The following is a 288,358-nucleotide window of genomic DNA, read 5'->3' on the forward strand; positions in this document are numbered from 1 at the left end:
AATGAGTGCTTTGCTGTAAAAGGATGACGGGGCCTTGTGAGAGCCATGGGGAGAGGGGAGAGGAAAAGCTGCTAGGACAGTGATGCTCCGAGATGGAGGGGGCAGATAGGCACACGGCAATGTGGCACGGGCGCCACAGGTGTGAGCTTGGGAGTGGGACACGCCTGGATCCACACTGGCTCTACGTGTACCAGCTGTGTGACCTCAGGTGAGTAACCACTTCTCTGTGTCTCAGTTTCCTTCCATAAAATGGAGATGGGAAAGATCAAAGTTCCTGTCTCACAGGGCTGTTGTGAGAATCAAATGAGAAAATGAATACAGGGAAGCCCTTGGCAGAGTCAGCTGTCGATGATGTCAGCATTCACCTTTGCTCTTATTGATATACAGTTGCTATTACTGTTGGTAATAATAATATCGACAGCAACGGCGGCTATTGCTGTTGTTGCTGTTACTGTTGGCATCTGCAAAGTCTCCCAGCAGCTACCTGGTTGCTGCCAGGCAGAACAGCCTGGGCAGAGTAGGAGGAGGTAGGTGAGAGCTTAAGTAAGTGACCCCACTGCAGAGCTCTTGGAGCACCTGAGAAGTTACCTGGACGGGACACTGTGAAGTCAGACACAGTGGTTGATCAGCATCATCTTGATTAAGTAGAGTTAATCTCCAGTTCCAGGGTGGCCTCATTCCCTTGGGGCCAGTTCTCAGAACTGTGTCAGATGGAGCAGCTTGTGCCGTGGTTATAGCATGGTCAACATGTAGTTAACTTTTTTTACCTGGTGGGGGTTTCATTATCTACAAAACACCTCCAAGGATATGGCTCAGATGGAAGGATATAGAAGGATATCTATAGCCTATGAGGAGGAATTAAAAGTCCTTGATTTTTTTAGTGGCGGAACTATTATTATTTTGTCTTCTTTGACTGCATTCCTTTGCTTCTACATTTTCTCCAGATCAGAATCCCATCAGCCCCAGGGTGGTGGTCCAGAATGAATTAAATCACACCCACCCCCTGATCAGGATCAGTGTAGGAGACGCCACCCTACAAGGGGTCCAGAGACCTAACTGTGGGAGAAGGAAGGGCATAGAGACAGGGCCCGTGAGGAACAGGAGTCCAGCAGGACTGACCTGGACAGTGAGGAACAGGAGCCCAGCAGGACTGACCTGGACAGTGAGGAACAGGAGCCCAGCAGGACTGACCTGGACAGTGAGGAACAGGAGCCCAGCAGGACTGACCTGGACAGTGAGGAACAGGAGCCCAGCAGGACTGACCTGGACAGTGAGGAACAGGAGTCCAGCAGGACTGACCTGGACAGTGAGGAACAGGAGCCCAGCAGGACTGACCTGGACAGTGAGGAACAGGAGCCCAGCAGGACTGACCTGGACAGAGGCAGTGGGAGCTTCTACACACTAGCCCTGGACCATTGTATTGGCAGGGGCCATCCATTGTAAGGCTCTTAATCTGGTCCCTGTTTGGAGCAATTCCAAAATCTGATGAATGCCCTGGATCTCCTCTCCTAGGAGAATGCACATGTGCTTCTATAGGAAAGTTCAGGGATCGAAGGACTCCCATGAGGTCATGAACACTAGAATAAGAATTGCTCCAGGTATAGTCCAGAGGCGGCCAGGGGATACCCAGAAAAATGCCCACCCGTGTTGTCAGTAATGAGAATGTAAGTGCCTCGCTAGGTCCCCACCTTACCATATCCCCTGCTTTTTTTTCAAGAGGGACACCTAGACAGCAGACATTGTCCGGAGTTCCCTGAGATATAGATGGCTCCCTGGAGTTTGATGGAAGTTCATTCGGTGTTCCACTGCCATTTCCTGTGGGTCAGGCCAGGGAAAGGCACTGCAGGGGATACAGGATCAGACTAATCCTCAGACATGACCTCAGGGAGCTCATGACCCTGGGGAGGAGGTCAGATGAACACAGCTAACCCCAAGTCTAGGCACGGAATAGCGGGGACTGTAGAGGGACAGGCAGAGTCCCTGGGAGAAGGGAATCATTGCCTCTGAGGCCCCCAGGGGTGGGGTGAGAGAAGACTTCACGGAAGAGGCAGAGAAAAGGTATTGTTGAAGATACAGCAGAATGGCTAGAATTCCAATAGCATTTTGCAAAGAGATGGGGGATAATAACCACATTTTATAATTTCTCAATTGAATGTTTTTGACATCATATAATCTTGCTGACACCGGAGGGACTGTCTCTCCATTCTAGCCAATTCCCGAGGATAGGAAACCACCCAGTCCAGGGCTCACACCCCCACACTCCTCCTTATATTAAGTTCTTACACTGCTAGGATCGCAATCCCCCTGCCCTAATCACCCCAGAGCCAGGTAGGTACCAGATTACCAGATAACATGGGAGAGTCCCTATGCTCCAGAGCCTGCAGACATTATTCAATTATCCAGTCTTAAACCTGATTACCCTGCTTTGCCTATTACTTCCTGCAAGTGCGCATGCTAAGTCGCTTCAGTCATGCCTGACTCTTTGCAATTCCATGGACTATCACTCACCAGGCTCCTCTGTCTAAGGGATTCTCCAGGCAAGAATACGGAGTGGATTGCCATGCCCTCCTCCAGGGGATCTTCCCAACCCATGGTTGGACCCATGTCTTTTACGTCTCCTGCATTGGCGGGCGGGTTCCTTACCACTAGCACCACCTGGGAAGCCTTAATGCAGAAAGCACTAGAAGACTCTTGCCCTGGTATTCCACCCTCCCCCGCCTCCCTCTGCCTCCTGATCAACCCTGGTGCTTCCCCATGTTCTCCTGGCATGGCCTGTCTCCTGTTTCTAGCAATCTGTGAGTATGAAAACATATTTCCTCACTACAGCCCTTTCTATGTCTGTGTGTCTTACCTCACCTGCTCCAAACAAACCCTGGGCATCCTTAACACACAAGGTTGCTTCCCCTAGGGGGAGGGCAGGCTGGCTGAGCTTGACCCCCAGGAATCAGTAAACAATGGAGTGATGCAGAGATTTTTCTCATGGGACCATCTAAGTAAAGGAAGAGGACACTGTAAGAAAAATAAGCCTGGACCTGCCTACCTTTCATGTCAGAGCAGACCAGTGCCCCGAAGATCTACCAAAAGCCTCTGGAAGCTGTGTGACTTCACTGAGTTTATGATCCTTCATCTCAGAAAAAGCTCTAAACAACAAGCCCTCTGGGTGTATTTAAAGACAGCCGAGAAGGACTAAAAGATTCTACTTGGGAATCTTCCTAGGAGGACACCCATCGCTCCCTCCACGCGTAAACGGGTCCCTCGATGCCTGTGATGGCATCTGTTGCTAATGGAGCATGTGAGGGTGAATCCCACAGAACCGAGTTGGGGAGCTGGGGGGGCAGTTGGCCACCAAAGAATAGAAGAGCACACCAACCCAGTCCCCAGGGCCTGGGAAGAAGAGAGGCTTTTACCACGCTCCCTGGCAGGAGGCTGGGGGGTGTTTTTCCTGAAATCTCTGCAGGGCCCTATAAGAGGCTGTGGGGATGATGAGCAGAAGAAGAGGGTGCTGGGTACATGCAGGAAGGCAGCCAGGGTGAGGTGGAGGGTGGGCGGCAGGATTCAGCACCTACCAGAGCCAGATTCCACCAGCCAGGGCTGCAGGGAGGGAAGAAAGGCCCCGTCTCTCTGGCCACGCACTGCAGCCAAGACAGACTCAAAGGCCAATCCCATGAGGTCAGTAGATAGAACCAAGAGAGCTGCAGGGCAAAAGGGGAACACTGGGCCAGTCATGTCTCTCTGGGGTCAAAGCCACAGTGCCGTTCCCTCCCACCCAAGCCCCACAGCCAGGAAGAATGGGCCCCTTTGAGCACCCCACTGAAGGTCACGGGGGCACCTCTTCCAAGGCGCTCTTCATATGTGGGGCTTGGACCAAAGACTTCCTGCTGCCCAGAACCCCACTGGCTCAACAGGGCCCATTGTTGGAGTCGGGGGGGTGGGCAGGGCTGGAGGCCTGGGGGATGGAGGGTGGCTCTCAAGAGCCCGGCAGTTTGATGGCGTGCACCCTGCATCCAGCGACCACAGCCTAACTCAGGCAATATTCTCAGACTCCCTCGTGGGGTTCCAAGGAGCAGGTTTTCCTCTATCATCAGGCGGAGGACACCCACAAAAATGCTCACCTGTGGTCAGCAATAAGACCAGCCCGGCCTTGCTGGGTCCCTGACTTCATGTCTCCTGCCACATCCTCACTTCAGGTCCTCTATAACCCCAGGAGGTACGTGTGCAGAGCTGCAGGGTTATCCCACACCACGCTCCCACTTTTTGCATCTTGCGTGTGTCTGACTGAGGACACCCAGGTGGAGCAGTTGGTAAAGAACTCGCCTGCCAGCGCCCCAGTCGCAAGAGATACAGTTTTCATCCCTGGGCTGGGAAGATCCCCTGGAAGAAGAAATGGCAACCCACTCCAATATTCTTGCCTGAGAATCCCATGGACAGAGGAGCTGGGAGGGCTACAGACCACAGGGTCGCAAAGAGTCAGACACAACTGAGCACACATTTACACATTTCTGTCTGAGTCACTGCTGTCCCAAAATTCCTTCCTGCCTTGACCCCTAACTCACCCTGACCTTCTGCCCTCAGCCGTCCATCTGCCAGTTCAAAGCTGATCCCCAGCTGCTGGCCTCCTAAGCCAGACTGGACTTTGTCTCACCTGTGCCTTTTGGCCTCTTCCCAGTAGAGTGCCATCCATCGTATTTATATAGAGTAACCTTTCTCTCCATCTCTTGTCCTAATTTTAATATTAATAGCATCCCCTTTCACCCCTAGAAGTGCTCCATTTTAGAAGATAAATGATACAGCCAGCCTCCCTCTCAGGCATCCTTTAGCTGCTCCCACTATCCCCCCCACCCCCCCCAGAGCAAGCCTGAAACCTCAGGCCTAAGTGACACCCCTTCCTGGTCACATGTGTGGCACTCCTGTCCCACCTGCCACGTCAGCAGGATGGGAACCACCTGGCCGGTGTTATCCCATTGTGCAAATGAGGACAATGAGATGGGAGAGAGACAGTGATCTACCCAAATCACTGGATGGTTAGCAGCAGATCTCAGGCTACACGAGGGCTTCAGGCCAGGTTTCCCGCTATATAGCAAGCCATCTTTGTGACCACAGCCTCTGCTGCTGGTAAGTTGCTTCAGTGGTGTCCGACTCTGTGCAACCCCATAAACGGCAGCCTACCAAGCTCCCCGGTCCCTGGGATTCTCCAGGCAAGAATACTGGAATGGGTTGCCATTTCCTTTTCCAACGTATGTATGCATGCATGCATGCCAAGTCGCTTCAGTCGTGTCCAACTCTGTGTGACCCCATGAACAGCAACCCACCAGGCTCCCTGGTCCACGGGATTCTCCAGGCAAGAATACTGGTGCCATTTCCTTCTCCACAGCCCCTGCCACATCTCAGTTGCTGTCTGGGCTACCCACTCGGGATTTCGCCTTTGCTGTCTGGCGTTGTTCTGGAGTTGCTTCATGGATAATGGGCTGTCTTGTGCCAGACTGTAAGTCACAGAGCCCAGGAACTGTGTCTTTTCCTTTTCTTGGTCTGGGTACAGAGGACACACTCAAGAATCAGCTCGAATGTTGCTGAGTCCTGTAGCTTTCAGGCGTCCCCCTGATGATTGGGCAGCCTTGTTCAACACAGGTGACTCAGTGGTGACTACTTGTGGGAACACTCTCTCTCAACTGCCTTGAAGTTCTTTTGTCAAATCCTGTCTAGACTGCCCAGGGCCAAGGCCATGGGTAGAGAAGACCCCTCACTGCTCTACAAAACTGACAGCCCACCACAGAGACACTCCTCCAGGGAGATGGACTTCCCTGGCCAGAGCGTGCAGCTGCCTCAGCAAAATGTGCTAGGCCTCCATTCTGTGTATGTGTGTGCACGCGAAAGCACTCAGTCACGTCCAAGTCTTTGTGATGCTATAGAACTGTAGCCCACCAGGCGTCTCTGTCCATGGGATTCACCAGGCAAAACTATTGGAGTGGGTTGCCATTTTCTCCTCCAGGGTATCTTCCCGACCCAGGGAACAAATCTACGTCTCCTGAACTGACAGGTGGATTCTTTACCACTAGCACCACTAGGGAAGCCCCCATTCCATGGTCCCAGACCCAGGCCACAACTGGACCACTGCTTTCAACTTTCAAAGTCAGGTCACTCTCCATCCCGTAACCCTCCCAGCTCTCCCTGTTTGATCCCCATTGGGTACGTGGCCTCGGAAACTCTGTTCCCTTCTCTGAGCCTCTGTCTCCTCATCTATAAAATAAGAGGTGTGGACCAAGCTCGTGCTGCCCAATAGAAATATAATGTGAGATGCATATATAATTTTAAAATTTCTAGTAGCTACATTGAAATATTAAAAAGAAATGTATGAAATTAATTCTAAGAAGGTATATCATTGAGTCCAACTTAGATGTGTAGTAAATATAAAAATTTTTAATGAGAACATTTTACATTTTTTTTTACAAAGTTTAAAACCCAGAATGTATTTTATACCCACAGCACATGTCAGCCACATTCACGTACTCAGAGTACGTGGAATGTGGAATGGGACGGGGACCCAACCTCTGATTCCATATCTTTGTGTACATATGTGTCAAGTGGCCACCATATTGGACAACACAGGACAAGAAGATCCTAACATCCCTTATCATTCAGGTGATTTCTAACCTCATGATAACTCCTCTGTGTGTACCTGCCACCAGACCCTCCATCACCAGCTCTTTCTACCTGTTCACCAGGAGATGCAATGGCATTTCCTGCCCTGCCAAGCTCCCCAGACAGTGCTTCATCACCCAGGGCTGACCCTGGTGCTCCCTGGATATGACATTTGGCCTGCCTGCACTTCCAAACCACAGAGGATCTTGGTCCAGTGCCTACTTCTGTCCAATGTGTGAGTTTTGATTTCCAAATCCAGGAAATTTTGAGGCAGCCACTAGGCTCACAAACCTAGGGAAAAGACTGAAGAGAATTGGAAGCCCCCATACACGGCAGTCTTTCTCTCAAGCATCTGTGAGCATTTGCATCATGCCCAGCATGAGGCCAGCACTATGCCAAGTCTGGGGACACCTAAAAAGCTAGGTGATAGTCAACTCTTCCCTTTAGACCCTGACCCTGATGTGCATGCGATAAACAGCTGAAGGATGACATAAAACGATATATACTAAAGTGTTAAATTAGATCTGTACCATCAGAAGCCATATTAGTTGGGGGTCTCAGCAGGAAACAGATGGCACACTCAAGCTGGATAATTGAGGAGAGTTTAATGAGAGTACTGTTTTAAAATATGTGGGAAGGGATTAGGAAAAACCACAAGGGATAACATGTATCACTTCCCTAGACCTGAAGAGGTTGGGGAAGGAGACACTGAGAAAGCAGAAAGGACCACTGTGTGAGAAGGTCCTCTTAACAAAATCTGCAACAACTGGAGGCAACCCCACAGGGAACACATACTCCTAGCTCACTCTCCTCCCACTCTTACATCTTCTGTTGGTTCATCCCATTGGCTAAACCCAACCTGAAGCCAAAGGGAAGGGGATCAGGTAGGTCACCCTCCCAGCACAGAGCAGGGTAGGGTAGAGATGGAAAGACCAGTAAAGGATTTCCAGCCAGGGGACCAGGATGCAAGCATCACAGATGGTAAGTGCAAGGGACATCAGGGAAGTTGCAGGGTTAGGGGCCAGTTCCGAGGAGACAGGGATAGGCGTGGTTCCTAGCAGAAGAGTGGGTTCTAAGGGAGGAGAACCCTTTGGCTTAGACAGCAGAGTCAAGGGCAGATGCCCTGAGCAAACTCAGACAGCTGGAAGTGAGTTGTCCCCCAGGGTCAGGATAGACTTCCATAGGGAATCTAAAAGTACTCCTTTCCTCCCCAGCTCCAAGATCACAAAATCCCAGGCTTCCTTCCTGGAAGGGCAAACTTGAACAAGGCCCCACGAGGCCTTAGTAGGGTGGAGAAAATGGATAACAGTTGATATCTGATACTCCCATGGTGAGGTCTGAGGCAAAGCAGGAGATGTGCTTCATGGTCTAACACAGAAGGGTACATGGTTCTAGTCTCTAGATGAAACCTGAGAGAGTAAAGGTCTAATAGAAATCAGAGTAACAACTAGAATAGTCCTGAGTATGAGTATGGTACCTTGCATGAGGTCTTCACGTAGATTGTCTTAACAATGATAAGAGGGAACAGAAGGAAGTTGGAGAGACAAGTAACAAGCACAATGAATATCAAATATGTGCTGGACATTGTATACATGGCATCACACACTATATGTGTTCACAGTTCCATTCTTCCCATTATACAGAGAAGGATACTAAGGATCAAAGGGGTTAAGCAATTTGTCCAAGCTGGAAAGTCATGAAGTGGAATGGGACCAAGACCCAAACTCTGATTCTACATCTCTGTGTACTTACCACACTCATAGAGAGAGGGCCATGCAAGTCAGCATCAGATAGGCTCTGGACACTAATTGCTTTATAAGAGGTCAGAGCACTGAGTGATTAAGACACCATTGTTACAAAGGTCAGGACAGAATTTGGGCCACAGACAGTAAGTGCTGGAGCTCAGAGAATGGTAGCCTGAAAGAGCAGATGAGAGGATATTTCAGGGTGGATGCAGGACATGAGCTGAGATCTTTGTGCACCCAAGTCCGGTTTCCATGGGGACCAAACTCCCTCCTCTGGGAGCTGTGACCCACCCTCTTACTAGCACTCACAATCCAAATTTCCATACCATGCAATCAGACTGCCCAAAAGCAAAATTGCAAGGGTACAGGAAGACATATTGGGTTTAAATTTAAAGCCTGTGTGCCCTGCCGGTCAACCGAGTGAAACGACGAGTAAGCTCCAAGTTTACTACCCCAGTCACCGGGTGTGGAGCGAGGCCGGGACATACATGTTCTACCAAAGTTCATGACAACATTTTTACCTTAGTTATAAAAGAGAATGCTTTTTTAGGTTGAACTTTCCTATTTGTAACCTCTTTGGTTTGAAAATGCAGGTCATCATTTCCTATCTGGGCTGCATTGACAAGAGAAAAGAATCAGATGGGAAAGTGTGAGTTGGTGTTCCTGGTGGATTCATGACTGAGTTAACAATATGGTTGGTCTGAGCCCATCTGATTTGGTATTTAAGTGGATTTGGGGATTGGTGATGGCAGCAAGGGAAAAGAGAATAAATGGATCAAAGGACAGCTCCCATAAGGCACTGAGAAGGTGCAGTCAACTCGTGGCTTTGGATGGGCTGGAAAAGACATCTTCCTTGCCTCTGAATCTCCTGGAGAGCCCTGAAATAGTGCCAGTGCCAGGACCCTATCCACAGAGATTCCAGTTTTGTGATCTGAGATGGGGCTAGAAATTAATAGGGTTTTTTTCTCCTTTTTTTAAAAAATCAAAGTATAGTTGGTGCACAATATTATATAAGTTATGGTTGTACAATATAATGATTCACAATTTTTAAAGTTATACTCCATTCACAGTTATTATAAAATATTGGCTATATTCCCTGTACTATATAATATATTCTTGTAGCTTATTTTATACCTAATAGTCTGTATCTCTTAATCCTTTAACCTTATACTGCCCCTCCCTACTTCCCTCTCCCCATAGGTAACTGCTAACTTGTTCTCTATATCTGTGAGTCTGTTTCTTTTTTGTTATATTCACTAGCTTATTGTATGTTTTAGATTTTTAGATTCCACATATAAGTGATATCATACAATATTTGCCTTCCTCTGACTTATTTCACTTTAGCATAATATCCTCCAAATCCATCCATGTTGTTGCAAATAGCACAATATTTCATTTTTATAGTGAGTGGCATCCTATTGTGTGTGTGTGTGTGTATATGTATATATATCAGTTTCTTATACATATATATATATATATATATATACCGAAGAAATATATATATATATATATATATATATGTATACCGAAGTTGCTTTATCCATTTATCTGTTGATGGACACTTAGGTTGCTTCCACATCTTGGCAATTGTAAACAATGCTTCCATGAACATTGGAATGCATGTATCTTTTTGAATTAGTGTTTTGGGGTTTTCCAGTATATTCCCAGCAGAGAAACTGCTGTGTCATAAAGTAGTTCTATTTTTAATTTTTTGAGAAACCTCCATACTGTTTTCCACAGTGGCTGCACCAATTTACATTCCTACCGACAGCATATGTGCTCAGTCACTCAGCCGTATCTGACTCTGTGTTACCCCGTGGACTGTAGCCTGCCAGGATCCTCTGTCCATGGGATTCTCCAGGTAAGAATACTGGAGTGGGTTACCATTTCATTCTCCAGGGAACAGTGTATGAGGGTTCCCTTTTCTCCACATCCTCACCAACTTTTGTTATTTGTGTTCTTTTTAACAATAACCATTTTGACAGGTGGGAGATGATATCTCACATGGTTTTGATTTGCATTTCCTGATGGTTAGTGATGTTGAACATCTTTTTCTGTGCCTGGAAATTAATGCTTCTTAAAGTCACTTCAAGTGCAGCCAGAGTTGAAAAACACTGATATAAATCTAACTCCATCCTCTCTGAAGCCCTGCCTCCTCTTTCCTTACTCTCCAGTTTCTTGGGCATCAGCAGGAGGCAGTATGTGATAAAGCAGCCCTCAGGATCGCTGGGTGACCAACTGTCCCAGTTTTAAAACTGAAAGTCCAGCATCCTGGGAAACCCCTCAGTGCCAGCAAACTTGGAGGCTGGTCACCCTGCTTCCAGGGTTGCTAGTCTCCCTGACCCTAACATCTCCCAACTCACCTACCCAGAGTAGTAACTGCCTTCCTCCTTGATCTTCCTGCTCATCCAAGGCCTCACAGACCATCTTGAGGATCCTCGGGCCCACCAGGCCCCAGTTGGCCTCCACGTCTAGTCCTGGATCCCTGGAGCTGCCCAGTTCTCCTGCTACCCCAGCCTCAGATGTCCCACACATTTGAGCAGGGACCGGGGTACACTGAGGCCATCTGCTTGGCAGTCCCTGGGTTGATTTGCCCCATATCTGAAACTGCACCACTGGCGCTAATGTGTTCCAGCCTGCAGTCCTGGGGCTCTAAATCCAGGAGCCATTTACTAAGCAATGTTCATATTTATTTGTGAAATTATATGGACTTTTATAGCACACTTACAAAGATGAATAAATCCCTGCTCGTGTAGCCCAATTTGTTGTTCTAACCTGACACTTTCGTGTCATAATCACCTTTCTTTCAGCTGGTTATGGCCAAGGCTGTTAGGGATTTATTAGAAGCATTTTATAATGTGCTTTACAAGATGTTGTTGGAGGCTGTGACTTTGTTTATGGAAGAGAGAGGGAGGTGTGGAGAAAAGGGGGGATGGAGAGAGGAGCCCGGGTAACTTGGTGCCTCTGGAAGCATCATCCAGGGGTGAATTTAATGGGAACTTTCCTTCCACCTCCATTCCCAGTCCCAGACACTTCTCGCCCACCATTTGAAAAACTTTGATCTCTCACTTCTTCGATATTATTGATTTTCAGAGATGGAAAAAAAAAGAAGACACAGACATCAAGGAGATTTTAATATAAGACTGGGGATGACGGGACCCTCCTTTATAGCCTCTGAAATATCTGAAAGCTTTACTAGAAGTGACCTTTCCACCTTCCAGCTTTCTCTACCAAAGAAGGGAAAGGAGAAAGCAGGTGGGAAATCACCTTTGCCATAGCTTTCCAAGCCCTATCTGAGGACTGCAAATGGCTCTCCTGGTGACCTGCTCATCCTTTTCTAGGGAGGCTTATGCTGAAGATGGTGGGGGAAGCTCAAATGGCCATCCCAGATCCACTTGATAAATTACCTACTGAGAGCCTTTAACTGAAGAGCTGAGATGCACAAGTCATGGTAGGCAGCTTCCAGGAGCTCACCTGGGAGCAAGAAAGGAGTGTTTGCCAGCTATATACAGCTCCACATGTCTGTGCTTTCATGCAGACATTTGAAAAAATCTCCAGGAGTGGGCCTTCCCTGGTGGTCCAGTGGTTAAGGCTCAGTGCTTCCACTGCAGGGGGCGTGGGTTCAATCCCTGGTTGGGGAAATAAGATCCCCTACTTTGGCCCATGGTAGGGCTAAAGTAAATAAATAAAAACTAGGACCTAACACAAAAGACATAAAAGCTAGGACCTATCACAGAGTAAATAAAAACTAGGACCAAACTCTGCTCTATGCTCTATAATGATCTATATGGGAAAAGAATTTAAAAAAAAAAAGACTAGATATGTGTGTGACTGATTCACCTAGCTGTACAGCAGAAAGTAACACAACATTGTAAATCAAGTATACTCCAATAGAATTAAAAAAAGAAGAAGAAGCTCCAAGCAGCTAAAGTGGGAATGACAGTTTCGTGGGTCATAAGAAATCAGAAGGGTTTCATACACCTTTGAGCTAGAAAAATAAAGCTTTCTATGGATGGACAGGCTTTCCATCAAAGACTGCCTCATGCAGATGACTGTACAAAGGCTTGGAGGTCATCACTCTCTCCCCACCTCACTGTTCAGTTCTGCCAGGTACCAGAGGCTTTACTAAGGCTGGAAGACCATGGCGAGCAAGGCAGGTAAGGGCGAGAATCCAGGGGCATTTCTCTGGGACCTGGAGTCAACCAGGCAAAGACCAGAGAAGATTACAGTGAGTCTAAAAGTCCATCTGATGAGCAGAAATGGGCTCATCATAGCAGCACAGTGGCTCAAAACAAGACTGAAGAGGTGACCAAGACCCAGGTAACTTTGGTAAAGTGTGCATACTTTATTCCAAGTAAAAAGGCAGGTGTCTCATTTTGCATTTTTCAAAGATCCTTGACCCAGTGTCAGTGAGCACCCAGAGCACCCAGACCTTTCTTTCTGATAACAATTCTCCAATCAAAGCACTCCAGGACTCCTGGAGAAATTGCTGATTCTTGGGCAGGGTCAGGGAGCATACAGAGGAGCCGATAGCATCTTGTAGATACAGGAAGTAAAAACTGCTCAAAAAACAAAGAGATGAGAACCTGTTAAACGGGCAAAGGAGTCGACCTGAAGGAGCTCCCAAAGTCCAAAGCTAGAACAACATGAGACCCAAATGAACAACATCGTGTTGGATTATAATGCAAAGTATGAAATAAACTCCCATGACTCCATACTGACATATATAAATGATGAATTAATAAGGGAATGAATGAATTAATGAGAAAAGACAAGTCTCCCATACAAAACCCCACATAATTGTGTAGATTATCTCACCCCCAAGAGATGCAATTCAATTCCCTCCTGCCCTGCCCCTTGAATGTGAGCTGTTCTTAGTGACCCCCTTCCAAAAAGTAGAATTCAGATAGTGAGGAGAAAAAAGCAAGAGTCCAGTGAACAAACCTGGCAAACACTGCTGCCTCAGGTGACCAGGGTCAGCATCAATAGTGACACATTGCATTGCTAACATGTACCTTTGATGTGAGGTGATGGGAAGGGCACCTCACCCCTGCGGTCTTCCTCCCTAAAACTATGACCCCAGCCTATATTGTTGTTATTTAGTAGCTCAGTCATGCCCGACTCTTTGCAACCCCATGGACTGTAGCCTGCCAGGCTCCTCTGTCCATGGGATTTCCCAGGCAAAGCGTAAGTGGAATTTCCCACCAGTTGGGTCTGGGTTATCTGGGGCTATTGGGCAGCCAGAGCTGTGGGGTCATTTTGGGTGGGTTGCTCCAAGCTGTGCTCCCTCACTGTTGGAGAGATCGCCTTATAGGATGATGAAGATTAAATGCAATGACCCTGGTCATCAGAGCACAGTGCCTGGTATACTGATAAGCATCCATCATGTGCAGTGTTATCCAGGAGGCTGTTAGATAGCCACTCATTGCAGAGCACAGGAAAGGGGCGCAGCTAGAGACAGGGGACTTGGGGAAGCACGAGGTGCTCTCCATGGGGACCAGGAGGGTCATCAGAGGGGCAGAGCCAGGGCCATCAGGAACCTTCCAGAGGACTCAGCTCAGGGGCTGCCACTTCCAGGAAGCCAGGTACATAAATGCCCCTTCTTGGTGTCTGCACTGCCAGGAGACATGAGCTTTCAGGACAATTCCAAAGCACTGACCTGTCCACTGATCTGATTTCCCCAGAACCTGTAAGAGGGACAGGAATTTGCAGCAGCCGTGGGATTTCATAAGATAGTGAGATCCTTCCAATCAGATAGAAGAAGCTTCGTGTTTTTTCTGCAGGACAGTGTTTTTTTAATAATTCTCTGCAGACCTAAGACACCCAAGAAAACTCTTCAAGGGCAAACTCGGGGCCTCATTCATTTCTGTGTACCAAAAACCTGAGGCTGGGTTGTGTTATTAGTTCAAAGGAAGATGGAGAGAAGGGGAGAGGCAGGGAGAGAAGGGAAGAGGCAGGGAAGACGGAAGTGGGGAGGGAGAGGGAGAAAGGAAGAAAGGAAGGGAGAGAGGGAAGGAGATGGGAAGGGAATGAATGAATGAGGGGAAAGAGTGTCTGGGTTTTTCAATCCTGAAGGAAGTATTTCATGTCCCCCCAACTGTTAAGAATAAACTGCTGAGTGCCTGGTCCCTCCAGTTATTTTCATCAGAGGGGGAACCAAGATTTAAGTCCCCCGCCAGGCTACCAGGCCAGCCTTGTACCTATTCCAACCTCCAGACTCTCAGAGACCAGGACCCCCACAGAAGCCACAGGAAATTCCTCTCCGCTTCCGCACCTACATCAGCACCATCCCCCAAGGTCAGCCAGCAGCCATGGCCCTTCCCTCTGGGCCCTGGAAGGAGCCTGGAGCTTCCACGATTCACCACGGTTTATGCTTTTTGTGTATTTATATTGGGCTTATCGTTATTATCATTATGGCAATTTTTAATTTCCTCATCCTCTCTTTGGAAATGATGCCATGGGAAAATAGTTTGACTTTAATCAAATGGCTAGGTCTGTGGAGAACCAGAACAAGTCACTGAACCCTGCAAAGACAGATCATCCCTCAGCCTGACTGAAGATTCCACCTCCTCCCATATCCCTGAGGCTGTCCCTGTGTGTGCTCAGTCGTGTCCAACTCTCTGCGACCCCATAGACTGTAGCCCGCTAGGCTCCACTGCCCATGGGATTTCCCATGGCGACCCAGGAGTGGGTCGCCATGCCCTCCTCCAGGGGATCTTCCCTACCCAGGGGATCGAACCTACGTCTCTTGCACAGCAGGCAGACTTTTTACCACTGAGCCATGGGGGAGGCTGTCCCTGGCTTTCCCCAGGCATCCTATCACAAGATATCTGGTCATGAGCAGGACTACATTTCAGGCTTTTCTAAAGAGCCCCCACATCCATGTTCAGAGCCCTCCTTGCTCAAATCTCATGATAGAAAGGAAGCCAATGCTCTGAGCCCCATTTAACAGATGAGCAAACTGAGGCATCAGAGAGGGCTCTGCTTCCCAGGTTCATGCTTGAGAAACACTCTGTCCTCCTGCACTTTCACTCACTCTGGCTTCTCCTCCTTTCTTGTCTCCCCACCCAAAGCAGCTCCCAGGAACCTCCATTCCAACCCTGGGAGGTCCTAATCTGGTGACCCCAAACCTCTTGAAAAATATACACAGAACCGGGTGTGTAAATAGGACTCTTCAAAGAGACTCGAAAGGGCTAAGAACTGTCATCCCATTCCCTACTTAGAAGTTGTGACATCAGCCCAAAGGGACAATCCCCATCAGTCATCCCCAAAGTGTGACCAGCACCACTAAGACTCCAGGCAGGGCTCCTTTGGGGCTCACAAAGCAGGACCTGCCCCGGGGGTAGCTGTATTAAAGTGTACCTGTAGGATTTTTAATTTTTTTTTTTTTGTTTTTATTTTTATTTTTGGCTGAGCTGGGTCTTCATTGCTGCAAGCAGGCTTTCTCGAGTTGCAGCAAGCAGGTGCTGCTCTTTACTTGCGGTACACAGGCTACTCACTGCGGTGCCTCTTGTTGCAGAGCACAGGCTTTAGGTGCTGGGGCTAAGTAGTTGTGGTGCACGGGCTTAGTTGCTCCGAGGCATATGAAATTTTCCCGGACCAGGTATGGACCCATGTCCTCTGCATTGATAGGCAGATTCTTAACCACTGGACCACCAGGGAAGTCTACCTGTGGGATTTTAACTTCTTGAGAAGACTGAGTGATGATGCAGAGAGCCTAATACCGTGGAAAGATTTCACTGTTACTCACAGTTTCCCCAGAAATGAGAGGCATGGCAAGCATGCAGGACCACTCAGGGAAGCACCAGGGTTGTTCAGGAGGGGAAAGCCCAGGACACAGTCCCAACTGTGTATTTCATGGAGGAGGCCAGGAGTGACTGCTGACGACTGGCTAGCTTGTATAATGTCAGCATGTGCTGAGCTATAGTGTGGTCTCTTGTTGTCTGGTACCTGGCCCTGGGCTGAGGACAGGGGAATATTGGCTCAGTGGGTGAAAGCTAGATAAAAGAGGTGTTTGTGGTATGAACTTGGGCTTGGTTGGTTTGTACATGAAAGGTGCATTCAGAGGCACGTTGTTCTATTATCTGTAGGAATCAGCCAGCCCTGGGAGGGGCGGTCTCTCCGCAGCCAGGGGGCGCCCAAGATGTCAAAGCATCAAGCTGCTGCTGCTGCTAAGTCACTTCAGTCGTGTCCAACTCTGTGCAACCCCATGGACTATCGAAGGCCAAGCTGCTCTGTCCATGGAATTTTCCAGGCAAGAATGCCATTTCTTCCTCCAGGGAATCTTCCCCACCCAGGAATCAAACCCAGGTCTCCTGCATTGCAAGCAGATTCTTTATTGTCTGAGTCACCAGGGAAGATGTTATTACCATTTTACCTTGATTTCACCCAGATTTGTGTGGAAGAGGCAAAGGGGACACGCAGAGCAAGATATGGGGAGATGTATGCAATGGGTTCTGCCTTCCCCGTGGACCTTTCAAAAGCCAGAAGTCCCCAGTAACAGGTCACCCCCACCCCATCCACTCCGAGACACCATGTGTATTGGAGGACACACACAGTCTGAGTGGTGGGGCCAGAGCCTATCACCATCTCCCCTACAGAAGCCCCATGACGTCTAGGAGACACAGTGGTGAGCCAGCTCCTGGGTCTACCTCACTCCATCTGGCGCCACCAGCTCAGCCACCTGGCTGGGCAGGGTGGGAACAGCCACACACATGCCAGGAGATAGCCAACCCACCTTCCCTAAGAGCTGCAGCCACTCACACACTCTCTGTGGCTCCAGGGGTCCCAGAGGCCCTGCTGCCTGTGTGCCTTCGTCTCCCCACTCCCAGGCACCTAATGCACACAATCCTCCCTTAACTCTTTCCTTCAGCCTCTGGTTTTGTTCAAACGCCCACTTCACTGTATTACTGATAAAACGAGGCTCCTTTCTTTATGCTGAGAAGGTGTAATGTGTGTGTGCATACTAAGTTGCTCAGTCGTGTTTGATTCTTTGTGACTCCATGGACTGTAGCCCGCCAGGCTCCTCTGTCCATGGGATTTTTCAGGCAAGAATACTGGAGTGGGTTGCCATTTTCTCCTCCAGGAGATCTTCCCAATCCAGGGGTAGAACCTGCATCTCTTACATCTCCTGCATTGGCGGACGAGTCCTTTACCACTAATGCCACCTTAGAAGCCCATGAGAAGGTGTAAACTTCAAAGTAAAGCAAACTAGGGTGCAAATCTCATCTCTACAGTACCTTAGCAGGTTAGTACATGTCTCTGAGCCTCAGCTTCCTCATCTATAAAATGGGAATCATAAGATCTTCCTTGTAGGATTTTTGGCAATCAAATGAGACAGCATGCAACAGCTGACCACAGAGCAGATACCTCAAAAGAAGGTGACGGCATCCTTTATGTTCCTAAGCCAGTTGAAGCACAGGTGCTGAGGGCCTTCAGAGTTGGGGGAGAATGTGGCCAGATTTCTGAGGGAAGCAGGAGCAAAAGGTGGGGATGGGAAGGCTGGGGGCCATATTCCCCTTCCCCGTTTGGCTGAAGATGTTCCCACTTCTGATCTCATCCAAGGAGACCTGCCCCCAGCAGGCTGGCCCACTCACATGCACAGGTTGGCCCTCCAACAATGCAGCTGGCCCAGACCCCAGAGGGAGCCCGAGACATTAGCTAGCCACACTGGCATCCAGACCATAAGTGCAACGTGTGTGTGTGCATCACAATCCAATGGGGTAATAATTAATCATCATCTTTGGCTGGCAGGTCGTACATCAGTAATGCAGAATGGATGACATAATTGCACGGTGTGCCTAATTATAGACTACAGTGAGGATAATAATAGGAGTAATTAACCTGGAAAACACTGAACACAAAGGGGATGTGTGGAGAGTCTGAAGGAGAGGGGCACTGCTGGCCTGTCACCAACAAGGAGCCTCTTGGCAGAGGATTGCAGTGGCTCTCATACAGGGATAACACTCTGCTCACAGTAGGTCCACGGAGAAGCTGTTCTGGCCTCCTGGCTGAAAATGCCAGCTGCTTGGATGTCCCTGAGGTGGAGGCTGTCTCGTAAAGGATTCCGTTGGAAGTGGCAGCCGAACTGGAGACCTGCTGATACATGAGCGTCCCTTTGTGTCACCAGCATCTTTCTTAATGCCTCCACCAAGGCCAGGGCTTCCCAGGTGGCTCTAGTGGTAAGGAACCCGCCTGCCAATGCAGAAGATGTAAGAGACACAAGTTCAATCCCTGGGTTCAGAAGATCCTCTGGAGGAGGGCATGACAACCCACTCCAGTATTCTCACCTGGAGAATCCCATGGATAGCAGAGCCTGGCAGGCTACAGTCCACAGGGTCGTGAAGAGTCAGACATGACTGAAATGACTTAGCACACACGTACCACCAAGGCCAGAGACCTGGGGCCGTGCTCCATATCTTGGCGATGAAAGAGCCGGCTGCCTGGTGAATACAGTTAAATCCCTGTGCAGGCTCCAGAATGAAGCTCTCCCCCATCCCCTCATGGCAAGCGCTCTCCCTGGCCCCAGCTAGGTGGCGGATACTGTCATGATACCTGCTGCCATGACCTGCTCCTGGCTGGTCATATGGGACCCTTTCAAGTGCACAGCTTTCAGTGTGGCCATCCGGTACCCGCACTCTCTTCCAGTGTCTTCATCACTCTAGTGTCCCCAGCAACAGGCAGCAAAAGGAACCAGAAGTCCAGAGGGGCCCCATGCTGAATCATCACCTGGCTTCCTCTCCTTTGGGGGCCCTCCCGCTAGTCCTCCTTAGCACCCTCCACAGGAAGCCTCCCTCTGGCCACAGGGCAGATTTCTCACAGCTGCTCTGAGTACAGCCCGCTGCCCCAGCACACGTCCCAGGCCACTTCCGGTTTGTCAGCCACATTTCCTTGTTAGAGGCCATGCCCTAAGTGTAGAGACATCTCCTGCATCTTCTGTTTCTCAAAGAGTTTGGGGCACAGCATAGGTTTTCATTAAAACTTTATCAAATGAGTGGATGATTTACAAAATGCCCTTCCTGGATCCCCCACTACATACCAAACTTGGTCACTTTCATTTAATCCTCGCAACAACTCTCCAAGGTATGTATTATTATGCCCCTTCAGGAATTTATTATTAGGCCTTATCTAAGGAACCACAAAGCAGAGAAATTAATTTGTAGGAAACCTGGGTTCGATCCCTGGGTCAGGAAGATCCCTGGAGAAAGAACTGGCAACCCACTCCGGTATCCTTCCCTGGGAAGTCCCATGGACAGAGGATCCTGGCAGGCTACAGTCCATGGGTTCACAAAGAGTCGGACACAACTGAGTGACTAACACACACACACAAGGAACCATGAAGCAGAGGAATTAATTTGTTTAAGGTAATATAGCTGGAAAATAGCAAGGCTGGAATTTGAGCTGGGCTCAGACACGACTGAAGCGACTTCGCAGCAGCAGCAGCAGCCCATTCCCTCAGCATCATTTTTCACTGTGCCCTGTTGTGGCAAAGATAGTTGAACTGGCCATTTGAGCTTCCATAGACTAGGGATATGGTGTCTGATACTACACCCAAAACATTCGAGCCCTGGAGAACATTTAAAAAGTGTTTGCAGGTGGCCTCTTTTCAACAAGTTCAAACAGCACCCCAGGGTTTGAGTTGAGACAGTGCTAGCTGCTATAACAGACAGACCCAAGCATCTTAGGGCCTTCACTCTTTTTCTCTTAAAGTCCAGTTGGCAGGTTGGATGGGAACTCTGCACTGCCCAGTCATTTAGGGACTCAGGCTGACACAGGGCCTCCATCTTCAATGTGGGATCCTGATTGTTCAGGTAGCCAAAGAAAGAAAGGGAGAGATGGAAGGGGAGTGCCACATGGGAGGGCTTGGGGATCTGGGAGTGGAAAGACTTTGCCACAGGGCCCCTCTGCCAATGGGGACCCACAGCCTACTGAGCACCAGTGAATGAACACTGGGCTGCTCCTGGGGATACTTGGGCCCCCTCTCCCAGCATCTCTTGATTTCGAACCTACTGCCAATTGTACTTTCTACTATTGACAATGCAACTAAATTAAAGATTATGCCAAGTAATAAACCGTAAGTATAAAAAGGATATTGGTGATTCTAAGTAGAACATTGAACACTTTTAGGGGGACTTGATGAGACATAGCATTGCAAGTATTATTAAATAAGATACAGTGAAACCCCTAACAGGGACTGGGGTTGGGGAACAGACTGGGAAGTGGTAGGAAGAATAACCACAAAAATCTAAAATTCTGCACTCATGTTGTTTTGCATGGGGCTTGGAGTTTTTGTTCCATTTTTTAAAAAAAAAAACCCAAATTAGACTTCTTAGGTGATGTATCATAGATGTGGTTAATGCAAGAAAGATGAAGGGGAACTCCAGTTAGCAGACCCATATTCAAAGACTGGCCTTTGACCCTTCATCGAAGGACTGGCAAATAAGTGCACACTTATATACTTCAAATTAAAATGCCTAAGATGCATACATATCATTTTATTTTCCTTTATTTTTTTCTTTCTTTCTTTTCTACACTGTTTCAGCAATCTTTTGGGGGTTTTTTTAGGGTACTTTTTTAAAAAACTTTTTATTTTGTATTGAAGTACTCTTGCCTGGAAAATCCCACGAATGGAGGAGCCTGGTGGGCTACAGTCCATGGGGTCGCTAAGAGTCAGACACGACTGAGCGACTTCACTTTCACTTTTTACTTTCATGCATTGGAGAAGGAAATGGCAACCCACTCCAGTGTTCTTGCCTGGAGAATCCCAGGGACAGGGGAACCTCGTGGGCTGCCGTCTATGGGGTCGCACAGAGTGGGACACGACTGAAGCGACTTAGCCGCAGCAGCAGCAACATAACTGATTAACAATGTTGTGATGGTTTCAGGTGGACTGAAAAGGGACTCAGCCATACATATACATGTAACCATTCTTCCCCAAACTCCTCTCCCACCCAGACTGCCACGTGACATTGAGCAGAGTTATCTATGCTACGCAGTAGGTCCTTGTTGGTTACCCATTTTAAAAATAGCAGTGTGTACATGTCCATCCCAAACTTCCCAACTATCCCTTCCTCCTATCCTTCCCCCCAACAATCATAAGCTTGCTCTCTAAGTCCCTGAAGCTGTTTCTGCTTCAGCAGTCTTTCTGGATTGACCTGCCAGTGCCTGTCACATGAGCACATGCTCTGTCCTTGAAAGGACAGGCTCCCATGGGAAAACATGGACCAGAGAAGCCCATCCTACCATCCTATCTCCAACATCTGTAATGTCCAGCAGTCAGGGAGCCCAGTAACCACGCTCCGAGGCTCAGCCAATGGTGACAACTAAGGGTCCACCTTGGGGCCCTCTTGACACATCACTTTCCTGTAGAAGCCACAAGTTTTCAAAGCACAGCATCCTTCTCAAACAGTTAATACACTAGTCCAAGGCCTTACCCCCCACTTAAGATCAGTGAATGCGCTTGGCATCCTGCCTGGTGTAGCCTCGGGGGCACACTCTGCTGCCTTCACTCTGCCTGCCGGCTCCAGGCCAGGCCCAGGCACGGAAGCACACACACCTGCTCTTCCATTTACTCAGTTGTTCCACAAGCTACTAGAATCAGGACTTACCTGTGAAATGATGAAGACAGTCTCTGCCCACTGTCAAGTAGAGGAGACAGAAGAAGGCTATGAATACAATGTCCTCAGGGCTGGAATAGATGATAAGGGAACAGAGAGGAGAGAATAACTCAGGTATTGATTGGTTAATGCTAAGCTCATAGTTGTGATCGGTCACGTGTGTGCACTCAGGAACACAAACACACACATTGTTTATCTGACCTGTAGCAGCTGTCAACAGCCTACAGTGTGCTCAAGAGCAGAGAACTCTAATACTCCAAAAGAAAGTGAATTTGAGAGAATTACCTGGTGGTCCAGCAGTTAGGATACTGCACTTTCACTGGTGAGGGCCTGGGTTCAATCCCTGGTGAGGGAACTAAGATCCCATAAACCACAGAACATGGCCAAAGAAAATTTTTTAGGTGAACATGAAAACTCCACGGCTGGGTTTGCAAATGCCTCCCTCTGGTACTGCCTGCAGTTACTGGGAGGCAGGCAGAGCTGTGTCCTCAAGGCCAAGAAGCAGTCCCTTCTCCCCTCTGGAGTGACTCCTCTGGAACATGTGCAGAGGAGAGCAGGGAAACTCCAGGAGTTCCAGCCAACACCTCCACACAGCCAGCTCCCCAAAGAACCCCACTCTGACCAGGGCCCTCCTCTGCGAGATACATGGCAGTGATTCTGTCATCTGCAGGGCTGATGAAGTCTTCACCCCTTAGTTAGTGCAAACAGGGCTTCACGATTTGTCAGCTACTTCATCTCATCTCCCAGCATTTTGAACTCTAATTCCAATCCACTTTTACACACACATATGCTTCCCTGGGGGCTCAGACTTAGAATCTGCCTGCAATGCAGAAGACCTGGGTTTGATCCCTGGTTGGGACGATCCCCTGGAAAAGGGAATGGCACCCACTCCAGTATTCTTGCCTGGAGAATCCCATAGACAGAGGAGCCTGGTGGGCTACAGTCCACAGGATCACAAAGAGTCAGACAGGACTGAACAACTTTCACTCTCACTTTTCACACATACCTTGACCTGACCCATGATTCTGTTATACAACTCCCCATGCCAGGTAGTTTTTCATTCCTTTGTTTTGTATCTTTGATTTGGTCCTGGCTAACTCTTACTCACTCTTGGAGATCCAACTCCAACACCACATCTTTTGGGGGGGCATGCATTACTGTATTTTTTTTTAATTTTCATTTTATACTGGGGCTGAGCACCGAATAATTGATGCTTTTGAACTGTGATGTTGGAGAAGACTCTTGATAGTCCCTTGGACTGCAAGGAGATCCAACCAGTCCATTCTGAAGGAGATCAGCCCTGGGATTTCTTTGGAAGGAATGATGCTAAAGCTGAAACTCCAGTACTTTGGCCACCTCATGCGAAGAGTTGACTCATTGGAAAAGACTCTGATGCTGGGAGGGATTGGGGGCAGGAGGAGAAGGGGACGACAGAGGATGAGATGGCTGGATGGCATCACTGACTCGATGGACGTGAGTCTGAGTGAACTCTGGGAGTTGGTGATGGACAGGGAGGCCTGGAGTGCTGCGATTCATGGGGTCGCAAAGAGTAGGACATGACTGAGCAATTGAACTGAACTGAACTGAGGGTGGCCTCGTGGCAAAGAATCAGCCTGCCAATGCAGGAGACACGAGAGACGTGGGTTCAATCCCTGGGTAAGGAAGATCCCCTGGAGGAGGAAATGGCAACCCACTCCAGTATTCTTGCCTTCAGAATCCCATGGACAGAGGAGCCAGGCAGGCTACAGTCCACGGGGTCACAAAGGGGTCAGACACGACTGAGTACTGAGCACATGCACGCACAGTTTATGAACAATGTTGCTTCATTTCAGGTGTACAGCCAAGTGAATATTTTATATATATATATAATATTTATTATATGTATTATATATATATTCTTTTTCAGATTCTTTTCCCATTTAAGTTGTTACAGAGTATTGAACAGAGTTCCCTGTGCTATACAGTAGGTCCTTGTTGGTTATCTATTTTAAATACAGCAGTGAGTACATGTCAATCCCAAACTCCCAGTCTATTCCTCCACCTCTTCTGGCAGGGCTTCCTGAAGACCCAGCCCCTCCATGTGGTCCAATCAAATCCAGTACCTATGCTCCCTTGTCACTCACCATATTGTATGAGCCTCTATTTATATACTGCTAGAGGACTCAGTCCCTCTGGCCCCCCAGCAACACATAGCCCACCCCCAGCTCATGATCAGGGCTTAATAAATATCTGTCATCTGAGGCAGACAGCCTAAGGTGACCTCCACGCCATGTTCTCCACGGCATGAAATCTGCTACATGGAAAGCCAGATTGTAATGAATACCACTGGGGAGCATCCCCTCTGGGTCGAGAGTGAAAGCAAGAGTTTGAGCACCCTCAACAAATGCATCCTGACCCACTGACCTGAATACACGGGTTGCTTGGTAGGCAGAGCTTAGAGAAAAGGATGGGGTCAGGTTACCACAGCCTGATGGTAAACTCTCACCAGGGCCTCTATCGTGTTGGTCTCTTCCCTTGCTTACTCACTTTCAGGCTTGAATTGCTTCCCAAGGAGCGAGAAGCACATGTGCTGTCCAGCTGCCACAACCATTCAGTCCTCTATGCAAGTCTCACTGTATATTAATAAATCAGCACTCTGGCTTATCAGTATGAGTTCTGTGAGTTGAGTGGATGGAAATCAATTTGCCCGGACCTGATGCCCCCTGGAGAAAGGAAGACACAGAGCTTCCAATCTCAGAACAGAGGACCAGGGCTGCCCACAGTTACCCACAAGGCAGGCTGCCCAGCACTGACCAATTCCCACTTCTGTACTATTCCCATATCACATACCAACTCTGTGAATAATCTCAGAAGTCCTGACTCAAAGTCAGCCAATGCATCAGTCAAAAAGAGGATCATTCATCATGACCTGTTAAAAATAAAAGAGGGCCTAGGGATCATCTAGCAAAACCTTGGCATTTCACCACAAAGAACTGTAAGGGGATGTCTGCAATGAATCCCAATCCATCTGGGGAGTGAAAAGAACATAAGAGAAGTCTGCTTGCCGTCTATGGGGTTGCAGAGTCAGACACGACTGAAGCGACTTAGCAGCAGCAGCAGCAGCCTACGGCCAACTCATACGGACATATGGCAAAAACCATTGCAATGTGGTAAAGTAATTATCATGCAACTAAAATAAATAAATAGATTTTAAAAAGAAACTGAAAACAAAGATAGAAGTCTATTCATCTGAGGAGCTTACAGAGGAATGTGAAAGTTCTGTGTTATCACAGAGCCAAATAAGCAGGGGTTCAAATTCCAGTTTTGTCGCCCACTAGTTAGTTGTATGGCCTTGAGTAAGTTAAGGAACATCCTCCAAGCATCTATGTCTTTTTTGGTGGGGTGGGGGGAGGGTGTTTCTTGCCTTTAGGAATTTTAACTTGGTATTGTGATAAAATACACAACAGAAAAATGCACGTCATGAGAGCGCAGTTCACTGAATTTGGAGCATCTGTTTCTTTACCCGTAAAATGAAATGAATGGCTCTATGGCTCTATTTCCCAGAGCCATAGATAATTGAGATATTGTATGTTAATTGAGATATCAATTAATAGTTAATTGAGGTATCACACGCCTCATATACATATAAGGTGCTCAATAACAGTTTCTTTACATGAACCAAAGAATACAATGAGGACATAATTAAGGGCTAAACTGTGGTGTGCCCTCTAAGTACTGTTAAAAGTTCAAAAAAGAGGAAACAGCCATTTGCGGCTTTATCTAGAGCAAATAATGGATTTACAGAGTAGTTCTTACTGGTCCCCTCTGGAGTTATTTCACACCCATTAAAAAACACCCAAAGCTCCCCTGGGTCCTACAATCAAACTGTTCCATAGTTCACCCCCTCTCACCCTGTTAAAAGTTGAATAGTATCCCCTCAAAATCCACATGCTCAAGTTCTAAACTCCCAGTATCTCAGAATGTGATCTTATTGTGGAATAAAGTCTTTCCATATAGAATTAAGATGAAGTCATACTGGAGTAATCCAATATTACCGGTGTCCTTTAAAAAGGCAAAAAATTGGACAAAGCCACTCACACAGGGAAAATTCCCTGGAAGGTCAGAGTTATACTGCCACAGGCTGAGAAATGACCTGCAGCTGGGAGAGAATGGAAGCTTGGAAGGGGTCCCTCCTCAGGGCCTTTAGAGGGAGCATAGCCCTACCAAAACCTCGTTCTCAGACCCCCAGCCTCCAAAACTGTGAGGCTAATTTCTGTTGAGTTAAGCCAATCAGGTTTTAGTACTTGGCTATGACAGCACTAAGAAATCGATGCCCAGGTCATGCGTACCATCACCATTGCCATCCGGCCATGAGGGGCCAATGGGGAACCTGAGGGGACTTACACTTACTCTCTCAGCTCAGGACTACAAACTAAGAAAGCTCCCAGCCCTCCAAGAGCTCTGGTCTTCTCTTCCCATCTGCCAGGAGGAGGGTAGGAAATAGCCTGCATTTCAGGTCCATGATTCCTGAAGAAAGATGCAAAGGTAGCCATGGCAACAGGTAGACAGAATGGCTCAGGTAGCAGAATGGCTCAAGTAGACAGCATCCAGGTCTCTAGTCCTGACCGGTTCTAAAACCCACTACAACCTCCCTTCCCATGGCTCTCCAGCCTCTGCTTAAGAACAAAGAAGTGTGGGAAGTGTATTAAGTTCAGGATTCCTTAAAAAAGAAAAAAAAAGCTTTGATCAATGCAGTTATTCCTATAAGTAAACTAAATCCAACTCTTTATTCCTATAACTTCCATCCTTTAGCCTAATATCTCTTCCCTCTGGGGTCATATGGAAAAGAAAAGGAAAAATCCAACCCCACATTGTCTTGGCAATTCTTTCGGCACTTGAAGACTTTGACCACGTGCCTCCCCATCCTCTCTTTTCCTCGAAAAACATCTCTGTCTGCTCACCATCTCCTCCCTGTAAGACAGGTGCTGTGTGTTCACACATCCATGTGTCCGTGGAGTCCATGTGGGACTCCATATGTTCTGATCACTGTTTCTTTCAGTTTGGGGCTTTACAGTTGGGTTTGTCAGGTCATATGACCCTCCCCATCTCTTTTTCCATCCAAGATGCTCCTCTGATGAAAGGCTACTACAAGCTGGGCCGGGGGATGGGTGTATCATGAGGATTAAGACATGGTGTCAACCAGACCGCAAGCTCTTAGCAAGCAGGGTGACCCCGACTATCCACACAAAAAGAACACTTAACTCAAACCGGCAATAAGTGCAAGTTAAAGAGAGAAGAAAATAAAGTACCTTCCAATATTGATGTCAGACTCCCAGAAAGCTCAGTTAAGCATAAGATGATTGTCCCCAAAAGAGGAAGAAAGAGAAATCCGAACTGACCTGAAAACAACCCCTGACCTCATTTGAAGGCTCCTTTATTTTTAATCCAATACCCAGGAACCCTTCTCAGGGTGTAAATTCCCTGAAAAGCCAAATCTTTCCAGGACATGAAACTGTTGGCTGCCCTTTTGAGGGCTGAGAGCAAAGAGCTCCAAAATTTATGCACTACATTAAGCGAGATGCCTGGTATCCAACTAGGTTAAATTGCTTTCTATATTTAAATTGCCTGCTAGCTGGTTAGATGTGGGAGCCACAGCTGTGAAATGGATAGTTCCAGCCAGTAAATAGAAAGGAATAAATCCTAATGGATTAATCTGTTATAATTAGACAATTCTGTATGACTTTGACATGGAGCCCAACTCTTCCAAGAAAGAGGAGAGGGGGAGGGGTGAACTTCAGGTGTGGGGACAGGAGGCAAGAGAAGAGCAAGAGGAAAGGGGGTGTCTGAGGAGCAGAGGAAGGTTGTCAACCATAAGCCAGGAACCCCTAAGAGTTGAGATGGGTGGACAGAAGGTATGAATAAAGTCTCTCTCTCCACAAAAGAAATTCACACCAAAACCAGAGGGTTAAATTATAAGAAAGGAAATAAAATTTATTCTTGCACAACACAGGTTTGAACTTCACAGGTCCACTTACACGCCAATTTTTTTTTTTCAATAAATATATTGTCCATCCTAGATTCCACAGCCGCTAGCGCTTCCCTGTCCAAGGGTGCTTCCGCATCCGCGGGTTCAACCAGCAGCAGATCACGTATCACTGTTTACACTCCAAGGTTGGTTGAATCTGCAGATACTGGAGGACTGACTTTGGGACTTGAGTATCCATGGATTTTGGTATCCATGGAGCACCTCCCGCCCCAGCCAATTCCTCCGGGGACACTGAGGGGCCATTGTACACAGTAGTGAACTCCTTCCTCTCTTCTCCCTATCCCTCCCTTTACCTATAAAAGTTCTTTCCTTCTGCTTCTCAAAGGGACAAAGCCTTTGGGGAAGCTTCCTTTGGTATCAGAAGAGTGATGAGATCTCTCGGGCGGTTGAGTTGGAGTACTTCTTTCGGTTCTTTTCCTCCTCCTCCAACTCTGCCTTCTTACCAAGACCAGGAACCCATGAAGAGAGTAAAGGCCCAGCACCGTCTCCAGGTGACCTAGGGTGAGGGTGAGGAGCAGAGGTCCAGGGTGAGGCAGACTGGAGGATGGAGCTGGTAGTGGGACAAGGTTGCAGCTTTCAAGTCCTGGAAATCGCTCTGAGCCCTAGAGCAGGATGGTGAGGCTGTCCAGAGCATAGTGTTAGTCACTCAGTCATGTCCAACTCTTTGCGGCCCTATAGACTGTAGCCCACCAGGCTCCTCTGTCCGTGGGATTCTCCAGGCAAGAATACTGGAATGGGTTGCCATTCCCTTCTCCAGGGGATCTTCCTGACCTGGGGATCAAACCCACCTCTCCTGCGTTGCAGGCAGATTCTTTACCATCCGAGCTACAGGAAGGCCCTGTCCATAGCATAACAATTTGTTTATTCAAGTCTAATCTAAGTTCAAGTCTTATCAAGCTGGAGTTCCAGGACAGTTTTGAACACCTAGAGGCTCCCTGGACCATCTCCAGTATCAGAACGGCTCTCTCATCCAACTCATTGTGCCTCCATTCCAATACAAGCCCTGGGCTCCAGCAAAACTGACCTTTTTATTTAAAGAGAGAGAGAGTAGTCAGGGAGCTAAAGGTGTGGCTGATGGAAAATGGGGGCCAAAGATAACATAGGCTCAGAGCTTCTGGCTCACTGGACAGCTTTTCTTAGCAACATACAGTAATACACACAACGTGCTTAGAGGACAACTCTGGGTCTGTCTGGAGGTTGAAAGGCAGAGAAACGAAGAAGACAGTCCAAAAGTTTAGATGATGAGCAGTGGGCTGGGTATAAGCTGAACTCTTGGTTGAGTGACTTATTAGGGGTACCAAGAGCCAGGAAATCGTACTTGGGCACCGTATTTGGCAATTGGATGCTGCATTTTGCCAGCTTCAAGGTGTGTAGCCTTAAATGTACAATACTGTCCTCCTGCATCAAAACAAATCAAGTATCTTCTCATCACCCATCTGCCCAGAGCTATGCAAAACTGTAAATCCAATGTCAAATAAATAATCAGAAATTAAGACAGTGGGAGTAAGACCTGAACAGCATGAAAAGATCTAGAAATGGAGGTGACCTGCTTCAGGTATCCTGTGTGAGCAACCCTGGGCCTCTGGGCAGTGTGCCTCAATAAAGGGGCCCCATGTGGGACCCCCAGTGGAGGGAATGGGGTCAAAGGTGAGGGTGGATGGTGACAAGCTGCATCCAGCGTCTCTCTCCTCTCTTTCACCTCTGTGCATTGCTTCCATGTTCCCTTGGTGCCAGGAAGGCCACCTTAATCCCATATAATCAAAGCAATACTCTATTGGAATAAAACTTGAATAGGGACAGAAGATCAATGAATGGGAAAACTGAATATTGTAAAAGATATTCCGTTCTTCACGTGTTAATTTATAAACTTAGCATGACTATAATTAAAATTGCAAGAGGATTTATTCTTTTAAGCTTAACTAAGTGATTCCAGTGGTCATCTGGAAAAATAAACATGCAATAATTTCCCAAGAACATCAGAAAAAGAGGAACTCCCAGTGGCAAGTATTAAAAGAGGGATCAAATGGCATGGAACTGATATAAGGATCAACACATTGTTTACAGAAAGTTCAAGAGTAAGTAAATATACACACATATATGAATTATTTTAAATATTAGATGACATCACTAATCTGTCAGCAAAGGTTAGCATTAGCATTTGGTTAATTATTTATTTTTTTAATTTATCATCGAAATTAATTCCAGACGGATGGATTGTGTAACTCATAAATCATAGTGAAAATAAGTAAATAGAAAATGGAAGTAAAAATTTAATTTATCTTTGGGTAGAAAAGACTGTTTAAGCATAAATAGGATTGAGAAAACATTCTATGCACAAAACTAAAGCTTGTGCATGTCAAAATCCCTGTTATAAACAAACAGGTAAATGACACATTGAAATAAAATAAGGATATATTAATAATTAAGCAATCCTTTCTATATTATATAGAGCATTCATATTTAAAAATAAAAACACATCAGTTAAAACTAGGCAAAGGATTTAGATTTCTCCATAAAAATACAAATGGCCATGAAATGTTTTTAATAGTAATATCTAGTGCCATAAATTGATCATGCTCAACTAGTGCTGATAGGGAGTATAAATTGATTAAAACACAAAATAAAACAAAACACACACACAAATGTTCTGGAAAGAACTTGACAGTATGCATTAATAGCAGGAATCTTACTTCTAGGAATGTGTCCTAAATAATCAGAGATATAGGCAAAGACTTACAAACAGTGTTTTTTTATGGCAGTATTATAAGAACCAAAAATTGAAAATAATCCTCAAGACCACTAGACACTGGTTTTTAAAAAAGCTATAGTGTGTATAGTGTGTGCACAAAGTAGATGATTACAACCATTCAAGATCAATGGCATTGGAGAAGTCTCAAAATATAATCTTAAAATTTAAATATCAGAACACAGACTGGAAATGTAATAAGTATGGAGTTCTGTTTTTTAAAAATGTATTTTTGCATAGAAAAAAAAAAAAGACCGAAAGGAATTCTTTTTTTTTTTTTGGTTTTAATTTTATTTTATTTTTAAACTTTACATAATTGTATTAGTTTTGCCAAACATCAAAATGAATCCACCACAGGTATACATGTGTTCCCCATCCTGAACCCTCCTCCCTCCTCCCTCCCCATACCATCCCTCTGGGTCGTCCCAGTGCACCAGCCCCAAGCATCCAGTATCGTGCATCGAACCTGGACTGGCAACTCGTTTCTTACATGATATTTTACATGTTACAATGTCATTCTCCCAAATCTTCCCACCCTCTCCCTCTCCCACAGAGTCCATAAGACTGTTCTATACATCAGTGTCTCTTTTGCTGTCTCATACACAGGGTTATTGTTACCATCTTTCTAAATTCCATATATATGCGTTAGAATACTGTATTTATGTTTTTCCTTCTGGCTTACTTCACTTTTAACATGTTCTTTATGGTCATCTGAATGGTAGAATTGGGGTTATTTAATTTTTATCTTTATATCATTCTGTATTTTTCAAATGTTCTATACTGAATGTATTTCCTCTTGATAATTAGAAATTTAAAGCAATCAAGCTTATTTAGAAAAGATTAGTTCTCCAGTGTTCCAGAAAGAGAAAAAGGCAAGAGGTCAGAAAATGCTTCTGAAATCACTCTGAAGCTTCCTCCTGCGGCACTAAATGGAATACCCAGGCTTTAACTGGGACTGACAGCAGGATTATTTATAAGAATGGCCAGCCTGCCACTCACTCACCTGAGAGGAGCCCCTGCTGATTCCCTCCTGCCCTAAATAAATCAGACCTGCGAGCCAAGCCTCACTGCCTGCGCTTATCCATGTAAATTAGCTTGATTTGATGTTCATAATTGCTCTCCTCTACTGCCACATGCATGTGTGCATGCACACACAGAGAGACCCATGCACACACCTGCTGCCTCCTCTCAAGTGGCCGGCACCCACCGAGCTGTCATCATGCCCAGCTTTTCCAGTTCAAGCCCTCAGCCAGGCCCCCGCTCAGGCTATCCCACACATTCCATCATGGCATTACCGAGTTACTGCCCACTCCATGCCCACCTGCCAATTCACATCCTACCTTGAATGCAAGTGCCTCTACAATTCCCAGCCAAAACCACGTGAGGACCTGCTCTGTGTCACCATTGTGCACCAGGGACAGAAACAGAGAGAGCAGGAGTCATTGCCCATGAAGAGGTAGATATCCAGTGTAGCAGACACACAGAGAACGAGATCATTTGAAGCTAATGAGCAGAGTGCTATAAAGCAGAGAGATGCTGGATGTTAAGTGATCATGGAGGACTTCCTGGAAGCGGTGGCACCTGAGCTGAGTCTAAAGTGTTAGTCGCTCAGTCACCCTTTGTGACCCCATGGACTGTAGCCCACCAGACTCCTCTGTCCATGGGATTCTCTAGGCAAGAATACTGGAGTGGGTTGCCATTTCCTTCTACAGGGGATCTTCCCAACCTATGGATCAAACCCAGGTCTCCTGCATTACAAGCAGATTCTTTACCATCCAAGCCACCAGGGAAGCCCAGGCTGTGTAAAAATCAAGCAGAGATAGTGGGAGAGAGTGGAGGAGAGTAAATGAAAGCCCAGAAGTGCAAAGCCATTAAAGCAATAGGAAACCCCAAGCTGGAAGTTCAGCATTCAAGGAACTGAAAGAGGGAGGAAATGAAGGAAGAAGAAAAATGAGATGGGAACATCAAACAAAGACCAAGTCATAAAAAGCATCATGTTCCTTGCCAAGAGCTGAGTATGGTCTAGGACCTCCACACAGCTGTCTCCCTTTTGCCTGCCCCCACTAGTCTGCCCAAGAGCAGTTCTTGGACTTTAAGCAGCTAAGCATCAGGCATGCACCTCACCCAGCTGGCTCAAGAAAACAACTCTGGGGTCTGGCAGGATTCCCTGGTTCCCCGCTCTGTCTGCAGTCCTGACTTGTGACTCCCAGGGACCTCACTTGCTTCTGGATTACTGAAACCTGGCCTGGGTTCCCCAGCAGCCTCTAGGGGCTGCCAGTGGTGGCCCTTTGCTTGATCCAGGCCATTCCTCTTACGAACCCTCGCCAAACACACTTTCATCCCCACCCTCTTCCAAAACTGTTCTCGTCAGTGTCACCAATGAGCTCCATGTTGCTAAACCCAAGGCTCACTCTTCACCCTCATAAGCGAAACTCAGCCGGCCATGCCCTTCTCCCCCGCCCACTTCTTCATTAGCCCTCCAGGACACCACCCTCCTAGCTTCCCTTCCACCATTGCTGGATTCTCTCACCTTATCTGTTTTTCTGGCTCTTCCTCATCCAGAACTCAATACAGCTGTTTCACTTGGATGAATAATACTCATCTCAAACTTAATACATCCAAAGGTGCTCACATCTCTCCCCCATCCACCCTCAGAAACCCATTACCCCAACTTTCCACAACTCAACTGCTAGCAAATCCATTTTTCCCATCGGAGTGGAGTGTCAGTCGCTCAGTCGTGTATGACCCTTTGCAACCCCATGGACTGTAGCCTGCCAGGCTCCTCTGTCCATGGGATTTCCCGGGAAAGAATACTGGAGTGGGTTGCCATTTCATTCTCCAAGGGATCTTCCCTACCCAGGGATCAAACCTGGGTCTCCTGCATTGCAGGCAGATACTCTACCGTCTGAGCCACCAGGGAAGTAGCTGGATCAAAAACACTCTAGCAGAAATTATAGTAGAAGAGTTTCAAGTGTGAATTAGGCAAAGATTTCCTAAATGGTTTACAAAATGTACAAATCATAAAGGAAATACTGATTACATTACAAATAAGGACTTCTCAAAGAAAAAATTATTAAGAAAGTGAAAGGCAGTCAAGAGTGGAAAACAATATTTGCATTTTATATAATCAACGAAGGAATTGTGCCAGGAATACATAAAGAATTCCCAAAGCCAAGAAGAGAAAAAAAGACAGGCCACCCATTTTATTTAATGGGCAAAAGACTTGAACAGGCATTTTACAAAAAATAAACACATCCAAATGGTGAATAAACACATAAAACCCTGCTCAATCTTATTAGTCATCAGGGAAACGCAGATTAAAACCACAATGAGACATTACTGTACCCCAGGCAGAATGGCTAAAATGAAAAAAACAGACAATTTCAAATGTAAATAATGATGTGGAACTGGAGGAAATTGGTATGAACACTGTGTAAAACTGTTTGGCAGTATCTATTAAAACGAAGTGTATTTGCGTATCCTATGACCTAGAAATTTCACACTTTACATCCATCGAGGGAGAGTAAATTGTCACAATGTGCAGCATCATGAATTTATGTCATCATTTCAAGAGAGGACATCAGGCAAAAAGACCACAACCCTTATGATTGCGCTACAGAGTTTTAAAGCAGACAAAGACTAATCCTTGGTGTTCTAATGCAACTTCATGGTGACTTTTGGGAAGACCCACGAGGTGACTTCTGGGTACCTGCTCACAGTGGTCAATTTCTGGATCTGGATGGTGGTTAATCGAAAGTATTCACTGTGTCAGACTTTGTTGTTGTTGCTGTTCAGTCTCTGAGTCATGTCCGACTCTTTGCAAGTGAACTGTAGCACACCAGGCTTCCCTGTCCTTCACTGTCTCCTGGAGTTTGTTCACTCTTGTCCACTGAGTCAGTGATGCCATCCAACCACCTCATCTTCTGTTGTCCCCTTCTCCTCATGCCCTCAATCTTTCCCAGCATCAGGGCCTTTTCCAATAAGTTAGCTCTTCACATCAGGTAGCCACAGGATTGGAGCTTCAGCTTCAGCATCAGTCCTTGCAATAAATATTCAGGATTGATTTCCTTTAGGATTGACTGGTTTGATCTCCTTGCTTTCCAAGGGACTCTGATGAGTCTTCTGCAGCACCTCAACTCAAAACCATCAATTCTTTGGCACTCAACCATCTTCATGGTCCAGCTCTCACATTCATACATGACTACTGGAAAACCCATAGCTTTGACTAGATGGACCTTTGTCAGCAAAGTGATGTCTCTGCTTTTCAACACGCTGTCTAGGTTTGTCAGACTTTACTGTTCTCATTCTCCTTGGAAGTAAAGTCCGAGATGGGCTTTCTATGGGGCTCCGGGCATCACCAAGAGCATCCACCACATCCATCTACCTTTGCACTCATGGTCTGTGCACCTGCCATAGGGTATCTTTGGGTATCTTTCAGGGTAGGGTATCTTTCAGCCCCATGGTTTATAGCAGTGGGTGGGGACAGCTTGGGAACCAACCCGAAATTCTCATTTGATCACATCATGCATCCAATCCACACTTTTGTGATTCAAGACAGATCAGGAATCTGACCACTTCTCACCACCTAAATGGCTACAGGAAGGGCCTCCCCACCCGAATTACTGCCTTTGCCTCATTACAGAGCTCCTGGCTTCCATTCTTGCCATCTACAGTAGGTCACAACATACCGGGTAGAAGGATGCCTTTAAAACATAGCTCAGATCACATCCCTCCTCTGCTCAAAGCTGTTCAATAGCTCTGCATTTTACTCAGGGAAATAGGCAAGTCCCTACAAGGCCCACAAGACCCTACAACGTGATCCAGCCCCGTTATGTCTCCACCATCCTCTCCTTCTTCCCCTCACCCACCCTGTTCCTCTGCTCCAGCCACAGGGCCTCTCTGATACTCCTGGAACCAAGCCCATGCCTGCCTCAGGGCCTGGGGCCTGGCTGTTCCTTGGCTTGCAAAGGCTTCTCCTCAGAGATTTGCAGAATGGAATCTCCCACTTCCTGCCTGAAATCTTGACTCAGCTATCACATCTCAGGGAGCCCCAACCTGGCTACCCACTCCTGTTTGCACCTCCAGTCCCTCTCGCCTCACTGTATTTCTTTTTTCTATAGCACTTCTCTTTTAATATACTACATAATTTACTTATTACATAGTTATTAATTAGGAGATCGGGATTAATATAACGCAGTACTATAAATAATTTACAAGGGCCTACTATATAGCTCAGGAAACTCTACTCTTATTCTTAATAACCTATATGGGAAAAGAGTCTGAAAAAGAATGGATACATATATGTGTATATTGTTGTTGTTTAGTTGCTAAATCGTGACCAACTCTTTGATCCTACAGACTGTAGCCTGCCAAATTCCTCTGCCCATGGGATTTTTCAAGCAAGAATATTGGAGTGGGTTGCCATCTTCTTCTCCAGAGAATCTTCCTGACCCAGGGATTGAACCTGTGCCACATCTCCTGAATTGGCAGGTGGATCCTGGTGGCTCAGATGATAAAGAATCTGCCTGCAACGTGGGAGACCTGGGTTCAATCCCTGGGTTGGGAAGATCCCCTGAAGAGGGGAATGGCTACCCACTCCAGTATTCTTGCCTGAAAAATCCCATGTATCACAAACCTGCTGCTGCTGCTGCTAAGTCGCTTCAGTCGTGTCCGACTCTGTGCGACCCCTCAAACACAACTGAATCCCCGCACACACACATAACTGGTTCACTTTGCTGTACACCTGAAACCTATACAACATTGTAAATCAACTACACTCCCATCAACTTTTTTAAAAACATTTATTGATTATTGACATCTCCTCTCACCCCAACACACACACATGAACTGCATAAGGTGTTGGTCTACATCGTGCCCCTAGCACCTGGATCCACATGGAATTCCCCTGGCACATGGTGGACCTGATGCAGTATTTGTGGAATGAGTGAGCCTACCCTGTACCCTGCTCTTGGGATGATGTGCAGAGTCTGGCCCTCCCACACTGCTGCTCTGTTGGGGACCCTCTCTGTCCTCACATCCCACCCTATGGGCCACATGCCCCATCAGATGTTCTGTATATCAGCCATTCAGTCTGACTTCTTCCTTGGTTCTGGAAAGTGCTTTCTCCACATTACTTTATAGACCATCCCTACATTCAAGAATGGGCTTCCCTGTTGGTACAGATGGTAAAGAATATGCCCTTGCAATGCGGGAAACCCGGGTTTGATCCCCAGGTTTGGAATATCCCCTGGAAGAGGAAATGGCAACCCACTTCAGTGTTCTTTACTGGGAAATCTCATGTACAGAGGAGCCTGGCGGGCTACAATCCATGGGGTTGCAAAGAGACATGGCTGAGCAACTAACACTTTACATTCAAGGCTCTAGTTAAGCGTTGAGCATGTTTTAGGCAGCTTTCATACTCCCCAAAGGCCCAAACAGTGCCAGCCATGGAGTAGGTGCCCAATAAGTATTTCAAGAAGAAAGAACAAATGTCATTTAAAGCGAATTTAGAAGGCAGCTCAGGCAATAACTTTAACAGGGCTAATGAAAGTATATTGTGTTCACCCCCAAAGAGAACCCAGGGGACTTCAACAAAAATTTCCCCTTCAACTAGCAAGCAGGTGATAGGTGGAAAGTAATGGTAATAAACTGCTGAAGTTCATCCTGGTTTTAAAAGTCCATCTAGTACTCACACCATGCTAGCCTGAGATAATCAATGGCTTGGAGCAGGGTTGAGAGGTCAACCCTGGCTCTCAGGGCAGATGGAGACAGCATCCCCCTTTGCCATGATGGATGGCAGCAACCTTCAGCTCCTAATTGTTCCCAAAGAATTCAGGTATGAGTCAAGCCCCAAATCACACACATGGGGGAGAGGAAGGACAGAAGCCAAGGCGAGAGGTTCAGTCAGCAAAATTGGAATCACTTGAGAAATGGAGGCGATAGAAGCCCCCATCTGAGCCTGCCCTATAAAAGCCCAAGTGATGTATTTTCTTCCGCCAGTTGACTTTTTTTAAGTGTCTCTCTCATAAGTCATTAATAACTAATTTCACAATCGCTGCATCATGTGACAGTCATAAAATATTGCCTGCACTTTTCCCAGCAAATTTTAGTATTGAGCCAATAATTGAATCCAAATTATCTATTAAGTTAATTCTTTAGTAGACAATATTTTACACTTGAAGTCATTTTTCACAAGTACTCCGGAATGAAGTAATTGTGAAATTAGCAATGACTTTCCCCCCCTCCTGAACAAGTAAAAATAAAATCGCTGGGTTCAGCCCGGAGGGTGTCAAGCTGTTATGAATTCTTTCCTTTCATGTGTTGCCTCTTCCTAGTTAGAACTAGCTCTGAGTCCTCAACACTCAGCAGGAAGACAACAGGACACGGCTTCTAGACCGTGAGCTTCTTAGACGCGGCTATCCTGAGACCACCTCAGGTGCGTCACCACATGACACCCTCTCCAGCCAGACTCTGGCTTTTAAGAAAATTCTGTTCTTTCTGTCTTTTAAGACTGGTACAGAGTGAACCTGGGGAATCCGGCCAACTGACTCCTCCCCCTTCTGAGGTCCAAGTTTCCACCCACAGGGATGGACACCCAGAGCCAAGTTTGTGCCAGTGACCCCGCCCTGAGCCTTCTCGATGTCTCATTGCTGACCACACAGATTATAGCAGAGTGGACACCTGACCCTGGCTGAGGCCAGCAGAGTCCTTCTTACAGGAGTTTGAACTTGAGTGAAAGAGGCACCAGTTAGTCTCTGTTGGCCCTTTAAATTAAGGATATGAATTTTTAATGGACTTTTCACTGGATTGCTATTTCACAGCTCCCAGATGGTCATGGATCTGGTGGGGTTGGAGGAAAAAATTGCAAGAGGGAGAAAGGGAGTGAAGAGAACACTCAGCATGAGGCCTGGAAGGGAAGGGGGACAGGAAGTGGAGCAGGACACCCCCACCACTCACCAGGGTACCCCACCCCCACCACCATGCCCTTCCCACCCCCATCCTCCCACACACACAGCCCCACCTCACCCCAAACCTGATTCAAGTTCTGGGCCCTCTGAGAACCAAGCCATACATTCTGCCCCTGGGTTTCACGAAAATACCCAAAGACCCAAAGGTTAAAAATAGCTCTTGATCAGAACACTTCCTGAGGATTTAAGTGAAAGGGGGTGCTACACCCAAGAGAACCAGTAAAAATTTCTACAAAGTCCCATCAAGACTCCTGCTCAGACATCTCCACACCTTTCTCTTCTGCCGTCCACCAAATGCTTCCAGATTTGTGGCACCTATGGATGCCACACCACTTCTCCCCTCACCACCAAACACTCATGTTCAAATACAGTGACTCTTTCGTTAATCCCTCACACAGAGTGCCACTTGGAGCCATTGGCAGGACATCAGAGTCCTGCTAATAGACAAGACATGTTATGAACTAAAAAGATTTGCTACTTAATGCTTTTGTTCCTGGCAAATCTATCATCAAGTCCCCACTTCTTGCAGTTTTTGTTATAATCAACCAAAAGGACTTTGGTCCAGAGAAAATTCCTAAAGCCTGCCCATGCCTCTGCCTTTGTTAGACATGCAGGAACAGCGTGAGATTTGAGGCCAGACAGACCTGGGTGCACACATCAGCTTCTTTAAAAATAAAACAATGAATATCAGGTTTCTCCATTCAGTTGCTGTAGGTGTTGCTGTAAGTTTAGGGTAAGCAGTCTGACAACCCCAGAGTCAGAGTTGTTGTTCAGTCGTTCAGTGATGTCCAACTCTTTGCAACCCCATGAACTGTAGCCCACCAGGCTTCCCTGTCTTTCAGTATCTCCCAGAGTTTGCTCAAATTCATGTCCATTGAGTCGGTGATGCCATCCAACCATCTCATCCTCTGTTGTTCCCTTCTTCTCCTGCCCTCAGTCTTTCCCAGCATCAGGGTCTTTTCCAATGAGATGGCTCTTCGGATCAGGTGGCCAAGTGTTGGAGCTTCAGCTTCAGCATCAGTCCTTGAAATGAATATTCAGGATTGATTACCTTTAGGATTGACTGGTTTGATCTCTTGCTGTCCAAGGGACTTTCAGGAGTCAGAGAAGTCCCTTTGATTCCCAGTTTTTCGTGAAATTTATTATACTGATGATTTGTTATAAATATGTGCTGAACTTTATCTTTTTATTGGCATTATCCTTACAAAAAAAGGTATTAAACTTATCAAAGGATTCTTGTGTCTCTTGAGTTAATGATATGATTTTTTTTTCCTCCTTTGGTCCATTAAGGCAGTGAATTGCTAGACCTTCTGCTGTTAAAACACCCCTGCATTTTTCACATAAACCCGACATGACTGCGGTGATTGTTTTTAATATACTACTGGATTCTGTTAGCTAATGTTTTATTTAATATTGTTTTCATCTATTTTTACAAGTGATAGATATCTATATTTTTTTCTCTTGCCCTTCCTTAGTTTAAGAGTAACAGTTAAACTACTTTCATTAAATAAATCAGATAGCTTTTTTTTTTTTTTTCCTTTTTCTACTTTCTGGAACAGCTTCTGCAAAAGGGGGTTCTTACCTCTGTAAATACTTTGTGGTGCTCAACTGTAGAGCAATATGGGCCCATAGCTTTGGAGGGAGAGGGGAGAAGTTAGCTGTAATTTTAATTTCTTTACTCATGACTGGTCTGTTCGACTTTTCTTTTTATTCTTTGTCAATTTTGGTATTTCTCATTTTCCCAGAAAGCTATCCAATTCATCCAATTGTTCAAATTTGTGAGTGTTTTATAATACTTGTTCATAATACTATTTTATTATTTTTTAAGTCTGTTGTGTCTGTCACTTTATTCTCGCTTCCAGTTTTATTACATCTCTTTTTTTTCTTCTCAGTCTTGTCAGAGGTTTGCCTATTTTATTAATCTATTCAAAAGACCTACAATCAGGGGACTTCATGGCAGTCCAGTGATTAAGACTCCACACTTCCACTGCAAGGGGTGCAAGTTCAACTCCTGGTAGGGGAAATAAGATCCCACATGCCTCGTGGTGCTGCCAAAAAAAAAAAAATGACCTACAATCAACTTTCCTAAGCTTCTGTGATTTTTAATTGTAATTTGCTATTTATTTATTTCTGCCTCTCAATCTATTATTTCCTTTTTTCTTAAGGTTTACTCTGTCATTACTTTTTCAGACTCTTGAGATAAGAACTTAGCACATTTGTTTCCCGCCTTCTCTGTCTTCTAACAAATAGATTTAAACTCTGTGTTTTGACCTAAGTGCTGCTTTATCTGCATCCTACAAATTTTGCCATGTGGTTTCTTAATTCATTTAGTTCTAAAAATTTGGCATTGCCTGTATTATTCCCTTCCATAATCTGAAGACTTTTTACTACTGCTGTTTTTTCAGTTTCCAGGCATACATGTGTTTGATTTTTTGTTGTTGTTTTTTACTGATTTCAAGTTCCACTATATTACAGTCAGAGAACATTATCTGAGTGATGTCAGTCCTTTGGAATTTATTGAGGCTGCCTTTGTTCACTGATTTAGGGTCCTTTTTATGAATGCTCTACACATAATCAAAAGAGTATACATTTTCTGTTAGGTTTTAAGTTATATGTGTGTATAACTATACACAGAAATTTAAGCATGTTAAACAAGTCATTCAAATCTTCTCTATACTTCATAAATCTTGTCTGTTTGTTCTATCAAGTTATAAAAGAAGTACGTTTAAAATATTCAGGTGAAATGGTTGAGATATCTATTTCTCCCTATGTAGCTATCCCTATTTGTCATATGTGTGCTTATGTATAAGTACACATGTATATATTTGATGGTATATTGTTAGATGTGTGCATATTTTTCATGATTACAGTTTTATGATCTTTTATTCCTCTTACTGGAATGTTCCTCTTCTTTTGTTCCTTGTAAATTTTCTTTTGTTCCTATTTGCTTGTTCTATCTTCTTATACTGCTTTATTTCCATTCTCTTGTGTCTCTTGTAAAAAGCATATTCCTAAATCTTGTGTTTTTAATCTACTTCAAGAGTCTCTATATTTTGAATTATGAGTTTAATCCACTTATATCATTGTAAGTTGATGTTATATTAAAAATTATGTTTGCTATTTTATTTCACATTTTCTGTACTCTTTCTTCCTTCTTTCCTTCTTCCCACTGGATAGATAAAATTTCCGCTCCTGGTTTGAAAGCTCCACCCTCTATTTTAATGGTTCTGATGCTAATTTTCTCTAGTTATTCAGGCCAAAAATATTGATGTCATCCTTGAGGCCCCTCTTTCCTTCACCAACCCATCAGAATATCTTTTTAGTCCTACCTTCAAAATGCATTCAGAATCCAAACGCTTCTTTCTCACCACCTCCACCCTGACATCACCCTGCTCCACCAGCATCTCTCATCTGAACCCAAGCCATCTCTCCCAACGGTTCTGCAGTTTTCTACCTTAGCTTCTAAACTCTATTCTCAACACAGAGCCAAACTGATCATTTTCAAATTTAAGAGAACTGGGACTTCCCAAATGGTCCAGTTGATAAGACTCCACATTTTCACTGAAAGAAGTGCAGGTTCGATCCCTGGTCAGGGAACTAAGATCCCACAGGCCATATGTCACGACCAAAATAAAATAAAATAGGCTAAGGGGAAAAAAATAAGACAATGTTGGAGCTTTTAAAAAATAAAATAAAATGTAACACATGTAGCTTCTCTCCTCAAACCCTCCATAGTCTTCTCTGTCACTCAAAGTAAAAGCTACGGGCCCACCCCTCTCAGGCACTCTCTGCTACCAATCTTTCTTTGGCTCTCTTCTGTCCAGATACACCAGTTATCTTGCTGTTCTTCATATACTCCAGGAATGCTCCTACCCCAGGGCCTTGGCACTGGCTGTTCCCTGCTTATAAAATACCCTTCTCCACCTATCCACATGGCTAACTCCCTCACCTCCTTCAGGATTTGGCCTGAGTACCTTCTTCTCAAGGAGACCTGCTCTGCCCATCTTATTTATTTATTTTTTTTTTCTTTTTTGTGCTTATTTTTTATTGAAGTATAGTCTATATACAATATTATATAAGTTACAAGTGTACAGTATAATGATTCACAATGTTTAAATATTATATTCCATTATACTTATTATAAAATATTGGCCATATTCCCTGTGTTGTACTGTATAACTTTGTAGCTTATTTCACACATAATAGTTTGTACCTCTTTTTTTTTTTTTCTTCATATATATATTTTATTGAAGTATAGTTGACTTACAGTGTTTCAGGTGCACAGCAAGGTAATTCAGTTATACATATACATTGTTTATATTATTTTTCAGATTATTTTCCATTATAGGTTATTACAAAATATTGACTATAGTTTCCCGTGCTATACAGTTAACCTTTGTTGCTTGTGTTGCATATATATTTTTTTCTGAATTTTAGATATAAGAAAGAGGAGGATTATACCTCAACACTTTATTTTTTTTTTTATTTGATAAATTTAACGCCTTTTATTGCCATAGCTCATTTTACTGTGCTTTGCTTTAGTGAGCTTTATAGATACATGTTTTTGTTTTTTTTTTTTCCTTGTTAATTTTCTGTTTAGTTGATCTATCCATAAGTGTGAGTGGGGTATTAAAGTCTCCCACTATTATTGTGTTATTGTTAATTTCTCATTAATTGCCCATCTTATTTAAATTGTAACCCTCCCCACCCTGGTACTTCCAATCTCCTTTGTGCACGCATGCTAAGTCACTTTAGTTGTGTCCCACACTGTTGGACCCTATGGACTGCAGCCTGCCAGGCTCCTCTGTCCGTGGGATTCTCCAGGCAAGAATACTAGAGTGGATTGCCATGCCCTCCTCCAAGGGCTCTTCCTGACCCAGGGATCAAACCCGTGTCTCTTATGTCTACCTACATTGGCAAGTGGGTTCTTTACCACTAACACCATCTAGGAAGTCCCCAATCTCCTTTACACCAACCCATTTTTTGCATAGTACTTCAGTTGAGTTCAGTTCAGTCGCTCAGTCGTGTCCACCTCTTTGCGACCCCATGAACCACAGCACGCCAGGCCTCCCTGTCCATCACCAACTTACAAGCTTCTAACAGACCATTTTATTTGTTTGTTTACCACATGTATTGAATATTGTCTGTTTTCCCTTGCTCCATGAGAATAAGAATGCTGTGGCCACAAATCTGCTGTTCAGAGCTCTGCTGCCAGAAGTGCAACTGACTCACAGTCTCATCTCCACCCCATGGAATCCACCACCACATCAGTATTGAGGCCACATTTCCCAGAGCTGCTCCCAGCTAGCGGCCAAACACAGCAGGTACTAAGGCAACCCTAACCCACCAAAAGGCAGGACTCCTCTGAAGCCGAACTGGGTTCAAGGACTCCCCACTAGCCAGGCCAAACCACCCCTGAAACTGTGCTTCAGTCCTCAGCTCTTCCTCCCCCAAGCCTCCTTCATTCCTCATCTCCCTCTGCAGGGGTCAGTTCTGCATCCCAGTATGAAGGTACCCCTTACCCTTCCTTGCGGCTTCCCCAGTAGACCTAACCCCACTGTGGCATCTTCTTAGTGGACCCAGACTCACGTGTCTGTTTGTCTCCTGATGGGTCCCAATGCAGGAGACACGAGTTCAATCCCTGGTGAGGAAACTAAGATTCCACGTGCAGCCAGGGCAACTAAGCCCAGGAGCCACAGCTGCTGAGCCTGGTCACCTCAACAAGAGAGAGATGGAGTTTTACACTACAACTAAGACCCAATGCAGCCAAAAATAAATAAATAAAAATTTTTAAGAAATTAATTTTAAAAAGAAAAAAGAATTTTTTCAAACAGCAGACAAAGAAGGAATGCAGGCTTTCAATCAAGCATGGGAATATAAGACTGGACACTGGAAAGAGACTTCTGGAATCAAAATTTTTCCACAAACCCTCCTCCCCTCACCCTCAAGTGAATGGAAATGAGCTCTCTTCCAATCCCATAAACCCAAGAGTGCCTTTCACGCCTACTATTGTTGCTGTTGTTCATTCACTCAGTCATGTCCAAGTCTTTGCGATTCCAAGGACTGCAGCAGGCTTCCCTGCTCTTCACCATCTCCCAGAGCTTGCTCAAACTCATGTCCATTGAGTCAATGACGCCACCCAACCATCTCATCCTCCGTTGTCCCCTTCTCCTGCCCCCTATCTTTCCCAGCATCAGGGTCTTTTCCAATGAATTGGCTCTTTGCATTCCATACCAAGGGCTTTTTTATACTCAGAGTAATGGAGCAACAAATGCTTAGCCAATTATGTGTGCTTTACAGCTGGGGAGGGGGCAGGGTAGGAAGGAGAGAAGGGAAGCATGATGAGGTCCCCCTGAAGCTTCAATGCCCCAAAAATTGACCCTCCAGGCATTTAATCACTGAACTGCTCCAGGAAGGAGCTGTGATCATGATCAGAAGTGGAACAAATGTCTGTGTCACTAACTGACCAAGGCACTACTCTCCTTGGAGGGCTGGAGTAGAACCTAAAAGCCCCTCCTCTTGTTCCTCCAGGCCAAGACCCCCGACCCCTCAGCTGGCATGTGTTTACAGCCAGCTCCACGGTCCCAGGGTGCATGGTGGCCTCCAGCACTTGCCAACCAGCCAGCTGCAGCGTGGTAAGCAGGTTACAGTGGAGGGTGGAGATTGGCCTCTGGCTGCCAGTAGCCTCCCTCATTTACTCTAGTGTGTTCTCACTTCCAGAAAAGAGTTGTGGAGGGGAACATGCCAGAGAATGCTTCCTAGGGTGAGGCTTACCAGCCAACCAGCTCCCTTCCAGGCAAGCACAGCCTGGCTGGATTTTCACTGGGGTTCTAGACACAAATTTCCCCCACCCCTACAGCATTCCTCACCTTAGACCCCTTCCCACTCCCACCAAGCCTCATTCATCCTAGCTGGGCCCTGTGTCTTGGCAGCCCCACTGCCAACCTGCTTTGTCTACCAGCAACAGCCACACCTTACCAACCTGCCACCAGCCTGCCACTTAGCTGGTGCAGGGTTCCCACGGGTGCCATGAACTCACCATCCACCTCTTCCTGTGATGAGGGTCAGAGCCTTGTTTTCTAGATCTGCCCTCTGCCATGCCCAGGCTGCTCCTCCCGTCACCCTGAGATTATCAGGCAACTGTGATCTTATCTGATCCTGTTGGGGAGCCCAGCCAACCCCTTGCCCCCGCCCCAGGGCTGTCCCTGCCTCTCTCTATGGACCTTATTGTGTAGCTCTAACTACCTAACAACTGCAGTGTAATTACATCCCCCCTTCCAAGCTGCCAGCCCAGCAGCTACCGGGAATTATGTGCTACTTAAGGGGAAAGCGTCGCTAATAGAAACAGTAGATGAACAAGGGCTGTTGCAGGCACCTCGCTTCCTTTTCTTAATTTACAACAAACCTCTGTTTATTGAGCTGGTAACATATTTGAACACTGACTCATAAGAGGCCCTTCTCGCAGACACCGTATATCTGGCAAATAATTCCCCTTCCACTGAGGTGTGTGCAGAATTCAGCGCAGGCAATTTACAAGGCTAGGCAGAGAGGGGCGTGCAGGGGCCACTTAAGCTGTGGGCCAGATAGCACAGCAGTTGGGGTGCCCTGCAGGGTGGAGGATCCACCCAGGAGCAGGGACTCCACTCCTCAGGCCCCCACCACTCCCCGGTGGCAAAGGGAAATGGGAGAAGAGGGCATATCTGCCGTGCCTATGGGGCTGTCTCCCAGCTCATGTTTCTGGGCCTGTTCTCTCCTTCTTTCCTCTACCAACTCCATGAAGAAGGCCAGGCAGGTGTGATCATGCCCATTTTACAGACAGAAAAACAGAAGGCCAGAAAGCAAAAAGCGATAGTGGCTCAAGGTCTATAGCTTTCCGCTTATCATCTGTCCCATGCCCCCAGGAGAACAGTCATACCTCCTTTCTCCTGATCAGGGAGGGAGAAAAGAAGGGGCTAGTGGGCCCCCTCCAGTCCCTCCAGCTGGCAGGAGATGCAGCAGAGAGTCTGTGGCCGAGAGAGAGAGAAAGACGTGGCCATTAACAGTGAAGACGGGAAGACGAAAGGCATGTGATTGGTGTTTTGAGTGCGTTATGACAGATAAGATTAGAAATCAGCTTCTTTCCACAGCTTTTGGCCTTCAAAGCCCTTGAAAAACAGCTGCTAACTAAACCTCTATGAGGGTAAAAGGACACCTTCTTCCCCAGCCCCAACCCCACTACACACACACACACAAACACACACACACACCTCTTCAGAGGAGAAACTAAAGGCTCCCAAGGCTGTGCCATATTCAGGGGTGTGACTATAGGGCCTGGGTTATCCCAAGGAGATGCTTTATTCATGGGTACCCTCCAAAGCCAACCCCAGGCATCTCAAACCACAGCATACCAGGGAGGTAATAGAAAGAAGCAGAGAGAGTGTGGGGCCAGAGTTCAAAGTCTCTGAATACTGGGGGTCATGCTTGGACAGCCTGATATGCTAACACCCACCTCCAGCCATCCAGCAGGTTGGAACCAAGAAGGGGCTGGGCCTCTCTCTGCCCACATCCTCTCAGATCTCCCTCTGTGAGTCTGTTCCTGGCTCAAACTATCTCCAGCTAACTTCATTAGCTGGATTGGCTAAACCCTCTGAGCTTCAGTTTCCTCAATGATAGAATGAAATGTCTAACAATCACATGGACTTTTTTGAGGATTAGGTGAAAAATATGAGCCATTTGGCCCAGTGCCTGGCATACAGTAGGTGCTTAATAACCGTTCAACTACTTCTCCTGCCTCTTCACTCTTCCTTTCTTTGCTAAACGTGTGTGTGTGCTCAGTTGCTCAGTCGTGTCCAACTCTTCAACCCCATGGGCTGTAGCCTGCCAGTCTCCTCTGTCCATGGGATTCTCCAGGCAAGAGTACTGGAGTGGGTAGCCATTTCCTTCTCCAGGGGATCTTCCCGACCCAGGATTGAACCTGTGTCTCCTGCATCTCCTGCATTTGCAGGCGGGTTGTTTATCCCTGAGCCACCTGAGAAGCCATTGCTAAAACGTAGTAGCTCATTATCTCCAAAAGGTTTCCCCACCCCACCTTGAGTTCCAGCTCTCCAGAAACAGATCCTAATGTTCAGAGGCAAGATTCACATGGGTAACTTCCTGAGAAGAAGGAACAAGTACCAGTGGGGCTTCACACCAAATCCCAGGAAGGTAACCTCAGCAGATACTTCCAGGTTCAGTGGCACACCTAAATTGTCTTGATGGGGAGACCGGACCTGAAACTTACACTCCTGTATCCCTGGTTACAGACAGAAACAGGGGGTGGTGGCAGTGCTTGGGCAGCTTCCGGACCCTAGGGTATCCTCCTCAGGGACCAGTGTAAATGGTCCAGTTGGACCCTTTACTTCCAGTTGGAAGTAAATCTCCCTGGAGCCAGGAACAGACTCACAGAGGGAGATGTGAGAGGATGTGGGCAGAAATAGCCCCAGCCCATTCTTGGTTCCAACCTGCCAGATGGCTGGAGACGTGTGTTACAGAGCATATCAGGATGTCCAAGCATGACCTCCACTATTCAGAGAATGCCTTGTCAAACGTCAGTACAACACCCACACAGACACTCTCTAATCCTTTCCCAGCAGCGTTTCCGAGAAGTAGACAGGGCACATAGTACCATCTTCTCTTACAAAGAAAGCGAGGTCCAGAGATGCGTGATGAATCAGCCCAGGTCACAAAGCTAATTAATAGCAATCTAAATCCAGGCTTCTGCACTCCCAGGGACGGCCTCCTTCCAAAAATAGTATTCAAGAGCATGCACGCACACACACCATATGTTGATCGTCTGTGTGAGATTTTTGTCTGTTTTGCAGAAGTAAGGTGCAGATTGATGATTTGGAGAAGAAAAAGAAACTGGAGCAGTTAGGGGCCACAAGAAAGGGTCCTTCCCTCCAGGACACACAATTCTCTGGTTAGGTTCACAAGTTTGTTCATGTAGAGTGGAAGTAATCCTGGAGAGAACGAATCCATTGGGTTGTTCTCTTCTCAACATCAGGACACCATGGGAAAATGAGCTTGGTAGTAAAGGAGAGAATATATAACCTTTGCTGTAGGCCACTGGGCTGCCCTGGTGGCTCAGATGGTAAAGAATTTGCCTGCAATGCGGGAGACCTGGGATCGATTCCTGAGTCGGCAAGATTTCCTAGAGAAGAGAATGGTTACCCACTCCAGTATTCTTGCCTGGATAATTCCATGGACAGAGGAGCCTGATGAACTGCAGTCCATGGGGTCTCAAAGAGTTGGATGTGGCTGAGTGACTAACACACACATACACACACACAAACACACACACACACGTAGACTGTATACAGAGCCTGTGGCATTCATCACTTTATTAATGATCTTTCTATCGAAGTATAGTTTGTTTACAATGTTGTGTTAGTTTCTGGTGTACAGCAAAGTGATTCATATAAATAGATGATAGAGAGAATATATGTATGCTTTTTCAGATTTTTTCCACTGTAAGTTGTAATAGGAGATTGACTATAGTTCCTGTGCTACACAGTAGGTCCTTGTGTGTGTCTGTTAATCCCAAACTCCTAATTTATCCCTTCCCCACTTTCCCCTTTGGTAACCATAAGTTTGCTTTCTATGTCTGTGGTTCTATTTCTGTTTTGTACATAAGTTCATTTGTATCATTCTTTTAGATCCCGCATGTAAGTGATATGATACGATATTTGTCTTTCTCTGTCTGACTTCGTTCACTTAGGATATTCTCCAGGTTCACCCATGTTGCTGTGAATGGCATTATTTTATTCTTTTTTTATGGTAATAATCTTTTTCTCCACTTGACCATCAGCTCCTCAAAAGTAAGGCCACCTGCACTTTCCCACTCATGTCCCCCTGGCACACAGAGGCACTCAGTCAACATACTTGGAGAGAATAAATGAGCCCATGACATTTGAGAGGAAGGCTTCGGGGGTGGGGGTGGGGCAATACTCAGGAAATCGGAGCTTGTGTTAACAGGTATGAGAGGTCAAGAGAGGGTCAAAGAGAGAAAGGAGACCCTAAGAGCTTGGGAGAGGGAATCCAAGGAAAGCAGGAACGGTCCAAAAGCATCCTTCTTTGACTGCCACGAGATCCTCCCTGTGAGCCATTCCCTCCAAACAGCTCTCATACGTGCCAGTCCATTTGTGTTCTCAGAACCCTGAAAGCCCCAGAAAATAGAACTTTCCAAACAGCTCCCCTCTCTGTGGAGGCTCTCCAGACCTCCCTCCCCGCTCCCCAGGAGTTGGGGAAGCTGAAGGGAGGGAAAGGAAAAGATATGGACATGGTGAACCCTCTCCACTGTGGGGCCCCTGGAGAGCCACTGCTGGGCTCATCAGCCTGGATCCCTCTTCTAGTGCTTTGGCTCCAGGTGTGGGAAAACAGGCCAAGAGAGAGTGAGGGGATGTCAGAAAATGGGGCCTGAACTCCTGCCCTAATTTAAAGAAAAACAGGGGAGGAGAGAAGTCTGTTTCCAGATGTGATTGTTTATTCTCCATCTGACCTGAGGGTACACAGTCTCAGTGAGAAGGGACCCACGGCTGTGATGGGGGCAGGTCTCCCCGCACATGTTCCTCTGTCCACCTGGGGACAACGGAGCGTTCTCTTAGCCTGCCTGGTGCCCATCTTTGCACTGGGGGTGTGAACTAAACCTCCTGGCACCACCAAGTCCTGCAAAGGCTACTCTTTCCTCCAGGGCAAGGGGCCAAGAAATGCTGCCTCTCAAAAGGGGCTTCCCTTCACCCCAAATTCCCTGCAAAGAGGTGCCAGCACAGGACAGGTGCCAGGTAGGAATTTGAGTCCCAGCTGGGAAGTGCTGTGGGGATGACCTGGGGCAGCCCCCCTCACCCCACCTCATTTCACTGGGGTGGAAACTGAGGCTCACAGAGAAGGTCCCCCATCTCACAGTCATTTCCCTCCTACACAGAAAAGATGTGCAGACAAGCGGGTGTAAGAGGCACAGGCAGATCCAGGGGTGCTGGGGAGACGGGTGGGGGGACTGCTGCTCCTGCCAGCACCTCCCACCTGGTACCCACCACGAACCCAGTCTAATCTCTGGCGCACAATTCCTTGCTGTCAGCAGCGTATCAAAAACCTCACATTTTTCCAAGACACACTTTCATTAGTCTTTGGGGACTCCAGGGAGGAAACAGATTTTTTCCGTCTGATGCCAAAAATCCAAGCTGGAAAACAGTGGCCAGAAGAGGGTGGGATAAAGGGCCAGGCTTCAGAGGACCATGACTATCCCTGTGGACAACTGGCCAGCGTGGATCAGAGTCCGGCTCTCAACATCTTGCCCTTTTGGCTGTGGGACCTTAGAGAGCTGAGCAGAAAGGCTACTCAGCCAGAGCCCTCCTGGGGCCTCCCGGCAGCATCGTCAGTGGGCTGGGGGACTTAAGGGGCCCACACTGGGCACAGGTTCTCCACACACACCTCTCCAACTTCCAGAGAGCATCTCAGAGCCTCAAAACTGTCACCTGAGGACGAAGACCATGTTCCCATTTCCCCAAACTTTCTAGCTCCTGCATGGTCATTATTGAGGCCCCTCCTTTCTGCTCCCCCATGAAGATTAGCAATCAGCCTCCATAAAGAAAAGGGCTTGTGTGCTTAGATCCAGAGTCAGCAAGGAGGTGAGGCAGCCAAGATGACCCACATATGCGACACACAGCCCATGGGGCGGGGAGAAGAGCCCAGAAGGAGAGAGGAAGTGAAGTCAGCCTGGAGCTGAGAAATCTCCCCAGGGTCACTCACAGAACGAGGGTCCCCCCGCATTGTCTCCTCTGCAAAAGTGGAGGGAGAGAAAAGACCAGAGGGATTTTTTTTAAAGCATTTCTATCAATTTATCTTGAATAAGGTTTAGTGGGTACAGAAGGGACCTCTCTGGATGAGTGGATCAGAGAATCCACTGGAGCTCCAAGAATTCCATGGAGCACTGGGCAGAGTGGGGTGTATTTTGAAAATGTATATCCCGGGTATACATAATTGTGCATGAGCGTGTGTCTGTACTCAGTTGCTAATTCGTGTCTGACTGTTTGCAACCCCATGCACTGTAGCCCGCCAGGCTCCTCTGTCCATGGGATTTCCCAGGCAAGAATACTGGAGTGAGTTGCCATTTCCTCTTCCAGGGGATCTTTCTGATCCAGGGATCAAACCCATGTCTCCTGCTTTGGCAGGAGGATTCTTTACCACTGCACCACCTTGGAAGCCTAGAGCATAATAATTTCATACTTTAAATTCTTTTTTTAATTTTTATTTTTTTACTCACACTCCTGTGCAGCACATGGCATCTTAGTTCCCCAACCAGGGATCAAACCCGCCGCCCTGCATTGGAAGCATGGAGTCTTAACCATTGGACGGTCAAGGAAGTCCCCAATTTTCCTATTTTAAAAACAATAAGAAATGTCTGTCATTTTCATAATGTAAACTGTGGAAGAGAAAATACAACAACATGCTTTTGATTGCTGGACCTGGGCATCCAAGTGTCCCATGATCCTCTGCAGCATGCAAGGACCAGCCTTGGGGGGAACAGGGCAGGATCCCCAGGGGAAGGAGGGAGATGTTCCCACTCATCAGATTTGGACTTCGGTTTTCAAGTTTGAGAACGATGGCACCACAGTCAGGACCTTCATGGGGACAGTTTCATCTGATTGGCTCCCTGTGGCCAAGGATGAGACTCAGCACTTTCCCAAATCTCCCCTCAAAGGATAACGCAAGATTGGTGGGGAACCACATGTTCCCAGGGCCCACCATAGACAGGGACCTAGGATCTGGATTAATTTTAACAAATAATCCATATGGTTCTTACGATCATGCAGGATCAGGACACTCAGGCTTCCAGGACAAGTCAGGTAAATATATTTGTATTTATCAAAGTGAAAGTGAAATTCACTCAGTCGTGCTTGAATCTTTGCAACCCCATGGACTATACAGTCCCTGAAATTTCCCAGGCCAGAATACTGGAGTGGGTAGCCGTTCCCTTCTTCAGGGGATCTTCTCAATCCAGGGATCAAACCCAGGTCTCCCACATTGCAGGCAGACTCGTTACCATCTGAGCCACCAGGGAAGCCTATATTCATCAAAAACCCAAGCTAAATAAAGAAAAGCCTGGCTCCATATCGCCCCTATTTTCCACCACAGAGAACCATTTGATTCCTTTCTTGTTTATCTTTCCAATGTTTTTTATGCAAAGAAAAAGTACAAATGAATATATATTTTTCTTCTTTCCTCCCATTCTTTCACACAGACATAATACTATTTTCATGGTCAGTACCTAGTTTTGGTCACAGAACATATCCTGGAGATCTCTACATGTCCATACATGGAGATTGTCCTCTTTCTTTTTAACCACCGCACAGCTTTCCACTAGGTGGATGTACCATATTGAATTCATCCAGTCCCTTGTGGAAAAGACCGCTCTCATAGACAAATGCTGTAGTGAGTGATTTTGTACATAGGTGATTCCATACTTGCGCAGGTATATCTGTAGGAGAGATTTCCAGGAGTGGGATCGCTGTGATGTTGGTAGACATTCCCAGTGTTCCTTGCACAGAAATATTTCAGGTTATACTCTGCTGGCAATGGCAGTGATCAAGTACTTCCCCCACAACTTTGCCAACACTGTGTTTTGTCAAGATCTCTAATTTTTTGGTATTGATGACCTATTTGCAGGGCAGAAATAGAGATGCAGACGTAGAGCACAGTCCTGTGGACACAGCAGGGGAAGATGAGGATAGATGAATAGGGAGAGTAGCATTAACATATATATACCCCCATGTATAAAATAAACAGCTAGTGGGGAGCTGCTGTACAGAGCGGGGAGCTCAGCTTGGTGCTCTGTGATGACCTAGATGGGCGGCATGGGGGCAGGGAGGGAGGGCCAAGAGGGAGGGGATATATGTATACATATAGCTGATTTATTTCATCGAACAGCAGAAACTGACACATTTTAAAGCAATAATCATCCAATTAAAAGGAATAAATAAAGATCTTGGATTTTTGCCAAATCTGAGAGATGAGAAGTGGTATCTCTCAGTGTAGTTTTAATTTTCACCTCTCTCCCTATGAACAGGTTGTCCATCAATTCAAAGATTAAGGGACCATTTGCATTTCTTTTTTGTGAACTCAATGTGCGAGCCTCTATTGGCTTGTGGATCTTCCTGATTTCTCATTGTATTTATCTTGGAGGGGTGAGCTCTTTGTGATATGTGTTGCAAACACTTTTCTCTCAGTTTGTCTTTTGCCTTTTGACTCTGCTTCTGGTGTTTGGGGCATGCATACATTTTTTATTTTTATATAGTCAAATATAGCCATTTTTTCTTTGGCTTTGAGACTTTGAATCATAGTTAGAAAAAGCCATCCTCTCCAAGGTGATCCCATGTTCCCTGAAAGCATTTTTATGTCTGCGTTTAACATTTAAATCTGCTCCACTTGGAGATTTTCCCAATGCATGGTGTGAAGTACAGAGCCAAATCTGTTTTTTCCCAAAAATGGCTAGTCTGTTGTCCCAGTATCCTTTATTTAAAATTCATCTCTATCATCTTGACTTGAGATGCCACCTGTATCATTTACTAATGTCTTATGTGCAGCCTGGGCTATCTCAGGACTGTTCTGTTCATTGGTCCACTTACCCCTTCCGATGCTACACAGATTTAATTACTGAAGCTGAAAGTAGTTTCAGATTGTCTGATAGGACTGGTCTCCTCTTAATGCTCTTTTTTTTTTTTAAGTTACTTCTTGAGTGTTTTACTTATTTATTTTTCTATATAAACGTAATACCGTGTTTAGTTCCAGGGGAAACAAAATTTGTTGGCGTAGTATTGGGATTGTATTAAGTGTATAAATGAATCTAGAAACTATTGATCTTTTCATATCAAATCTCCCCATTCAAGAACATGGAGGGGATCTGGGATGGGGAGAGAGAATGAGTTCTAACTGTGGGTTGTGTGGTGGGCAATAAGTGTGGTGAGGGTTAAGTCTGATTTTATCACGTTCCCCCAGGCATTCCTGGGGTGATAGTGTTTGGAGCCAGAGTTCACCCCCATTGCTCCTGCGTGCTTCATAGCTTCAGTGATGTCTGACTTTTTGCAACCCTCTGGACTCTAGCCCACCAGGCTCCTTTGTCCATGGGATTCTCTAGGCAGGAATACTGGAGTGGGTTGCCATGCCCTTCTCCTGGGGAACTTCCCGAACCACAGATCGAACTGGCGTCTCATGTCTCCTGCATTGGCAGCAAGTTCTTTACCACTAGCGCCACCAAGGAAGCCCCCATTGTTCCTACTTCACTCCTGTTACCTGAGATTTTATAAGAGACATTGAAGAATTCTATCAGGACACACCAAACATGTGATCTAATTTCAATCATCTCCTGCATGTAGAATTAAGGATTATAATTGTCCAGTGTCAAGGACATCCCTGGTGGTCTAGCAGTTAAGACTCCACCCTTCTAGTGCAAGGGGTGTGGGTTGGAGTCCTCGTTCGGGAAATAGGATCCCGCATGCTATGCGGAGTAGCCAAAAAAATTTTTTTTAATTAAAATAAAAAGAACTGCTAAAATAAAAAGAGTGTCACTGTGGGGAGTAAAAACACAGGAAGAAAAGTTTCAAGTGTAGTGGGTGCTTCCTACCTACTGAGACTGGGGAGGGGGCTTACAAGGAGGGACAGATCCCCAGATGCCCTGGAGCATGTGGTTGGGTTCAGCAGTTTGCAACAGTTTAACATGAGGACTGGGGTCCTAGGACACTGACACCAAAGAGGGTGTGCAAAATGGGTTTTAAGTTTTCAAATTTAGAGAGAAGGGTTTTAACGAACAGTAGAGATGGGCCTCAGCAAGACATTGAGATCCATGACATGTCCCTTTCATGTCTTTCATGTAGGCCCATCCCCCCATTCATCTGAGCCTCCTGCAGACATATGAAGCTCCTGCTGGAGTTGGGCAGGTCATATTCCAGCCACCAAACAGCTCAAGATGTTCAGAGGCAGCAATGACTCTCTTCTCTCTGTGCCTTTGCACATGCTGTTTTTTTCTCCTGGGTTATCCCTTTCCCCTTGGCTACCTGTCATCTCTTGTCCATTCTTTCACATTTAACGCAAATATCCCACTGCCTCCATGAAGCCACCCTGACCCTTTGCTGTACACCAACAGTCACTGATGTTCAGCCACCCTCCTGGGAGTGCACCTCTACCTGCTACATCCTTCACTTACTATGCCCAATGATATGCTTCCAAGAAGTGCCCCCCATTAGACCCTGAGTTGCTCCAGAGCAAGGACTTCCTTTGCATTTCAGTGCTGATGCTGGTGGTAGTTTAGTCACCCAGTCGTGTCTGACTCTTTGTGATCCCATGGACTGTAGCCCGCCAGGCTCTTCTGTCTATGGCATCTCCCAGGCAAGCACACTGGTAGAAATGGGTTGCCATTTCCTTCTCTAGGGTATCTTCCTGACCCATGGATCGAACCCAGGTCTCCTGCATTGCAGGCAGATTCTTTACCAACTGAGCCACCAGGGAAGTCCACATTTCATTGCTGGACACATAGAAAATCCAAAATCACTTCAAATGGCGAAGGCAGCCATGAAATTAAAAGACATTTGCTCCTTGAAAGAAAAGTTATGACCAATCTAGACAGCATATTAAAAAGCAGTGACATTACTCTGCTAACAAAGGTCCGTCTAGTCAAAGTTATGATTTTTCCAGTAGTCGTGTATGGATGTGAGAGTTGGACTATAAAGAAAGCTGAGAGCTGAAGAATTGATGCTTTTGAACTGTGGTGTTGGAGAAGACTCTTGAGAGTCCCTTGGACTGCAAGGAGATCCACCCAGTCCATCCTAAAGGAAATCAGTCCTGAATATTCTTTGGAAGGACTGATGCTGAAGCTGAAACTCCAATACTTTGGCCACCTAATGTGAAGAACTGACTCATTGGAAAAGACCCTGATGCTGGGAAAGATTGAAGGCGGGAGGAGAAGGGAATGATAGAGGATGAGATGGTTGGATGGCATCACTGAGTCAATGGACATGAGTTTGAGTAGGCTCCGGGAGTTGTGATGGACAGGGAAGCCTGGCATGCTGCAGTCCATGGGCTCACAAAGTGTTGGACATGAATGAACAACTGAACTGAACTGAACAAAGCGATAAGCAGGAGGCCTGGGATTCAAATCCCAGCCTCTCTTAGCCTGGAGAATCCCAGGGACGGGGGAGCCTGGTGGGCTGCCGTCTATGGGGTCGCACAGAGTCAGACACGACTGAAGTGACTTAGCAGCAGCAGCAGCAGTAGCAGCAGCCTCAGTTTCCATGCCTATAAAATGGAGCAACATCTCAGAGGAGCCTGAGGGGTTCAGTCCATGGGGTCACAAAGAACTGGACACAACTGAGTGAATAACACACACACACACACATCATAGGATTGCTGTTAGGATTAAGGAAGATAACCCATGCAAAATGCCTGAAAGGCACGGAACTAATGCTGGCCACTACCACTGCCATTAATGAGATTTAAATTGATGAGGTTTGAAGCTTGAATTTAATATTAAAAAGAGGGAGGATCCAGGGCTGGGCTCAGAGTTGCATTTTCTGTAGCTCCTTCCACCCATTCCAGTAGATGTTCCTGCTCAAATAGAGGCCCAGACATAGAGAACAGGCTTATGGACAGGGCCGGGAAAGGAGAGGGTGGGCACACTGATAGAGTAGCGCTGACATATGTGCACTGCGGTGTGTGAAGCAGGTAACTAGCGGGAAGCTGCTGTGTAGCACAGGGAGCCCAGCTCAGTGCTCTGTGATGACCTGAAGGGGTGGGATCGGGGGAGGGAGGAGGGAGGCTCGAGAAGGGAGAGATTTTTGTCTACTTGTGGTTGACTCATGTTGTTGTACAGCAGAAACCAATTTAATATTGTAAAGCGATTATCCTTCAATTAAAAATAAATTTTAAAAAATGTTCCTTCTCTAGCTGAGGTGAGAGCTTAGTAAGCCGGGCCCCACCAACGCAGACAGACTCAGGGTTTCCCAGACTAAGTGTCCTTTGAAGCAGCTGCCGCAGTGACAGAGTGGTGACAGAAAGTTCCTGAACTACCACAAAGTCTCCGAAGTCTGGGTTAGCATCCCGGTGACAGGCAGGGCCCAGCAGGGCAGAAGCACAATTGCAGCTCCGTGGGTTTTCCAAGCCTTCGTCAGAAATGCTTGCTGAACAGCAAATCCCAACTTCACATACGGCCCCATTGGAAAAGCGCTGACAAAGGCCTGGTTATGTAACTGAGATGGCAAATCATTAACACAAATGCTCCCCAACAGAAGCGAAAGAAACACCCTCTAAGGCCCAAGTCATTCTCCAGAAGGAGATCACACAGAGAGTTGCTTGCCTGGCCCAAGTACGGAGAAAGGATTTTCCTCCCCAGAAAAGACTTCATTGAAAACCTTCAGAGAACACCCTGCCAAACTCAAGGAGCCAGGCCAAGGCCTAGGGAGCTACCCAGGGCCAGGGCTGTCGAGTCTTTTTTCCTCCCTGGGAAGGCGTGGGGAGAGGCCAGGTGCCAGCAGGAGTTTACGGGCACCAGGCACTCGCACATGGAAAGGGGATGCCTGTGCTACTGGAGGGCCCACGGGGCACCTTTTTAGGCAACTCCTCCTTGGGCTCCCCATGGTCACCACACAGCCAACTCTGGATAAATGATGTTAAAAGAATATATTTCTCCTACATGTCAAGCTCTGGGTCCTCAGGGATTTCCAGAGGACCAAGAGAAGAAGTGAGTCACCAAGGCACAGGGGAGGGTGGTGGGCAGATCAGCTCCCCTAAGCAGACCCACCTGCCTCCTCGACTTAGTCGATTCCTCTGCCTGAGTCCAAGAGACATGTTTCTTTCGGCTAAGAGTTAACACCCACTCCCAGCCATGTGGAGTTAGTTCCCACATAGATTATAAATCGGTGAGGGCTTCATTAAAAGCCGCTAGATAAATAGGCTATGCCTTAAAGGCCCTTAAATGTGAATCTAATTTGATATTGCTCTTTGAGTTGGGAAAGTTCGTAAATGTCAGTCCATGTGTGTGTTCAAGTGGCTGCCCTGAATGGAGGCTCATGTAGACACGATACACCTTCAGGGCAAAATTCAGAGCCTTCACGCCACACACCATCCCCTGCCTCCACCCAGCCACACAATTCAGGCTGTCTGAGCTTCTGACTTTGAACCCAGCCCCAGAGAAGAATCAAGGCCTTCCCCTGATGACCCCAGGTCTCCCCCTGATGCCATCCTCCTATATAAGCCACGAGAAGGTGGCCTCACCAAAGGCCAGGCCCTGTCAGCTTCCGCAGGCTGGACTGGCTGGGACTCAGGTTCTGATCTTCTTTAGAGCAAACTTCAGACACGCTGCCAGCTGCTCAACACAGCCTCTGGCGCCTTCCCTCCAGGCACGGGGCAAAGAGCACTGAACGGGGCTCCCAGGCTACAGGGCCTCTCCCAGCCCGACTACTCACTGGCTGAGGGAGCCCCACTCCATCACTTAACCCCTCTGGCCCTCAAGCTTCTCTCAGGGAATCCAGATGAAAACTACTGCCAGCCTGCTTCACACAGTCCCGCGAGGAGGAAATGAGATCAGGCTGTGAAATAGCACTTTGGAAACACAGAACTCCACGCCTATACCTCGGGTAATTACTGTAGCTTCAGGAGGGTGCCCCGAAGCCACGTGCTTGGAGGGCCCATAACCCCGGGCCAGACTCAGTCTGTTCCCTGCAAGGGTCTCTCCTACAGCCAGGTAGAACAACATAATGACTGGGAAGGTATCCTTGCCTGAGGTGAGGAGGCTGGCCACCCAGCACCTGCCTAGACCCCAGTTTCTTCCACTATAAAATGAGGGCCAGATTGCCTCACCTCAAAGGCCTCCCCCAGTTCTCTGTGCTACAAGGCATATAGAAGTAGACTGATATTTGTCTGGACACTTTTTCCAATGGTTGTTGTTATCATTTAATCGCAAAGTTGTGTTTGACTCTTTGCAACCCCATGAACTGCAGCACACCAGGCTTCCCTGTCCTTCACTATCTCTCGGAGTTTCCAATGGTGTCAGTTTATTCCAGGATTTGCAGAGCCAATGAACCCAGCACTAGGTCAGGGAGTCAAGATGACCCAAGAGGGGCTAAAAGTCAAGGTAGAACACAGGACATATGGAGCACATCATTCATGGCACCAGAGACTCTACTCCACTTATAAAAGTTTGCTGAGCGCTTCCGTGGGGTCAAGGACTCTGTACACACTTTGCTTACATGGTCTTTTTGCATCTTCCAGGACCTCACAAGGGAAATTCTATGACCTCCATTTATATGAATAAGACAATGAAAGATTAGAGGCAAAGCTACTTGCCCAAGTTCACACAGCTATGAAAGGACAGACCAGAAAACCCATGTCCTGCTTCACTCAAAAATCTATAGTCCTGAGCACAAAACCAGGTGCTTGCTGGCTCCAGTTGGCAAAGAAGGCTTTGAGGAAGAGAAATGAATAGTTATTTATATGTTCATTGATTTATGTTCCCCACCCCACATAATGCCAAGAAGCTTTTAAAGTTGTGTTTATAATAAAAGGTGTGTAATAATTGTAAAAGATCAAAGCCCAGAGAGTAGAAAGGAAAGGTGATGATACCTGACATTTGAATTATAATGTTCTGTTTAATCATTTGTTCATTCATTCATTCATCTATCCATTCAATAAGCACTTATTGACTATCTTATAAGTTACAGATCCTGTGTGGGATGTACTGAGCTGAAAGAGACCCTCCCTGACCTCAAGAAACTGAAAACTCTGTGTGTGTGTGTGTGTGTGTGTGTTGAGAGAAAGGAAATGAGACAGTCAGCCTTACAGTGTTCTCTGGAAGGAAAGCATGAACACCAGGAGCATGGGAGTCAGCTTCTTTCCCAGACTTGGGGAGTCAGAGGTTTCCTTGAAGGATGTGTTGGAGATGTTGGCAAGTCCAAACATTTCAGACATCGTAACTCCTAAGCATGAAATTTAATTGAGTTTTCTGGCAACCAAAGCAGAAAGGGGAACTATGATCTATTCCACAGAAGTCTAACATCAGGGAGGCTTCACTTCCCTGTGCTCAAGTCTAAGGTCATCTGTATCCACGTTCTAGGGACATGGTCTATAAATGGCAGTGTCTTCCAGAATGGGCGTGCAGACAGTGCAAGCCTCCGTCAAGTGGCTGTGGCTTGTAGTAATTCCCCAAGACAGCCTAGGACACTGGACCACCCACTAGTGCATACACTGGAACAGGAGATCTGACTAATGCAGTTGCCCTATGTGGCTTTCCAGTTCTCAAACTTGGTGTAGCTATTGAGCAGAAGAGTGTAGGAGTGGGCAGTAAGGAAAACAGGAAGTGAGAAGGGAACATGTTTTTGTTTTTTTGAGAGCCTGTTATGTACCAGGCCCTGCACTAGGTGCTTCATCCAATACTTGAAAGTCAGTTCTTCAAAGTGAGTGTCACTTAATCCTGTTTATAGGTGATGAGTTGAGTCACACAGAGGTTAGTGTCTTCCCAAGGTTACATTGTGGCTTTCCTGTTGGCTCAGATGGTAAAGAAGCTGCCTGCAATGCCAGAGATGCGGGTTCAATCCCTGGGTCGGGAAGATCCCCTGAAGAAGGGAATGGCTACCCACTCCAGCATTCTTGCCTGGAGAATTCTATAGACGGAGGAGCCTGGCAGGCTACAGTCCATGGGGTTGCAGAGTCGGACATGACTGGGTGACTAACAAAGTCACACTGCTGGAGTTCACTGCTGAAGGCCTACAAATTGAGCTGGCCCTGCTTAAGACAGCCATTTTCTTGAGTTGATCACCCACAGCTCTCAGCCACTGTTCATTCTAGATTGCCTGATCACCTGGTCCAAAGCACTCACCTGATGGAGGAAGAAACTGGGGCTGACAGATGCAAGTGACCCAGACCAGGAGGGGACCACCGTCTTGCTTGCCTAACTCCCCAGCAGATAACCTTCTCCCTTATACCTTTTCTCTCCCAGCCTTGCCCATCCTGGCAGAGCTGCCAGCCAAGAGCCCCCACTAACCACTACTTCTCAGTGGTAAGGTGCTTGTTAGGACACTGCCGCCCTTTGCCTACCCTCTGTCTCAAAGACATGGCCACTTTTTGTAGCCCAGAGGGCCACACATAAAATTCCTCAAAGAAGACATCCAGGACCCTATCTAAAGGGAGATGATGTCCAAAAATCCCATCCATCTTTTATCAAGAGACAATCCACCGATCATGGGGAAGCCAAGAGCAATGAGAGGAGGAAACCCTTCCACCCACCTCCCCTGCAGATGTTTCTCTCTTCCCATGCACTCTGACTCCAATTTCTCTCTGAGTTCATATGCAAACAGCTAATGACATGTTAAAAAGCCAAATGAGGGACTTAAAGAAATTCTTCACTAGTTGCAAATTATCGCAGGAAGAATGCCTTCACAGGAGCCATGGAGGGAAATGGCGCCTGGCAGGAGGGTAGGCAGACAGGCAGCAGGACCCACCAGCAGAATGAACTTCCCTCCAACAGCTGCCAGGACTGACCGTGGTTCCTATGGTCACTTGTGATCACAAGAAGTGCACGGATGCAGGGCCAGGCCAAAGAGGCTATGTTCATATGGGTTGGTCGTTTCTCCATCCACTTCTTCGATTAGCTAGTCAGTCAGCTTCTCATGAAGAAACTAAGGGTTTGGGTTCAGAGAACTGTGTAAGAGTAAACAATTAGACCCAACATCTGTGTTATGTCAACAAGTAACTTCTACCTCTGTGCATATATATATATATATATGGATATAATAAGGGATATATATACAGGGAAATAATAAGGGATATATATGTGTGTGTGTGTATATATATATATATACAGGGATATATATATATATATATGGCTTCCCTAGTGACTCAGAAAATAAAGAATCTGCCTGCAGTGCAGGAGACTCAGATTCAATCCCTGGGTCAGGAAGATCCCCTGGAGAAAGGAATGGCTAACCACTCCAGTATGCTTGCCTGGAAAATTCCATGGACAGAGAACCCCAGGCTACAGTTCACAGGGCTGCAAAGAACTGGACATGACTGAGAGACGAACACACATATATATACTCATGTATGCATACCCTGGGGGCCCCTCACTGCAGAACAGGAGCACCAGAAAAAGAAAACTATATGATCCCTTAGTCCTGAAACCAGCAGAGCTGATCCATGGAACTCCACTAAGCATTCTTTTAAGTATAAAATCATTCTCTCTCTCTCTCAGAAGTCACTCAGTCATGTCCGACTCTTTGCGACCCCATGGACTGTTGCCCACCAGGCTCCTCCCTCCATGGAATTCTCCAGGCGAGAATACTGGAGTGGGTTGCCATTTCCTTCTCCAGGGGATCTTCCCGATCCAGGGATCAAACCCAGGTCTCCCACATTGCAGGCAGATGCTTTAACCTCTGAGCCAAATTAGCAAATATTAAAAGCTTATTATTAGCAAATAATAAAAGCTTAAAGTTGGCCATTCCTGGTCTGTCTCATGTGTCTTCAAAAGTCAGCATCTTTGTGACATGTGACCAGAAGGAGATGGAAGAACTTTGGCCTCTGACCCCTGACTCCGACCTCCGACCGCTACTCCTCACTCTCCATCACTGATGGCTGAGAGGACAATTATCCTATGAAGACCACTCACCCAAATGGATTGAGCAAGTTACTTTGTGAAAAGCAACTTTTCACCAAGTTGTGTTTGTCCATCAGAGCACTTTGGAATCTTCCCGTTTCATCATCCTCCTGAGATTGTATCTATTTCCTCCCCATTACCGGAGGCAGCTGTTGATCTCAGTTCTAATGGTCTGGTGATTTTCAACAAGCTCCTTGTCCACCTGCTGATGGCCTTTCTCAATCACAAACCTGAACAGGACTGGGTTTTCCCCTTATATTATTAGTCGCTCCCACTTAGTAAATAACCTCCCTGTTCCCCTCCTCTCCCTCTCTAACCAGGCTCCTCCTTAACCCTTCCATGTACAGGCAAGCACGTGCACGGGGTAGTTTTTTGCTTACTAACTTCCCAGCTTATTTACCAAAACCTCCGGCTACAGTGAAGAGCAAACATGCACTCTTGGTGCAAATTCAGAAAGAGACTTCTGAAAGTCTGGCTTTTTTGCACTGGAATTGTCATTTTTTTTTAACTAGGAATGTGAACCTGGGTAAACCAGGACATTTGGTTATTCTAAGAGAGAGGATGCAAAAAATCCAGATGACAGTCAGCTTGATGATAAGCTTCTCGCAAAGGAACTCAGCTGAACTTGTTTAAACAGATGTCCGAGTCTCCATCCACTTCCAAGAAGCTCTCCCCACAGGGTTCCCTTCAACCCCATCATCAGTTCCAACCAGGCTGAGATCCACAGGGCTTCGATGGCTAAGCCAAAAGTTCTCTTTGTTCGACCCACCAGAAGAGAGTTTAATAAGCAAATTAACTATTTTTTTTTTTACAAGCAATACCATATTTTAATTTTACGTGCATAGAAACCGAATGTCATACGCAAGTGGTCAGAAAGAAGCTGAAGAGAACATGTAGACGAGTAATGTTTCTCTGCATGAAAATGAGTATCTACCCTTATAGGTGTTGCTGTGTGGATTAAATGACATAATACACGTAAAGCGCTTATCAGAGCAGCTAGTCTCACAGTTCGTACTACATACTCCAGGACCTCTCTTCCCAGAGGAGAATCTGCTTTTCTGATCCCAAAAATTAACCAACCCAGGAGGTGGGTAGGAAAGAATGTGAGGGGAAGGAGTGCGGGTAGGGGAAAAATAGGTCCCAGCTACCGCTCCTTGAACACTTGACAAACAGGCGCTTAGTTTTTACCCAAACAGGACGGCTTCGGCGACACCAACCTAACCCTCAGAAGATCGGCGGAGCAGCGACAGCATGGGTATGACCCAGGGGCTCGGATCACTGCACCAGAAGTCCCAACACGTGGCTCCCTCTCACCGCCTCCCCTAATTTCCTTCTGCCCCTAGTGCTACAGGCTAAGTGACTTCGGTTTTCTAGAGTCAGCTGGCACTGTCGCCAACCGTCAAGATAGCTGCCCATCCCAAGAACCTTACCCACCCCAGGCCTGGAAAATATACCTGACCAGGAAGCCCACGACTGGTGCGGGAACGGACTCGAGCACAGACTCGGAGCCGTGCGGACCGCAAATTAACTCTTAAATGAGATCTTAGGGTATGTAACCACCTAATAAATGCTTTCAAATTGTGGTGCTGGAGAAGACTCTTGAGAATCCCTTGGACAGAAAGGAGATGAAACCAGTCAATCCTAAAGAAAATCAACCTTAAATATGCATTGGAAGGACTGATGCTGAAGCTGAAGCTGAATCTCCAATCCTTTGGCCACCTGATGTGAAGATCCTACTCACCTGAAAAGACCCTGATGCTGGGAAAGACTGAGGGCAGGAGGAAAAGGGGTCAACAAACAATGAGATGGTTAGATATGGTCATGAATCTGAGCTAACTCCAGGAGACAGGGAAGGACAGGGAAGCCTGGCATGCTACTGTCACGGGGTCACAAAGCACTGGACACAACTTAGCAACCGAACAACAACAGTAGTATAGTCCATCTGAAGGTGGTAAGTGCTTTGGAAAAGTTGGGAAGTCCTCAAGTAGGGGGCAGGGAAGGTACCCTGGACGGGGAGGCTCTCTTCAATTTGCTGACATCTGAGTGGAGACCTGAAGGAAGGAAATGGGGGAGAGAGAACAACCCCTGCAAGGACCCTGAGGTGGGAGCCAGCCAGGTGTGGTCAAAGAACAGCATGAGGCCAGTCTCTGAAGCAGAGTGGGCAGGGAAGAGCAATTGGAGGGGAGGTGGGAAAGGCAGCCAGGACAGACCTTGTCAGCCTCCCAGGCCATTACAAGGGCCTCACCTACTTTACACATCATCAGATCAGATCAGATCAGTCGCTCAGTCGTGTCCGACTCTTTGCGACCCCATGAATCGCAGCACGCCAGGCCTCCCTGTCCATCACCAACTCCCGGAGTTCACTCAGACTTATGTCCATCGAGTCAGTGATGCCATCCAGCCATCTCATCCTCTGTCATCCCCTTCTCCTCTTGCCCCCAATCCCTCCCAGCATCAGAGTCTTTTCCAATGAGTCAACTCTTCACATGAGGTGGCCAAAGTACTGGAGTTTCAGCTTTAGCATCATTCCTTCTAAAGAAATCCCAGGGCTGATCTCCTTTAGAATGGACTGGTTGGATCTCCTTGCAGTCCAAGGGACTCTCAAGAGTCTTCTCCAACACCACAGTTCAAAAGCATCCATTCTTCAGCGCTCAGCCTTCTTCACAGTCCAACTCTCACATCCATACATGACCACAGGAAAAACCATAGCCTTGACTATACGGGCCTTTGTTGGCAAAGTAATGTCTCTGCTTTTGAATATGCTATCTAGGTTGGTCATAACTTTCCTTCCAAGGAGTAAGCGTCTTTTAATTTTGTGGCTGCAGTCACCATCTGCAGTGATTTTGGAGCCCAGAAAAATAAAGTCTGGCACTGTTTCCACTACATCATACTACATTTGTTAAGCAGGACTCTATAGTTTAGATTTTTTTATTCATTTAGATGAGTCTCCCTTAATTCCCCAATTCAGACAGTGAAAAATCTGCCTGCAGTGCAGGAGACCCCAAGTCCATCCCTGAATCAGGAACATCCCCTGGAGAAGGGAATGGCTACCCACTCCGGTATTCTTGCCTAGAGAATTCCATGGACAGACAATAAGGTCGCAAAGAGTCAGACACGACTGAGTGACTAAGACTTTCACTAACTCCCTAATTAATTCAAGTGAGAGGAATTTGGTCCCAGATTGATGGAGGGATGTAAGAAAATGCATAATGAAATCTGAAGAGGCCAAACCTGGGGATGGGAATGGCAGTACCTAGACAAACCACAGGAGCGGAGGAGGCTGCTGAACATACTGACGTCAACCTCATAGTTTCTGCTCTCAACTCCACTCCTCATGGAAGGGAGAGGACCCTAAGCAGGGACTGGACCAGACAGTGAAAAGAAAGTGAAGTAGTTCAGTCGTGTCTGACTCTTTGCGACCCCATGGACTGTTGCTCACCAGCTCCTCCATCCATGGGATTTCCCATGCAAAAGTAATGGAGTGGTTTGCCATTTCCTTCTCCAGGGGATCTTCCCAACCTGGAGATCAAACCCAGATCTCCCACATTGCAGGCAGACACTTCACCATCTGAGCCATGCAGATGTGATGATAACAACAGGGCGGCCAGTTCAGGGACCTTGCGTGGATATGGTCCCTTGCGATCCTGCTCAATTGCATCTGGCCACTGAGAGGAAGAGCAGCCTGACCTGAAGCAGAGGACTCTGGGAGAGAAGGCATCACTTCTCCAGGGTCTGCAAATGCTAAACAAAAACACCCTCACCAGAAGGTGACACTGGAGAAAGCCAGCCAGGCAGAAGGCTCAAAAGAAGGAGGACAAAAGCAGAGTTCTGGGAGAGAATGATCGTGATTCCAAGCATGTGCCCAGTGGAGTTCCTAACAGGACATGGCCACGGGGAATCAGCTAACCTTGGACACAGCCAGAGCCCAGAGCTCACATCGGTGGTCAAAACCCCTCACCTGCCTATCAAAGGTAGAGGAGTTGCCTCAACAGTAAGGAAAGGAGTTTCAAGGCCACAGCCCCAGCCTGACAAAGAGGGTGGAGAGAGAAGGGGAGCAGATTTTCCAGGGAAGCAGCCTCCAGGGTTGGAAGTTAGAGGTCCTCCAAATGATGAACAGAACCTGAGGGGATCCCCGGGAACACCCATCTCCCACTGGAAATCAGTCACATGACCAGTTACACTTGTTCTGGGGGAGGGGACACTCGCAGTCCTCCCACTGTTCTGAGATGTAGAGTCCGGAGTCCACATGGAGATGCCCAGGACAGGACCAGACTGAGCTGTGCCCCCAATGCCTGGAGAAGAAGGCCCAGCCTGCTCTCTGAGCAGGGTCCCTTTCCCCAGACAGACCCGGGACAGATGATGGGGTGGAGGGGACGAAGTCCCACCAGCCAGCCGATGCCAAAGAGTGATGAGGCTCACAGCACTAGCTCAGTCCCACCCTCCCCGGCAGCAGAGAGGGACCCAACAACTCTGTCTGCTCCCCCAGACTGCCCTATTTTTTTCACAGATACCCTAGGGCTGGACAGAGAGATGCATGGGTTTGGATGAGTTTGAGGGGCTATTGGAGGGGTCATCACCTTCCCCTGGGATGACAGCATCTGTGGACCATTTCCAATCATCAAGAAAGTCAGGTCTCCGCGCTTTGGGAGAAAACATGATTTCAGCAGCCCCCCAGGTAGAAATGCTACAAATACACTTTTGGGGGGCAGGCCTTTTTGTCCTTCATGTCACTGTGGCCTTGAGCTCACCCAGCTTTCTAACACAGGGAGAATTAAGAGTGATTTCAGGTTTCTGGGGCCCCAGAAAATAAAAGGCCTTTCATCTTGCACTGAGGATAAAAATGAAGGATGGACTGGGCCAGCAGTGTCATCCTACAAGGGTTTGTTTGGCCAACAAGGCTGGACTCTGGCTTGAAATGAAGGAGAGTGAGAGCTACGGCCTTTATTTAAATTGTCAACTTCCCGAGCATGGGTGGGCAGGGGATGAGGGGAGAGAGGTCAGCCCACCAAGCAGGCTTGGAAAAAAATTAAGGGGGAGGTTTTCCTGAAAGCCTGTCTTCCGGCTGCAAGAGCTTCAGCACTTGAATCATGCCAGCCCTGGTGACTCCGCAAGCTCCTCCTGCAGAGATGTTAGATGAGGATTACTCACTTCCGCCCAGTGGGTGGTCCCAGTGGAGGAGGCTCTGTCACCTCTGACAGCCCAGCAGGACCCAGGTCAAAGTGGTGACTCAAGAGCGCCCTCCCCAGGAAGGGAGGCCAGGGCCGGCTCCATGGGTGTTCCCCCATGGGTGTGGACTGTCATCTGAAAAGAGGGAATGAGGCAAAGCGTGAGGGGTACCACCATCAGCCATCCCTAGAATGAGCCCCAGGCAGCAGTCTGCAGTTCTGCATAAGATGCTTGGTGAAAAACTGGGGCAACCAAGCAGAGTGGCGGTGCTTATTGAAAAAGAGATGAATTCCATCTCCTTCCAAGTTATTCAGTGCCAGGCTGGTGAGTTCAGAAATAGCTGGCAGTCATAGAGTCACAGAATCCTGCTGTGGACGGGAACCTCAGAGAGCAGTGCCTCTGACCCTTCCATCTGTAGATGAGGAAAGTGGGGCCCAGCTGGGTTAAGGGACTTGCTGATCGCTATGCAGGGGCTCTCAGGGCCCTGCTGCCCTGCTGGGCCTTCTCTGCATTCTCGAGTGACCTTCTCCCCTCCCATCCATGGAGCAATAGCTTCCCTTGCTCTGGACCCCAGGTCCTGCTCCACCTCAGATGCCTTCCTGCAAACCAGGGAGTGATGCCCCCTCCTCAGGGTCCAGTGGGATGCTTGGGTGCATGAATTGAGAGCAGCTGAAGTTCAAACCCATAGACAAGACACAACCTCAGAATAGTCCATGCAGCTGCCACGCTCCAGACCACACCTGCGGGTGTATGACCTGCAGCCTACCTGGATGATTCCTCATAGCCCCTGCCCGAGGTAGGGCCTCTCCCCTAAGCATCCTCTTCTGCAGCTCACCTGCCTCCACCTCCCCATCACAATGGCAACCTGCCCTGTCTTCCATCCACCTGGGGGTGATTAAAGCCCCATCATCCACTTCACTCCCTGCCACTGAAGCCCTGTGGTCAGACAGCCTGGGATTGACAGCTTGGGCTCAGAGGTCATCTAGAACACGGTGGGCAAACAGCAACCCAGGGGTCAGTTCCAGCCTGGACCTGTTTCAGTGAATCCAGTTTGACTGGAGCACAGTCAGCTCCATCACTTACATATTGCTACTGGCTGTTTTCAAGCTACAATACAATGGCCGAGTTGGTAGTTGCAACAGAAATGGCATAGCCCAAGAAGCCTATTACATTAATTACTTGGCCCTTGATAGAAAAAGTTTGCTGATCCCCAATCTAGAGCAACCTTTCTGAAGCTCAGGGAAGCTCAGTGACTTAGCTAGGTGAGCCAGAGTTAGAATCCAGGTCCCTGCACACCCTCTCCAGGAATACCCAGACTTCTGGAGGATAGAATATGGACTTGAATTTGTCCTCAGACTCCTTCCACATTGACAGCCCTTTTTTCCTACAGGGAAATCATAGGGCAGATGGTTCTGCTCACAAAGCATCAAGGTGCTTTGACTCTGAACCCATTCCCAAAAGCTAGAGTTGAAAGTCTGGGGCTCCCACTCTGCAGTGAGTTCCCAAGAATCCCTGGGAGCAAAGCCTCTCTGGTCTGGCCTCGGGCCCCACCAGGGACCCCATGCCAGCCTGCCTCCTTCAGTTTCCAAGGCACTGTCCTGGCAGGGTATTCCATTCAACCCCAACCTCTTAGGAGGCAGGGCTGCTGGCCGCCTTACACAGATGAGAAACTGAGGCTTAGACTGAACATGGCCCCCCAGTTAGTGAGCAGCACATTTGGAACTCAATTCAAGGTCTGCCTCAACGTATCCTCTTTCTGATCCTTGAGCTGCGTGGCCTCTTGAAGGCCTGGTGGAGAGAGCCGGGCCCAGCTAGAGCCTGGGGATCAAGTCCTCAGAAGGCCTCGCAAGAGCAAGGTTGGGTTTCCTGGGAAACCTGTGCTCCAAACAGGGCCTGGGGTGCAGAGAACTAAGGTAACAGTTTTGTCTCTAATCTCTGAACAAGCAAGGGCCCAGCTATGAGGCTCACACACTAGGGGCACCCCGGGCCAGGGCATGGCCCCCTGGATGCCAAGTTCTCTGAGCCTCTGAACCAGCCTCCTTGGATTCCCCGCCACCACTTTGGGTCTCTGCTGGGCCTTTAGCCTGGCTGAGTGGTCCTAGCTGCATTGACAGGAGGGCGGCGGGAGCAAGAGCCAGGTCAGAAGCTGAGGTCTGGGTTCTTAGCAGAACCAAAATCATCCCAGGTTGGAAGCTTCCCCCAGGGGAAGAAGCATCTTTATAGGGTTTCAGTCTGTATAACACACTAGACCCTAGAAAACAGAATAAAATAGGCTTCTAAATGGACGCATGCCCCAGATCAGGAATCCCCATAAGACTAGTGACCCAAAACAACAACAAAAAATCCTTATTTTATAGACTTTGCTGACTCTGGAGTAAAGGCACAGTGGGCCTATACATCATGTGTTTGACTCCCCAAAAGAACCCTAGAGTAATTCTGACTCTCTGGTGGTGGCCCCTACCAATCTTGCTTTGATCTTTCCTGCTTCTCTTCCCATCTCTGCCCCCCAAGCTTAATCTCAATGTCTGGGCTCAAATGTCTTAATGTTACTAAGATCCATTCAAATCACTAAACTAATTAGCATTAAGATAGTAAAACTTTATTCTTCACAGTTTTATTTACATATTTTTAGAGGGTCATGGAGAACAGGAATTGTCTCAGCCAAAGGAATGAATGTTTAATGGTAAAATTTTAGCTATGGGATACCTGAATGGGGAGATGTTTTAAGTCATAGTAAAGCTCTCCAGCCTCTATTCCTCCTTCATAAAGGCACCTCTGTTTCCTTTGGGGAAATCATCTCTCCCCATGATGCAAGGCAAGGGCTTATCTCCCATTAAGGATGCCAGAGTGAAGAACAGGGAAGCCTGGGATACTGCAGTCCATGGAGTTGCAAAGAGTTGGACCTGACTTAGCGACTGAACAATGTGACACCCAAGGGGGGTGGGGGGGCAGGAGATAGGCGCAGGGCCCCAGTTCAGCCAGTTGGATGATGGTTGTTGTCATTCATCACAAAGGGGTCAGCACTCTGACCTTGTAGATTCTGCTTTCTGTCCTTTCAAATGTCTTTTGGTTCCTGCCCAAAATTTCTTGGGTCCCCCACCCCCCGCCCACTCTGTGGGCCACCTTCCCCAAAGGCTTCTAAGTAAACCAGTCTTTGCTGTTTGCAAAGAACATGGATTCCCAACTGAAGGGCCATTCCACCTTGCTCTACCCACAGGAAGGCTAGCGGTGGCTGGGGAAGAGGGCAGGCTGGCTCACCGCCCCTCCATCAGAGGCTGGGACCCAGGAGGCCAGGTTCCTGCCTTCACAACCACGTGAAAAAAACAGGAGTCCCCACAGGAAGACCAACTGTGCCACCTCACAGGGCCAAGCAGGCATCCTTAAAACAAAAACATCCACGAGAAGTGATATCAGGCTGTCTGCCATCGTCCATCCCCACGGCTACTTCCATTCTCTTTCAGTTTGGGGCCAGCAGGCATTGGCCTGTTCGGGACGGGAGGGAGGAGATGACAGGTGAATGAACCAGTAGGCTCAGCACAACCAGGAACTCAGACCCAGGGAAAGTAAAATCGTCTCCATGCAGAGCCCCAGTACCTGCCCCGAGGACACACAATGGACAGACACACGTGTGTACACGTGGACACTCACATTCTCCCAGGGCTCCCCAGGAGAGCAACGGAGACGTTGGCACTGGGCCAAGAACAAACCAGGGGAGGCAGCACATTCAGAGTGAAGCAGAAGGCAGATTGCTTCCTAGTACGTTTATTGGAGCCTTGGCTACGCGTGATACCAATCAGGAACTCCCCTCCACGACCCCGTCAGCCCGACTGGGGCAGAAACACAGGGAGCCCACCTCCTTTTCTTCCCCCGTTATAGACAACATTATTAAAAAAAATAAATTTTACAATAATACATTTTCGCTCATCTGTTACAGTATTATTTCCATAGGTTCTTAAAAAAAGGAAAGGAGAGGGAACCACACGATATATGTATACGGATGTGTATATACATATATGTTGAGAAAGGAGCTGCGTTATGTACATACAGTGGGCAGTGGGCATTTGTCTCAGAAATGAGAAGAGAGAAGGTGGGCGAGTGAGGCAGGGAGGAGAGTGATGGAGGGAGTCGCAGAGACCAGAGCGTGGTGCCGGAGACGGCCCATGGTGGTCTCCTCAGTCTCAGTGCCTGGCCCCTCCCTCCAAAGGGAGACCCACCAAAGGGACCCACGAGAAACCAAGGGAGTGGACAAGGAATCATTTCTCTCTGATTTCAAAGGAGGTTCTTTGCCACCAAGGAGGAAGAAGCCACCTTGAGGTGTTCCCAAGTTTTGCTCCCAACCCCCAGCAGGGTCTCCCAGGCAGGTTGGGCTCCACAAGCCCCGCCAGAGCTGCCCAGCCCTCCCCCCCATGCTACAGTGGGGATCAAGGGGAGAGCACCACACCCATCCACAGGTCAGATCCAGCCCTCAGAGCAGGGAGGCGAAATAAACTCCATCCTGGAAGCCAAGTAGAGGTGCTGACGGTGCCCAACTGGACCCCCAGGGGCCAGCCTTGCTGCCCTGATGCCTGACGCCCCCCGCCAGTCCCCAGCAGGTCCCCTTACTGGGGAGCTTGAGAAGAACAGCAGCCATCCTGGCCCGCCCATGTCTCTGGGCAGTAGGGGTGTCGTCTGGTCTCATGTCAGCAGGGTCCAGAGAGGAAAACCCCCAGAGAAAAGTGAAGGGTATCTCTAGACCTGCCATGTGCCCTCCTCGACGTGGGGTTTCCCCGGCCAGGGGGCCTCTGGGCCAGCTCTCAGGCTGCCCGCCTGCTTGTCTGTTTCGTTTAGAAAAACTTCTCCAAAGAAGAAACCTGGGAGGAGACAGGTTCAGAGACAAAGTGGGAAAAAACATCTTTTTTTTTTTTTTGCAAAGTGTGTGTGTGTCTGTGTGTGTCTGTGTGTGTTTCCATTTTGTCAGGCGGGTGTTCTCATCCGTGTAGCTTTCAGAAATCTCCCGATGGGATCCCCAGAGCCTACAAGGCCAGCTTCAGCATCAGGAAGGATGCAGCAGTCAAGGCAGCCGACGGTCTGGCTCTGCGGGGGCCTGAGTTAGGTTTGATCACCCTTTTACTCCCTGGGATGATATTGGTTGTGAGCTGTGGCCAAGCAGAAGAGAGAGAGAAGCAGAGAAAAAGACAAATGAGTCAGTAGGGCTGGGCTTCCCTGGCGGCTCAGATAGTAAAGAATCTGTCTGCAATGAGGGAGACCCAGGTTCAATCCCTGGATGAGGAAGATCCCCTGGAGAAGGGTTAGGGTTAGGGTCCCCGCAGGAGACCCTGAATGGGAAGGAAATGGCAACCCACGCCAGTATTCTTGCAAGGGAAATCCCATGGACAGAGGAGCCAGGCGGGTTACAGCCCAAGGGGTCACCAAAAGTCGGACACGAGTGAAGGAACTTAGCACGCACATAGATATAGTCCTGTGCTGGGTCTCCCTCAAGGAAGGGCCCAGGTCGTTTTCCATCTCTCCACCTCTGCGGAGTGTCCCAGAACCAGCACAGAGCAGGCCGCTGGGTGCACATGTCTATAGAGTCAGGAGGGCTTGCCAGGATCTCGCCTCAGAGCAGCCTGAGCATCTCCCCCAAGAGACAAGGAAAGGCCCTGGCAGTAACTTCTGCACCCACTCATCCTCACCCCGCACAGAGTGAGCGCCCACCCCAGTTCAGGCAGCCTGGCAGCTGAGCTAGCCCAGCCTGTGTTATGGAATCTGGGGGCTCCAAGTCCAAGCCTCGCCTAGAAAACAACTCCCCTCCCCGCTCAGCCCCTGCACCCACCCGCACTGTGCCCCTCACTCACCTCTGTGAAGCACATGCTTAACTCTTTGGAGTTATTGGCCTTCAGCCCCTGATCCTGTGGGAAAGAAGGCGCTAGTAAGGGTGGGTCACATGGCTGGGTCCCTGGCCAGGCTTCGTCCCCATTCAGATGGGGACCCACGTTTCGCAGCCGTGCCATCCACTGCTGGCATCGCGCTGGGTCCCTGGCCAGGCTTTGTCCCCATTCAGATGGGATCCCACGTTTCGCAGCCGTGCCATCCACTGCTGGCATCGCGCTGGGTCTCTGGCCAGGCTTCGTCCCCATTCAGATGGGATCCCACATTTCGCAGCTGTGCCATCCACTGCTGGCATCGCGCTGGGTCCCTGGCCAGGCTTTGTCCCCAGATTCAGATGGGATCCCACGTTTCGCAGCCGTGCCATCCACTGCTGGCATCGCAGGGTACACAGAAAGAGCACTGGCAACACAGGGACCTGTGCCCTCCTCTGATACCCACAGTGATTAAGTCCTGTCTCCTCTGGGCTCCTGAAGAAGAGAGCTCTAACTCTGCCCTCCAACTGACAGCATCATAGAGTGATAAGGTGCTCCCAGGTTTGACTACCACATTCAGAGCTCCACTTGACGAGGCAAGGACCATACTTTTCTTCCTTGCATAACAGCTGCTCAATAAACATTACATAGTAAGTACCCTACATACAAACAAGTTCCATTCTGAGAACACGTTTCTAAATCCAATTTGTTCATTAAGTCCAACAATGTTTGCCTAGGTACCCAACAAACTCGGCTATGCGGTTGTTGTTATTCTTCAGTTGCAAAGTTGTGACTGAGTCTTTGCAATCCCATGGACTGTAGCACACAGACTCCTTTGTCCTTCACTGTCTCCCAGAGTTTTCTTAGATTCATGTTCATTGAGTCAGTGACGCTATCTAACCATCTCATCCCTTCTCCTTTTGCCTTCCATCTTTCCCAGCATTAGGGTCTTTTCCAATGAGTCGGTCATACAGTACTGTACTGTAATAGGTTTATACTTTTCATACAAATAATACATAAAAACAAGCAAACACAAAATAAACATTTTTAATCTCACAGTTCAGCACCTTGAAAAGCAGTAATACAGTACAAGAGCTGGCATACAGGGGCAGGGACTGAGCAAATAGGCAAGAAGAGTTACTGCCTGCAGAAGGGTGAAGAGATGGGAGATGGTAGAAATGAAGGATCAGCAGCAATAGGAGATGGACAGCAAGCTGCAATTTCACTTACACCTTACATGACTAGACATATGAACACACATTCACATTTTTGAAAGTTTGATACCTGAAGGTTCGTATGTAGGGGACTTACTGTACTCATTAACATTTGTTAACTGTCATTCATTAACAAGTCTGTGAATGAATAGATGAGAATGAATGAATGAATGCTGCAGATCAGAACTGACACCTGAGTGCCAGCTCCAGAAAGATCATGAGTCCTCTCACTGGGCTCATGGGGAAGACAGCTGTGATTGATTAGTGATGTCTGCCACTGGGGCCGGTTAGGCAGACATCTGGCCATGGTATCAGGTGTTAGCCATTCCTCTGAAACAGATGTCTGGCACCTGGGAGCTCTGTGGTCCAGGTGAGGAATAAGAACCAGAGGGTGTGCATGAAATCAGCCTTTTGTTGCCATTATCGTAATAGTGATCCATGGGAACCAGCTGGGGGGTGTGATGATTCTATCCTGGCCATTGGCTCTGGCCACCAGAAGCAACTGGAAAGCCCAAGAAATTATGCCTAAATCACTGCTTCTGGCCAGAAGTACTAATAATACCTTAAACATTACAGGGCATCTGGTCAGCTAAACAAGGCCCCAGCTGTCACACAAAGGCCCCAGCCAAGAGCAGAGTCACTACTGATGGAGAAGATGTGATCATGGTGACAATGAGCACAGCCAAGGTGGAACCAGGGACAAGACCTAGGAAGATCCTGTTTAAGACCACAGCACCAGGAGCAGCAAGTGCCAAGATCTAGCCCGGCCAAGCCACCAACCAGGGACTCTGCAGAAGGGTGTCTGCCCAAAGGCTCTACAGGATCCAGGGACTGGATTCTACTGCCCAGGATCAAGTGTCCAAGGAGATTTGAGCATCGGGCAAGGAAGAAGGGGAGGGAAGGAGCAGAGAGGGAGGGAGGGAGTAGAAGGGGGAAGAGGGAGCTGACAGCCAGGGACGGGAGGTGGGAGCAGAGGAGGAGGAGAGGGAGCAGGGGAGGGGGAGGAAAAAGAGGGGAAGGGGAAGGAATACGAGAGGGCCCTTCACCCCCTCCTCAGACCCATGTCATTGTGAGAAAGGGATGCCATCTCCCAGGGCCAGGGCCAAAGGACTCCGACCCAGTGTGTGGTCTCTGGTGGGGCCACAGGGACTTGGTGGGGGAAGGACTGGCCCCATAAAGATCAGGACAGGACCCTCCTCAGGCTCTACCAGTGACCCACCTGGGATCCATCACCCACAGAACTTGCCCAAACCCTTCTGAGCCAATGGCACTTCTGCCAGGCAGGCTTCAGGGTTGACTTGGCCCACAGTGAGTGTGTGCTGAGAAGCCCAGTGACACGCTGGGCTTCCTCTGGCTGTCCTCAAGAACTGCCTTCATGTGCTGCAAAATCCAGCTGATAGATGCTGTCCTCAGAGACCCATCCCAGCCTTTCTCTTTCAGACTGCAAGGTCCTAAACCTTGGTGTCCCTGCTATGGATGAGCCCTGTTATCCAAGGAAGGAAGGGCCCCAGAGACCACAGCCCAAGGCTCCAGTTGGTTCAGCCACTGACCCCAGGTGAATCCCTTCATCTACTGGCACCTCAGCTTCTTCGTCTATAAGATAGTGATCTACAGTCAAGCAAACCTCACTGACCCACCGTGAAGATACATGAGACCACGCATATGGCACAGCAAAGCCAAGTATGTGTATGTGTGTGCTCAGTCACTCAGTCGTGTCCGACTCTTTGTGACCCCATGGACTGTACCCTGCCAGGCTCCTCTGTTCATAGGATCTTCCCAGAAGGAATACTGGAGTGGGCTGCCACTTCCTCTGCATAGACAAATTAAAGGCCCCTTAACCCCCAAGCATGACTCAGAGCCAAGCGGAGCCTGCATCCAGCACACTCCCAGGACTGGGGCTTCAGGGTGAGACTGGGTTTAGCTGGTGGACTGTGGCTACCCCAGCTCTGGAAGCAAAGCCAGGGAGAAGCCCCAGCCCCATGGAGATCGCACTCTGCCACCTGACTTCCAGAAAACCCAGAGCAGATAGTGAAGGCGTGAAGGTTCCAGTAGCCTCCCCCAAGGGCAAGCCCAAGACACCCCCCCATCCTCAGTCCTAGGCACACAGAACAGTGCAGGTGTTTGCTGGTCAGCCGACCTTTTCTGCCAGTGGTGGATGGAGGAGATGTAGAGCTAAAGAGGTTCCACTACCCAATGGCCAAGGCTTAGGCTCAAATTCACCGCCTCCCTCATCATTAACTCTCCCACTGTTCCCCACGGGAGGTTCCAAAGATGAATGAGTCACAGCCCTGTTCACAGCCCGATGAGAGAAATAAACACCCACACAGTCAACTCCATACCAGTTCAGCTAAGACTGGGGGGGAAGGGAGAGGCTGTGTCCTCCCCAAGCCCCCTCATCACGCTGCAGGCTGTCCTCTGAGCCCACACCCCACCAAGGCCACCTTTGATGTCCATCTCAGCCGATAATCTTGGCAACAGGGAGGGAAGAGGATGGCAGCAGAGATAAGGTTCATCCTTCTAGAAATTTCTCCCACAGAGCCCTTTGCCCAGGAAGTTGGAAGGAAATTATTGCCTTCCTCATCTTTCTAGCCACCTCTGTCCACACTCCCAAAGCCACATCTGGCAGTCCCAGGGTCTTGTGGGTCCGGCCCAGGTGCAAGGGACCAAATGTAGTGTTGTCTCTATGGGAAGGGCTTCCCTGGTGGCTTGGATGGTAAAGAATCCACCTGCAATGCAGGAGACCGGGGTTTGATCCCTGAGTCAGGAAGATCCCCCAGAGGAGGGCACTCCAGTATTCTTGCCTAGAGAATTCCATGGACAGAGGAGCCTGGCAGGCTACAGTCCATGGAATCTGAGCAGTCACCACCACCACCTCTATGGGAAAACTTCTGGCTGGAACTGGCCGATCCTGTCTCCTGCTTCTGTTCCTGCCTCCACCCTCCCCACCCCACCCCCTGCCTCCAATCTCAGTGCCCCTGGCCTCAGTGCCTCCCCTACACATGCCCAGGAACTCCTCATCCTCCCCTCCCCGCTACCTCCCTAATACAAGCCCTCCTTTCTTATTGATGACTATCGACTATCGCTGACTGTCGCAAAGATCTGCTAACAGTTCCCCAGTCTCCTTCGCTTGACAATCAATCTCCACCTGCTGTCAGATTATCTTCCCAAATCACACTTCGCATCATGACATCCCAGTTCAAAAGCTTTCAGCAACCTCTTCACAATCACCACTTCATCCTGCAAATCAGGTTTGACTCGCCACCCCCTCCTTCCCATATCAGAACTCTGTGTTCTCACAAACTCATGATCTGTGTTCCTTTAGGTCAGGGGGCTTCCATGATAGCTCAGTTGGTAAAGAATCTGCCTGCAATCCAGGAGACCCCAGTTTGATTCCTAGGTTGGGAAGATCCACTGGAAAAGGGATAGGCTATTCACTCCAGTATTCTTGGGCTTCCCTTGTGGCTCAGGTGGTAAAGAATCCACCTGCAATGCAGGAGACCTGGGTTCAATCCCTGGGTTGGGAAGATCCCCTGGAGAAGGGAAAGGCTACCCACTCTAGTATTCTGACTTGGAGAATTCCATGGATCATATAGTCCGTGGGTTCAAAAAGAGTCAGACATGACTGAGCAAATTTCACTTTCACTTTCAAAGGTCAGGGGGAGATGTTTCTACAAAGGGTCAGAGAATTACGATTTTAAGCTCTGCCGGCCATCACGTCCATCCCAACACAACTCTGCCTACAGCACATGGACCATACGTGACAACTGGGTGGGGCCATGTTCCGTAAAACCTGATTTATCCAAACAGGCAGCAGGCCAGATTCGGCAGCAGAGCCCCTCCTCAGCTGCTCTGTACTGTCCTGAGTCCCTGCCTTGGCTCCCTTCTCTCCCACTCCTCCCCATTCCATGTGTCTGCATCCCTACATCATCCATCAATTCTCCCTATTCCTCCTGGCCCAGAAGCAAGGTCCACCTGCTCCATGAGTCCTGTGCTTCCAAAGCAGCTTCCTCCTCTGGATCCCATAACGCATTATTTGTCCCTTGGTGTGCCCATCACTTCCTGCCCCATAATTCTCTGAGCCAGCATGCACTCTGACCCTCCCACTAGTATGAGGACCAAGGTACAGGCCTCACAGGCTGGTCAGCCTCAGTGTCTGCAACAGAGTGACATGTGGTGAATTTATATTCAATAAATGAGTGAAGGCACTGATGGATGAATAAATGAATGACTACAAGAAAGAGATGAAAAGAAGAAATATGTTAGCCTCTCAAAGCTTTGAATTGGGCCGAGTCTGTAAACAAGAAATATACTGTCTACAGCCATACCACCCTGAATCTGCCTGATCTTGTCTGATCTCAGAAGCTAAGCAGGGTTGGGCCTGGTTAGTACTTGGATGGGTGAAATATAGGCATATAGAAACACTGATGGGCCTCTGGGGCCCATGCTCTGATGGCCATAGGCCTGTGTGCCCAGGAAAAGAATCATCCAGAGAATAGGGAGGAGGAGGGAGAGATGGAGGTGGGACTCTTGGCAAGCCCATCAACTCATTTTTAATTCCCCCAAATTTCATGGGCAGTAGCAAGAGTAAGAGCAGAAACTGGCTGATAGAGACAAGGAATGCAAAGGAGAAATTCCGTTACTAAGGTCCTGCAGCCCTGGGGAAGATGAGACTCCAGGTGACCTGATGGGGCCCTGCAAACTGGCCCAGAGCCACCCACGGGGAATGCTAAGGACACTAGAAACAAACCAAGTCCAGGGACAGTGGGAACCCACTGCCAGTGTGCCCCGCCCACACTGTGCCACCCTGGTGCAGCTGGTGCAGCTCCTGCACCCTGGTGCAGCTCCATCACATCACAGGACAGCCTGCTACCCAATCCTCCTGCACCCTTGACAGAAAGACTTCCCCTTCATACCTCACAGCACACAGAAGGCACCAATGAGAGGGAGGGAAGCTGAATCGAGTTGCCTGCAACAAAACAGACCATTTTCTAGAACAGAGAGCTGGAAGTTCCCACAAATCGAATGCTCAGGACCCTGGGCTCTTTTTGTCAACCTGTGTGGGGTATCCGCTTGATGCCAGGTGCTAGGCACTTGACTGTAAGGGCTACCAAGGGGGCGATTTTTCCAGTAGTCATTTATGGATGTGAGAGTTGGATCATAAAGAAGACTGAGCATCGAAGAATTGATGCTTTCAAACTGTGGTGTTGGAGAAGACTCTTGAGAGTCCCTTGGACAGCAAGGAGATGAAACCAGTCAATCCTAAAGGAGATCAACCATGAATATTCATTCAAAGGACTGATGCAGAAGCTGACGCTCCAATACTTTGGCTACCTGGTATAAAGAGCCAACTTACTGGAAAAGACTGATGCTGGGAAAGATTGAGGACAGGAGGAGAAGGAGGGTGACAGAGGATGAGATGGTTGGATGGCATCAATGGACGTGAGTTTGAGCAAGCTCCGGGAGATGGTGAAGGACAGGGAAGCCTGGTGAGCTGCAGCCCATGGTCGCAAAGAGTTGGATACAACTTAGTGACTCAACAATAACAAAAGCGGCAATGCAGCTCCTCTCCTCCAGGGATGCTCGTCTGGTTGGGGGAGCAGAACACATCCTGATGGGGGCCAGAGGGTGTCAAACAGGAGCCCTAAGCAAGGAGAAGGCAGCTTGGCCAGAGCTGAGTCAGGAGACCACCCAAGGGACAGCATCCAAGAAGGATTCAAAGGCAGAGAGCTGAAGAGAGGGGAGGGAGACACCCTCCACTCAGAGGGACTGACAAGTTCAAGGGCCAGCATCTTGCTCAGCCTGGACCTTGGGCCTACACCAGGGGGTACACCATGGGCTTCAGAAACAAAGGGCCCTGGATGAGGGCACGAGGTAGAACAGCCTCCTATGGATTCTCCGCTGTAGGGACCATTGGGTAGAAGAGACGGAATTCACACTGGGGATGTGTGTGTGTGTGAGAGAGAGAGCAGGGACAGAAGGAGATACCATTCTGCAGATCCTGCTGCACTTTCTCCAAGCTCCAGAGAGCACCAGGCTGGCAGGGCCACCCGGAGAGGGGACCACAGCCAGGAGTGGAAACATACAAGAGCCAGACTCTAGACAGTATCAAGGACCCCAGACAGAGGGCCAGCTCGGGGTCTGCCCAGCTGCCAGCTCCTCTCTGGTACCTAAAACCCCCCACATTTCTGCTCAGCTGCCTGCCATGGGGACAAGAGTTCCTCTGTCCCCAGACCCTGCCCCCACTGTGGGAAAGTCCTCTGGGGGAGCAGATACAGAGAAGGTGACAGCACAGTGCAGCCAGAAGAAAACTGTCCGGAAGGCAGAGGCTGGGACAAGTCACTGTCCTCACTGGGCTTCCACCCTTTGAGGTCTGGGAAGCAGCTCTGAGAGCCCTTCACTCCTGACATCCAATCACTCATGCAGGGTCACCAGCTGGCTGCCATCTCTGAGTCAGTGAAGAGGGTCCCTAAGGCTTCCCCCAGGATCCACCTGTGGAGGAGGAGGAGGAGGACAGTTAAATAACCTCACCTCTCTCTCCAGGGATGTCTGGGATGCACAGCTTTCCTCTCCCTCCCTCCCCGGCTCAGCTCCCCATCTCTGCCCTCAATCAGAGACTCCCTTATGTCACCATGGGTTGCAGTCATTCCCAAGGGCCACCACAGAGCCCCTCCAAGCTAGAAGAGCTGAGGAAGGACAGACCACCCACACCAGCCTCCAGCCAAGCTGAGGGCAGAGATGCAGCCTTATTCATTCGGCACTTCCAGCACTTCCAGTAGTAACAGTAGTCTTTAAAAGACTAAAGCAGAATCAGAGGGACTTCCTGGCAGTCCAGTGGTTAAGACTCCACACTTCCACTGCAGTGAGTGTGAGTTCAATCCTTGGTGGGGCAAGATCCCACATGCCAAAAAATTTAAAAACAAGAAAAAAGCACTTCCCTTTCGGTTTCTGAGAGAAGAAATGGGGGTGCAGGGATGGTGATGGATGGGTCCCTCTCCTGGGAAGGCCGCCCATGCTGTCCTTCCCAGAGTGACTTAGTCAATAGACCTAAGGGGGTCTACGGGAGACAGGCCTGGAGGATCCCCCAGCCAGACAGCTCCCCCCACCCCAGGATTCAAAACAGCTAACATATAGGTAAGGTTCCTCATGCACATCATCTTCCATAGAGATCATGCATTAACCGCCCTGTAATCAAACCGAGTGTAAGATGAGACCCCAGACAGTGAGCCTGCAGCCCCAAGCTGGAGCTGAAAGTAACCAGCCAATGTTTCAGCAAAGTACTGGAGGGAAACAGGGGTAGAAAATGGAGTCAGAGTCACCAGGCGTGTAGAGGACTGCGGCAGACATGAGACCCCAGCTGTGAACTTTTCCATGCCCACGGCGACTCTCTGAGAGGCTTAAGGAGGGTCCACGGCCCCCTGAGTGGGCATCTCCCAGGTTAGCCAGCCCCGAGGGGCTGGAGAGGAAGGCTGGCAGTGCCCAGAGGGACCTGGGGACCAGACCAGAGCCCGGTCACCTGACAGGTGGCACAGCCCCACCAGCCGAGTTGCCCGTTGCTCTAGCATGAAATTGAGCTGGTGACCGTCTGTGGAGCGGCCCCTGAGCCCTGCCAGCAGCCGCTGAAGCATGTTCAGTGTAATTAGGAGCTGCCCAAGGGTGACGTGCACACCGCAGCCCCAATCAGGAGGGGTGACCTAATGGAGGGGAGCGGGGCGTGGAGGGGCCACGCTGGGCAGGCCTGAGGGCACTTGGAGGTCGGGTGTCCACGAGGAAGGGAAGAGGGAGTGGGCTTCCCAACCAGGACGGGCACCAGCAGGGGATGCCCAAGGGGCCTGGATGCCACTTCCGGGCCCCATCCCTGCTCAGGTCTCATCTCAGGACTCCAAAAGCCTGCTGTTCTTTATCTCTGGGGGTACTGAGATTAATGTTAGTGTTAGTCACTCAGTTGTGACCAACTCCTCTGTCTATGGGATTTCCCAGGCAAGAACACTGGAGTGGGTTGCCATTTCTTCCTCCGGGGGATCTTCCCAACCCAGGGATCAAACCTGGGGCTCCTGCATTGCAGGCAGATTCTTTACCACTGAGCCACCAAGGAAGCCCTACTGAGGTTATATGGACCATCAAAAATTGCATATATTTGAAAATTCCCTGATGGTCCAGTGGTTACAACTCTATACTTCCACTGCAGGAGGCCCAGGTTCAATCCCTAGTCAGGGAATTAAGATCTCACAACGCTCGAGGCATAGCCAAAAAATGTTGTATATATTTAAGATGCACAATCCAATACACATAAGTACTGTGAAATACTCACCATGAGTCAGTCAACACATCCATCACTTCACACCTCTACCGTTACCTTGTTTGTTTGTTTGATTTCTTTTTTGTGCTGAGCACACCTAAGGTCTGCACATCTAAAGTCTTAGCAAGTTTCAAGTACCCAGTACAATACGTCAACTACAGTCACATGGCTGCAGCCAGCTCTCCAGGACTTATTACTCATCTTGCAAGAATGAAACTTCATAGAGTGTGCCTACTGGTGATCCCACCAGCCCACCCCACTCAGACTGCATCTTCATTGCCCTACACAGCCAGGCTTGTTCTTGCTGCCCCCACAGCCATGCTCACACTGAGCCCCATTGACTGGACTCCAGACCCCACCCCTCCTTGGGAATTCCAGCCCCAACTCCTGCCTGAAACATCCCTTATGCCCCACCATCAATGCCCTCGCTAATCCCTCCCTCCTCTGCTTCCCCTGATATTCTGCACGAGATCCTCTTTTAAACTCTTTCTTCTAGGGTGTGAGTATGTGCACAAGTATATATAAGTGTGTGTGAGAGAGTATGTGGGGGGGGCGGTGGGGGTGTTCCAATCAGATCAACATCCTAGGCAAAGACTCTACTATAGCAAATGGTATGATGGCACGAGGGAAGCTCAGCAGAGACAAAGGCTGAGTGGGGAGTCCTGTGATGTGTCTCCACAGTGCCATCCACATGGTCCCCTCTTGTGGCATGGACCATACCCCATGTCTGGTGCTTGTTGAACTGTCTGACCCTCAACAATACCCCCAAGGACCACAAAACACAGGACTTTGTCAGCCTCATTCACCAATATCTCCTTAGCATCTCACATAAGATCTCGACCAAAATGTGTGCATCACACCATTGGATGGATGGACGGATGGATAAACAAATGAACATCATGGGTTGTGGAGTCAGAGGTAGGTTTGAAATCTTATTCCACCACTATTGAACCAGCTGTGTGACCCTGAGGGTGTGGCCTAACACCCCTGGGCTAGCTTTCTGTATGTAAAACAAGGATGCCAGCATCTCATTGTGTGAGAATTCAGTGAAATAGGTAGAGTCCGCTAGCTAGTCTACAGTACCTGGTCATCAGTAGATGGCAAGTGAACGCTAACCATCTCATTTCTCTGGCACCCCTGTGGTATGTAGTACAATCCTGAGATAGAACAGGTGTCTAATACTTGTAAGGTGATGTCCAGCGAGTGAATCATGGAAAATTAACTCCCACCAGCTCTTTCTGCCTCTTGCATCTTGACCCAAAGGGAGGAGGTTGTGTGCCCCATCCCTGGTCCCCCGTCTGTAACCTCCCACCCTGCCCCTGACATTAGATTCTTCTCTCAGCCCTCCACCTGCCCCAGCTCCATATCCACAGTGCCCCAGCTATAGCCCCTCACCTGGACAGATGTGCAGGTACTGATGACACTGGTCCCCAGGCTGGTGCTATCACTGAGGTCATCTGGCAACGAAGGCGTTTTGTCTACCCGAGGGGCCTGTGTGGCCTGGAATGGGGGGCTTTTAGGGGACAGGTTCACATCTGTACCATTGCCAAAGGCCTGGATGGCATTCCCTATGGGGAAAGAGAGCAGGGAGACACAGAGAAATCAGGGGCCCCTCCGTCACTCTGCCCCTCAGCTGAAGGTATCCCAACAGCTACCTTCCCTGTGATGGCCTGGAGCTGGGGGCAGGGTGGAACTTGTCTGAACTAACTTGGCTGAAGCTCCCTTTCAGATACCTAGCAAGGTCTCATACCCAGAGAAGAAAAGAGCAGGAGGGAAGCTGGGATAGAAGATGTACTGGATGAGGAATGAAGAGGAAGAGAGAAGTGGGAGCATGGGGAGCCAGGCGGGGAGGAGCAGGCCGTGCCCAGGGCGTGAGCTGTCTTCTCTGCAGCATTCGGTGCTGCAGGCCATGCCCCCCACTGCATGCCAATGGCCCCCAATGCAGCCCCCCTCCCCAGGTGGCCTCACCCACCCTCAGTCAGTCAGTTAGACTGATTCACTCAGGACTAACTACTGAGACCTTTTGGACAAAATTGTGTCCCCAGTACCCAACCGTATACACAAGACCTACAGGAAGCTCCACCTCCAAGCCCCAGAGGCACCTCAAGTTCCTCAGGTCGCCGCCTGACTAGGCGCCACTCCCTCCACTGGAACACTGGCCCCCCGCCACATTTTCAGCACTGAAGGTCTGCCATCTCTTCTCCACTAAGTCACCCAAGGCCGAAACCTCGGTCACCCAGGACACTTCCCTAACCACCCTCTTGCCGGCCACGAGCTGACCTCTGAGAGGTCGCTCCACCCATCTCTCCTCCCCATCCCACCCCAACACTGCTCTGGGTCAGTGGGCACCGTCCTCCGCCCGGGGCACCTGCTACATCCTCTAGTGGACTCGGTTTTGGGTCACCTGTGAGAACCATATCCCTACCCTCACCCCCTCCACACGAGAAGCAGAGAGTGAGCCTTCTGAAATCAGATCTGACCACGACACCACCTGTCAACACCCCTTCACCAACCCACATACCACCTCTGCCACCTGCAGGACCCTAAGATCCAAACGCCTTCAAGTCTGCTTGCCCCGCTCCACGAGGAGGACTCTCTCCACCTGTCCAGGTAACCCTAGGCATCCTTGTGCTCTGTGGCAAGGATAAGTGGTCCACAGGTTCCCAAAACCCACCTCTGCCTAGAGCAGACCAGCGGGCCCTTGCTGCCACTTCAGCTGACCAGTGCCCAGCAACCCCCACTGTGGGTCAGCTTCCGAGAAGCCTTCAGGGACCCTTACCTCCAGGATGTCTTGGGCATCCCCACCCTGTGCTCCGGCAGAACCCTCTGCAGACCTCCACCCTAGCACAGCGCCCCCTGTACTATGATGGCCATGATGCTCTAATGGTGCCCCCCTTCAGAGGGTGAGCTGCTCAATGACAAGCCCTGTGACTTCCATCTCTAAACTCCCGGTGCTGTCAGAAAGGCAGGATGGACAGATGGACAGAAGGAAGAAAAGAGGAAGGGACAGGGGGAGGAGATCTTTCAATTGGTGGGAGGTGGGTGTCAGACTAGAAAGACCGGGCAGATGGAGCTTGTGGCTGACTTCTCTCTCTGGCCTTCAGATTAGTAGGAGTTTGATGACTTAAGACTCCAATTCCCAGGGGAAATCAATCCTTAAAGGGAGAAGTTAAAGAAGCTGAGACCCTCATCGCAGGGCAGTCCCCAAAGGAACCTGGTGAAACCGTCGGGATAACAGACTAGAAACCTTCAGCCTTAATGTGACAAAGATTGAGGCCTCCAGGGGCCTCCAGACAGCTCCGGGGAGCATCTCCAGGAGTGCAAAACCCACGGTCTGCGTAGTCAACCCCCTACTGGAGAAGCTCCACAGGGACCACCAGCCACTGCAGGGGGAAGGAAGGCAGGACCCGGCACAGTTCCAGGGCCCCCAGGACAGGAGGGGCGGGAGGGCTCCTGACGGAGTGGATGCGGGCGGACTCACGGAGGCATGGGTTCTCTGTGAAATCCTTCAGAAACTTCTCACACTCTTCCTCCATGTTTCCACTCCCACGACAGCTGCACCAGGGGGACACCACGATGCCCGTGGGGCTGGAGTCCACGTAGTTGGGTGTTATATCAAACCCTGGGCAGGGAGACAGGGAGGCCGAGGAGAGAGGAACAGTTAAGGCTTCCCTCCTGGCCCCCAGACCCCAGGCACATCATAGAGGAGGCCTGGGACCCGTCCCCCACCCCTCCACCTGACCCCTAAACACATATACATCACAGCTCACAATCCAAACCACGAGGGTCGGCAGGGGGGTCATGGCATAGAGGACAGCAGAGGGGATACTCAGGAGCCCCCACCCAGAGCACGGGCCCTGGCTCTCTCCTATACCAACAGTCAGGGAGACTAAGGCTCTCTCCCGGGTTTATGTCCCAGTGCCAGCATTGACCAGCAGGGTGAACATGTGCAAGTCACTCAGTTTCCCTAAGCCTCAGTTTTCCCATCTGTAAACTGGAGCCCTAACCCCCACCCAGAAAGCTCTGTTTTGAGATTTACATAAGACAGTCCATGTAAACTGCTCAGTGCAGAGCCTAGAATGTCACACAATGAACATCACCCTTCTTATTTTGGAAGCTGCCTAAGATTCTTGGGGCTCCTCCCTTGTGATAAAACCCCAGCTCCCATCACAGCTCCTATCTGAAACCAGGCAGAGGAGGAACTGGACTTCAGTCCCTAACTGGGCCAGAGGCAGCCGGGAGCCACTGAGATCCCAGGCTGGGGTGGCTTACCGATCATGCCAGCGTAGGAGCCCAGACACGCTTGGTAATTGTCGGTGGGGCAGCTGGTGAGCGTCTGGTAGGAGGCACGGCAGTTGGCATGGAAGTCCGCCAGCCGGGACCTGGGGTCAGGAGAAGACCATGGAGAAAGCAGGTTAACCTGGCTGACCTCCCGTCTCCTCCAGGGCACAGCAGCTCCTTCAGAGCCTCCCAGGGCAGGAGGAAGCCAGGAAGGACAGAGAGGAGGAAGATGGGGGGAAACAAGTTTTGGGGGTTTCAGGCTAGGAACTCCTTGAGGACAGGACTTCCTGGAAATTGAGGCATCCAGTTTTGTTGTTGTTCAGTCACTCAGTCGTGTCCAAATCTTTGTGACCCCATGGACTGCAGCACACGAGGCTTCCCAGTTTTTCCCTATCTCCCAGAATTTGCTCAAACTCATGTCCATAGACTCAGTGATGCCATCCAACCATCTCGTCCTCTGTCACCCCCTTCTCCTCCTTCCAGTCACCCAGTTTAGGCAAAATCCATTCTGAACAGATCTCTCACTTGGAGGAACACAGAGAGAACCCAGGTGGGTTTGCTGACAATGTCTGGGACTCAGACAGGAAGGCCGGGCTCTGCTTCCTGCTTGGTCACACTCCTGGTGACCTTTCCCAAGTCCTTCAACACATTGTTACTGCCACCCTACAATCCCTGCCCAGGGACTTCCCTGGGGGGTCAGTGGTTAAGAGTCCACCTTGTAATGCAGAGGATGTGGCTTTGACCCCTGGTCCAGGAACTAAGATCTTATAATGCCATGGAGCAACTAGCCCGAGAGCCACAAGGAGAGAGAGTTCATGTGCCACAACTCAGGATCTGCATGATGCAACAAAGATCCAAAGCAGACAAAAAAATAAATAAATAACCTCTGCCCAGCCACCTCATAGGGCTTCCGTGGAGGCTCAGAGAGTAAAGAATCTGCCTGTAACGCAGGAGATCCAGGTTTGATTCCTGGGTTGGAAAGATCCCCTGGAGAAGGAAATGGCAACCCACTCCAGTATTCATGCCTGGAGAATCCCATGGACAGAGGACCCTGGTGGGCTACAGTCCACAGGGTCTCTAAGAGTCAGACACTACTGAGCAACTAACACTTTCAGCACGATCCTTCTAGGGGTCAGTGGGACCAACTCCCAGGGAGGTTAAAAAAAAAAAAAGAGTCCCCCTAGGATGAGACATCCCTCGGGCATTCCTGACCCTTTTCTTCTACATCAAATCAGAGCAGAGCCTCCAGGGCTGTCCCTCCACTAGCTCCTCAACCCTGTAAGGCACAATCAGCATTTTCTTCCCCTGGTGACGTAACCTGTCATCACCTGCTCCTCTCTGTCAGCATGGATAAAGCTGCTTTGTACCCACCTGCACACAGCTCTGTGTTCCCAGAACGACCGTGAGCTGCCGGAAGGCAGCCGCTGTCTGAGCCTGTCTGTCCCCAGCCCCTAGCACCTTGTGTGGAGTTCACAGGAGGCCCAGGGCACCCAAGTCTAACCTGCACAGGTATTTCTATTCCTTCTTCCTCCTGCCCTACTGCCCCGGCCCCAGGGCTGTTGCCATCAGCCTGGGCTGGGACCACTGCCTGCCTCCCTACTACTCAGGCTGTAGTGTATAAGAACGCTACAGTGGCCACAGGAAGGACCATCCGCCACCCTGCCCATGCTCTGACCACACCACAATATTTCTCACAAAGCCACCTCAAAGATCACCCCCAATTCAGCTCCCCTGCTCCTCCACTGGAACTCTGTCCACATCAGGAAGGAGAAGGGAGAGAGAAAAATGAGAAGTTGAGAGAGACCAGGAACAGGACAGCCTAAAAGGAACACCCTCAATGGAGGCGTCCACTTAGGTCCTCCCACGGGACAAATCCGGATTTGCCAGGAGGCACCACAGTCCCAGGAAAGGGGGTGTAGGAGAAGGAAGAAGCAGCTCTCCAGAGCAATTTGATGCCAAAGAAGCCTCATGTGTCCCTGAACTCCTGCAGCCTGCAGAGACAGCAAGGGGCCGGAGATGGAAGGTGAGCTCCAAGCTGAGAGCCAGGGGGCGGGGTCTCACTTCAGCTCCGCTCCTAACTCACTGCAAGACCTCAGATGAGTCCTTGCTTCTTGCGGACTCATTTTCCTTATTTATCCAATAAATAGAAACTGTTTTCACAGTCAGGGAAGATGACAACGTTCTGGAGATGGATGGTGGTGTGGTTGCACGACAATGGGAGTGCACCCAATGCCACTGAGCTGTGCACTCAAATATGGTGAAAATGGCCAATTTTATGCTGTGTATAACTGACCACAATCAAAACGTGACTTAAGCAGAGGTCCATTCATACCCACTTCTTATGACCAAGTCCTCACAAAAATTCTGAGATATGCCAAGCAGTTGTTAGCACCCATCCCCCTTTACAGAGGAAGAAGCTGAGCCTCAGAGGAGCTGAGTAACTTGCCCAGGACCCCAGAGCTTCTAAACAGCAGAGCCAGAACTCCAGCCCAGAACTCCAACGACAGGGGCAGCCCCTTTTGGCAGGCCCCCCACCCCCATCCCACTCCTCTACACAAGTATCTTGTCCTCCACAGGAAAAGAGAAGCAAATTTGCATTGTCTCCACCCTACCTCCTGCCCATAAATCACACACTCTATCTGCTCACCCAGTCCCCCAAACAGGGAAAAACAGTACTTCCAACCAAGCTCCCAGCCACTGCAGAATAAGACTTGGTCTTGAATGGTCAGATCAGCATCTGTTCTGCTACATGAGCCCAGCAAATGAATGAAGGTCAATGAGAGGTGGTCTCTGCCCACACCCCAGACCTCCAGAGACCTGCCAGGGAGCCAGGAAGGGACACGGACTTAAGCAAGGAGGATCTGGAGCCAACAAACCAAAATCTCTAAGCAGCTATCACAGGTTGAATTGTGTCAGCCAAGGAGCCACATGGCTTCCCTGGTGGCTCAGATGGTAAAGAATCTGCCTGCAATGTGGGAGACCTGAGTTTGATCCCTGGGTCGGGAAGATCCCCTGGAGGAAGGCATGGCAACCCACTCTAATACTCTTGCCTGGAGAATCCCCATGGACAGAGAAGCCTGGTAAGCCACAGTCCATGGGGTCATAACAAGTCGGACAAGACTGAGAGACTAACACACACACAAGGAGCCAGATGCTCATCCCTGGTGCCTGTAAACCTGACCTTATTCAGACATAAGCTCTTTGCAGATACAGCAAGATGAAGTCACAGTGGATTAGGGTGAGGCCTCAGTCCAATGTCTGGTGTCCTTATAAGCAGAAGAGAAGAGACACAGACATACGGTGAGAATGCATGTGAAGATCCAGGCAGCACTTGGACTGATGCACCTATAAGTCTGGGCTTCCCAGGTGGTGCTGGGGTAAAGAATCTGGTTGTCAATGCTGGAGATCCGGGTTTGATCCTTGGGTCAGGAAGATCCCCTGGCGGAGGAAAGGACAACCCACTCCAGTATTCTCATCTGGTAAAACCCATGGACAGAGGCGCTTGGCGAGCTACATAGTCCACGGGGATGCAAAGAGCTGAACACGACTAAGCTACTAAATATCCACACACCCTTGCAAGTCCAGGGACGCCAAGGAGTGCCGGCAACACCAGAAGCTAAGAGAAAGGCATCGAACAGATTCTCCCTTCAAGCTTGCACAGGGAGCACGGTCCTGCCAACACCTGGATTTTGGACTTCTGTCCCCTAGAACTGTGAAAAATCAGTTTCTGGGTCTTTTTAACTGCATTACAATTCCTTTACAGTGTTGTATTAGTTTCTGCTGTACAACAACATGAATCAGTCATATGTATACATATATCCCCTCCCTCTTGGACCTTCCTCCCACCCACCCCTCTAGGTCATCACAGAGCCCCGAGCTGAGCTCCCTGTGCTGCACAGCAGCTTCCCACTAGCTGTCTGTTTTACACATGATAGCGTATCTATCGGAGAAGGCAATGGCACCCCACTCCAGTACTCTTGCCTGGGAAATCCCACGGACGGAGGAGCCTGGTGGGCTGCAGTCCATGGGGTCGCAAAGAGTCAGACACGACTGAGTGACTTCACTTTCACTTTCATGCATTGGAGAAGGAAACGGCAACCAACTCCAGCGTTCTTGCCTAGAGAATCCCAGGAACGGGGGAGCCTGGTTGGCTGCCGTCTATGGGGTCGCACAGGGTTGGACACGACTGAAGTGACTTAGTAGCAGTGTATCTATGCCAATTCCAACTCCCAATTCATCCCACCCTCCCTCTCTCCCTATGTCCACATGTCCATTCTCTACATCTGCATCTCTAGTCTAACCTATACAAACAGCTTCCCCTGTACCATTTTTTCTAGATTCCATGTGTATTTGTTAATATATGATATTTGTTTTTCTGACTTACTTCACCCTGTTTGACAGACCTATATCTTTTCAGTTTCTGTTTTAAGCCACCCAGTCTGTGGCAGTCTGTTAAGGCAGCCACAGGGCACTAACACAGCACCTTCAAAGACTTCATTGTTTGCTCTGGCTGAAGGTCTCCCTCTAGAAGGAGCCAAGAGGATGTGGTCAGGCCCCAGCAACAAGGAGCACTGCAGCTGGGCAGCAGGAAGCCATGGCTGAACTCCTGCAGGGCGCAGGGCTGTGAGATTACCAGCAGAGATGCTAGCTACCATCTCCTCCCCACCAAAGAGAAGTTAAAACAGGATCTCTTAACCAAAATACAGAAGTCCATTCTAATGCCATTTGATCACATGGAGAGCCCAACCCCCTCCTACATCTCCTCAAGGGCTCACTGTCAGTTCTGCCCCTGAAGCCCTTTCGCCCACCAGGCACATGGACTTCTCCCACCTCTGTGCTCAATTGCATACAGACTTACTGATATGGCCATGTCTGCTCCCCGCAACTGGAACATACATTCCCAGAGTGGAAGACTCTACTGACTTCTTCATCTATATCCTCCAAATGCCTTTGGACTAGTGGGAGATATCCACTGGTCTTTTTTCCAAATACGTATTGAGGCCCAGCCATGTGACTGACAGACCAGTGATGGGAATGGCACACATGTCAGTGAAATGTCAGAAAGGACATCGATGGGGTTGGGGCTGAGTGCCCACCAGGCCTGGGCCAGGCCTCCACAGAGGTCAGTGCCAGCCCAGTGTCCTGGAGGAGCGTGATGCCTGCTGCAGCAGACCTGAGCGACCTCCCCATCCTACATGCAGGCCTCACGTCCCTTCTGCAAGGGTGGGTCTCCAATCACTGACACGGAACATTGAGGTGCTTAGCAGCCTCACGTCCACGATGCCCCTCAAAATATCACCAGACCCCAGGCTAGAGACAGCGGGAACATGTGAAAATGAGAAATTGATGCCCACAGGGACAGACAAGGTCATCCAGAGAGAGGGGGTAGGTGAAGGAAGGAAGCCAGGACTCAGAAGGGGAAAGAGTTCTGATGCTCAGCGAGAAGGGGACGACAGATCCAGCTGCTGCGAGAGGAGGAACAGCTGTCACACGGCTGTGCACAGTCCACTGCTTGCCCGACACATGACCTTGGGCAGGCCTGTCGTGTCTCTGGGCCAGCGTCCCCAGTTATTCAACGGGGTGGGCCGTGCCGGCCTAGCTCCCTCGTCGGGTCTGTTAGAGAGCTGGGCACACAGAGGAGGCACCATCCTTACCTTTTTTCTCTTGTCCAGACATCTTGTCCCCAGCACTGTGCCTGCCACTGGCAAACAGGAAATAGCTTTTCCTGTGTTTGATGTAGAAGAAATACCTGTTCGCCTTGTTGTGGTAGGTCTGGGCCCCACACAAGGTGAGTGTATCAAGGAGAGATGACAGCTCCCACCGTCTCTCCATCCGGCTCCGGAGTCCCCCTGATGGACCCAGATGAACAATGGCCTCCCTGCCCCACTTCACTGTCCACGCCACCCTGAGGACACAGGAGCAGCAGGGGGCCCTTGGCCAGATCCAGGGTGACCAACGAGGAAGGGCCACCTCGCTCCTCCGATGCTGTGGCCTATTTCCTTCACAGCAGCCCTACGGTTGTCTTCAGAGCACAGGGAAGGTAGAGAGAGGAGCAGAGGGGAACGGTGGAGGGAAAGGCAGCGGCTAGGCCTTCTGTCACTCTATTTCTTCAGCCTCAGCATCCTTGTCAAACCAGAGTGACCACTTAGGAGGACACCATGTCCAGGTCTCCAAGAGGCCTTTGATTGTTCAGCTTCCCTCTGTCCCTCAAGACACAGCCAAATCCACATAGCCCACTCCCTTGTCCAAGCAGCCGGCTCCATCCACGGCATTAGAGACCAGTGGCGTCAATTTCCTCCAAGCCGGCGACACTCTCAGCTCCAACCACAAGTGAATCAGCCAGGTCCCAGTAGGTACAGTCTCCAAGGCAAATGTTATCCTTTCCTCATGCATGGCAAGCCAGCTGGGGATCTTGGGCCAGCTGCCACTCTTCCCTACAGATGGTGTGAGTTCCCCAGTCTCTTGGACTCCATTCTCACTTCCAGCAACAGACTTTTCCTCGCCCAGCCCCATTGCTTCCCAGATGTTTGCCTTGAAGAGGCCCCATAGGATAGATGGCATAAGAGAAAGCATGAGAGAAAGAGAAGACAGACAGACAAAGGGAAAAAACAGAGAGCCAGCAGAAGAACCATCAGTGAACACAAGCCAAGTCCACTCTCAGTGAGATGGAGCAAAGACTGCCAAACGCGTTCAGGGTAGCAGGTGGATCTATCTGAAACACGCAGACCTCTTTGGGTTGGTTTCATCAGCCACTGTAGCCTATTCAATCACAGGAAAGCAGCAGGAGAGGAAGAGAGACACTTGACCCCCGATTTCATTAAACAGCCACCAGATTAAATGTAGGACATCCAATTAATTTGAATTTCAGATCATTGATAATTTTTTTTTAGTATAAGTACATTCCATGCAATATCTGGGATATACTTATACCAGTTTCTTTCTTTTTTTTTTTTTTTTTTCTTTTTTCCAGTTTCTCCAGCATTCAAGTTTAACTGGGTAGCCTGTATCTTTGTTAGATCTGGCAACCCTATCTGATGGGCTGATGTGCTCCCACAAAGGGAAAACGAGGCAAAGCTGGAAGTGCCATGGTCAACCCAGACAAGCCAAACCATCCAGACCTGGCCGGCGGGAGAGGGTGGACTTCCTATAGCTCAGTAGTTCTCAAAGTGTGGTCCACAGACCCACAGCACCAAGTGTAAAAGTGGGAATTTGTTAGAAATGCAGATTTTCCAGATGCCACCCCAGATATAACAGATATGAAATCCAAAGGCAGGGGCCAGCAATCTGCACTTTAGCCAGCCCTCCAGGTGACTCTAATGCAGGAAAAGTTTAGGGATGCAACAAATGGTACAGGCTTCAGAGCTGGGCTTGCGGGGACCCTTCAGGCCCACTCCCTGGTCTCAGCTTTAAATACGGACATGTTATCACCCAGTCAATGGAAAAAAGTAATGCTTCAGGCTGTAGCCCAAGAAGGTTCACAGTTAGATGGCTAGGCGTATGCACGTTTGTACACACACAAACACACACACACACATACCTATCCCCATACAGAACAGTCACACTTGGGTACACTTCCCAAGTGGTGCTAATGGTAAAGAACTTGCTTGCCAATGCAGGTAACGCAAAAGACATAGGTTCAATCCCTGGGTCAGGAAGATCCCCTGGAGGTGAAAATGGCAACTAAGTCCAGTATTCTTGCCTGGAGAATCCCCATGGACAGAGGAGCCTGGCGGGCTATGGGGTCACAAAAGAGCTGGACATGACTAAGTACACACACACATCTCAATTCTTTGCTTTGACCTTGTCAAGAAAGCACAGGTACCTGTTATGAACAAATCTCTCCCTTGGTCCAGGTTGCAAACACCTTCTCTTGCACAAAGGCTTTCTCCAATCTGTCTGGCTTAGAATAATACTATGGTAAATTGCACCCCAGAACCCCAAAGCGTTCCAATGCTGGCCAATACATAGCTTTAGCGTCTGAAAGTGAAAGTGTTACTCACTCAGTCATGTCTAACTCTTTGCGGATCATAGCCCGCCAGACTCCTCTGTCCATGGAACTCTCCAGGCAAGAATACTAGAGTGGATAGCCATTCTCCTCTCCAGAAGATCTTCCTGACCCAGGGATCAAACCTGGGTCTCCTGGATTGCAGGTGGATTCTTAACTTCTTAGCCACCTGAAGATCTTGTTAACTTTGCCAAAGTCCCATTTATCAGGTTAGATCTGTTACATTGCTGCCACAGAAATCAATGGGTTTCTACTAGTTTAGAATCACAGGAGGAGGACAGGAAGCTAATATTTACTGAGGGCCTCCACTCTGCCAGGCATGGGTGTCGCATTTGACTTTCTGAACAATCCCACGAAGTAGACTATTTCACAGCAAAGACACAACAACTCCAAGAGGCAGGTCACATGGTCACACACCCTATAGCCAGCACAGCAGGGCCAGGTGCCTACCAATGAGAACGAGGTCTTTCTGCAGCTTTGCAGCCATGACCCACCACTGCTAACGATGCTTCTGGGGGCAGCCACCAGCGCTGCCGCGTGCTAATGAGCAGGGCACTTGAATATTTCATGGAGGGGAAAAAGGATTCCCAAGAAATACAAATTACTCACGATGGGCTTCAGAGCTGATTTAGGGGAACGTAGAGGAAATGGCTTTAATAGACCCAAGTGCTTCTGGAATGGCTTTCTGAGGTTCCCTCCAGCGATGCAGGGCATGGTTAAGCAGGCTCAATGTTACGTGACACCAAGACAGAGAGAAATGGATTTCCCCCATGGGCCTGCTTTCTGACACCTCCGGGGTTCACTGTAGACAGCCTGAGCCCCGTTCTTTCCTGCCTTCTCTCGGAGGCTGCTGCAACTTCTCATGAAATTACGAATCCACTTGGTTTCCTTCCCTCCTGCTTATTCTTTAAGTATACGTGGATATTTACTCTTTCTGTCCAGAATAGCTGCTCCCCTTAGGGAGAGCAATTCCTCCTCTGGCCAGGTAGTTCTTACAGGCTGTCAACCATATGCTCCACCTTCTGGGGCTACAGGTGCACAGATGACCCAGGCTGCCCCTGCTACACAGGTCTCTCTTCCTGGCCACACTGACCATCTAGGATAAGGAAGCAACACAAGCTAAGCCAAGCACAGCCCTGCCCTGAGGTTTTCCTAAAGAGCAAGGAACAACTTTCTTTTCTTTCTAGTGATTAAAGCACCAGAGATGAGAGCCCAGAAAAACTGGGACCACAGATCTAGCCTCACAGTCACAATAAAGATAACATGCAGCTAGCCTGCCAAGAGAAGCAAAAGTTAGAGACAAGGAGAAACAGAGGGAGACCTATTTGCACTTGAGTCCTGGAATACACCCTTGCCCCTTCTATATTTTACTGAAAGTCAATAGATTACTTTTCCATTTTTCTCAGGGTAGTTGGGTTTCTGCCACTTAAAACAGAAAATTTTCTGACTACTACTTAGCTTCACTCTCTGATTTTATCTGATCTTCTTTGCCCAAGTTCAAAGCAACCACAAAAGGCACACACTGAAAGGGACACATACCAAAAACCCACAAAGGGTCTATCTAACCCATGTGAGACAGCCAGGATCACAAGAACACTTCAGTGCGAGTAACCTGGAAAATGGATGATGGTACTATTCATGAAGGAAGACAGACCTGGCCTTGGATTCTTCACTCAGCTTAACTAGAGAGGAATGGTTCCAATGGATAAGCCACAGAAAGCCACATCGCTACTGAAAATGACAAGGATGCTGTTGTTGCTGTTCAGTCAACAAGTCATGTCCGACTCTCTGTGACCCCATGGACTGCAGCACGCCAGGCTCCTCTGTACCTCACTATCTCCCAGAGTTTGCTCAAATTCATGTCTGTTGAGTCGGTGATGCTGTCTAACTATCTCATCCTCTGCTGCCCCTTTCTCCTTTTGCCTTCAATCTTTCCCAGCATCACAGTCTTTCCCAGTGAATCGGCTCTTTGCATCAGGTGGTCAAAGTACTAGAGCTTCAGCATCAGTCCTTCCAATGAATATTCAGGGTTGATTTCCTTTAGGATTGACTGGTCTGATCTCCCTGCTGTCCAAGGGACTCTCAAGCATGTAGATTATACCAATATATGAAAATTCAAACATGAAATAACGTTAAGGGATAAAAAGCAGGAAACGATATACTTATGCACCGTAGGTAGAACAGGGGAAAATGGTCAGTGAACTGACACAATCCAGAAATAAATTTCAAAAGATGCTAATAGAATCCACTGTTCATTATATGCTCTTTTAATAAAGTTGGTTTAAGATAGTCACTATTTCTTTACATTTAATTGAATGAGGCCTCAGGAATCCTGGGTTATTATAAACAATGATTTCTTGAAGTCTCTGGTTAGAGAAAATGTTACTGGTCCCAGAAGCACCAGAAACTGACCCTTGATCACAAGAGAAAGAGGCTGAGAGAGCAAAGCTGCCATCTCAGAGTCCTGGCCCCTCACTCCAGGGCAGCCCTGAGTCCTAGGAGCTGGCAGGTGGGAGAAGAGTCTGATACCAGGCTGGGAAATGCAGACTGAACCCTTCTGTATGTGACTAAGACCTCAGGGCACGCTGCTGCCAAAAGCAGGATTTGTTCTCCTCCCCCAGGAAGTCCTGAATTCTATGAGAACCCCACCTATACACAGAAGCAGGCCCAGCCCTGAGGTCCAGTTTATGGCATCATGTCATGCTGGCTGGGTCTGAACCCTGGCTCAGCTACTCGCTAGCTGTGTGGCCTTGACTCTGTCATTAAACCTCTTCTAGGCCTCCATTTCCTCATCTGCAGAAGAGAAGGGATCACAGTACTTACCTCCAAGTTCGGGAAGATCCCTTGTAGGAGGGCATGGCAACCCACTCCAGTATTCTTGCCTGGAGAATTCCATGGATAGAGGAGCCTGGTCGGCTACAGTCCATGGGATTGCAAAGAGTTGGACACAACTGAGCAATTAACACTTTCACTTTCACTTTTCATGCTCAGGATGGGCTTCCCAGGTGGCGCTAGTGGTAAAGAACACATCTTCCAGTGCAAGAGACACAAGAGACATGGGTTCAGTCCCTGGGTTGGGAATATCCCCTGGAGAAGAGAATGGCTACCCACCCCAGTATTCCTGTCTGGAGAATCCCACAGACAGAGGAGCCTGGTGGACTCCAGTCCATGGGGTTGCAAAAGAGTCAGATACGACTGAAGCGACTTAGCATGCACACGCACACCCATGATGCTTCTCCATCCTCTCTCTTCAGGCCAAAGGAACAAAATCTCTCTGATCTATTAACAAGCATCTCCTTCATTTATGCGGTCACACAAAGTGCTTCCACTAACATCACCAGGCTTTACCCTGAAGCTAGCATTATTACCGCTGCTTTACAGATAAGGAAATAGAGTCAGAAAGAGATTAATCAGCTCACTTAACATCACAGCAGCAAGGCAGAAGTTGCTGTTGTTTAGTTGCTCAGTCGTGTCTGACTCTTTGTGACCCCACGGACTGTAGCCCACCAGGCTCCCCTGTCCATGGGATTCTCCAGGCAAGAATACTGCAGTGGGTTACCATTTCCTCCTTCAAGAGATCTTCCTGACTCAGTGATCGAACCTGGGTCTCCTGCATTGCAGGCAGATTCTTTGCCCCTGGGGAAGCCCAAAACACTTAGCTTCAAATCTTAGCTCCAAAGCCAGTGGGTCTTCCCCTCCACCCCGCTGCCCCCACCCTGACCAGGCCTTCTCTTTTCTCAACCCAGTGTTTCATCCCCTCATTCGGAAGCTACAGAAAGAGGGAGGTTTATTTCTCTTCCAGTGTCATCTCAGGGAATCAGCCACCCCCCTTTTCCATCGATTCTGAAACTCACCCAGGATCCTCTCTCTCCTCCAGGTGAGCCATGAGGGCATCAATAGCAAATGACCTAGAGGGACTTCCCTAGTGGTGCAGTGGATAAGAATCCGCATGCTAATGCAGGGACTACGTTAGAAGATTCCACCAAGCAACTAAGCTCGTGTACCGCAACTTCTGAGCCCTCATGCCCAGAGCCCATGCTCTGCAACAAGAGAAGCCACCACAACCAGAAGCCCATGTATTGTAACAAACTGTAGCCCCTGCTTGTAACAACTAGAACAAGGCCTGTGCAAAGTAATGAAGACCCAGCGCAGCGCAAAGTAATGAAGACCCAGCGCAGCCAAAAAGTAAATAATAATAAAAAGCAAAAAAACCTGGAGGGGACTTCCCTTGTGGTCCAGTGGCTCAGCCTCCATGCCCCCAATGCAGGGGGCCCAGGTTCAAACTCTGGTCTGGGAACCTGATCCCATATGCCGCAACTAAGAGGTCTCCTGCCACAACTAAAGATCTTGCATGTCGCACGGAGTATCAAAGATCCTGCGTGCCACAACTTAGACCCAGCAGAGCCAAATAAATAAAATATAAAAAAAGAAAGAAAGAAAAGAAAATGACCTGGAGATATCTGTGGTTGGAGCCACTGGACCTCAGGTGATCAGAAGCCATCAGTTAGAACCAGGCCACCATCAAAAGATTAGCACACCAACCAGAGTGGCCAACAGAAGCCTGCTTTAGGAGAAGACAGAGAGAGTCTGGATGGGGCAGAAGCCAACCTGAGCCCACGTGGATCTCCCACCCGGGGCCCAGAGATGGGAGCCAAGGCCATATCCTTCCTCTAGACACCATCATTGGATACAGTCCTTCCTGTTCTCTAAAAACACAGACAGATAGGCAGATGTCCTTTTATCCAGTTCCCGTCCCCACAATCCCTTCACCTGTGTTCCAAACCTATTATTACCTGGTAAGAGGAGAAAAGAATTAAACGTATGCATCATTTGATTTTAATTGAAGGACTGTTCTATTTCATTGAACTGCTAAGTAAGCTGAACAAGAGATTGTGTTTACATAAGCAAACCCTGAGTCACTATAGACTTGCTGTCACATTAAGTCAATACTTATGAAGGCTCTCTATTTAATTATTCAGTGAGGATTGACTTATTATTGTGTTAAGAGTGTGGTTAGCCTTGAGCTAGGTAGCCAGTCAGCTGAAAGGTTTCTTTGGACTTTCTCTGAATGCTGATATGGTTCGTGCTGGTGGTAGGAGGCTGGCTTCTCCCCTCTCTCCCTCCCTATGGCCATCCTCTCTCCTGCTCCAGAGCAGAAAGCTCCAGGTTCACCTCCCTCAAGTCCATTAAGTCAGGGGTAGGAGGCGATCCTGCAGTGGCCAGGGAGCAGGCAAGGTCCCAGTGGCCAGTGGTCAGGCCCTCGTGTGATCTTCCTAAGCCTGGGGATTACTCCTAAGACCCTGACACGTTAGGGCTCGTGAGCTAAGTTGGGGCTTCCCTGGTGGCTCAGTGGGTAAAGAATCTGCCAGCAATGCAGGAATCACAGGAGATGCGGGTTTGATCCCTGGGTCAGGAACATCCCCCGGAAGAAGCCATGGCAATCCACTCCTGTATGCTTGCCTGGAGAATCCCATGGACAGAGGAGCCTGGCGGGCAACAGTCCATAAGGTCACAAAGAGTCAGACAAGACTGAAGCAAATTATCAGGCATGTATGAGCTAAGTTGAACACTCTCAGCCTTCATCCTTCCCATTTTAAGCTGAAGACCTCCCACTAAAAAGACCCAGATCCCTCCCCAGCTTTATGAATTCCAGCATTTCCCCCTCCCTCCCACCTCCACAGAGTGTTTCTTGACCTTCACCATCCATCCAAACCCTATGATTCCAGGGCATGTTTGTTACAGAGACTCAGATAGGTTCTGACATCAAATTATAGTTCCTGAAATGTAACATACAGACGAAAATCCAGCCTAAACTGCAGACCAGTGTGAGGGGCACAGTGATGGAAAGCAAAATGCCAGGCACCAAATGACCTGGGTTCAAGTCCCAGCTCTGCAAATCACAAAGGGTACAAGCTTGGGCGTGTTACCCCACAATGAGCATCCTCATCCAGAAATAAAGGTCTAGTCATTTCTGGGAAGAGTCACTAAGGTTCCCATACAGCACCAAGAACTGTGCCCAGCCTGCGGGTCTCAGCTTTTTGTGGGACTTACTCTGACTCTGGTGACTATGGCCCCACTCATGACCCCTGAGAGAGGACTTCCTAGGATTCAAGAGCCCAGCATTTGCCACCCTAACTCCACCCATAATTGGGACTGTGATGACCTCTCCAATTCACCTCTCCTCCTCTTCCTCTCCCTTGCCCAAACCCTCGCAGAGAAAGCAAATGGCACATATTCCCCAACCATGATGGTTCACAGATCCTTATCCTATGGTCTCTTCCTGTTGGGAATGCCTTCCTCCAACCACATGCTCCTTAACTCCTCTTCCAGTTCACCCTTCCAAACCCAGTTCAGGAGGTGGGGCTCTTCCAGAAAACCTTCCATAAGGCTTTGCCCCAACTCTGAACCTGTTTCACAAACTCCAATTATTACATTTGCACCCCCAATCATACCATAATTTGTATTTTTTGTATCTGTTTCTCAAATTAAACTATGAATTCTTTCAGAACAGCAAACACTTTATTCATGTTTGAATCCTCCGTGCCTGGAGTAATGCTTGACACTGAATAGAGACTCAATAGCTATTGGATGGAAGAAGGAAAGGAGAAAGAGAGGAAAGAATGGACGGATGATGGATGAGTACATGGATAGATGGATGAGTGGGTGGGTGGGTGGATGGATGGATGAGTGAATGGATGGATGAATGGATGGATGAGTAGGGGGGGACGGCTGGATGAATGAGGGGGTGCGTGGGTGGGGGGATGGATGGATGAATGAGTGGGTGGATGGGTGGGTGGATGGATGAGTGAATGGATGGATGAATGAATGGATGGATGAATGAGTGGGTGGGGAAGATGGATGGATGAATGAGGGGGGTGCATGGGTTGGGGGATGGATGGATGAATGAGTGGGTGGATGGGTGGGTGGATGGATGAATGAGTGGGGGTGGGGGAATGGATGGATGAATGGATGGAAGGATGGATGGATGGTTGGATGGATGAGGGGGCAGATGAATGGATATTTGAGTGGATGGGTGGATGAGCGGATAAATGAATGGGGACTGTATCTGAAGGCACAGACTTTCGTCTAAGCATGAAGAGTCAAGAACTCTGAAACACCTCCCCTTGAAAAATAAAGTTACAAGCAGCTGGCAGCAGGGCAAATGCATCAGCTTCACATTAACTTTTGCACTAAGATAGGTCAGCCCCCCAGAATGCCCTTGGGTGGGTCTGTCTCCCTCCGCTCCTCAGGTCCTGCCCACTGGTTGTCAGGAGCTTGGAAAAGTATCTTTGCCATCTCTGGCAACAGCCATTCACTAAAGGAGGCCCCTGTGGTCTGCAGGAATTAACACATATCCTTAAGCATCACTCTTAACACGAACAAGTGCCTTGAGGACCCACAGAGGAAAATTCAATGAGTCCCTGTGGAGAAAGGCTGGGAAAACTGTCCATTCTCACACAAGCAGAAGAGCAAAGGAAATCAGTGTCAGGAAGAGTATGTGGGTCAAAACGCCCACTGCCTACAAGCTATAAACCCTGGCAACATCACAGTATACCTGTTAGTGCCTCAATGGCTCCGATACCTACACAGAAGAGTGTGGCAATGAAATCACACATGCAAAAGTGAACAGTGAAATCATATAAGCAAAAGTACTTCTGAAAGACAGAACTCACTCTGTACAGGTTTATTCTTTTTCTCTCTGGGAATGATGAAGACAGAGTAAGAGCAGGAGCCGGAACAGGGACAGAAGGCTGATGTGACAGAGGGAGAGTAGCCTGCACCCTGCAGCCCAGCCTGAGCAAGACGCAGAAAGGACCGGGAGTTCGGGTCTGCTCTCCCACAGGACTGGGAGAACTCACCTTCCCCCTTCGGACACAGAGGCCGCAGTGGGCCATGGGCCCTCAGTCACTTCCCCACCACCACCAGCATCCTCTTTCCAAACCTTCTAGAGCCCACTGCAGAGACAAGTATTTTTCCGATCAGGCAAATCTCTGGGCAGCTATGCCACCACTAGGAGTCTTTCTCATTATATAGACTAATGAGAACTGTGCTTCCTGGGAGGAATTCATCAAGGCAACATCTATTATAAACAACATTTTTCCTGAACTAACAAAGGATGTGAGGCTGGGGAAACTAGTTAAAAGGAAATGTTTAGCTGATTCCAGAAACCATTCAGAAATTAATGACCCACCCCCTTGCTGGCCAGCACTCCCCTCTGTGCTCCGCCTCCCACTTGGACCCCCTGCCCTAGCCACCCACCTCCCGCCACTGGAGCCAGCAGGTAGGGGAAGGAGAGAGGTGCCTGCTCCCAGGAATACACTGCCCGAGGAGGAGAGCAAAATCTTAGGCACTGGCATCACTGAAGCATATAAGACCAGATTATTTGTGGTCCCAGCTTGCTGATGCAAGATGAAAAATACAGCAAACTCCGGCTGCTGAACTCAGCTTTTTTCCCCCCTTCTCTTCTTTCTCCTTCGCTGAGGTTAGTGTTTTACAAAAAATGGCCTGAAAAAATAAAATCTATAAACTGAGGGGTTCCAACCTGTCAGCTTGAGGTCAGGCGCACAAAATGAAGGCAGTATTCGGAGAGGAGAGAACTGAATTCGGGTCTTCTGTCTCACCTGCAAGCAGGATGCTCACTTACACATGTCCTCACTTGCACACCCACATGAAGGCCATGACAGACGCCACGCACACAGGTCACAAGCATCCCCAGGCAGAAAGTTCTCATTCTTCCAACTTGTAAGCCCTGAATCTTGAGCAGGTCCTTCCTGCTTCTAGCTCCAGTTCCACAACAGATGTCAGCTCCATGACTGACATCACAGGACCAGGAGCCATGACCCTTCCACATGGTGGTACAGGTACCAATGTTGACTACAGGGAGCTGCGGGCATCCCGTAAGGAGTGGGCTGGGTGGAAATCAGAGGGAACATGGCAAACGACTCAGGGAAGGTAGGTGGTTATGGAGTCCCACTGCATTAGCCACCAGCCCTCTGAAAACTACTATAAATCAATGAAACATTAGAACCCTGGAGCTTCTGAGATTTGAACCGGAGCCTATGGCTTCATCTGAGAAGACCAAGTGTGAAGGCAGTCCATCCCCAAGTGGCAGAAAAGAGATGGTGACTTCTATGTGAAGACAACACCAGGAAAGGAGCAAGAAGACTCTTAGTGAGCTCATCAAGGGTTTGAATGCATTTAAGTTGGGAAAGATGGAAGGCAGGATGAGAAGGGGATGACAGAGGATGAGATAAGCTGGACGTCATCTCTGACTCAATAGAGGTGAGTTTGAGCAAACTCTGGGAGATGATGAAGGACAAGGAAGCCTGGCATGTTGCGGTCCATGGGGTCACAAAGAGTCAGACACAACTCAGCGACTGAACAACAATTTCAGAATAAGCAGATTCTGGGGCTCAGAAAAATTCCCCACTGCTTCAACTGAGTCTCTCACACATACTCTGCAGGGCTCTATCAAGGCCGAGGTTCAAGTAGGGAACAGGACACAGGAGTACAAGGTACAAAGGGAAGAAAAGACCATGAATGGAAATTGAGACACAGGGAGGGGCAGACCCAGAAGAGACAGAAAGTCACCATGGCAACTGTACAAGAGAAAGAGAAGTGGACCCAGCAGTGGAAAAATATAAATGAGTGGGTTCTTGAGGCAGAGACTAGAGTAACATCCCCGAGTTTGGATGCAAAGAACCCTGGAAAGATGCCTTTCCAGGGCACGTGGGCAAACTTAGGCAAAAGGAAGTCCCTGAGGAGCCAGCCGCAGACTGAATGTTTGTGTTCCCACAAAATTTATATATTGAAACAATCCTCAGTATGATGGTTTTAGGAGGTGGGGACTTCGGGAGGTGATTGGGTCATGAGGGTCATTCATGCTCATGAATATCATACAAGTTCTTTTTTTTTTAATTTAAAGAGATATTATTGAAGTATAGTTGATTTACAATGCTGTGTTAATTTCTTCCATACAATAGTAGTTGAGTTTTTAACATGACAGTGCATTTGCAGTAGCATACAAGAATATTAATCGTATACACTGGTTAATGGGTTTACCCTGTCAGCTCAGAGGTAAAGAATCCACTTGCACTGCAGCAGATGCAGTCTCAATCCCTGGGTGGAGATCCCCTGGAGGAGGGCATGGCAACCCACTCCAGTGTTCTTGCCTGGGAAATCCCATGGACAGAGGAGCCTGGCGGGCTACAGTCCATGGGGTTGCAAAGGAGTTGGACACGACTTAGTGACTAAGCAACATTGGTTAGTGGTAACACTGGCAATTACCAGGAACAAAATAATTATTATACACGTTCTTATGAAAGAGATCCAGAGAGCTTGTCCCTTCCACCATGTGAGGACACAGTGAGAAGACAGCCAAATATGAACTAGCAAGTGGACCTAACCAGACACCAATGCCTGTGCCTTGATCTTGGGCTTCCCAGCCTCTAGAACTGTGAGAAATCAATGTTTGTTGTTTATAAGCGCTACCCCCCATCCAGTATATGGTATTTCTGTTATAGCAGCTCAAATGAGCTAAGACAGAGTTCACCATCAAGCCTTCATTCTCTCCAGTGAGTTCAGGGGCAGGGCTCCCCAGGCCCACTTGGAAAGTTCTAAGCCCCCAGGGGAATTCTAAAATGAAGGTAGTGTCCTCACCCTATCAACCCCAGCTGCTCATTCTGTCCTCTTCCCATTAGGCTAGAAAGTGGCTTGACCATAACACCACTGGACATCCAGCACTTCCTGTAAAACAAACGCCAGTTCCTGAAGGCTGCCCCTGTGGCAGGCTCTTGCTGGGCAAGAACATTACCTTCCTGTGCAAGAATCTGAAGGACTGCTCTCTGGGACCTGGGCTCAAACATTATCCCCCTTGCTCCTAGGGTGGAGGGAGGAGGCAGCATTTCAGTGTGTCAACGAAGGTGGACCCCCCACAGCAGCTGGCACACAGCAGGGCTGACTTGACAGACATGGCCCTGGTACAGGAGTCAAACAGGGCAGGAGAAATGGATGCTGATGGGCACGGTGGGCAGAAAGCTGCAAACCATGACCCAGACCCACCAGGACACAAGAGGAACCATGTGTCACCAGGGTCTGCTCAAGGAGAGCCACCAGAGGACACCCCAAGAGGCACAGAGCCTGAAGATATCAGTTCATCAGGGTGATGATGTCTGAGCCCCAGTCCCCAGGGGGCAGAGTCCTTCAGATTCCTGCACAGGCAGGAGAGCCTGACAGCATCCTCCCATAGATGGTCTTCATGGGGCCTGGCAATTCATGGTGGCCCTTCTTGCTGCCCCTTGGCCTAGATGTCCTTAAAGGTAACCTGAATTTCATCTGGGTATTTCTGGGAGTGATACTGGGGTTCAAAAGAAAAAGTAGAATCTACCACCGCATTGGAAATGGGGTACAGTGGGTTTTAATATATGTGAATGAATGTGGCAATGAGGAAGGTAGACCAGTTGTACAGCTGACAGGGGAGCTATCCCTTGACTACCCAGCTTCATTCCTCTGCAGTAGGAGGTCTACAAATAGTAGGTATACAGGCTGTTAGAAGGTCTTAGGCAGAACCCTCTCAAACCAGGAGGCAAACTGGGAATGGCAATTAGAAATCAGGTGGCTGGTCATCTGTTGGCAAAGGATCGGTAAGGGGTGAAGGCTGCCATTTTAATGAAGGTGTCCAGGACTCTAAGACAATGGTAATTCCACGTGCATAAAACTGAACAGAAATGAAATCAAAAATAATTATGCTCTGGGGGACACTCAGGAGTTGGCAGAGGATCCCCCGACCCACCTTCTAGGCTCGAATCCAGGTAGCACACGTAATGGCATCCCAAAGAGTGTCATTCCTGGTAGAAGTCTCTGTGGGCCACACTCAGTGTTGACCAGGCTACCATAACCTGCTGCAATGGAGCCATGGCCCAGACACAGTCTCTGGACACCTACCTTCCAGGCTAGGACTTTCTCCCACTCTCCCTCATACAGCAGACCTTCTCAACACCCATTGCTTTTGACCCCTCCTGCTCTAAAGGAAAGCAGAAGGTGGCAGCAATGGCCACAAATGACAACAAGATACCACCCAAGCTTCCAACTTCAGAGCACAGCATGCCAGCTGGGAGAAGTTGGGGAGTCAATGATTAACATCATCTGTATTAATACCAGCTGTAGTAGTGAGTGCGTACTCAGTCGTGTCTGACTCTGCGACCACATGGACTGTAGCCCACCGGGCTCCCCTATCCATGAGGTTTCCCAGGCAAGAATACTGGAGTGGGTTGCCATTTCCTCCTCCAGGGCATCTTCCCGACCCAGGGATCAAACCTGCATCTCCTGCAATGGCAGACAGATTCTTTACCACTGAGCCACCTGCTGCTAAGCTGCTGCTAAGTCATTTCAGTCATGTCCAACTCTGTGCGATCCCATAGATGGCAGCCCACCAGGCTCCCCTGTACCTGGGATTCTCCAGGCAATAACACTGGAGTGGGTTGCCATTTCCTTCTCCAATGCATGAAAGTGAAAAGTGAAAGTGAAGTCGCTCAGTCATGTCCGACTCTTAGCAACCACATGAACTACAGCCTACCAGGCTCCTCCGTCCATGCAATTTTCCAGGCAAGAGTACTGGAGTGGGGTGCCATTGCCTTCTCCGACTGAGCCACCTGGGAAGCCCTTAATACTAGTTAGTTCATCCCAAAGGAGGTTTCTGAGCCCCAAACTGAGGCATTAGGGCTGGGTTGTTTCAATCCAGCTCCCAACAAAGAGCAAGCCCTGCTTGCGCCACAAGGAAACCAGCTGTTGCCCCCCACACACACACAACTACACACTCGGGGCTGAGAGGCTCTGAGGTAGGCAGCCAGGTGGAAACCTTCATGGAATCCCTATGCCCAGCCCGGGGAGTGCCACAAGGAGCTGAGCCAGCCCAGACACTCGGAATCTGAAACCTGCACTATGGAAACCCGTGGGTTTTTTAATGCAGTTTATGTCTCCTACATTTTTATGCAGTTTATGTTTGCTATAATTATTTCCATCTCAGTCCTTACTGAGACCTACTGAACTAATAGTAAATAATAATAGCTAACAATTCCAAGCATCTGCTGTGTGTCCGCTAAGCACCTCTAAAAGTATTAATGGATTTAATCCTCATAAAATCCCCCACCAGACAGTGACGGAAACCAAGGCCTGGAGAAACGACTGAGCATGCCTGGGAAGTGCTGGGGGCTGGGACTTGAAGCCTGGTCTGTCTGGGGTGCAAGCCCAAGGCCACTGGTCCTCTCAGAGGGGCAGATAGGCCTGGACCGCGGCTCCTGTGTGGGAAGGACATCACCCACTGGGGTTGGGTATGATGGAGGCAGCAGAAGCCAAGAGAGAGGCCTCACGGTGGGGTCACAGCCATGAGGGCAGAGCCAGTAGCTGCCTGACCTTGAACCTATTCCTCCTGTTTCCCTTCCGCCTCAAGAGTCACTGGGCTTTGTTGTCATGAGGAAGACTGGTCCCTTATAGGCCTACAGCACATCTGCTTTTCTTGGTCTTTGCCTTCAAAATGGTGGTCTTTCTCCGGCTCCTCTCTCTGTCCAGGAAACCACAGTGACCCCTCAGACACTGCAGAACAGACCCCAGCCCAACCTCACCCAATCAAGTGCCCTGGAACCCACCCTCCCACACCCTCTCCCTTCCTTAGAAATCCCCCCTTAGCATTCTCCACCCTTCCATGCAGCACCTGCTCACTGGAGGTCCCTCCTCTCTCTCATGGGAAATTGATGGTCATGAACTCTGCCTGGGCCCACCAGCCTTGGGGGTCTCGGTCTTTCTCTGGCTGATGACTCCCCTGGGGAGGTGTGGGAGACCCTGTTTTAGTGTGTTCATATTCCAGGGCTCTCATGGCAAGTCACCACAAACCAAGGGACTCAGTGTAGTGAAAGCATTAGTCGCTCAGTCGTTTCCAACTCTTTGAGACCCCATGGACTGTAGTCCACCAGGCTCCTCTCTCCGTGGGATTCCCCAGGCAAGAATACTGGAGTGGGTTGCCATTCCCTTCTCAGGGGATCTTCCTGACCCAGGAATTGAACCCAGGTATCCCGCATTGCAGGCAGATTCTTTATCACTGGAGCCACCAGGAGAAATAACAGGAATTAATTCTCTCTCAGTTCTGAAAACTAGAAGCCTGAGATCAAGGTGGCAGCAGGGGAGGGGGCTTCCCCACCTCTCACAGCAGCTGGTGGCTCCCAGGGATCCTCTGGGTTTCCTGGCCTGAAACTGCATCGTTCCCATCTCTCTGCCTCCATCCTTCTCCCTGTCTGTCTGTCTGCCCCGTCCTTCTTTAGTGTTAGTGTTAGTGTTAGTCACTCAGTCATGCCCGACTCTTTGCAACCCCATGGACTGCAGTCCACCACGCCCCTCTGTCCATGAGATTTTCCAGGCAAGGATACTGGAGTGGGTTGCCATTTCCTTCTCCAGGGGATCTTCCCAACCCAGGGATCGAACCCGGGTCTCCTGCACTGCAGGCAGATTCTTTACCAACTGAGCTACAAGGGAAGCCCAACTGGCATGCTGCAATTGGCATTTAGAGTCCACACTAACCTAGTGTGGCCTCATCCTTATTAATTACATCTGCCAAAGAAAGAAAGTGAAAGTGAAGTCGCTCAGTCTTGTCCGACTCTTTGCGACCTCATGGACTGTAGCCTATCAGGCTCCTCCATCCATGGGATTTTCCAGGCAAGAGTGCTGGAGTGGATTGCCATTTCCTTCTCCAGGGGATCTTCCCAACCCAGGAATCGAACCCTGGTCTCCCGCATTGCAGGCAGACGCTTTACTGTCTGAGCCACCAGGGAAGCCAAGACCCTGTTCAAATAAAGCCACATTCTGGGGTTCCAGGTGAACCTTCTGGAGTTTGGGGAAGGGCTATTCAACACACTTGCATTCACCCATCTCCTTCTCCTTACAGCAAGCACTTGACCTCACCTACTCCCAATGTCAGCATGATTCAGATGCAGGCTGAGACCCTCTGTATCTGGCCTGAACAGCCACTCCTCCAAGAATAGGCTTTTACTCTCCAGTGTCTCAGTCTCTGAGACTACCCTGCCCGTGCCGGGAGAGGATCTGGGTGCCTCCAGCACAGACCCCAGGACCTGCAGCCCTGATGCCCTAGGGGACTGATTCCCACTGTGCTCTCCCCCTGGGCAAGGACAGCTATGGGCCCTAAACTTCACTTCCTCTGGTTCCCAGACTCCAATCCTGCGTCACTCCAGGGCCAGGCGTGCCCCAGCATGGGAGCGAGGGATGCTGCAATTGGCAGCAGACTGGCTGTGTCAGGAGCCAGCTAGACTCATGCAGGAATGCTGCCCAGTCTTGTGTGGCCACCAGCAGCAGCCTCCACACTGCGCAGAACCCCATCTTCAAGGCTGAGGTCCATCCGTGTGTTCTGTTCACGCCACAGTGGTCTCTCTGCACTGGCATCCCACTGCCACCAACTGTGTGGATTCACGGCAAATATTTTGATTGCTTTCCAAAGGATAAACAGGCAGGGGTCATTTTAATAGTAAAAACGCCAGCTGGATATTAAAACAAAAGTTTTTGGATGTTCCACACAAGCAAATGGCAGATAAATCTGGGCCACTCTCCAGCCCAGGCGGCCTCCTTCCACCATTGGAAGAATTCTAGAGAACACAGAGAAGGAGGAGACATCAGCAAATAAATTCCTATTCACAGGTGCACCTTTGTTGTGGTGGTTTGGTTGCTCAGTCGGGTCTGACTCTGTGACCCCCATGGACTGCAGCAGGCCAGGCCTCTCTGTCCTTCACCATCTGCCAGAGTCTGCTCAAACTCACATCCATTGAGTCAATGAGGCCATCCAACCATCTCGTCTTCTGTCGTCCCCTTCTCCTCCTGCCCTTAATCTTTCCCAGGATCAGGGCTTTTTCTAATGAGTCAGCTCTTCGCATCAGGTGCCCAAAGTATTGGAGCCTAAGCTTCAGCATCAGTTCTTTCAATGAATATTCAAGACTGATTTCCTTTAGGATGGATTGGTTTGATCTCTTTGCTGTCCAAGGGACTCTCAAGAGTCTTCTCCAGCTCCACAATTCAAAAACACCAATTCTTCGGCACTCAGCCTTATTTACAGTCCAACTCTCACATCCATACATGACTACTGGAAAAACCATAGCTCTGACTATACAGACCTTTCTGGGCAAAGTGATGTCTGTGCTTATTAATATGCTGTCTAGGTTTGTCATAGCTTTTCTTTCAAGAAGCAAGCATCTTTTAATTTCATGGCTGCAGTGATTTTGGAGCCCAAGAAGAAAATAAAGTCTGTCACTATTTCCATTTTTCCCCCATATATTTGCCTACAAAGTGGATTTGTTTGTCACTGCACATCCAGAATCTTCTCTACTGGCTCCCTTACCCTGCCAATGCCAGGCAGAGGCCCCAGAGCAGACCCAGTGCCAGGGTTCCAGCAAGGGTTGGTTCTGAACTTTCACAGTGAAGATAATCACCCAGGAAGCCATGGGGAAATTGGATCTCTGGGCCCCGAATCCAGGAAGCTGTCTCAAAAGGTTTTAGGAGGGATCTGGGAATCAGCCTTTTAATAAGAGCTACAAATAATGGAAATGGGGATACCCATGTGGAGACCCTGCATGGTAACTGTGACAACACAGCCTCTGGAGCCAGCCCTGCTTCAAACTTCTGCTCCACCCTATATCCTGTGTCATCTTGGGCAAGTCACTTAAAAGTCTCTGGCCCATAATGCCCTTATGTGAGCACAGAGAAATAATAATCACATTGTAAAGAGCACTTGAGGGACCTCTCTGGTGGTCTAGTGGTTAAGATTTCACCTTCCAGATAGTTAGGGAGTTGCATGGATATCTGCATGCTGTTATATTTTAAATGGGTTACCAATAAGGACCTACTATATAGCACATAGAACTCTGCTCAATGTTATATGGCAGACTGGATATGGCGGGGGGGCGGTGGGGCGGGGTTCAGGGAGAATGGATACAGGTGTATGTATAACCAAGTCCTTTCACTGTTCACCTGAAACTATCACAACATTGTTTGTTAATCAGCTATACCCCAACACAAAATAGTTTAAAAAAAAAAAAGACGTCACCTTCCAATGCAGGGGAAGCTTCCCTGGTCAGAAGGCTAAGATCTCACATTCCCCTTACAGATGAAAAAAAAAAAAAAAAACATAAAACAGAAGCAGTGAAAGTGTTAGTCGCTCAGTCATGTCCTACTCTGCAACCCCATGGTCTATAGTCCACCAGGCTCCTGCGTCCATGGGATTCTCCAGGCAAGAATACTGGAGTGGGTAGCCATTCCCTTCTCCAGGGTATCTTCCCAACCCAGGGACTGAAGCCAGGTCTCCTGCATTGCAGGCAGATTCTTTACCATCTGAGCCACCAGGGAAGTCCAATTATATATAGCAAATTCAATATAAAGACTTTAAAAATGGTCTCAGTTCAGTCATTCAGTCATGTCTGACTCTCTGCAATTCATGCGCCCCCATGAATTGCAGCATCACAGGCTCCCAATCCATCACCAACCCCCAGAGTTCACTCAGACTCACGTCCATCGAGTCGGTGATGCCTCCAGCCGTCTCATCCTCTGTCATCCCCTTCTCCTCCTGCCCCCAATCCCTCCCAGCATCAGAGTCTTTTCCAATGAGTCAACTCTTTACATGAGGTGGCCAAAGTATTGTAGTTTCAGCTTTAGCATCAGTCCTTCCAAAGAACATCCAGGACTGATCTCCTTTAGAATGGACTGGTTGGATCTCCTTGCAGTCCAAGGGACTCTCAAGAGTCTTCTCCAACACCACAGTTCAAAAGCATCAATTCTTCGGCGCTCAGCTTTCTTCACAGTCCAACTCTCACATCCATACATGACTACTGGAAAAACCATAGCCTTGACTAGATGGACCTTTATTGGCAAAGGAATGTCTCTGCTTGAATGTCTCTGCTTTTGAATATGCTATCTAGGTTGGTCATAACTTTCCTTCCAAGGAGTAAGAGTCTTTTAATTTCATGGCTGCAGTCACCATCTGCAGTGATTTTGGAACCCAAAAAAAACAAAGTCTGACGCTGTTTCCACTGTTTCCCCACCTATTTCCCATGAAGTGATGGGACCGAATGCCATGATCTTAGTTTTCTGAATGTTGAGCTTTAAGCCAACTTTTTCACTCTCCTCTTTCACTTTCATCAAGAGGCTTTTTAGTTCCTCTTCCCTTTCTGCCATAAGGGTGGTGTCATCTGCATATCTGAGGTTATTGATATTTCTCCCGGCAATCTTAATTCCAGCTTGTGCTTCTTCCAGTCCAGTGTTTCTCATGATATACTCTGCATATAAGTTGAATAAGCAGGGTGATAATATACAGCCTTGACGTACCCCTTTTCCTATTTGGAACCAGTCTGTTGTTCCATGTCCAGTTCTAACTGTTGCTTCCTGACCTGCATACAGGTTTCTCAAGAGGCAGGTCAGTTGGTCTGGTATTCCCATCTCTTTCAGAATTTTCCACAGTTTATTGTGATCCACATTGCCCAAAAAAAATCTTAAAAGTAAAATAAATAAATAAGAGCACTTGAGGCTAACTGAGTGTGACAGGTCCTCAGTGACAGGTACCTAACACACAGCTCTGTCAATGTCACCTACCTTGGAAGGCACACCCTTCTGGGCAAGACTGGTCTCCCCAGGCAGTGGTATCCCTAATAGCAGCAATAAGGGGAAGGGACTTGTCCCCTTGGGCAGCCAGGCCTCCTGGGGTCTGGCCAGCAGAGTCTAAGGCCTGTGCCCAGGGAAGCAGATGCCAAGTGGCACCTGCCACGTGGGGTAGCCCAAGACCAAAGTACGATGGAGATAAGGCAGAGAGACGCTTGGTCTCAGGAAAACAGATACACCCCAGGTTCAGGCTAACCTCTGTGTTCCCTTCCCTAAGTCTCTCTTTATTTAAGTGTCATTAACAACTGATCCTAGTTGGGCTGTGAGGTTTTAGAAAGTGGAGAGGCTCCACCATTGGAGCTTGAGTATTAAAGGCAAGCAGGGCTTCCCCCACCCCATCACAGGAAGGAAGTGTTGGTGGTCATCCCAGAAAGAGCCCCAGTGGAAGGGGGGCCCAGGAGAGGAGGGTAGGGGCCAGGAGACCTCCCCACCTTTTACTGTGGAGAGCCTGGGTTTCATTATTATTAAAGAGGATGGCAATTTCTTTACAGAAGTAGCATCTACAGTTCAGAGAAACTGAGAGAGTGGGTTGATAAAATTCACAGACCTGCTCTCCCATAGAAGCTCCCTCTCACATGGGGACACACACTTTCCTTTGCTCATGCACCCTCCTCTGAACACACACTCATCCCCCAGAGAATACACACGCTTGCACAACTAATCCCGTGCACAACTACTGAGCCAGCACTGTAGAGCCCACATGCTGCAACCACTGCAGTCCACTCGGCCTAAAGCCCGTGCTCTGCAACACGGGCCACCAAAATGAGAAGCCCTCGCACTGCAACTAGAGAGTAGCCCCCGCTGGCTGCAACTGGAGAAAGCCTGAGTGCAGCAACGAAGACCCAGCGCAGCCAAAAATAAATACATAAATCCTGTTGTTGTTCAGTCACATCGTGTCTGACTCTTTGCGACCCCATGGACTCCAGCACTCGAGGCTTCCCTGTCCTTTACTATCTCCCGGAGTTTGCTCAAACTCATGTCCATTGAGGCAGTGATTCTATCCAACCATCAAAGAGAACATATATGCTTGTATCTCTCTTCCTCCCACCACCATCCCCAAAGGGCACCCCCTGGGCGGAGTCACCAGAAAATAGCTCTTTCCTCCTGTTTGCTCCCACAGACCCAGGGCCCTGCTCTCAGAGATGGACAACCTAGAAAGGGAGCTGCACCACCCAGGATGCTCTGGAAGGATGACCCATCATCTGGACCCCAACCAAGAAATCTAAAGAGGGGATGGGCCAGTGGGCAGACCCCCCACATCCTCTCTTCCTGGCAAGAGGGGGAAGTGTAAAGATATTTCTCTAGTTCTCAGTGTTTGGGGTCAGGAGGGACCTTGGAGACCAGTGAGCCCAACCCCTCCTCACTCCAAAAACGAGGAAGCTGCTCCGCAGAAGCCCCTGTTTCTGCTCCTGTCCACGCACCAGAGAGGTTGAGTGTGGCCTTGCACAGTCATCCAAGCAGAAAGCACTTCTCCCAACGGCTCAGCTGATCCAGTGGCGCCTCACCCGGTATTTCTGTCCCTGAACCTCCCTCCTGAGGCCACACACCCTCCACCCGCATCTTCCCATATAAAGTTACAAATCATGAGACAAAGACACTTTGGACCTCGCTGGGTGGCAGGAAGCTTACCAATGCCCTGACCCCACAGTTCTTCTCCATCACATACTTCCCTCTCTCCTGCCCAAATCCTGGTAAGATGGCAAGTCACAGTCAATGCAGCATGTAAGCTGGGATAAGCATCATTTCCTTCATCCCCTTGCCTTTCAGATAAAGGAGCCAATGCTGAGAGGATACAGAGCACCCCTGAGGTTTCCCAGAGAGAAGGGGCTGGTTTAGGAGCAGGACCCAGGGTTTCTGGTCCAGGGCTCATCCCATCCACCAAGCTACTGAAAGCACCCCAGCTCACACTTCCCTCATGTGAATATAAAGTGGTACAGTCACTATGGAAAATAGTATGGAGGTTCCCTAAAAAACTACAAATAGAGTCACCATATGACCCTGCAATCCCACTCCTGGGCTTACATCTGAACAAAACTATAATTCAAACAGATACACACACCTTAATGTTGATTGCTACCCTGTTTACAATAGCCAAGACATGGAAGCAACCTAAAGTCCATTGACAGATGAAAGGGTAAAGAAGGTGTGGTACACACATACAATAGAGTGTTACTAGGCCACAAAAAGGAAGGAACTAGTGCCATTTGCAGCAAGCTGGGTGGACCTAGAGTCTATCATACTAAGTGCAGTAAGCCAGACACAGGCAAATACCATACGATATCACTTAAATGCGGAATCTAAAATACGACACAAATGAACCTATTTATAAAACAGAAGCAGATCCACAGACATTGCAAACTAACTTACGACTACCAAAGGGAAAAAGGGGGAGGGGTAAAACAGGGATTTGGGGTTAACACATACACACTACTCTATGTAAAATGGGCTTCCCAGGTGGCACCAGCAAAGAACCCGGCTGCCAATGCAGCAGACATGAGACATGGGTTCAATCACTGGGTCAGGAAGGTCTCCTGGAGAAGGAAATGGCAACCCACTCCAGTATTCTTGCCTGGAAAATCCCATGGACATAAGAACCTGCCGGGCTACAATCCATAGGGTCACAAAGGGTCGGACGTGACTAAAACGACTTAGCTCACATGCACGCAGGCGTAAAATAGATAAACAACAAGGACCTACTGTATAGCAGAGGGACTATAGATAACATCCTGTGATAAATCATAATGGAAAGGAATATGAAAAAGAAAAGAATGTGTGTGTGTGTACATATATATAGTGCACCTCAGAAACTAATACAACGTTGTTAATCAACTATATTTCAATTAATTTTTTTTTTAACTTTCTGAAAAGAGGCTCTTGGCCATGCACTCTCTCTACCTGGTCCTTACAGCACCCTGCCTGGGTCAAGCCTCACTGCCACCATCGCCAACTCAGGTGCTCACTTGTCACACGATGCATAAGCAACAGCCCTGGATGAGACGATATCCGCTGCTGGTGGGACAACCGTCACCCCTCCTAGGCCCAAACCCCCCTCATCCGAATCCCCAGGCCCACTGTCTGTGACAAAAAAGGTGGAATTGTGCTGCTGCCCAAGGTCAACAGGGAAAACCACCAATGATGAAGATTTGGCCATGTCCTTTGCAAAGAGAACAGAGTTCGCCTCTCCTTATCCATCTGTGTGGCCAACTCTCATTCCAAAAGTCCTTAATATCCTCTCGTGTCCCTTTTCTTGTGTCCCTTTTCTTGTGTCCCTTCATCTTAAAATATATTTTTTTAATCTGAAAGGCTCTACCGTAACAGCACTTTTGTAGATCACTTCTCAGGCAGCCCGCCAAGAACAAGGAAGCCTCCTGAGTGGAGAGTATAGTGTTTATACACTAAAACAGATATTTTACTCCTAAGAAAATCCTTTATCACTTCGCTTCAGGTCTAATGGTGCTTAGTGCATAGATAATCTGAACACACAGGTGATCTGGTTTTTCTGTTCCAGAGAAAAGCAGGGAAAGAAAACAGGGGACAGAGGAAAACTCCCAGGGGCAGGGAGAACCTTCAGCAAGGAGTGACGGCAGACACAGGGGATAAGACAGAAATTCTAGAAAAGCAAAACACAGTGACTCAAGATTCACAGTGTCTAAGGCTAATTAGTACAGGGGCACACAGTCTCCTGTAAGAAATACCTAAGGCATAGTGGGTGCCATCTGTGTGAATTAACTGGTAGTCAAGGAGAGCACTGTGTCATTAAGAAAAGGTTAAGTTACCTCCTGCAATCTCTGTTGCAGGCCACAGAGAGCATTTAGGATTCACCAAGCATTTCTGGCACCCTGCATCATGCCAGCCCTGGGCTAGGGGCAGGGGTCTGTGTGCTGGCACAGTGTGCAGGCCACATGGCAGCTGCAGGCAGAAGAGCTTAATGCAGAAGACACCGAAGATGAACTGAAATAATGACAGGTGCTCTCACCTTCCTCCCCCGATATCCACACGTTCCCTTGCGAAGGAGAGCAGGCATCTGAGGCCGGGAGGCCTGAATGTCCCTGCCGCTTGTTTTACTTGGCTGTGCCATCTCAGGTACAGCATGCAGGATCTTGCTTGTGCCATGTGAGCTCTTTATTGGGACTCTCTCATTGTCTAGTCGTGTCATGCCAGCTTAGTTGCCACAGGGCATGTGGGATCTTAGTTCCCCGACCAGGGATTGAACCCTGCACTGCAAGACGTATTCTTAACCACTGGACCCACCAGGGAAGTCCCAGAGGAGGGCTTATTTTCAGAAGCCTTGGGAAGGCAAACCAAGAAGAGGAGGTGCCAGGGCTTGGTGATGGAGAGGGAAGGCAGAGAAGCCCACTGGAGCTAGAGAGAAGGCCATTCCCCAAGTTAAAGGAAACCTGGGCTCCTCGAGCCCTTGTGAGGAACCCCCAGGGGATGTTGAACTGGGAGCCCCACGGCCTTGAGGGTAGTGCCTGGTGGAGGGTCTCTCTGAGCAAGTCTGGGGTGAGTGGAGATGACAACTGTGGGGGCTACGGGGGGGCGTCTGGGCCACACGGTAAGGCTGGTGGGCAGGGCAATACCACAGGGTGGACCATCAGCTCCTCACCCCTGGAGGCTTCCCACGCCTGAGCCTAGATCCCGGGGAGTGGGGCGGAGGGGGCACAGACAAGGAAGCTACATTCACTGGGGCTGCATTTCCTGCCAGCCAGGCTGGGGCGGGGAGAAGCTGGAGCGACTAAGAAAGATCAGGAAATGCGATCTGACCCAGGATTGTTGTCCAGTGAAATCCACACGTTACAACTGCAGTGCATTCTAAGAAGAGCTCTGAAGGGTGCTGAGATGAGCGGGTGTTGGGAACAGAGAACACAGCCTCCAGGAAGACAGAGAAACCTCAAAGAGCCGGTGACCTCAAAGGGTCTGCTAAGATCAACAGGCTCCTTCCATTTCATTAGCAGGAAGGCCTAGGCAGGGGAGCCGGTTCCCACTGGACCCCAGAGGCAGGGAGAGCAGAGACAAGTTACACATCCAGGGAGGCTGGGGTCCAGGCGCCTGGCAGGAGGCCAGCAGAGGAGGCTGCAGGCAGGAGTCTGAGATGGGGGGTCTCAGATCCTAGATTCTTCTGATACCAGAGGCAGAAGGGTCCTGGGGTTGAGTGCTTTGAAAAGCTCATTCGGAGGACTTATCTGATGGCTGCTCACTGCCAAGCTGTTAGATTGCAAAATCCATTTCCAAATGGCCTGCTCATCTGGGAGGAGCTGCAGAGACTGTATATCAGGAGCAGCCACCCTCCCGACGATCCGCATCCATCTCCCAGCTTCCACAGGCTGCAGACATTCCCATTCCCCAGAGCCAGCCCCGGCCCCACGTGTGTGTGTGTGTGTGTGTGTTTGTGTGTGTGTACATGCACTCACACACGCGCTCAGTCATGTCCGACTCTTTTGTGACCCCATGGACTGTAGCCCACAAGGCTCCTCTGTCCATGGGATTCTCCAGGCAAGAATACTGGAGTGGGTTGCCATTTCCTTCTCCAGGGATCTTCCCGACCCAGGGATCATACCCGTATCTCCTGCGTTGGCAGGAGGTTTTTTTTTCACTGCTGAGCCACCTCGGAAGCCCTCTGCAATCCCTGACCCCCTATCAACTTACCAGGCACCTACTCTGGATCCAGCCCCCCAGGTTGCCCACAGCCCAAGCTCAGGCAAAGATGGGTCATTTCTCATTAGAATGAGCAGATGACAACCCTGGCATTTATGCACAGCATCTGGTCAAAACCAAGGGAAGAAGCCCCCAGTCCTACCCTCCGCAGCCCCCACACAGCACCCTATACCTGAGGATGTGTGTTTCAATCCTCCCAGGAGAAAGAAGACAAAGAGAGAGAAAGGCCTGGCCCCGTCCCCATTTTAACCACCTGACAGGTTATTGTGGGCCCAGCAGGACCCACAGCTGAGCTGGGGGCCACTGCAAACCCTGCTCGAGTTAAAATACATCTATCTGCAGCATTCAGAAAATAGCTATCTACAGTGTTGCTTTCAGCTATAATGGAAAACTGATGGCTTTTATCTCCCCAACTTTATGACTATTGATGGGATAGAGGCTGAGGTTTGATGACCATTTAATAGCCGACCCTGTGCAGTTAGAGGAGCATCAGAAAGCAATGAAAGCACCGAGATGATTGTCTGGCAGAGAATTCTCCACTGAGGTCCAGGAAGCAAAACAACCACCCTCCCCAGGCTCCGACAGAAGAAAATCAAAGTCATCATCATTTCTGTTTCTCCCCCCTCCTTTCTGCCATTGACCTCTGGGAGGTTGATCCAGAGGGGAGGGAGGGCAGTGGGGGAACAGGAGCAATGCAGGTGTGAGCCCTTATGGAGAAAGGGAGAATGCGGAAGGGGCTCTGGACTGAGGTCCCAGGATGGGCACCCCACATCCCACCTCTCCCAGCCCAGCCTTCATTGTGCCATGGACAAACAGCTGGGACTCTGGCAGGACAAAAGGGACTCAGGACTGTTTGATGAGCTTCCTGCAAAGAGCTGGAAAGAAAAGGAAGGAAGCAGAGGTCTGGTCTAGCCCATGATCCAACTGGTCTTAGACCTTCTGTCCACAGCCAGAAGCCAAAAGCCATCTCCAGGGCTCTGCATGGACTCAAGCATTGAGTCTTCCCTGACATTCCACCCCTTCCCTCTGTGGGGGAGACCTACCCATCTCTACCCACTTTCCTCTCCAGGGTACAGGCCTTTAAACATGACTGGGAAGGGTGGGAGGCAGTCAGAGGGGTTGGGGGGTAATGGGAAGGGGGAGATTCTTTGCAGCATTCCAAGTACCTTCCTGGATCTTCTCTCATTTCCTATTCTACAACAGCCCCATAAGGTAGACAAGACAGATTTGATTCTGTCTGTTCTTTAAATGACAGACTCAATGGACATGAACTTCAGCAAACTCCAGGAGATGGTGAAGGACAGGGAAGCTTGGGGTGCTGCAGTCTATGGGGTCGCAAAGAGTCAGACACAACTGAGTGACTGAACAACAAATTATTTAAATGGACTTCCCTGGTGGCTCAGTGGTAAAGAACCCACATGCCAACGCAGGGGACACAGGTTCCATCACTGGGTCAGGAACATCCCCTGAAGGAGGAAATGGCGACTCACTCCAGTATTCATGCTTGGGAAATCCCGTGGACAGAGGAGCCTGGTGGGCTACAGTCCATAAGGTCGTATAGAATGGGACATGACTGAGCATGCAGGCACAGTTCCTTTAAATAAGGAACCTCAGAGATGTTCCAGGTCCCAAGTCTGGGACCCCAGTGTCTGACATCCCTGTCCAGTCAGCCCTCCACCATGCCAAGCCACCTCTCAGGACAGGGTGCTGCCCAGACCTGACCTTTTGCCTGAGTCCTGTCCCTTCCTAGCTGCGTGACTGTGGGCAGGTAACTCTACCTCTCTGGCCCTCAGCTTCTTGATCTCTAGAATGAAATTGCAGGGAGGAGGGGAAAGAGCTTCAAGCCTATTGCCAGATGGAATTATGGATCCCCCAGGCTCCACCTTCAGATACAAGGATATCGTGCTCTGTCCACAGCTGCCACCTCCTCAGACAGCACACCTTCCTCCCATCACAAATCAGGATGAGGCTCACTGCAGGCAGGGCAGGCCAGGCCCCAATCCGGCCAGCACCCCCGTCATACCTCACAACAGGGTCCCTGCAAGCCACACCTCCTTCAATCAGTACAGGAGACGGGGTGCTCAGGCCAGTGGGTGGCAATCTCCAGAGTCCTCTCTCCGCATCTTGGGCCAGTGCAGGTGCTCTGGTGAGCTCTATCTGAGGCTCCCCTATGCCAACTCAACTTCCTTAAAGACACAGGTGCTAATTAAAACAACTAGAAAACAATGAGCCCAAAAAAGAAGGAGACAGAAGAGGTCGCCAAGAGGTGGCCAAAGTGGTTCCTCCTCCCTGGGCATCTGTGCATGAGTTTCCAGCAGGGGAAGGAGGAGGCAGGGGCCCCCAGACCTGTCTACCTGCCCAGATTTCTTCCCTGCACATTTTCCAGAAGGTAAAAGCCCACCTCTCCTGCTAGCACAGTTCCACACCTCCTTCCAATGGCAGCAGAGAGAGCTGGCCGCTTAATGACCTTGGCCGCTGCAGCCCTGAGTCTTCTGAGCTCACTGCTCACCACTTGGGAGCTACTATCTGTTGATTTCTTAGGGATTTCCAATCGTCTCTGCTGCAGCGAGGGGAGGATTAGCAAGTCGCAGGCAATGATCCTTGCTCGGTTACTTAAAACTCCCCCTGAGAAACAAACAGAAAAGCGAATGGAGAAAATATGCCACTGCCCCAGACCTTCCTCGCTTCCAGCCCGTCAACACTCTCCAGCCCTCTCCACTGTGGCTGCAGCTCTGATCTCCACATTAGCAGCCGGCTGATTTTTTTTAACAATGCCAATACACATACTGACTCCTAAAACCTTCCACTTCAGGCATCACCTTCTGTCTTTGGCTGGATGCTTAAGAGGCCTCTGCCTTTTCCATTCTCAAATTGATGCCCTAGTACAGTCCTCATCCTGTGCACTGCCCTTAGAAGTTACAGGAAATGACTACCAGCTCCTGAACAGCCTGTCAGCAGAGAACAACCCAAACTCACAAATGGAAACTTCCCAGAAACACACCTACCCACCGAGAAGACCCGGGCTCAGCCCAGTCACCTGTCCTCCCCTGCTTCACAAGGAAGGCCTGAGTCCACGAGAAAACAGCTCTCTGGTTGCCTAAGTGCCCCCTTCTGTCCCAGGGCCCAGAATGTCTGTCCCCTTTCACATGCCAAGCTCCAATCCAATTATGAGATTCTTACATGACAGAGCAAATGTCCACATGTAACCATAGCAAGTTCTGTGTGTCACCCACAGAGAAAAGGAGACTGCCACCAAAACCAGTAAACCTGGACAAGCCAACACATTAAACATTAATATAGCAGGAAAAGCACTAATAAAACAGCATACACTACACAACATCACTGTTGTCAAAATGTGTGGATGCCTAGTATTAAAGCCTGGAGGTACACATTCTCCTGAACGTACACTTATTTCAGGGTGATTTCAGGGTGCTGGACTTGCGCATGATGTCTACTTTCTTGAGTCGACCTTCCTGTCTTGGCAGAATTATGTTTTATGGTGAGCACATACAGCTTTTGTAATTAGCAAAAGCAGGAAAGTGAAGTTCATTTTGAAAACCAGGAGAAAAAGAAAAAGAGAAGGAAGAGAGGGAAGGGCAGGGGCAGGGAGGAGAAGGGAGCACAGGGGCCTCCTGGTTCATGCGATCCATTCCCTTCACTTGAACTTGAGAGACAAGAGATTCACAATCACACCAGCTCAGAAGGGACAAAAGTCCCAAACCTGACACTCATCTGAGGCCTGGCAAGGGGCCCCCAGCCTCTGCTCTGTACCTCTTAGGATAGGGCACATGTGCTTAGTCGCTCAGTCATGTCCGACTCTGTGACCCTATGGACTATGGCCTGCCAGGCTCCTCTGTCCATGGGATTTCCCAGGCAAGAATACTGGAGTGGGTTGCCATTCCCTTCTCCAGGGGATCTTCCTGACTCAGGTATCGAACCTAGCTCTCCTGCATTGCAGGCAGATTCTTTACCATCTGAGCCACCAGGGAAGCCCCTTAGAATGGGGAACTCCTACCTAACAAGATAACTCATTCCAGTTTCCAACAAGATCATAGAGTTAGTTATGGGTCGAGGTAGTTGCAATAATATTAGGATTTAGTATAACTCCTAAACCAGGACTCTTCACCTGCCTCTGTTTCTTCCTCTTATTGAGCAACAAGTTTGGAGTCTGCTGGAATTAGGAACTGACAGGTGGGAGGCTGGGAAGGGCTGCAGGAGTCCCTATCTTCCCAGTGTCTCCCCAGAACATTTCAGAGCTCTAGTTACACACACACACACACACACACACACACACACACTCCTCCCTCCACTGGCGCCTGTGCTCCGAGCAGGACATCGCTCTCTTCTGGGACATCCATGTCCAGTCTGGTTTCCCCTTCTGCCCCGTTCCGGAAGCTTCCTTCCCCCACAGCCACAGGATCCCCACTCCACATAACCTAACATGGCTCTTCCAGCCACACGGCTCCCTTCCTCTGAACACCCACAGCAGGCAGTTTAATCCTTACAACACTTAATTAAGCAGGGCCTCCTCTTCATATTAAATGTTTCCACACGTGTGAGCCTTGTCTCCCCAAATGAGCTTACAAGCTCTTTGAAGGGACTAATGTTTACTGTGCGCCTCTGTGCCCAGAGGCTCTTCCTCACAGCTTTATTTCACTTAATCCCATAATCTCAATCTCAAGCCTTGACCTCTCTCCCAAACTCCCACGTATACATTTCCACTTGCCTATTCCAAAGGCTTCCCAACAAATAAGTTCAAAACCCCAACACCTTTCCTCTATGCCCAGACTGGGGCTTCCCTGGTGACTCAGACGATAAAGAATCTGTCTGCAATGCAGGGGACCCGGGTTCAATCCCTGAGTCGGCAAGATTCCCTGGAGAAGAGCATAGCAACCCACTCCAGTATTCTTGCCTGGAGAATCCAGGGACAGAGGAGCCTGGTGGGCTACAGTCCATGGGGTCACAAAGAGTCAGACCCGACTGAAGAGACTAACATTAACACTATGCCCAGACCTCCTGCTCCCATCTCTCAGGTAGTAATGACTTTGTCAGCCAGGCGGTCAACAGGTCAGAGACTGCAGTGTCCACCTGCCTCCTCCCACTCCCTCACTGTCCACATCCAGCTAGTTCTGGGAACCGGCCTCACCCCTCACACCCTCTGGCTTGGCACTCCTGATCTCAGGCCCCATCACAGTGGGCCCCTAGGACACCCCCGTCTCCAGCCCCTCTCTCCTCTGACCCATTGTGTGCCCAGCGGCCAAAGGGATCTTCCTTTCTAAAGCACTAACAGTACTGGGTCTCCTGCCTTAAACACATCGTGGCTCCTTGTTGTCTTCTAAGAAAATCAGACTCCTTGGCTAAATGCACAAAGGTTTTATAAGATGATTCTCCCTTGCCTGCCCCTCCTTTTTGAGACACACATAACCCCCGAGAGAACCAGAAGGGCCACCTTCTAGAACAGGCCTGCTTGCTCCTCCTTCAAGCTCAGCTCGGACACCTCCTCCAAGCTGCCTTCCATGATGGCCCCTGCCAGCCTTGGGGGCTGGCCCTCCACCTCACAGCCCGCACAGCCCAAGGTTTAACTCAGCATCCTGGGTGCTGAGTACCTAGCAATGGAGCACCCCGGAAATCCTGGGGAATAAGGGACCAAGCTTCCTCGCAGCTGTAACTGTTCTGATTTTTACAAGAAGCACAGAGGTTGTGTGATGTTAAAAAACCCAGTCAAGCTCTCACAACTGCCAAGATAAGGATCTGAAGCCAGGGCTGCAACTCCAGCCCCTCTGAAGAACACATCCAGGGAGTCTTTTCTTAAGCACCCCAAGCCCAACAAAGGCCGAGTGATGGAGAATTCCCGTGCTCTGAAGGATCCTGCTGGACAAGTACAATGCATCCTGGGCCAGGTGCGAGCAGCTCTCCCCAAATTTCCCTCTCACTCCATATGAGTCAAACTTTATTTCTTGGGCTCCAAAATCAGTGCAAACAGTGACTGCAGCCATGAAATTAAAGACGCTAGCTCCTTGGAAAAAAAGTTATAACAAACCTAGACAGCACATTAAAAAGCAGAGATGTCACATTGCTGACAAAGGTCCACACAGTCAAAGCTATGGTTTTTCCAGTAGTCCTGTATGGATATGAAAGCTGGACCATAAAGAAGGCTGAGCACCAAAGAATTGATGCTTTTGAACTGTTGTGTTGGAGAAGACTCTTGAGAGTCCCTTAGACAGCAAGGAGATCAAACCAGTAAATCCTAAAGGAAATCAACCCTGAGTATTCATTGGAAGGACTGATGCTGAAGCTGAAGCTCCAATCCTTTGGCCACCTGATGCAAAGAACTGACTCATTAGAAAAGACCGTGATGCTTGGAAAGACTGACGGCAGGAGGAGAAGGGGGTGACAAAGGATGAGATGGTTGGATGGCATCATCCACTCAATGGACATGAGTTTGAGCAAATTCCAGGAGATAGTGAAGGACAGAGAAGCCTGGCGTGCTGCAGTCCATGGGGTCACAAAGAGTTGGACACAACTGAGTGACTGAACAAGAACAACCACTTGAGGATCTTACTGTTCTTTGGTGCTTAATTCAATGTCCTAGTTCTTCTCTAGGTGGGAGGGTGCTAATGGTGGTCGCTACGCTTACTCACCTCAGACACCCTGGGACAATGGAGCCATTTGTAGGTCTCTGGGTCTTCTAAGATATCCCCTGAAAGGGCCCTGAGGAGGACAGCTGGCCCCAGAATACCAGGCTAATCTTACTTAAAAAGAAGGAGGGCAGGATTTCTCACCTCTGCAGATACCACCCTGGGAAAGCAAAGACCACATCCTGGCTGGCCACAGGAGAAGTCGCAGCCCCAACCAGCACAGACAGGAGATCCGGCACAGGCAGCCTGGCGAACCTCTTAGGCACTCCTCGGGCTGTTCTAAGAATCCCTCGATGAAGAATGCTGAAGAAGCAAAGTTCCTCTTGGCAGCGCCAGAGTCATCTTCTCTAAGAGGGTGAGCCAGCTAGGTTGTTCAGAAGAGCCTGGCACTTAGAGAAAGGTCTCTTCCCACATTGTAAGGAGTCTTTCGGCTGTGGCTGGAGAAACTGAGCCCGTGGCCACGATTCTGATCAGGTTTCTTTCTTTCTTTCTTTCTTTGTGGCTATGCAGCTTGTGGGATTTTAGTTCCTGGGCCAGGGATGGAACCCAGGCCCTTGACAATGAAGGCACGGAGTCCTGACCATTGGACTGCCAGGGAATTCCCTCTGATCAGGTTTCTGTCATCATCACTGCATCAAAATTGCTATTGAGGAGGTCACCAACATCCGCCACTTTCCCAAATCCAGTGGTCACCTGCCTCTCCTCACCAAATGCTATTGGCAGCATCTGGCACACCTGTCCACATCTTCTTTCTCAAAAATCTCCTTTGACTCCTGGTGTGCCATAACAACACCTGCAAACCCTTACCATGCACTTCCAGGAGGGCAGGCACATTCTTAGGGCCTCCTCTCATGCTAGCCTCTCCCTAGGAAAACCTACACAGTCCCCTGGCCTTAAACACCATAAATATGCCAATGACCCCCAGAACTTACAACATCAGTCAAGCTCCAGATAGGACTGTCTCAAAGGCATCTCAAAATTCACATGCCTGGGATGGAACTCTCCCCCTCCAAGCCTTCGCCATTCCAGAAAGTGGCATCATTGCCCACCAGGTGGCTCAAGCCAGAAACCCGTGAGCTCTCCTTGAGCTCCTCTGTCTCCCTCACTCCCACATCAAGGTACATCATTTCCATCTCCAAAATATCTCAGATTTACCCACTTATCTCACTCTGCACAGCCACCCTCTGGCCTGGGCTGCTGTCATCTCTGATCTAGTGATACTTAAACAACCTCCTCTCTGGTCTCTCTGAGGTCATTCTTGCTGCCTCCCTTAATTCTCCACCCAGTAGCCAGAGTCATCACCCATTATCACACTTTAGATAATATTACTAGTTGACTTCAGAAGCTTCCTTCTTTTTATTTATTTATTTTTAATATTTGTTTATTCACTTGGCTGTACCAGGTCTTGGTTGCGGTTCACGGGATCCTCTATCTTCATTGTGGCACGCGGGATCTTCAGTGGCAGCATGCACACTCTTAGTTACAGCATATAGGACCTAGTTCTCTGACCAAGGATCAACCCAGGCCCCCTGCAGTGGGAGCGTGAAGTCTTAGTTACTGGACCACCAGGGAAGTCTCTAGATTTATTCTGAGTACACTTAGAAGAAAAAAAGCTTCTGGGGACCTCCCTGGGGGTCCAGTGGCTAAGACTCCACGCCCCCAATGCAGGGGCCCCAGGTTCAATCCCTGATCAGGGAACTAGATCCCACACGCTGCAACTACGAGTTCACATGCCAAAACTGAAGAGTCCACGTGCTGCAAGTAAGACCCAGTGCAGCCAAATAAACGTTTTTTTAAAAAAAGAATAAATCCAGACTCCTTGCCCCAGGCTGGGATGGCCCCGTGCGACCTAGCCCTGCCTGTAGGTCTCTCCCTGGTTCCCTCAGCTCCAGCCACACGAGCCTCCTCTCACGGCCCCAGAAATGCCAAGTTTCTCCCCTCATCCAGTTCCTGCACGTGCTATTGCCTCTGTGTGAGATGTTCTTTCTCCCACCTGTCTTTCTTCTGGCTCCTCACTCTTCAGGTCTCAGCTTAAATGTCACCCCCGCAGATAAATGTTCCCTGACTGCTCTGCCCAAGAAGGTCCCCCCTTCTTCCCCCATTACATTCTATTTCTACATCCTGCTCATTTCAAAGATATTAATCTTATACTTTGCTTGATTATCATATATACTGTATTGCTTGTTAATCATATGCATTGTTTGCTTGATTATTGTCTATCTCCTCCATCAGACTAGAAGCTCCAACGGGGTGTGGACCATCTCTATTGTGCTCTCCGGTATCTATATCCGGTGTCTAGCACAGTGCCTGGCACATAATAAATATCTGTTAAATAAATAAATAAATTTTATGTATGTATACATATATATAGTGGTACATTTATATATTCGAGCTTCCCAGGGGGCACTAGTGGTAAAGAACCTGCCTTCCAACGCAGGAGATGTAAGAGACACGGGTTTGATCCCTGAATCAGAAAGATCCCCTGAAGAAGGGAATGGCACCCCACTCCAGTATTCTTGCCTGGGAAATCCCACGGACATTAGAGGCCGGCAGGCTACGGGCCATGGGGTCACAAAGAGTTGGACACAACTGAAGTGACTGAGCACAGCTCGATATATTATATATAAGAATATTTTTAAAAGAGACCGAATTGGGAAGATAAAGTGTTAAAAGAAAGCCACACGGTCAGTGCCACATGAAGGATGCAGACAAGTTCTAGGAAGCATCAGCGACAACAAGGTCATACTGCATAGTGGAGGGAACTGTATTCACTGTCCTGTGCTAAACCACAATGGAAAAGACTAAGAAAAAGAATGTGTATGTATGTATCACTGAATCTTTTTGCTGTACAGCAGAAATGAACCCAACATTGCTAATCAACTAAACTTCAACAGAATTAAAACAATGTCTACATAAAAAAATAGAATGCATCAATGGAAGGAGAGGCCATGAGAGGGCTCAGAGAGATGAGAACCAAACAGACGCTGAATGAAGTATAAGTCTAGGGCTTTCCTGGTGGCTCAGATGGTTAAAAAAAAAATCTGCTGCAGCACAGGAGACCCAGGTTCAATCCACAGATCGGGAAGATCCCCTGGAAAAGGGAATGGCCACCCACTTCAGTATTCTTGCCTGGAGAATCCCCTGGACAGAGGAGCCTGGCAGGTTACAGTCCATGAGGTTACAAAGAGTTGGACATGAATGAACAACACACACATACCAGGTGCTACAAACTGAATGCTTGTATCCCCCCAAAATGTATCTGTTAAACCCTAATTCCCCATGTGATGGTGTTTGGAGGTGGAGTCTTTGAAAAACAATTAGATCATGAGGGTAGAGCACCATGACGGGACTAGCAGCCTCATGAAAAGAGGAAGAAACACCCAGTCCCTCTGGGCGAGCACCAGCCAAGGAAGAGCACATGAGAACACTACTCTGAAGAGGACCCTCACCAAGAGCCCAACTGTGCTGACACCCTCACCTGGGATTCCAGCCTCCAGAACTGTGAGAAAGAAAGTTGGGTAAACACTCTGGTCCATAGTATTTTGTTATAGCAGCCCCAGTGGATAGAGACAGTAGCAAGGAAAAAGCCCACACCTCTATCCACTGGGTGGAAGCAGAAATATCAAGAAGCCCAGTGAACGAAGCAGCATCTGGGTAGCTGAGAGCATGCCCTGCCCCACCCACAACAGCCAATCATAGGTGACACCTCTAGTGTGAACAAACCTGACTGACCTGTACTCTGATTCTCTCTGCATAAGCGGCATCCGCTCACAGTGGGTCATTCCTCCTGCCAATCACCCAGGGATGAGCGGGTTCTCACTCAGAACTCCACCAGTGGTAGCCTCAGCTAGATAAGGGGTGCATCTCGTCTCTCTCGGGTGTGAGCTTTAGGGAGCCCAGGTGTCCAGACACCAGTCCAGATGGTAAAAGCTACAGGTGCTGTCTGTCCAGTCATTCTGACCTCCCTGTAGTGGCCAGAGCAAGAAGTCATGGAAACCCTATCTTGCAAACTAAATATCTAGGCTGCAGCTTCTCTCTGTGTTTGTTTTCCCAGAGCCTTTAGCAATGTTCCACATTCCAGCCCTGTGTCAATTTGCCACAGGAAATTCCAAGGGGAATACTCTGGGCACTCTTGGTCCAAAGATCAAGGGTGAGCAGGACCCCTAATGAGGCCAGTAGCAGAAGCCAGCATGGGATCCCCAAGGAGAAGATGGGTCTCACAGTCTCTGGCCAGACAAAGGATCCCAAGCCCTTCCCCAGCCACTGCAACCTTGCTGGTTGAGTCTTCTTCAGGAGGATGGTGACTTCTTTGTCCCATGGCACTCCTGGGCACAGCTCTGCTCCAAGGCCAGACGGACCTCTGAACAAGGTTCATCCGTCTGTGGCTCATCTGCCCCAAGAAACAGCTGCTCTCTGGGCCACCGGGGTAACCCAGGGATGGCTTGGTAGGGAGCAGAGCAGAACTGGGATTTCAAGAGAACCCGAGTGGAAATGCTACCATCTAGTTCACTGCGTGGCTCTATCCCCATTGCAGAGGCAGTCAGTCACATGTGTCCTGTCACTGGACAGTCAAGGGCCTCTACCTACTTCATTAACTCTCCAATCCCAACATGAAGCCTGGCCCAGTGGATGATCAACAAACAGCTATCAAATGAATAAAGGAGGGACTTCCCTGTTAGTCCAGTGGTTAGGAATCGACCACCCAATGCAAGGTACACGCGTTCCATCCCTGGTCAGGGAACTAAGATCCCACATGCCATGGGGCAACTGAGTCTGTGCGCCACAACTCCTGAAGCCCACGTGCCTAGGGCCTGTACTCCACAATAAGAGAAGCCATCACAATGAGAAGCCTGCCCACCACAATGAAGAGAAGGCCCCGTTCACTGCAATTAGAGTTAACACGCAGCAAAGAAGATCCAGCTCAGCCAAAAATAAATAAATAAATTTAAAAAATTTTTTAGAAAATGAATAAAGGAATGACCCCAGGACCCCCATTCCTCCTGCTACTGGTGAACCAGTGGTCCCAGGAATGACTAGCTGGGTTCTAGCAGATCTGCCCCGTCCACGATTCTGCCCCTTCCATGTCAGTGGCAGGCATCACTAATCAATCACAGCTCCCTTTGCTAGATTCATAATCCTCTAGGCAGCCAATCCAAGTTGGCCGTCTGGAGATGGAAGAGGTTCTTAATTTGGGGGAGGTCAAGGAATCCTTTAAGAATCTAATGAAAGCAACAAGTTTCTCCCCAGAAAATACAAATAAAACTTTACATATGATTTTAAGATATTCAAGATCCTCTCCTTTTAAAGGAAAGGCTTGAAAGCCCCCCAACCACCTATGAAAATAACCATTTTGAGCTAACCTGCTGAAAACACCAGCCAACAGATTCTGTAGACTCCAAAAGGAGCTCGGGGACAGCCTCAGAGAGCCAAGAATCAAACCCAGACCTGCCCATCTACACTGCTTACAGATACCAGACACACTTCAAGCTAGGCAAGGGGGCAAGGGTCTTGCTGAAGGGGCACCTCGACACTCCCTGCAGACAGCTGAGACAGGGGACCCCAACCCCTCCGCCTTCCCAGCAACCCTCTCGGACAAGGACAATGTCCACTGCATAAAGGAGCCCAGCTAGGGTAGCCCCAGGCTGAAAACTATTTATACACGTCCTCAGCATCCAGAGGTTAAATTACAGCTGGAGATGTGGCACAGGGCCAGCCCTGAGTTATTTATATCCATATCCTCTTGGCAGACCAAGAAGAACAGGGCATTCTAGGGGGCCTCTCTAAGAAAGACCTACAGGCACACAGTTTACAAGACAGCACAATCACAATCATCCTTCCCATAGCCCCGCAACCACACCCTACACGCACACACACACACACACACAGTCTGGACCATCCTTGCAATGACTGTAAACTGAGAAAGTAGAAACCAAAAGTTTGTTCTAAAAAGGAAGTAGGTCATGGCCACTGAAGGGCTGGGGTAAGGGAAATTAGCCAAATTCCATTGAATCATTCCAGGAGATTCTCCAGGCTTTCCAGACTCCACATAAGAAGCCTTTGAAAGGAAAAGCCTCTCCTGGTCCTAAGTCCACAGCACTCAATGCCCATGAGACATGAACCAGATGAAAGTAGAAGGCAGGGTTCCCAGGGTGAAACTTCAAGATGAGTTGGACCCATGGCTCAAGCAGGAAGCTTCCACTCTCAGAGGCTCCCTCCCTCTGACCCCAAGCTGATCCTGGCCCAAAGAGCAGGGGAAGGATTTAGAAATGCTTCCAACACCCTGGGGCCCCAGCAGGAAAATACCCTTGTTTAACCAAAGCTTCTTCAAGCCCTTCTGTTTAGTTCTTAGTGACAGTCATAAGACAGCACAGCAGAGTCTGTTAAATATCACACGGGATGCACGAGGCCTGCTGCTAGGGGCAGTGCACAGCACATCAATGGGCTTGCTTTAATGTCGTGCCAGGTGAAGGGAGTCTTGTAGAGCCCCCCACAGCAGTCCTGGGCCAAGATTCACTCAAACAAAAGCCTTGGCACAGCTGGGCCAAGTCCCAGAGCTGAAGGGTGAGGGGGGGCCGACAGGTCCAGTGAAGTGCAAACTGGGCATTAGAGCCCTAGAGTGTGGGGCATGTTCTAGCAGATGCCTGCCATGGCCGCATTCCCAAAGAGTCAGCCCAGAGAGGCTCTCCCATGACCCCCATCAAGGCCAGTTCCACCCGTTAAAGTAACCAGGAAAGAAAGACTTGAGGGTCCCCAGTTCTTGCTCCAAACACAATGGCACTGGGCTCTCCCTCTTTCACAGTCAAGATGTCCACCTGTGGTGCCCGTCAGGTGGGCAGAAACCTGGAGGTCACCAAGGCCAGGAGGGAAGGGAGGACACAGTGGAGAACTGCCTGGTCTCCAGGGGTCCCTCCCCAGGCATTCCTCTCTCCCTGGGCTCATCACGGACCACAGAGGCAGGGTCCATGCGTCAGTAAGCCAAGCCTGCAAAAGCATGGAAAGAAGTCAGCTCCTCTCCTTCAAACCCGTCCTTCCACCCCATCTACCTTAATGAGGCATCTCTGGTCATTTCCTCTTGTACCAAGAGCTCACCTCTCTGGAAACATGACCTCAAGTGGAAGCACACGGGGAGAAGGCAGACAGGAAAGCTGTGTGATGGACTTAGACCCAAAGACTAGGAAGTGTCCTGGGAGAATGGGGAGCATCCTTGTTTGATCAGTGAAGAAGCCCAGGGCATAGGCAATGAAACAGTCACCCAGGACTTGTCAGGAGACCAGGGGTAGAGCAAGCACAGAAGGTAGGCTTCCCGGCTGCAGGGTCACCATGGCAACCTCGTCCACCCACCTCCCACACTGAGTCACAGGCAGAGCTCCCCAAGGATACGTGGCCACACTGCAACAGATCCCCAGGTCCTGCCAGACTCACCCTAAACTCAGGTTCTGCCTCCATCCCTGGTCCTCCCACTTGCAGGTGCGTGCTTAGTCGCTCAGTCGTGTCCGACTCTGCAACCCCATGAACTGTAGCCCACCAGGTTCCTCCGTCCACGGGATTCTCCAGGCAAGAGTACTGGAGTGGGGTGCCATTCTGTTCTCCAGGGGCTCTTCCCAACCCAGGGATTGAACCTGCATCTCCTGTGTCTCCTGCATTGCAGGCAGATTCTTTACCCGCTGAGCCACTGGAGTCCCACTTGCAGGACCACACTTTAAATCTGCCTGGGGATGGGAGCTGGGTGGGACCGGAGTTGTGGAAGATGCATTAGAAGAACACCCTGGTTCTAGACCAGAGGCTCACCCAGCCACATCTGGGAGTACCTGGAACTTCCTACACGGGACCCAACTCAGTAATCCAGATGCAGCATGTTCCCTGGGACTCCCACGGTTGCCGTTGTCTAAACTTACAGCAGGATGCATGGCACTTGTAGGCTTGGCTCAGTGCCTCTCAGAAACTGTCAGCCCTCAGGTCCTGGGACACCTCATTCTTGATCCTCCGATAGTCTTGTTTAAACGCCCTGCTCCATGCTCTCCCATCTCTTTAGGAGCTATGTGTATTGTGCTCCCTTGTTGTTCAGTCGCTCAGTCATGTCCGAACTCTGTGATCCCATGGACTATAGCACACCAGGCTTCCCTGTCCTTCACTATCTCCCAGAGTTTGCTCAAACTCATCTCCATTAAATCAATGTTGTAGTCCAATTATCTCATCTTCTGCTGCCCTCTTCTCCTTTTGCCTTCAATCTTTCCCAACATCAGGGTCTTTTCCTCCCTTGCTGCTACTGCTGCTAAGTCCCTTCAGTCGTGTCCGACTCTGTGTGACCCCATAGATGGCAGCCCACCAGGCTCTGCTGTCCCTGGGATTCTCCAGGCAAGAACACTGGAGTGGGTTGCCATTTCCTTCTCCAATGATTGAAAGTGAAAAGTAAAAGTGAAGTCGCTCAGTTGTGTCTGACTCTTCACAACCCCATGGACTGAAGCCTACCAGGCTCCTTCTTCCATGGGATTTTCCAGGCAAGAGTACTGGAGTAGGTTGCCATTGCCTTCTCCCTTAAAACACCACTAATAAGAGGGATTGCCAGTGTTCCCAAGCTTGCTCTGCTCAGGACCCCAGAGAGACATCCACCTGAGGCTTGATGCCAGGCCCACTGCCCACAGCCCTGGTACACCTGGCCTTAGTCCCAATGCCCCAGCTTTTGGTCACTGATCCTGGACTCAGGCTTGGCCTCTAGCCCCTCCAGGCCCTCATCCATCCTGTCACCCACATACGCTGTGTGTCATGCAGCCTGACAAGGTCAGTGCAGCATTCAGGACAAGGAGAATCACGTCTCCACTCAATAATCAGTAGGTTCCTCCCATTACATTTTGGGAGTGATATCCCCATCAAGTCTTGACTTTCTCTCAGCTCTCAGGAAGCTGAGTCCCAGCCCAGGACCACCCCCACCCTAGAGCACACATGTGCTGCCTTGGTGCCCGACTTCCTTTTCTGGGCCCGAGTTTTCTACCTCTAATCATCCTCTTGTTGTGTTCATAGATTCATTTTGAAAGTGAAAGTCGCTCAGTCCTGTCCAACTCTTTACGACCCCATGGACTATATATAGTCTATGGAATTCTCCAGGTCAGAATACTGGAGTGGGTACCTTTCCCTTCTCCAGGGGATCTTCCCAACCCAGGGATCGAACCCAGGTCTCCTGCATTGCAGGCAGATTCTTTACCAACTGAGCCACAAGGGAAGCCCAAGAATACTGGAGTGGGTAGCCTCTCCCTTCTCCATCAGATCTTCCCAGCCCAGGAATCGAACTGGGGTCTCCTGCATTGCAGGCAGATTCTTTACCAACCGAGCTATCAGGGAAGCCCACCCCAATCATTTTTGTAGGCAATAAGGTATGTTTCTTTAAGTAAGCAAGAGAAAAGCCCACCTTCTTCAGGCTTTTCCAGCTCCACAGGGATCAGTCCTTCTCCAAACTCCAGCTCATTTTCCAAACCAAGGCAGTGCCTCCCCTCAGCCACACAGGCCAGGAGCTCCCTTCCCTCTGTAGCCCTGTTCTCCCAGATCCCCGAAACAACCCCAATCCCATTCCTCCACTCCAGCTTCTTCACTGAGCTCCAGGACCATAGATTCAGATGCCCCCAAGACATCTTGGGCATGGCAATAGTCCATGCTCCACATTCAACATGCCTGTCGAATGGCTCCATTGCCCCCTAATTATCAAACGAGGAAACATGGTGGCCACCACTCACGTATTCATTCAACTATGTTCACAGAGTGCTTGCCATGAGCCAGGCTCTATGTGCAGGACGAAGTGTGGAGTAAAGTGGAAGTGAAAATGAAAGTTGTTCAGTCCTGTCCGACTCTTTGCAATTCCATGGACTGTAGCCCACCAGGCTCCTCTGTCCATGGGATTCTCCAGGCAAGAATACTGAACTGGGTAGCCTTTCCCTTCTCCAGGGGATCTTCCTAACTCGGGGATCGAACCCAGGTCTCCCACATTGCAGGTGTATTCTTTACCATCTGAGCCATCCCAAGTGTGGAGAAAATGAAAGAGAAATGGCATTGCCTCCAGGGAACTTTCCACCAGTCCCCAGGCCTGTCACACACTGATACACTTCTAATACTGATATGCTCATACACTTACACACTGATACTGATTCATGGATACTGAACTGACACACTTCTCTCCATGCCCACAGCCCCTATCTTATCTGGGTGCCCACAGCACCCAGACCAGGGTGCTACTTTGGAGGAAAACACTGGAGATAGGGCCCAGCTCTGAAACAAGGGAGCTGTGCGACCTTGGGCAAGTTACCTCCTCTATTTGATCATCTGGCAGATAAGTATGATAACAGAACCTTCCTCATAGCCTTCTTGCAAGAACTAATGAGATAAACTGTATAAAAGACTGCTGTCTGGGATGCAGTAAGCAGGCTCTGCTCATCTGCTTATCACAGTTGCTATCTCCCCAGCAGCCACACCTCTGACCTCCCCTCCCCAGGACCCAGCTCCACGTGCACCCACCACCTACAGGGACCCATAACCCCAGGCTCTCTCCTACCCGCCAGTCTTCGCATACACTTTTCCCACATACAAGTAACACAAGATATAATCTGAAAAAGATGTTTCATCCATACGTCCATTTAACAGCTGCCCTCCACAAGAAGTGGGCTCACTGTGTGTTCCTTGTATTTGCATGCCAGACTCGCTCCCTGGTTTTCTCATTCTCATGTTCCAAAGTTCAGCTTAAGGTCCTGTCCTCTGTATCCCCAGGCTGAGGCAAGGCCCTCCCCGTACACACCTGCATCCGGGAGCCCACAGCTCTCAGCCCACGGCACTGGGATCCCTGCTCCCCTCCTCTGTCACCCTTCTGGATTGGGTGCTACTCAAAGAGCATTGTGTTCACCTCTGCTTGCCCATGCTTTAGAACCACTCACTGGATGCCACAGAGGCTCAATATATATGTTAATAACAAACAGGAAAAACAGGAGAATTATGGACACACATTTCAATTCGTTTTAACAAAACAAACCTTCCTTCCAAATAATTAGATACTCATTAAGCAATTACTTATGCCAAACTCTGCACTAAGCTTTAACACACATGTCATCTAATCTTCATAATAATGCTGTGATGTGGGTGTTTTATTCCCATTTCACGAGTAAAGGAATGGAGACTCAGGACATTTGAAAAACAGGCTCCAAGCCACACAGCTAGTGAGTGGAAAAGTCAGGACTCAGACCCAGGACCATCAGATGCTCCACACTCCATCCAACATTTGCTGAGCTCAGCTCTCAGTGTGAAGGAGCTGCCTCTGGGGTGTGCAAAAGCCCTTCCCTGATGGTCAGAGGACCTCACTGGGATAATGGGATAATGGCTGGGGCTTCCTTAAAGGAGGAAAGGTGGACTTAAAGTCACTGAAGGTCCTCTCTTACTCCAGGTTCTAGGGTCTCTGATTTTAAATTAGGAGCTCCTACAGTGGTTCATCTTGGTCACCCCACAGCGCTTAGCATGAAGCTGGGCACACAGCACAATAAATCTGTACTGAATAAAGGAATGCACAGATGAATGGATGAATGAATGAATGGATGGATGGATGACAATACATTTTGCACATATCCCAGTCACCCTCTTTGTTCAGCTCACGATGGTAGCCCAGCAGACAGCGGAACACAGAGCGGGCAGAGCGCCCCCTACCGGCTCCTCGCGGAGCTGCAGCAGCCCCTACCTGCACAGGTGGTCTGTCCGGCACAGGCTGCGGAGGTCCAGGCAGTTGGGCTTCTCCTTGTCCTCGTAGGAGCAGCTGGGCAGGATGGTCTGGCGGCGGCGCTCGGCGCACGCCTGGTCCTGACAGGAGCAGAAGAGCATGCGGTAGGTGTACTCGCTGGGTACGCGGTCAAAGAACTGGCGCAGGGCCTTGTGGCACTTGCGGCGATTGCAGCGCTCCGTGGGCGAGATCTCACGGTTGCAGATGGAGATGTAGGAGGAGCGCAGCTTCTTGCAGTTATCGTTCAGGTTACAGGCCTTGGCGGCATCCAGGCAGTGGTTGCTCTTGGTGCTGACCGCCGGGTCTGCCCCTGTCCCTGGAGGGAAGGAAGGGGGCAGTCAGCCCACGATGGGGACAGCCCCCAGTCATTGTGCTCTCTGCCTTGGCTTCCTCATCTGTTAGATGGAGATTATTTAGCAGCCCTCCTGCCTAAGGCTGTGATTAAGATCAAGTGAGTTAACATGTGGGTCCACAGAGTAAGCCGTATGTATGGTGTGCTTTTAGGATGACAACTGTTAATCCAAAGCCTTATTTAAAATTTATTTCAATAACAGTATGAAGTTTCCTTAAAAAAACTAAAAATAGAACTACCATATGATCCAGCAATCCCACTCCTGGGCATATAACCAGAAAAGATTATATCTAATTCAAAAAGATATATGCACCCCAATGTTCAAAGCAGCACTATTTACAATAACCAAGTGTCCACAGGCAGAATGAATGGATAAATAAGATGTGGTGTATATATACAATGGAATACTACTCAGTCGTAAAAATGAAAGAAATTATGCCATTTACAGCAACATGATGGACCTAGAGATTATCATACTAAGTGATGCAAGTCAGACAGAGAAAGACAAATATTATATGATATCACCTATATGTGGAATCTAAAAATAATACAAATGAATCTATATACAAGACAGAAACAGACTCACAGAAGACAAATTTATGGTTACCAGAGGGGAAAGGGGAGAGGGAGATAAATTAGGAGTATAGGATTAACAGATACAAACTACTATACTTAGAACAGATAAGCAACAAGGATTTACTGTGTAGCACAGGGAACTATATTCAACATTTTGTAATAACCCATACTGGAAAATAATTTGAAATATATATATGTATATAACTGAATCACTTTGCTATACACCTGAAACTAACACAATATTGTGAATCAACTATACTTTGATTTTTAAAAAAAAATCACAAGACAAAAAAAGCAAGCAACTGGGTGTTCATGGCTCTGTTCATGAAAGTGGGAAATGGGGAAACAAAGGGACTGGCTCAAGAGCACAAAACAGGGTGGCAGCTGATGCAAGACGGGTCCCTGGGCACCCAACAGCCACACACGTGAACAGGGCTTCTGATCAGGGGCACTGCCAGCCCTTAGGAAGTTCCCACTCTAGGATCTTCAGTAGCCAGGGTACAAACAGAACAACTATCACCATCCTCATCCCCACCACTGTCACCACTGAAACTGTCCCCACACATTCCAAAAGGCCCCATGGTGTGGGGGTGCCACTGTGCCCAGTTTGTGCCGAGAGCACTGAAAGCAAGCACTGGACTCGAGCTCGGCAGTGTACGGAGAAGGCTGAAGGCCAGCCTTGGACTCCAGCAGGGCTGAGCCCTCATCAAGCAAAGTGCGGATGTGCTGAATGCTGGGACCTTGGCATTAGAGCCGTGGCTTTGAGCTTTGTGCCCCTGTCTGCAGAGCAAAACATCTTGGGCACAAAGCTGTAATCCCGTAAATCGTCAGGCTCCTTCTGTGGTGTCCACTCCACCCCCCAAGTCTCAGTTGTTCTGAGAGGAACACACAGCAGAGGGACCCACCACCACCACCCACAGAGTGTCTCTTGTCTATCCTGATGACAGAGCAGAGAAGCAGGAGTTCAGTCTGCAGGCGCCTCTCACTCTCCATGACATGCTAGTGAGAACTGAATGGAATCTTCAAGCACACTTCAAGCACCAAACCTGAGCAGGAGCCCAGATCCAGCCAGCACCGTGGTACACCAGACAGCCACCGGCTCAGGATGAAAAGCCATAGGTTTTCATTCATTCCTCATCCACCCAAAAAATGCTTTTCAGTATTTCTGTCTGCTCAATGCCCCACCCCCACAAGGGTAGGAAGGCCTACGGGGACGCCACACCCACCCTCCCATGGCACTTCCAGCCCAGGTCCTAGTGTTCTGATCACTCGATCATTAAAGATCAAGTCCCACCTATGCACAGCCCTCTACCTTCGAGGTGTTGGGCTGGACATGGAAGTGTGAGATGAGGATCCTCTCAAAGACCTCACAAATCTAGCTGGGAAACCAACAGAGTAATTAAGACTGGACATTCTAAAACTGAGGCATCTGCATTGATCCCTGGTCCTGATACTTGTCACTGGGTGGCCTTGAGCAAGTGACCAGGCCTTCCTTTACTCGGTCTCCTTGTCTGGAAAACAGTACCTACCTCATCGCGCTGCTGAGTATGATCAGCTCATTTCTCTCTCTCTTGTGATAATTTTGCCCTGTTACTACATTTTCTCCATCAGGTAATACACTGAACATCTTTAAAGGAAAAAAGGAAATTGTGATCACATACCCCCTACTAAAGGGGTTCCCCTGGTGGCTCAGTTGGTAAAGAATCTGCTTGCAATGCAGGAGATCCGGGTTTGATCCCTGGGTCGGGAAAATCCCCTGGAGAAGGGAATGGCAACCCACTCCAGTATTCTGGCCAGGAGGATTCCATGGACTATCCACAGGATCACAAAGAGCTGAATACAACTTTCACTGCACTTCACCTATCTTTCTCCTCCTCTTTAAACAAAACCCCTCAAACAAGTCATCTGTACCAGTGGTCACCTTCTCCCCTCCCGTCCTCTCCTAGACCCACCGCAGCCTGGGGTTTCCCTTCTCACTTGGCAGTGATCAGAGACCCTAGGGCTTCCTCCCGCTCTGCCCGCCGGCACAGTGGATACAGCTGGTGGCTCCTCCAGCCCCCTTCCCTCACGCCTTCGTGCTGCCTCCGTGAGCTCTCCTTCCAGGCCTGCTTCGCTGCTTCCACCTTCTCCACCAGGGCTCAGGCCCCTCTTCTCTATATGCACCCACTCCCCTGGGCCTTCACTCACGCTCAGCCCTAAACACCATCAGTACGCTGTCAACTCCCAAATTTATACCTCCAGCCAGGTCAGAGACCTCCACTCTGAACCCCAGATCAAGACGTCCAACTGCCTGCCCATCAGCTCCACCTGGAAGGCTGACACCCGCATCTCAAGCCACACTCCACATGCTCCTCCAGGGGCATCCCCACCCCCAGTCTTCCTCAACCCTCCAAAAAACAAGCCCAGGCTTCCACTAGCTCAGGCCAAAAATCTTTGCCCTTCCTAAACTCCTCTCTCATCCACATCAGAAAGACCTGGTAGGTTATACCCAGAATCCAGTCGCCCTCACCACCACCACCTTGGTCCTGACCATTGTCACTGCGTACTGGTAAGGGCCTCCTTTCCAGTCTCCCTGCTCTGTCCTTTCACCCCCACCCCCTGCCCACCCCCAGAAGTCTTCTCTGATCACAGTTGGAGCAAACCTTCTAGAACCTAAAGCAAAGATAATGCTCCCAGGCCCCAAAGCTTCCAGTGGCAGCCCCATCTCATTCACAGGCCTCTCCATCCATGCCGTCCAATATGGTGGGCGCTCCTGAACATGGTCACTGAACAGGAAGTGAAGCTAGCCCGAAATGAGATGTGCACACCAGATTTTGAAATCATAATAAGAAAAAATAATATAGCATTTCATTTCAAATCACATTTTCCTTGATTATATGTTGAAGCAATAATATTTGGGATATAGTGTGTTAAATAAAAATATCATTAATTTCACTTGCTTCTTTTTAAGTTTTTAATGGAGCTGGGAGAAATTTCAGAATTGGTGGGGGAGGGATAAATTGGGAGACTGGGATTGCCTTATACACACTACTATATGTAACCATATATAAAATAGATAACTAATAAGGACCTACTGTGTAGCACAGGGAACTCTACTCAGTACTCTGTTATGGTTTATATGGGAAAAGAATCTACAAAGGAGTGGATACATGATGTATATATAATTCATTCACTTTGCTGAACTCTTGAAACCAACAACCTTATAAGTTGTTAATTATACTATATGCCAACAAAATTTTTTTAAAGAAAGAAATGTGAAGGGCACATGTGACTCACACATACTTCTGTTAGCCAGGGCTGCCATATATGACCTCACTTCACACTCACTTCCCCTGCACTTACTCCCTTCCAACCATACTCACCTAATTGCTCTTGCTGGGATGTGCCACTCGTGACCTGACCTCAGAGCCTTTACACTTGCTGTGTTCTGCCTAGAATGCTCTCCCCCACCCCTATGACCACACAGTTCCTTTCCTCACTCCTTTCAGGTCTCTGCTCAAATGTTACCTTATCTGTGAGTCCTCCCTGACCATCCTGTACATAATAACAAGTCCCTCCCCTCACCCTCTATTCCAATCTCTTCCGCAGAGCACTCATCACCATCTGCCACAGTATATACTTATTTATTCATCTGTATTTTTCAACTAAATACAAGCTCCATGAAAGCAGGGGGTGTGTCAGTTACACTCATTGGTGTATCCATGGTTGCCAGTGTCTGGTACATAGTGAAGGCTGAATCCATGTGTGGTGGGTAAAAGAATAAATGTATTTAGAACAGTATCTATAGATCATAATGAGCTTCCCTCATGATGATGGCTCAGTTGATAAAGAAGCTGCCTGCAATGCAGGAGACCCAGGTTTGATCCTTGGGTAGGGAAGATCCCATAGAGAAGGGAATGGCAACTCACTCCAGTATTCTTGCTGGAGAATTCCATGGACAAAGGAGCCATGGGGTCGCACAGAGTCGGACATGACTGAGTGACTAACACTTTCTTTCCTTTCACTCGTTCATAATAAATGTTCAAAACATGTTGGCTAATAATATTAAGGAAGCCAAAAGTGACACAGGACCAGGATATCAGTCAGTGCAGGACCACGTCCAAACATCAACGTGGAGGGACTTCCCTGGAAGTCCAGCGGTCGAGACTTCACCTTCCAATGCAGAGGCTGCGGGTTTGATCCCCGGTCATGGAGCCAAGATCCCACATGCCTCATGGCCAAAACTTGCCCCACGACTTTAAAATTGGTCCACATCAAAAAATCTTTTTAAAAAAGCATCAGTGTGGGGCCCAGCCCAGTAGTGCTCAGAAGTGAAAGCCAGGGGGCAATCTTCAAAGACAGACCTCACTCCCAACACCCTGCCTAACCAACAGCAAGCAGCCTGATGAAGGCAGGAAGAAAAAAAAAAAAAAAACATGCCTCTCCCCTTCTTGTAAAAGTTAAAGGGGAATTAGGGCAGACAGGGAATCAAGATTCATTTTCCTACATATTAAATTAACGAATCTTTTTTTAATTTATTTATTTTTTAATTGAAGGACAACTGCTTTACAGTACTGCATTGGTTTCTGCCATACTTCAATATGAATCAGCCACAGATATACCATACCTATGTCCTCTCCCTCTCGAACCTCCCTCCCACCTCCCACCCCATCCCACCCCTCTAGGTTGCAATTAACAAATCTTCATTGAGGATCCACCAAGTGCCAGACACCTCCCCAGACCCATGGCTGGGGTCAAGGTCAAGGTGATGCTCATGTATCAGGGAGTTCATGGCGCTACCTGTAGGAGCCAAGAGAAAATCATCCTGCCCAGACCAGAAGGTCCCAGAAGCAGGGATCGCTCTGCTGCAACCTACGGGGTGAGGCAGAGGAAGCAGAAAGAGTGGAAAGGGGGTCCCAGGCAGAGGGAACAAACAGCAAGATCAGAGGCTGGCAAGAATCTATAGCAATGCAGCATGCCTGGAGATGGAGTCTGGAAAAGGGACCACCAGAGATGATGCTGGGGAGCCAGGCAAGGGTTTTCAGCCATGGAATTGGGGCAGCAAGGGGCGGGGGGGACACGTGCCCTTCCAAGCAGTTCCCTGAGCAGCTGCCAAGCCACTCTGCCCGGGCCAGGCGAGGACCCAAGGATGCCTGTCTACACAAAGCCTGTTCCAGGGGCACCGCCTCCATGGGAGGGCCCTCCGGGACCAGCCAGGTGCTCTTTCTCCTCCAGTGCACCTGTCAGGATGCTGGCTGGTGGAAGCGAACAGCCACACAGCCTGGGGCCTGAGGTGAAGGAAAAGAAGGCTGTGAGGGTCCCCAGAGGGAGCGGGACAACAACCACGAATGAACAGCAGCTAAATCAGGCCCTTGGCTGCTTTCAGGTTCCCGAGTGCACCCTCCCGCTCCCCTCAGCAAGTTCCCGAGTAAATGCAATGTAATTATAGCCTCACGGCTTCCACTTGGAGCGTGAAGAGTGAAAGCTTTTGCTAAGGGGGTGGGAAATGTAAACCCCTGGGCCAAAACTTGGTAAATTTCCTAGAAACACACACACAAAGGTGGCGATAGTAACAACAATCGCCTAGTTACCAGGAAGATGCCCCTTCTGATCCTCCTGGAGGGGAGACAGAGGCCAGTGGGTGGATGACAGGGCCCCACTCCACCCTGGAGAGAGGCCCTGGGGCTGGGCTGCTCTGATTGACCTGTTAAGTGAGGAACGAACTGCCCAGGCAGACAGGCCTGGCACAGCCTCTCCCCAGCCCATGCACTGCCCCTCCATCTGCACTAAGGCACCTGTCCCTAGGGTTCTCCTGAAAGCAGGAGGAGAACGGGATGACACAGGATGAGATGATTTGATGGTATCAGCAACTCAATGGACATGAGTTTGAGCAAACTCTGGGTGATGGTGAAGGACAGGGAAGCCTGGCGTGCTGCAGTCCATGGGTCGCCAAGAGTCAGATACGACTGAACAACTGAACAACAACAAACCTCAGGAGTCCAAAAAGTTATGCTATCCTTTTCAAGAGTCCCCATTGGGGGACTTCCCTAGTGGTCCAGCGGTTAAGAATCTGCCTACCCATGCAGGGGACCCGGGTTCAATCCCTGGTCTGGGAAGATTTCACAAACCATGGGGGTAACTAAGTCCGTGTGCCACAACTACGGAGCCCACACGCCACAAACACTGAAGTCTGAGTGCTCTGGAGCCCACAAGCTGCACTACTGAGCCTGTGTGCTGCACCTACTAAAGCTTACACACCCTAGAGCCCATGCTCCCGGCAACAAGAGTAGTCACTGCAATGAGAAGCCCACAGCGTCAAAGACTCAGCGCAGCCAAAAATAAATAAATAAATATTAAAAAAAAAAAAAAAAACCTCTCCACTGGGGAAAAAGGATGAGATGCTGGATTGCAAATACCAGCCTCCCCCAGCCCAGTGTGGGGCTGTGGCTCCTGAACCAAAATATCCAAACAAGCAGGGAGGGAGGTCCCTGCTACCCCACCCCTACCCCGCCCCATCCCTGCACAGACCACACAGGACCTGCCAGGGATTCAGGAGCAGGAAATTCCTCCCAGGCCTGTGCCAGCCCAACGGGCCAAGGAATAAATGGTAACAGCTGCTCCTGGGAAAGGGAGGTGGGATTTAACCACGCCTGGCACTTCCCAAAACACATTCTCCCAGCTCCAGTCCCTGGGGACACAATCTGGCTTCCCCCTGAGGGCGGGGCAAGGAGGAGCCCCACTGTGGAGGGGCAGCTTCACCCTTGCCAAGCCTCATCCACCTACCCCCTTCCCTCCTGGGACTCTGCCCTGCCAATGATGATCTGTCTTCAAACATTCAAAATGATATCCTTGAATATTTGCTTTTACAGAACTAGGCTTACCAAACCACAGTTACCAGGTACCACCTATATGGTTTTGGCCATGTTACCAGTGGGCTTCCCTGGTGGCTCAGATGGTAGTAAGGAGCCCGTCTGCCAATGCAGGAGACTTGGATCCAATCCCTAGGTCAGGAAGATACCCTGGAGGAGGAAATGGCAACCCACTCCAGTATTCTTGCTGGAGAATTCCATGGACAGAGGAGCCTGGTGGGCTACAATCCATGGGGTCACAAAGAGTCGGATAAGACTTAACAAATGAACAACATCACCAGTACACTTGCACTAATATTTAATTTTTTAATCTCTTAATTCTTAAACAAAATGAAATATTCACTTTTTAAGTTTTTGAATACCTACCTAGATTGGTCCTGCATGATAACCGTTATGTTAATTCTGAATTTTTCCAAGACCTCTTAAAATGCACAGCTATTGAAATTAAAATATTTATCCCTATGCCCATCTCCCATTCCAGCAACAATGTGCCTGTCCGTGGAGGGAAGTAACTGATTCAAAGTTCTCAAACTCTGGTGCATTTGTGACTCACTTAATCTGCCTGTTACTCACAGAGGCTCAGCCAGCGCCACGCCAGATGCTTGCAGTGGAGAGATCTGTGGCTGGCACCCAGAGAGCTGGATTTCACAACTCTGCGTGATGCTGAGGCTGCCTTCCAAAGGTGGAGAACCAGAGAGTAACAGGAGAAGCGGAGCTGCCCCGGCTTGGTCCCCAAGCGCATACACACCCCACAGCCCACCCACAGTCGACCAAACCCATCCTCAACAGAGGAAGCTTATGGGCTTCTGTTGTTACCAGGGCATGTCCCCAGGGGCTTCACTCTCACCCCAACCAAAAAGCCCATGAGGGTAAACCTTCCAATCACAAATAGGCCTTTCCCTGGGGAAGCAAAAATAAGATGTTCCTCTTTCCACAAGGCTTCAAAGCAACGGGACCCACGGTTTTCAGCTCTCCCTTCTGACCTTCCAGGAAACGGCCACGCTTGTCCCTTGCCCCGAACCCTGCTCCCAGCCGCCACGTCCACCCTCCAGCTGACCCTGGGCCTGTGGGCCATGCTCTGCAGCTCGGCCCCTAAAGTGGGAGTCAGAAACCTGGGCCCTAATTCCATCTCTGCTCTCCTAAGCGTGGGAAGCCCCCAGTGAAGCCTGACCTTCTCTGGGTTTCGTTTCCTGACCTGGAAAATGACAGGCTTTGAACTACCTGGTTTTCTGTGTTTTGTGACTCTCCTGCCTACTCCCATCCCCCATACACAGACCTGTGCAGGGCTCTGAGGTCTGGAGGGAAGGAGGAAGCTCCCCGTCCCACCCTGTCTCTACAAACCAGCTGAGGAGTCCAGCTTGCCCTGTGCAAACGCAACAGCATGTATGCACACCACAACCACAACACACACACACACACAAGGCCTCACAATTGCACCTGCCTCCTCCACACACAGCACCAAATCCCAGTGTGCCAAGCAGCTGTCAGCCAACAGCTGTTTCCACGTGCTGACGACACACCTTAGAAATCCAGCTGTGAGTTGAGAGAGAGAGTCCGGGCTCTCCAGGGGCTTTTATTCTAGGGAGAGGAAGACTGGTAATAATCACATGAACAAATAAATAAGGCAAATTAAAGTGTTATAAATGCTATGAAGAAAATCAAGTGAGTAGAATTCGGAAGAGAATGAGGGAAGAGGGAAGGGCTGTCCTAGGAGGTGACATCCAAGCTCAGAAAGAATGATGGGCAGGAATGAAACATGGAAACAATCCCAAGTCAGAGAATCCCAAGCAAAAGAAGAGCATGTGCAAAGGTCCTGAGGCAGGCTGAGCTCAGTGTGTTTACAGGCAAAAGGAAGGGGAAATGGCTGGAGTTTTGTAGATGAAACAAATGTTAAGAGGGAGAAGAAGCCAGAGGGGCAGTCAGCAGAGGGCACACGTGATTTGCAGGGCAGCATAAGAACTTCAGATTTTATTCTAAGATGCAAAGCGCTTAGAGTATTTTAAGGATGGGAGTCACCCAACCTCAAGTACTTTGCCTGACATACGGAAGACAGAGTTCCCATGAAGGGGTGAGGGTTAAAGAGGAGGCCAGTTCGAGGCTGTTGTAGTAGCCAGTGAAAGACTGTGGCAGCTTAGAAAGAGTGAAGACTGCAAAGATGTCCAAAAAATGAGCCCAATCTGCAAATAACTTAGAGATAAAGCCAACAGGATGGATTGGATGCTGAAAGGGAAGAAGGAGAGAAATCAAGGAAAACTCTTAGGTGGATGGTGGAATCATTTTGTGAAACAGGAAAGACTTGGAGGAAAGAAAAAGGGGCAGAACAAAATGTTTTCAACTGATGTCTGAGATGCCTATGAGATGTCCACGTGGTGAGGTTGAAAGGCAGGAGGATCATGGAGGCTGGAGTTCAGGAGAGAGGTCTGAGCTAGCGATAAAACTGAGCATGACCGACAATGAAGGCTATTTAAAGCCATAAAACTACACGAGGATGAAAATAAAGAAGAGGACAGGCGTGGTCAGGACAGAGCTCAAGGAGCCATCATTTAGTAGAGATTGGACCATGAGGTGATGGACAATCAGGAGATACTGGTGCCATGGAAACCAAGACAAGAGTTTCAAAAAGGAGGTCAGTCAACTGAGTCCAGATAGTAAGGTGTGCAAGGGGGACAGAAAGGCACTCAACAATGAGATGTAGACTTCACAAACTCTCAGCAGGGCTGGATAGAAGGCAGGAAGGGTGAGGAGGGCAGAGGAAGGGGTAAGGAGAAGAATTTCTATGTGAGGAACCCACCTTCCCTGCGGGTGGCAGTCACCCTGACCATCACCTCCATGCTTCTTGCCCTGTGGGGCCACCCTGCCCAGTTCTCCCTCAAGACTCACTAACTTTTACAACAGTCAGGTACTGAGCATCCACTACATACAGAACACTGCTGGAGAAGTAACGGGCAAAACTCCTGTTCCTAGAGCTTACATTCCAGCGTGAACAAGAGATTATAATCAAGTAACAAATGGAAATTTTCCCCTTGGCCTGAGGCTGACTCTGCAGGCTGCACAAACATCCCTGCCCATCCTGCCTGGGGCTGCACTGGTGATAAAGACCAGGGACTCCCAGCTGTGTTTGGGGAGTTGGAGGATCCGGTGAGCCACTGACTAGCAGAGCAAGTGTGCACAGGTAATACAACCTCTTTCCGCCTCTTTTTGCTCATCTGCAAAATGAGGATACAACACCCACCTTGTCTACACACAGAACTGCACTAAAGACTACAACGGGATAAAGTCAAAGTGAAGGGCTGAGTCACGTCCGACTCTTTGCAACCTCATGGACTATAGCCTACCACACTCCTCCATCCATGGGATTTTCCAGGCAAGAGTACTGGAGTGAGTTGCTGTTTCCTCCTCCAGAGGATCTTCCCAACCCAGGGATCAAAGCCGGGTCTCTCGCATTGTAGGCAGACGTTTTACCGTCTGAGCCACCAGGGAAGTCGTCCCTAATAGCTCAGTTGGTAAAGAATCCGCCTGCCATGAAGGAGACCCTGGTTCGATTCCTGGGTTGGGAAGACTGGAGAAGAGAAAGGCTACCCACTCCAGTATTCTGGCCTAGAATATTCCATGGACTGTGTAGTCCATGGAGTCGGAAAGAGTCGGACACGACTTTCACTCACAGCATCCTAGGGAAAGATAACAACGGGATAAAGCAGATGCAAATACCACCAGCAGTTTCCAGCCCACAGCACATGTGCAAAAAATGCTTGTTTAAGAATGTGGTCCCTGCTGCTGGAGGGAATGTAAATTGGTGCATCCACTGTAGAAAACAGTATAGAGGTTTCTCAAAAACCTAAAAACAGAGCTACCAAATGACCCAGCAACTCCACTCCTTGGTATACATTTGAAAAGAGCAAAAACACTAATTCGAAGAGATACATGCACCCCAATGTTCACTGCAGCATTATTTACAATTGCCAAGATATGGAAGCAACCTAAGTGGCCATAAAGATGATGTGGCATGTGTGTGTGTGTGTGTATATATATATATATATATATATTCCAGTGTGTGTTAGTTGCTCAGCCGTGTCCTGCTCTTTGCAACCCCATGGACTGTAGCCCACTGGGCTCCTCGGCCCATGGAATTCTCCAGGCAAGAATACTGGAGTGGGTAGCCATTCTTTTCTCCAGAGGATCTTCCCAACCCAGGGATCGAACCCAGGTCTGCATTGTATATATATATACACACATATATATATACATATATGCATACATATATATAAGTATGTATTTGTATGTATTGGAGAAGGAAATGGGAACCCAATGCAGTATTCTTGCCTGGAAAATCCCATATATGAGGGAGCCTGGCAGACTATAGTCCATGGGGTGGTAAAGAGTCAGACACAACTGAGTACACAAGCATCTGTGTGTGTGTGTGTGAGATGGAATAGTACTCAGTTACAAAAAAGAATGAAATTTTGCCATTTGCCGCAACATGGATGAGCTCGGAGGGCATTCTTCAAGTGAAATAAGTCAGACAAGATAAATACTGTACGATGTCACTTATATGTGCAACCTACAAAATACAAGTTAGTGAATATGACCAAAAAGAAGCAGACTCGGATATAGAGAACAAATTAGTGGTTACCAGTGGTGGCATGGGGAGGGGCAACACAGGGTGGGGGCGTGGGAGGTAGAAACTGTCGGGTAGCAGGCAGGCTCAAGGATGTATTGAACAACACGGGGAATATAGCCAATATTGTGCAGTAACTATAAACGGAAAGTAACCTTTAAAAACTGTATAAAATTTTTTTAAAGATTTTTTTGTGGACTATTTTTGTCTTTATTGAACTTTGTTACACTAATGCTTCTGCTCTAAGTTTTGTAGCCCCAAGGCATGTGGAATCTTAGCTTCCCAGCCAGGGATTGAACTTACACCACCTGCATCGAAAAGCAAAGTCTTAACCACTGGACTGCCAAGAAATTCCCCCCAAATTTTTTTTAAAGACTATTTTCCCTAGAAAGACCTTCCCCTCCATCCCTCTGCTTTGACACGGCCCTGCTGAAAGTGGCCTGTCCAATGTGCCTCTCTCTCCAGCCTCACACATCACACACAAAAAGCCAAAAGGGCCCCCGGTCTCCCCATTCGTGAGCAAGAGAAGGGTTTCAGAGCTCCCTCTGCTTATCTGAGAAGCCTGAGACAGCAGGACCTCAGCGATCCTTCTCACCCCTGGCCCCCACACCACCGGAATTGGTGGCCTGGAGCCCCACATCACCCAGCAGGAAGCGGCATGAAAAGACAACTCAACTCCCCAGGAGATGACCGGCCAATCCCAGCATGCACTCCTGCCAGTGCTTGGCTGTCATTCAAGGCCCAGAGATCCGGTGGGACCCCAGGCTTCATCCCCCACAGCTCTGGTGCCCACCCTCCTCACATAGGCCCCAGCAGTCGTAGTCCAGGCTTCCTATCACACTCGATTTTCTCTTGAAACTTCACCCTCACCTTCAGCCCCTCACAGCATGCGGCCACACCAGGACTCTCCCGGGCACCTGCATTTTTGGAAACAGGCCAATCCACCAAAAGTCAAGTTGATGAATGACAAATTCACGGCAAATCAATTCTAAAAGAAATCAACTGCTTTTGAAAATCATTTTATATTTTGACAAATTGTAACTGCTGTCAGAATTCTTTCTGTAAATGGCATATCAGTCTTGATTTTATGTTTCTAATAATTAAAAATTAAAACTTCATTAGAGTATTTCACATTTGAAGGGACTTTTTAGCCACTTTTGAATGCTCGTTGTCCTTTTAAATATAGTCTTGGTGCAATTTTTTTAATATTTAGGAATTTTAGCATTCTCATACCTTTTCCCACAACAGCCTATCAGTTTTAATTGTTTATAACAGTTAAAAGCCAAAATTGAGCCATTTCATATTGGTGTGGTTCACCTTAATTCTTTGTCAGTTTCTTTTATTTCTGGTGAATGAAAGTAGGATTAGAAGCACCAATCATAAGCTAAATTTTTTTTACTGATTATGAAATATACCTTTCTTGCTCTAAGAAGTCAACATCAACTCCCAATGCTTAGATTCCTGAAAAGCTGAATATATCTTAAAAAACAACAGTGAAGACCATTTGCAAAAAAAAAAAAAATCTTCAGAAGCCATGAAAATCATTCAAATGTGCATTTCTAAAAGCTTTAAAAATAATGAAAAGAAGGACTTCCCTTGTGGTCCAGTGGTAAGACTCTCTGAGCTTCCAATGCAAGGGGCACATGTTCCATCCCTGGTTGGGGAACTAAGATCCCATATGCAAAATGGCATGGCCAAAAAATAAATTTAAGGGGGGGGAAAAAGTAAAATAATAATAATGAAAAGAAACAAGTTTTGGCAGATCCATAAATTGGTAAAATCAATCAGTGATGTGGTCATTTGGCATACTGGTTTTGGAAGAAGCGACCATGGGGCAGCTTATAGACAGCTGACCACTGAGCCCAGAGGTGGTGGGGGGTCCTGCTTTCTCCTCAGGGCCATTTTTGGGCCATTTCTCCTCCTATGGGACTGCTGATACCAGTCCACCCCCCTACTCCTCCTTGGCACTGTTATCTGCTGCCCCCGCTCATGAATGACCTCACACCCAGCTCACTGTCTTCCCTTCTGCCCAGTCCCTGCTACCCTGCCCAGCAGCTGCCCCTCCACACTCAGCCTCCCTGCCTGACTCAGCTCTCTTTTCATCACTGGCCCTGGTTTCAGCCTCCTCTGCATGGAGAGCCCCTGCCTCCCTCCCTGTCTACATTCTCCCTAAGTGACCTCATGATCCCATGGCTGTTAGTACCATCTATATGCTAACAATTCGCAATCTGTATATCAACTCTGACCTCTCCCAGAACTCTGGGCTTACATCCAACTGTCTACTTGGCATTTCCAGGTGGAGGTCTAACTAGCATCTCAATATCCACGTGGCTGAAAGAGAACCCTGGATCTCTGCTCCCCACCCCAACCTGCTCCTTCCGTCACCTTCTCCATTCTAGTAAACGGTGGTAGCAGTGTTGTTCAAGCCTAAATTATCAGATCCCAGTAGATCCCAGCTCTGTGCATCTTTTCCTCTTTTTCTGTCATAGCACGTGAGCCACTGCAACAGCTCACAGGCTCTCCCTGCCCCCGATCCACCCTCCCATGGCACAAGAAGAACCTTTTCAAAAACATAAATCATACTGTGCCACGCTGGTATTTGAAATCCTCAAAGGTTTCTCATTGCTCTTAAAAGGAAATCTTAACTCCTTAACTTGCCTGCGGCATCTCAGGGAGTTGGCCCCTGCCCACCTCTGTGCCCACCTCCCAAATCATCACTGTCCCAGCCCACCTTCCAGAAGTCTCACCCTCCACCACACGGGTCCCCACCTATGGGCCTTTACCTGCTGTTCCTTCTGCCACTCCCAGAATTTCCCACAGCAGCATCCTTCCCGGGAATCATACTTGGGCATTTCCAATCCAGAGTAGCCACAAGACAATTAGCTCCTCATTGTATTTTAATCCTTACTCAGCATTCATCACTATCTCACTTATTTTTGAGAATTTGCTTGTTGGCTTATTTGGTTTTTCTTAGTCTCAAGCTAATCGAATGTAAGCTCCATGAGAGCAACAGACTCCTCTGTCATGTCCACTGGATCAGGGCATGGCATGCAAGGGATGCTCCGTGAGAGATGGACTCACACGCACGCCTCTGCAGTACGGGTACCAAGTGTCCAGAACCCAGCAACATAACCTCCTGACTGTAGAAAGCCGCAAAACTCACAGTAAGTTTCAGTCTGTTCATTTTTGTTGATCAGGAGAATGGCCTTCCATCCCTTAACATCCCTCAGTATTCACCCCTGACCCCCATTCCCAGGGGTTCCCTAAGAGGTCAGAAAGGGCCTGAGGGCAATGTCTGTTCCCCAAGGGAAGGATCACCATCGCCCACATTCCCACTCAAGTCTCTCCATCCCTGCCTCCCTCCCCTCCCCCCTCTCCACGTGCAGAAGGGAGCCACCGCCAGAACTCATAGACACACATCACCCAAAACTTACACACCACCCACACACATATGTCACCCAACATACATACCACCCCACACACACACCCCCACCCCACACACATACCACCCCAACACCACACACGTGCGCACCCCACACTAACACAACCCCACACGCACATATCACTCTACATATACACATACTACCACATGCACCACCCCACACACACCCCACTCCACACATACACACCACCCCACACACATACACACCACACATATACACCACACATATACACACCACCCCACACATACACACCACCCTACACACACCACACACCCCACCCCACACATACACACCACCCCACACACACTACACATACACACACCACCCTACACACACTACACACACACACCCCACACATATACACACCACACACATACACACCACCCTACACACACTACACACACACACCCGCCACCCCACACACATACCACCCCACCACCACCACATACACACGCACTCATACTAACACAATCCCACATGCATATATCACTCTACATATACACACACCACCCCATGCACCACCCCCCACACACCCCACTCCACACATACACACCACCCCACACACACTACACACAGACACGCACACCACACACATACACACCACCCTACACATACTACACACATTACACACACCACACACCCTACACACACCACACACCCCACCCCACACATGCATACCACTCCACACACACCACACACACACACCACCCTACACACACTACACATACACACACACCACACATATACACACCACACACACACACACACCACACACACCACACACATACACACCACCCTACACACACTACACACACACACACACCACACACACACATACCACACATATACACACCACCCTACACACACACACACACATGCCCCACACATATACACACCACACACATACACACCACCCTACACACACTACACACACACACACCCCACCCCACACACATACCACCCCACCACCACCACATACACACGCACTCATACTAACACAATCCCACATGCATATATCACTCTACATATACACACACCACCCCATGCACCACCCCCCACACACCCCACTCCACACATACACACCACCCCACACACACTACACACACACACACACACACACCACACACATACACACCACCCTACACACACTACACACACACACACACACCACACATATACACACCACACACACACACACACCACACACATACACACCACACACATACACACCACCCTACACACACTATACACACACACCACACATATACACACCACCCTACACACACTACACACACACACACACACACCACACACACACATACCACACGTATACACACCACCCTACACACACACACATACATGCCCCACACAAACACAACCCCACATGCATATATCACTCTACATACACACACACCACCCCATGCACCACCCACACACACCCCACTCCACACATACACACCACCCCACACACACACACACACACACACCACACACATACACCACCCTACACACACTGCACACACACACACACACCACTCATATACACACCACGCATATACACAGCACCCTACACACACCACACACACACACACCACCCAGGCATTCACCACACACACTTATACTCCCCATCTACACACTACACACATGTACACAAGTGACCCCAGTCAGATCTGTTCCTTTCTCTACACATCCATGGGGTTAAAAGAACATGCTGACAGACATAGTTAGGAGGAGCATTCCCAGAACAGTTACTCAAATCCTGCTTTCTACCCAGATAAATAAGAGGAGCACAGTTCCTGGCTAAGTCAGGAGGAGGATGAGGGGCACCAGGGTGGGGTGAGGGGTGGAGGGGGTGTTGTGGGGAGGAATGGACCGAGCCCTGCATGCCAAGAGTGCAGGGTGAGCCCGGAACCACCCTCACCCCCGCTGCCAGCAAAGCCTGTCTATCCACCCACGGGGAAGCAAGTAGGTGCCCCTAGAAGATGCTATTTGAAGGGAACCAGAAACACTTTGCCCAACCAAGACCTCACCCCAACCATAGCACCTGAGCCTCTATCCTTAAAAAACCTCTCATTGGGTTAAATATTGTTCTCTCCTTTTTTCTTTCATGGACACAAAGAAAAGTAAACATGAAGCCACTGGCACTCTGCTCACACCTTCTGCAAGCAAATCTTCCTGGCCGGGGGAGCCCGGGGGAGAAGAGGAAATGAAACGGAAGACAGGAAGCGCTTGGCACCCCGATGGGGAAGCTGGCCTCCTCCCATCAGTCCCAACTGCTAACCAGCATGGCCAGAGTCACGGGTCACCACCCCCCACCCATTTCTCCCTGTCCCCACAGCCCCTCCCCACACCACACCCTCTCCACCCTCTCCTCGCCACCAGACACACTGTCCCTGGAAGGGGAGGTGGAAGAGGTGACAGAGCCGCAGCTAAGGCCCAATTTTCACTGATGCTCAGAGACTCTGACAGCTGTTAGAAGAAGAATGTGATTTTGAAATTTAAATAACACGCTTCTGCATTCGGCTCAGGCAGACAACCTGAGGATAAGCAGTTTATCGCCTGAGCCACCATGCAGGGGGGGCACGGAGACAGGCTGCAGTTCCCCCCACTATCCCCTGCCCTGAGTCCCCAAAGCCTCTTCACAGGGGCTGCCTTGGGATCGAGTTCCCTCTGAGAGGCACCAGCCGACCTGCTGGGCCATGCTTGTCTCTTCAGCTCAGCAACTTCAGGGGAGGAGGGGCAAGGGGGCCCTCAGCGGAGCCAGGGAAGGGAGAGAGCCTCCCAGGGCATCCGACAGAAATGAGCCAAGCCCAACTCTCCGGGTCCCTACTCATGCACTCCGGTGACCTTCACGGGGGACTGACTCTGGAGCCCAGGGCTAAGCCACTCCTTCACCCAAAGGCAGCTCAGCCCCACCCCACCAGGGACTCAACCCGAGTCAGTCACGCTGAGTTCTGTCCCAGAGAATTCCTGAGCAAGAGTCCCAAGGGAGGAGACCCCAGAGAGGCCAATCTTCCACCTGCCACAAGGGTCTCCAGTCACTGTCCTCTGAGCCCACGAGACCTAGAAGTGGGGGTAGCCTCTGAGCCACGATGCTGCTGAGATTGTCACCCTCAGATCCCACTCCCCTCCTCCAAGACTTTGCTGATTTCCCCAGGCGCCACCTACTGCTGCCTCCCTTGGGCTCTTAGGGCTACACTAGCACCATGGATAAACCACCTCGTGGGTGTCTAAGCTGTGTCCACCTGCCCCAACGATCCAGTGAGGACACAGTCTGATTCCCTTCAAAGCAGCATCTCAGGTAGTGCTTGCATCACACCGAGATCCACCTCTTCCATGAAACCCTCCGGAGCCCCCAGTCCTTCTCTAAACCTCAGGGCTACCCGACAGGCAGCCCACATGGGGCACCTCAGACCCACCTGGACCTCTTAGCCAGCCTTCCTGGTGCAGCTCTAAGAGCTCACACTAAACCACTAGCTCCCGCCAGCGCCTGGCAGCATCACCCATGGCCACCACCTAGGGTGCTCCTGGGCTCCACCGCCTTCTGGGGAGGTCACCACCCATCCTTGCAGGGCTCCATTTTACAGATGAGGAAAATGAGATTCAGTCAACTGATCCACCCTGTAGTCAATCAGTGAATAGGGTCCAGCTAGGATTCAAACTAGGACCAGCAGGTCTCTAGTCCGCCACCATCCTCTAGTCCAGGATCCTCCGTGGATGGGTGTCAGTGCCAGTGTTAGGCACCCAGGGAAACACAGAGATGCATGCGTGCAGTGACACAGAGCCCAACAATCACACTGCAATCATATTCGTGCCCCCAGCACGCAAGAGTAAGCACTGTAATACGAACGAAGCACAAGGGCACAGAGCGGGAGGGTGGTGTCCCTCAGGGGCCATTTCCAAAGCTTCTTGGCAAGGGTAGGGTTCCCTCCTCTCCTGAGGCCCCTGAAAAAGGACCAGTGGAGCCTCCAACTAGAACACCCCAGAGGTGCAGAGAAAAGGGAACCCTCCTGCACTCTTGGTGGGAATGCAAACTGATACAGCCACTATAGAGATCAGTATGGAAATTCCTTAAAAAACTAGAAATAAATCTACCATATAACCCAACAATCCCACTACTGGGTATAAACCCCAAGGAGACTGTTAAGTAGGTAGAATAGGGAAAAGGAGTCCAAAATGGCGGTGGCTAAAAGACAAGGAAGGTCAAAGGAAGGTCCGAGGACCACAGTGAAAACTTCAGGCAGAACAAACAGCACTCCTGGCTAAGCCCAATTTGCATAGGGCAGGCCCAGGTGGAGGAAAAATCATATAAAAGGAGGAGCCAAAGCACTTTCTCTCGGACTCTATCTCCCTCGTGCGTGCACGCTCTCTCTTTCTCTCTCTCTCTCTCACTCTCCTGCTATCTTCTAAATAAAATAGAGCTGTAACACTGATTTGCCTAAGAGCTGTAGCATGGTTTGTCCAAGACCCAAGAGGTGTGACGCGCTGAGGGCTTTAATGTCCGTCGCTCCAAATCTTTGTTGTGACGAGATGAAGAACCGAGGAACATACACTCGAGTGACAAAACCATAATTGAAAAAGATGCATGCACCCCAATGATCATCGCAGCACTGTTTACCTAAATGTCCATTGACAGATGAATGGATAAAGAAGTTGTGGTACATACACTCAATGGAATATTATTCAGCCACTAAAAGGAATGCATTTGACTCAGTTCTAACAAGGTGGATGAACTAATAGCCTATTACGCAGAATAAAGTATCAAAAAGAGAAAGACAAATATCATATTTTAATGCATATGTATGGAATCTAGAAAGATGGTAGGGATGAATCTAACTGCAGGGCAGCAGTGGAGACACAGATAAGAGACTTGTGGACACAGGGAGGGAACCAGAGGGCAGGACAAATTGAGAGAGCAGCGGGGAAACATATACATTACCATATGTAAGATTAGATAGCCAGTGGAAATTTACTGTATGACTCAGGGAGCTCAAATCCAGTCCTCTGTGACAATCCAGAGGCGGTGGGATGGGGAGGGAGGTGGGAAGGGACGTTCAGAAGGGAGAAGACAAACTTATACCTATGGCTGATTCATGCTGATGTCTGGCAGAAATCAACAAAGTATTGTAAAGCAATTATCCTCCAATTAAAATTTAATTACTTAATTTTTTAAAAAAAGAACATCTGAGGAGTGCAGTTTGGTGCTCCGTGATGACCTACATGGATGGGTACGATGGGAGGGGAGATTCAAAAGGGAGGGGATATGTGTATACATATAGGTGACTCACTCTGTTGTACAGCAGAAACTAACAACATTATAAACCAACTACACTCAAATAAACAAAATAAAACAAAAATTTCCTTAAAAAAAAAAAAGAACATCCTCAGGCCTCTCCTGGCTCCATCCAAGCAAGACAGCCCACCCCAGACGCTCACAGCCAACTGACACTGTCACCACCCATCACTTCTTCCTCTAACCACTAACAGAAGGCCCAAGCCAGGCCTCTCACCAGCCACCCTGTGTTCCCACCTGATCACAGTGAGCTAAGGCCACAGAGGCCCAGCAGGCGCCCCAGGGACCCACTGTCCCCTAAAAATCGCCCAGCCACCTCCCACTGCAGCCCCCACCCAGCATGAACATGGCTGGGAGGGAGCCTCATGTCACCAAAAGCCATGCAACCATCTCCCATAAAGAGGCTCCAGGACAACCTTGCCTGAGCCGCTGATGGCCTTGGAGAAATCACTCCACTGTCAGTTGTAAAAAGTGAAAGTTGCTCTGCTGCTGCTACTGCTAAGTCGCTTCAGTTGTGTCTGACTCTGTGCGACCCCATAGACGGGAGCCCACTAGGCTCCTCTGTCCCTGGGATTCTCCAGGCAAGAACACTAGAGTGAGCTGCCATTTCCTTCTCCAATGCATGAAAGTGAAAGTTGCTCAATTGTGTCCAACTCTTTGCGACCCCATGGACTATACAGTCCATGGAATTCTCCAGGCCAAGAAGCTACATGTTTGAGTCAAATATCCCAGGTACTGGGCCAGGAATCTGCACGCAATTTCTCAATTTTTTGTTGTCGTTTTTGTTGTTTAGTCACTAAGTTGGGTTCAAGTCTTTGCAATCTGATGGGCTGTAACCCATCAGGCTCCTCTGTCCATGGGATTTACTAGGCAAGAATACTGGAGCAGTTTGCCATTTCCTTCTTCAGGGATCTTCCTGACTCAAGGATTGAACCCACGTCGCTTATGTTTCCTGCGTTGGCAGGTGGGCTCTTTACCGCTGAGCCACTGGAGAAGCCCAAATTTAATAGCAGATATTTGTATTTATTGTTCTTGTCCTCTGTCCACAGGATTTAAAACCTGAGCAGGTAGGTGTTGCCATCAGTCCAGCATTGTGTAAGAAGAAACCAGGGCTTAGAGCTGAAGCACCGGAAGAAGTCTGAGGAACATGACGGGCAGGGGGACAAGCAGGACTGAATCCTGATGTGGACTACCCCTTCACCTGGAGCCGCAGTTTTCCTTGTTGCCAAGTAAGGAGTGGGCTTAGATGATCTCTAAGTTCCCTTCCAACTATAGAAAAGACAAGTTTGCATAAATTTACTCTGTACCCACGGATAAGATGGTTGGATGGCATCACCGACTCAGTGGACGTGGGTGGAGTTGGTGATGGACAGGGAGGCCTGGCGTGCTGCAGTTCATGGAGTCGCAAAGAGTCGGACACAGCTGAGCAACTGAACTGAACTGAACCCACGTATCTGGCAACGCCTGTACCCATGTATCTGGCAACACCTGCATCAGGTGCCCAAGGCCGTGGAGGCCCCCAGCCTCACCAGTAACACAGAGAGAGTGCCCACTGACAGCCCCATAAAGGCCCCTGCCTGCTGCTTCTCCCTGGCCCTGAGGCATGGCCCAGCAGTCGAGAGGGAAGCCACTGCCTGGCCCGCCCAGGCCCTTCATCCTCACTTTTATGGCCTCACCCCTTGTAGATGAAGCATTTCCTTTCCCTCACTGTTCGCATCACCCCTTGCAACCCTGAGAAGCCTGTGCACCACAACTAGAAAGTAGCCCCACTTGCCGCAACTAGAGGGGGAGGAGCAACTAGAGCGTGCAGAGGAACAAGGACCCCACACAGCCGAAAACAGATCAATAAAGAGACAGTAGCAACTTAGCCCCAAAGATACAAGAGCAGCCTCCCCCAAGTCCCTGGGTTCCAAATGGGAGTATTACAGTCTGGAGAATTCCCAGTTCTGCCCCTCACCACAGCCTTTCCACATCAAGATGGTGGAGGGGGCAGCCTAAGACCACATATAAATGTGTGGAAAGGTAGGAGACAGTGCTTCATACAATCGTATTGGGCGGCAGCCTTATCATCCTGAAGCATCAGTGCAGGACCTGAGGTCTCCCAGGCCGGGCCTCCCCAGCCAGCGAGCCACAGGTGGGTCATACACCTGCCCAGATATTGACCCCTCAGCCTCCTGGGCAGGCAGGCAACGGCCATGACCATCTGAGCTCCAAGCTGCTCTACTCCATCCTATGGATGTCAAATAACACCACCGTCGTCAGTGCGCCTTGATGAGGTCAAGCCTGCTCTAAGCTCACACCTTCCTTTTTCAGAAAAGAGACATAAGGTCTGGAGCAGGGAAGTGACCTGCCCAAGCCCATCAGCTGATCTGTGGCAGAGACTATGCTGGAATCAGGCTCGCAGTTCCCCACTCAGCCTTCTTTCTGCTGCGTGCCTCCTACCACGGTCTGCTTGGTTTCTTGGTGGCCAGGTTTCCCTCAGATAGAGCCACCCCATGCACCAACTCAAGGGCTGCTCTGGGTGAAGCAGGGGCAGCAGGCACAATGAGGGGGAGCCTTGCCCTCACTGTGGGGAGTGGTCCCCAGAGCCCAGGGATCCAGGGTCATGCAGGGCCCAGTTATGTCTGAGCATCAGGTAAAGGATGCTGATTGAGTGAGCTGCAGACCAGCAATCTCCTCATTTGTCTTGTCAACCTCCTTGTCCTGCAGAATGCCAAATCCATTACAGAAAGATTTTCTGCCAGGAAGATACTTAGTGTCAGTCTAGGAAGCACTGGAGATCCCAGCTCGGGTGAAGACCTCTGACCTTCAACCTCCAGGGAGCAAGCCAAAGCCATTTCTTCCCTGGAGGTAAATCCAATGGCTCCCGCCCAGACAGTGGCACCTTAGCTTGGGGTGGGGTAGGAAACGGGTAGGTCAGGTTGCTAGGATTTCCCCGTCACAGCATCCATATGCCAACTACCTCCTCAATCTGCTGGAGTCCCCAAGCACTGCCTCCGAAAGAGTGGCCCAAGATGGTTTTCTATCCAAAACTAATCAAGAGATGTGAGAATCAAATGTCTGTGCTAGGAGGGGCCTCAGCCAGTCCATCAGCCAGTTCAGCCCCTGAGAGATGGGCGAGGCTCATCACAGAGTCATCACAAAGCCATAAACAGAGACAAGATGGGTACCTCAGCCATCACCCCATTGCAGGGTGTGAGAGTGAGAGCCCAGGGCAGGCCACTCCATGCAGGGACCATCTGTGAAGTCACCATCCCATCCACTGCCATCCCCGCCACTACCAGTGCCAAAGGCACATCCAAATGGTCAGTCTTTGGCCACTGCCTCCCTTTTCATGGGTCCCAGGATTTCTCCCACCAGGTACATGTGTATCACCACCTCTTAATCCCTTAGAGCATGCCTTCTCAACAGAAAAGGAGGGTATCAGCCCTAAAGGAGCAAAAATGGGCTCCTGGGTAAGCAAAAAAAAAAAAAAAGGAGACATGACAGTGGCATGTGGCCCTCCAAACCTCAACCCTATCTGACAAAATTTTACTACTTAGCATTGGCTATGGACTGAATTGTGTCCCCACCCTAAATTCATGATGCTGAAGCCTTAAACCCCTAGTGTGACTGTATTTGAAGACAAGGCTCTTAGGAGGTAATTAAGGTTAAATTAAGATCATATGGATGGGGCCATGATCCAATAGGATTAGTGTCCTCATAAGAAGAGGAAGAGGCCTTTCTTTCTCTTTGTCTCTCTCTCCCCCCTCTCTTCTTTCTATCTCCCTGCTCCAATCCCCCACATCCTTCCCACCCATCCACACCCCCTACCCTGAGAGGACACAGTGAGAAGGCTGCTGACTGCAAACCATGAAGCAAGCCCTCTCCAGAAACCGAACTTGCCAGACCTTGACCCTGGACGTCTGGCCTCCAGAACTGTGAGATAATAGACTTCCATCATTTAAGCCATCCAGTCTAGGATATTCTTTTATGGCAGGCCCAGCAGACTGAGACTATTTCTCTCTTTAGAATTAATTTTTCTCCTTAAAGGGGCAACAATGAAAAAAAAGAAAAATTTGGGAAATACTGTCCTGAAGAATTCTTCATTGGAAAGGGCCCAGGGTCTCACTAGAGAGTCTTTCATTTCAGTCTAGAGTTCTGCTTCTCAACTGGCAGTGACTGTTCCCCTCAGGGGACAAGTGGCAGTGTCTGGAGACGCACTGGGTTGTCACAGTTTGTGGGGCTGCTCTGGGAATCCAGTGATTAGAGGCCAGGGATGTTGCTAAACACCATACACAGGACAGCTTCTGCCACAGAGAGGATTACCCAGGTCAATGTCAACAGCGCTGCTATTGAGAAACCTTGGTTTAGAGCAAAAGAAACTTCAGAATGTTTCACAGTCACAAAATGCCAGAAGCCTGAGATTTGGGGCCCTACACTCAGAGGTCTCGGTGAGAAAGCCCACCCTGGCCCTCTCTAAGCACGACTGGTGACTCCAGAAAGCTCATCCCAGCCTCCACAGAGTTCCCAAGACCAGAAGGCCCTCCCCAGTGCCCAAGTAGAGGTAGGCTGCCCTAGACCCATTGGTCACCCAAAAGCCAGAGGGAACAAGGTCAAGAAGAAAGAACCAAAAAAACTCACGGGGCTCCTACACACAGACCATGGCAAGCAAAGTGGAGCTCAAGTGAGCCTCTCACTCCCTAGACAGCCTGAGGCAGGAGTGGCCAGGAAGCAGAGGCTCTCCTCAGAGGGATTTCAGAAGCAGAACGCCCAGGGGAGACAAGAATTTCTGAACAGAATGGACGATGGTGACAGGAACACAGGCCACCTCAACTAACAGCTCCCACGAGCCCAGCAACATGCTCAGTCGTGGTCAACCATTGGTTCATTCTGACCCTATGGCCATCCAACAAGATAGGTGCCCTCCCCTCTGCACCAAAGAGCAAACCGAGGCACAGAGAGGCTGAGCAAATTTACCAAAGTAGAACAGCTGGAAAGGACCCAGCCAGGCAAGATGAGTGACAAAATGGGAAAGCAATACCAGATGTCAGATTCAAGACCTCCTGCATGGCAGGTCATTCTAGGCCATTCCCATAAATGCTTTAGGCCACACACAACCTCGGTGGTGGTGAGAAAGGGGGAAGGTGTCATGGTTTTCTCTTTACAGATGAAGACCCCAGATTTGGAGGTGTTCAGGGGCTTACTGGCGAGAGGACATCTCACCCAAGCCACAAGGTTCGATCTGCCAGCCCCAGGGGACCTGAGCAGAACTGTCAAGGCCCCAGCACAAGCCCACTCACCTGAGAAGATTGAAGCAAGCCTGAAGATGTCCGAGAGGCGGGCGGTCACTGGCTCATAAGGTGAGGCTTCATAAAACTCCTCGCCTGGAAGAGAGAACCGCATCAGACCAGGCTCACATCCTGCCCAAAGCTTTGCACACTTTATGTGGGTAAGGTATTTCTCTCCAACCAGAGCAGATCAGACTGCCCAATACAGCTCTCTCATGACTCCCTGCATGCCCCGGCCTCTTCTAAGGACTTCTATATGCTTCTGGAAAGAAGGCACAGGGGAAGGTGGAACCCTGATACTCACCATGGAAGGCCAGGTATTAAACAAATCCCAGGATTTGAAGCCGAAGGACTCTCCAACAGTCATTTAGTACAACTTCCTCATTTCACAGGAGAGGGCTCTGACGTGGCCCAGAGAGGTGAAGCAACCTGCCTGAGACCACACAGCTCCTCATGGCAGACCTAGAGCTACCTGGCCCTGACACTAACATCCTCTCCCATCACAACAGACTGGCTCTGCCCAGGCTTACTTGGGTGCATGCATCCTCAGTCGTGTCTGACTCTTTTGCGACTCCATGGACTGTAACCCACCAGATTCCTCTAACCATGGGATTCTCCAGACAAGAATACTGGAGTGGGTTGCCGTCTCCTTCTCCAGGGGAACTTCCCAACCCGGGAATTGAACCCACCTCTCCTGCATTGGTGGGCAGATTCTTTACCACTGAGCCACCTGGGAAGCCCATACCCCAGCTTAAGGGGACAGGATTTCCCCATTGCTTCCCACCATGTCACCAGGAGTGACTGGCTGAGGTCCACTGGACGGAGGCCTGACCAGTGACTCCTGTATGCCTTCCGACCCGTCTTCCCCTCCACCTGCTGCCCCTCCCCCAGGCTCTGGGGTGCACCAGAGGCTCGAGGATGTGAATGAGTGACAGCAGATAAATGGCGGATGACTGCCCTGGAGACCCAGCACCACCTCAGCAGGACTCCTGCCCCCTCCACCAGTACCTCAGCAGGAAAGGGAAGATCCTCGAGACGGACATGATGGTGAGAAGAAATCAATGGATAATCACTCAGACTGTGTGTGCATGCAGAGGGGGCGGGGGAGACAGGTGATGACCACAGCCTCACACATTGATTTCCTGTCCACCTGAGGCCCAGAGCCACAGGCAAGCTCACCACCTAAAGAGGAGTCCATGGGGGTGGCACCCCTGCAGGGGGCCACCTGCAGGAAGGGGCCGGCCTCCGGGGCTGGCCTCCGGGGGAGGGGGTCTTGGAATCTGCTTCTTCAGCCAGGCCCCAAAGTCACCCACAGGCTAGCCCCTGACTGGCTCTCTGCTGCTCCAGGGACAAGGCATCTCTCCACTGTACTAGGATGACCCCCAAAAAAAGGGTACAGACCCCCCCAGAGGACATGAAGGAAGAGCATGCCCCTGAGAAGTGGCCCCACCCTTCACTGTATCTCACAAGAACACCCTTAGGCCCCACCCGATCCAGCACACAGGGCGCCTTATGCACAGGGGGTGCCCACTGGTATCTGCCTAATCCAAAGATGACTCTTTGGTCCAGGCCTGTCTCCAACCCCACCTCCCCCCGGGGCCTGCAGGGCCATCATGGGCTTGCAAGGTCTCAGCATCCTCCCGTTTGCCCACCAGCACTGGAGAAACTCCCTGAGGGGGGGGGGGGGGGGTGGAGCGCACCAGCCATGCTAGCTGGTGCAAACAAATAACAAGAGAACCTAGGAAGCGCTTTGTAATAACGAGGAGGTTATGTTGTGCTTTCTTCATACTGGCACTATTAGAAGTGCTTTAGATGTACTGACTCATTTAATCCTCTTAATTTCCCCAGGGGCTAGGCACTATTATTCTCCCTATTTTTCTGATCAGGGACTGGGGCATGGAGATGCTACAGCACTTGCCCAAGACACACAGCCGGTGAGTGGCAGAGCTAAGTTTCAAATCCAGGCTGTTGGCTCCAGAGTCCACGTACTTAACCAGTATGAATACTGCCTCCAAAAATAAAAAGTGTTACCGAAACCAAATTCTTAAACAAGTACTACCAACCCTGAAGATTCATTGGAAGAACTGAGGCTAAAGCTCCAAAACTCTGGCCACCTGATTCGAAGAGCTGACTCATTGGAAAAGACCCTGGTGCTAGGAAAGACTGAAGGCAAAAGAAGTGGGCAGCAGAGGATGAGATGGTTGGATGTTATCACCAATTCAATGGACATGAGTCTGAACAAACTCAGGGAAATAGTGACAGACAGGGAAGCCTGGTGTGCTGTAGTCCATGGGATCGCAAAGAGTTGGACACAACTGAGCGACTAAACAACTCTTGCATACTTTTCATAGAGCTGTCTTCTCCTGGCTGGACCACTTCCCTACAGCAGGGCCTGTCCTTCCCTATAGGATCTGACACAGCACTGTGCCTGGGTACAGATAGGCTAGTATGACTGATTGGCCCAGGGGATGGATCTCTGGGGGAAAAGAGCCTCTTCCATGACTGGTTGGGAGGGGCCCATCCTATTTAAATCAATTCTCCTTGCCTGCTCCTGCAGCAGAATTCACCATCAGGAAATCTGAGGTCTGCCTGGCAGCAAGACTGAAGTCAAATGCAGGATGTCAGACTCCAGGCCCACGAGCTGGGAGAGGACATGTAGGGAGAACCCTGTGCACTTCACATTTGCAGAAGCAGGATGACCTTGAACTTCAGCATTGCCACTGGAGGAGGCAAGAAGCCTGGTCTCAAGTGCCCTGTGCAGCCAACAGTGACATCCCTCCCCTCACCCCAATGTAAATACTGGTGATTACGGGGGCGGTTATGGCAGAGGGGAAGATGAGCTCAAGGCCACAGCTCTCCCCCAGGGCAGTGGTCACTTTTCAGTTACTCAGTTGTGTCCAGCTCTTTGTGACCCCATGGGCTGCAGCATATCAGGCTTCCTTGTCCTACACTGTCTCTCGGAGTTTGCTTAAACTCATGTCCATTGAGTCAATGATGCCATCCAACCATCTCATCCTCTGTCACCCCCATCTCCTCCTGCCCTCAGTCTTTCCCAGCATCAGGGTCTTTTACAATGAGTTGGCTCTTCATGTCAATTGGCCAAAGTACTGGAGCTTCAGCTTCAACATCAGTCCTTCCAATGAATATTCAGGGTTGATTTCCTTTAAGATAGACTGGTTTGATCTCCGTGCAGTCCAAGAGGCTCTCAAGAGTCTTCTCCAGCACCACAGTTCGAAAGCATCAATTCCTTGGCACTCAACCTTCCTTCAGAGAAGGCAATGGCACCCCACTCCAGTACTCTTGCCTGGAAAATCCCATGGATGGTGGGCTGCAATCCATGGGGTCACTAAGAGTCAGACATGACTGAGCGACTTCACTTTCACTTTTTACTTTCATGCATTGGAGAAGGAAATGGCAACCCACTCCAGTGTTCTTGCCTGGAGAATCCCAGGGACAGGGGAGACTGGTGAGCTGCCGTCTATGGGGTCGCACAGAGTTGGACACGACTGAAGCGACTTAGCAGCAGCAGCAGCAACATTCCTTATGGTCCAACTCTCACATCCATACGTGACTACTGGAAAAACCATAGCTTTGACTATATGGACCTTTGTTGGCCAAGTGATGTCTCTGCTTTCCAGGACAGTGGAAAGGGGTCTACTTAGAAGAGTCCAGGGTCTGGTCCCACCAGCAGCTTGCTGTGTGCCCTGTGAGGCCTACCACACCTCTCTGCATCTCAGCCTCCTGCTAGAATGATCTCAAGGCCCTTGGCAGTTGGGACTGTCTGAGAGTTCAGCTCCCAGCTCTGCCCACACATGGACTGCTGAGGTCCTCAGTCCATGCAGTGAGCTCAGCCTCAGGTGGGGAGGTGACAGGTAGGGCCTCTCTCTCAGAGGCAAAAGGTGGGACTAAGTCTGTAGGAATTGCATCCACCAGCAGGGACCCTGGAGAAGCGAGAATCTAAGTGCAAACCCACATGAGTCTCTCCACTCCTTGATCCCCTCACCCGTCCAGACCCAAGTCAGGTTATCAAAATGTTAAGGTCAGGAAGATCCCCTGGAGTAGGACATGGCAACCTACTGCAGTATTCTTTCCTGGAGAATCCCATGGATGGAGGAGCCTGGTGGGCTCAGTCCACGGGGTTGCAAAGAGTTGGACACAACTGAAGTGACTTAGCACACACACACGCACAAGGAATAGGGAGGAAGTGCCTGCATCTTCCCGGGAGACCACTCTTCCCACTCCAGGAAGAGCCCCCTCTCAGGAAGACTCTGTCCTTCGGAGGAACACCACCTGCTGTTACTAATAAAAGGCCTCCGGGTTCCCCAGTCAGCCCCGAACAGAAACCACTGGCCCAAAGACCCAGGGGAGGGGACTGAGCAGTCTGCAAGGGGTAGGGAGCATGGTTCTGAGGAAGGAGAAAAGCAGGGGCCTGACTTTCTAGAGTGGACCCAAAGAAGGGCCTCCCAGACTACAGGTGCCCACACAGGGCCCAAGGCTTCCTCAGTGCTCTCGCCCTCTGAAGCACACAGTAGGTATTTAACAGATGTTTGTTGAGTAAATGAACCAACAAACCATCTCAAGCATTGGGATCCAGAGACTCTACAGTCAGAGCCCTCTTGGGTTGAAGGGGCCTTGAAGACGTGGCAGAAGGCAGCATAAAATGCATATTATGCTTTCTGTTGTCATCAAAACACCTCACCACCCAGCTCCAAGCAAGGTCCCCAGTGCACTGATGTGGTGATGCTGAGGGTGCCAGTCCAATGGGAAGGGTCTCCAGTGGCCCATCCAGCTCTCTAGCCCTAAACTCTTCTATCCCCTCCCTTCCCATTCTGCACCTACAGCAAGCCCACCCACCTTCTGCCCAGTCTCCCTTGGGTTGAAACCAAAGGCCGTGGAAAGAAAGCAAAAACCTAAACAAACCGGCTTCCTGAATTGGGGCCCTTACTGTTCTGTGCATGGGGAGAAGGAAATGGCAACCCACTCCAGTATTCTTGCCTGGGAAATCCCAGGGCAGAGGAACCTGGAGGGCTACAGTCCATGGGGTCGCAAAAGAGTCAGACATGACTGAGCAACTAAACAGCAACATGGATTTGTCAGTTTCTGTTATGTGAGTTTTGTAAGAAGTTAAATAAGTCTTCTTTGTGATAAATATGTATTCTGTGCATGGAGTCAGCCTGGGAGGGTAGGAGGAAGCCAGCCCCTTATCTCGCAGAGAACAGAGCGCCCCTCTCTGTGGCTAGTTCCCTCTCTTTGCTAATTTCAAGTTCTAGGACTCCAGGTTGCCAGCAACAGAGAAGTTACCACTCAGTTCATGAGGAATTACTATGTTACTAATGGTGGTAATACTGTTAATAATTCCAAGCCTGTTTATTCCTAATTTTAGGGCAAATTTGAAACTTCTGAGCCACTGGTCAGGAACTCATCACTATCCAGGCTCCACCCTGGGCCCAGCTTCCTCCTGCCCCTCCAGCAGCTGGGGCAGGGGAGGCGGGCTGATGACCCTCAGATTCCAGGCTGACACCTCCCCTCCCCTAAGGGCACAGTTCCACATCACACCCCTCTCTCTTCTTAACCTCAGCCTCTCCATTGCTTCTGTCCTACTTTAGAATTTAAACTAGTCGACTCTCTTTTTTAAAAAAGTCATCCTTTGTTCTCTATCTTCACATGCTTGCCAAGTGGCTTCAGTCATGTCCAGCTCTTTGCGACCACATGGACTATAGCCTGCCAGGCTCCTCTGTCCACGGGATTCTCCAGGGAAGAATACTGGAGTGGGTTCCCATGCCCTCCTCCAGGGGATCTTCCTCACCCAGGGAGCGAAACCACATCTCTTTTGTCTCCTGCATTGTCAGGTGAGTTCTTTACCCCTGAGCCACCTGGGACGGCTACGGCTAAGTCACTTCAGTCGTGTCCGACTCTGTGCAACCCCATAGACAGCAGCCCACCAGGCTCCCACATCCCTGGGATTCTCCAGGCAAGAACACTGGAGTGGGTTGCCATTTCCTTCTCCAATGCATGAAAGTGAAAAGTGAAAGTGAAGTCGCTCAGTCGTGTTTGACTCTAGCGACCCCATGGACTGCAGCCTACCAGGCTCTTCCGCCCATGGGATTTTCCAGGCAAGAGTACTGGAGTGGGGTGCCATTGCCGAAGCCCTGTATATTCACACCAGAATTCAAGAAGTTGTCCACAGTCATCATTCCCAGTTCCCCAGCTCCCAGGCACCCCGCTAAGCAGGCTTCTGCTCCCAGTGGCCACCTAAGGAGTCTCCCCAAGGGCACCAGGTACACTCTCCATCCCTCTCCTGTCCGGCCTGAAGTCTTGGAGGCTGTTGATCCTCCTTCCTTCTGACAGTGAGCTCCTCCCAAGGGGCTCCCTCCCACCTCACCCCCACAGCCTCCTCATCACCCCTGCAGCCCATCTTTCAATGGCAGTGATCCCAGTAGTTCAGTTCCTGACCTCCTCCCAGTGTGACTGTACCCAATCCCTTGGCCCCAGTTACCACCTGCAGGCTGCTGGTGACTTCTTTTTTATTTTTTATTGTAGTTGATTTACCACATTTTAATTTATTTTTGGCCACACCCTGCAGCATGTGAGATCTCAGTTCCCCAACGAGGGATCAAACCCACACCCTCTGCATTGAAAGTCGGAGTCTTTATCACTTCCAAGGAAGTCCTTGCTCATGACGTCTCAATCCTTAAGTCCAGTCCCCCTTCCTCACCTGAGCCCCAGCCCTGCACGCCCAGCTGTCTATAGGGCAGGGCCGATGAGGGGCATATAACCCCAAAACAAACGCATATCTCCAGCCCTCTCCCGACTCAACACCTTTGCCGTGATGAGCCCCCTCAGCCACTCAGCTGCCCCAGACAGAAGCCTGCGGGCCCTCCCTGACTCTTCCGGCCTTTCACAAAGACCTGTTGATTCCAACTCCTGGGCAGCTCTTAGATCTTTCTTTCCTACCACTGTCCTCGTTCAGCCGCCATGTTCCTGGCCTGCACCACAGCAGTGGCCTCCAAACAGTCTCTCCAATCTGCTCTCCTGTTGGAACCATGTGAACTTTTTCCTGAAGCGCAGATCATCACATAAAACCTCCAAGGGGTGCTGCCCACCAGATCCAAACCCCTCCCATCTCTCCTCCTCCATCCCCACTCCACTTGCCTCTAGGTGGCGGTAATGGTAAAGAACACATCTGTCATGCAGGAGACAGAAGAGATGAGGGTTCAATCCCTGGGTCGGGAAGATCCCCTGGAGGAGGGCATGGCAACCCACTCCAGTATTTTTGCCTGGAGAATCCCATGGACAGAGGAGCCTGGTGGGCTAGAGTCAGACACGACTAAAGCAACTTAGCACCACTGAGTTACCTGCATGTCTGTAAGGTCAGCTAACCTGCATTACATGCTGCCCTTTGCCCAAGCTCTGTCCCCCACCTCCCACACTCTCCCTACATGCCTTCACGAAATAACTGCACCTCACTCTTTAGTCTCAGCCTGAAGCCCACCTCTTTCAGGAAGGCTCTCTAGATTTTGCAAAAAGGGGTTAGATGCCCTTCTTTGGCTCTTCCAGAGCCCCCAGTGCTTTCCGACAGCACTCACTACATCACCAAATGACAGAAAGTCCCTGACTTATCTGTGTCCCCCGAGAAGAGGAGCTCCACAAAGGCAAATGCTGCCCCAGCTGCTCTGGACTATTAATGCCTAGCAGCCAGGAAACTCCCAATAAACAGCTGTTGAATTAATAAATGAATGTCTGACCCAGGAGGCCTGCAAATCCTCCACACCCTAGTCTGGAGGCAGAGGAAATGGGGGAGGTGGTTGAGAGGCTTACAGGTTTGGCCTTGGAAATTGGAGGAGGGCTTGCCCAGGGCTCTGGGACCTGCTGCCCACGTGCCCTCCAATCCCTGCTGATGGTGCCTAAGACAGGTCAGGGGTCAGGAAGCTACCAGAAGGGCAGGCCTCCTGGAAGCAGGCAGGCAGAAGAGGGGCAGCAGAGAGTGGCAGGGGCTGGTCTGCTCACATGCAAACCTCACAGCTCCACCCGCACGCAGCCAGTCCCTTCTCTCTCCTCTGTGCTTTTCTCCATCCACCTGGGCACTCTGGCCTCACCTGCCCTTGTTACCGTGACACACAGCCAGCCAGCCAGCCTTGGTCCACTCCCCATCCAGACCCCCATCCCCTCTCATTCCATCACCCTGACCCTTTCTCCTCCCTAGCTCCTCCTTGGTCTGTCTCTCCAGCAACATCTGCGCCCCCCCCTCCAGGTCAGATGATTACCTCCTCTGGGTGCTAGGTTGCCCAGGAGGTGGAGAGAGACACGGCGGGCCAGTCCATCCAGTTACCAGGCCCTCCCGCTGAACCCAGGACCCTGGCCGGCCTTACCCTCGGTCAGCCCCAGGTGGATGCTCCAGTAGATCTGCAAGCACTGCAGCTCCTTCTTCATGCCCCGCTTGCAGCGGCAGTCGTAGAGCGGGCTCTCCTGCAGCACCTCCAGGGCTGCCTGGCACTCCTTGTTGGCCAGCATAGTGTTGCGGTCCCGGCCGGCCAGGCACTGGCGCAGCGTGCGGTAGCGGGAGCTGCAGTTGGATTCGGCCGCGCACAGCTCATTGGCCCGGACACAGTCCACTGGGGGACGCCAGCCGTGGAGCTCGGGGCCCTGCGGGGAGGAAGGGCTGGCCAAAGAGCGGAGGGTCTCGTCTGGGTGGTGGGGAGGGAAGACAAGCATGAATGAGGGCCGCAGTCTCCGACCCCAGAGGCAGGCCTGGGGGCCCTTCTGGGAGAGTCACACCGGTTCTATTCAACACAGCAAGGCCGATTCAAGGCTGCCTGCCCCAGCAAGTCAGAGTAAGCGCTGCTAAAGGGGCCCAAGATACCACCATCTCTCCTCAGACCCCAAAGGAGAAAAGTTGTCTTCGGCCCTGGCCCTACATGACCCTTTCCTGGTTCCTTCCACGGCCCTGGGCCCAGGAGCACAGCCCAGAAGAGCCAGAGGCCCCAGCCAGACCACAGACGGTCTAAGATGCCAGGAGTCCAGAGAAGGATCCCACAGCCCCAGCAGAGAGCTGGCGGCTGATGGGCCTCCTAGGGCAGGCCAAGGGGAGATCTCAGTTTCAGAGTAGCCAGGCCTCCTGCCAGCAACCTCAGGTCCAAACAGGTCTGGCCAAGGAACCAGCTAGGCTGACTGGTTAACTCTCACAGCCTGTTAGGCTCTCAAAGACCAGATCAGTCCTCGCATTCCACCCTCAGAAAACTGAGGCCCAAAGAAGGGACGTGACAACTCAAGGTCACACCCAGGCTAAAACGGCCCCTCCGACCCCCAGTCTGTCCATTTTGAGTCCCCAGACTTCATAAGGAAACAGGGACAGACAAGCCTGAGGTCTGAGGAGAGCTCAGAGGGAAGCACTCCTCTGGGGGACCCGGCCCTCCACACCATCCTGTCCAACAGAGACAAAATCCACCATGGAGACAAGTTCCACCCCAGCCCCCCAAAAAATGCTGGGGCCCAAGCAACTCCCACAGATGCCTCTCTCTGTCTCTGTCTCCTTCTCTCTCATTTCTTTTCCTCTTTCTTTCCTCTCCTCCCCACCCTTCCTTGATACCCTCTCCCCTCTGTTTCTCCTTCTTTCCAGAAGCCAAGTAATAAGTCAGCTGCAAGTGGACCCTGGCCTCGCACATGGACCCTCGCCTCCCCAGCATGGCCTCCAGTGTCCAAACCCACAGTCCTCGAAAGGGAAGGGGTCGGGGAAGGAGATACGGAAGGGAAAGGCACAGAAAGGGCCGCTTGGTCCTTCCAAAAGCAAGCTCCCCTAACAGACATCATCCCAGTCCCCTGGTCCCCTCCAAGCCCCTCACTCAGATCCTGCCCCACAAAAAGGCCATGCCATGGCCCGGAGCCAAGACTGAATTTTCCAAGACCAGAAGAGTGATGGGGGGGTTTCCGCACTCCATTCTGCCCCGAAACATAATAAGATCTTAGGCAGAAGTCTCCCCCATCCCCTAATCCCCAAGAGTCTCCTCCATTTTGACCCAGAACTCCCACTTCTCACTCCTTTCTCCCAAGAGGCCCTGCTCAGGGAGCAGCTAGCACAGGGAGACAGCGACACCTAGAGGCAACGTACTGCACTGCAACCCTGTCACTACCCACGGGGCCATGGAGGGGAAACGCATCTAGAAATGAACTCCTGGCGGGCCAGGCCTATCCCACCAAGAGAGCAGGGGGTGGGCCTGGGGTGGAGAAAACCTCAGGGTCCACAACAAAAGACTTTCTTTCTCTAGGTGACCAGACCTCTACCTCAGGACAGGAGGAGCTGACAGTTATGGCCAGGCTTGAGCAAGACCACTAAAGAAACCAGCATGGAATGTGGGCATAGACATAAGGCATCTGCCCGGGGTAGGATGGAGAAGCGCCCTCCGGCCCAAGCCCAGGCGGGGGCTTTATTGCCAGGCTTCAGCAAACTCCTGGGTCTCTGCAGGACTCGTGTGCAACAGGGCCCTCCAGGATCAGCTCTGTTGACCCGGCCTCACCTGTACCTGCCGTCCCACCTAGCCAACCAGGTAGCCAGCCTGCTGGAGCCTTAGGACTGGCCCAGCCCTGGGCCTTCCACTGACTCTCCTCACCCCAGCATCCCAGCAGGCGTCTCCTCTTCCACCTTGGCGTTACCTGAGGCTGCACAGCGGGAGATAAAACGAGAAGGTGGCCTCCTCCCCAGGCTTAAACGTCAGCACACTAGCCTAGGGAACTGGGGCAATAAGGACACTTCCTTCCTGCCCTACAGGTGGGTCTACAGCCCCAAGAGACATCCTTATAGAGTCCTGGGCTCCTCTGCCTAAAGCAAGGGCTTCCCTCTTCCTTTCAGCTCCTGGGCAGAGAGATGTTCCATAGGAGGGTCAGTGCATTTTCCAACCAAACTCCCTGACCACCACCTACCCCTGACTCTTCTCGGTGGTCCCATGACCCCCAAAACCAAGAAGTCCAGCCAGAGAAAGAAATCATGGCAACCTGGTGCCTCTGGCCAAGAATTCTAGGTGAGTAAAGGTTGGAAGGTATTCTGGTGATGTTTCCAGGTTCTAGATCAGGAGAAAACTCGGATCTCTCATGGAAAGCACAGACATGTGGAACAGCTTTTGGAGACACAGCAGGGACTGTGAGACCACAGAGACCTACAACCGCCCAGGTACATCAAATGCCCCCATGAGAGGGAGAATACCAGTGGGAGGTGGGCTCTCTGACCAACCCTGGTCCCCACTCCCATCACTGTCCCCATCTCACTTTCTCTCTGGGTTTGTCAACACTGGAGGTCAGGATGGCTGGGCCAGGAAGGCATGCCCACGCCCAGACCTCACTCAGAACCTTGGGAGGAGTACACCGAAGGCCCCTGCTCCTAGGAACGTGCTTCACTCTATCCCTGACTGAAAACGCCCACCCCACTTCTCAAGCTCCAGAAAAGCCTCTCCCCAAAGCCAACTTTCCAACCAACTCCCAACTGTGGGCCCCTTGCCAGGCAAGGGCCCTGGGGCTGAAATTTCCTTAACAACCAACATATCCCTAGTTCTCGGCTGGCCTAACCCAGAGCCTTTCAATGTCCTGTGGTCACTCAGGCAACACGCACCCCAGCTTTGAGAAGGGGCTTCTCCAGAGAAAGGAACTGAAAGGATGTGGCCGCCCCCCCTGCCGCTTTTCCTCCTCTCATCCCCACCCCCACCAGGGTCACAGACACCAGGGAGGCATCTCTGAACAGGACCCCAGGCACACCTACACAGGCTCAGGAGAACAGTCTCTCCTCAGGCCCCTCGGCTGGGACCCCCACCTCTGCAGCCTGGGGGGCTGGACTGGAGACGACTAAGGGACTATCATCCACACCTGGGAGCCCTGCTGGCCTGGGATGTGTGCAGTTCAGGAGCAAGCAGTCTGGCTGCTTTTCCTGAAATACAATTTTCTTTTCTTCTTGGCCCTGCTCATTCTTGGCCCCAGAAAGCTGGGTTTTCAAACCAGCCGTGGGAGAAAAGGTCAGCTTTTATAATAGCCCCTTCGGAGTGAGAGGGTTACCGGGAAAGGCTTGCAGGAGCACAGTGGGGCCCAGAGCAACCATCCCAGCCCCTCCCTCAGCCCCTCCCACCTGAGAACACTATTGAGAAGAGCCACCTCTGGCTCCCTGAGGCCCGACTGTGAAGGCCACACCCTAGAGCTGGGCCAAGCCCCACGGCCCCTATGAATGCAGAAGGGGCTGGCAAAGGGCCCAGGGCCCGATCAACATGGACTGGACTTGAATCCCTGGTCCTAGTCAAGACACTTCTTAGGACACCCTTCATGGCTTTCTGTGACCTGCACCTAACTCCCTCCTAGGCCTTCCCTCTCCCCTCCTCCAGGAGGGAAAGGGTGCTCTTATGACCCATCTGGGCAGGCTGGCTCACCCTGGCTACACAGCAGGCCAAGGTGGTAGGAGCAGCATCCACAATGAAGCAAATGTGTGGTCCTTACATATACACACACACACACACACACACACACACACACACCCCGTTAGCCTGTCCTCTCTCTGGAGCACTTACTGGGGCAGCAGCCTTGCCTGGGACTCCAGGTCAGCACACAGCCTTTCCAACACCCACTTTTACTCACCTCCACCCCCAAGAATGCTCCCTCTACACCCACTTCCCAAGCAGCTGAGATTTCCTGCAGCATAAAAAGGGGGCTAGGGATTGGGAATTCTGGGTGGGAAAAAGACAGTCAGGGTTCAGGGACACCAGGCAGCCCTCCCTTCCCTGCCCTTGGGGGAGAGGGCTTACAGAATGAGCAGTGGTCTTTGTTCAGGCCAGGTTTTCCCCTCAGCCCCCCTCCTTCTTCACCCAAGGAAGCAAACTTTGGCCTCCCTCCCATCTCTTCCCACCAGCTACCGGGTGCCTCCGCCCCAAAGGTGGCAAAGACAAGGCTGTGAACTGCGGCTCAAATCCTCCACTCCCGCCCACCTAGATGGCTCGGGTCTGCGCGGGAGGGAGGGTACAGGGTGGGGAGAAACTTGAAAAGTGTTTCAGGGAGTGGAGCCGCGGGGAAGGGATTCGGAGAGTGGGAAGCGGGTGTCTTTTCCAGGGGTTGATTGGCAGGCGGGGGGTGGCTGCCAGGACTGCCCCCACAGATGTCCATCCCGGAGCTCCTGGAGAAGCCCGTGCCCTCCACCACGATCGGCTCGAGGAGCCGCCGGAAAAGGTAGGATGGCAGGATTTTCCTCTCCCCGACCCTGAGCCTCTCCCCTCCCTTCTCTCTTCCAGATCAAGAGTTGGATTTTTTTTTTTTTTTCTTAAGTTGCCATAATTTGAACCCTTTATGTTGAGAGAAATGAACGCTATCACTGCATGTGAGTGAGCGACTGTGTCTGCGTTCGTGCGCTCAGGGATGGTCTGGGTGTTCTAAGTCTCCTTCCCAACCCTGCGCGTACGCAGCCAGCAGCGGCTCGCGTCCCTCCACCCGCATACTCGCCGCCGGCCCCGCTCGGTTCCGCTGCGCCCGGGCCCGGCTCGCCCCGCCGCGCGCTCTTCCCACCGGTCGGTCCCCCGCCAGCGCCCCGCTCGCCCCCAAGGTTCCAGGCTGCTCGCCGGCGCCAGAACGCGCACGGCAGCGCAGCCCCCCAGGCTCCCGCGGACACACTGTCCTCGCCTCCCGCAGGTACTCACCTAAAAAGAAGAAGAGGCAGAAGGCGTTTGCCAAGATCATGTTAAATAAATCCCACAGTTTTTTCTGTCTTTCTCCCTTGGATAAAAAATAATAACAACAACAATAATAATAGCCAAGCAGTGATAATCAGCCCCAAATCCAAGGCGGAGATCCCAGCTAGTCCGCCGGATGAAGATCCTGAGTCCTGCGATTCTCGCCTCTGGCTGGAGGGGGTGGGGGAATGGAGGGCGGTGGGCCGCGTCTGGACGCCCCCCTTGCCCACTAAAATCAAATACACACGTATCTGTGTGTGTGCGTGTGTGCTCTCCAAGCCGACAGCCGGTCCGCAGGTCTGCCCTTCCCTCGGCTCGTCCGGGAAGGCGCGAGTCCCCGCGGGTCCGATTCCCCTGCGCTTCCCGGGAGGGGACTGAGGAGGTGGGGGGAGAGGCGATCTGAGAGTGAAGCGCTGGAAGGAAGTGGCGAGGGTGGGGGTCAGAATAAAACGCAAATAAGAAAGAAATCCACCGACGGGTGTCAGCGCCTAGGAACGATCCAGTGGGAGCTTCGAGGACGAGAGACCCGAGTCGCTTCTTTCGCACAAGACGGAGGAAAGATTCAAAAAAAATCTTCTCCCGCTAACCCCTGCTCGTGTCACTTTTTTCTAATGGAATTCCAGTGACCGTGTGTCTCTGCGTGCGTGTCTTTCTCTCTCCTCTGCTTCCCTCTCCTCTCCCCGGCTCTCGCTCTTTGCTCCCGCTCTCTCCGGCTCTCCCTCGCTCTCCTCTCCCTCCCCTTTCTCCCTCTCTCTGCTCCTCCCTCCGCCCGCCCCCTTCCCCCTTCGCGGCTCCCTCGCCGCGGCTCTCGCGCCCGCGCCCCTCTCCTCCGCCTGGGGCTCGGCGCTCTGGCTCCCAAGCGCTGGCGGCGCGGGGCGCGGGCGCGCGGCGGAGCAGCGACACTCTGCAGCGGCGGCGGCGACAAGGCGGTGGCGGTGGCGCCGGGGAACGCGGGCCGAGGGGAGAGCTCCGCCGCCGGCTCCCTCTGCTCGGCCGCCCGCCCTTCCCGGGATTGACCTGCAGCCTTGGCCGGAAACTGACCAGCTACCCCGGCCAAGGCTCGGCCTCCAACCCAAACCCACCAAAACCTCCTCACCTTTCTCTTCCCGCTGCTCCTGCCGCTGCGCGGCAACCCCCACGCCCCCTCCTCTCCCCGCCCGGAGCCGGCTGCGCCCTCCAACCCCCACCGCCCCCGCCCCCGCGCCAGGGCAGCCCGCTCCGGGAGGCCCTGGGGAGGTTCAGCGGAGGCCCGAGGGATTGGAGTCCGTGGCTCTCGAGCCAACCCGGGGGCGTAGGGGGAAGGGCGCTAGAAAAAAAAAAAAAAACCCGCTGGAGTCCGGGTCAGGGAAGGGGGCTGCACCATCCGATGGGCGTCCTTCGACCCAGGAGCCGAGGCAGAGCGTCTCCCCGAAGACGCAAGGGAGATGAAGGACCCCCTCCGTCACCAACCGCCAGCGTCCCCGCACAGCCTCCTGCCCGGGTCGAGCCCCGCGCCCGCCTACACGTGTGCTCTTCATGCGGGGCTCGAGAACTTTCCCCGCACACCCTCGGCGCCCTCGCCCCCTACACTCCCTGGCGTCGTAACCCTTCGAGACTCCCCTTCCCGACTTGTCTCCCTCCCCTAGTGCGGGAAGAAAGCTGCCGAGCCAGGGCGTCCTGACCACCCCATCCGAGGCCGGCGAACCCTTCCACGAACTGCGCGGGAAGGATCGGGGATGCTGGCTCGCACCCCACCCTGGTGGGAGCGCCCCGGGACCGACGCAGGTCTCCGCGCCAAGACTGGCGGCGAGCTGGGCTCCGGGGAGTCCTCCCGAGGCAACCGGCAGCTCCCTGCTTCCGAGGCTCCAGGTGGGGCCCCCTCCCCCTTCCGGGAAGGGGGCGACTGATCCATATGTCCACGGGCCGGGCTCACCAGCGTGTTTTAGTCACGGGATTTACAGTAAACGCTCAGAAGCACCAAAAAGGAGGGGCGTCTGGCTGGGAAAGGGCTGAAGGAGAAGTAAGGTTGCTGACACATTCTGGCAAGTGGGCGAGAGGCGGTGGGCTTCGAGCACGCGCGGGCAGACCCACGCACACCCGACACCCCAGTTTCACGCGCCCATCTGACACATTCTCGGCTGCGTTAAAGCTGCTCTGCACCCCTCGGCGCCCTCGCACACATTCCTGCACGCAGCTCCGTGCGCACCCCGTGTGCCAGGGTGGGGTACACGCAATACCTCGTAAACTTTCCGCGCTACGCAAAACCGGATCTGGGCTGGACCAAAGATGTAGGTGTTAGTGCATTTTAAAATGCATTTTTAAATGAACAAGACTCTGGAGAGGCGTGAATGCTAGAAATGGACCTGGGCTCGAAGGGAGGGGTCACTTAAAAAACCGACAGGCTTCTCAAGTAGAAAAGCTAGAGGGAGCAACGTTTGTCTTGCGGATTTAGGCGGGAACGCGGCTTCTTTCCAGCCTTGGAATCGCCGAGCCGAGGGTCTTCTGCGAAACGCCTCACGTCTGCCCCATCCTAGGGCATCAGCCCTCAGTCCGTACTGTCCCAGGGCCATTGAGTGGTGCCCGCTTGGGGGCGTGGCCCTAGCAGGTGAGCGAATCTGAGCCAGGAAGGCTTGGGGATTGGAGCTGGGGAAAGTACCCGGGGGCTGACCTTCTTGCCATTCTTCCGGGCCCCTCCAGTTCTAAGAAAAGACTAAACACCTTCATTCCTAGAACTGGGGGGTGTAAGGAACCAGCTTCATAAAAGTTTAGGTTGAAGGATGAAAACCTGATGAGAATTATACTCTTGAATCAGAAGCCGGGTGTGTGCTTAGTCACTCAGTCGTGTTCGACTCTTTGTGACCCCATGAGTCACAAAGTCAGAGCCCTCCAGGCTCCGCTGTCCCTGGGGATTCTCCAGTCAAGAATACTAGAGTGGGTTGCCATGCCCTCCTCCAGGGATCTTCCCAACCCAGGGACCGAACCCAGGTCTCCCGCATTGCAGGTGGATTCTTTACCCTCTGAGCCACTGGGGGAAGCCCTCAGTGGCTGGAGTCTGGTGTAAATAAATTTCCCCCCTCCCCTCTCCTACTCCCTGAATCTTCTGGCTGCCCAAATGCCCTTTACCACTCCCACATTTCCAGCACCCCCACCGGAGGTTTTCCCTATCCCAAGGGCCCTACTCTAGACTCTGAAATTACTGTTCGGCACATTGCTCTTCCTCCTTCATCTCAAAAACAATTTCTTTAACTTTCTTTGAGCCCTGACTGGACATTAGAAAGAAAATTCTCTGAAGCATATTTAGGAGCTTTAATGAGAAAGCAGTGATGAACACCCAGGGTGTGCCCACTGATTCCCATGGTGGTGGGAGGGGTATCTGGTAGCAGGAGGCTGAAGTCCTTCAGAGACTCCGGGTCAGTGGACAATGCCACCAGGCCAGCATTCACCTTGTGGCCATTGAGGCCCTCTTTTCCCACCTGTCTATATAAGCATCACTCACCACACCTCACTCTCTGCAGATCCACCCTCAACCTAAGCTGCCCTTAGATATGGCAGCGTACAAGTGTCACATGATAACCCACGTGTCTCCTGTGTGTAAGCACCCCTACCCCATGTCAAGATCTGCAGAGGAAACATAGACAGACATGTGCCAGCCATAGGCAATTTAATCTCTCAGAGCCTCAGTTATTTCATCTATAAAATGGGGATTTAAAAAAAAAAAAAAAACCTGAGTCTTCCCTGGTGGTACAGTGGCTAGGACTCCATGCTCCCAATGCAGGGGGCCCTGGTTCAATCCACATGCTGCAACTGGGACTTGGCACAGCCAAATAAATTTTAAAAAAATTTTTAATTCAAACTGTAGAGACAAGATGAGATATTGTACACAGAGCAGCGAGTCAAATGCCTGGCTCTAAGAAAGTTGTTCAAAAAACGTCACCCCTTTCCTCTGGGATCCAGAAGGATTAGGAACCTATGTGTAAGGCATACAAACCTAAGTGGCAAATGAGAAGCAGAGATAAAAAGCAATGGGGATTCAAGGGAAATAGAGACAAGAAGGTCAGTCTTCCCCAGTGACTCAGTGGTAAAGAATCCACCTGCCAATGCAGGAGATGCAGGTTCAATCCCTGGGTCAGGAAGATCCCCTGGAGAGGTAAATGGCAACCCACTCCAGTATTCTTGCCTGGGAAATCCCGTGTACAGAGGACTCAGGCGGGCTACAGACCATGGGGTCCCAAAAGAGTCAGACACAACTCAGCAACTAAACAACAATTGTAGAGGGTCAAGAATAGGAGACCTTGTAAGAGGGAGTCTCAGAGAAAGGAGAGACTCTCAGGAAGTATGAACAGATGCTCTTAAGGTTCACAGATACACATTCCCACACCCTCCAAGACTATACCTTTCATCAGCCTTTAAGGGTCAAGCCCAGTGGCTCTTGAGCTTGTGGGTAGATGAGTCTCCTGCCCACCCAAGACAGCCCCTCCACCGTCACAGATACGGGAGCTACAATATGCAGGGAGAGGGAGAAAGGACACTTGGCTGTTCGTTTCTGTTTCCTCATCTCTCTAGGCCTACTCATCTGGTGGCATGGATTCTCTGGAGGGTAAGAGCAATAGGCATGTAAAAAGACCAGTGGAAGCGAGTAGGGTTGCTGGCCCACCCTAGGACACACGCATGCGCGCATGCACTCTCGTTAACACAGCTCAACTGACCAGAGCTGAGCTACTGCCAGCAGAATCTTATCCCTTCTTTTCCTTCTGTGGAGCAAAAAATTCTGAGGATCACATGTCCCAGAGAGAAAATCCAACCAGGAATATAAAGAAGAAGAAGGTGCCAGGTAAGATACGTCAGAAATCAGGGAGTTGGCAAACAGAGGTGCCCTCAGGCATGAGACAGCAGCTGACCCAGGACTTCCCACAAAAGCAGCACAACTTTACTGGATTCCCTCCAACAGTGCCAAGGGCTGTGGGAATACGGCTCTGAGCAGGGCTGCTCCTGCCATGGAAGCCGTGCACAATAGAGTTAGGTCAGGTAGGTATCCATGAACAGCCTGAGCAACCCAAAGACACACTGGAACCGAATGAGAGAAAGGAAGGGTTAGTACCTGGGAGTTTCGGGAGGACTTACAAGGAAACATAGGATTGGAGCTGGGCCTGGAAGGATGGTAGAATTTGGCGGAACACAGAGGGAGGCAGTGTTCTGGGGACGGGACAGCATAGGTCAAGTGCAGTGGTAAGAACAGTTCAAGGGGACTTCCATGCTGGTTCAGTGGTTAAGAGTCCACCTCCCAATGCACGGGATGAGGGTTCAATCTCTGGTTGGGGAACTAAGATCCCACTTTTTGAGGGGCAACGAAGCCCGTTCACCACCACTAGATCAGCCCTTACACTACAAAGAGAAGCTCACCAGCTGCAACAAAGAGCACTTGCACTCCTACTAAGACCCAACACAGCTAAACAAGAAAGACAGGATTGAGGAAGCACCCAAGAGTGGGGAGGAGCCAAGGGCACAGGTGGGGAGGGGCCTGTCAGAGAAGGTCTGGAGGGTCTGATGGGAGGCACAGAGGACAAGCACTGAAGCCCTCCCTCCTGCTCCCTTAGGAGCCACTGATGATTTTTGAACAGGCCAGTGGCATAAGAACGGTGTTTTAGAAGATTGATCTGACAACTCTGTGAAGGATGGAGACAAGAGATCAGTTAGGAAGCGACTTTAACAATTTCGGCCTGAAATAATGGGGATCCAAAATAGGAAGTGGTGGTGAGCCTGGATGGAAGGAAGGGGTTGTCAGGGGCTCTAGAAAGATGAATCAGCAATATGTGGTAGATCCAACAGAGGGGACAAGGAAAAAGGAAATTATCTTCTAGTCAGGCAGTGACCAGCCAGAGGACAGGCCTGGGGAAAGTAAGTAGCCCTGACTTCTCAGACTTTGTCACTGGTTATAATAATTAAGGGAGCCAACTTTATGGAAAGATATATATTGATATCCCTTTAATTTTGATAAAACTCTATTAAGTAGTTACTCTTAATAGGCCAAATTTACAAATGAGACAACTAAAGTCAAAAAAAAAACAAAAAACAAAAAAAGGTAATATAACTTGCTTAAGGTCATATTCTAAGTGGCAGAACCAGGATTTGAACTTTGGCAGTTGGGATCCAGGGCCCCACCCTGGTAACCTCTGTGCCCTGAATAAATAAGCAAAGGGGCAGCTCTCCAGACTATGAATTTTTATGTCAAATTTCAGAACATCTTAAATATTCCCTTTCTCCCTGCCCTGTCCAGCAATAGAGTGAAGAAATTGTGAGAACTGCAATTTCTTTTTTACCTTTCTTGTGATCTCTTCTGGTCTCATCCTTGCAGTTCAAGTCTAAAGCCTAGAAAGGATGCTGTCTTACCATGGTACATGCTACAGTGTCCAGCTCAGTGTCCTGGGCCTAGGTCATGGACATCCATGAGCTTTCTCAGCCCCATTCCAGACCCATCTGCCTCCTAATGGCAGGCTGACACATTCACCAACCTTCCCTCCCCACATGGCCACTCCAGGTCCCTGATCCCCAGCCTGGCCAGAGTGAAATTGTCTGGGGATGGAGAGCAGCAGGGATTTAACTAAAGCTTCTAATTCCTGAAGAATGAACAGAGCTGCTGGCCCAGGGTGGGTGGGACCGAGCTAGAAGGAAAGAAATACATACTGCACTCAAGGGCATTGATTTCTCTAATTGATTTGTCAGTGTTCCCATGCTTCATGTTCTCTTTCAAGGTAAGCACCCAACAAGAGGTGGGAATCTGGCTTTACCTTGCCTCTCCCTAGGATCTCTGGAGACCCTCTGCTGCCCCCCGCCCCCCCCACCCACCACACACACACACACACACACACACACACTGCCGGGCCCAGGGTAGCCTGTTAGAAGGGGAGGAAGCTGCTGCTACAGTGGGGATGCAGGAATGCAGATGAAGAGTTACTCAGGCAGAAAGCTGGCAATACCACCTTCTGTGGATATAGCCTGCCTCACCATTTCACAACTTCTTTCTCCGTGATCCTGAAGTCCTTACACCATCCCCCTCTCCCTTTGGGAAGAGGACATGGCTGACTCAGCACCCCTTCCAAGTGAACAAACTCAGCCTTGAAGATGGCCCATGACGTAGCCCAGGTTACAATGCAGTCAACAAGTGGAGGAGCCAGGACTGGAAGGAAAGTGGGGCTGAACACACCTTGGTCTAGTGAGCTTTCACCTTCAAACAGAGAAACCCAGCAGCCAGAGAGCCAGGGCTCTACTGCTTTCTCCTACATTAGGAGATGGATTAAAGGCAGAAGGCACTCAGTAATTTTCAGCACTTCGTTTCAGGTCTGAGGACAGGTCTGAGAAGGTTTGTTTCTCTAAACCCCTCTTTGCCCCAAAGTCACACGCATCCTGAAAAATCTGAAACCCAGCACTTGCCCCTGCCACCTTCGCAACTCCCCAGTGGCAGCAGGAGCTGAGCTGGTAAATGTCCCTTCTGATATGCTACTGTCAGCTTAAAATATCCCAGTGAGTGTGGAAGCCTCCCCACTGCCCGGGCTACCCTGCACCCAGCCTGTGCTGGCACCGTCCCAGCCACACTCCAGCATTGTCCAGGTGCCAACACTGCCCTTGGCAGACCCCCACTGCCTGGAACAACCCCACAGCCTCTCTCCTGAGCACGCCCACCACCCTCAGCAATCAGGCGCTGGCTGGTAATCTGCCAGGTTACCCAAGGTCAGAGGCAGAATGCAGGGAGAGGGGCAATGATTGCTTTTACCAAGCTGTGGGGAGCTGGCTCCTGCTGCCTGGCGCCCCCCAGGAGAGCTCTCAGCACCAGCGGCCCCCCACAGGGACCATGTCTTTATTTAGCTAAGCCTGACAAGGTAGGCGGAGCCTCAGAGCTGGGTCTGAGATGGACTGTCACTTGGAGGGCCCAGCTCAGTCTCCAGGGACTGAAAGGCGGCTCGCAGGGGCTAGGAACAGAAAGTGGGGACCAGGATGTTCCTCTCTGAGCAGACAAGCTGTCTTTGGGCCCGGCCTAGAGCTTACCAGATGAGCACATTTGCCTGGGTGCTCACCTCCCTCACCCTGACCTCTCGTCCTGGGAACTTCTTTTCCCATTATCCAGAAGGTTCTCTCCTTACCCCCACTGTCCTCATATATACTAGTGCTTTCTTGCTGTCTTCTCCTTCCTACTGCTCTCAGGGGGAGGGTTACTGTTTACCCAGAAAGAATGAATTCCAATCATTAGGCTCTTAGGGTTGGAAGGAAACTTCCATGACAATAATAAACAAGTACCAACAAGTGCCTTGCGCTCAGCAACTCACAGAGCTTTCCCCTATGAATTTATCTCAGGCCTCCTGCACAGCCTCTGAAGTGGGCATTTTTCAGACTACAAAACCTAAAGTCAAGGCACCCAGGGACTTGTCCATGAGTGACTTGTCAGCGAGGAGCTGACCTACGACTTGAATCCAGTCCTGAGGGATTTCAAAGTCCTGTATTCGGGAAGTGTCCCTCCTTGAGGGACAGGGAAGCCTGGCATGCCGTAGTCCATGGGGTTCCAAAGAGTTAGACATGACTTAGTGACTGAACAGCAACAACTTGCTTAAAACATTTCAGTAAAATAAAATACTTTTTAATAATAAAAACTAAGACAATGTCACAGAAACACTTGCCAGGATAGGGGACTCTCAGGGCCCCTGTTCCCTGATTCCAGACAGCTTGGATAGTTGAATTGTTCCTTTGCCTCCCCATGACTTCACATCTACAAGGATGGGAAGCAAGAGGGAGTTTCCCAGAAGTGCCTCAGGCTACACACACTCCTGGACAGCCAGATGCCTATCATTCTCCCTGGCAGCTGGCCTGCCTGGATGCTGTCTGCCCTCAGCAGAGGAGGGCAGGGCCACTCCCATCAAAGCCATCAAGTGCAGTCCCCACCTCCTACTTCACAGTGAAGCCATCACACCAGCAAAGCTGGCTCCATCCAGAATGGGCCATTTCCAGAGGTCCAGTGTCCCACTGCCTCCCTGTTCCAAGATGGGTGAGTCCCTGCCCCTTGGAGAGTGTGGAACTGGCTATACTAGGGATCTGCACTGCTAATAGTGGTGAGAGCTGCGGGATTCTGTAATTTCCCCAGCCCTGGCTTGGTCCCATTTCTTCCTGTTCTTGCCACCTGGCTCCTGGAGCAACACCCCAGGGGGCATGTGGAGCATTTTGGAATGAGGGTCTGACTAGGGCTCAAGTTCCAGTTTTGACTTGGGTTTGCTGGCAGCCTCAGAAGAAGTTCAGTACTGTAGCACCATGAGTTGGCACTCAGAAAGAGTTGGAAGAAAAAAGGAAGAGGAAGGAAGGCTGAACTATAGGCTATTGGAACTTCTGTCCTCGCCTCCATCTCCATGCCAACTCCTCAATCTTCAACCAGGGCACCCCATAGAGTGAGAAAAGCATCCTCGGGTTCCAGCCAACAGCTTTGTCCCCAGCTACACGAGTGACCTTAGGTCCTCTAGAGTGACGCTCCCCACCCCACCAGCCTCACAAGGGAGAAAAAAGATCAAATCAGATGCTGAACAAGACAGTGCTTGGAAATGTATGAGGTGCTTTGCAGATGCAGGCCGCAGTCTCTCTGTTTGGGGGCAGCCCATCCACCCCCCGGGGGATATCTGGGGCCCCCCTCCCTTCTCTCCCACCCCCGACTTCAGGGAGGAGCAGCCCACACCTCAGGCACTGCTGGGGCAGCTCTTGCTGCTCTAGTGACTTGAAGACAAGATAAAGAGGAACATCCCCATTTTGACAATGGGAATACTGAGGCTTCCAGAGCTCAGCACTTACCACATTCTATCAAAAATGCCCATTTTCAATGGACAGGAACATTTAAAATGGTACCTTTTATTTTTTAATTTTTTAAATTATTAAAGTATGATAACACATTTACTAGCAAATTAGAAAATACAGAACAAAGTTACATATACTTCCACTATATATTAAAGTTATAAAACAGTACCTCTTTAAATGGCATGTTTAAAATGGAAAACCAACAGGGACCTATTGCATAGCACAGGGAGTTCTGGCCAATGTTATATGGCCACCTGGATGGGAGAGGAATTTGGGGAAGAATGGATACATGTATATGTATGGCTGAATCTCTTTGCTGTCCACCTGAAAATGTCAAAAGCCTGTTAATTGGCTACACCCCAATACAATATAAAAAGGTTTTTTTAATGCCCATTTTCATTGTGTATACTCCTCATCGACTCAAAGCTCTCTGAAGACAAGACCTATGTCTTCACCACAGATCATCAGAGGCTGGAACAGTAAGTGCTTATTGGATGAATGAAAGAATGAGCCAATGATTCCTTTTACCTGACATAACCTTAGCACAAAGACGAAGGCCAGGACCACTGACCTGTTCCAAACACTTATCTCCTGTCACTGGACTGACTGGGGTAAATGACTCATATATGAATGCTCCTCTTTCCTCCTATTCTGTTCTTCTGTTTTTCTTAGGAACAATTGACAAATCTGACTAGAGGATTTTTTTTTTTTTTTTTTTTTGCCATTTAAATTCTTTTCATCATAGATTGGCTTATGCCACTAAGTCACTTCAGTAGTGTCCAACTCTTCGTGACCCTATGGACTATATAGCCTGCCAGACTACTCTGTCCATGGGATTCTCCATGCAAGAATACAGGAGTGGATTCCAATGCCCTCCTCCTGGGCATCTTCCCAACCCAGGGATCAAACCTGCATCTCTTACACTCTTTGCTTTAAAGTCTAAATCTGCAAAGACTTAGTACATTGATGGAAGTCGGGCAGGTTAGAATTTCCAGTCTACACAGCAAAACTGTCTAGTCTTCTTTGATAGTGTGTGGACTGCCCCCCCACTCCCACTCCTGACCCAGTTACCCTAGTAATTGTTCAGTCTTAAGACTGAACCTTGTTTCTCCCCCAGCCCCATTCCCCTGAAGTGAGTAACAGAAGCACAGCCCACAGTGCTGGGAACACAGGGCTTCCTGATAAAAAAGGTTTCCCCCCTTCCTTTGGCCAAGCCACCACACAGCATGTGGGATCTTCGTTCCCCAACCAGGGATCAAACCCACGCCCCTTGCATTGGAAGCTCAGAGTCTTAACCACTGGACTGCCAGGAAAGTTTCTGAGCAGAAATTCCTGCCCTCCCAAAGACGGTCAGCACCCTTGGTCAGCTCTGACCCCCTGATGTCCCCATTGCAAGGTGACCCCTGATGAGGGACCCCCATTGTCTATGTTTGCTGCTGCTGCTACGTCACTTCAGTCGTGTCCGACTCTGTGCAACCCCATAGACAGCAGCCCAACAGGCTTCCCCGTCCCTGGGATTCTCCAGGCAAGAACACTGGAGTGGGTTGCCATTTCCTTCCCCAGTGTTGCCTTCCACCAAACCCAACTGGTTTCCCATTTCCTCTCAGCCGACTGCCATGTTGCAAGGCAGTCTGATAACCCATCCTAAGCCAAGAGAAAACCTATGTATTTGAAGAGTTGCCACTGTGTCACTGCAGTTTCCAGCACTAGCAAAACTGATAATGATCTGTTTTTTGGTAATCAATCCCAATCAATCAGTCATTGAATTCTTCAATGCCTTCTTGGTTCTCCTCCCTGACGCATATGCATTTTAAAGAAATAAGAACAGAGAGACAGGCCTTAATGCGAGCTAATGGCTCTCTAATAGTAGAAATAAGGCACCAGAAGAAAGGAGATACAAATGAGAATCCAAGAAGGCAAATCTGCCTGTGCAGCATCTCAGCCACTCCCCTGTCCTCACCGGAGCACATGTGTTGATTGATCGAAACTAAGACTTTTCAACGCAGCACTCCAGGCAGCCACAACCAGTCATTTGAGTTGACTCATGAGTTCCTTTAATCCCCTTGTAAATGCTGCTCCGTGAACTCTGAATACCCTCTGTTCTAAGATCCAGGGTTCCGGGAGGTACCTGGGAAGCTGGTGTTCAAATCACACTCTGGGATACCCCCCATATATGCCCAGACATGCCAGCAGTGTCCCAAGGAGGTGTCCAAAAGGCTTTTCCAAAGACAGAAACCATCCCACCCCACTAAGGAGGACAGGCAGCGGGTGTGTTGGAGCAGACCTATCATGCCAAGAAAAACAATCAGCTCCAGTTGGAACCTGATGACTGATTTAAACCAATCCCCGCGTACAGAAGTGCTTCCAACTCCTATCAGTCCTGAAGGAGGGCCAGTTCTCCTCCAGGTGCTGCTCACAGCCTCTGTGGGATCCATCGCGCTCCTTTCTCCTGCAGTCTGACTCAGGTCGCCAGAGGATGAGAAAGGGCCTCCCTTCCGGCCTCTCCCACAGGAGGAGCCTGGAGTCAGGGAGGCCATGAGGCACAGCTGATGTTGTGTCTGTTGATGAGCAATTGAGGGCGATAAAATGGGCTGCACAAACGCCATACCAAGCTGGCCACGCCAGGCACAGGGCAGGAGGCCATGAGAGCCCTGCAGGGATGCAGGCAGCCAATGGGCCCACGTTCCCCACCCCAGACCCCTGCCTTTAGGGTTACAGTGAGAGTTTCCTTTGGTGCCTCCCCGCACCCTCTTCCTCCTTCCCATTTGTTCAAGGAGACATGGAATTGAGTCCTGCTAAGCTCCAGGGTCTTCCCTGGTGGCTCAGCGGGTAAAGAATCTGCCTGCAATGCAAGAGACACAAGAGACACGGGTTCGATCCCTGGGTTGGGAAGATCCCCTGAAGGAGGGCATGGCAACCCACTCTAGTGTGCTTTCCCGGAAAATCCCATGGACTGAGGAGCCTAGGCAGGCTACAGTCCAAAGGGTCACACAGAATAGGACACAACTGAGCGACTAAGCATGCAAGCAAGCAATCTCCTGGTACCATCCTGCTGTTGAGGGCGCTTCAGACAAGGCCTTTCCCCCAGGGAACCCTTCCCAATCCTCTCCTGGACACACTCCTTGGTCCACCCTTCTCCAGTTAGGACACCACCACGTGGGCCTGCTGATTGGCCTCTGGAAATAGGAAATGTAGAAGTAGCAGAATGCCTTACAAGGCACCATGGCCCATACCGTCTCTTCTGACCCTTAAAAAAAAAAGGAAAAAGAGCCCGTGCAAAAAGACAGGTAAGGCTCTGCACTCAGAATTAGGCTGCCTGGCTCCGCCTCTTACCAGCTGCGTGTCCTTAGGAAAGTCCTTTAACTTGCCTCCCAGTGGGGACAGTAGTCTTCCTTGCCTCCCTTACACAACCCAGTGGTTCATCAGCCATCATGAAAGCACCTACTGTAATAGATACGGACACCAAATCGACAAGGCGCTGCCTCTGTCTTAGATAAGATGGTATCTAAAAGCTTCCCACGTGGTTGGGGGAAGCAGATGGACAGATAAGTACAACAGAGTTTGGAAACTATGGTGTTGAATCAGGGTATAGTGGGGAGAGGGGTTGACTGAAAACTGGATATGTATAGAAATGAGGATTTTAGAGCAGACACTGCTTAAAGAAATAGCACTAAAGACTTACCAGGGAGCATTCCCATATGTGTAATTGTGCCAAGGGTCAAAAAAGGTAATAGGTGTTAGCCTGCTCTATAAAAAACTGTAAAAAGCTGTCCAATGCAAAGGGTTAGTTATGCTATTAACATAAAATGTCAGGCCTCGGCCAACCAAGATGGGTTGTATTGGTTACACAAGGTTGTGTGTGTGTGTGTGTTAAGTCACTTCAATTGTGTCTGACTCTTTGCAACCCCATGGACTGTAGCCCGCCCGACTTCTCTGTCCATGGGATTCTCTGGGCAACCAATACAGAGTGGGTTGCCATGTCCTCCTCCAGGGGATCTTTCTGACCCAGGGATGGAACCCAAGTCACACAAGGACTATGCTAAAGCAAAAAAAAAAAAAAAATCTGCAGAGTCTCCAACATTTACACCACCAAAGTTTATTTCTGCCTTACACAATATGCTCTGTTGGCAGGGGCTCTACTCCACATAGTCACTCAAGGATCCAGGCTGGCTGATGGGCTGTCATCTTCCACCTCCTGGAATACAAAGCATCCTCAGTCACTATAGCTGGAGTGCAGAGAGCCAGCCAGAGTGATAGGTGTCACTTTCACCTACAACCCATAGGCCAGAACCAGTTATGGGGTCCTGTCTAACAGCACAGGGACTGATCGATGTGGGGAAGTCTGGTGGGCATCAATGTCTTTATCACATGAGCCACAGAAACCTCTCTGCATCCCTGCAAAACTTGAGTGTTTGGCTAATCAGAGAGTCCTTTAAGGAAATCTGTGTCTGATTCCCTGGGGGCCAAGCAGTCTCGGGAAGATGGTACTGAACCTGAATTCTTCCTAATTCCAGAGTGACTAGCTATGGCAGAGAACTAAGGGACAGCCTCGAGATTTAAGTTATGTCTGTGACTCAAATAAACCCAGAGTTAAAAATCAGATCAGATCAGATCAGATCAGTCACTCAGTCGAGTCCGACTCTTTGCGACTCCATGAATCACAGCACGCCAGGCCTCCCTGTCCATCACCAACTCCCAGAGTTCACTGAGACTCACGTCCATCGAGTCAGTGATGCCATCCAGCCATCTCATCCTCTGTTGTCCCCTTCTCCTCTTGCCCCCAATCCCTCCAAGCATCGGAATCTTTTCCAATGAGTCAACTATCATAACTAACTCATAATGAGCACTTACGGTGAAGATCGCTCAGTCGTGTCTGACTCTTTGCGACCCCGTGGACTGTAGCCTACCAAGCTCCTCTGTCCATGGGATTTTCCAAGCAATAGTACTGGAGTGGATTGCCATTTCCTTCTCCAGAGAACTTCCCAACCCAGGGATCGAACCCGGGTCTCCCACATTGTAGACAGATGCTTAACCGTCTGAGCCACCAGTGCTAAGTCCATAACATCTGTGTTGATTGATTTAAGCCTCACAATAACCCACGGAGGTAAATAGCCCCCATTGATATATGAAAATAATAGACTAAATCCAAGTTCTTCACACTCTTCAATGAGTAAAACAGCAGAGTAGGAAGTTGAATGCAGAACTAGCCCATCTCCAAAAACCACCAAGTTATTTACCACCAAGTTATTCCACTGCAGTCCCAAGATCCAGATTTTCTCTGGGTATATGATATTGGTAAGAGAAGGAAATGGCAGCCCACTCCAGTATTCCTGCCTAGAGAATCCCGTGGACAGGGGAACCTGGGGGGCTGCTGTCCATGGGGTCGCACAGAGTCAGACACGACTGAAGCGACTTAGAATGCATGCATGCATTGGAGAAGGAAATGGCAACCCACTCCAGTGTTCTTGCCTGGAGAATCCCAGGGACAGAGGAGCCTGGTGGGCTGCTGTCTATGGGTTCGCACAGAGTTGGACACGACTGAAGCAACTTAGCAGCAGCAGCATGATCTTGGGTAAGTCAGTTCACATCTCTGAACCTCAACTTTCTCATCTGTAAAATGAGATTAATAGCAATACCTGTCTCATAGAGGGACTTCTCAGGTGGTACAAGTGGTAAAGAACCTGCCTGCCAATGCAGGAGACACAGGAGATATGGGTAATTTGATTCTTAGGTCAAGAAGACCCTCTGGAGGAGGGAAGAGCAACACACTCCAGTATTCTTGCCTGGAGAATCCCATGGACAGAGGAGCCTGGCAGGCTACAGTCCAAATGGTCGCAAAGTCGGACATGACTGAGCGACTTAGCACGCACACATGCTTCTCATAGGATTTTTGAGAGACTCCAAGGATTATCTCCAGGGCCTCCTTGGCGGTCCAGTGGTTAAGACTGCATTCCAAAAAAGGGGGTGGGAGTTTGAACCCTGGTTGGGGAGCTAAGATCCCACATTCCTCATGGCCAAAAAAAAAAACTCATAAAAATGAAGCAGTGTTGTAACAAATTCAATAAAGGCTTTTTAAATGGTTCATATTAAAAAATCTTAAAAAAAAAAAAAAAAACACATTACCTCTTAATTATCTTAGAGAAAAAAGAGTTTTTGTCAACTATACATTCTCTGCTGGTACATGACCAAAAAAATACCTGTGGATTAGACATCCCCTAGGGACCAAGCAAGAGTCTGGAGAAAGATCACACCTGTTGGATGAGGGCAAAGCAGGACAGGTCCCTTATTTCCCCAAGGGTTCTTGCTGACACACTGGAAACAGCCCCAGCCAGCTGGCCAGCTGAGCTAGGTGGAGACCTTCCTTGCCTCTTCCACTGGCCCCAGGCTCCCTTTGGCAACTTGGCCACAGCTTCATATTTGTTTATTTTTCCTGCAGAGGTTTTTGCAGTGTATCTCCCAAGTAGGACAACTACATCAATAAGTTCCATTGCATCACGAGTGTGATGAAGAACAGAGTCTGGCTTGTTGGCTGAGGCTTCCGGTCCAGGGCACAAGGCAGTGTCTCACATACACGTCCTCCCCACCCCTCAACAGTCTGGCCCCTTATGCCCTCACCAGCACTTTTCCCCTCCTCTAATTCCATTCTGGGCTTCCAAGATAGCTCAGTGGTAAAGAATCCACCTGCCAATGCAAAAGAAATGGGTTCTATCCCTGGGCCGGAAAGATCCCCTGGGGAAGGAAACGGCAACCTACTCCAGCCTTCTTGCCTGGAAAATCCCATGGACAGAGAGCCTGGTAGGCTACAGTCCATGGGGTCACAAGAGTCAGAGACAACCAACTAAACAACAACCACCACACTTTCATTCCGCTCCAGGGCCCCGCTCTAGCCTGCTTGGTCCACACTTCCATCTCCCAAAGCACTGACCACAGATCCTATTCTTCCCCATCCCAGAACCTTCAGTCCTCCACCACTTCAACACAATCCTTCCACCATCTCCGCCTGTCAGATCCTTCCTGGATACAAAATTGTCAATAGCGGTTATCTCTGGCTGATGAGATTACAGGTTATCTTTTTCTTTCCAAGATTTGGAGCAATGAGCCCATGCTACTCTTACAGTCAGAAAAGCACAGTGAAGTCATGCTTCAAGACCCTGCCATCCTGCAAGGCCCCCCTTTACTCTAACACCTAGTTACCTGTCTACTCTGAAATCCTACAGCTCTCAGCCCTACCACAAATGTCTTCGTACTTGAGTTAGTTGACTGTGTGTAAATGTTTGAGCACGTCCTTGCGTGCGCAGTCATGCCCAACTCTTTGCAACCCCGTGGACTATAGTCCACTAGGCTCCTCTCTCCATGGGATTTCCCAGGCAAGAAGACTGGATTGGGTTGCCATTTCCTCCTTCAGGGGATCCTCCTGACCCAGGGATCAAACCCGTGTCACCTGTGTCCCCTGCATTGGCAGGTAGGTTCTTTACAACTAGCTCCACCTGGGAATGTCGGATACCCACAACCAAATCGTAAATGCCATGAAAGCAGGGACTTTTCACACACATCTGCCCTCCCTGCACAGCCCTTTGCATATAGCTGGGTTCCATGCACATAGTGAATTGTGAATGTGACTTGGCAATTACGAGAGTTTCAGGGATAGACGTGATATGCCTTACTTTGGTTTGGGGGCCAGAAGGTACAGGGGTGGTGGTGTTGGAATCATTGCAAGTTAGAATGCAGGGGTCTTAGACTTCGTATAACCCAATGGCCTGCATTTATACAGACTCTCTAACATTGAGTTTGCCCAGCAATAGGATCTTCTTACTCCCACCACATGAGCAGCCAAACTAAGGCCTGGAGCAGTAAAGCAATTTGGCCCACGAGTCCAGAACCCACATCTCCTGTCACCCAGCCCACGCTTTAACCACTAAACCACAGCTGCCACTCCAAAACCTTATTAATAGCCATTTCTCCCCCCAGTCAGCGGTTGGACATGGCTTGCCAGGTTAATAATTTGTTCATTAGGTGCCTAATGAATTACTTGCTAATTGCTAACTTGATAAACAGCCAGCAGTCCCCATCTGCCTGGAGAAATGGAAGCAAATAACCACAGAAGAGCTGGCCAAGCTCCGGTCTCTGGAGAGCAGGAATTTTCAGCCTGAGAGGGTGGTGGCCATGGCTCCCAGGGAAGAAGACTGTGTTGGCCAGTTGCCTGGAATATTGAGAAGTTCCCAGGGAGTTGTACCTTCCAGGTAAGCCAGTACGGACGGGTGCCTCTTGTTGGACCTATAAGCTCCCTACAAAAGTTTAGGGCTGCCCAGATCATCTTCCAATCTTCAAGTCTTCTCTCCACAAAACGTCCCCTATTGATTTTCTTTCTTTTTTTATATTTATTTATTTGGCTGCACTGGGTCTTAGTTGCAGCATTTGAACTCTTAGTTGCAGCATGTGGAATCTAGTTCCCTGACCAGGTATTGAACCTGGGCCCCCTGCATGGGTAGCACAGAGTCTTAATCACTGGAGCACCAGAGAAGTCCCTTTAACGATTTTCTTATATTTCCATTTTCTCTGAACTTCTACCACTTGAAGTCGGTACTGTTCAATTTAAATGTCATCTTATGTTTTCTCTGAGTGTCGGTCTGGTTTCCCCATCTTGAAGGCAGACACAAGATCGCTATTGGACTCCAAGCCTCCTGAGAATATAAGCCACATCTTTCTTGTTCATCCTTTCATCTCCCATACCCACAGTGCCCAAATTCATAAGTATTTATTAAAGGAATGAATAATTCATACTTTCCTGGATACATCTATAATAGCTTGCTAAGGCTGCCATAACAAAATGCCACAGACTGGGTGGCTTCAACAACAGAAATACATTCTCTCACAATTCTGGAGGCTGGAAGTCCACGATTAAGATCCAACCAGTCCATTCTGAAGGAGATCAGCCCTGGGATTTCTTTGGAAGGAATGATGCTAAAGCTGAAACTCCAGTACTTTGACCACCTCATGCGAAGAGTTGACTCATTGGAAAAGACTCTGATGCTGGGAGGGATTGGGGACAGGAGGAGAAGGGGATGACAGAGGATGAGATGGCTGGATGGCATCACTGACCCGATGGACGTGAGTCTGAGTGAACTCCGGGAGTTGGTGATGGACAGGGAGGCCTGGCGTGCTGCAATTCATGGGGTCGCAAAGAGTCGGACACGACTAAGCGACTGAACTGAACTGAACTGAGGCTAGGGTTCTCCTTGGCTTGTACACGGCCACCTTCTCACTTCGTCCTCACGTGGCCCTTCCTCCGTGTGTGAGTATCCATGGTGTCTTCATGCATGCAAATTTCTTCCTATAGGACACCCTTACAGGATTTGACTAAGGCCCATTTTAACAACCTCATTTTAACTTTATTACCTCTTTGGAGACCTTAACTCCAGACACAATCACATACGGAGAGAGTGGAAGGTCAGGATTTCAACAGAGAAATTGGGGATGGGCACAATTCTCCATATAACAATTTCCCACCCTGCAATGCATATCTCAGTGCTCCACATGTATTAAAGCATGGGTCCCCAACACCAGCCCCCACCGGCCACACAGCAGGAGGTGAGCCATGAGGGGCAGGTGAGCAACAAAGCCTTATCTGTATTTACAGCCACTCCCCATGGCTTTCATTACTGCCTAAACCATGCCCCACGTCCCCACCATTCATGGAAAAACTGTCTTCCACGAAACCAGTCCCTGGTGCCCCAAAGGTTGGGGACCACTGTATTAAAGAGTCATGCATGCTAAGTCGCTTCAGTCGTGTCTGATTCTTTGAGACCCTATGAACTGTAACCCACCAGGCTCCTCTATCCATGGGGTTTCTCCAGGTAAGAACACTGGAGTGGGTTGCCATGCCCTTCTCCAGGGAATCTTCCCAACCCAGGGATCGAACCAAAGGCTCCAAAGTTGGAGCTTTCCATTTTTTCTGGGGGAAGGGTTCATCTTGGTGACCTGGTTCGCAGTCGTGCTCATATCCCAGAAAAACTCCAGGGTGGAATATTTAAGGCAAACCCTCTTGGTCATGTTGGTTCCCAAATCCTTACAGCCCTGTTATTTTTGAAATCACTTTCGAGCAGTACTGAATAGAGATGATGATTTTTCACATTTGCATAGCAATTTTTCTTATCAGAGCACGTTCTCGTTTTATCCCTCCAGCATGGCTGTGAGGGAGGAAGTGGAGGGTTACAATGTCCATCTTACAGACAAAGAATTGAAGTAAGAAGGAATTAATCAGCTTTCCCGAGTCGTGACTTTCACTCCCAGGTCCCTTCCTAGGAACCCCTGTAGGACAGACCTCAGTCATTTCCATCTGTGTCTGAAGACCCAGCGAGGACCAGGCACAAAGGGGACACTCAGGGATGTTTGGCATTAATAAGAATGAGCTGCAGTTAGAATCCTGACCCAGCGTGGAAAGAGGCTGAAAAATCAGTATTGACTACCGCCACCCACCCTCTCCCACCCTCAAGGGCCCAGTAGGCAGCCAGCTTCAATGCCTAAAGTTCCCATGCCAGCCTGCTTTTCAGTCAAGACCCCAAAGCCCAAGGTTAAACTGAACATGATTCTGAGAGATAATATATCTATTTTCACTTCCACACTGCTCCCAGGGACAATAATGAAAATGTGTTTATGATAAAATCACAAAATCATCTCACATATTATTTATTTTTATCCTTTTATGTCACAAGTATTTTTAGACTCTCCCTCTGATATATTGTGGAGTGAAGCAGGGTATACATTTTCCCAAATGCATTATCTCATTTCATCCTCAAAACAAAGCTTAAATGTGGATGAGAAGGATATTATACCCATTTGGCAGAGAAGTAAAGCAAAACAGAGAGGTCAAGTATTTGCCCAAGTGGAACAAGAAGCAGTGGGCCTGACTCACACTGCCTGTCCTTTGCTCAGCATCTCTAGATTGGTGTGGGAGGAAGTCTGAGGAAGCTAACCAGGAGGGGCTCCTTCTTAGGACCGATTTGTTGTTTAGCTAAGTTGTGTCTGACTTTTCTGCAACTTCACAGACTGTAGCCTGCCAGGTTCCTCTGTCCATAAGATTTCCCAGGCTAGAATACTAGAGTGGGTTACCATTTCCTTCTCCATGGGATGTTCCCAACCCAGGGATCAAACCCGAGTCTCCGGCCCTGCAGGTGGATTCTCTACTGCTGAGTCACCTAGGAAGCCCTCTTAGGGCAGGAGGAAAAGAGAAAACCCTGCACTAGCAGATGCCAGATACTATATGCAGATGTATCATCTTTGGCACAGAGTTTTTGAATACTTTGTACCTGAATTATTTCAACTGAGGTGCAGACTCTCCAGCCCCACACTGGCCCCATCACATCTTACTGCATCAGTCTCCACTGTGCATGGTTATGTTGCCATCCAGATGCTAATGGATTTTGAGTCTGCAGTCCTCTTTGGTCTGTGAATAGCAGCCTCGCAGTGACCGTCCTTGAAAGAAAGAAAGTGAAAGTGAAAGTCACTGAGTCATGTCCGACTCTTTGCAACCTCATGGACTATACAGTACATGGAATTCTCCAGGCCAGAATACCGGAGTAGGTAGCCATTCCCTTCTCCAGTGGATTTTCCCAACTCAGGGATTAAAGCCAGGTCTCCCACATTGCAGGAGGATTCTTTGCCAGCTGAGCCACTTGGGCAGCCCAATGGATATTTGGGATGGAAGAAATCCCAAATGGGATGGTACAAGACGGGGCTCAGGAAGGGGGCATGGGGTAACAGCCAGTGCAAACTGCACTCCCAGTCCCCCTCACCCAGCAATAGAATTCTGCCAAGGTCAGCAGACCCTGCACCACGCGATGGAGTCTGGAGATTTAGGCCCCCAGAGGCTGCTCCCCCTACATTCCTGGGCATAACTGGACCACATTTTCTACCCTCTTTGATCATCCTTCAACACATGGTGTGAAATAGGCAGATTAAACCAGCCATGGTCTCTCATCAGCTCAGCCAACCAGGAGAAGGTGTGAGCCTCACAATCTCCATAAAAAACCCATACAAGAGGCACACAGCCGTTGACACAATAGTCCCACTCCTGGCTCCCTGCCAGCTTTTTTCTCTGATGAACACAGGTGGTCCAAACCCAAACAGGTCCCCTGCTGCCATGTATAAGCCTGGACTCCTGGGTAAATGACCTGAAACATACAGTCCTTGTCCACCCCTCCTCACCAGGCATGTCTGTCTCTAGCCTGAGTGTGCTCAGCCTCCCAGCCTCTCTCCTCCTCCCCTCATTGGTCTGGAGCTTTAGAGTTGCTCTTTTGTCTCATACTGATGTCATCTAGCTCTTCAAGCCCTTCCCTTCCTCAAGCAGAGTCTATCCTGGGCCTTTGCTGCCAGCATAGATCAAAATCTGTGACTACGTGGTGCCAGCTTTTTGGCATGCTAAGGATGTAAAAGGAATGAGAGGTGGGAGCATGGCAACTCCCAGTAGGATGGAGGGAGAAGGAGGCATCAAAGGAGCTGTCACTCAGAGACCCACTCACAGCAGGACTTCGGCAATGCCAAGGATCCAGGAGTGTGTTACTGCGAGAGTGGGTTGCACACGCTCAATGGATCTGATGGTGTTGGTGGGAATGTCAGCTACGGAGGCTGAATTCTCTGGGACTCTGTTGCACAAAGAGAAGGCAATGCAAGACGAAGGCCCTGGCTCCTGGAAAGGGGCCCCAGGAAGGAGGTGAGAGATGCACTTAAACACGCCTAGTACTTCTTATGCCCTGGGTACCTGTCTTGGTGAAACTGGGAGGGTCTTCCAGCAACCAGGCAATCTCACTGGGGTAGAAACCTGGAAAGCAACTTCACTCTCACAGGACATCAGAGGTAGGGGGCTGCCTCTTGATGGCTTTGCCGAAATATTTGACACTTCCACTCTTTCCAGAAAATTCATTTTCAAACCCTACTTAGAACAGGATGGTGGCTGGGCTAGCCTCTCTGGGCCCCCAGGAGAGAGGGGGAGCCGTGTGCACAGAGCAAGACAGAGCCAAACCCCCATGCTGGGCCAGGACCAAACATGTACTTGCAGTCACTTCTTTGGAAGCCACCAGGGCCCCTGTGGAGTGTCCTCTGGGTGGCATCTCTCTGTTCTCTCTGCCTCTTGCCTGCAGCCCTGGAACAGAAGCCAGAGCTGGCCTCCCTTGAGGCAGGCTCACAAGTGGTCCACACCTCATTCAGTGCTGCCAGAGGTCCCACCAGAGGCTGGGGGCTGGATCTTCTCTGCAGCTCTGAAACTGAAAATGTTAGTCATTCAGTCATATCTGACTTTTTTGATCCCATGGACTGTACTTCACCAGGCTCCTCTGTCCATGGGATTCTCCAGGCAAGAATACTGGAGCGGGTTGCCATGCCTCTCTCCAGGGGATCTTCCCAACCGAAGGATGGAACCCGCATGTCTCATGTCTCCGGCACTGGCAGGCGGGTTCTTTACCACTGGCACCACTGCAGCTCTAAGCCCTTCTAAATTCCCAAGCCACTTCTCCACAGCTCCTAGAGACTGTGCGGCTGGTTTCCCCAGGCTGGATCAGCCAGGCAGTTGAGTGCCCCTCCCAGGACTAAATCCCAAAGAATGTCTCGGCTAACCAAACTCTAACCAAACTCATGGGCAGGGCCCAAGAATGTGGAGTGTCCCCTGTCCTCCATCCACCTCGGGTGCTTGGTGGGCTCGAGGAGCAGCCGTTTATAGTCCCAAAGTCCACAGCCCCTCTCCACAGGTTCTTCAAATGCCAGAGACCCTGGGGTCCCCCTGCGTACAAAGCCCTCCCCTATGCACACCCCCAAAGGCTGTCCTGAAGAGCTCCACTCTGGGAGTGAAACGGGGGTCTTCCCCTCCACCCCCAGCCCAGGACACTCACTGCAGAGTCTGCCTTAGCTTCCTTTGTTGTTGTTGTTGTTTTTTAATTTAAAAAAAAATTAATTATAGATTTACAGGAAGTTATAATTTAAAAAAAACAGTATGACGGGTCTCATAGACCCTTCATGCAGTTTCCCCTCACAGTTACAATGGACATAACTCTCCTACAGTATCACCAGGAAACCGACAGAGCACCGCGAGTGCCTGCAGTCCCTGGCCACTTTCTCACAAGCAACCACCGCTGCAACCAAGATACAGAGCCATCCGTTGCCACCAGGGCCCCTCCTCCTCTTCCTCCCCCTCTCACACCCCTGCCCCCATCCTCACCTCCCCAGCCCCAGGTCGTCACTAGCGGTTTTCTATCTCTGTTAAGTATGTCACTTCCGGTCTTTGCCCCACTGAGCTAGTGGCCATTGGAAACCACCTCAGAGACAGGGCAGACCCCAGATGAGAAGACTGACCAGGGCCGGCAGGCCCAGGACACAAGTGGCCCCAGGAGTCCAGCCTCACCTGGATCCAGGTACCTCACATACCTGGAGCCTGTGTGCCCCAAACCTGCCTTCACCTGCCCGTGTCGGGCCTTCTCACTCCTCTCCCAGTTTGCCTCCATCCTCTTGCTGCCCTGGACAGGGTCCCTCATCCGTCTGGCACTGGAAAGCAGCTGCTCTCTGCTGCCCTCATCAGGCAGTCTGCTGCTCCAAGTGTCTGGGCCCCAGGATTTTAATTTGAAATTCTCCCAAGTCATGCTTCCCCATACTGTACTGACATAATTCATTTTTATTACCTAAATATAGGGCTTAATATTTTTCCCTGTTAAATTTCATCTTGTTTGTTTCAGGCATCATTTCAGCTTATCAGGATGTTTTCAAAGCCTCAGCTATCTCTCTGGACCTCAATTATCCCTTCTAACTGTCATCTAAAAATTTAATAATGCTGCCCTCTGTGTCTTCACCCACGTCACAGATGAAAGGTTGACTTGAAGCGAGTTCTGTGGCACAATACTAGGAGCCCCCCTTCTAAACTGAGATTTGAGATTTAATCAATCTCCTTTAGGGAACAATTTTTCAGCAACTGTAGGTCCCCCGCAAGTGCATATCAGCTGGACTTCTTTTTTTTCCATTTATTCACAAGGTTGCCATGAATGATTTTACACTGTCCATTCTAGGGTTGGCCAGCCGAGGTAGCTAAGCCTCATCAGTCTCTCAGTATAAAACATGCTCACACTTCCTTTTGTACCCAAGTTATAGCGCCTTTGAGTCTCTACTCATTTCATCAGGAGCCTGATTCCCAAATATGCCCAAGAATACTCAGGATTGTATACATTTATCTAAAACACAGCCCTCCAAAAGGTTACCTAACTGTTTTACCTGCAAACAAACCTGAAACTCAGAGGCCAGTTTTGCTCCTCGGCCTTATTTGTGGAGGCAAAGATGGCTTTCTGAGGTCAGTCATGACCCTCAGTCGTGTCCCACTCTATCTGAGGTCAGACAGAGGACATCAAATCTGCCCAGGACCCAAGTTTTGCATCTGTAATTGGAAGCCTGCAGTTTTCCCCCCTCCAAACTTGAAGCTTTTTATTTTGTATTGGAGTGTACCCAGTTAACAATGTTGTGATAGTTTCAGATGAACAGCAAAGGGACTCAGCCATACATATTCATGTATCCACTCTCCGCCAAGGCCCCCCTCCCTCCCAGGCTGCCACATAACATTGAGCAGAGTTCCCTGTGCTATACAGTATGTCCTTGTTGGTTGGTCATTTTGAATATAGCAGTGTGTACATGATCATCCCAAACTCCCTAACTGTCCCTTCCCTCCCCCACCCCACCCTGCAACCATAAGTTCATTCTCTAAGTCTGTGAGTTTCTTTCTCTTTTGTAAGTAAGGTAATTTGTATCATTTCTTTTTAGATTCCACATATAAAGGATGTCATACAATATATCTCCTTCTTTTTCTGACTTGCTTCACTCAGTATGATAATCTCGAGGTCCATTCATGTTGCTGCAAATGGCATTATTTCATTCCTTTTAATGGCTGAGTAATATCCCATTGTATATATGTACCACATGGAAGCCTGCAGCTTTCCCCCAGACTCACCAGGGCCCCAGGACATTAGGGCTCTAGAACTGTCTCCCCCATACCCCTGACTGATGGTCCTACAGGCCTGACCCCAAGCCTGAGTCCCCCTTTCCTACTGCTAAGTTTCTACCCATGGAGCCTTGCTGTTCTTTCCTGCCTGCAGCCATCAAATACATCCATGTAGACAAGAGGTCCCATTCCCCATCTCTGTGAGGACCCCTCTGCTCCTGTGTATGCTCAGGATAAAACCTGAGACTTAAGAGAGAGGTACCATCAACAAGGTTGCCCTCTACCCAAGTTCCATGTCACATGGACAGTATCAGGAGAAGGGTAACCCCTCATCCACCACTCTGGGCTGAGCAGAAGCGCCCTGTGCCACCCTGATGATCAATTTAACAGCCGTCAAAAGAAGAAAGCAGGTGGGATTATCTGCTTTGTTCTAAGTGAACTCATGCTAGCTTCTAGCAATCACCTTTCTTTTCTAAGAACTCACAAATCATCAATTTCAGGCATCTGTTTCAGAATTTTGCCAAGAATCAACATTGAAATGACTGAATAATCATTTCCAGAATCAGGGAAGGTTTCAGGCTAACTGGGCCTGATGAATGAGTAAGATCCTTAAGTGGAAACCAAGGCTTCTCCAAGTCCTGTCAGCTGTTCTTCCCCTCTCACTCGCCATCATGACCACATTCACACCCACATGTTCACACACGTACCCAGGAGACACCCTCCACTGAACTATACTCAGAGGCCCCCACAGCCCCTCTAACAAGGACATGCCATCCAGCACAAAGACACTCTAAGTCAGCATTCCTGATTCCTCCCAATCTTTTCATCTCATTCAGAATGGCTGTGTCCTCTGTCCATCACCCCCATCCCTTCCCAGGAGGTAATAGACATCTTCATATGTGTAATTGTAACTATGGCTGAGGAGCCGCACGATGGCGGGGCAAAGGGAGCCAGGCACGTGGGAAGGTGCTCAGACGGGCTCTGACCCATGCCGCACACACACCTCCATCTGTCAGCAGCCGCCCTCCCTGTGTGGGAAGTTGATGGAGCGTTGACTGCCAGTTCACTAACGTCCTTGTCTGCAGACGCTGCAAAGACACAGTTTTCCAAAGAGGAATTCTGAGGCTTAGACTCCAGTCTTCTCAAAATGATAGTAATTAAAGTGGAGAAGGGCAGCACGTCTGGGCCCCTCCTTAACCTGTCATTTCTGGGCTGATGATGGGAATCTTCAAGGTCACTCTGTCCTCCTCCTAGATGACCCCCTTCTTTTCTTCCTGCTCCTCTCACCTCTCCAAGCCAGGCCTCAGACAGCCAAGGGCCCAGCTTTCCCCAATCATCAGTAAGGCCAACCAGGTCCCCTAGAATGAAAGTGTTAGTCGCTCAGTCATGTCTGACTCTTTGAGACCCCACGGACTGTAACCCTCCAGGTTCCTCTGTCCATTGGATTCTCCAAGCAAGAATACTGGAGTGGGTAGCCATGCCTTTCTCGAAGGGACCTTTCCAACCCAGGGATCAAATCCTAGTCACCTGAGTCTCCTGTATTGCAGGCAGATTCTTCACTGTCTCATCCACTAGGGAAGCCCTCCCCTAGAATAGCAGGTGCCTTCAAAACTCAGCTCTTGGGAGTTGCTGAGTCTTCTTAGACTGGTCATCTAGGCCTCATGGAGTCTGGGGCTGGGGCAGAGACAGTGTCAGAGCTGGAAATGACCTCAGCACCATCCAGACCTTCTAATTTCACACAGGAGGAAACTGAGGTTCCAGAGAGAGAAGTAACTTGCTTAAGTTCAGTTGAATAGTCACAGAGTGAGAATGAGGGCTCAATTCTCCTGATTTCTGGTTTATTCCACTAACTCAGAGCCATTGACTGAAGGCAGGCACTGTGCTGGGTGTTTTACATAAATTATTTCTAATTTTGAGAAAATGGAGTGATCAGTCCAAGGTTACATACATCAAAAGTGGTAGATGAGAGATTCAAGCTCATTATCCCATTCTTTCTCATAAATAGCCATCAAGGGCAGCCAGAAGCCAGTTTGTGTGGGTTTGTGAATGTATAAGAGTGTGTCTCACACTCCAATAGGAGAAGTCCTGAAATCTATGACCCACCTATGGGGTTCCACTGATAACATTCCATGTCCTTCACAGTAAGGACCGCCCGTGGCCAAATGTCATCAAAGGTGGGGTCAGGAAGGACAGATGCACCTGAATACAAGAGACAAGAAAGGATTCAGAGGAGAAAGTATACCTGGAGGTTGACCAAGGAGTAAGACCTGGAACATAAGATGGAAACAGGAAGAACCTTGCAATTAGGGAACTCTCAAGGCCTAAAATTCATCATTCAAAAAACCAAGATCATGGTATCTGGTCCCATCACTTCATGGCAAATAGGTAGGGAAAAAACGGAAACAGTAGCAGATTTTATTTTCTTGGGCTTCAAAATCACTGCGAATGGTGGCTGCAGCCATGAAATTAAAAGATGCTTGCTCCTTGGAAGAAAAGCTATGACAAACCTAGACAGCCTATTAAAACCAGAGACATGACTTTACCGACAAAGGTCCATATAGTCAAAGCTACAGTTTTTCCAGTAGTCATGTACAAATGTGAGAGTTGGACCATAAAGAAGGTTGAGTGTCAAAGAATTGATGCTTTTGAACTGTGGTGCTGGAGAAGACTCTTGAGAGTCCCTTGGACAGCAAGGAGATCAAACTAGTCAATCCCAAAGGAAATCAATCCTGACTATTCTTTGGAAGGACTGATGTTGAAGCTGAAGCTCCAGTACTTTGGCCACCTAATGCAAAAAGCTAATTCATTGGAAAAGACTCTGATGCTGGGAAAGATTGAGGGCAGGAGGAGACGGGGGTGAAAGAGGATGAGATGGTTGGATGTCATCACTGACTGGATGGACATGAGTTTGAGCAAACTCTGGGAGATAGTGAAGGACAGGGAAGCCTGGTGTGCTGCAGTCCACAGGGTCACAAAGAGTCGGACATGACTTAGGGACTGAACACAACAAAGTGGACCTAGTAAAACCTTAAGCCCCTCTTGGGTATTGCTTATTCATAAAAGAAACAAGGGATGCACATTCCCATTCTAGCTCCCAGATGTCTGCCCACTCCCTCCCCATATTCCATCCCCTACCTCATGGATTTGACAGGAGGATTGATCAGATCTCAGAGGAAGTGATGGGATAAATTTGCTCCTAGGGCACTGGCTCCACACACTACTTGCTTACCCAAGCTCTTGGGAAGGTAAGAGGTTTTGCAAAGAAAAGTTAGAGGAGAGGCAGTGGAGGGGAGGGAATGGAAAAAGACCAACCCCATCATGGACTTGGGCATAGCCCCCTGAGGCTTTTGTGGGTGGTGGGGCACTGCTTTCTTAGCTCTCCCCATGAGATGAAACACTTGCCATGTCATTGTCAGTTGAGTTATAACAACTTCCTTACCGTTTTTCTTTGCAAAATGAGGCTGATAATAGTATGCACCACACAGGTTGGTTGTGAGGGTTAAATAAGACGCAAAGTACCTGCCAGAGTGGCTGGCACATAATCAGCCCACAATAAATGTTAGATTTTTATTATTGTTTTTATTTCTAGCTTGATGAAAAATGCATTATTTTTACACTGTTATAAAACTAAGAAAACCACGAGTTAGGTCCCACAAATTTCATTGCCAAGATCATGTACTTTGGACAGTTCTATTACATTTGTGTTATTTAAACAAAAATTTCCCTTCTCGGGCAAGTTCAGAGAAAAGCATTTCCTCTACCGACCCAAGGCAGTGCTTATGCTCATAAAATACAACTTTTTCATTTCAAGGTGATTTCTAACTGCTCCTCATCACAGTATAATTCTGAGGTCAGTGGGGCAGGCATTGTTCCATTTCCTTTATTAGATGCTGAAACTCATGGTAAAGGAAGTTTGTTGCTGGACCTAAAGCTTGGTCCCTGGTGCCCTGCTTAGTCTGCAATCCAGAAACATTGAATACGATAACTCAGCAGAATGCCTGCCTGTCCTCCCCAGCAGTCACTATTTGTGACCTGCCTCTGCCCTTTGCTGAGTCCTGCAGCTGTCCCAGGCTTCTTTCTAACCCAACGGGACCCTCACCTGAGAATGAGATGTTCAGCATCTTGAGGAGTCTGGAATTGTATGCAAAGATGCTAAAATTGCTCTTTTAAAAGGCACATAATGCAGAGTATATCATGAGAAATGCTGGGCTGGAAGAAGCACAAGCTGGAATCAAGATTGCTGGGATCAATAACCTCAGATATGCAGATGACACCACCTTTATGGCAGAAAGTGAAGAGGAACTAAAAAGCCTCTTGATGAAAGTCAAAGAGGAGAGTGAAAAAGTTCGCTTAAAGCTCAACATTCAGAAAACGAAGATCGTGGCATCTGGTCCCATCATTTCATGGCAAATAGATGGGGAAACAGTGGAAACACTGTCAGACTTTATTTTGGGGGGCTCCAAAATCACTGCAGATGGTGACTGCAGCCATGAAATTAAAAGACGCTTAATCCTTGAAAGGAAAGTTATGACCAACCTAGATAGCATATTCAAAAGCAGAGACATTACTTTGCCAACAAAGGTCCATCTAGTCAAGGCTATGGTTTTTCCTGTGGTCATGTATGGATGTGAGAGTTGGACTGTGAAGAAAGCTGAGCACTAAAGAATTGATGCTTTTGAACTGTGGTCTTGGAGAAGACTCTTGAGAGTCCCTTGGACTGCAAGGAGATCCAACCAGTCCATTCTAAAAGAGATCAGCCCTGGGTGTTCTTTGGAAGGAATGATGCTAAAGCTGAAACTCCAGTACTTTGGCCACCTCATGCGAAGAGTTGACTCATTGGAAAAGACTCTGATGCTGGGAGGGATTGGAGGCAGGAGGAGAAGGGGACGACAGAGGATGACATGGCTGGATGGCATCACCAACTCGATGGACATGAGTTTGAGTGAACTCCGGGAGTTGGTGATGGACAGGGAGGCCTGGCATGCTGCGATTCATGGGGTCACAGAGTAGGACATGACTGAGAGACTGAACTAACTAAATAATACAGAGATGCTTTTCCAAACCACAGGGAGTTCCAGTACCCAACTCTGCCATTACCAGCTCTACCGCCACCCCTACCCCTGTTCACAACTAATCCCTTTCCTTGCCTAGCCTGCTTTCAAAAAGACAGCCAGCCTCACCTTGGTATTATTGCTTTGACAAGGGTCACAGCTGGTACAAGCTCTGACTGGTCAAAGCCCATATTCCTCCAGGTATCAGAGTTCTTCCAAGTATTAGCTATCTTGAATATCAGTGTTTCCCATTACCACTCCCTTGTAGGCTTACTCCCCAACAGGTTGGCTGACCACCATTCACCAAACATGTAGGGCCATCCTCCAAGGTTTGGCTCAGCCTTCTCTCCTAGAAAGGCTTCTCCTAACTGACCCAGCTTCTGCCCATCCTCCTGGATCCTGGTCAAAAGGCTTTTCCTATAGGAAGCCCTCTTAGACTATCCCAGTGCACACTGTTTACCACTATTTTCTAGCTCCCTAAAGCCATTAGGGCTTCCCAGGTGGTGCCAGTGGTAAAGAACCCACCTGCCAATGCAGAGGACATAAGAGATGCAGGTTCAGTCCCTGGGTCAGAAAGATCCTCTGGAGAAGGAAATGGCAACCCACTCCAAATTCTTGCCTGGAAAATCCCATGAAGAGAGGAGCCTGGCAGGGTACGTCTACGGGGCCACAAAAAGTCGGACACGAGTGAAATGACTTAGCATGAAGCCATTATCGTTAGGCTGCTTTTTTTTTTCAAACTGCAATTGTATATACTTAAGGGTCATGGAAATCAATTCCATAGGTCACAATGAGTAGTCTTTAATAAAATTGAGTAGAATACAAAATATCAGAATATACTGCCAGTGATAGGTATTGATGCTGGCATGCCCATGCACGTATACATATATACGTGTTGCATACAGATGCAGTGTAAGATCCATTTCTCAGGGGAAGGTGCAGATAAGGACTCTGCACTCTGAATGGCCTGGATGTCTGTCCCCTACCTGCGTTCACAGACTCCAGGACCCCTGCAGAGACAACGGCTGAGAAAAAAAAAAAATTGCTCACTGTGAGTTGCAGTTGAAACTTTTTGACAAATATTGGGTATGAATGCTTTCCATCCTCAGTAGAACCAGGAACCTATAATCTGTCCAACTTCTCCACCAGAGATGCCAGGACTGGGATGGTTGAGAAGGGAGGAGGAGGAGCCTCCGGAAGCCCCTCCCACCTGGGAGAGAAAGCGTGAGCCGGCAAACTGTCCACCACCTTGCATTAAAGCACACTGCTGCCACACTGAGGCATGGGTTCCAGGTGACCGCGGCAGGAAAGAGAGAACTGGAGGGCTGCACACCACGACACATCCCTTCCCCGCCCAGCCTTTGGCCAAACCTTGTCCCATAGCTCCCACTGAACCCCCAGGAAGATGGGAAATGCAGAGAAGCACATAGATGCCTGGTGAGCAGTAAATGTCTCTACCAGGACTCTGGGTGAGCCCTTCGCCTTGCTACTAACTACACTTCACTCTGTGTAAAAACCTACCCTCTCCATCTGCCCAGTTATCCATTCCATGGGGCTCTGGGTGTTTGTTCTCAAGTAAACACTGTACTAACTTCTGGAAATACAGATGACAAAGACAGTACCCCAGTTTGGATCACCCCAGAAGTAGACCATGAGCCAGGGATCAAAGTACATGTGACCAACTTGGGGTGCAGGAAACACCAGCCAGGTAGAAGAAAGGGCCCCAAAAGATGCATTTTGTTATGCCGCCTACTTCGTCGGGTGTCTAAGTGCAATCCCATGGAGAAGCTCTGGAAAATAGTGAAAATCACACCTCAAAATGATCCCCACTGGAGGATTAGGGAGTTCAGCTATTTCTCAACCCATTCCTGTAAGTGATGAAATTCTCATCTTCTTGCCAAATTCTTGGTTTTCCAGGCTCTCTTGAACCTAGCTATCACATAACTCGATTCTGGCCAGTGGGAAGAAAAAGGAGATCTGCTGGCAAGGGTTCTGGAGTAGCCTTTGCTCTCTTGAGCCCAAGAACAGATGGATTTACTGCTGGTCCTTCCTCTCCTCTGCCCCTGAATGCAAATGTGATGCCTTAAGTTACTATAGTCATCTTTCGACCATCAGGTATTGAGCAGGAGGACAAGTTAAGCATGGCAGCGTGGAAAGGGAGGAGGGACTTGGAACTCTGACAGCATCACTGAACAGCCAAACAATGTCTGGCAACAGCCTGTTTTCTCATCATGTGAGAAGTGTAAGGTCCTCTAGACTTAAGCCCCATCTACTCCAGTACCCTCCACTTGCAGCCCAATGCAATCCTAACCAGCCTAAGTGGATGACTTCAGGGAAAGGATCCTTTGTACATGTCTAAGTCACGCCCAGGGCTGGTGAGAGTTTTGATTTGGCTGGAGGACGGCATGTGCATTACAGATTGGAGGGGAAGAGGCTGCAGAAGAAGGTTAAGCACAGAATATCAAATGTCTACATTGCCATTTAAAGGATTACAAAGGAGAGGTTTATAGAGCCCCACACAAAGACATGTGATAATCATTTGTGTTTCAGAAAATAACTGCAATCAATCATACAAAGAGGGAAGGAATATTAATAGCTTGGGAATTCACATACTCAACTATTATATATAAAACAGATATTCTAAGGACTTCCCTGGTGGTCTCATGATTAAGAATCTGCCTTGCAATGCAGGGGACATGGGTTCAATCCCTGATCAGGGAACTAAGATCCCACATGCTGTGGAACAACTAAGCCTGCACGCCACAGTGAAAGATCCCACATGACAATGAAGATCTGAGTGCAGTAAGTAAGGCCCAATGCAGCCAAATAAATTCATATCTAAAAAACAAAACAGGTAATCTACAGGGCCTACTGTGTAGCACAGGGAACTCTACTCAATATTCTGTAGTAACCTATATGGGAAAAGAATCTGAAAAAGAATGAATACATGTATAACTGAATCACTTTGCTATACATCTGAAATGAACACAATATTGTAAATCAACTATACTCCAAAATAAAACTAAATTACAAAATTTTAAATCATACAAAGGAAGAAAGCTCACCCCCTTAAAGATATAGATGATCTCCTGTGGGTAGCACTCTTCTGCATTCTCTGCAGCCTCTGTTACAGCTGCCACTTAATACTGAATTGAATTGAAATAAAGTTACCTTAATCATTGTCCTGTGACATACACTGCTTGAATCAACTGCTAAAGCTACTCGGGTAGGTTTCAGGTATATTTCTGGCTCTGCCACTAACCCAGTTTGTGACACTGGCTGTGTCACTTTTCTCTCCAGGCCTCAACATCCTTACCTACACAGGAAAGTATAGAACTTAGTCACTTTCTCCAATAATGCTGGGTACCTTGACGGACTACATATGGCAACCAGGACAGGTATCCAGGCTCACTCCACTTTATTTCCACAGAACAGGCTGGGGAAGTTGGTGGAACAGCTTTACTAAGACCCTTAGCCACCAAATGCTGAACAGAGAATACAGGTCAATAGCTATGCCATTCCAAACTGGATTTGGGGGAAAAAAAAAAACCTACAGATAAAATATATGTATTTCTATAGGTCTCGGATCCCAATCTGGTTCTTTCTATATAATGTGTATGCAAGTTTGGGTGGGAGGCTTTGTTTTTATTCTTCCAACTATTATTTCAAAACCAAAGATGAGGGGAGCAGGGGAACCAAATGTTTTCTCATGTGGCATTCAAATAGTGATCAATGAACCCTAATTTAGGCACATGCCAGGGAGATCCACAAAGATGAGGCATTAGACTTCATGCTCACACACCTCTCAGCCCTCCAGTCCTAAATTATATTTGACATTTAATTAAAAACCCCAAGGCATTGAAGTCAAGAGCTGAACTACTACATTTCTAGAAAAGGAGCTGCTCTTTAGGATGGATTCATTTATCTCCTGTCACCAAAGGCATCAACACCTCCCCACCCCAGCCACCACCCCCAGCCCAGCTCCAACTCACCACAGGGAAGAAATACAGTGATGGGAGGAAGGGGACCATCCCTCTGCCCTCCCTTCCTCCCATACATAACTCCCTCAGACTCTGCACCTGTCAGGATAAAGCTGGTCCTGCCCTGGTGTCAGGTCACCCAGAGTCAACACCCCTTCTGGCTGCCCACCCATGCCCCACCCCAAATTCCCCACTCATTTCTTGTCCTAGAAACAGCATTTTTGCCTGTCCAGGGACATGAAGGTTTTCAGCATTGAGCATTTTTCCTTTTCCCCTTCCCCCCTCTCTCTGTCCATCCTTTCCTGGCTGCAGAACTCACTGAGCACCTCTGCCTCTTAGGGTTGTTCTTAATGTGATGGGGGCACATAGACCCATAAGACTCAACTCTTGATCTTTTGGTAGAAGCAGCCCAGTGTCTGCACTGGACGGAATGAGACAATGTGTAATTTGTGCCAAGGGGGCTCCAGACAACAGGGGCTTTGTGGGGTGTTTGTTTGTTTGTTAACTTTTTATTTTATGTTGAAGTATCAATGTTGTGTTGGTTCCAGGTGTACAATGGTGATTCAGTTATATGCACGTACATGTATCTATTCTTTTGAACTGTGGTGTTGGAGAAGACTCTTGAGAGTCCCTTGGACTGCAAGGAGATCCAACCAGTCCATTCTGAAGGAGATCAGCCCTGGGATTTCTTTGGAAGGAATGATGCTGAAGCTGAAACTCCAGTACTTTGGCCACCTGATGCGAAGAGTTGACTCATTGGAAAAGACTCTGATGCTGGGAGGGATTGGGGGCAGGAGGAGAAGGGGACGACAGAGGATGAGATGGCAGGATGGCATCACTGACTCGATGCACGTGAGTCTGAGTGAACTCCGGGAGTTGGTGATGGACAGGGAGGCCTGGTATGCTGCAATTCATGGGGTCGCAAAGAGTCGGACATGACTGAGCGACTGAACTGAACTGGTTCTTTTTCAAATTCATTTCCCAAATTCAAATTAGGTTGTTACAGAGTATTGAGCAGAGCTTCCTGTATTATGCAATAGGTCCTTTGACGACAAAGGTCCATCTTTGGCTAGATCTAGTCAAAGCCATGGTGTTTCTAGTAGTCATGTACAGATGTAAGAGTTGGACCATAAAAAAGGCTGAGTGCCAAAGAATTGATGCTTTTGAACTGTGGTACTGGAGAAGATTCTTAAGAGTCCCTTGGACTGCAAGGAGATCAAACCAGTCAATCCTAAAGGAAATCAACTGAATATTCATTGGAAGCACTGATGCTGAAGCTGAAGCTCCAATACTTTGGCCACCTGATACGAAGAGCTGACTCATTGGAAAAAACCCTGATGCTGGGAGGATTGAGGGCAGGAGGAGAATGGGACAGCAGAGAATGAGACGGTTGGATGGCATCATCAGTTGAACAGATCTGAGTTTGAGCAAACTCGGAGAGATAGTGAAGGACAGGGAAGACTGGCATGCTGCAGTCCATGGGGTTGCAAAGAGTCAGACACAACTTAGTGACTGACTGAACAACAACAACAACAGTAAGTCCTTGTTGGTTATCCATTTTAAATATAGCAGTGTGTACATGCCCATCCCAAACTCCCTAACTATCCCTTCCCCCCCATCCTTTCTCCCTAACCATAAGTTCTTTCTCTAAGTCCAGACCACAGGGGCTTTGGAGTCAGAGGCAAAGGCAACTCAGGCCAGCAGGAAAGGCTTAATGAAGGAGCTGGGGCTTGTTCTGAATCTCAAATACGGATACCATCTAGGAAAGCAGGGGGAAGAAGGGAAGCATTCCAAGCAGAGAGAAGAGCACATGCAAAGGTCTGGAAACAAATAGCGAGAAGGCCTTTCTGCCTAAAGAAGGGGGTCAGTAAAGGCAAGCAGAGAAGCTGGGAGAAGCTCGGTGGGAGAAGTCTATTGATAAGAGGAAGTGCTGGCATGGGGTCCCTGCAGGGATTCGGCATTGGAAGAGTACAGCAGGCTGAGACTGTGTGCTGCTTTTCAACTATACTAGGGACCGGCTATGTATCCTTGGGCAGGCTGCCTCCTGGGATTTTCTTCCCTCTGTGAGCATCACCCTCATCCCTGCTTTCTTCCAACCTGCCTTTGGGGACCAGATCAGCGCCGCATGGTACGGGGTCCATGTCTCTGGACTCTTCTTCCACACGTTTGAGAGATCAGACCAAATGATGCTTCCCTAAATCATATCCAAGCTTCCCAGGTGGCACAGTGGTAAAGAATCTGACTGCCAATTCAGGAGACACAAAAGATACAGATTCAATCCCTGGGTCAGGAAGATCCCCTGGAGTAGGAAATGGCAACCCACTCCATGGACAGATAAGCCTGGCAGTCTACAATCCATGGAGTCGCAAAGCGTCAGATATGACTGAACATACACACACACACACACACACACACACAAATTAGCTCACAAACCCAGCAGAAGATCAGGACTCATTAGCAATGATTCAAATGCACAGAAATCTCACTCTGCTAAAAGCAGAGCATTTCATAACCTCTTAAATCACCTCATTCACGATTTCATCCTCAGAAGGTTTAGGAGCTAACAGAGGCAGCAGCTCTCTCAGGCTTAATTCTGATCAACCTAGAAGAAATTACTGAGTAGTGGAAATGATAGAAACCATGGATAGAGACATAGGAGCTTAGAGGAAAGTAAATGTGTCTTCTCACTGTTCAGAGCAGCCGAGAAAGAGAACAGTGGTGCAGAGAGAGAGAGACGTGTGTCAAAGACTTTTGGAAGTCTAATTTCCAGTCATTCAGAGAAAAGGTGGCTACAATTCTGTGACCAGAGACTCTAAAGGGGGAGACAGCTCAAGTAAGATGGGTAGCAATTTCTGGAGACAAGATTCTCTCTATATGATTGCAAAATATTCCAGTGGGAAAGAGAGGAGAGAGAAATCTAAAGTACATAATAAGAATTTTAGTCGCACCAGCAGCTTTCTGGCTTCAGCAAGAAAGCAGAATTACTCAGCCCCTCCCTTCTTCTACATCAAGGAGGGTGATCTTTGCCCTGAAAATCCAGTTTTAGCCATATCACTCCCAGCTCTACAAAATTCCATGGCTCCCTCTTTCACTGTGAAAGGCTTGCCCAAAGTGGACAGCCTCAGCTCTGCCCCCACTCCCACTGCCGCATCCAATGCCCTAGTCAGGGGTCATCAAGATACAGCCCATAAGCCAATCAAAGTTCATCATCTGTTTTTGTACAGCCTTCAAGCTAAGAATGCATTTTCATATCTTTTTAATGATGGGGGAAAAAATCAAAAATTTTTACTTCATGTTGGTGGGAACGTAAATTGGTTCAGCCACTGTGGAGAACAGTATGGAGCTTCCTTAAAGAACTAAAAATAGAATTACCATATGATCCAGAAATCCCATTCCTGGGCACATATCCAGAGAAAACTATAATTCAAAAAGACATGAACATGCAAAGACTATGCATTCGAAAAGGCTATGAACATCCATTCCAATGTTCATAGCAGCACTATTTACAATAGCCAATACATGGAAGCAACCTAGTGTCCGTCATCAGATGAATGGATAAAGAAGATGCGGTATGTAGATACCATGGAATACTGTGTGTGTGCTCAGTCACTGCAGTCATGTCAGACTTTGTGACCCCATGGACTGTGGCCCACCAGGCTCCTATGTCCATGGGATTCTCCAGGCAAGAATAATGGAGTGGGTCACCATGCCCTCCTCCAGGGGATCTTCCTGACCCAGTGATCGAACCCACATCTCCTGCATCTCCAGGTAGATTATTTACCCACTGAGTCATCTGAGAACCCCTACAATGGAATATTACTCAGCCATTAAAATAGAATGAAATAATGCCATCTGCAGCTACAAGGATGGACCTAGAGTTTATCATACTAAGTGAAGTCAGAGAAAAACAAATATCATGTGGATATCACTTATATGTTGAATCAAAAAGAAGATACAAGTTAACTTATTTACAAAACAGGAAAATAAAGAAACAAGTTACTTACAATAACCAGAGGGAAAGGGAGAAGGAGGGATAAATTAGGAGTTTGGAATTAACAGATATACACTAGTATATATAAAATAAAATAAACAAAAAGGACCTACTGTCTAGCACAGGAAGCTGTATTTAACGTATAATAAATAGCTGTATTTATATATATATATATTATATATATAATATATATTATATATACACAAAAATATCTTCTTTTTCAGATTCTTGTCCATTATAGGTTATTATAGGATATTAAATACAGCTTCCTGTGCTAGACAGTAGGTCCTTTTTGTTTATTTTATATATACTAGTGTATATCTGTTAATTCCAAACTCCTAATTTATCCCTCCTTCTATGAACTCCTTATTGCCAAATTCAGACTTAAATTGAAGAAAGTAGGGAAAACCACTAGACCATTCAGGTATGACCTAAATCAAATCCCTTATGATTATACAGTGGAAGTGAGAAATAGATTTAAGGGCCTAGATCTGATAGATAGAGTGCCTGATGAACTATGGAATGAGGTTCGTGACATTGTACAGGAGACAGGGATCAAGACCATTCCCATGGAAAAGAAATGCAAAAAAGCAAAATGGCTCTCTGGGGAGGCCTTACAAATAGCTGTGAAAAGAAGAGAAGCGAAAAGCAAAGGAGAAAAGGAAAGATATAAACATCTGAATGCCGAGTTCCAAAGAATAGCAAGAAGAGATAAGAAAGCCTTCTTCAGTGATCAATGCAAAGAAATAGAGGAAAACAACAGAATGGGAAAGACTAGGAATCTCTTCAAGAAAATCAGAGATACCAAAGGAACATTTCATGCAAAGATGAGCCTGATAAAGGACAGAAATGGTATGGACCTAACAGAAGCAGAAGATATTAAGAACAGATGGCAAGAATACACAGAAGAACTGTACAAAAAAGATCTTCACGACCCAGATAATCACGATGGTGTGATCACTGACCTAGAGCCAGACATCCTAGAATGTGAAGTCAAGTGGGCCTTAGAAAGCATCATTACGAACAAAGCTAGTGGAGGTGATGGAATTCCAGTTGAGCTATTTCAAATCCTGAAAGATGATGCTGTGAAAGTGCTGCACTCAATATGCCAGCAAATTTGGAAAACTCAGCAGTGGCCACAGGACTGGAAAAGGTCAGTTTTCATTCAAATCCCAAAGAAAGGCAATGCCAAAGAATTCTCAAACTACCGCACAATTGCACTCATCTCACACGCTAGTAAAGTAATGCTCAAAATTCTCCAAGCCAGGCTTCAGCAATATGTGAACCGTGAACTTCCTGATGTTCAAGCTGGTTTTAGAGAAGGCAGAGGAACCAGAGATCAAATTGCCAACATCCGCTGGATCATAGAAAATGTGAGAGAGTTCCAGAAAAACATCTATTTCTGCTTTATTGACTATGCCAAAGCCTTTGACTGTGTGGATCACAATAAACTGTGGAAAATTCTGAAAGAGATGGGAATACCAGACCACCTGATCTGCCTCTTGAGAAATTTGTATGCAGGTCAGGAAGCAACAGTTAGAACTGGACATGGAACAACAGACTGGTTCCAAATAGGAAAAGGAGTTCGTCAAGGCTGTATATTGTCACCCTGTTTATTTAACTTATATGCAGAGTATATCATGAGAAATGCTGGACTGGAAGAAACACAAGCTGGAATCAAGATTGCCGGGAGAAATCTCAATAACCTCAGATATGCAGATGACATCACCCTTATGGCAGAAAGTGAAGAGAAACTAAAAAGTCTCTTGATGAAAGTGAAAGTGGAGAGTGAAAAAGTTGGCTTAAAGCTCAACATTCAGAAAACGAAGATCATAGCATCCAGTCCCACCACTTCATGGGAAATAGATGTGGAAACAGTGGAAGCAGTGTCAGACTTTATTTTTCTGGGCTCCAAAATCACTACAGATGGTGACTGCAGCCATGAAATTAAAAGATGCTTACTCCTTGGAAGGAAAGTTATGACCAACCTAGATAGCATATTCAAAAGCAAAGACATTACTTTGCCAACAAAGGTTCGTCTAGTCGAGGCTATGGTTTTTCCTGTGGTCATGTATGGATGTGAGAGTTGGACTGTAAAGAAGGCTGAGCACCGAAGAATTGATGCTTTTGAACTGTGGTGTTGGAGAAGACTCTTGAGAGTCCCTTGGACTGCAAGGAGATCCAACCAGTCCATTCTGAAGGAGATCAGCCCTGGGATTTCTTTGGGAGGAATGATGCTAAAGCTGAAACTCCGGTACTTTGGCCACCTGATGCGAAGAGTTGACTCATTGGAAAAGACTCTGATGCTGGGAGGGACTGGGGGCAGGAGGAGAAGGGGATGACAGAGGATGAGATGGCTGGATGGCATCACTGACTCGATGGACATGAGTCTAAGTGAACTCCGGGAGTTGGTGAGGGACAGGGAGGCCTGGCGTGCTGTGATTCATGGGGTCACAAAGAGTTGGACACGACTGAGTGACTGAACTGAACTGAACTGATCTGAGTCACTTTACTGTGTACCTGAAACTAACACAACATTGTAAATCAACGATATTTCAATTTTTAAAAAAAAGAATTCTACTTTATGACATGTGAAAATAATACATAATTCAAATTTCAGTGTTCATAAATAAAGTTTATTGGCACATGGTCACACTCAAACAGGTACACACTGCCTCCTTTGCTAGGGCTGCCATAACCAAGTACCAGCGATCAGGGGGCTTAACAGAAAACGTTTATTTTCTCAGAGTTCTGGAGGCTGGAGGGCCAAGACCAAGGTGTCGGTAAGGATGGTTTCTCTGGAGGCCTCTCTTCTTGGCTTGCAGATGGTTGTCTTCTCCCTGTGTCCTCACGTCGCCTCCCCTCTGAACATGTCTATGTCCTAATCTCTTCTTATAAGGACACCAGTCATACTGGATCAAGGTCCACCTAGGGACCTCATTTTAACTTAATCACCAGTTTAAAGACCCCCATCTCCAAATGTATTCATATTCTGAGATACTGGGCGTTAGGACTTCAATATATAGATCTGGGGGGATATAACTCAACATATAATTCTGCCTATGACTGCTTTTGCACTACAACAGAACTGAATAGTTGTGACAGAGACCATAAGGTTCCCAGGTGGCGCTAGTGGTAAAGAACTCGGCTGCCAATGTAGGAGACATGAGACATGGGTTCAATCCCTGGATCAGGAAAATCCCCTGGAGTAGGGCACAGCAACCCACTCCAATATTCTTGCCTGGAGAATCCCATGGACAGAGGAGCCTGGCAGGCTACAGTCCATAGAGTCACATGGACAGAACTGAAGCAATTTATCACGTGTGAGTACATCCACAACAGAGACCATGTGGTCCCCAAAGACCCTTCCAGACACACTTTTCTTATCTGTGGACTATTTACAATTTGGCCTTTTGCAAAAAAAGTTTGCCAACCTCCCCTAGACAATCTGTACTTTCTAAAGATCCCTCCAACACCATGCCTCCCTTTCTTACTGCAGATCTGAGCTCCCACTGAAATGTACTGCTGCTGCTAAGTCGCGTCAGTCATGTCCGACTCTGTGTGACCCCATAGACAGCAGCCCACCAGGCTCCCCCATCCCTGGGATTCTCCAGGCAAGAACACTGGAGTGGCTTGCCATTTCCTTCTCCAATGAAAGTGAAAAGTGAAAGTGAAGTCCTTCAGTCGTGTCCGACTCTTAGCGACCCCGTGGACTGCAGCCTACCAGGCTCCTCCGTCCATGGGATTCTCCAGGCAAGAGTACTGGAGTGGGGTGCCACTGCCTTCTCCAGTACACGAAATGTACATGCCTTCTCATTTTCACTGATAAAACCCTTCCTATTTTTCAAGACACGACCCCCGGCCATAGCTTTATGTGTGACCACTCCCAGGGGCCTTTGCATTCAAGCCAAAGAAATGAGTTTCTCATGAGACACTTCCAGGTAGTCAGACACAGTGAATAAAACAGCAGCCCCTTCCACTTTTCACACGTTCCACACAAGGGTGGGTGTGGGGCTGGAGGACTGGCACCAGAGTCTCTGGGAGGAACGGCAGACACAGCTGGGACTTAGATGTGATGGAGTTGTCATCACTCTGGAAATGGGTGAGTCTGAGGAACAAGCCTTAGAGACACAAGCGGAAAGAAAAAGTGGCAGAAGATTCTAGGTCAGAGTGCTCTAAAAGTTTGGGTATCAGAGGACAGAAGAGGGGCAGCTGAAAGAGGAGGAAAGTCAGTGACAGGGACTGCGAAGGGAGCTTGAACAGAGCAGGAGGGCATCATGGTATCTCGGAGACAGGGTCCCGGCAGCACAGTGTCCCAATGCCCTGAGCGAGATGCTGGCATTGAAGGGAAGTGGCACGGAGAAATGAGTCATGGGTCTGGGCCTCTCATGTCACCAGGTTGCATGACAGGTTAGGTCACCTGAGCACAAGTCTATAAAGGAGACAAAAATATCAGTGGGGCAATTTCTTGGGTAGCCCAGTGACTAAGACACTGTGCTCCCACTGCAGGGGGGCCAGGTTCAATCCCTGGTCAGGGAACTAGATTCCACATGTTACAACTAAGACCCGGCACAGTCAAATAAATTTTTAAAAATGTTTTAAATCAGTGGGATAAAGAAGTAAATTAGTACCAAATTACTCAGGTAATACATGGCTTCTTCAATAAGAAGGTCCCCACTCCCACCAAAATGGACCGGCTTGGGTAGGGATCACTGACACTCCTCTCAGGCACCAACTCCAACTCCACTGAAAAAGAGTGGGATGGGTATTTTACAAAACCTGTCAGTAGTGTACCATAATGTAAGCTGCTACCCGGATATGTACCAAAGTGGTCCAGGCCCAGGCTCCAGTTCTGCTGAGCATCAGTCTGTGACGTATCCTTCCCTTAGCCTCAGCGTCCTCATCAGAAACACAAAGGGCTGGGTCAGGTCCTTCCAGACTCTTCCAGCAGTAATATTCTGGGAGGGGATGCTGAGAGAGATTGGGCATAATGTGTGCCCTGTGGAGGCCTGCCAGGTGTGGGGAGAGTTGGGAGGGGGGCAGGCAAGAGAGAGTACCAGCTGGATGGAACCCAGAAACCTTCACTCTGGCTTATTTGCCTTGAAAGCTTGATAAGGGAATGATGCAGAGGCGGAGGGGGCGGGTGGTGGACAGTGACCTTGCAAATGGGGCCACTGGCAGACAGAGGGTGTGCTCAGCCAGCTGTGTGCACAGACACACACTTAGCTGGTACACACTTGTCTTGAATGCACATTCAAGCTGAGGGGGAAGGAAGGGGCTACGGAATGAGCTACAGAGAAGGAAATGACAAAGGGTGATCAAGAGACCCCGTTCTGTATCAGTCCTGCCCAAAGCCATGTCACTTACCCATTTTATAGAGAGAGAAACTGAAGCCGATGGAGGATGGAAGTCCCAGGTACTGACCATTGTCTGGGTGGGTCTCACTTAGACTGACCAGCAAGCGGGAAAAGAGGGAGGCAGGGAGGAGACTGTGGTGAACGAAGATGGCTCAGATGGAGGGTGTGATGGAAAACACCTCACTCTTTCTAGAAGAAAAAGCCACAAGCAAACAGAGCTCCCATCAGCAGGGAGGAAAGAGGAACATGTTCTCGGCACTGAGGCCTGTGGTCAAATAAGTGGATCCACAGCCTCATCTCCTCACTCCCTCATATCTGTTTCCGTGAGCCCAACCTCCGGAAGGACACTCCTTCCAGAGTGACTCAAGTCCTAATCTCTGTACCGCGACTCTTTGTTTGAAGACACTATTCCCTTGACTCCCGGCCATACCCTAGGCCTCACTCACCAACATCTCCCTCCTAAAGATTTCTCAATCCCTTAGACTCATGCCTATCTTGTTAATTCTGCTCTTTCAGTACCATGGTATGGAGTCTAAGAGCCACTGGGGGGTTCAAGTGGGAGAGACCAGCTTTCCATCTTGTAGACATGCATGCTGTGTGTTAGTCACCCAGTTGTGTCCAACTGTCTGCGACCCCCTGGACTGTAGCCCACCGGGCTCCTCTGTCTATGGGGTTCTCCAGGCAAGAATACTGGAGTGGGTTGCCATGACCTCCTCCAGGGGATCTTTCCCACCTAGGGATCAAAACCTGTGTCCCTTATGTCTCCTGCATCGGCAGGCGGGTCCTTTACCACTAGCGCCACGTGGAAAGCCCATCAGCCTCCCTGGGGCCCTCATGCATGGATTCAGCCTGTCCTCCTGGCTAAAAGCAAGAAGAGAGAGACTGAATTCTCTGGCCAGCCCTGCTGCTGTGAGTTCAGTGCGAAGTCTCCCAGAGGGTGATGGGTCCAAACTGCCTTTGGGGAAGTATCTCCCACCAGCCTCCACTGTCTGTCCTGCTCCTTGCACTAAATAGATGAATTCTTATCTGTATGAGCATCCTGCAGCTACTGTAATAAATTACCCCAAACTAGGTAGTAAAAATCCCAGAGTAGGAAATAGCAACCCACTCCAGTACTCTTGCCTGGAAAATTCCATGGACAGAGGAACCTGGCAGACTATAGTCCACGGGGTTGCAAAATATCTGACATGAATGAGCATGCACACACAGGTAGCAGAAAACAAAAGACATTTTCTCAGAAGTCCAAAATTCAAGGTGTCAGCAGGGCTGTGCTCCCTCTGAAGGCTTAAGGAGAGAATCTTTCCCCACCTCATCCAGTTTCTGGTGGCTCCTGGCATTCCTTGGCTGTGGTAGCATCTCTCTCATCTATGCCTCTGTCTTCACATGGCACTCTCTTTGTCCCTGTCTCAAATCTCCCTGTCCTGTCCCTTATAAGGACACGTCATTGGATTTAGAGCCCATCCTAAATTCAGGTTGACTTTATCTCAAGATTCTTAATTGCAGCTGCAAAGACTCTATTTCTAAATAAGGGCACATTCCTAGATATCGAGGGTTAGGACTTGGACCTGTCTTTTCACAAGACAAAATTCATCCTACTATACTTGTGAAATGGCAACCCACTCCAGTATTCTTGCCTGGGAAATCCCATGGACAGAGGAGCCTGGCAGTCTACAGTCCATGGGTTGCAAAGAGTCGGACACAACTTATCGAGTGAACAAGTACAAAAAAAAAGGGAAATGCATACTGGTTCACTGGTGCTTCTCTTGAAAGTGATCCCCTCTATCCAGCTTTGAGGTCCAGAGTCTCCTATGAGTTATCCAAGGCTTCCCATCAGACTTCCCTGGTGGCGCAGTGGATGGGAATCTGCCTGCCAACACGTGAGACATGGGTTTCATCCCTGGTTCAGGAAGATTCCACATGCTGCAGAGCAGCTAAGCCTGTGTACCACAACTACTTAGCTCACGCTCTAGAGCCCATGAGCTGCAACTACCAAAGCCCATACACCTAGAAACAGTACTCCACAACATGAGAAACCACCGCGATGAGAGGCTCTGCTCACCACAGTTAAGAGTAGCCCCCACTCGCCGCAACTAGAGAAAGCCCACGCAAAGCAACGAAAAACCCAGTGCGGCCAAAAAGAAAGAAAGAATGATCCATCTTCTTAAGAGAAAAAAAGGTTCCCCATCCAACTTACCCAGCTCCATTTCCTACGCTCCCCACATGTGCCCACAGCATCCTCTCCTTTCCTGCTCTGAGTGTCCTCAATAAACCCCACTCAAGCTGTCCCCTACCCAAACTGTTCCCCACCACCCCAGCCATCGGGTCCTGCCTCAGAGCCTTTCCCTGCCGCCCCAGCCCCGAGGGATGGTGGGGAAGGAAGGACTTGACCCCAAGACCCTGAGCACTGACTCTGTCAGCATCTGCTTGAGCTTAGACTGGCCCCTCAGTGTCTCCAGACTTCAGTTTCCCCACTGAAAGTGGAGACGATCCCTCCCTCACAGACTGGTAAGGAGTAAATGGCACAACACATACGAGAGATTCTGCCAGCCAGTAAATTCCCAGTAAATGTCTGTTCTCTAGTTATTTGATATTCCCTTCTCTGAGTCCAACTCCATTTACAGTCAGCCCTGCTCTTAATGGTTTTGTTCTGTGGGCCTCATCTCCCCAGGTTAGGCTTCTCAAGGAAAGGGACAGGAAGCAGGCCTTTTCTGGGGTCTCTCACGACACCTGGATAGACTTTAGTCAGAAAGATCCGATGCCTGGGATAAACTCCAAGGAAATGCCCACACGTCGGTATTTCAGGCTGGAGAGGAAGATCCCAGACCCTCTGGTCACCTCCCTGGTCTACTTACCCCCAGGCCTCTAGTCCCACGGGAGACGCAGGGCCGGCCTGGCTCCTGCAGGCAGCGGCCAGATGGGGGGTAGTAATGGAATGAAAGGCCCTGAGATCAAATTCCGCAGTGATTAAGGTGAGAGGGACAAACTCCAGAGGCCCATTGTTGGTGTAATTAGGGTAAAGAGTGAATCATGGCAGGCCGAGAACCCCGAGGCCAGACAGGCGGGGCCCAGCCTGTTCCAGCAGGACCGGTGTGGTCAGCCAGGCCGAAGGAGACCGCTCTCCATTAGGTCCTGGCCGGGAGGGGCAAGCGGGCTGCTGCTCTGCATCATCTGGGGAGAGCAGCTGAGTGGATGTGACATAATTGAATGAGGCCTCCACGTCCTCCACTCGGAGCAGGGGAATTAGCAGTCCGACCCTCGCCTCTGGAGACCGCCACCCGCTTCATCTGCCTGCATTGCTCCACTCAGTGGCAGCCTACCCAGAGTGGGTGCCAGGAAAAGGCTCTGGCCAGGGCTGTGAGGGGGAAGGAGGGGTTGGGGAGACAGGCAGGGGGAGCAGGGTCAGTCAGGGATGCCCCAGAAGAGGGGGCGGTGGGCAGAGGGATGGGCAGGGGCAGGGAGGCACAGGGTGTTTGCCAGGCTGCCAGAGAGATGGCGGGGCACTAGCCAGAGCGAGGAGGGAGGAGGGGGATGGAGGGACGGCAGATGGGTGGAGACAGGCAGAGATGGGGAGATGAGAGCAAGATAGGCAGGGAAATAACAGGACGGCGGCCAGAGACAGAGAGAGACGCTGAGCAATGGAGAGGAAGAAAGGGGTTAGATAAAAAGAAACTTCGTGAGAAAGACCAACTGATGGGTAGCAGGAAGAATAAGCAGACAGGAAGACAGGAGCTTTGTGGAACATGGGCTAGGCCCTCTCCTGCAGTAACGACGGCCTTTCTTGTCCCTCTGTGTGCTCTCTGTGGCCCGAGTGCGATTCTAAATGCTCTGCATGAGACTTCCCTGGTGGTCCAGTGGCTTAGACACCGCACTCATAATACAAGGACACTGGGTTCAATCCCTGGGCAGGGAATTGGATCCAGCATGCCACAACAAAGACTGAAGATCCCACGTGCCACGACTAAGACCAAGCATACCCAAATAAATAAATCTTTTAATTCTCCGCACTACCTCATTTCTATCCTCACAACACACTATCTTCCAAAGAACCCATGGTTGGAGAGGACAGGGTAGTTGCCCAAGGAGACCCAGCTAGAAGCCAAGGAACCAGAGTTGAAGCTAGGTCGAGCCTGACATCATTTCCCCTGCCCCTCACCACCACAGCAATGGGGGCCCTCTGGGGTTCAGCCCCGGGTAAATCCGTTCTAGGCTAGGGCTCCCCAGGCTGGCCAGATTCAGAAGACTTTCTGGTGGCCATGATGTGGAGTGTGATACAGGGGATTGTGTCTCTTTCACCTTTTCTGATCTCTGTCCCCTGATCCTGAAACCCCTGGTGCTCCCTGGTGCCATCTGCGGATCCCTTGCCAACTCTCAACACTGGGGAGTAGGTCTCCCCAGAGTGTGGACTGATATCATTTTAAGGGATGGTCTCTGCCAAGAATGGTTAATTTTAGCAGGGGACTCAGGGAGTAGTAGGAGAGACACCTGGGGGGGGGCCAGAAAGAGCCCCTGTAATGTCTGTAATCCAGCATGGACTGATTCCTCCTGTAGGGACTCTTGAAGCACATTCTGGCTCTGGGACCTCTGTCCGTGCGTGCATGCTGTCGCTTCAGTTGTCTCCGACTCTTTGTGAGCCTACAGACAGCAGTCCACCAGGCCCCTCTGCCCGTGGGATTCTCCAGGCAAGAATATTGGAGTGGGTTGCCATGCCCTCCTCCAGAGATCTTCCCGACCCAAGGATTGAACCTGCATCTCTTGTGTCTAACCTGCACTGGCAGGTGAGTTCTTTACCACTAGTGCCACCTGGGAAGCCCTGACCTCTGTCTAGGTAGGAAGAAAAGGTGTCTGGAGACTGTTGTTACCTGTCGCCTTTGTGCTCCATCCCCATCTCCACCCCCATGAAAAATTCCCAGCCACCGGCACCAATTTGGAAATCTCTGCCAGGCAGACGTGCCGAACCTCTCCCCAGAATCAGAGGCAGCCTTGCTTCTGTCAGGGAGCACTGATCACTTCTGTCAGGGAGCACTGACTGCTCCCCCTCCCGGAAGGAGCTCAGCTGTCCTCCCTAACTGCCCTCTGTCAGGGTTCAGAGGCCTCAGTCTCAGGCAACCCCACTTGCCTAGATGCTGTGTGCTCTTTGACCCAGCCAGACCACCCTGAGAGCCTGGTGAGGGTCCCCTGCTGCACCCAGCACCTCCCTAGCCCCCTGTGGGGAAGACAGAGGGGGTGCCCACTTCAGCTCACAGACAGCTCTGTGAGCCCTTCATGGGCAATAGGTTCCTAACAGCAAAGCTGGAATGCTGGGCTCCCGGGAAGGAGGTGCTGAGCCCTCCTCCCACCTGACTCTGGCCTGCAGGAAGTGGGCTGGCAGAGGAGGCAGGGGGAGGGGCGTGGAGGGAAGGAGGGAAAAGGGAAGAGGTAGGCAAGAAAGAGAGTGACGAAAAGACACTGATGATGGAATTCAGAGCTGGAGGAAAGACTTCACCCAGCCCCTACTTCTACCCAGAAGGACCCAGTTAGTTGAAGGGACTCACCCAAGTTCACCCAGCTCATGCCAACATTGGATGGGGTCATGCCATAGCATGCTCATTGTCAGATCCTGATGTACATATGGCTCCAAGAGGAAGTTTAGTTACTGAGGAGCTGGGAGTCTAACTCTGCCCCAGGAACCAAAGCAATGTCCCCTTTCCTGCTGGAAAAGCCTCCGTGGCCTCCCCAGCCGAGGCTACCTCCCCATCTGGTCCAACCTACTCTCCATTTTGCTTCCCCCTAGCACTCCCCTGTATCCTTGATCATGCTTACCACTTGCTGTCTGGTAACACCCTGTACTCTTCCATGTAGGCTCACACTGGAATCCCCTTCACTTCACAGCTACCCTCAGGTGTCAACTACTCGGGGACAAACCTAGACAGCGTATTAAAAAGCAGAGACATCACTTTACCAACAATGGTCCATCTAGTCAAAGCTATGGATTTTCCAGTAGTCATGTATGGATGTGAGAACTGGACCATAAAGAAGGCTGAGGACTGAAGAATTGATGTTGTTAAACTGTGGTGCTGGGGAAGACTCTTAAGAGTCCCTTGGACTGAAAGGAGATGAAACTACTCAATCCTAAAGGAAACCAACCCTGAATATTCATTGGAAGGACTGATGCTGAAGCTGAAGCTCCAATACTTCGGCCACTTGATGTGAAAATCCAACTCATTGGAAAAGACCTTGATGCTGGGAAAGATTGAGAGCAGGAGGAGAAGGGGACGACAGAGAATGAGATGTTGAACACCAATTCAACAGATTTGAGTTTGAGCAGACTCCGGGAGATGGTAAAGAATAGGAAAGCCTGGCATGCTGCAGTCCATGGGGTTGCAAAGAGTCAGACACGACTGAGCTACTGAACAACTAGGAGGACTTCCTTGAGGCTTCAGGGACTCAGGAACCTCTCCCTTACCTGTATTTCCATGACACATTCTGGTACCTCTCTTATGGAGAAAGGAAAGTGACATTTATTGAGATTTATCTCTACAAATAAAGAAATAGATTCAGAGAACTTAAGTACCTCACCCAAGCTCACACAACTATTAAGTGAATGGTAGAGGCAGAAATAAAATCTAGGGCTAACTCTAAAACCCTGTTGTGCTTTGTTATGCATGCATGCATGCTAAGTCACTTCAGTCATGTCTGACTCTGCAACCCCATGGACTATAGCCTGCCAGGCTCCTCTGTTCATGGGATTTTCCAGGCAAGAATACTGGAGTGGGTTGCCATGCCCTCTTCCAGGGGATCTTCTTGACCCAGGAATCAAACCCATATCTCCTATGTTTCCTGCATTGGCAGGCAGTTTCTTTATCACTAACACCACCTGGGAAGCTTGCTTTGTATTATAGTTGTATATTGCCCATTTGCAGCCTCTTGGGCAGTAAGTTCCTTCATGTTGGAGCTATGTCTTCTCATCTCTGTTTGTCTAACACCTAGTAGAGTGTTTGGTTTGAATTGGCACTCCAAATAACCATTTTTAGTATGGATAGATGAATCAGTGGATAGATGGATGAGTGAATAGGTGGGTGTATGAATGGAAGGATGGATGAATGGATGAGGGATAGGTGGATGGAAGGATGGATGGATGGATGGATGGATGGATGAGTGGATGGATGGATGGATGGATGGATGTCAGAAAAGTATACCATCTCCACCTGAGAAAGCAGAAAAGCAGCCTTCTGCTTTTGGAAAGCTTGGAAAGTCCATGCTGATCTGCAGAGTGGGGTTTGGGCACTGCCCCAGGGATCATAATCAGCCAGAAGCATTATCTCAAGAGTCTTAAGAAAGAAGTGGTAGTTGGGATTGCCTCGGAACCTAGAGGGTGGAGAGCTGCTACACCATCAGGGCAGGAGAGGACCACTTCAGGAGTTGGCAAGGATTCTTAGACCTGAAAACACCAGCACTAAACTGGAATATTCTTACAGATAATGATATCCAACTTCCCATCAGCCCTCCCCTCCTGTTTTGCAGATGAATAAATTGAAACTCAAGGAGAGGAAATGACAAGCAATATCACACAACTCAGGTGATTCCAGACAGTCAGTTTCTATAGAAACAAAGAGACTTTATACAAGAGGACAGGCAATTTGGGTGAATTAGATGACATTCAGTGCCATGTCCTGATCACAGGAACCTCTGCTCACAGGCTGTGAAGGGACCATGGAAAGATGTGATGTTAGGGAAGTCCCTGGTGACTAGGACGCTAACCACCAAGCCCCAGGGCACTGAAAGGGGTGCATCTCTCTCTGCTGGCATCCTTGCTCAGCCCAAAGGAGGAGGTGGCAGAGTAGCCCCCTTAGGCTACCTTGAGACCCTAAATCTTGATCTGTCCCACTGCTTCTATTCTCAGAGGCTGCTACAACCCCAGGCTGTTGCTTCTTCAGATGGCCCTCACTCCAGTCTCTGGGTAACTGCCCCGGGGGGCCAAGGAGCCCCCTCTCAGGTCATGGTTATACTCTGCCCTTTGCTCTAGGGGGCACAGTCAGTGTGTCTAGACACATCTGCGGTGCTCTGTTTGGGCCTCCATAAGTTATTACAAATATCCAGTTACCCTCCTATGCCCTGGCGAGCCAGAAAGGAAGGTGAGCATGCCATTCTTACTCCAGGTGGGGAAGCAAGGCATTGAGTGGCACTGAGCCATCTGTTAAGGCTCACCCAGGAAACAGAGACACAACCCTGACTTCAAGGCCCCTCAATCCCAGTCCACCCAACTCTGCCTACCCTCTGGCTCTCGGCAAACCTCAGAGGCACAGCCAAGCTGAAAGAAAATTCTCCCAGAAAGATAACATCTATTCTTTTCCTCCTATATTCCAGATCCACATCCTCCTATCGTCTTATTTTCATTTCTGAGTGCTTATGGGCTTCCCTGGTGGCTCAGAGGGTAAAGAACTTGCCTGCAATGCAGGAGACACAGGTTTGATCTCTAGGTTGTGAAGATCCCCTGAAGAAAGGAATGGCAACCCGCTCCAGTATTCTTGCCTGGAGAATCCCATGGACAGAGGAACCTGGTGGGCTATAGCCCACGAGGTTCCAAAGAGTTGGATGAGACTGAGACACTGACACACACAGGCCTCTTGAAGGAGCTTCAAGGAATTCCCCAAAAATCTCAGGAAGAGGGGTACATCGGGGGAGGGCAACAGGAGGCACAGGGAGGGAGGCAGCAGGGCTCAGTATAAACCATCAGGGGCTGTAAATGATAAATAAGAGACTGCTAGGGGCCACAAGACAGGCCCACACCCATCCTCCCTGTCATTCCCTCCAGCCCTGTCACCCCCCACTCCCCTCACCCCCATACTCAACGTGGCAATAAATTCTTCAGAGACACCGGGGCTGGGTTTTAAGCTCCATGCAAATCTTTGATCCCTCTCCCTCCCTCAGTGAGCTGAAGCAGTTGCCCTTTCCCCCAGCGCCTCCCACCACTCTTCATCTGGAACCAAATGAGACCCAGAGGCTGAGCACTGGTACCCAGGTCAAATTCCACCTGGGACAGCTCTCTCTCTTCCTCCCTCCGTTTTACCCACTCTGCCCCTCTGCCTTCTAACCCCTCTGCCTCTCCCACTCCACTGAGGAAAATGTCAACAGAGTCAAGGTTGCAGCCCACGTATCTGAAAGACCCTGGCTGTCAGGGGAGGGTGGACGGGAAAGGAGATCCACTTTCCTGGCTGACCCAGGACTGATCCAAGGGTCCCCTCAAGAACTCAGGGTCTCGTAAGCAGTGTCCCTCAGGAGAATGTGCAACGAGATTTCTCTTTTTTGTTGTTTTTTGGCTGTGCTGGGTCTTCATTGACTTGGGCTCCTCATTGTAGCACTCAGGTTTAGTTGACCTGAGGCTGTGAGATCTTAGTTTCCCAACCAGGGTGAACCCACGTCCCCTGCACTGGAAGGTGGATTCTTTACCACTGGACCACCAGGGAAGTCGCTGAGACTCAACTCCTAACTCTGCTTCTGCCACTAACTATGTGACTCCCAGTGGATCCTGTCCCTCTCTGGGCCTCAGTTTCTTTATCTACGTAATGAGGGAGCTCAGGGATTGTTGCTAAGGAGATGAGGGGAGGAGTCAGCAAGGGGACGGCGGGCCCCTCATCTCATCCTGCACCAGGAGCAGCCCTGCTCTTGTCTTTTTTATTTGGAAGGCTTCGGGTAGGATTTCACTTGAAAAAAGGTCTGGTGGTCGAAAAAAAAATAAAGCTTAAATCCATTGGCCAAGAAATGACCTCTGTGATGCCTTTCTTCTGCCTCATTCTGTGATTCAATCCATTCTCGTATATCTTTTTACAGGCTACTCCAACCTGGACTTCACATATTCTTGCCTGTGGTCCCTAGCAGATGGTCATAGTCATCAGACCACATGCCTTGATTTGAATTCAGATAGTAGGGACCCCCACACCTCTGGCTGGATATATAATACATGAACTCCCAACTTAAGGTTCAGGAAACAGGAGCGCCTCCCCCCAAAAAGATAAACAACCCAGCTAAGACCTCTATACCATGTGTGGAGTGAGTGCTTTAGCTAAGAAGGCTTGCAGGGCGTCCTGGATACAGAGGTGGCCAGGGGTTCCAAGAAAGGATGACAAGGGGCTCAGCGAATGGGCTAATCAGGCTTCAGGGGTGAGCTGGAAGGTATGATGCCAAGAGTCAGAAAATATGTGTTCAGTCACTCAGTCGTGTCCCACTCTTTGTAACTCCATGGACTGTAGCCCACCAGGCTCTTCTGTCTGTAGATCTGTCCAGGGAAGAATACTGGAGTGAGTTGCCATTTCCTTCTCCAGGGGGTCACCCACAGATCGAACCCATGTCTCCTAAACTGACAGGCGGATTCTTTATCGCCGAGCCCCCTGGCAAACTCCATCAAGAGTTGAGATACCTGGGCTTCACTCTGACTCTGTCACCTACTTGCCTTATGACTAGGACAAGCCCTTTGCATTCTTACCCTCAATTTCGCCATCAGTTTCAACAGCACCTAGGATTCTACCTAGCTCCCTGTGATTCCCCCCTGCACCTGCCCCAGGCTCCTTCCTAGAGGTGGTGTTAGTCATGGTTTTCATGGGAGAAGAGAAGGACAAGGAGGAATCCAAAGTCAGACTGAAACCTACAAATTGGGGACCAAACACAGAATGTAGGCCTGGCTGCCCTGGTTCTGCCTCTGCCCCACCTTGTAAGTCAGGAGGGGAAGAGGAGGGTGGGAGAGAGGAAAGACAGGATGAAGAGGGACCACATGCCGTCCTCTGCCTGGCCAGGTTCATTAGCCAGCCTGGAGGAATCCCCACTGCTCAGAAGGAAGAGCGCTTCATGAATATTCATAGTCACAAGAGGCCTTATTTGCATCGTTCAAATCCCAAATGCCACGAGGATCAGCAGTCTCAGTCCTCCCTGGCTGCCCTCCTTGTGGAAGGGGATAGCCTGCCCATCTAACCACCACCACTCCTGCAACTGGCCCCCTCCCTCACCTCCTCTGTCCTGGCCTTCACTGTGTGACCTGGCTCAGGCCCTCCCCAAGGCCCTGGGCATGTGCCAAGACCCTCCACTCCCAAAGACCCTCCACCCCCCAAGCTGAGTAAACAAGGAGATCTGAGCCAGGCAAGTGGGCTGCCAGATCCTGGGAAGGAGGACAAACAATCCCACGGGGTTGTCAAAGATGTAAGATGAAGATAGGTGGGTAGGGGCATACGAGGGACCTGTGACATCACCAGCCCTGGGGGAGGTGCAGGGGGTCAGAGGAGGGGGGATGTGGATGCGGGAGGGATAGGTGGTTTTTGCCATCACGTAAAGGCATCATCAGGAGAGAGGGATGGGAGAAAGAAGGAAACCATCACACCTAAAATCCTGAGAGCACTGTGCCTGCATCAGCCCTCACCACTCAGGCCTCCTTCAGAATGCAATTTCCATTTAGAATAATCCACAGGTCCATCAGTCAAGGATTAGTTAAATAAGTGGTACCTCATGCATAGCACAGAATATTATATAACCATTAAAAAGAATACGGTATAGATTTTTTTTTAAAGAAACCCACAATGGCCATGATACATTCATAGGTAATAAAAGGAAATTGCAGAACTACTCTTAGCAGGATCCTACCTTTGTAACATAAGTAAATAAGTAGATAGATAAATAAATAAATCATCAAGGTTAGTGGATAAACCAGAAAAACATCTATAAGGACACACAAATGCTATTTCACAGGACTCAGGGAAGATTAGAAGGGATATTTTTTACTTTTCATGTTAAATATGCTCAATAATTCCTTCCCATTTGAAGCTTGTGTGTCTTACAATGATTGATTTTATAATCAGGACAAAAAAATTAAATTGGGGGAGGGATATAAATTTCCAATGAAAAGGTGATGATCTTGCTGCTATAGGCTGCCTTCTGCAGTGCTAGGGGAACCTGGGCCCTGGGCTGGCAGAGGGGCTGTAGGGAGAGGGCATCAGTGGGTGTGGCCCCACCCCTTCCCCACCCACAAAGTGTCCCACAGTCCCGGGCTCCAATCTGGCCTTGACCTTGAAATCAGGCTCTGTTTACTTCATTGTGTGTTTGCCCAAGCCTCACTCTCTGGAGAAGCACATTAACTAATTTCTGTAAATTCTTGCCTATTTACAAAGCACTGACACATTTTCATTCATTCATAAATGTTCCTGAGCCTCTCCTGGAAGGCAGGAGCTAGGGGTAGGCACTGGGGACACAGAGACCAAATAAGCCACATGCCTGGGAGACCTCAGTCAGTATGGATGCATCACCCTCAGGGCCATGTCACAGGTGTGCTCAGGTGTGTCAGAGTGCAGAGGCCCCAGGCCTAGCTAAGCTTTATAGTCAAAGCTTTGGTGTTTCCAGTATCAATTATGCATCTAAGAGCTGGACAGTAGAAAAGGCTGAGTGCCGAAGAACTGATGCTTTTGAACTGTGGTGTTGGAGAAGATGCTTGAGAGTCCCTTGGACTGCAAGGAGATCAAACCAGTCAATCCTAAAGGAAATCAATCCTGAATGTTCACTGGAAGGACTGACGCTGAAGCTGAAACTCCAATACTTTGGCCACCTGATGTGAAGAGCCAACTCATTGGAAAAGACCCTGATGCTAGGAAAGATTGAAGGCAGGAGAAGGGGACAACAGAGGATGAGATAGTTGAATGGCATCACCGACTCAACAGACAAGAAATTGAGCAAACTCTGGGAAATGGTGAAGGACAGGGAAGCCTGGCATGCTGCAGTCCATGGGGTTGCAAAGTGTTGTACACAACTGAACAACAAAGCTTAAGGGATGCTAAGGCATCAGCCAGGTGAGGAACGGAGGCACCCCATAAACAAAAGAGCTCTGGTCACAGGACACCTGTGAGGGCCAGACCTCATCCTAAGAGGTTAGATGCCTCCTCACTTAATACCCATGATGACCCTCATTATCCCTATTCCATGGAAAAGGAGATGAGCATAGGAAACAGGAGAGAGCCTGGGAAGAGGCACCTCGGGTTCACAGCAACCAAGGCAAACAGGCCCTGCTGGTCCCGCAGAGGCATCCACAGTGCCCTCCTGTACCTGCTCCCACCTCTGGGCTTGACTAGATAATTCAGAACCCTCTTCTGGAGCCCAGATTCACCAAAGTGTGGTAGCATTTGAAATCCAGGGTCTCCCAGGCTCCCAGTTCTGCCTGCCTTTACCTCCCGCTCTGGGCTCTCCGAGGCCACACCAAGAGGACTACGGTCCGGGGCAGACAGGTCTCCCACAGGGCCCTCTGAGCAAACAAGGCTTGTTTGAGTCCCCACCCCTTTGTTCATGGTGTTCCCCTGCCTGAATGCTGTTCCTACACATTCCCACACACAAAGATGCCAATGCTACTCCCGCTGAAAAGCCTTCTTCATTTGTTCCAGTTGGACTGGTTACTCCTCAGGAATCCTCAGTTACAACAGAAGGACTCAAGTGATTAATTGTTCTTTAATGACTTCCCTGTCTGTGGAAGAGTGCGGGCATGCCTGTGTGTGCTTGTGCACGTGTGTGTATACAATGAAGCTGCAACTCCCTGAGGGCAGTGACGTGGTCCTTTTCTTCCTGCGTGTGTGTGCTAAGTCGCTTCAGTCGTGTCTGACTTTTCGCAACCCTGTGGACCATAGCCCTCTGTCCATGGGGTTCTCCAGTCAAGAATACTGGAGTGGGCTGCCATGCCCTCCTCCAGGGGATCATCCCAGCCCAGGGATGGAACCCCAGTCTCTTAGGTCTGCTGCATTGGCAGGCCCGTTCTTTTTCACTACTAGCACCACCACTGTTATCTAGAAGCAGGAACTCTCCATCTGCTGCCATAGGAATTACCATCAACTCCCACCCTGCCCCCAAGCCCCCAGCTGCACCGCAGCTGCAGGAGCCCCTCTGTGTCCTCCAAGGCTGGATGGTGAGGGAGGAGTCAATATGGAGATGTTGAATGGGCCTTGGATGGTGCTTCTCTGGCAGGACCCATCACTTCCTTGTCTGTCGTGCCCCTCTCGCCCATGGTCATCTCCCAAACGCACCTGCCAGTCATGGAGAACTCAGGAGCAGACGTTCCCATTAGCATCTCAGGAACCCAGCCAGGGCTTCAGATTGAGGAAGTAAGTGGTGGCTCCAGGCACCCTAAGCCCCTGGGCCCCCCACCCCCACCCCAGAAGATGCTGGGTGTTCCTGCCTCCCAACCACCGTGCAGGGAGTAAGGACTGGCTAGGGAGCCCATGCTTCAGGAAAATGACTCAGAGAGGTGACTGGAGTGCCTTTGGGGCCTTAGCTACAAAAGTGGGTCACCGTGGGGAGAAAAAGTAGCTTAAAAAAGAAGAAATCTGTTTCTGGAAGCTGGTTTCAGTGCTGGCTGGGAGCTGAGTGTCCCCAGAGGAAGTTCCAGAAATCCCCCGGTTTTCTTCCCCAGCATCTCTTAAGCTACCAGGTCTCCAGTCCTTGAGCCCCAGCAGCCAAAATGAACTCTAGGTGGAAATGAGGGAAGCCTCTCCTGGCCCATTCACCATCACTGTCACCTCCCGGGGGCTCCTATCCCCAGCCGGTGGGCCAGAGCCAGCGCTGGGCACCTGGAGTGGGGGCTGTGGGACTATGTGGGCTGCCTCACTCTGCTTTCTGGGCTGTTTCTAAACTGCTCCACTTCCCATTAAGTAGGACACACCGGGGAATGATGGCACGGAGCTCTGAGAGGGCCCAGGGGGATGTTCAGACGTTCCCCAGGCCAAGGAAAGGCCTCTCGGGGTCAACTAAAGGCAAAGCCCAGGAGCAGGGGAGGGATCACCCAAGACCACCCCACTAATGAGTGGTAGAGAAGCATTAACAACAGCTGTTCAAAGCATTCATAGCATAAGAGAGATGGGTTGGTAGCCAGAACTCCCAGGGCCAGTGCAGAGACATCCAAGACAAGTGACCTCGCTGCTCCAGACCTCACTCTTTCCATCTCTAAAATGGGAATAACAATGTCTACTTCATGGGTTACTATGAAAATTGAACGAAATACTTTATGCAAAAGGCTTTTGTGTATAGGACTTAATAATATTCTATACAAATATCAGGCATTCTTCTTCTTAACTATGGTCCCTTCCATCAAAGCTCCCCCAGACTGGCCAGATGTTGAGATGCTGAACCTGGGGTCAGGAGGGCTCCTTATACTAGTCTCTCTCCTTTTGTGCAGAAGAAACAACGCTGTGTTTCTAAGTTTCCACCTGCACAGCCTGCCCTGACCCTGAGATCGTTGTACTCAAAAGTGTGGTTCTGTAGGACTGTCAAGGCATAAGCAACCTCTGACCTCTGACCTCCAACTTTCGAGAATGCCTCTTATGAGAAAAGCAAGAAACAGGTCTCTGTCGGGTGCCTGCTGTGGGTCAATCACTTTAGAACTTGCGACACCACTATCCTAACCATTTTCTTATGGTTACTATTATTATACTAATATTACTGCTACTATTATTGATAATATCATTACTATTACTATTAATATTATTATCTCTATTATTATTATTCTCATTTTAGATATTTGAGTGACTAGTTTGAGTCAAATTCTGGCCACATACCACATTCTTGCTGCAGGCTCAGCCCCTGGCCCTCCAACCTGGTTTTTTTTTCAGCTTTAAGTCGACAGGTGGCTTCATTTTCTTTTTTTGTTATAGGGCAGAAGCGCAGACAGTCAGGTTCATCACATTCATCCATCCCTAGCACATTATTAAGACAGCGTCCAGATAAAGCAAGGTCCCCTCTTGTCTTCCTTCTGTCCCCTCATCCCCGTCCCCACTCTGAGTCCGTCTCCTCCACATCGGCACCTGCTCTGATACATCTGCTGCATATCCTTAACTATGTATACATCCCTGTAAATTATGGAACATTGTTAGCAGTACGTGCTTTGAATTTTCATAAATGGTGTTGCGTTATGAATTTTTAGTCTGCATTATACGTTTTTTGGTCAACACTTTTTTAAGACCTATCTTTGCTGTCAGTGACTTGCTAGACGATTGCAACACTGTGGCAGGCACGCCCATCACAGGCCACTTGTCCATCCCACACTGATGGACGCCAAGGCAGGCCGCCAGCTCCCCTCTGCTGCAAACAGAACATCTGTCCTTCCATATCTTTATGACTTTTTTATGTCCCTTTATCCATCAATGGAGACCTTCTCCACAACCCGTTCCTATGGATAGGATCCTTGGATAATAAGCCGTGTATGTGTGTTAGTCGCTCAGTTGTGTCAGACTCTTTGCCACTCCATGGACTATAGCCCTCCAGGCTCCTCTGTCCATGGAATTCTCCAGGCAAGAATACTCGGAGTGGGTGGTCGTTCCCTTCTCCATGGGATCTTCCTGATCCAGGGATTGAACCCAAGTCTCCTGCATTGGCAGGCAGATTCTTTACTGTCTGAGCTACCAGGAACACCCCTCAGAAAGCATATGCGTAGTCAGTTAAGTAACTTAGTAATGACTGGAGTCAGAATTTGTAAACTGCCTAGAAAGTGAGGTGAAAGTGTTAGTCGCTCAGTCGTGTCTGACTCCTTACAATCCTATGAACTGTAACCCACCAGGTTCCTCTGTCCATGAGATTTCCCAGGCAAGAATACTGGAGTGGGTTGCCATTCCCTTCTCCAGGGGATCTTCCTGACTCAGGAATCAAGTCTGGGTTTCCTGCACTGCAGGCAGATTCTTTACTGACTAGCCACCAGGAAAGCCCTAAACGTTGCCTAGAAGAGTGGCTAAAGCACAGTAAACACTATGTCAGGTGTATTCAGTAAAAATAATTAAAGGGGCTTCCCTGGTGATCCAGTGGCTACGAGCCTGTGCTCCCAATACAGGGGGCCTGGGTTTGATCCCTGCTCAGGGAACAAGATCCCACATGTCACAACTACGACTAAGCGCAGCCAAATAAATAAATGTTTTTAAAATAGTAATTACAAAAAATAAATCGCACTAAATTACCAGATTGCCTTCCCAAAGAAGGGTACCAGTCTACACTCCTACCTGCATTTCAGGAGAGACCTTGCTTCTGCCTATTCTTAGCGACGCCATGGTGGCTCAGACGGTAAAGCGTTTGCCCGCAATGCGGGAGACCCGGGTTCGATACCTGGGTCGGGAAGATCCCTGAAGAAGGAAACGACAATCCACTCCAGAACTCTTGCCTGGAAAATCCCGTGGACGGAGGAGCCTGATAGGCTACAGTCCATGGGGTCGCAAAGAGTCGGATACAACTAAGCGACTTCACTTTTACTTTCACCAATGCCATGCTTGGCCCAGCTTTCTGACCTGTACCATTGTGGGGCTCAAGGTTACCCCTCAAATTGTTTAAATTTATGTTTCTCTTGTTCCTAGTAAAGCGTCTGCCTGCAATCGAGAGACCCGGGTTCGATTCCTGGGTCGGAAAGATCCCCTGGAGAAGGAAATGGCAATCCACTCCAGCGCTCTTGCCTGGAAAATCCCATGACTGAGGAACCTGATAGGCTACAGTCCATGGGGTCACAAAGAGGCAGGCACAACTGAGCGACTTCAATTTCACTTCTACTTTAGATACTTGTGAATCATCTGGCCTCTTTTCAGGGTGGAAGCAGGGTTGGAGACAGGATCCAACATGAGCCAGGGAGTCAGAGAATCTTTGGGACCTCCCGTGGTTGAGGTTGATTTCATGCTTTTGAAAAAAAAGAAAAAGAGATGAAGAAAGAAGGGGGAGGACTTCCCTGTTGGTGCAGTGGATAAGAATCTGCCTGCAAATGCAGGGGACACAGGTTTGATCCCTGGTCTGGGAAGATTCCACATGCCGCAGAGCAGTCAAGCCCGTGGGCCACAATTGCTGAGCCCGGGAGCCACAACTACTGGGCCCGTGTGCGGGAACTACTGGAGCCTGCACGCCTAGAACCTGTGCTCAGCAACAAGGAGCCCTTGCAATGAGACCCTCTCACATTGCAACTAGAGAGCAGTCCCCGCTCTCCAAAACTAGAGAAAAGCCCAAGAGCAGCAACGAAGACCCAGTGCAGCCAAAAATAAAGAGAAATTTAAAAATAAAATTTTTAAAAATTAAAATAATTTTAAAAGGGAAGAAGGAGAAAGAGGGGAAGGTGGCTGAAGAGGAAGCAGAGAAAGAGCACATTGCTTTCTGTGCAGGTGAATTGTGTCTGTGTTTCAACCAAGGACCCTCTCGCCCCTGCCAATCGCCCACAGCCCAGTGGCACTTGCCATCCCCCAGAGGGCTTGTTAAAGTGCAGCTTTCTGGCCTCATTGCCAGTTTCTGAGTCAGGGGGTCTGGGGTGGGGCTGAGGATTTGCGTCTCTAGTGAGTTCCCAGGGGATGCTGCTGCCGCAGGTCTGGCCCCAACTCTGAGAACCAGGACACTAGAGGAGCTCGCCACCCCAGCCAGTGTGGCGTGGTCACCTTGGACAGAGCGCCACCTGCAAAAACACCAACGAGGTCCGACTCTTCAAGACCCCGTGGACTGTACCCACCAGGCTCCTCTGTCCATGGGACTTCCCAGGCCAGGATACTCGAGTGGGTTGCCACTTCCTTCTCCAGGGGATCTTCCCAATGCAGAGATTGAACCCATGTCTCCTACATGGGCAGGCAGATTCTTTCCCACTGAGCCACCTGGGGAGCCCCAACCAAGCCTTTGAAAGAACCTAAAAATCCAGCAGGCCACCCAGAGTGGCCCCACCTCCTGCGCGTACTAATGGCAGCTCTCATCTCCAGGGCCCAGACTGGGAGCAAGTGAGTGAGGCCCAGAGGAGTAACAGCCAAGGAGGCACTCACTCTCAAGGCCAAAATCTGCTGGGCGACAGCAGAGGGAACTGCAGGTGGGGTCACACCAGCTCCGGCCAGATCAGGCCCAGCCCACTCACTGTTCCCCTTCCGCTGATGTTATAGTACTAACACACTGGATTCTGTCACATTATTCATTTTCATAGGAGCTCATTTGATTCTTGAGACAACTTCCATCCCCATTTGACAGATGGGAACACAGAGGCCGGAAGGGTCCCTGTGGCAAGTCAGAGAAGAAATTCCTTCTCTTCCCCTCTCAGCCAGGCCAATCCTTTGCACCACTGCTGCTGCTCTGCATGTTCCAGGTCTAAAGGAAGTGACATCAAGCCCCCAGTAAGCACAGCCACCACCACACTGCTGGCAAGAGCCTCAAAGGGGCCACATGACCCCCGTCTCCCTCAGCTCCTCACCATCTACCATGTCGCCCACCTCCAGCATCTTATCTGCATCTTCCCTGAAGCTCTTTGAAGGTGGTTGTTGGATGTGGGGCTGCACCCCTGTGCTGTGCTGTACTGAGTCGCTCAGTGGTGTCCAACTCTTTGCAACCCCATGGACTAGCCCGCCAGGCTCCTCTGTCCATGGGGATTCTCCAGGCAAGAATACTGGAGTGGGCTGCCATGCCCTTCTCCAGGGATTTTCCCAACCCAGGGATCGAACCCAGGTCTCCCACATTGCCACCTAATTCTTTACCATCTGAAGTCAGGCACTTCCCCAACCTCAAAGCCTAAGAAAGAGCCTGCGGTCAGCAACAGAGACATCAATGGTTTAATGGGCAGGGGAGCTTACACGTCCAGAGCAAGGTCCTGGAGCAACATGCCACGTGTGTGGCAAATGATGGGCAGGACGTGGCAGCAGAGAAAGAGGGAGATTACTAGTTACAGGGGAATTGGCTCAGTGGTTGCCAGGGAAACCAGCAGAGGGGAACACCCATCACCACTCCTTTGATTAACTATCAGAGTGGAGATAGTTCTGATTTAAAGATTAAAACAATCACTAGCAGGGGCCCAGGGCAAGACTTTCCTGGTGGCTCAGATGGTAAAGCGTCTGTCTACAATGCAGGAGACCTGGGTTCGATCCCTGGGTTGGGAAGATCCCCTGGAGAAGGAAATGGCAACCCACTCCAGTACTATTGCCTGGAAAATCTCATGGACAGAGGAGCCTGGTAGGCTACAGTCCATGGAGTGGCAAGGAGTCAGACACGACTGAGCGACTTCACTTTCACTTTCACTTTCTACTGATTAAAAGGGAGGGTCATCCAGGTGAGTAGGATGTAGGTGACACAGGTCCTGGTCAAGCAGGGGAGCAACAGAACAGTCATCTTGTGTGACCTGATCAGACACGGGGACTGTGTTCGAATTTCACAGTGGAGGACTCTGATGTTCAAAGAAGTCAAGGGCCTTGTCTGAGACCACAGAGGTAGTTTGCAACTGCTCACACTCTAGACTGACCCAGTCCCATTAACTCAGCTGCAGCCCTCCCGCCCTCCTGGTGCCTGATCTCAGACCCCCTCCCTTCCTCCTCCTTAGCTGCAGGCCTCTCATAGCCCAGCCTGCCTCCTTCAGGAACCATTCCATACCCCCAGTACCTTCCTAGGCACTCCCAGAAGGCTCTATATTAATCAGAATCCTCCAGAGGAAAAGGAATTGGCTCATACAGTTGTGGAGGCTGGCAAGTTCAAAATCCAAATGGCTGGTCAGCAGACGGGAGACTCATGAAAGCGTTAGTTGATGCTACAGCTTGAATCTGAAGGCCATCTCCTGGCAGAATTCTCTCTTCCTCAGGAGACCTCAGTTTGTTTTCTCATGTGACCTTCAGCTGATTAGATGTGGCCCATAACACTACATGGGCTTCCGTTATAGCTCAGCTGGTAAAAAAAAATCCACCTGCAATGCAGGACACCCTGGTATGATTCCTGGGTTGGGAAGATCTGCTGGAGAAGGGATAGGCTACCCACTCCAGTGTTCTTGGGCTTCCCTGGTGACTCAGCTGGTAAAGAATCTGCCTGCAATGTGAGAGACCTGGGTTTGACCCCTGGTTGGGAAGATCCCTCCCAGTTCTCTCTTTTTTTTTAATGTTAAAGGTTTATTTTATTTTATTTTTAATTTAAATTTATTTATTTTAACTGGAGGCTAATTACTTTACAATATTGTATTGGTTCTGCCACACATCAACATGAATCCGCCACGGGCATACACATGTTCCCCATCTTGAACCCCCCTCCCACCTCCCTCCCCGTACCATCCCTCCGGGTCATCCCAGTGCACCAGCCCCAAGCATCTTGTATCCTGCATCAAACCTAGACTGGCGATTCAGTTCTTATATGATATTATACATGTTTCAGTGCCATTCCCCCAAATCGTCCCACCCTCTCCCTCTCCCACAGAGTCCAAAAGACTGTTCCATACATCTGTGTCTCTTTTGCTGTCTCGAATACAGGGTTATCGTTACCATCTTTCTAAATTCCATATGTATACGTTAGTATACTGTATTGGTGTCTTTCTTTCTGGCTTACTTCACTCTATAATAAGCTCCAGTTTCATCCACCTCATTAGAACTGATTCAAATGTATTCTTTTTAATGGCTGAGTAATACTCCATTGTATATATGTACCACAGCTTTCTTATCCATTCATCTGCTGATGGACATCTAGGTTGCTTCCATATCCTGGCTATCATAAACAGTGCTGCGATGAACATTGGGGTACACGTGTCTCTTTCAATTCTGGTTTCCTCGGTGTGTATGCCCAGCAGTGGGATTGCTGGGTCATAAGGCAGTTCTATTTCCAGTTTTTCAAGGAATCTCCACACTGTTCTCCATAGTGGCTGTACTAGTTTGCATTCCCACCAACAGTGTAAAAGAGTTCCCTTTTCTCCACATCCTCTCCAGCATTTATTGCTTGTAGACTTTTGGATCGCAGCCATTCTGACTGGCGTGAGATGGTACCTCATTGTGGTTTTGATTTGCATTTCTCTGATAACGAGTGATGTTGAGCATCTTTTCATGTGTTTGTTAGCCATCTGTATGTCTTCTTCGGAGAAATGTCTGTTTAGTTCTTTGGCCCATTTTTTGATTGGGTCATTTATTTTTCTGGAATTGAACTGCAGGAGTTGCTTGTATATTTTTGAGATTAGTTCTTTGTCAGTTGCTTCATTTGCTATTATTTCCTCCCATTCTGAAGGCTGTCTTTTCACCTTGCTTATAGTTTCCTTTGTTGTGCAGAAGCTTTTAATTTTAATTAGGTCCCATTTGTTTATTTTTCCTTTTATTTCCAATATTCTTCCCTCCCAGATCTATTGCCCCAGTGCACAGTGCTGTTCAGTGACCACATCCATGGCCTGCTTCCCCATCGGCAACTCCCCACTCCCTCCCCTCACTCTCCATAGTGCGTGCTTAATCACTCAGTCAGGTCTGACTCTTTGTAACCCTTTGGACTGTAGCCTGCCAGGATCCTCTGTCCATGGGATTCTCCAGGTAAGAACACTGGAGTGAGTTGTCATTTACTCCTCCAGGGGATCCTCTCGACCTAGAGATCAAAGCCACATTTCCTGTGTTTCCTGCATTGCAGGCCGATTCTTCACCAACTGAGTCCTCAGGGAAGCAGAGCCTAATTCAGATAATCTGGCAATGACATTGAGCAGAGGGAGTCCAGCCCACCATGTGGCCCTGGACTGATCCTGACCACTTTCCACGAAAGCTCTTCTCCTCCCTCCAGCCATCTCTCACACCCCAGGGACTTCCCTTTGTCTTTGGATGTGGCAGCCCCTACCACAACTTCCCAGGCTTTCATGGGTAGGACTGAAGGAGAGGCTACAGGGCTGGCTTCCTGGGGAGACTGCTGTGCTAGAAAGGACAGGACTATGCTGGGGGAGCCCAGGGTCCAGTCTGCCCCTCAGGAGCAGGGCTGGGCCATACATCACAAGACCTGTCCTGACCCTCCTACCATCCTCCCTGCAACCTTTTACTTGGGTGACCTCACATAAAACACATGTCAAGTTCTGTTTCACAGCAAACGAGACGTTGCATAAAGATGACTGAGGATAGGGGCAAGGGAACAGAGGGCTCAAGGTGAATGTGTGTGCTTTTGTGTGCGCGTGTGCATGAGTGTGTACGTGAGTGTCTGTGGGTGTGCATACAAATACACCCTGGGTCTTTTATGTTCACGTGGGCAGTGAAGCCATCCCTCCTCCCATGCGAGCCCTGTCCCACTAAACACATGCACACCAGCCCAGTTCAGGCTCTGCATCTCCCTGGCTGAGCCTTGGAGGCTACTCTACAGAAGGAAAGTTGGGAGCCTGGGAGACAGCCTGCAGCCAGGATAGCAGAGGCAGGTTGGGGCTAAGATCCCCTCTGGGGCCAGGAGAGCAGAAGTGAGGCTCTTAGAGCCAAAGAGGAGAGAGCTGAACTCCTTACACCTGTCTAGTGGGGAATCACCAAGGACGGACCTGGATAATAGATGCAAATTTCCAGGGCAAGGACTGGGATCAAATTGCCAACATCCATTGGATCACTGAAAAAGCAAGAGAGTTTCAGGAAAACAACTACTTCTGCTTTACTGACTACACCAAAGCCTTTCACTGTGTAGATCACAACAAACTATGGAAAATTCTTAAATAGATGAGAATACCGGACCACCTTACCTGCCTCCTGAGAAATCGTATGCAGGTCAAGAAGCAACAGTTAGAATTGGACATGGAACAACAGACTGGTTTCAAATAGGGAAAGGAGTACATCAAGGTTGTACATTGTCACGAGATGCTTACATGCAAATAAGCAGGCCAGGCCTCTATCTGCATTAAGCACAATTACATTTTTAACCCCTTGTTTGGCAGAATTAGCTCCCAAATGGAAGGGGGCCAAGGAGGAGCCCACTCCATTCTGCAGAGGAAAAAACTGAGACTCAGCCACCGAGAGTATCTGAGTGGGAACCTGAGAGGCGACCCAAACTCAGAGGAAGTTCCGAGCCCCATTCCAAAATCCTTCCCCTCCCAGCCCCCAGGAATCTGCTTGCAGCCTAAGCCCCAGGGTACAGATGCACGTGTGCAAACCACCCAGTCCCCACCAAGGGACCAAGCCTGCATCAGGTCACTATCGCCTTCTGAGATGGCCCACACTCTGTCTGTGTAGTGTGTTTAAGAAAAGGGCTTTCCTGGTGGCTCAGATAGTAAAGAATCCGCCTGCCATGCAGGAGACCCAGGTTCGATCCCTGGGTTGAGAAGATCCCCTGGAGGAGGAAATGGCAACCCACTCCAGTATTCTTGCCTGGAGAATCCCATGGACAAAAGAGCCTGGAGGGCTACAGTCCATGGGGTCACAAAGAGTCTGACACGACTGAGCAACTAACTCTTTCTGAAGGATAAAGGGACCAGGAAGAGGTTAGGGGAAGGACTAACATGTTCATGGATATGGAAGGGAAAGAAGACAGGCACAAGGATGAGAAGGGCCCTAGGGCAGCATCTGCCTTGCATTCCTGGAGGGGAGCAGAGCAGAAGAGGAAAGAGAAGCAGTAGCCAGCCCACTCACTTGCAGGGCATGGCCTCCAGGAATTTTGAACAAGAAGATCTGGGTCCTAATTCCCCTTCTGCAATAGATGTGTGACCTTTGAAAGTCATTTAAGTTGCACCTTGGCTTCAATCCCTATAAAGTGGGAACTAGTGATTTCAGCTCTGCCTCCTTCACAGAGGAAGCAAGGATCAAATAAGATGCTGGATGTAAATGCCAGGTGGATGGGTGCCGTCCATATCATTCCTGGCCAGGGAGTCGGCCAGGGAGTCAGCCAGGGAGTCAGCCGGGGAGCTGGGGTCAGAAGGTAAGTGTCCCTCCCACCACTGAAAGGCAGCAGGTGTGCTGGGACGCGCTAGAATTCATCCATAACACTTTCCACCTCTTGAGTTCCTGTACCCAGTGACTTGGAGTGGGGTCAACCCTGAGCAGCTTGGCTTCTGGTCTGGGCTCCAGCACCAGTCACCTGGGAGGCTGTGGGCAAGTCACTCCCTTCACTGGGCCTTAGCTTCACCGTGAGCAGAAATGAGGACTTTGAACAGAATGTCCTCTGAGGCACAGCAGGGAAGCCTGCTTCTAATCCGGAACGGAGAATCCTGCTAAACCCTGGGCGGGGGCGGGGGGGGGGGGGGTGTGGGGGGGGGGTGGTGCGGCGAACTCAATTGGAGTTTGATTTTAGCTTTTGCTTCTTTAGCAAGAAATTCTCTGCTGCACATGGAGCGAGGGAAAGCATGTTCACTTCCAGTTCAGAGGGGTGGGTGGCCTTTCTGTTCTAAGAACGGGGTCTTTTCTGGCCTGGAGAGCCATCAACAGGTCTCTTCCGGTGACTTAAGTACAGGGTCCTTTCTGTCTGGCTCTCAAATCCTATCATGGAAGGAAACCTGGAGGATGCAGAATGAGTCTAAAAAAGCAGCTAGCAGGACAGTGATGAGGAAATGGCAGAAAGGGCCTTGGTCATGGGTTTAGACCGTGGGTCCTGTGGGCTGGAAAAAAAAAAAGCACAGCCTAAAAGCTGAGAATTTTGTTTTATTTGGTAGACTTGCTGAGGAGGTAAGCCTGGGAAGCAGCCTCTCAGATAGCTCTGAGGGACTTCTCTGAAGAGGGAAGGGAGGAGCCAGGATATACAGGACTTTTTGGAAAAAAAAAAAAAAAAACAGGTAGTCAGAACATTAAAAGATTACTGTTAATTAAAGAAAAATCAGACATCTCAAGTTAATGAATTTAGCTCTTTTCTATGTATGAAAAAAGTGAAAATCATTCTGTCATGTCCAACTCTTTTCTACCCTATGGACTGTAGCCCACCAGGCTCCTCTGTCCTTGGGATTCTCCAGGCAAGAAAACTGGAGTGGGTTGCCATTCCCTGCTCCAAGGGATCTTCCCAACCCAGGGATTGAACCTGGGTCTTCTGCATTGCTGGCAGATTTTTTACCATCTGAGCCATCAGGGAAGCCCTTTCTATGTATGAAGAGATTCAAGAGTCTGCGCTCAATGAAATCATTCCTTTGATTGATTGATTGATTTTATTTATTTTTGGCTACAATGGGTCTTTTTTTTTTTTTTTTAACTATGTATTTATTTGGCTGCATCAGGTCTTAGGATCTTTAGTTTTGACACATGGGATCTAGTTCTCTGACCAGGCATCAAACCCCCAGCATTGGCAGTGTAGTCTTATAGACACTAGACCAGCAGGGAAGTCCCTGCAATGGGTCTTCATTGCTGCATGTGGGGGGTTTTTCTCTAGTTGTGGTGAGCAGGGGGCACAGTCAATCCCTGGTTGGGGAACCAAGATCCTGAATACCATGCAGCCAAAAAAATAATAAGTAAGATAAATTAAAAAAAAAAAAAAAAGAATCAAAGTACCACAAACCGGAACAAAAGGGGATGCCTCTGCATACAAGTGACTAGGATCCACACTGGCCCCTGGCCTCAAGCAGAGAGGCTCCACCATCACTTTCAGAAGCATTTTTCCACCTTGGCACCATCGGCATTTTGGACATTTGGTGTAGGATAAGTCTCTGTTGCAGCAGCTGCCTCACGCATTGCAGGGTTTTAGCAGCATCCCTGGCCTCTCCACCCACTAGAAGCCAATAAGAAGTCTCTAGCTATGATACCAAAAATATCTCCAGACATTGCTAAATCTCCCCTAGGAGGCAACATCTCACCCGGTTAAGAACCACTGCCTAAAAGGTTTAGAGAAGACAGTGTCCGGAAAAGATACAGGCTATACTTCTGACCGTGAGAAAGGCCAGGTTTTCTCTCCCATCACCTCCCCAGCCCTACCTTCGCTAAGAGCAACAAATACAATAAAATTTTTTTTTTTCTTTTGGCTGTGTTGGGTCTTTGTTGGGACGCACACAGACTTCTCTACTTTCAGTGCACAGGCTTAGTTTCCCCATGGCATGTGGGATCTTAGTTCCTCGACCAGGGACCAAATCTGAATCCCTTGCATTGCACGGTGAATTCTTAACCACTGGACAACCAGGGAAGTTCCTATAATGAATTTCAGAAGGTAAAGAATCTGCCTGCAATGCAGGAGACCCAGGTTCGATCCCTGGGTCAGGAGGATCCCCTGGAGAAGGAAATGACTATCCATTCCAGTATTCTTGCTTAGAGAATCCCATGGACAGAGGAGCTTGGTGGCCTATAGACCAAGAGGTCACAAAGAGTCAGACACGATTGAGCAACTTACACTTTGGATGGATTAACCCCCAAATGATTCTTGGGGCTTCATGGGTAGCCCGAGTAGTAAAGAACCCACCTGCCAATGCAGGAGACGTAAGAGATGCAGGTTCAATCCCTGGGTCGGGAAGATCCCCTAGAGGAGGCCACAGCAACCCACTTCAGTATTCTAGCCTGGAGAATCCCCACGGACAGAGAAGCCAGGCGGGCTGCAGTCTGTGGGGTCGCAACGAGTAGGACACAAGTATGCAACTAAAGAGGGCACAGCAAGGTCTGATTAAAAGCATGCTCATCCTTGGTACCAGCACTCACTGCACAGAAGTTTGGAGCTTGTGATGGGATCAACTGGTAGAATCCATGAGCCTCAGATGCCAGATGTGTTAGAATCTTATCACTGGGCCAGAAAGGGCAGGAGGGCAATTGAAGGCTTGAGGGGAGGGACTCAGAGGTAGAGTGGGCCCCACCACCACCCCGGGCCCAAATCACAGAATGCAATTTGAGTCCAATCGAGCTCCTATTGATGTCCATGGATCTAGTGAATACACTCACCCAGCAGGAGTCCTCGCTGATTGCAGAGGTCCATCTGGATTTAAGCAGAACCCTAGGCAGTGCTTGGAGGTGCAGAAAACAGTCTTGCCTTCTAGAAGAGGTGGCAAGTTAGCCAGAGCAACAGTGCTCCAATCAACAATACTGGGACTCAGACAGGCTCCATCCCAGGGGCAGACTGCTTGACCAGTCATGATCAGCAGAGCTCGGAGCAAGGCCAGAGCTCATGGGCACCTGGGGACACCAGGGACTCACCCAAGACACACATGCTGGCAGTGGAGGAGCCACTAAAGCCTCCCATTGCCGTTGATTCAGCTGTTAGACCCTGTTGGAAGGAAAGGAGCCTGGCTTAGGGAAGCTTCTCTTATACACCTGCGAGCCACACCATCCGTCTCCACACTGCCGTCTTAGGGATCTCCTGGTTGATAAATTGCCCATCCGCCTCAAATGCAGAAATCACAGTAAAGTCCTCTGTTGTCACTACATCAAGCTTGACATTTATGGGGTCCAAGGAAAGCCTCCAGCCAGGAAGATTGCAGGATGCACATGACGCAGGGTGGAGGGGGAGAAGGGGTGGCAGAAAGAGCTGGACTTTGGACTCTGCCTACCCTGTGACCCATCCCAGCTCAGCTGTGTACAGGCTGTTTTGCCAAAGGCAAGGAACTTATTCTCTCTGAGACTCAAGGTTCTCCTGTCTAAAATGGAAGGAACAGGAGGTGCCGACATCAAAGGACTTTAGGATTAAATGAAATGACATACACAAGGCTTTGGCTCGGTGCCCAACACACGAAAAGTCCTCCACAAATGCGCTTTCTTCTATGACAGCCCCATGACATTCCAGGAGTGGCCCCCACCATGAAAGCCATCACACTGACACAGGGCACGGGGCTCGGGCTGCAGGACTCGAGAGAGTGCCCACCCCAGGTGTCTGCATCAGCTTCCAAATCAGCGCCCCCAGCACTCGGCTTACAGCTGCAGGGACTCAGAGAGCAGAGGAAGGACCATTGTAAGAGGATCCACTGTTCATTCATTCACATCACTTGGCACGCGCAGGCCTTCAGTTTCACTTGTTGGGAGCCACGAGTTGTGCATGTGAGAAGTTTGTGCAGTACATCCAGTCGAACTTAGCAGCGATATGGCAGCAGCTAGGCTCAGGGCTCCACAAGGACCAGTGAGCCTGCCCGCCCCAGTTCTGCCCACCACCACTGGGCACAACCATTGAGGGCCAGAGTGCTTAATCCAGACTACCAGGCTGGTGCCCCTGTTACCAGAAGCAAAGTCAGAGACTTGCAATGTTAGCCCCTCTGGAAGAAGCCATGGAGCACAGCCTGGAAAGGAAACATGAGTCTAGCTTTGCATTAGAACAGCCCAACACCACCTTTATGGCAGAAAGTGAAGAGGAACTAAAGAGCCTCTTGATGAAAGTGAAAGAGGAGAATGAAAAGGCTAGCTTAAAACTCAACACTCAAAAAACGAAGATCACAGCATCCAGTGCCATCACTTCATGGCAAATAGATGGGGAAACAATGGAATCAGTGACAGACTTTATTTTCTTGGGCTCCAAAAATCACTGCAGATGGTGACTGCAGCCATGAGATTAAAAGACACTTGCTCCTTGGAAGAACAGCTATGACCAACCTAGACAGCATATTAAAAAGCAGAGACATTACTTTGCCAACAAAGGTCTGTCTAGTCAAAGCTATGGTTTTTCCAGTTGTCCGTGTATGGATGTGAGAGTTGGACTATAAAGAAAATTGAGTGCTGAAGAAGTTGGAGAAGACTCTTGAGAGTCCCTTGGATGGCAGGAAGGTCAAACCAGTCAATCCTAAAGGAAATCAGCCCTGAATATTCATTGGAAGGACCAATGCTGAAGCTGAAACTCCAATATTTTGGCCACCTGATGGGAAGAACTGACTCATTGGAAAAGACCCTGATGCTGGGAAAGATTGAAAGCAGGAGAAGGGGATGGCAGAGGATGAGATGGTTGGATAGCATCACCAACTCAATGGACATGAGTTTGAGTAAGCTCTGGGAGTTGGTGATGGACAGGGAACCCTGGCATGCTGCAGTCCATGGGGTTGCAATAGCCTCAGAGAGATGGGGTTTTTTCTAGTTATTTATTTTTAATTGCATTACAATATTGTGTTGGCTTCTGCCATACATCAGCATGAATCAGCCATAGGTATACATATGTTCCCTCCATCTTGAACCTCCCTCCCACCTTCCACCCCACCCCACCCCTCTAGGTTGTCACAGAGTTAACTCCCTGTGCCATACAGCAAATTCCCACTGTCTATCTATTTTCCATATGGTAATGTATACATTTCCATGTTACTTTCTCCATTCGTCCCACCCTCTCCTTCCCCGGCTGTGTCCACAAGTCTGTTCTCTGTGTCTGCAAGTCCACTGCTGCCCTGCAAATAGGTTAATCTGTACCATCTTTCTAGAGCCCATATATATGTGTTAATGTATGATAGTTGTTTTCCTCTTTCTGACTTACTTCACTCTGTATAATAGGCTCTAGATTCATCCACCTCATTAGACCTGACTCAAATGCATTTCTTTTTATGACTGAGTAATATTCCATTGTTTGTGTGTGTGTGTGTGTGTGTGTGTGTGTGTACCACAGCTTCTTTATTCATTCACCTGCTGATGGACATCTAGGTTGCTTCCATGTCCTAGCTATTGTAGGTGCTGCAATGAATATTGGGTGAATATACATGTGTCTTTTTTTATTATGGTTTTCTCAGGGTATATGCCGAGGAGTGGGACTGTTGCATATGGTAGTTTTATTCCTAGTTTTTTTAAGGAATCTCCATACTGTGGCTGTACCAATTTACATTTCCATGCGTCTTTTTGAAGAAAATCAGCGCCAAGTTACTTTGTACTAGGCATCCATTGCTTTCTTTCCTCACCTCCTTCTAGCCAACATCACACTTTATTGGTGAATATCTGTGTCCACACTCAACTGTAAACTCCATGAGAGCAGAGGCCATGGCCAGTTTGTTCTCTGCCATGTCCCCAGCACCCACTCCCTGTCTGATGGATGAATAATTAAAGATCTTGAGAATATAGACTGTTAAAGGGTCTTTGAAAAGACAAAGCTTGGGATGTCATTAAATTGGGTGATTTGGGACTTCCCTGGTGCTCCAATGGTTAAGAATCTGCCTACCGATGCAAGGGACACAGGTTCAATCCTTGGTCGGGAAAGATCCCACATGCCATATGCCACAACTACTGAAGCCCATGCACCTAGAGCCTGTGCTCCGCAACAAGAGAATACACTGCAGTAAGAAGCCCACACATCACTGTTAGAGAGTAGCCACTCCTTGCCGCAACCAGAGAAAGCCATGAGCCACAGCAAAGACCCAGCACAGCCAAAAATAAATAAATAAATAATTTTAAAAATCGGGTGATCTGGAAACATTTCATGAACTCCGTGGTTATTATTGTCACTGCTAACACCTAATGGTTTGGTGAGACTGTGAAGACCGAGGTGCCTTATGACTCAGCAGGACCTGCACACACCAGCCCAGCAGTGAGTCAGCTCCACCCTCTTGAGGACCTCGTCCAAACCCGTGTGGAGAGGGCATCCACAGAAATGCTGCCAGGGACCCACAAATTCCCTCATCACTCACTGAGGAACATTGGGATGGAGTTAAGAACCCTAAAATGCAAGGCATGCACTGCCCCTAGAACTCCCCAGGCAACAAGAACTCCAGGTGGAGAACCATATTCTGATACTGGCCTGATTTTGAAATCAATAAAAGGTGAACCCACAAAAGGTGTTCACAGGATCCCACACCTTCTGCACACATCAGGCGTCCTAGGTGAAGAGGAGAGGAGTACGACATTGGCCCTCAGTGCTTAGACACCACACAGTCTGCAAAGGCCACTGCTTGCCTCCCGCCACCAGGCAGCGACCTCACTATCCACGATCTGCTCATTTTCAAAACTAAAGAACAGCTTCCAGCCTTCCTGAGGCAAACACATCTCTAGGATGTTTTCCTTCCTTAAAAAACAACAGTCACAAAACCAGTGTAACTCCTATAATTAAGAAGATGTCCATGGTATTGGACTCACCATCTTGGGGACGCTTCCAGGAATGTCAATTAATTATGGAGCTCTAAGTCCACATGGGATATTATAATAAACAGAATTCACCATTTCTGACCAGCAATGCTCCACCTAACCCCACCCAGGGTTGTGCTCAGCCATGAGATGCCAGCAGGAACTGATAAGCCAATTGCTTTTGACTGGCGAGCAACATCATCTGGGCACAAATTGATAAAGAAGCCCTAGAGATTATCACAAAAGTCAAGAAGCCTTAAAACTAAATCTCTGTCCTTGCAATTATAAACCTTTTCTGCAAATCTTTCCCAAGGACGGGCCTTCCTTCTTAATTATGCTACAATGTATGCGTCCCTGCAATGAGAAGATCTGCTCAGCATTTATGACTATATGCTTATCTTTCAGCCTGAAGATGTATTTTCACATGCGGATGTGCTGAACTGTCTACTCGGCCACGTTCCAGAAAACTGCCCCTGAAAACACCCCAGGAAGAGGAGGGACGACCGCAGAAATGGACGTGTAGATGAGGCATGGTGAGGAGTACAGTCAAGGCACAAGTGCTTCAGAGAGAAATGATGAAAAAGAACCCATTCCCCTAAAGGAGGAAAGACCCCTCCCCCAGTTTGAGCAGCAGAACAGACTAGGGGGACATTTAGTACAGGAGCAGATTTGAAGAACTGAGACCGAGAAATGTAATACACGCTCCTGTTTTTATGATACTTACAAGCTGATGGGGGAAGGGCAATGCCCAAGGTGTCATGAGTGGTAAAGAACCCGCTTGCCAGTGCCAGACATGGAAAAGATGAGAGTTTGATCCCTGGGTGAGGAAGATCCCCTGAAGAAGGAAATGGCAACCCACTCCAGTAGTCTTGCCAGGAGAATTCCATGGACAGAGGAGCCTGGCAGGCTACAGTCCATAGGTCACAAGGAGTCAGATAAAACTGAAGCGTCTTAGCACGCAATATCCAAGAAATTTACAAGTTAAATATCCAAATGAGCCATGCAGAGCCTGTGCTATAGGAACTCACAAGAGAGTTGATTAGGAGCTTTGGTAGCAGCAGGGAACCTTACACAGAGGGGAGTTTGGACAGCAGACGACTGGTGTCTCTTAAAGGATTTTTCCAGTGGACTGTGAAGTGGGGTGATATTAAGGCTCAGAGGAGGCTGGAAAATGACCCCCAGAGCCCTCCAGGGCAATGGGGAAAGGACAGGCACAGGGCTGGGCAGAGACTGGAAGAAACCAGCGAGGCATACTGAATGAAGGACTATGAATGCAAACTCCACCGCCAGGGTGACTTTACGACCTGGTTTGCCTGGTCAGTCCAAGTTTACTTCCACTGTCCCACTGTGATTATTAATGGTGCTCCCTTACACCCTCAAAAGTCTCCCAAATTAAATGAAAAATTATACGGTCACCCTCGGGGGAAGGATCTTTGGGCAGTAACCTACTACTGATAGCCCAGGTGGTTAAGAATCTGCTAGCAATGCAGGAGACACAAGTCCAGTTCATGGTCAGGGAAGATTCCACATAGGGTGGGGCAACTAAGCCCATGTGCCACAACTTCTGAGCCTGTCCTTTGGAGCCTAGATCAGCAACAAGAGAAGCCACCGCAAAGAGAAGCCCATGTACCGCAACTACAGAGGAGTGCCCGCTCGCTGCAACTAGAGAAAAGCCTGTGTAGCTTTTCTGTAATTCTCCCCTCCACTAGGCCTCTAACATACCCACTAACAGGGACTCTGAGATCATGCAGCTACAACCCCACCCTGAGGGAGCTTTTCCAGCCCAGACACATGCATGTCCTCATTCCCACCAGAAGCCTCCCCATCCCACAGAACCCAGACCCTTTCTTTCTCCTATCGCCGTCCCCTAGAAATCCTTGGCTTCCCCCAGCAAAGGAAAGGGTTAATTTAAATTGAAAAGATAAAAAGTTGTGATCAGAACAAGAGACTCCAGGAGCAACTGAAAAGATATCCCACGGACTGGGAATAGATGGTGGCCACATGTGCATTCAAGAATGAATTTGTAACCCGTGGCTGATTCATGTTGATGTTTGGTAGAAGCCAAAGCAATATTGTGCAGTAAGTATCCTTCCATTAAAAATAAATAAATTTTTAAAAAAGAAAAAAAATAAGCAGGTGACAATAATAATAATAAAGAATGAATTTGTAGTCACAAAATATAAAAAAATCCCTGGGATTTTGCCGGTGGTCCAGTGTCTAAGATGCCATGCTCCCAACACATGGAGCCCAAGTTCAATCCCTAGTCAGGAAACTAGATCCTACATGCCACAACTAAACCCAGCGCAGCTGAATAAAATTTTTTTTTTGGCTGTGTTAGGTCTTCATTGCTTTGCAGGCTTTTCTCTAGTTGTGGCAAGTGGGTGCTACTCTCTAGTTGCGGTGTGTGGGCTCTCTTGTTGCAGTCCCCAGGCTCCAGAGGACAAGCTCAGAAGTTGTGACACGTGGGCTCAGTTGCCACCCTCCATGTGGAATCTTCCCTGATTATGAACCAAACCCATGTCTCCTGCACTGCAAGCAGATTCTTTATCACCTGAGCTAACCAGGAAAGCCCTACTTGGACAAGTTTCCTCTCCCCTTGATGGTGGCAGAGGAGAAGACAGTTTCATCCACCAGATTGACAGAGATTAAAAATGTTTGATACAACCCAATATAACAGGTATGACTTTGTTCTGCAACACTCTGGTGCCAGAAATGTCACATTACTCATTTGTCTAAATCCAGCTAAACATGACGACAAGCCCCCACTCTCCAAAATCGGCCAAAAAAAAAAAAATCAATCTTAGTCATGATTTGGAGGCCCCTCTCCCTCGTGAAAATCATACTAACTAAAGGCCTGGGGGATGGGGGTTATACATTCAAACAAGAGGGGCCAGAGGTACTGGACTTCAGCCTGTCATGGGCATCACTAAGACACCCATTGTCCCAGCCAACATATTTCTTCAAAGGCACCAGCTCCACGCCCTCCATGCCAGACTTAGAGCTCCCAAGATCACATCACTTAGCTCTGTCTCCTGGAATCTAGAAGCTACCCTATCAGAGGTCCAGCAGCCTGCCAAGTCCTTCTGTAAGTCCAGCACAGGTCCCTGGGATGCATGGAGCCCTGCCACCCCAACCCCACTCTGGGTCACCTCCCCAAACCCTATCAATTCCAAAACAGTATGAGACTTGGGGGTGTAAGCCCCTTTAGATGACTACCCTGACATACTGTTGAATTTTGAGGAAGACAGCTACCATAGACTGAATTGTCTTTCCCCACAGTACATATATTGAAACCCTAAACCTCCAGTGGGATTTCTGTGAAAAGAGGGCTTTTAAAGAGGTAATTAGGGTAAATGAGGATACCCAGGTGGTACAGTGGTAAAGAACCTGCCTACCAATGCAGGAGACACAGGAGATATGGGTTCGATCCCTGGTCAGGAAGATCCCCTGGAGGAGGGCATAGCAACCCACTTCAGTATTCTTGCCTGGAGAATCCCATGGACAAAGGAGCCTGGTGGGCTAACATCCATGGGGTCACAAAGAGTCGGACACAACTTAGCAACTGAGGATGTAAGGGTCAGGCCCTGATCCAATGGGACTGCTGTCCTTATAAGAAGAGGAAGAGCCACCAGGAACGTGCACCACAGAGAAAAGGCCATGTGAGGACACGGTGAGAAGGCAGCCACCTACAAGCCGAGGAGAGGGGCCTCAGGAGAAGCCAACCTTGCCAGCACCTGGATCTGGGATTTCCAGCCTCCAGAATTGTGAAAAATAGATTTCTGTTGTCTAAGCTACCCAGTTTGTGGTATTTATGGCAAATCTAGCAGACTAATACAACAGCGAAGCCTGTGCATGTGTGTGTGTGTGCACGTGTGTGTGTGTGTGTGAAATAAAAGCAGCAATCCTAGAGTCCAGGCAAGGGACAGTCCTCAGCCTGGGTGGTGGCTTTCATGTCCTGTGGAGGCCTGGCTTTCGATCAGGTCGACCCTTTAGTCTGAGTTAAATGCCCCAGGGAATGGATGAGGGTGCGGGGCAGGATGGAAGCACTGGGCTTTTTATCCATACTGCAGGAGGAAGGTTGGTGTGACCATATTTTTAGCCAATCATCTGGGAAATGTTCCCCGATGATTATTTCTGGGCAATGGGATTATAAAGGGACTGTGTTTTCTGTGTATCCGTGTTTCCTCAATTTTCTAGGTGAACACAAATTGCTTCGGCAATAATTGAAAATAGTAAGTTATGAACTTTGAAAATGTCTACCATTCTTCCGGGCCCACGTCCAAAGCCAAGAGCTCCATGTGCTGCACCCCCACAGCTGAACGCATGAGCCTTTTCTGCCCTGAAAGCCCGTGGGAGTCGGACTTCACTGCTTCCTCCGTCTGGGCTGCAGTTATTTCTGTGCGTGATTTTGCTGACTGCTAGCCACCCACCACCTGCAGCCCCCAAAGAGTGCCCTGCCCGCCTCTGTGGTCACTGCAGAGCTTGGTCTGGTCTGGCCATACTAATCTTAAGCACTTTTTCTTTTTTTTTGAATTGGGACATAGCTGCTTTATAGGGCTTCCCAGGTGGTACTAGTGGTAAAGAACCCACCTGCCAATGTAGGTAAATGTAAGAGACTGGATTTGATTCCTGGGTTGAAAGGATCCCCTGAAGGAGGGCACGGCAACACCCTCCAGTATTCTTGCCTGGAGAATCTCATGGACAGAGGAGCCTGGTGGGCTACAGTCCATGGGGTCACAAAGAGTTGGACATAACTGAGCAACTAAACAATGACAACAACAAACTATAAAATACTGGCCTGTCCAATAGGCTGCCCTTTCCCCACCCCAGCCCCCTCCTCACCAAGTTGTCCCCTTGGAACCAGAAGCCTGACAACAGTCACCTGGGACCAGGTAGGCCCCAAAGTTCAGAGGGAACGTCAAGATCCAGTTGACTTTACTCCCACACGTAACTTCTGATTCCATTCTGAGCCAGCCGAGGCCGCGGAGTAATCGAATTAGGCAAATATTATGGGGAAGAAAATGGGCCTGTAAGTAGCTTAAAGTGATGGAAATGACCTGAAGGTGGCCATGCAAATGGTCTGTATAATATCCTGTAATAACCCTGTCCAGGCAGCCCGAGGAGGCAGGCTTCCAATAATGAGGTGTCTGATTAGAATAATGTTCAGTGGGAGAACGTGTGAGTGTCCGCATAAATCAGTCCTGGAGAGCCTCCCCAATTAGCCGGGAAGAAGACAGGCAAGGTGGGTGCCGACACCGCACTGGAAAGGAGGCTGCCGGGCAAGCTGCAGAGATGGGGGAGAAAATGAATCAGCCCCACAACCATCATGACATTTTCTAACACTCCACAGTTTATAAAGCCTTTTCCTGTGCAGTATTGCATCTGGTCCTCACACACCTGTTTTCAAGACTAAATGAGGTCATGGTGTCTTGTGAGATAATTAATGGTCCGTTTGGGTCATGGCCTTCACCATGCCAGAGCCCAGCATGATGCCTGGCACACAGTAGTTGTCCAATAAACAGAAGCTGGGGACTTCCCTGGTGGTCCAGTGGCGAGTACTCCACACTCCCAGTGCAGGGGGCCTGGCTTTGACCCCTAATCAGGGAACTAGTGGAGAAGGCGATGAAACCACACTCCAGTACTCTTGCCTGGAGAATCTGATGGACAGAGCAGCCTGGTGGGCTGCAGTCCATGGGGTCACTAAGAGTCGGACACGACTGAGCGACTTCACTTTCACTTTTCACTTTCATGCATTGGAGAGGGAAATGGCAACCCACTCCAGCGTTCTTGCCTGGAGAATCCCAGGGACGGGGGAGCCTGGTGGGCTGCCGTCTCTGGGGTCGCACAAAGTCGGACGCAACTGAAGCGACTTAGCAGCAGCAGCAGCAGCAACAGGGAACTAGATCTCACACACCACAACTAAAGGTCTCACATGCCACAGGGAAGATTGAAGACCCCATGTGCTGTAACTAAGACCTGGCACAGCCAAATAAATAAAGATTAGTATTTATTTTAAAAAATAAACTGAAAAGCTATTAAGGATTCCAGAGCACAGAGGTGACAGTTCTCCAATCTGCTTTTCTCCCTATTTGTTTGGGGGATTCTAGGCTCGCATACATCCTCAGGGAGCTTTCTTTCCCTTTCTCTGCTCACCAAACATTGAGGGGTAGATTAACATTGTCCTCAGCAGATATCCAATTGAGAGATGTTAGTTTCTGTCTTGGCGTTTCCCAGGTGGCGTAGTGGCAAAGACTACGCCAGCCAGTGCAGAAGACGCAAGAGATGCGGGCTCAGCAGATTCCACCCTTAGGTCGGGAAGATCCCCTGGAGGAGGAAATGCCTACCCACTCCAGTACTCTTGCCTGGAGAATCCCATGGACAGAGGAGCCTGGCGGGCTACAGTCCCTATAGTCACAAAGAGTCGGACACGACTGAGCAACTGAGCACTCACACCCAGCTTCTGTCTTAATCGTCCCATCTCCACCCTGGCCTACAAGAAACTAGGCAGGATGCTTCAACAGGCCCCACGAGGCACCTCACTCCATTCAGCAACTGGCATAGTCTGCAGTGTGGCATTCATTCATTTATATATACTCATATATGATTATTGGGGATCCAATACAGGCCGGGGCCAGGCACCAGGAGGAAGAGAAGAAAATGGAGCAAACCAGCAGCTGTGGGAGCCCAGGCCTGGCAGAGGACATCCAGCCTGTGGACATGCCCCTTTCAGGGATACCAGAGGCAAGGGACCGCAGCAGGGGACAGTCAGGGAGCAGGACCAGGCCACATAGCCTCAGGGGAGAAGCACTCCTAGAACCCTCAGACCTGTGGGCAGCTGTAGGCTTACCAAGGTTTCCACGCTCACTCCACTGTAGGCCCCACAACTCACTTCTGACAAACACATCCTTTCTCCCTGTCCCACAGAGGAAGACACTGAGGCCCAAAGAAATTAAGCCACCTTGCTGAAGATACAGCAAATACGCAAAAACTTAGCTTTGACCCAGGGTTTCAGACTCTAAACCTGATCTTTTCCATGTGAACAACTGTATGCATTCATGGAACACAGGGGCGCACCCATCGCCTCACTTTGTAGGTCTGTGTGTGATCACTCACACTTAAATGAGTGCTTGGCGTCCACAAACACAAACCCATACATGGACACAGCTCCACGTGCATGTGAACACCAAGCAACCCCCCAGCATGGACCTGACCTCTTGGGCTCTGACCTTTTGATGTCAAAGTGTAGAAATTTGGGAGAAGTGGTTAAAGGGCCGAAACAGAGGTCCAGGAACTACATCCTCTGGGTCCTGAAGTGCTGGGCTGCATATGAGGCTTCTGGGGAAGTCTAGACCAAGATGGGGAAAACCTGACCTTGTTGTAATCATTCAAAGCTCAAACAAATTTGAACATTCCTTATAAATAATCCATCATGCATGAATTTGCTACCTGCTTCAATGGGTGAATGGATGGATGAATGAATGAATGAGTGTTGCCTCAAGCTTTAGTCAGCTCAGACTACTACAGCAGACCTCAGAGATATTGCAGGTTTAGTTTCCGACAATGACAATAAAGTGAGTATCACAATGAAGCAAGTTACATGAATTTGTTTATTTCCCAATGGATTGAAAAGTTGTGTTTACACTACAGTATAGTCTACTAAGTGTGTGATAGCATTTTCTCTCTCTCTCCCTTCTCTCTCTCTCTCCCTTCTCTCTCTCTCTCTTCCTTCTCTCTTTCTCTCTCTCTATATATACACACATCTTGATTTTTAAAATATTTTAAGGATTTCACTGGCGGTCCAGTGGTTAAGACTCCGAGCTTCCACTGCATGGGGGCTGGGTTTGATCCCTGGTCAGGGAATTAAGATCCCACATGACACTCAGCCAAAAAAAATTTTTTTTATTGCTACAAAACACAAACCCATCACATGAGCTTTTAGTGTGTCATAATCTTTTTGCTGGTGAAAGGTCTTGCCTTGATATTGATGACAGCTGACTGACCACAGTGGTGGTCGCTGAAGGCTGCGGTGCTCATGGCAATTCTTTAAATGAGACAAAAATAAAGTTTTGCAACATCAATTGACACTTCACTTGTACACTTAGAGGCCATTGTAGGGTTATTAATTGGCCTAATTTTTCAATATTTCTGTGTCTCAGGGAAAAGGGAGGCTTGAGGGAAAGGAGAGAGATGGGGAAGGGCCAGTCAGTGGAGCAGCCAGAACACACACAACATTCATTAAGTTCACAATCTTATATGCATGTGGTTTGATGCCCCAAAATGATTACAACAGTAACAACAAAGATCACTGATCACAGATCACCATAAAAATATAATAATAATGAAAATATTTGAAATATTTTGAGAATTATCAAAATGTAATACAGACATGAAGTGAGCAAATGCTGAGGAAAAAGCGGCACCGATGCAGAGTTGCCACAAACCTTCTCCTAGTCAAAAAATTCAATATCTGTAATAAGCACAATTAAACAAGATATGCACTTATAACAAAATACCTTAGGCGGCTTAAGCAATGGACACTCATTGTCCCATAGTTCTGGAGGCTAGACGTTAGAGATTAAGGTGTCAGCAGAGCTGGTTTTTGTGAGTCTTCTTCCTGGCTTGCAGACTGTGTCCTTGTTTGGCCTCTCCTATGTTCTCACGTGGTTCAGCAGGTAAAGAATCCACCTGCAATACAGGAGCTGCTGCTGCTGCTGCTAAGTCGCTTCAGTTGTGTCCGACTCTGTGCGACCCCATAGACGGCAATCCACCAGGCTCCCCTGTCCCTGGGATTCTCCAGGCAAGAGTACTGGAATGGGTTGCCATTTCCTTCTCCAATGTATGTAAATGAAAGTGAAGTCACTCAGTCGTGTCCGACGCTTAGCGACCTCATGGACTGCAGCCCACCAGGCTCTTCCGTCCATGGGATTTTCCAGGCAAGAGTACTGGAGTGGAGTGCCATTGCCTTCTCTCGCAATAAAGGAGATACAAATTTAATTGCTGGATCGGGAAGATCCCTTGGAAGAGGAGATGGCAATCCACTCCAGTATTCTTGCCTGAAAAACCCCAGGGACAGAGGAGCCTGGTGGGTTAAAATCCAAAGTGTGGCAAAGAGTCGGACATGACTGAGCATGCATGGAGAGAGAAAGAGAAATAGAGGGAGGGATAGGCAGGGAAATCTGGTGTCTCTTCCTCTTCTTTTTTTATTTTTTAATTTTTCTTCCTCTTCCTATAAGGATACCAGTTCTGTTGAATCAAGGCCCCACTCTTAATATCTCATTTAATAATTCCCAGGTGGTAAAGTGGTTAAGAATTCACCTGCCAATTCAGGGGATGCGGGTTCGATCTCTGAGTCAAGAAGATCCCCTGGAGGAAGAAATGGCAACCTTCTCCAGTATTCTTGCCTGGAGAATCCGATGGACAGAAGAGCCTGGCGGGCTACAGTCCATGGGGTTACAAAGAGTTGGACATGACTGAGCACGCACATGCACTCATGTACCTCCTTAAAAGCCTTCAGTCAGTTCAGTCAGTTCAGTCGCTCAGTTGTGTCCTACTCTTTGCGACCCCATGAATCTCAGCACACCAGGCCTCCCTGTCCATCACCAACTCCTGGAGTTTACTCAAACTCATGTCCATCCAGTCAGTGATGCCATCCAGCCATCTCATCCTCTGTCATCCCCTTCTCCTCCTGCCCTCAACCCCTCCCAGCATCAGAGTCTTTTCCAATGAGTCAACTCTTTGCATGAGGTGGCCGAAGTACTGGAATTTCAGCTTTAGTATCAGTCCTTCCAATGAACACCCAGGATTGATCTCCTTTAGAATGGACTGGTTGTATCTCCTTGCAGTCCAAGAGACTCTCAAGAGTCTTCTCCAACACCACAGTTCAAAAGCATCAATTCTTTGGCGCTCAGCTTTCTTCAGTCCAACTCTCACATCCATACATGACTACTGGAAAAACCATAGCCTTGACTAGATGGACCTCTGTTGGCAAAGTAATGTCTCTGCTTTTTAATATGCTGTCTAGGTTGGCCATAACTTTCTTTCCAAGGAGTAAGCATCTTTTAATTTCATGGCTGCAGTCACCATCTGCAGTGATTTTGGAGCCCCAAAAAAATAAAGTCTGACACTGTTTCCACTGTTTCCCCATCTATCTGCCATGAAGTGATGGGACCAGATGCCATGATCTTAATTTTCTGAATGTTGAGCTTTAAGCCCACTTTTTCACTCTCTTCTTTCACTTTCATCAAGAGGCTTTTTAGTTCCTCTTCACTTTCTCCAATAGGGTGGTGTCATCTGCATATCTGAGGTTATTGATATTTTTCCCGGCAATCTGGATTCCAGCTTGTGCTTCTTCCAACCCAGAGTTTCTCATAAGCAGGGTGACAATATACAGCCTTGACGAACTCCTTTTCCTATTTGGAACCAATCTGTTGTTCCATGTCCAGTTCTAACTGTTGCTTCCTGACCTGAATATAGGTTTCTCAAGAGCCAGGTCAGGTGGTCTGGTATTCCCATCTCTTTCAGAATTTTCCACAGTTTATTGTGATCCACACAGTCAAAGGCTTTGGCATAGTCAATAAAGCAGAAATAGATGTTTTTCTGGAACTCTCTTACCTCTACCTAAAATCACATTGATGGTTAGAGCTTCAATATAAATTTGGGGGAGACATAGTTGGTCCAGAACACCTCCATACAATGAGCCAGAAGCAAGCTCTGGGGTAGAGCACAGAAACATAGAAAGACCTCCCCATGACTTTCACCCCAGGAGCACACCTGCAGGGCCTGGTGGTTGCTCGTCTTGGACACAGCTTCCTTCTGCAGGCCTGGGGCGTGTGCTCCTGGGGCAGAAAAACTGTCAGAAAACAGGAAAGCTAACATGCAGACTCTTTCCTCATATGCAGAGCCTTTCCCCTTAGCCCTTCCCCAGTTCTGTAGGTGGGGCTGAGAGTATGCATAGTCCAGGAGCAGCAGCAAGTAACACAGCCTTCGGAGAAGTGGGTCTGAGAAGGAGGAGAGATGAATATCCACACCTGAGAATCACCTGAACCAAGGCTGAGCTATCAAGTCTAGCTTGCACAGCTGGAAGGGAGCCTAGAGACAAGCCTACTCAAAGCCCTCATTTTACAGATGGGAAAACTAAGAAAAAGGATTTGCCCAAGTTACAACTGGGCTCCAGATCATGTGCTAATGGCTTTCATGAACCCAAACCCAAACAGTTTCAGAGTGATATTTCTCATAGCACAGGCTAAGGACCCCCCATGGCTGCTTGTTTTAAAGGCAGATTCCTAAACCCCACACTCTTAGAGTCTGTTTCAAAATGTCTGAGATGGACCCAGCATGTTAATCAGCTCCCCAGGTAGAACTGCTGCTGCTAAGTCACTTCAGTCGTGTCCAGCTCTGTTCAACCCCATACATGGCAGCCCACCAGGCTCCCATCCCTGGGATTCTCCAGGCAAGAATACTGAAGTGAGTTGCCATTTCCTTCTCCAGTGCGTGAAAGTGAAAAGTGAAAGTGAAGTCGCTCAGTCGTGTCCGACTCTTCACGACCCCATGGACTGCAGCCCGCCAGGCTCCTCCATCCATGGGATTTTCCAGGCAAGAGTACTGGAGTGGGCTGCCATTGCCTTCTCTGGTCCAGGTGGAACTGGTCCCTTCCAAAACTTGAGAATGATGCTCCAGAGAGAGGTCTGTGGTAGTAATACAGAAGCTCCCAGGTGACACAGGGACAGGGAAAGGCAGAATCTAATGGTGACGTGGGAAGGGGGACAGACCCCACCTGTGACCAACACAGAGCTTACAGACAGTTTCACATGGGACAGTGAGGGAGGAGGTGGACCCCACCCATTCATCAAGGTCAGCCAAGTCCACCCTCGTGATGGAAAGAGTATGGGTACCACAGCCAAACTGCCCTTAGATCAGAAATACAGGCACATCCTTTTCTCTGGGGAATTTCAGGATTTGGCTCAGAGAATAGTAATAACCAGCCAAGCATGGAAATCTTGATTCTTAACTTAGAAACTTCATGTACATAGAAGTATTTCCTGTCTGAATCTGAAGGGAGAAGTCACAGCACAGACAACGGAGGAGACAGAGTGGTGTGAGTGCACTTATCAACCGTGTCCTGCACGTGGGAACTGCCCAAACTCTTATTAAAATCTGCAATGTTAGAATATATTTATGTATTTGCATACTGCTTCTTTCAGCCAATCAGAAGTCCCTTCAAATAGCAACCAAGCAGTGCTGGGGTTGCGAGGCCACCTGGTGGTCACAGGAGGAACTGGCTGACTTTTCCTGACTCCCTGATGGTGCGTGACTCGTCTTCCTTTTCTTATTTTTTCTTTTATTACTTCTGTCAGTTGACCCCCCTCTCAAATCATCTCTGGAGAAGGCAATGGCATCCCACTCCAGTACTCTTGCCTGGAAGATCCCACGAACGGAGGAGCCTGGTGTGCTGCAGTCCATGGGGTCGCTAAGAGTCGGACACGACTGAGTGACTTCACTTTCACTTTTCACTTTCACGCATTGGAGAAGGAAATGGCAACCCACTCCAGTGTTCTTGCCTGGAGAATCCCAGGGACTGGGGAGCCTGGTGGGCTGCCGTCTATAGGGTCGCATAGAGTCGGACACGACTGAAGAGACTTAGCAGCAGCAGCAGCAGCAGATCATCTCTTTCATGCAAATACACACGCATTCTTTTTAATCCCCTTCCTCTTATTAAAGTACATCACTTGGGGGTTTTCAAACTCAAATACCTACAGGGTCTAACCAGAAAATACCCTCATTAAGTGAAGACCTGGTGGGTAAGCACCAGACTACTGTTACCCTGTGGGAGCTTAATGCTACAAGGCCAGGCTGCTAGGGCTTCCCATTGCCAGAAATCTGGGTATCTTTTAATGACATTTCAACATCCTGGCAGGTAATTCTTTTAAAGTCTGAAATGCTATGTGGATACTGTACTGTGTACCTGAAATTTGTTAAGAGGATATATCTTCAGTGTTCTCATCACATATACAAAAAAGGGTGAACTATGCAAGATAATGAGAATGTTAATTATCTTGATTGTGGTGGTGATTATATTTGTATAATGTACACTATACAAAAACATCAAGCCATACACCTTAAATGTATACAATTTTTCTTTGTCAATTATGTCTCAACTCCGGGAGTTGGTGATGGACAGGGCGGCCTGGCGTGCTGCATTTCATGGGGTTGCAAAGAGTCAGATATGACAGAGCGACTGAACTGAACTGAAAGATGGAAAAATGAAATTTTAAAAATAGAAAAAAAATTGCTACATTGGATAGTATGACACAGGCTCAACAAAACATGCCTGAGCATCAGCAACTTGTGACGCTGGGATAATTCTTGTCTCCTGTTTTCCTCGTTTTTCCCTCCCTCTCCACTTGCCAAATCCTAAAGGTTACAATGATTGTTAGACCTGAGAGGATTTAGGCCAATGTTATCTCAAGAAGATAAAGTGGTGCAGGAGAAATCCTTGAATTCTTCAATGAAATCAGATACTTAAAGAACTTGAGTGGGCTTCCCTGGTGGCTCAATGGTAAAGAATCTGCCTGCCAATGCAGGAGACGTGGGTTCAATCCCTGGTCCAGGAAGATTCCACATGCCACAGAGCAACTAAGCCCGTGCAACTATTGAGCCTATGCTCTGCAACAAGAGAAGCCACTCCAATGAGAAGCCCATGCACTGCAGTGAAGTCTAGCCCCAACTTGTTGAAACTAGAGAAAAGCCCGTTCATCAGTGAAGACCCAGAACAGCCAAAAATAATAAATAAGGAACTTGTGGCATCAGCCTCCGTCCCTCAAGAGAGCCCAGAAGAAGCGTTTACAGATTCTTCCCAATGCATAGCCATAGGTCTCCTCCTCTTCTAAATTAACTGGCTTCCCTCAAGCACCAGGATTCTAGATAAATTAAAAATGAGCTCTTATTCAATGAAATTGTTTTTCTGTTTTGTTTAATTACTAGTATTGTGGCAGTATTGTTTTTTACCATTTCCAATGCAAATGCAGTGTTTCTGCTTCACTGTGGATTAAGCTGGGTTTTATGCACTAGCCCAGGAAGCCAACCATCACTTAAAAACTACTCCTATGGGAAAATATGTGCCAGTTCCAAAGATCCAACTTTTACACATCAGCTCTGGGAAGTACAGTCTGTTAATACGCTGAGGGCTGCCTGGAAAAATGTTGTGTTTTGAGGGGTACATTTTGCTTTTCACACTATTCTTACTCGAATCACAGACTGTGAGGGTGAGAAGATCCTTAGAAATCACTTAGTCCACCCCCACATCTCACAGATGAGAAAAATGTTTACATGTGAGAGAACAGTAAGACAGAGTGACATGCCCCAATTTACACAGCTAGACACTGACCTGGGTCCCCAGGCTCCCAGTGCAGACACTACAGCCTTTTCAGATGATGGGAAATACCATGGCCAGGAGGCAGCCGAGCAAGAAAGGAAATGAAACAATAGTGGCCCGCGTTTATTGAATACTTGGTACATGCCAGACACCATGATAGATGCTTGAGAGCACTTATCTTCCAAAATATTATTTGCAGTACACAGACGGGACTTCAGAGGTTAAGCTGACAGTGCGTAAGTGTCCAAGTTGATTGTCACAGTTAATAAGTAACCAGGAATTCAAGAAGCTATGCTCTTAATCAAGGTGCTCCTCCAAGTTGCTCAGTTTAATCCACTGCTCCACCCTATCCTAGCCATCTGGTGTATTTGTGTTGTTGTTTAGTCTCTCAGTCATGTCCGACTCTTTGCAACTCTATGGACTGTAGTCTGCTAGGCTCCTCTGTCCATGGGATTTTCCATGCAAAAACTGGAGTGCTGGAGTGCATTGCCATCTCCTTCTCCAGGGGATCTCCCCAAGCCAGGGATCGAACCTGCATCTCTTGGGTCTCCTGCATTGGCAGATGGACTCTTTACCACTGAGCCGCCTGGGAAGCCCCATCTTGTATATTTAAGGCTTCACAACCCCAGAACTGTATCCTCCTATCCATTTGTAAGAAAGGCGTAGGATTTCTCTGTTGAGAAGTACTATTAGGATCTTTTATTTCAGGTAATAGTCTAGATGTCCAAAAAGTCTCCCAATAAAAAGCACCAAAAATATGATAATGAAAAATAAATTAATTTCATAAATCCATAGCTGAACTAAGGGAAAAGAAAAATCCCCAAAGGTCAAAAATCATCAGAAAGCCCTATCTCAAGAGGTAAGTGCTGATTAAAATCCGGGCTGGGGTGGGGGTCGGGGGTTCAGATAATCCCTGTTGACCTGGAGCTTGGGTTTTAATGGATCAACATGAAAGGGAGTAGCCCAAGAGACAAAATGTGGGCTCAAGAAGGGTGGGAGGCAGATGAGAGATGCCATCACAAAGCCAGTATACCTTTGAAGTGAAGTGAAAGTTGCTCAGTTGTGTCTAACTCTTTATGACCCCATGGACTATGCAGCCCATGGAATTCTCCAGGCCAGAATACTGGAGTGGGTAGCCTTTCCCTTCTCCAGGGGATCTTCCCAACCCAGGGATTGAACCCAGGTCTCCTGCATTGTGGGCGGATTCTTTACCAGCTGAGCCACAAGGGAAGCCCAAGAATACTGGAGTGGGTAGCCTATCCCTTCTCCAGCAGATCTTCCTGACCCAGGAATTGAACCGAGGTCTCCTGCATTGCAGCCAGATCCTTTACCAACTGAGCTATGAAGGAAGCACACATTTTCATTCTAAATAAAACTACCCCACACCTGACAATGGTCAGGATACCTGCCTGTCTCTGCTCTGGGTAGTCTCTCCTTCTTGTTGTTCAGTTGCTCAGTCTTGTCTGACTCTTTGTAACTCCATGGACTGCAGCACACCAGGCTTCCCTGTCCTTCACCATCTCCCAGAATTTGCTCAAACTCATGCCCATTGAGTCGATGATGCCATCCAATCATCTCATCCTCTGTCATCCCCTTCTCTTCCTGCCTTCAATCTTTCCCAGCATCAGGGTCTTTTCTAATGAGTTGGCTCTTTGCATCAAGTGGCCAAAGAATTGGAGCTTCAGCTTCAGCATCAATCCTTCCAATGAATATACTGAGTTGATTTCCTTTAGGATTGACTGGTTTGATCTCCTTGCAGTCCAAGGGACTCTCAAGAGTCTTCTCCAGACCACAATTCGAAAGCATCAGTTCTTCAGTGCTCAGCCTTATTTATGGTCCAGTTCTCACATCCATATATGACTACTGGAAAAACGTTAGCTTTGACTATATGGACTTCTGTTGGCAAAGTGATGTGTCTGCTTTTTAACATGCTGTCTGAGTTTGTCATAGATTTTCTTCCAAGGAGCAAGTATCTTTTAATTTCATAACAGCAGTCACTGTCCACAGTGATTTTGGAGCCCAAGAAAATAAAGTCTGCCACTGTTTCCCCTTGTAACTCCTGATCCAAAAATGGCCCTGATGTGGATTTAGGGTGAAACTTACAGCAGCTAGGAAGCATCACAACAAAAAAATTATTTTAAAGTGGTTTTGCTGGAAAAAAGCAATCACACAGACTATCTCTAGAGAAACACCATTCAAGCTTAGACATCAAAGAATTCCTGAAATAAGCACCAAAGAAATGATCTGCACTCTTAAGTTCATTGCAGTATTATTTACAGTAGCCAAGATATAAATACAACCTTAGTCTCTACTGACAGATGAATGGATAAAGACACAGTGTGTGTATATATACATATACATGTATATATGCACAATGGAATATTCAGTTCAGTTCAGTTCAGTCACTCAGTCGTGTCCGACTCTTTGCGACCCCATGAATCGCAGCACGCCAGGCCTCCCTGTCCATCACCAACTCCCGGAGTTCACTCAGACTCATGTCCATCGAGTCAGTGATGCCATCCAGCCATCTCATCCTCTGTCGTCCCCTTCTCCTCCTGCCCCCAATCCCTCCCAGCATCAGAGTCTTTTCCAATGAGTCAACTCTTCGCATCAGGTGGCCAAAGTACTGGAGTTTCAGCTTTAGCATCATTCCTTCCAAAGAAATCCCAGGGCTGATCTCCTTTAGAATGGACTGGTTGGATCTCCTTGCAGTCCAAGAGACTCTCAAGAGTCTTCTCCAACACCACAGTTCAAAAGCATCAATTCTTCAGCACTCAGCCTTCTTCACGGTCCAACTCTCACATCCATACATGACCACAGGAAAAACCATAGCCTTAAATATTACTCAGCCTTAAAAAATAAGGTGATCTGCCATTTTTCAATAATATAGATGAACGTGGAGGGTTTTATCCCAAGCAAAATAGACAGAGAAAGACAAATATTGTATGGTATCACTTACATGTGAGATAAAAAAGAAGTGGGTAAAACTTCACATTCCAATGCAGGAGGTACAAGTTTGATCCCTGCTCTGGGAACCTCATAGCTCAGTCAGTTGGTAAAGTTGCACCGCCTGTGATGCAAGAGACCCTGGTTTTATTCCTGGGTCGGGAATATCCACTGGAGAAGGGATAAGCTACCCACTCCAGTATTCTTGCACTTCTCTTGTGGCTCAGCTGCTAAAAAATCCGCCTGCAATGTGGGAGACGTGGGTTCAATACCTGGAACGGGAAGATCCCCTGGAGAAGGCAAAGGCTACCCATTCCAGTATTCTGGCCTGGAGAATTCCATGGGCTAAGTCCATGGGGTGTCAAAGACTCGGACATGACTGAGTGACTTTCACTTTCCCTGGGAACTAAGATCACATATGCTTTGGGGCCAAAAAACCAAAACATAAAGTGGAGGCAATGTTTTAACAAATTCAATAAAGACTTTAAAAATGGTCCACATCAAAAAATCTTAAAAAAAAAAAAAGATGGAACTCATAGAGGCAAGTAGAAATGGTGGTTGCCAGGGGCAGGGAAGTCAGGAGTTGGGGAAAGGATGAAAGTTTTAAGTAACAAGATGAATGAGTTCTGAGGAGCTAATGTACAGCTTGGTGATTATAATTAATAATACTGAAAAAAAAATTAATAATACTGTATTATGTGCTTGAAACTTGGTAAAAGAGTTGATCTTAAGCATTCTCACAAAAAAAAAAAAAAAAAGAAAAGGTAACTGTGAGATGGTGGATGTGTTAATTCACTTGACTATGGGACTCATTTCACAGTGTATACATATATCAGATCATCACATGTGAAAGTGAAGTTGCTCAGTCGTGTCCGACTCTTTGCGACCTCATGGACTGTAGCCTACCAGTCTCCTCTGTCTATGGGGTTTTCCAGGCAAGAGTTCTGGAGTGGTTTGCCCTTTCCTTCTCCAGGAGATCTTCCCATCCCAGGGATTGAACCCAGGTCTACCACATTATAGGCAGATGCTTTACCATCTGAGCCACCAGGGAATATCCCATACATCAGATCATCACATTGTACACTTTAAATATATTAAAATTTTACTTGTGAATTACACCTCAATAAAGCTTGGAGAAATACATTATCTCAGAATCAAAAATTACAGAATACAGGGAACTCCCTGGTGGTCCAATGGTCAAGAATACACCTTCTAAAGCAAGGGGGTGGGAACTAAGACCCCACGTGCCACAGGGCAACTAAGCCTGCAAACCATAACCACTGAGCCCGCACGCGTTGGAGCCTGCATGCCACAGCTAGAGAGAAGTCTGAAAGCCACAGCCAAGATCCCCTATGTCACAACTAAGACTCGACGCAGCCAAATAAATAAATGGACTTTTTTTTTAAATTATAGGATACAGCAGAAACCAAGGAGTACCTACAGAGAAAAGCCAAAGGGTGAGAAGTGAACTGGGTTTCAAGGTGCTGATGCCAATCCAGGTAATGAGAACAACAGTCACAACTTACAGTCGAAAGATACTTACCATGAGGTATGCTCTGTGCTACAAGGACATCCCTGTGTAACCCATTGCTACATATTCAACCAATCAACCAACGACTGGCTTCGAAATAAGCCTAAAATAGCAAAATTGGAAAGTGCATTACCGACCACCTACTCTCATGTTTTTCAAACTGCAAGTCTTGCGATTTTTGTCCAGTTAGATAGATAAATGATAGGTAAGTAGAAACATAGACAGATAGTAGAGAAAGGTGCACACATATATATACACAAATGCATATATGTGTGTGCGTGTGTATACGTTTATATAAGTCAAGGTTCTCAAGAAACAGAGAGATAGGAACTATATAGAAATAGATGGACAGACAGAGATAAAGAGAGATGACAGATAGATAAATAGATAACAGATAAATAAATCTTTATCCTCATATACACACATGATATGAATACATATAATGGGTCTCAATTTAAAGCGCATTTTTTTTTTTTACCACAGATCAGAGTTATAAAACAAAAAGGCTAGGAGGGAATTCCCCGGAGGTCCCGGGGTTAGGACTCAGCTCTTCCAGTGCAGGAGGCGCAGGTTCAGTCCCTGCTCAGGGAACAAAGATCCCACAAGCCACGCTGCATGGCCGAACAAAAACAAAGAAACAGCAAAAAAGCCAGGAAACAATGATACAGTCCTAAGCCACCATTTACTTTCATGGGAAACTGAAGTCCAGAGAGGGAACAACCACAGTGGCCAGCCTGGCTAGAGCAGAGTCCACACAAGGGCTCAGACTTCCTGTTGCTCCCAGTGGCAGCAAGGCAGCACTGGGAGCCCTCACCATGCATAGCCCTGGGCTGGGAGGCTTGCTCGTGCAGCCCTTGGAACAGGAAGCACAGAGCAAGTCTGGCTCTGCCCAGAACAAGGTATTAGGCAGTCACACTTCTGACCACTGGCTGATGCCTCCTCCCTCCCCACCCATTTTGCAAAAATGCCTGTGGCCCTTCTGCTACCTCTCCCACCATCAACACCTGGTCTCAGGAAAAGAGTTCGTATCTTCCCTCACACAAAGCTCTAAGTCACTCCCATGCTAACTTCTTCCGATTATTTGCTCTTGTCCTAAAGGATTGAAAGTTTAAGCCAAAGACAAGAATTTCTCATCCTGGAGTTTTTCCTTCTCTACTGGCATCAGCAAGCCATTGAGAGAAGCATTGCTCCAGTGGGGGAGGGGAGAACACACTTGACCCCTTTGGTACCTGATGACCTACTGTGTGGGAGAAGGGCAGGCCTAAGAGCAAACTCCAGGAGATGGTGATGGACAGGGAAGCCTGGCTTGCTGCAGTCCATGGGGTCGCAAAGAGTCCGACATGACTAAGTGACTGAACAAGAGATGACCCAGGGGTCAGCATTATTCCTCTCCCCATGATCTCCTCCAGTTGCTCTTCTCTCTGATATGCAGCCCTCTATCCTTCAACTTGCAAGGTTGATAAAGAAATTCACAGATAAGATTACAGAGTTATGAATCTGCTTTTCCAACAGCAAATTTTATCATTCTTGATAAAGTCTGTCCCTTCAAAGCCATAACACTGGGGATGAATTGCTTATTTCAACAATTCATTTCAGGATCTTTGTTTTGGGACTATTAATAATTACCAATTATGCAATGCCTGTTATAGATCAAAAACCACAGCAGGCACTTTACACACTGTAACTTATTAAATCCTGGAAAAGAAGTATTGTCCCCTTTTAAACAAGACAAAGCTAGTTTTATTCTGTTTCAAACCTCATCGGTGGCCACAAAAACTCTAATCCCCAAGTTTAGTCACCACACTTGGTCTAAATGACTTTAAAGAAAGTGAAGTCGCTCAGTCGTATCTGACTCTTAGCAACCCCATGGACGGTAGCCTACCAGGATCCTCCGTCCATGGGATTTTCCAGGCAAGAGTACTGGAGTAGCTCGCCATTTCCTTCTCCAGGGGATTTTTCTGACCAAGGGATTGAACCCAGGTCTCCCGCATTGCAGGCAGACGCTTTACCATCTGAGCCACCAGGGAAGTTCAAAAATGACTTTAGGCTGTTTCCAGAAATCCAGTCTACCCTTGAAACACAAAGAGTGACCCCCACAGAGAACAGTGAGTCACAGGCTCAGCAGGAACATGTTGTGTCGTGGCAACATCTTTGCAAGAAGGTCACAGCCCACAGGACTACTCTCATGTCTGAACTAGTGTGTGTGTGTGTGTGTTTAATTAGTCAAGGTACTTTTATTTTCTATTGGGATGTAGCTGATGAACAACGTTGTGATAGATTCAGGTGGACAGCAAAGGGTCTCAGCGATTCATATACATGTATGCATTCTCCCCTAAACTCCCCTCCCACCCAGGCTGCCGCACAACAGTGAGCAGAGTTCTGTGTGCTGTACAGTAGGACCTTGTTTGTTATCCATTTTGAATACAGCAGTGTGTACCTGTCGATCCAGAACTCCATAACTATTCCTTCCCCCCAAATCCCAAACTCCCTAACTATCCCTTCCCCCCATTCTTTTTCTGGCAACCAAAAGTTCGTTCTGTAAGTCTGTGAATCTGCTTCTGTTTTGTAAATAAGTTCATTTGTACCATTTCTTTTTAGAGTCCACATATAAGTTATATCAAGAGATATATATATCTTGAGATATATATATCAAGATATATATATATATCAGAGAAGGAGATATTTCTCCTTCTCTGACTTACTTCATTTGGTATGATACTCTCTACGTCCATCCATGTTGTTGCAAATGTCATTATTTTATTCTTTTTAATGACTGAGTAATATTCCATTGTATATATGCACCACATCTTCTATATCCATTCCTCTACTGATAGACATTTAGGTTAGCCCAGGTATTACTTTAGAGATATAGGTCCACAACATAGTAAATCAACTATACTTCAATAAAATACAATTAAAATTAAAAATAAAGATGCAAACTATGCTCTAAGAAAAACCTGCCTAAATGTCTGACCCGGCACTTTGAGAGGCGAGGGAGCAAGAAGAAGGGGTCTCAGGAGTTTCTGGTCCTGACAGATGAGGGGGCGTGGCCACACGTCACCTGGTGCCCTCTGTCCAGTCCCTCCCCTTCCTTCTCACCCCACGAGCTGCATTTCTGCTGGCTGCAAACAGCTAGCGACAGAGAGGATGGCTGGTTCTCGAGTGTATGGTTTGGCTGGCCTGAAAGTCCCTCCCGCCCCTTCCCCTACTAATATAAGACCTACCTGGGGGTTCTGAGAAGTTGGCCTTATTTTTCTCCCCCTTCGGCTCCCCTTCCCTCTGACCTGGATGACTGAAGTTTCTCAGCTTTATGTGGGTGCTTTGCAGGTTCACTGTCAAGCTCCCCTTCTGACCAACTCTTCTTCCCCTACCTTCTTTAAAACAGACATTTCTCCAGATAAGACAGACAGATGTCCTATAAACATGGGAAAAGATACTCAACATCATTAATTTTTAGAGAAATGCAAACCAAAACTACAATCACCTCACACCAGTCAGAATGGCCATCATGATAAAATCTACAAACAATAAATGCTGGAGAGGATGTGGAGAAAAGGGAACCCTCCTACACTGTTGGCGGGAATGTAAACCAACACAGCCGTTAGGGAGAACAGTATGGAAATACCTTAAAAAAAAAAAAAAACTTGGAATAAATCTGCCATAGGATCCAGAAATCCCAGTATTGGGCATATGCCCTAAGAAAACCACAGTTCTAAAAGACACATGTACCCCAATGTTCATTACACCACTATTTACACTAGCAAGGACATGGAAGCAACCTAGACGTCCATCTACAGATGAATGGATAAGGAAGATGTGGTACACATATACAATGGAATAATGCTCAGCCATATACAAGAACAAATTTGAATCAGGTCTAGTGAGGTGGATGAACCTAGAGCCTGTTGTACAGACCGAAGTAAGTCAGAAAGAGAAAAACAAATATCGTATATTACCATATATATATATGTGTGTGTGTGTTGAATCTAGAAGAATGGTATTGAGGAAACTATTGTTAGGGAAGGAATGGAGACACAGATGTAGAGAATGGACTTGCGGACACAGTGGGGGGAGGAGAGAGTGGGCCAAATGCAGACTACAGCACCAACATATGCACAATGCCGTGTGTCAAATAGATAGCTGGTGAGCAGTTGCTGTATGCCACAGGGAGTCAAGCCTGGTGTTCTGTGATGATCTAGAGGGGTGGGATAGGGAGAGGGGAGGGAGGCTCAAGAAGGAGGAGAGATACACACATATAATTATGGCTGATTTGCATTATTGTATGGCAGAAACCAACACAACATTATAAAGCAATTTTCCTCCAATTAAAAAATAAATTTTTCTTTTAAAAAAAGCTTTAAAAAAAGAAATCCTGGAGTTGCCACCCATCAAAGTGACCCTTGGCACAAACACTACGTCCTTTCCTGAGTCCACTTTCGCTCCTATCTTCAAACTTCCAACACCACCCCCTCCCCCCTCCCCCCTCAACTGTGATTCTTATTCCTCTGAGAAAAGGGAAGTGACCAGGAGAGGGTTTCGGGGGCTCCCACCACTGGATCTGCTGTTCTGCTTCTCCTCCTAAGACCGTGTCCTACCCATCAGCAACATTGCAGTAACCAATGGACCACCCGCTTCTCAAAACGCTGGCTTCCCAAGGCTTCCAGGACAGCCAGTCTCTCTCCTGGTGCTTCTCTCAGCTCCCTAGCTGCCCTCTCTCTGTTGTCTTTGCTTATCTGTCCTCATAGCCTTTCTGATTGCAGCGCCCCAGAGATCAATCCTTCTCCTTCTTGTCTTTTTTTTATAAACACCCACATTCTAAGTGATCTCGTTATCTCATGGCTTTAAAATGCCATCTAAATGCTGCTAACATAAATTTCTATCTCCAGCCCAAACTCCTCCCTAAGTTTCCGGCTCATTTTTGCATCTGCCCACCCAGCATCTTCACTTGAGAGTCCCATCTTCACCTTAACCTACCCCTGATTTTCCCTCCAGACCCACACAAGCTACAACCTTGTCCATCTCCAGAAACCGCAATCCCATCCTCCCAGCAGCTCAGGCCTCAACACCTTGGAGCCCACCTGGACACGTCTCTCTCATCACTCATCCAATCAGGATATCTCACTGGATCTACTTTTAAAGAGTATCCAAAATCCAGTTATTTCTCACCATTCACTATCACCTTCCTACCATCGCCCTGGTCGACACCAGCGTCACCTTATCGGGGTTACTTACTGCTCAAGCTTACTGCTCTGCTTGCCCGAGTCAATTCTCAACACAGCAGTGGGGTGATCTCTTTGAAATTTGTCAGATGACTGATTTCTCCGCTCAGAATCCTGCCTTGACACTTAGGATAAAATACAATATCTTCGCCAGCATGGAATCACCAGCCCCCTCAAGACCTGGTGTGCGGGGAGCGAGCTCCGCCTCTGGCAAAGGTCATGAGGAAGGAGGCTTGGCATACGCAAAGGCGGGATCAAGCCTCAGGAGTCTCCCTGGAAATTCTCGAGCAATCTACCCCCAAAACCAGAGTCTGCCTACTTTCTGCTTTGTGCTTTCACCTACACCTCTGACTTTACGGGGGGCTGTCCCCCACTACCTCTCTGAAAAAAGAGTTAGCTTACAGCTCCAGTTAATAATTCCTGGGTGTGACAGTGTTTCAACCTACAAACTCCCTTGGAAGTCCTCTAGCCTGCCTGAATAGGTTTTTCCGGCCACATGTGATTGCTCAGAGCCTCCAAACTGTGAGAGCCATGAGATGTTCTAAACTGTCTAAATACAGATTCCTTTGAGCAGTCAAAAGATTGATTAGAAATTGTATTGGTGAAGGGATTTTCACTTGTTGGGCCAATGTTTGCTGCTAAGTCTCCATATCCCTTACCTGCTGTGTCCCTGGCAGTGTATTGATTAATATAATTGGTTTAAATAGTAGCTTTAATGTTTGTAACCTGGGACCCTTGAATTAATTCTTTTTCTTGTTATAGCCCACCACACCTTTGCTCTGTAGGAATGCAACTTTATCTAATGCTTTTTGGAGGCTGGCGCCTGACTTTAGAATAATCACCTTTAGAGAAAAAGGCCTCCGGGCCAGAAGATGATGCAAATCACCTAAACTTTTGCATATGATAAGTTTGCAGGAAGAAAGCCTGGCTTACTGCATGACTCTACCCCTTCCCCCATTATCCTCTATGCATAACTTAAGGTATAAAAACTACTTTGGAAAATAAAGTGTGGGCCTTGTTCACCGAAACTTGGTCTCACCATGTCGTTCTTTCTCTTACCTTCTGGCTGAATTATTCAGCCTCTTTTCTACACTGAATTTCCTCACTGAGCTATCCTTATTTCAGCCTCTCTTCTCCACTGAATTTTCCTACTGAGCTATCCTCATTCTATTACTCTTTATATCCTTAATTAACGTTTAATTAAGCAATTGTTTCCTGATCTTCGCTGACGCCGTCCCCGCTTCGAATTCCCTGGATCAGCCGGGGCTGGTCCCCGGCACTGGTGCAACCCCCCACCCCTGCCAACCTCTTACCTTCCTTTCCTGCTTCTTTCTTCCTGGTCACTCTGCTCCAGCCCTGCGGCCTCTGCTGTTCCACCTCTACGCCTGTTGTTCTGTCTGTCACGAACCTTCTTCCCTGTCCTCTTAGCGTGCTAGATTTTCCTCCTTAGCACTGTCACCACCTGGCAGAACAGCTGTCAGTCTCCCCCTCCTCCACACAGTAGAGCTTCAGCGCTTTCTCCACTTCTGCTTACGGTGTGGTATCCAATACAGTTCTCCTACCCGTGCCTCTGGGAAACTCTCTGGGCCGGCAGCTTCCTCTCCATCCTAGAAGCCACAGCATCTAACACCCGTCCCAGCCCCGCCCAACTCACCCACCCATTTGGCCCTTCCCATTTGTCCTTCTGCCCAGTGCTACCCAGTGGTGGTCCAGGAGACCAGACACTCCCAGGCAACTTCCGGAACCACTGGGTTTTGCACTCAATAGGATCTCAGTAAACTTTGACTGCTTGCAAGGAGATTTCTGTGATGATAATTTTGGATCCCGGGGGCTGGGGGTAGGGAAATGGTTGAGGGTCCTTTATAAAACACTTCCACCTCAACCCTGGGGCACCTACTGGCCCCAGAGCTGACTTATCAAAGGCCCATTTAGACCTCAAGAACACCACCTGTTCCTGAAAGCTAAGAGAATCCCTTGTTCCTCCACCCAGAAGGAGAAGCAGGGATCACCTCACAGCCTTCCCACCCACTCTTAATGCATTATTTCCCCACTTGTGGGTCAAGTTCCACTGCTGACCCTTGGACAGGCATTCAAGGGCATTGACCACATGATGGTCAATCATGTGGTTCTCCTTTTTTGATTCTCTTTCAAAGACCCTGTAACGGGAAGAATTGTGTCTCCCAAAAAGACACATTGATGTCCTAACCCTCAGGACCTCAGAGTGTGGCCTGATTTGGAAGTGGGGTTATTGCTGATGTAGTTAGTTAAGACAAGATCATACCGGGATTTCTCTGTGGTCCAGTGATTAAGTCTCCGCCTTGCAATGTCGGGCACGCACATTAGATCCCACTTGCCAGAGAGCAACTAAGTCCACGAGCCACAAGGAGAAAGTCCGTGCACCACAATGAAAGATCCCATGTGCCACAACTAACACCCGAGGCAGCCAAATAAACAAATAAAAAGATGAGATCATCCTGAAGTAGGATGGACCCTGATCAGCACGGCTGTTGTCCTTATAAGATGCGCATGGGAGACAGAGATACTGGGAGGAGACCACAGGACAACAAAGGCAGAGATGGGAGCGATGCAGTCACACACCAAAGAACAGTAGGGCTGGCCAGCCAGACACCAGTAGCTCTAAGAGGAAAGATTCTCCCCTAAAATTTCAGAAGAGAACACAGCCCTGCTGACATCTTGATTTTGAACTTCTAGTCTCCGGAACTGTCAGATGACAAATTTCTGTTGCTTTAAGACATCCACTTTGTGGCAACCCTAGGAAAGTAACACAGATCCTGATTACCTCGAGAAGGTCTCATCTGGGTCTAGCAGGGTTGTAATGCCTCTCCAACACTTGCTAATTTTCCTCTTTACAAAGTAAAAACAGGCCTCAGGCTAAGGGCTTTTGGCAGGAAAGGCAGCTAACTAAATTTTAATAACCTTGTTTTGATCTCATTATATTTATTTTGATGATTACCATCTATTTCTGGCAAGTGATAACTGGTTTTCCTTGCACAATAGTAAAACAAAGCTTCATTTTTAAATAAATAAAGTTGAAAAGGAGTTCATTTAAAGAAAAATAGTATGACATATTAATAAAAGTGGACTAAAATTATGGCAAAAATAGCAAAGGTAGTGATGGGGGATGAAGACAGTCTCAAAGAAAGCCAGGCCCAGCTCACCACTATAGAGCTGCCTGTGGTGTCATGAATCATAAGTTCAAAATGAATAAAATGAAAATGACAACACATACAATTAGAATATGACATAGCAAAATGGTCATCACGTTGTTCTTGCTTTTCTATACCTTTTCTCCATCACACTCCATCCCACCTGCCTCCTTGGTCTTCCTTCATTTGGGGACAGGGCCTACATACAGCCAGCCCCGCTCTAGTCACCAAAGAAAACTGATCTGATAAACTTCATCCCACTGAGCTTGGGGGCTTCCCTGGTGGCTCAGTGGTAAAGAATGTGTCTACCAGTTTACGAGGTTTGGCTTCGATCCCTGGGTCAGGAAGATCCCCTGGAGGAGAAAATGGCAACTCACTCCAGTATTCTTGCTGGGAAAACCCCCAAAACAGAAAAGCCTGGTGGGCTACAGTCTGTGGGGTTGCAAAGACATGACTGAGCACACACACATACACTGAGCTTGGAGTCAAAGGATGTGGGTGACAAGTGATCTGGGGTAAATCCCTCAGCCTTCCCAGACTTCAGCTTCCTCTCTACAAGAAAAAACTGTTGAAAGAAAGTGTTAGTCATTCAGTCGTGTTGACTCTTTGCGACCCCATGGACTGTAGCCCATCAGGCTCCTCTGTCCATGGGATTCTCCAAGCAAGAATACTGGAGTGGGTTGCCATGCCCTTCGGCAGGTGATCTTCCCGACCCAGGGATAGACCCTGGGTCTCCCACACTGAAGGCAGATTCTTTACCATCTGAGCCATCAGGAAAGCCCCCTCTACAAGGGAAGATAAAACTATCTTCAGGCTCTGAATTCTGTGCTTCTGGGATATTAGTGATTTAATGCATTTCTTTTGTGCTACTAAGTCACTTCAGTCGTGTCCAACTCTGTGCGACCCCATAGACAGCAGCCCACCAGGCTCCCCGTCCCTGGGATTCTCCAGGCAAGAACACTGGAGTGGGTTGCCATTTCCTTCTCCAGTGCATGAAGGTAAAAAGTGAAAGTGAAGTTGCTCAGTCGTGTCCGACTCTTAGCGACCCCATGGACTGCAGCCTTCCAGGCTCCTCTGTCCATGGGATTTTCCAGGCAAGAGTACTGGAGTGGGGTGCCATCATTTCCTTTGTAGGGACCCCTATTTTACTTTATATTCACAAGAGTAATTCCCCAGTAGAGGAATTCCAGGTTTGGGGGGCACATGGAGGAGTAGGATGGAGCACTTCTAAAGTCCTTTGTCTCTACAGGAGGCTGGCATCACCCCCAAATGATGGGCCTACCATTATCTCAGGCCCCTCCTCTTCCTCTATGGGGCACGCCCCTCCCCACAGGCCCTTTGCCTTCCACTCTATTAGGAATCAAGAAGCCAAATGTCCAGTAGGTTTGAATGCCACATTTTTTTTTTCCCTAAATGAACGCAAGGCTCATCTGAAGCTTTTTTTCTAAACATGGATTTATTTATTTGGCTGTGCCGGGTCTTAGTTGCGGCACGTGGGAGCTTCATTGTGGCCTGCAGGATCTTTGAGTCCTAGGCACAGAGGTACTTTGTTGCAGCACGTGGGATCTTAGTTCCCGACCAGGGATTGAATCCGCGCCCTCTGCACTGGGAGCACAGAGTCCTAACCCCTGGAACCACCAGGGAAGTCCCTGAATACTACACCTTTAATTTTTAAAAATAGGTATTCAGTTGCATGCGTGTTTGTACAAAGACACACACACAGTTGGGGGCAGGAAAGGGCCAGGGAGAAAAATCAGCTTTGACAACCTAATAAATGTCAATTTCTGAAAGGGGCTGGGTTAGAAGATGAATCTTCACAACTTTAATTGGAGACATGATGGTCGCACTTTGCAGGGGCAGCCCCGCCTCTCTGCCAGATCCCGCCACAGATAGCAAGGCCCTTGCCTCACTCTAATTGACAAGAGGCCTCTGTCTGCTCAGATTTGTTTCTGGGATGTCAGGGATATTATAAAGGGGTGGGGGATGCTCAATGCCCCTCTGAGAGGAGAGAGAAGCAACAGAACATGGGACAGAGCAGCCCTGGGACCATGCCCATGCTGTGCTCCTGAAATGAGATCCAGTAGAAACAAAGGAGCCCTCCTGCTGGTGATGTTTATCCCCACCTGGTGGCTAAGCGGTAAAGAAACCGCCTGTCAACGCAGGAGACACAAGAGACACAGCAGGTTCGATCCCAATCCCTCGAAAGGAAATGGAAACCCACTCCAGCATTCTTCCCTGAGAAATTCCATGGACAGAGGAGCCTGGTGGGCTGGAGTCCGCAAGGTCACAAAAGAGTCGGACAAGACTAAGCAGCTGAGCACAGCATAACAGAAAATCAGGGGTGCCTTAGCAGATCCAGTGGTGGTGTTCTAATCCAGGGGCAGAGGGAGGGGCGACAAAGAGGGCTGAGGTTAGGGGCAGTACTAGGGGAGTACTAGGCAGTACTAGGGAGTACTAGGCAGTACTAGGGAGAAGGCACGGAAGCCCAGGGTCTTCTCCCAAGAGACCATTTCCCATAGTAGTCGAGGGGACCAGTCCACCACCACCAGACTGGAGTCAGAGCCCAGCCCCACCACCACTGTGCCTTGGATACAGCGCTTGACCTTGCGGGGCCTCAGTCTTACCATCTGTAAAATGAAGATAATCACAGTACCTACCTCTGCTTCAAGATGTGAAAGAAGATTGGGGAGAGGATTTTTTTAATATTTATTTATTTGTTGTTAGTCACTTAGTCAAGCCCAGCTCTTTGCGACTCCATGGACTATAGCCCTCCACGCTCCTTCTCGAACTAGGAATTGAACCGGGGTCTCCTGTATTGCAGGCGGATTCTTTACCATCTGAGCCACCAGGGAAGCTTGAAAAAGTGAAAGTGTTAGTCACTCAGTCACATCCGACTATTTATTTATTTGGCAGTGCTGGGTCTTAGCTGTGGCACGTGGAATCTTAGTTCCCTGACCAAGGATCGAACTCGAGTGCCCTGAATTGGGAACACAAAGTCTTGGCCACTGGACCACCAGGGAAGTCTCTGGGGAGAAGGTTTAAAGGGTTAATTCAGGGGGGCTAACTAGGTAGTGCACTCATACCTGCCCAGCACATGGGAAGAACTCAACAAGGAAGCCCGTCTCCAGCCAAGTGTGCCTCTCTCAGCCAGAGCTCTGGAGCCCACACTCCTTGGCCGACTATGGAGCCTTGGCACCACCACCCGAGTGAGCTGCAGGTTGTGTGCATTAGACAGCTCAGCTGTGACCAACAACCGCCAATCTGATCAATCTGGATGGGAACCTCAGTCCTCATCACCAACTTCTCAACCCACCATGCCACGCCCACCAGTTGCTGTCCTCTAAAACACAAAGGAACACTTATTACCTAAAGACCCCTCACTCCAACTCCTTTTATACCGCCACCCCACTGCAGACTCCAGTCCTAGCTATGCAACTTAGGTCGTTTTTATATCAGTAAAACCCAAGTAATAGCCCAAATAACTAGCATGTACACAGTGCTTTAAAGTTTACCAAACCACATGTAATTTCCAAACATGCATTGTTAACACACTCACATTGTTCAAAAAATTAAAAGTATATGTTTAAGAGGCAAACAACGACTCTCCCTGTTATCCATCTCCTACCCTACCAGAGGCCAGCCTCGCTACCCCTCCATACACACACACACAGGTGACCACTGTTCTTAGACCCTCAGAGATCCTTCTAGAGCTTCACAATATGCCTTATACTTAATACAAAGCATTTTCCTCTTTCCTTTTTACAGTTGTATAATATTCCTCCATATGGACCAACCATAGTCTCTTTTTTTTTTTTTAATTTATTTTTATTTATTTTTGGCTATGCTGAGCAGCATGTGGGATCTTAGTTCCCTCACCAAGTATTGAGCTCGTACCCTCTGCAATGGAAGAGCCGATTCTCAGCCATTGGACCACCATGGAAGTCCCCAACCATAGTCTCTTAAAGAGACATCTATGCTGTTTCAAATCTTTTCCCATTGCAAACAACACTACAACAAACACCATAAACATAGACCTGTTGTACTTACACAAGTATATTTGTAGGCTGAAATTCCCAAAAGTGGAATTGCTGGGTCAGAAGATATGTATATTTATAATGTTGATAGCTATTGCCAGACTGACCTCCGTGGAGATTACACACTTTACCTTCCCATGAGAAATATGAGAGGGCTTCCCATGGGGCACTGGTGGTAAAGAACCCGCCTGCCAATGCAGGAGATGTAAGATGTAAGGAAATGGCAACTGACTTAGCATGCATGCACGAGAAATATGAGAGTTGTTTTTCCTTACAACTTCACTATTTAGAGTATATTATCAAATTTCTGGACCCTTGCCAATCTGATAGGAAAACATTATTTACCAGAGTAATTTTAATTTACATTTCTCTTATTTTGAGTGTGATCGAACATCATTATATACATTTAAGAGCCATTTGTATTTCCTTCCCTTAGATGTATTCTGCTACCCATTTATCTCCTTTGGTCTCCACAACACCCTTATAAGCTGCAGAGGGCAAGTATTAAGAAGGTCTACATTTTTTAATGATAAAGATCAGGCTTAAAGCGTCTAAGATACTGGTGCAAAGCCACAGGCCGGTGTATGGCAAAGCCAAACTCCATCCTGCATTTTTCTCTCATCTGCCTTGCATCACCTCTATGGAACCTGAGATATGTCACAAGGAGGAGCAGGGGAACAGGAGTCCTGAGACCTGGCTATTCTCCACGGCTGTGAGTCACCGGCTCTGAGCCTTCCCGCCAGAACCTCCACTCCTGGGCGGACTTTCTGTATCTATAAAACCAAGATTTGAACTAAATCACCAAGGTCCCTTCCTGGAAATGATTATAGTGGGAAGCACTCCATGAATCTTTTATTATTATTTCTTTTTGAGTGGAGGAAATAAAACCGTTTTCAAACCTCCCAAGATGAGAACTTTCAAAGCATACCCGTTTATGTGAATCTAGTCTAATCAGACGCGCTGAGAGGTGGCAGGGGAAAGGAGATGGGGGTGTTGGGGGGCGGGGGACGGCACAGCTTCAGGCAGTGTCGGGAAGAAGGAGGGCTATTGCACTGGAGAACTGGAGATGGCCTGTGCTGAGAGCTGATGGTGAGATTTTCAGGAGTTTTACAAGCCGATTGATGTCAGAGTGATAGCTGAAAGCGGCCAGAGTGGAAATACGCACACCATGGAAATCAGCAAATGCTACAGATGATAGTATCCCCATCTCCTGCCACCAGGGACGATTGTCTCTACCACCTCACCTCTGCTGGAGGGTCTGCAATCACAGGCAAGAAGGAGACTGGGCACTTGAATAGAGAAGACTCGTCAGCAGGGTGGAGGGTTCCGATATGGAGGCGAGCATGTGCAGTGCCTGCACGGTGCGCTGCCAGGCAGCAGGTTCACACCCGCCGCCGCACCTCCAGAGCTAAGAGCGTGGACCCTGGGGCACACTGTTGGGGGGATCAGATGCCTGCTTCCTCGAGCTAGCCATGTGACCCTGAGTAACAGCTCGGCCTCGGTTTCCTGGTCTGCAATAACCATGGCTTCTACCTCAAGGGCCTTTGTGCAGATGCACGAGTTCATCCATAGGAGGCGCTTAGAACTGCTCCATCAACAATGGTTACGGTTGCTTTTACTGCAGCTGCTGCGCAAACACGCTGGAGGAGCATCCTCGGAGGGAAACCTCCCGGTCTGTAGTCGTGGGACCTTGGCAGCCCTCTCGTCCCTATATGACATTCCCTCCCCTTCTCTAGAGCCTTCTCTGTCCCTTAATCCTGTTGGGTCTGCCCATGAGGAACACAGCTGTCAGAGAATGCCAGCTCTGGGTCCCCTCCTTGCCATGCCTTCCAAGCCCACGATGCTGTCTTCAGGGTCCTGTCTTGAGGTGGAGTCCTTTCGGTTGTGAGGCAGCCTTTCCTTAGCTAATCTCACTCTGTCTCTTGGCCTGAAGCACCCTTTTCTCCTCCCAAGGATAGTGTACTGCTGCTGCATCACCTCCCCCAGGAAGCCTTCCCTGATGTCTCCTTCCTCTAGTTGGGTGCCCGGTTCTCCAGTCTGTATCTGTAGCAATCCCCCACCTTCCCATTTCCCAGCACTTCGCCTTGAGTATATGCCCATCTCCCCCACCAAATTCCTTGAGGCAGGAATATGTCATTTTATTTTCTCACCTCTTACCTGGTCTTTTGCCTAGAAAAGACTCTAGGATGGAATGACGGAGGGATACATCCTCCCCTCTCCACACAACACTATCCCAAGCTTTGACTTTCTATTGCTGAATGACCCCCATTACTCCACAGGGCTACACTGCTCCCTCCAAATCTTGGTGCAAAAAAAAAAGAGAGAGAGAGAGAGAAATTACCCAGATTAGGGCTGGGTAATGAGCCATGCTGGGTGAGCAAGCACCATATTCC

The 288,358-nt window shown here is 49.0% G+C and overlaps 1 protein-coding gene, 2 long non-coding RNA genes and 1 other non-coding gene across 6 annotated transcripts; 1 reads left to right on the forward strand and 3 right to left on the reverse strand.

Moving 5' to 3' along the window:
* Positions 1-27,997: 27,997 nt before the first annotated feature.
* On the reverse strand, positions 27,998-179,751 carry GFRA2 (GDNF family receptor alpha 2). Of its 3 annotated transcripts, XM_027549789.1 has the most exons (9): positions 178,968-179,751; positions 173,685-173,999; positions 165,328-165,411; positions 138,880-139,234; positions 88,170-88,279; positions 87,379-87,519; positions 85,293-85,465; positions 74,382-74,435; positions 72,271-73,682 (listed from the first exon to the last, which is right to left on the reverse strand). In XM_027549789.1, exons 1-9 carry the CDS (start codon positions 179,005-179,007, stop codon positions 73,560-73,562), a joined length of 1,395 nt encoding a protein of 464 aa, XP_027405590.1. In that variant the 5' UTR covers positions 179,008-179,751; the 3' UTR covers positions 72,271-73,559. The 3 variants fall into 3 exon arrangements, with proteins under 3 accessions (XP_027405592.1, XP_027405590.1, XP_027405591.1); XM_027549791.1 differs by lacking the exons at positions 72,271-73,682; positions 74,382-74,435 and adding an exon at positions 27,998-28,518 and having other exon boundaries at positions 178,968-179,712; XM_027549790.1 differs by lacking the exon at positions 74,382-74,435 and having other exon boundaries at positions 178,968-179,712.
* On the reverse strand, positions 33,617-33,688 carry TRNAC-GCA. Its single transcript has one exon. It is a non-coding gene; the product is annotated as a tRNA-Cys (tRNA).
* On the forward strand, positions 177,459-179,056 carry LOC113897267. Its single transcript, XR_003512309.1, has 2 exons — positions 177,459-178,651; positions 178,960-179,056. It is a non-coding gene; the product is annotated as an uncharacterized LOC113897267 (long non-coding RNA).
* A 13,130-nt stretch (positions 179,752-192,881) lies between the features above and the next one.
* On the reverse strand, positions 192,882-280,359 carry LOC113897854. Its single transcript, XR_003512442.1, has 3 exons — positions 280,078-280,359; positions 200,108-200,273; positions 192,882-192,996 (listed from the first exon to the last, which is right to left on the reverse strand). It is a non-coding gene; the product is annotated as an uncharacterized LOC113897854 (long non-coding RNA).
* Between the last annotated feature and the right edge of the window lie 7,999 nt (positions 280,360-288,358).

This window comes from Bos indicus x Bos taurus, chromosome 8 (assembly GCF_003369695.1).
Source record: "Bos indicus x Bos taurus breed Angus x Brahman F1 hybrid chromosome 8, Bos_hybrid_MaternalHap_v2.0, whole genome shotgun sequence".
NCBI classification, from domain to species: Eukaryota; Metazoa; Chordata; class Mammalia; order Artiodactyla; family Bovidae; genus Bos; species Bos indicus x Bos taurus.

Excerpts from the sequence above, each read along its gene's own strand:
- GFRA2 (XM_027549789.1), bottom strand. The coding sequence starts at position 179,007 with ATGATCTTGGCAAACGCCTTCTGCCTCTTCTTCTTTTTAG. Across the intron at positions 88,280-138,879 it reads CGGACAGACCACCTGTGCAG|GTCCCGGCTGGCGGACTTCC; the intron begins GTAGGGGCTGCT and ends TCCTGACCCCAG. Across the intron at positions 87,520-88,169 it reads CTCCTACGCTGGCATGATCG|GGTTTGATATAACACCCAAC; the intron begins GTAAGCCACCCC and ends CTCCCTGCCCAG.